Source organism: Zalophus californianus, chromosome X (assembly GCF_009762305.2).
Source record: "Zalophus californianus isolate mZalCal1 chromosome X, mZalCal1.pri.v2, whole genome shotgun sequence".
Lineage (NCBI taxonomy): Eukaryota > Metazoa > Chordata > Mammalia > Carnivora > Otariidae > Zalophus > Zalophus californianus.
In genome coordinates this window covers 40,662,764-40,951,121 of record NC_045612.1, presented here as the reverse complement: position 1 = coordinate 40,951,121, position 288,358 = coordinate 40,662,764, and the positions used below count along the sequence as shown (strand labels likewise).

General features: G+C 37.1%; 3 protein-coding genes and 1 pseudogene across 8 annotated transcripts; 1 reads left to right on the top strand and 3 right to left on the bottom strand.

Annotated features, from left to right (window-relative positions):
- Window positions 1-58,112: 58,112 nt before the first annotated feature.
- On the bottom strand, window positions 58,113-122,050 carry RBM41 (RNA binding motif protein 41). 3 transcript variants are annotated; one of them, XM_027608524.2, is made up of 8 exons: window positions 121,610-121,913; window positions 118,900-119,016; window positions 118,132-118,324; window positions 117,632-117,836; window positions 115,676-115,747; window positions 81,175-81,578; window positions 63,828-63,975; window positions 58,113-62,312 (listed from the first exon to the last, which is right to left on the bottom strand). In XM_027608524.2, the coding sequence occupies exons 1-8, from the start codon at window positions 121,828-121,830 to the stop codon at window positions 62,146-62,148; spliced, it is 1,527 nt and encodes a 508-aa protein (XP_027464325.1). In that variant the 5' UTR covers window positions 121,831-121,913; the 3' UTR covers window positions 58,113-62,145. The 3 variants fall into 3 exon arrangements, with proteins under 3 accessions (XP_027464325.1, XP_035581539.1, XP_027464326.1); XM_035725646.1 differs by lacking the exons at window positions 115,676-115,747; window positions 121,610-121,913 and adding an exon at window positions 121,920-122,050; XM_027608525.2 differs by lacking the exon at window positions 115,676-115,747.
- Window positions 122,051-126,269: 4,219 nt separating this feature from the next.
- On the bottom strand, window positions 126,270-201,254 carry NUP62CL (nucleoporin 62 C-terminal like). The gene is made up of 12 exons (XM_035725371.1): window positions 201,218-201,254; window positions 200,129-200,232; window positions 199,386-199,561; window positions 168,922-169,026; window positions 167,321-167,419; window positions 162,745-162,904; window positions 155,950-156,100; window positions 155,631-155,680; window positions 155,346-155,480; window positions 153,477-153,588; window positions 149,842-149,908; window positions 126,270-127,295 (listed from the first exon to the last, which is right to left on the bottom strand). The coding sequence occupies exons 4-12, from the start codon at window positions 168,977-168,979 to the stop codon at window positions 127,201-127,203; spliced, it is 927 nt and encodes a 308-aa protein (XP_035581264.1). The 5' UTR covers window positions 168,980-169,026; window positions 199,386-199,561; window positions 200,129-200,232; window positions 201,218-201,254; the 3' UTR covers window positions 126,270-127,200.
- DNAAF6 (dynein axonemal assembly factor 6) lies at window positions 200,484-236,767 on the top strand. 4 transcript variants are annotated; one of them, XM_027607431.1, is made up of 8 exons: window positions 200,484-200,552; window positions 205,600-205,658; window positions 206,483-206,653; window positions 210,475-210,547; window positions 212,975-213,080; window positions 215,927-216,023; window positions 231,801-231,886; window positions 236,579-236,767. In XM_027607431.1, exons 2-8 carry the CDS (start codon window positions 205,629-205,631, stop codon window positions 236,706-236,708), a joined length of 693 nt encoding a protein of 230 aa, XP_027463232.1. In that variant the 5' UTR covers window positions 200,484-200,552; window positions 205,600-205,628; the 3' UTR covers window positions 236,709-236,767. The 4 variants fall into 4 exon arrangements, with proteins under 4 accessions (XP_027463232.1, XP_027463234.1, XP_027463233.1 ...); XM_027607429.1 differs by lacking the exon at window positions 200,484-200,552 and adding an exon at window positions 201,175-201,292; XM_027607433.1 differs by lacking the exon at window positions 205,600-205,658 and having other exon boundaries at window positions 200,500-200,552.
- Window positions 212,314-212,437, bottom strand: LOC113931710 (annotated as a pseudogene).
- Window positions 236,768-288,358: the final 51,591 nt, after the last annotated feature.

Below are 288,358 nucleotides of genomic sequence, written 5' to 3'. Positions count from 1 at the left end.
CTTGTTTGTCTGATATAAGGATTGCCACCCCAGCTTTCTTTTGGTGTCCATTAGCATGGTAAATGGTTTTCCACCCCCTCACTTTCAATCTGGGGGTGTCTTTGTGTCTAAAATGAGTCTCTTGCAGACAGCATATTGATGGGTCTTGTTTTTTAATCCAATCTGATAGCCTGTGTCTTTTGATTGGGGCATTGAGCCCATTTACATTCAGGGTAACTATTGAAAGGTATGAATTTAGTGCCATTGTATTACCTGTAAGGTGACTGTTAACTGTCTGTTGTCTGTGTTCTTTTCTGCTCTTTGCTGCTTTTGGGTTCTCTCTTTGCTTAGAGGACCCCTCTCAATATTTCTTGGAGGGCTGGTTTCGTGTTTACAAATTCCTTTAGTTTTTGTTTGTTCTGGAAGCTTTTTATCTCTCCTTCTATTTTCAGTGATAGCCTAGCTGGATATAGTATTCTTGGCTGCATATTTTTCTCGTTTAGTGCTCTGAAGATATCTTGCCAGTCCTTTCTGGCCTGCCAGGTCTCTGTGGATAGGTCTGTTGCCAGTCTAATGTTTCTACCATTGTAGGTTACATATCTCTTCTCCCGAGCTGCTTTCAGGATTTTCTCTTTGTCTCTGAGATTCGTAACTTTTACTATTAGATGTCGGGGTGTCGACCTATTATTATTGATTTTGAGAGGGGTTCTCTGTGCCTCCTGGATTTTAATGCCTGTTTCCTTCCTCACATTAGGGAAGTTCTCTGCTATAATTTGCTCCAATATACCTTCTGCCCCTCTCTCTCTCTCTTCTTCTTCTGGGATCCCAATTATTCTAATGTTGTTTTGTCTTATCGTATCACTTATCTCTCGAATTCTGCCCTCGTGATCCTGTAGTTGTTTCTCTCTCTTTTTCTCAGCCTCTTTATTTTCCATCATTTGGTCTTCTATATCGCTGATTCTCTCTTCTGCCTCATTTATCCTAGCATTTAGTGCCATTTTTGATTGCACCTCATCAATAGCCTTTTTGATTTCGATTTGGTTAGATTTTAGTTCTTTTATTTCTCCAGAAAGGGTTTCTCTAATAACTTCCACGCTTTTTTCAAGCCCAGCTAGTATCTTGAAAGTCATGATTCTGAACTCTAGGTCCGACATCGTACTAATGTCCGTATTGAGTAGGTCCCTGGCTGACGGTACTACCTCTTGTTCTTTTTGCTGAGGTGATTTCTTTCGTCTTGTCATTTTGTCCAGAGGAGAATAGATGAATGAGTGAACAAAATGCTAACAGGTTTACAACGTCCCCAGCAAATATACTGTATACAAATCAGAAAAGACCTGAAACCAGGGGAAAAGAAAGGGAAAGAAAGAAAAAAGAAAGAGAAAAAGAAAAAAAAAAAGAAAAAAAAGAAAAAAACAAAAACAAACCAATACAAAAAAAGAAGAATATGATCAAATATGATCAGGCTAGTGCATAGATCAGTGCCACACACTAGTTTTTGGGCGTATTTTGGTCTGTTAGAAAAAAGTGCCTCCTAAAATTTTAAAGGAAGAAAGACATATATGTACAAAATAAGGGTTGATACAATGAAGGGATGGAAGATGACTGTAAAGATGAAAATTATAAAAGATTTTATAAAAGGACTTGGTAAGATAAGTTGTTTGAAAAAAGAAAGAAGATTTAAGAAAAAAAAGAAAAAAAAAAGGAAAAAGGGAGAGAATGTGATCAGGCAGGAGACTAGAACAAAGCCATACACTAGTGATTTAGGGTATATTTTGATCTGTTAGAAGAAACTGTACCTCAAAATTTTAAAGAGAGAACAACTTATATATATATGCCAAAAATAAGGGTAACTACTATGAAGGGATAAAATATGACTCTAAAAATGAAAAATAGAAAATGTTTTTTTTTTTTTTTTAAAAAAAGGGATTGATAAGATGTTGGTTGAAAAAGGGAAAAAGAAAAATAAAAAAAACAGTCAACAAAAATTAACTTTGATGAAATAATGAATTATGGTAAAAAAAAAAAAAAAGCCATGAATCTATGTGCAGTATTCCCCTAGCGCTGGAGTTCTCCCATTCTCCTTGATCGATCAACTTGGTCTTGGCTTGCTGGCTGTTTGTGCTGATCTTCTGGGGGAGGGGCCTGTTGCTGTGGTTTCCAAATGTCTTTGCCGGAGGCGGAATTGCCCCGCCCTTGTCGGTCCGGGCTAAGGAAGCTGTTCCAGTTTGCTCTCAGGAGCTTTTGTTCCCTGCAAGCTCTCGGTACAGCTTTGGAGGACCAGGGCAGAAATGGTGGCCTCCCAATCTCCACCCGGAGGAGCTGAGAACTCGGGGCCCCGCTCCTCAGTGTGCCCCCAGAGAAAAGCAGTCACTTCCGTGTCCCCGGTCTCCGGCCGCACTCCATGCTCACCCGGCCTGTGACCAAGCATTGCTATCTCTGGCACCCGACCCCGCACGGAGTCTCCAAACCCAGGAGATCCCTGCAGTGCGTTCCCGCACCGCTCCTTCCCCGGGAAGGAAGGGGAGTCTCCCCGGATCTGCTGCTTGTTGGGTCCCTGCTGGGGGAGCCGTGCCCCGACTGGGCCGCAGATCACAGTTTATGGCAACCCCGAGCTGAGAGCCCGCGCCTCGGCTCCATCTCTGCAGCCGGTTTCCCCGCTCTGATACCTGGGAGCTCTGGCGCACTCAGGAACCCCCGGTCTCTCTGTGACCCCAAGGGTCCTGAGACCACACTGTCGGGGGAGGATTCCACCCCCCGCTTAGCCACTGCAGCGACGTCCCTCCGCCGAGCCAACTTCTAAAAGGTCCGATTTTGTGCTCCGCGGCTCTATCACTTGCCAGAAGCGGCCGACGGAGGCCCCTCCCCCACCGTCTATCCTCCCGAATATTGCCTCGGATTCACTTCTCCGCACGCCCTACCTTCCAGTAAGTGGTCGCTTCTCTGTTCAGAGAGTTGTTGCTACTCTCCTGTTCGAACTCCTGTTGAGTTCGTAGGTGTTCAGAATGGTTTGATCCCTATTCAGCTGAATTCCTGAGACCAGATGAAATCTAGGTCTCCTACTCCTCCGCCATCTTGCTCCGCCACCGACACCTACATTTAAACCTTTATGATTTATTTGTTTCAAATGCTTGTGAGGCAATGTTCAAATAAACAGAATACTGATTTATAAATACTAATTGAGGTAAAAGATTGAAGAGACACTATAAAGATTGAAAAGACAAGACACAAACTGAAGAATTCTAAAATCATAGATTAGATTTATACACAGAATATATAGAGACAACAAATCAATAGGACAAACAGACCAATAGGAAATTGTGCGAAAGTTGAAATTTGGTATTTCATAGAAGATGCACAATGGGACAAGAAGCATGTAAAAAAATACTCAACATTGCTACTAATTGGGTAAATGCATATTAAAATGATTGTTAATTTCATAGCCATCACTGAAAAAAAAAACGACTGATAACATCAAGTGTGGTGGCCAATGTTGGGAAGTAGGAACTCACACACTCCGTTTGAGAGTGTAAATTGGTTTGACCTCTTTAGAGAGCCATTCATAAACACCTGATATGCATTCCTAAAGTTTAGCAATTACACTTCTAAGGGTAAACACTCCTTAAGTCTCAGTATTTATATTTTTAGATGTGTGAATATAATTTCTAGATTATAGACAGGGGATGCCACTGTGAAAAAGTGAGGAATACAGAGTAGGCAATTACAACATAGTGTGATCAATACTAAAATGAAGGCAGCACAAGATGCCCTTGGAGTAGCCAAGAGGAAAAAAACCTCCATTTTACAGATGAGAACATTGAGATTTAGGTTAACCAAGTTGTGCTCAAGTTCACATAGATGGGAAGAGTTGCAAGAAGGAATTCCACTCGAGTTTTCTAATTCCAGGTATCCTACATGTTTAACCAGCATGCATATTATCTCCTATACATTAAAGGCCTTCTTTATTTAAAATAAGCCTGTTACAGTCTTACATTTTTCTCTAAAATTACCCAAGTGTGAATGTACCAGTTTCTTCTTGACTAAATTCTATTAATATGAGTATTTTCATTCTACCTTATTATGACTAAATTCACTGTTCTCTTGGTGTGCTCAAAGGGTTCCATACAAGATTTAATAATACAGTAATCTCTATTTGTATGGCAGAGATCCATTCCATTGGACAATTATGTATTCAGGGAGTATCACAAACATGGCAGGTATTGTAGTAAATATATTTGGGTCTCAGTTCTAGAAGTCTACATGGGATTCTCTAGAATAGAATGGCTCTTTTTATTTTGAGAAAATATAGTTTCCAACAAAATATACAGCTTTAGGAGTCACACAAAGAGCTCCTGATAAAGAAAGGGGATTCCACCCTGGCCATCTACGGTAGCCAAATCTTATTGATCAATTGGGAGACACAGGTCCTCACCAAATCACCTCAAAACCTAATGGTCTAGTAGCTTTTATACCGAATTGACATGACCAACTGTCATGTCCAGATGCCAGCTATGACACACTTCTAGAACTAGTCTCATTCCTATCATACCAACATGGACTGCTTAATTGTTTTGTGAGTTTTTTATTTGAATTCTCCTTCAGTTTTCCATTTAAAAACACATGAATCCATAGACAGGATGTGTTCATTAATTTTAGTTGTGGTTTCTTTTCCATATGTCAGTGATACCCAGACGCACTGAGTTGAGTACCTGTAGGTGCTACATTATTGAAATTTGTAGTCAAATTTTTATTTGGTTAAAAAACATAGTTATGCAGGGCTCCATCTCATCTGACATGGGAGTTACAAAGAAGATTTCTGAGTGTTTGATGTAGGAGGCCAAGGATGATGAGTGAGGAATGATGTAGCTGTGGCTGTGGATTCAGGAGGAGGAAATAAGTTTGAAGATCCCATTTCTGAAACTGGTAATTCAGGTGGATGGCATTTTATTTATTTATTTTTCATATTAAACTTGTAGGTTTTTTTTTTAAAAAGATTTTATTTATTTGTCAGAGAGAGAGAGAGCACAAGCAGGGAGGGGGGAGCAGAAGGAGAAGCAGACTCTCCGCTGAGCAAGGAGCCCAATGTGGGGCTTGATCCCAGGACCCTGGGATCACGACCTGAGCCAAAGGCAGACACTTAACCAACTGAGTCACCCAGTGTCCCAAACTTGTAGCTTTATTTAGGTTTGATTTTAATAAATGTGTCAGAGAGAGAGCCCACAGGAAATGGTGAGGCCCATGGCAGGTGGATGGAATTTTAAATCTTATTTATTAGCCTGTTATTTGCCAGAGTATGAGTGCCTTTGGAGAAAGGATTTCTAAGGGGTAAATGGACTCTTTAAGGTGTATGATCAGAAGAACCCTCAACACTTGCAATGTGGAACATGTTGTCTCTGTAAGGATCACTTGATTGGAACCAAGGAACCAAGACCCAATCAAGCTAGTTGTGGGAAGAAAGTGGCTGGCTATAAGGATACTTGTAGAGTCAGGGTTCAAATTCCATCCTTTTCAGGTGAGGCCTGGAGTACAAAGCCTAGAAAGTCTGCTCTTAAGTTCCCCATAACTCTCTCAGACTCAAATCTGTTCTTTAGTCCAGCATCCACTGGGTCTGGACCTATGTCTCTTTCTTAAGAGTCTGTCTTCCATCTGACTCCACTGCACCTTTGTGAACCTCTGTCTTGGCTTACCTCTATTCACAAAAGGAACTGACTTTGATGTAGGAATTGGCTCTGTTCCAAAGGCCAGGGCAGCTGTGTCACACCTCTGAAGGGAACACAGCCAGGTTTCCAGAAGAATTGTCTCTATTCAGTGTCCAAACACCAACAAAAACTGGCAATTCATTCTAAGACATCCCTGAGAAGCTAATGGAGTTGGTTAGCAGATAGGCATCCCCAGAAGTGTTTTGGAAATGTTGGGAACATGGGCTTGGGTTCTAATTATGGATCTTCTTGGTCTCTTTTAGATTCAATCTAGAAGTATAATATGAATAATAGTTATACTTTCTATATGTACTAATAGGCAAAGCACAGTTCCCAGTGTCTGGCACATAAAAATTGCCCAAAACTATGGGATATCACTTATGCTCATGCACAACAATGACCACAAACCAAGAAGGACATCTTTCAGATCAAGACTGCCAACTTTCTCTTCATCCTTCCCACTTCATATCCAGTACCTAGAATCTACTTAGAATTTAGTCATACACATGTACCTAATTATAGGTCATTTCTCATCATTATTGTTTGTCTTGGTTTTGTGGTTTTTGGAATTGAGGTTGTCAGCTGTTCCTCAACAAAGTGTGAAGCTGACTGGTTTTCCCATACCTTTTGAAGGCTGTCCAAGGTCTTTATAACTCCTAAAATTGACCTTGAGCCCAGTGAAAACAGCCTGTGATGGCAGCTTGTATATGATCCAAACCAGCTTTCCTATCAGTGGAGTACCCTCTTCCACATGCCAACATCTTACTTTTATAGACAATGCCCCTAATTACTACAACTTTACTGGAAATTCTGAAGCTGATCAAATATAAAGCTACAATTAGTAGGGACATAAGGTAGTTGTGAATTTCCTCAAGCTTGTGTGTGTCTGTGTGTGTGTTAGCAATTTTTTAATTGAGATTCAAATAACACAAAATTTATCATTTTAATGTATACAAAGTTTTTAGTATGTTTACAAAGTTGTGCAATCATCACAACTATTTAATTCCAGAACATTTTCATCACTCCAAAAAGAATATTTTTACCTATTAGCAGTCATTCTCAATTCCTCCTACCCTCATTCCCTAGAAACCACTAATCTACTTCCTGTCCTTATGGATTTGCCTATTCTGGACATTTTATATAAATGGAATCATATAATATGTGGCATTTCACATCTGGGTTCTTTCATTTAGCTTAGTATTTTTAAGGTTAATCCACACTGCAGCATGCATCAGTATTTCATTCCTTTTGATGGATGAATAATATTTCATTGTACAAACACAACACATTTTGCTCATCCATACATCAGTTGATGGACATTTGGGTTGTTTCCACTTTTTTAGCTATGAATAATAATGTTTAATTCTTTGTGAATACAAAGTTCTTTTTCTCCCTCTGATATTGGGAATGTGGACTTGTATTTTCAAGGCAACCTAGAGGATGAAGGATAGGGCTAGAGTAAGTTAAAACACCACAAAACTTGCTGTTCTTACTAAAAATCAGCTGTTTTTCTTGAATAAGTGCTCCCCATGTTGCTGAAAGCCTCTGGTTAGTTTTGAGATTAGCTAAAAAGTTGATTCTGACAGTTTTGCCAGTTTTATAATTGTTTTTATGGAGGGGCAAAATTCCAGTTTCATTTTTTGCTGATATGCCACATCAAGTGTTAAATAAAAATAGTTCACTTCTACCTGGAGAATTGGTAAATGGACAAGTCAAAGAAATCAAGTTCTTTTGTCCTCAAGGTGCAAATGCCCCAAGTATCATACTTCTTTTTACTGTTGGGGTTGGTAGTAAGTTCAGCTTCATCTCATGCTAGAAATTCAACTGGTACAAGCCTACAGAGAACAGCCTTTATCCAGCTGGCATAAAGCACTAGGAAAGGGATAACAAATATGACCAGCTTGAGAAGCCCCGAATCTCAACTTTGAGCAGGGAGGAGGAAGGCTAGCAACTTTCTTCAGGGCAGTCTACTGCTGCAACCTGGCTGACTTTGAGCCTCTTAGGAAACTGATGAGTCATATAGTTGGCTCCATTAATAAGTGAATTTCGAGCAAATAACTGAGATGTCATCAAGTCAGACATGCAAAGCCACACAGCAGCTCTGTGGGGATGATGAGGCACACATTTTGGACCCACACACATATCAACAGTCTCCACAGAATTTTTCTGGTATCAGCATTTGACCGAGAATTTATAAAACTAAAAATGTAGAGGGGATTTCTGTGGCATATACTGAGCCAAATTTAAGGATTAGGGCCCCAAAACTCTTGGCTCTTCTGCAGGTTCTTTGAAAGTGAATTCAACAACTAGAGACTATAGGGAAAACCAGAAAGCTGTCCAAGTGTATTTCATGATTTGGGCAACTGATGCACTAGACATGGGGTTGACACTGGATCTGCAGAGACAAGAATATAACGCAGCAAACAACTTGAGCTATCACTGATCAGTATTTAGATAGTCATCATAATGTAATGTTGGTTTGGGTTTTTAAACTTTAGAATCTACCTATAAACAAAGCATGTAAGACTTAGTCTGGTTATAAAACAGAATATAATGTTATCAGTTTTGCCAAGACAGTTGGGGGGGCTGGGAAGGAGTAGTAGCAGGGAGGTAAGCACAAGGTAAGAGCCTGCCTGCCAATATTTTCATTTCACAGAGTGGGGGTTAATAGGTAATGTTAAGAAAAAAAATGAGATAAGGAGGGTCAAGTATATATTATTTACTTTACAAAGAACAAAAATAATAAAACATCAAAATCAAGAATGGGATTAATGAATTAAATCATCTTCATAGGCTCATAATAATATCATAATTATAGTATCATTATATCATAATATGTAAAATTGATAAATAAAAAATAGAATATATACAGAATTAAGAGTTATAAAATAGACACCAGAAGAAATAAAAAAGGGAAATAATAACTCTGGGTTGTGCAGCTGGGGTTACAGAGTGGTGGCTATTTCCTTAACTATGAATAAATATGTAGAAGTAACATACGGATATGTTGTAAAAAAAATCTTACGAGCACTTCCCAATTGCTTTTAAGGTATAATCCCAAGTCTTCAGTATGGCTTCATTCATGTTTATCTTTTGCTAACTTCCTCAGCTTCATCTTTCTTCATTTTTCTCCTCCCAGGATAGTTCAGCCATGCAGAATTAGTCTTAACTTTCCCTAGCACACTAAGTGTCGCTCATCTTCAAGTTTGCAAGTCTGATGTTTTTTCTGCCTGAGGCGTTCTTACCTTGCTTTTCCTCCTCCTCACCTAATTAACTACTCAGGCCGATGGCTTTATTGTAGACCTCACTGCCTCTGAGAAGCACCCATGATCCAGACAAGATGGGAACCTCTCCTACATGCTCCCATAGAATCCTCAAATGTCATGCACAGTGCTCAGGTGGACACCAGGAGTAGATGTACAGTTCCCTGTCCTACTGAAATCCCGGGGAAAGCTGTGCAAGGGCCAGATGCAGCTGGATACATTGAGTCTGTGCTACAGGAGAGGGAACCAGGCCATTGTGGCTCCCCCTTTTTATAGAGCAATTGAGAGAGCAGCTTTGCCAGAAGAGCAAAAAGAACTCAAGGTTTGACAACAAATGATCTGAGCCTGGGTGTCAATTTTCCTGGGAGTTGCTGGTAATGCCAACTTCTTACTATCTGGAGGCCTTGAGAGAAGCTGACGTCAGGTGCAGCTCCTATCATTGAGGGGAGAGGGGTCCAATATAGCTCATCACCAGGCTATCCTGAGAGGATTCCTGGTGTCATTCATCTCACCACTATTTTTAGTAATTATCATACTATATTAAAATTGGGTATTTACTGCATCCTTCCAACTAGTCTGAGTGACTTTTGAGGCCAGGGACCTTGTTTATTGATCATTATGTCTCCAGCACTGAGTCAGGTTTATAAACTTTGGTTCCTCTGAATGAATCAATGAATAAATGACATGCCATCTGAAATTATGCTTGGAAAGAGTTGTCCAACTACCTTAGTTAATAGGCCCCTTCTGTTTACATGTATGTTACTGTCTAAGCCTTTAAAAGAATACCCTGGTGATTGGAAAACTTCCTTAAGAGCCAAGTGAGAAAATCTCAGAGTTGGCAGAACTCCTTGGTATTATTAAGATGGAGAATGATGTTCCCTTGACTCCTTACTTTGTGTGTGTGAATAAACATGCATGCATCCATCATTCTCCACCGGCTCCAGTCATAATCACAGAGAAAGGGAAAACACTTATATTAGAACTTGAACTGAAGTCTTTCTAACTCCAAGCATAGTCTCTGAAGACATAAAGATAATGTAAAACATTGGCCCATGTAATGCAATAGAATATTCCTTATGAATAAATTTAAGACTTTTTTTAACATCTCTCTCTAAACTTTTTTGGAACATGTGCTGTCTTTCTTGATGTTTGTTGGGTAAATTATAAAGCCATAGCAACAGAGGAACTATTTATTTTAGTACAGAACAGGGTTCTGAATGGTCCCTCTCTTATCACCATGAAAGCTCCAGCCAGGTCTATGTTCCCCTTCCTTCTGGGTAAAACAGAATGGCACCCTCTCCTTGAAATAATGCAGGAAAGGAGTCCTTTCATCTGTGCATTGCTTTGACTCTCATATAGTTTTCTCCTGATCCTGATGTAAACCTAAGAGTCCCCCAGGGAGCTAACAGATAATTCAAGGGCTATTTATGGTAAAGAAGGAAGCATAGATCAACAGTAATACTTGGAGTCTAGTCAACTGCAGAGAAGAATATCATGAAATTGCTCAACAAAAAAAGTAAGTTTGTGAATATTAAGGCCCACCTAAAAGAAATGTCCCATTTGCAAATTGGCTAGTGGGGACCTACGCTACTTCATTGAAATTCAGGGATTAAAAAGGACAAGATTGGTTTTGTTCTCTCTTGAGAAAAATTAATTAGACATATTTTCAATTTTTGTTTAGTGTGGAGAAACACTAATTTAAAAGTAATAAAAAAATTCAATTTATTTTTTCTAAAAAAACTATTTTGTTATGAACTCAATTGCTTCTGAACTTAAAACTCAATGAAATGAACTTCATTACTTTTAAGTCTCTGATAAAACTGTTCACTTGAAGAGGTTTTACCTTCACTAGTCAGATAGGCTTCCCACTGTAAATGGGCTGATTTCTACAATGTGTATCTTATCACAAACCTACCAAAAAAACCTACCATAATTAACTCATACTTGGTAAATATTTTATTTGGGTAACATATGTGCTACTCATTGCAAATATGTGGATAAGATCAAATTGTTAAATAATGAATACCTTATAAATAAGTTATTCTAATCAGGTAGTGATATCTCAAAGTACTTCTTGGTCTATGATTCATTAAACATCTAAATATGTCATCTAGAGACACATGCAGAAAATATCAAAATAAATCATGACTAGCACATGAGGGGTTATCTGGCTTGACACATATATATACATCTATCATTGAATTGGGGTTACAGAATGTTGTATGAGCCAGGAATCTATCTCTTACAATCAGATATTTGTAAGAGGAAGTGACCAGGAGTAACTTACATAATGAAAATGTTAGGGGTTAGTTATACTTGATCTAGGTCTTTGTGAAGAATATTCTTCAGGAAGACACACATGATACTTAAGCACCACAGGGACTATTCTCTTTCAGCACAAATGTTAGCTTACATTCATCTGTTTCAAACTAAACCCTGGTTGGAAAAGCCTGAATACTCTGCAGAGAGAGACCATGAATTTCTGTTTTACCATCCAGAAAAGGTAATGAGCCATTCTTTTTTTTTTTTACATTAGCTGTATACAAATTTGGGGGGCTTTCCTTCTATGATCTACCCATAAGTAGCCAGAGAAACTAGGATATCCGGCCTAGAACAGGTACGTGTATGTTTTTCTTTTAATAACTGGAACTCCAATAGCTTAAAGTCACTTTTTCTAACCACTAGAGAATTCTAGAACATCAAAATGAAATAAATATTCTCTTTTCTGAATTATAAGAAATGCAACTTATAGTATTTTTTTATTTTTGTTAAAGATTTTATTTATTTATTTGACAGAAAGAGACACAGCAAGAGAGGGAACACAAGCAGGGGGAGTGAGAGAGGGAGAAGCAGGCTTCCCGCTGAGCAGGGAGCCCGATGCAGGGATCGATCCCAGGACCCTGAGATCATTACCCAAGCCAAAGGCAGATGCCTAACGACTGAGCCAGCCAGGTGCCCCGCAACTTATAGTATTAATTAAATGTTTACCTTGCCATCCATGCACAATGATTATTTAAAAATGGAACAAACAGCTAAACAGATAGTTAAGTGACACAGATCATATTTGGGTCTTGCAAAGTTGTTTGCCTTAATGAGCCTTGCTCTCCTTGGGAATAAATTGGCACTTAAATTTCTTCTATACCACACTTTATAAGGCGTATAATTTCACACACAATCAGTCATAGCTGTTAGTGTGTACTTTATCAGCAATTTTCAGAGCTGTTTTTGCTTTTTCCAACAGAGAGGAGAATGGAGCCCACTAATAAATATTATTTATAAAGTACCTTTTTCTTTCCCCAATGGACATTGCTGTTTTCTGACTTTGTATCTCCCTTTCCCTACTTCACTATATTATTCTGTAAACTTCCTCTAATATTTCTATATAGCACTATGTAATGGTACACTTTACAACAACCTTGGACCCAGAATTGTCCCCCTTGAGCTCCTCTTGGCTACTTTCCAAGCACACAGTGAACAACTGTCATCAAATGGTCTCGGTTTCTTTTTTCTACCTTTTCTGCCATGTGTTTAATGCCAGTTGGTTTGTATCATTAATCTTGTAATTAAAACCCTCCTTCATTGAATTTATAACCTTTGCACCTCCCTGAGCAACACATTCTTTCCGATCCTTTGAAAGTGTTTCTCCTGATCTATAAGTCTTGCATCATTTCTGAATTTCTTTGATCCTCAAAAATGGCTTTCAGGTTTAAGGGAAAAGGGCCACCTCCAAGATGTAGGTTCAATAACAACAAGGTTATAATACTTGTTAAACATGGTGGGAATAATAACAGAACCACCAATGTGTGACAGGATCCCCATGTGCAGCCCTTGCTCTTACTCACAGTCTACGAGTGCAAATCCTAAATAAATGCAATCCCACACAGCATTAATAAAATTGTATTTCTGGTTGGGAGTTTTCTTTCTTTCTCTTCTCTTTCCTCTTCTTGGGAGCTTGGGACAGGTAGCATGTTAGCATATTAGCAAATGGTCAGAAATATCAACTGAAGGTCTGTTTACTTCACAGACCTCTAAGGATCTAAAGCACCTACATAAAGTCATCACAGGTGAAGAACTCAAGAGTGAAAGGTAGGGGGTAAGAGCAAGACTTAATAAGATCTCTTGGAAGTAGAGGAGGTGGAGGGAAAAGGCGGGATTCCCAAATGCCCATTAGAGGAAAATTTTGGATTAACTGATGATTTGATGGGGAAAAATAAAGCAAGGTTGGTTTCATCCCCTTGACTATGTTCATGAGTGATTGGCTAGCAGTAAAATCTGATTTCTAGTAATGATCTTCCTTATACCTTCCCAAATGCTGTTTCAAAAAAAAAAAGGGGGGGGCTATAGATTCTTTACCAAAGATATTGGGGGAACCAAAGAAATAGTTTATATCATGCATCTTTATGAAACTTCATATAGTTTTGGAACACTCTTTCAGTGAAGAATTCTTCTCATCTGTTAGCAATTCTTCCTTCTCCTTCACAGAAATTATTTCTCAAAATTACACCAATTTTCCATAGATACCCAACTCTTATCTTCATATTGGGACCACACTTAGCCAAAAAAAAAACAAAACAAAAACCAAAAAAACCTGACAGTCAAAAAGTAACTATCTACTCTTAGAAGCCATGCCCCATGAGAATCTTTCTCTAACCCAACTGGCTTTTCAAAGTACTTTATCCAGGAAAAACTACTCCCATTTACCTTATACATCATTTTATTGAAAGGTTACAGTAGCTCTAGTCCTTTTATATACACTTGTAATATTCACATTTTCAGATTTAGTACAGAATGCCAAAGTTGTACCAATTTACATTTTTACCAGCAATATATGAGAGTGTGTGTTCCCCATATCCTTTTATTTGCTTTTGTCATTCTTTAATATCAGGCATTGTGGTGGGTGTGTAGTGATATATCTTTGCGGATTTTATTTAAACTTCTGTGATGACTAATGATGTTGCACACCTTTTAATATGTTTAGTCATCGTTTGTATATCTTCTTTTATTAAGTGCCTATTCAAGTCTTTTGCCCATTTTTCTATAGGGTTTTCTCTCTTTCTCACTGATTTGTAGTAGTTCTTTATGCATTTTGTATACGAGTCCTTTGTCAGTTTTATATTGTGCAAACATCTCTTATTCTTTGACTTGCTTTTTCACTCTCTTCATGGTATAATTTGATAGTCAGACTTTCTAAATTTTAATGTATTCCAATTTATTAATCTTTTAATTTAATGGTTAGTGTAATTTTTGTGTTCCATTTAAGAAATCTTTGATATTTCAAAGTCATGAATATATTCTACTATGTTATGTTCCAAAAGCTTTAGTGTTTTAACTTTCACTTTAGATCTTTCACATTTAGATCCACCTTGAAATTATTTTCATATAAGTGTGTGGTTGAGGTCTAGATTCATTTCTTCCTTTATGGCTATTCTATTGACTCAGATGATTAATTTAAAAGAATCCCTTTCCCCAATGCCCTGCAGTGTCACTTTTGTCATAAATCAAATGTCCATACATATGTGGGTTTATGGGTTTATTTCTGGACTCTACTCTTCTATTGCTTTATTTGTCTACCCTTTTGAAAAGACCAAACCATATTAATGTAGTTTTATGAGTCTTGCTATCTGATATTGTCAATCTTTCAACTTCGTTCTTCTTTAGGATTGTCTTGGCTGTTCTTGGCTCTTTGTACTGCTTTATAAATTTTAGAGTCAGCCTGTCAATTTTCACCAAAAAAAAAAAAAAAAGAATGTGCAGAGATTTGGATTGGTTGAATTGCATCTATAACTCAGTTTGCAGAGAACTGATATCTTTACAATATTGAGTGCTCCTGTCCATGAACTTAGCAAATTCCTCCATTTGTTTACATTTGCTTCAACTTTTTTCAGTAATATTTTGTAGTTTCCTGTGTAGAGGTCTTGTTAGATTAATTCCTAGGTATTTCATGGTGTTGTCAATGTATCTTTTAAAACTTCATTTACAATTGCTTGTTGATAGTATACGGAAATAAAATTGATATTTCCATATTGACTTTTTACCCAGTGAATTTTCAAAATTCACTTATTAATTATAACATTTATCTGTAGATTCTTTTGTGTTTCTACATACACATTCATTCAATCAATACATTTCTAAAGAATATGTGGGGGTGGGAGGGATGGGGTGGCTGGGTGATAGACATTGGGGAGGGTATGTGCTACAGTGAGCACTGTGAATTGTGCAAGACTGTTGAATCACAGATCTGTACTTCTGAAACAAATAACACAACATATTTTAAGAAAAAAGAAAAAGAAGAAGATAACAGGAGAGGAAGAATGAAGGGGAGTAAGTCAGAGGGGGAGATGAATCATGAGAGATGATGGACTCTGAAAAACAAACTGAGGGTTCTAGAGGGGAGGAGGGTAGGGGGATGGGTTAGCCTGGTGATGGGTATTGAGGAGGGCACGTTCTGCATGGAGCACTGGGTGTTATGAGCAAACAATGAATCATGGAACACTGCATCAAAAACTAATGATGTAATGTATGGTGATTAACATAACAATAAAAAATAAAAAAAAGAATATGTGTGTATGTGTATATGTATGTAATACAAATGTCTGCTGGGAGAGTGTAGCAAAGAAATGCCTTATGTGTCACTACAAACTAACCTATCAGCTGTGATTTCCACTCAGCATCTATTCTGTTCTTTCTTCCTTTTCTGGATCCCATTTGTCTGTATCTGCTACCATAAAGCTACTCAGAAAAGCATCACCACTGACACTATGTGTAGTCCCAAGTAGACTGTCTTTAGATGATTCTAAAATGCCCATCCTTGGGATGTCAAACCTGTATTGGGTCCCATGAAAAGGCAAAAGAAAGGGCTTCTCTACTCTGTTTTGCCCTGTGTTGCTGGGTTCTAAAGCCAACTTGCTTGTGCCCAGAGTTTCAGAGCCTTTTTTGAATGCCCCATCTCTCACCTTTCTCTAACTACAAAGGGTCACTCAGTTCACATAGCTGGGGACACATCCTGTATCATCATCTTCATTCTCTATTTTCATCTTTTTAAGTTCCTCTCTCCAGAATAAAAACAAAAACCTCTCCTAGTTTATGAATAGAAGCAAATGGATACTGGTATGTAGAGGGTGGAGGGTGGAGGGTGGACCGGGACCTCATTACACTATCTGCAGACAACATAAATTTCCCATTATAATTTTACAATAGTAAAATCTTTGTAGTCTCTTGATTTAACTGATTCTTTCTTAGAATGCTGTGTATGTTTTGGTGAGGTATTGAGTACAAATACAGAGAAACTGGGATAATAGAAGAAGGCTATTTGAAATGCAACTGTAAATAGACTAAAGAGACTGAGAATTTTTAGCATAATATCTCATAGGAGTTATGTTCAAATCCAGACTGAAAGGGATAGCTGTTCTTTATCCCATCCTCCGTCCACATGGATTTAAAGACCTTTCCAACTTTAACGAAAGAGCTAGATGGAACAAATGACAACCCACCTGGGTCAAAGACTGAAACAAGCAAAATGTAGGAGCTCAGAAGAGGGAAACAGAGGTTTAACAACAGGAGAAACCTGTGGAGGAATGAAGAAAGAGATAATGACTCCAAAGAGGGACGAGTTTCCCTAGGAGAAAGGTGACTATATAGGTGGTTCCAGTAATGACAAAGATTCAACACATGTAGTGGAGCAGGCAGGATGAGCTGCAAAGTGTGGAAAAGTTACTTCCAGTTCTCCCACAAAGGTAACACTCCCCTGCACATTTTTATGGATCCTGAGCATGTGGCTGGTGGAGAGTAAGATTTGTCTCTTTGGGAATGCATTTTATTGTGCTCCATTTGGCTATTCAGGGCACAGTAAGGAGGCTATACTCTAACTCTCATTGTATTTGGCTTTGAATGGCTCCCAGGAAAGCTGCGTGTTGGCAACATTTTTCTTTAAATGCAAATTAGAAATTTCACATTTGACTTTGGTGCCCTTAGTCATCTTCAGCCCCAAAATAGATTCTGTGTATATAGTTCTTTCCTTCCCCAAACAGCTAATGCCACCACATAAAACTCTCACAACCATGGTAATAGCATTCTTGAGGTTTAACCATTTGTTCCCATTGTGCTTGCACTGGATATAATGTAATATACCATTAATCAGTTCTCATGCTATTCTTCAAGCGAATTTCAAAGAACATGTAGTTTCTTCTAGGAGGCCTTTAGTTTTTCCTTTAATCAGCCTTTTAAGCTTGCATTTTGTCCATTGTCCTTTCCTCCAGGTCTGACTTCTAGTTGGAACATTTGACAAGTTTCCATGACCACAGAGTTGATACCCACCATAGACTAAGTTTCTGGAGGCAGCATCAATCTTTTGGCTATATTTCACTCAGGAAAATTTCCTATACTTTGGCAACTACAGATAGCTTTGAACCCTTCATTGGGGATAGTTTCAATAGCTTGTTGGTATGTGTTATGAGAGACAGCATCAATATCTTAATCTTGATCCCAGGTTTATAGAAAATATTATACTGAATAATAAAATTTAATTTTATTAGTACTACTGCTGATAGCACTGAGCTTCATATTGGTAAACAGTACATCTGAAAAGGCACACCATAATTAAGAAGGGCACTTGTTATGATGAGCACTGGGTGTTATATGTAAGTGATGGATCACTAAATTCTACTCCTGAAACCAATATTACACCCTATGTTAACTAACTAGAATTTAAATAAAAATTTGAGACAAAAAAAGAAAAGGCACACCATAAGTGTATTCTTTGTAAGAGCCCATTTTAAAGTCAAGAATTTTATTTTGCAAACAGGATATTGAGTCTCAGCTTCAGAAAGACTCATACTTATATAGCAATAACTATATGTATATATATATATATATATCTTCATAATTTTCCTGACAAACCACAATATTTATTTTAAAAGGATATTAAATACAGGGTTTGAGGAGGCCAACAAACATTAGGACAGGAGCTTAAGCAAGTCATCAATGATTAAAGTACCTATATATAGGTTTTTCTAACCAATGTCTAAAGGAGTAAAATACCAGCCAACCCCCTGTCTGATCATTGAACTTTCCCTCTTTTTAAAAATTTACTTATTTTTATTTCAATTCAATTAACATATAATGTATTACTGGTTTCAGAGGTAGAGGTCAGCGATTAATCAGTCTTATATAATACCCAGTGCTCATTACATCACATGCCCTCCTTAATGTCCATCACCCAGTTACCCCAATAAAACAAGATGAAATCAGAGAGGGAGACAAACCATAAGAGACTCTTAAGCATAGGAAACACACCGAGGGTTGCTGGAGGGGACGGGGTGGGGGGATGGGGTAACTGGGTGAACTTTCCCATTTTTAATCTGACAACTCTAGGTTGGTTCGTGAAGGGGTTTCACAAATCTACAGTGCCCAACGAAACCCAAGAAGATCCTTAATTTCCTATAATTTGTGAACAGGGCTAGTTAATAAGAGTAAAATTCTTTTTAAAATGTGTGATCACCTCCAGTTGTGGCACAATATACCCTACATGATCCAGGACTAGTAGAATTGGCGTTTGTCAATGGATACTTTCAGGCTTGCATTTTCCAAGTGGTCTCATACCAGAAACAGTCCTCATGTTTCTCCAAGTTCTTGACTAATATGATTGTGCCTTCTAAATAAATTAACATCTCCAGGTAGTCCAAATTACCAGTCATTTTTTTTCTCCATCAACTGCTGGAACATAACAGCCCCTCTCCCAAGATAATTTAGGGCATCCTTTCAGATTGGTAAAATCCCACAAGGCAGAAGAAATCTCTCTTTTTTGCTCACTTCATCCACAGGGGTTTGATAATACTTGCACCCCTAGACCAATACACAGTAACTCATTACAGCCCTATCTGGTAGTTGTTAGATTAGGAAACTGAGGTATTGAAAGGTGAATGAACTAGCTCAAGCTCATACACTAGTTAATGGTGGAGCTGAGATTTGAACCCAGATCCAGAATCTGCACTTTTAAGTTTGAACCCATTCTTTACTCCTCTCCCTTCCTCCAAGTTTTAGGTATATGGTGTCATATTTTATATCCTTTTATTTTGTGAATTCCTTGACTGATTTTTATAGATATACTTAATTTTACTGCTTTTGTGCTTCCTACTTTTCTTACTCTTACTTCTGGTCTTTCCTTTTCACTCAGAGTCCCCTTTAACATTTCTTGTAGGTCTGGTTTAGTGGTGATGAATTCCTTTAACTTTTGTTTGGGAAATTCTTTATCTCTCCTTCTATTCTGAATGATAGGCTTGATGGATAGAGTATTCTTGGTTGCAGTTTTTTTCCCCCAGCACTTTGAGTATATCATGCCAATTTCTTCTGACCTGCAAAGTTTCTGCTGAAAAATCATCTGATAGCCTTATGGGGTTCCCCTTGTATGCAACTGTTTTCTTTGCTCTTGATGCTTTTAAATGTCCCTATCACTACTTTTTGCCATTTTAATACTATGTCGGGGCTCTCTTGCCTCCTGGATCTGGATTTCTGTTTCCTTCCCTAGATTTAAGAAGGTTTCAGCTATTATTTCTGGTTTTTTTATTATTATTATGTTATGTTAATCACCATACATTACATCATTAGTTTTTGATGTAGTGTTCCATGATTCATTGTTTGCATATAACACCCTGTGCTCCATGCAGTACGTGCCCTCTTTAATACCCATCACCAGGCTAACCCATCTAGAACCCTCAGTTTGTTTCTCAGTGTCCATAGTCTCTCATGTTTCGTCTATTATTTCGTCAAATAAAATTTCTTCCCCCTTTTCTCTCTCTTCTCCTGTGGGATCCCTATAAAGCAAATGTTATTATGGTGTCACTGAGTTCCCTTGGTCTATTTTCATTTTTGTTATTATATTTTCCTTTCTCCTGTTCAGCTTGATTGCCTTCTATTACTCTGTTCTCCAGGTCACTGATCTGTTCTTTTGCTTCCCCTAGTCTATTTATTCCATATGGTGTATTTTTAATTCAGTTATTGAGTTCTTCATCTCTGGTTCTTTTTTGTGTTTTCTATCTTTATTTGAGGGCCCCACTGAGGTCCTCCACTCTTTTCTCAAGTCCAGTGAGTATCTTTATGACCATTACTTTAAATTCTCTATCAGTCATATTACTTATTTCTATTTCACTTAGGTCTCTTGCTGTGGTTTTGTCCTATTCTTTCATTTGGGACATATTTCTCTGTCTATTCATTTTGTCTAACCCTCTGTGTCTGTTTCTATGTGTTAGGAAAGTCAGCTTCATCTCCTGCTCTTTAAAGTAGTGGTCTTATGAAGAAGAGGTCCTGTAGTGTCCTTCAGTGCAATGTTCCCCGTTCACCAGAACCTAGTGCTTCAGGAATGTCTCTTACATGTGCTGCATGCGTGCTACTATTGTGGCTGAGCCACTTTTGCCTTCAGTCCAGTCATCTACAATGACCCTCTTTGTCTGTTGTGGGCAGTATCTATGTTGTTAGGGTGTTAGTCTGGGGCTGCCTTGGGCTTGAATTGAGTCAGGCCAGGCATTTGCCAGAGATGCAGTACCACAGAAATGCAGGGCACTTTCCCTGTGTTGTCCCCAGAGAAGCTTTTGTTGATGGACGGAGCCTGCAGTCAGACCCAATGTATGCCCCCAGCCCACTGCTGGGGCCACAGTTGTACTGGTATTTGTGGTTATCTTCCCCTCTCTCTGGGGCAGAAGTCACTTTGGAGTGGTGATGGCCTCTGTCAGGGCTACTTGAACACTGCTAGGCTCGTGGCACCACTTTGGATGGGCTCCAGCCAAGGGTGTATTGGAGGGGCAGGTCTGCAGGAGAAGCTGGGGGTGAGGTGCATGGTGCCAGCAAAGTCCATGTTGGTACACTGTGGGAGGGGATGTGCATCCACCTGGGAAACTTCTGCCAATGTGGGCTGGTTTGGAGGGGGCAGAACCACAGAAACAGGCAGAGGCAGGGTGCACTGTTAGTAAGCTAGGTGGAGAGTGTTGGGTCTGGGCTGGTTCCTGCAGGTGTCCCTGTATTTAGGCCAGGGGTCAGGGGACAGAAATGGCACCCGCCAGCTCTTTTGTTCTTGGAGAATTCTCCCAAAGATACCTGCCCCTCCAGCACATGCTCTGAGATTAGTAAATAAATCTACTTCTTGTATACCCCAGGCATTTTTCAAACTGCTGTTTCTATGCTGTATCTTTGCTGTTTGTTTTGCTATCTCCTTAAGGACAGGACTCAGTTTCCTACCGCCCTCCAGACTCTCCCAGAGTCAAGTTTACTGATTTTTAAGGTTCCAGGTGTTAAGCGACACTAATTTTAAGAACCCATGAAGCCAGGCCCCTCCGGTTTTCAAAGCCAAATGTTATGGAGATTTGTCTTCCCCCTGCAGGTCCCCCATGTCTGGGGTGCCTATTGTGGCGGTCTGTTTCTTTCCCCTCTCTGTGTCTGCCACATCCTTCCCTCCTGTGAACAGTACAATGGGCCCTTTCAGCTCCCAATTGTTTCTTTGCCCTTCCTTCCCTCTTTAATGTGGCCTCTTTACATTTAGCTGAGGAGAGTCTGTTCTGCCAGTCTTTGGGTCACTTTCTGGGTTATTTACACTGATATTGGTGTTATTTTGTTGTACCTATGGGATGAGGTGAGCTTAGGATCCTTCTACTGCACCATCTTCTTCCTCACTGCTGAGTCTGCACTCTAAATATCTACTTTTCAATCTTTCTAAATAGTTTCTCACATGAGAAAAGATTCCTGTAACTCAATCTTATGCTTATTATCTTAAGCACAGCTCCCATCCAATTCACAGAGGGAGAAAATTCCAGATTTAGAACTTCCTCCTCAATCTCACCATTCTCTCTTTAGGTATTAGTAGGTCCTCCTAATTAAAATTCTGGATTTCATATTATGGAAAGAACCCAAATATCCATTGACTGACGAATAGATAAAGAAAATATGGTATATATATATATATATATATATATATATATATATATATATATATGCGCAATGGAATATTACTCAGCCATAAAAAAGAATGGAATCTTGCCATTTGCAGTGATGTGGATGGAGCTTTAATATTGTGCTAAGCAAATTAAGTCTGTCAGAGAAAGACAAATACCATATGATTTCACTCATATGTGGAATTTAAAACAAATGATCATAGGGGAAAAAAGAGATAGACAAACTAAGAAACAGACTCTTAATTGCAGAGAACAAACTGATGGTTAGCAGAGGGGAGGTGGGTAGGGGGATGGGTAGAATAGGTGATGGGGATTAAGGAGTGCACTTGCTGTGATGAGCACCACGTATTGTATGGAAGTGTTAAATCACTAAATCATACATCTGAAGCTAATATTACACTGTATATTAACTAACTGGAATTTAAATAAAACTAAAAACTAAGTAACTAAATAATAAATAGCATTCTGGATTTAATTTAGGAGACCAGGGAGTATTCACTTCTAGGATAGAAACATGGGGTGGGGCAATGGGACAATGCCAGAAGAAAGTTGTGAAAACCATCACTACACTCAAGCGAAGACTGGAAATGGTAAAGCCCTACACATCAATAGGCTTTGGCATATAGGCTTTGCCAAGTCTATCACTACTGGCCATATGGTTTATAAATCTGGTATAATTGATAAAGGTGCATTGATAAGTTTGTGAAGGCAGTAGCTGAAATGGGAAAAATAAGCTTAGGTTCTAGACAACCTGAAGGTTAAGCATGAAAATGGTGGCACTGCTAATATCTTTCAGTGGAAATTTGAGCCCATCAAACCTTATGTGATCCTCTTTGATGTTTCAGAACAGAAATATTTTATTTTAAATACACACACACACACACACACACACACACACACACACACACACACACACCTCAGCCTGATGGAACTGCCCAGTATGAAACAACTTGTTGTCAGTTTTAATAAAAATAGATCTTACTGAGGTACTCTACAACCAAGAAATATTTGAGGAAATTGTCAAAGGATCTAGCCTCTACTTTTCAAAAATTGGGTACTACCTAGACACTGTAGCATTTGTTCTAACTTCTGGTTAAAATGAGGGAAATATGTTGGAGTTAAGCTCTAACATGACTTCATCAAATGGATGGAAATTCATATATAAGGATAACATTGCTGGTGGAAATACACTGCTTGTTTTGCACTTCATATTAAAGGAGGAAATATCTCAAACTGTCTAATTTAGCCTAGCCATGGAAGTTTAAGTGTAGGACTAATTAATGATAATAGTACATTGTAAAAGCTTCAGATGGAAAGAAATGTTTTGTGGATCATTTGTTTCTGGAAATTTGCAGCAGATTATGTCAGCTTCCTAGTCAACATCCATTACTTCCATCCTTTTGTGGCAGAGGTATCAATTATATATAGGCCAAAAAAATTATATATAGGTCAAAACACCAGATATTTATTTTTCTAACTTCCTTTGAAGAGAGGTAATGAGCATGTGATTCGATTTTGATGAGATTTTTAGTAAATATTCACTCCTATAAAAATTTATGCTTTGGAGAAAATACCTTTCTTCTTTTTTGAAAGCAGTTATGTCTGCATGTGATGGGTAGAACTGCTGTAGCATTCTTGCAACCATGAAGGAAGATATCACTGATATACTTGAGGATGGCAAAACTTAAAAATGGAGAGCAACTGAATCTCTGATAAATCCACTGAAACAGTACACCAATCCAGGAACCATCATATATCTGTGCTTTTTGCTATGTGAGATAATAAATGCACTTATTATTTAAGACACTTTAGATAGATCATTATGTTATTTCCTGTTATGGGTTGAATTATGTCCCCCACCCCTTAAATTCATATATTGAAATCCTAACCCCCAGTACTTTAGAATGTGACTGAATTTGGAGATAGTATCTTTAAAAAGGTAATTAAGTGAAAATGAGGTCTTTCAGGTGGGCCCTAATACACTATGATTGGTGTCCTTTTAAAAAGAGGAAATTTTGACACACACAGATACAGTGGGAAGACCATGTGAAGACACAGGGAGCAGTCAGCTATCTACAAGCCAAGGAAAGAGGCCTCAGAAGAAACCAACCCCACTGACACCTTGATCTTGGATGTCTAGCCTCTGAGACTGTAAGAAAGCAAATTTTTGTTGTTTAAACCACTTAATTTGTGGTTTGATATGGCAGCCCTAGGAAATTAATACATTGCCCTCTAAATCCTAACTCGTATATAGTTCATAAGATTGACACTTTAAAAATGAAAACAACTTGACCAAAAGCCACCACAGACCCACAGACTTTTTGAGACAATTTAAACAAAGTTAATATAAAAACAAAAACAAATAGAAGACCAGGTGGTGGGCTTCTGGCCAGATTTACCTTTCCAACATGAACAACTATAAAACAGGACAAAACACACAAAAGAACGGTCTTCAGACATTGAACAATAGTCACCACAGGATAGTTATCTCCAAGAGAAGGAAAAAAAAGAGGAGCCCTACAATTGCCCCAGATTTCTGCCTGGTAGTATCTGAGTATCTGCTCGAGTTGAGGATATAGAGAATTTAAGGAGGCTAAGACACCTAGAATTTACAAGGCATATTCCTGGAGGTAAGAGAGCTAGAGAGAGAAAGAGACATTCATCAATCAATGGATACTTGGTCCAATTCCGTATCTTGGCTATTGTAAAAAATGCTGCTATAAAGACAGGGGTGCATTATCCTTTTGAATTAGTGTTCTTGTATTCATTGGGTAAACACCCAGTAGTGTGATTTCTGGATCATAGGTAGTTCTATTTTTGACTTTTTGAGGAACCTCCATACTGTTTTCTGGAGTGGTTGCACCAGTTTGCATTCCCACCTGGGGACTCTCTCCACATACTTACCAACACCTGTTGTTTCTTATGGTGTTGGTTTTAGCCATTCTCATGGGTGTGAGGTAATATCTCATTATAATTTTGATTTGCATTTCTCTTATGGTAAGTGATGATAAACATCTTTTCATGTGTCTGTTAGTCTCCTTTGGAGAAATATCTGTTCATGTCTTCTGCCCATCCATTTAGGCTATTTTTCATCACAGACATTTAATTTTTCTGAAGTTTACATTGGGTCTTCCATGTCTCTTAACATATTCATGCTTTCTTCTACCTTTCTGAACAGATGGCAGATAGCTATAATAGCTGTTTTCATGTCTGTGTCTAATAATTCTATCATATGTTTCTCTTATGTGTTTATCTATTGACTCAATTTTATTCTTATTATGGGTTGTATTTTTATGCTTCTTTGCATGCCCAATAATTTTTTATTGGATGTTTTCCATTGTGAATATTTCATTGATGGGTGCTGGAGTTTTAAAAATTTCTTTTTTGAGCTTTGTGTAGGCTGATGTTAAATTACTTGAAAATCATTTGATTCTTTTGAAGATTGCTTTTAAACTTTGTTATGTGGAATGACAAGAGCAGCTTCTAGTCCAGAGCTAGTGTCCTCACTACTGAGATAATACCTTTGTGGGTACTGAACCTGATGCCCTGGAATTATGGAGTTTTCCACTCTGGCTGGCAGGAATACAAACTATTCCTCACCCTGTGTGAGCTCTGAGAATTGCTCTTCATACTCCTTTCCATTGTTTCCTTAATCCTCTCAGGCACAGGTGGTTTCCTTACATGAATGTACTGATCAGTAGTCAGCTACAGATTTACAGGAAACCCTCTGTAGATTGAGTGCTCTGCTCTCTCTTCTGTTCTCTCTCCTATCCCATCTTCCCTCTCTCCTCTCCACTCTCTCCATTTCTCTCTCTCTCTCTTCTCCATCTCTCCCTCTCTCTGTAGATCTCTTACCTCCAGTAATCTGCCTTGTAAATTCTAGGTGTTTGGCCTCCTTGAATTCTCTATATCCTCAACTCGGGCAGATACTCAGATACTACCAAGCAGGAATCTGGGGCAATTATAGGGCTCATCTTTTTTTTTTAATAAGGGAATTTAAGAGTGCTCATGTATACTGGGAAATTTGGGAAGCCACACACATGCCCAGGAAAAGACCATGTTTAGAAAAGACCTGACAAGACCCTAACTTTTCACCACTGGCTGATCTACAGGTTCAGTGAAAGTAGAAAACAAAGGCTGAGGCAGAATTGTTAATGGCCTAGCTAAGTGTTAAAGGAGTGTCTCAGCAGAGAGTCAATCTATAACAACTGGGATTGGGTTTTTTTTTTTTTTAAAGCTCCTAGCATTCAAGGAAATATCAGTCAAACACTGACTGCACATAAGCTAAATCTTCAACAGTGAAGAAAAACAAACCCTGGGAAAGGGGAAGAATTTAATCTCCAGAGTTATTACACAATATTCAAATGTCCAGTTTGCAATAAAAAGGTACAAAACATATAAAGAAATAGGAAATTATGGCTCATTCAAAAGAAAAATAGAACCTGTTCCTGAGGAAGCCTAGACATTGGACTTACCAGACAGACTTTAAATCAATTGTCTTAAATATGTTCAAAGAGCTAAGAGAAACTGTGGAAAAGAACAACAACAGCAATAAAAAACCCAGGAAACAATGTATGAACAAAATGAAAACATTAACAAAATGATAGAAAATATTAAAAGGAGAAAATAAGAAATTCTGGAGCTTAGAAATAAAATAACTAAAATGAAAAATTCACTAGAGAGGTACAACAACAAACTTGAGCAGGCAGAAGAAAGAATCAATGAACATCAAATAGGATGATTGAAATTATCCAGCTTGAGAAACAAAAAGAAAAAAAGAATGAAGAAAAATGAACAGCTCCTAGGGAACCTGTGGTAGACCATCAAGTGAGCCAAAGTATGCACTATGGGAGTCCCAGAAGAAGACAGAGAAAATGGGTCAGAAAGGATATTTGAAAAAATAATGGCAGTCAGAAACTTCCCAAATTTTATGGAAAACATGAATCTACACACCCAGGAAGATTGACAAACTCTAAACAGAAAAACTTAAAAAAGATCCACCCAGAGACACATTATAGTCAAAATTCCACAAGCCTAAGACAAAGAGTGAAGTTTGAAATCAGTAAGGGAGAAGCAGACTTACACATACAAGGAATCCTCAATAATATTTACATCTGAGGAGCACCTGGGTAGCTCAGTCGGTTAAGCAGCCGACTCTGGATTTCGGCTCGGGTCATGATCCCAGGATCCTGGGATCCAACTCTCTGTCGGGCTCCATGCTCAGTACAGAGTCTGATTGAGGATTCACTCCCTCTCCCTTTGCCCCTCCCCCTGCTAGTGCTCTCGATTTCTCTTTCTCTAAAATAAATAAATAAATCATTAAAAAAACCACTAATAGCTGATTTCTCACCAGAAACCACAGTAGCCAGCAGGCAATGGGATGACATTCTACATCCAACAAAACTATCTTTGAAGAATGAAGGATAATAATGCAAAAGCTCGGGGAGTTTATTACTAGTAGACCTGCTATATATTTAAAAAAAAGCTAAAGAGAATCCTTTAAGCTGAAATGAAAGGAAACTAGACAATAACTTAACATCACATGAGGAAATAAAAAACACTGGTAAAGGCAACTACTCAGGTTTTTTATGGCATAGAAAAGCCATTATTACTGTACTTATGGTTTGTATCTCCTCTATTTTTTCCTGTGTTATTAAAAGACAAATGCATAAATCAATATTTAGAAATTTACATTATTAGGCACACAGTGTATAAAGATGTGATTTGTGGCAACAATAAAGGGAAAAGGTAGAGACTTATAGGAGTAGAGTGTTTGTATACTATTGAAACTAAGTTTGTAGTATTAAAACTGGGTTGTTATAAATTTAGGATGTTTACTGGAATCCCCAAGATAACTATTAAGAAAATAACTAAAAAGTATACAGAAAAGTAAACAAGAGAATAAAAATGGTACACTAGAAAACATCAACTAAATATGAGAAATGGGCAGTAAAAGAATTGGGAACAAAAAAGCATATAAGACATACAGAAAACAAATAGCTAGATAACAGAAGTTCTGCCTTATCAGTAATTACTTTAAATGTAAATGGAATAAATTCTTCAACTAGAAAGTATTTGAAGATTGGAAAGAAACACATGATCCATCTAAATTCTGTCTAAAAGAGACTCATTTGAGATACAAAGACATAAAAAGGATAGGAAAAGATACACCATACAGATAGTAACCATAAGAGAGCCAGGGTACCTATATCATCATCAGACAAAATAGAATTTAAGTAATAAAAAGTAGTAAGACACAAAGAAGGACATTATATATTGATAGAAGTTTCAATAATTCAAGAAAATATAATAATTATAAACATACATGTACCTAAAGGCAGAACCCCCAAATATGAAACAAACACTGATATAATTGAAGGAAGAAATAGACAATCCACAATAATAGTTGGAGACTTTAGAATCCTATTTTCAATAATGGATAGAACAACCAGACAGAATAAGAAAGCAGAAGACTTGAACAACATTGTTAACCAATTAAATCTAGCAAACATATACAGAACACTTTACCAATATAAAGACAGAATTTGCATTCTTCTCAACTGCACATGAAAGATTCTCCATCATTGACCATATATCAGGCCACAGAAAATGTCTCAATAAATTTAAAAGATTGAGATTATAGAAAGTATATTTTCCAATGATAATGGAATAAAGCCAGAAAATTAGAAAACTCATAAATAGGCAGAAGTTTAAAAACACACTCTTACAATGAGTCAAAGAATAAATCCCAAAAGAAATTAGGAAACACCTTGAAGCGAGTAAAAATGAAAACACAACATAATAAACTTGTGGGATGCAGTGAAAGTAGTGCTTAGAAGAAAATTTATAGCTGTAAACATCTACATCAAAAAATTGAAGACCTCAAATTAATAACCCAATTGTACACCGTAAGTAACTAGAAAAAGAAGAGTAAATTAAACCCAAAACTAGCAGTGGGAAAGAAATAATAAAGATTAGAGCAGAGATAGATGAAATTGTAATTAGAAAAACAATAAAGAAAATATGTACAGGATCTATATGCTGAAAACTATAACATCTTTATTCACCGTATACAAAATGTGTCTCAAAATGGATCATATAACTTAATGTAAAATGTAAAACTATAAAACTTTTAAAAGAAAGTATAGTAGGATTTCATTACCAGGGGTTGGGAAAAGAGTTCTTAGACATGATAACAAAAATAAGACCCATATGAGAAAATCTTGACACATTAAACTTCATCAAAATTGAAACTTTTTCTGATAAAAAACAATGTAAGGAAAATCAAAAGACAAGCTAAAGATTGGGAGGAAATATTTGCAAATCACATATGTGGTCAAGGACTCATATAGAGTTGTTAAAACTCAATAGAAGGTGATCAAGATTAGCATCAACATTGATAAGTCTTGCTGATAGAATGTACCCTTGACGTGATGTGATGAAATGGTATTTTACCTCTCTAGTCTTCCTCCCCAAATTCTATTCTAATCATAAGAAGATCATTAAAAAAGTAAGTTGAGGAACAATCTACAAAATACCTGACTAGTACACCTCTAAACTGTTAAGGTCATTGAAAACAGGGAGGAATATCTAAGAAACTGTCACAGCCAAGAGGAGCCTAAAGAGACATGATGATTAAATGTAAAGTGTATCCTGAATCGGATCCTAGAACAGCAAAATGACATTAGGTTAAAACTAAAAACATCTCAATAAAGTGTGAATTTAATATATCAACATTCTTTCATTAATAGTAGCAAAGGTACCGAACCAATGTAAGATGTTAATGATAGGGAAAACTAGGTGGAATATATGGAACTTCTCTATATCAACCTCGCATTTTTTCTGTAAATCTAAATAGTCTAAAATTTTAAAGCTTATTTAAATATTAAAAAATAAAATAAAAACCACAACAGGAAGAAAACCAAGAATCCAGTTTTATAAATAGTCAAAAAACGTGAACAAACACTTCACCAAATAGGATATATGGAGGGCAACCGAGTACATGAAAGGATGCTGAACATCATTAGTTTACCTCTGGAGAATTTCAAAAAATTATTTACTTTTTACATTTATTATTTATTGTTCCCTTCCTTCCCTCCTTGCTTCCATTTCTCTCTTTCCTGTCTTTATTCTTTTCATTTCTTTTTTTCCACCACAATCATGTACGACATTTTAAAATAAGCCTTTTTATTTTGGAATAGTTTTAGATTTATAGAAAAGTTGTAAACACAGTACATAGTTTCAGTTTCTCTTAATGCTATCACCTTACATTATCGAGGCATGTTTGTCAAAACTAAGAAACCAACATTGGTAAAGAATGAACTAAGCTCCAGACTTTAATCATATTTTGCCATTTTTTCCCATTAATTCCATTTTTCATTTCCAGGATCCAATCCAGTATACCACACTGCATTTAGTTGTCATGTCTTCTTAGTCTGCTCTAGTCTGTGATAGTTTCTTTTCTTGTTTTTTCATGACTTTCACAGTTTTGAGGAGTATTGGTCAGGTATTTTGTAGAATATCCTTCAATTTGTATTTATCTGATATTTTAATCAGGATTACACTTAGGGTTATGAGTTTTGGAGGGAAATACCATAGAAGTGATGTGCTCTTTTTGCACATCATCATATAAGGAGTACGTAAATAACATGACTTATCATTGCTAATGTTAACCTTGATCACTAGGTTAAGGATGTGCTTCCCAGGGTTCTCCTCACCATTTTTTCCCTTTCTAGTATGTATTAGTTTTATAAGATAACTAATAACATATTTTTTAAAGTAGAAAAATTATTCAAAGATCAAATGGTTCCTTGCAGATTAGTGGGTTCCCAATCTGTCCAGAGCCTTTTTCAGGAGAGTCAGACTGAAAATGTTATTTCCCAGAGAACAGAGGAATATGACTTACTGGAAATTCTTTTTTATTTACTTTACTGGCAAAATTAAATTTTACTCATATCCTTTCTATGCTTCCCCCAGGAATATAAGACTTGCTTTGTTGAAGCAGTTTGAGTAGTAATGGAAAAAGAAAGTTTCCACTTTGTTTTATAGCAATCTAAAAAGAGATGATTTGACTTGATTCTTGGAAGTAGCTTGAAGTGTTCTACGAGGATCCCAGACCACAGCTGTGCTGAACGAAACTTTACACTTAGGGTATGGTATCATAGAATGTTTTTCTGTTACCTCCACAACTTAAATGACATAATAAGGCCTCATTCTGGTTGAAGTTTACATTTGAATAATTAATGCCTTTGTGGAGAAATTGCCCTGCTTCCCTAAAGAAATATAGAAAAGTGTCATTGTTCCTTGGGTACTGCAATCCTTTAATTTCAATCATGAAGAGAAATGGTCCTTTTTAAAATTTTTTTTAAAGATTTTATTTATTTATTTGACAGAGAGAGATCCCAAGTAGGCAGGCAGGGAGGCAGAGGGAGAGGGAGAAACAGGCTTCCTGCTGAGCACGGAGCCCAATGCAGGACTTGATCCCAGGACCCTGGGATCATGACCTGAGGCGAAGGCAGACACTTAACCGACTGAGCCACCCAGGCACCACGAAATGGTCCCCCCCCCTTTTTTTGGCCAAAGAATACTATATAGTATTTAGAAGCATAAGCTTGTTCTGGATCCATTATTTACTACCTGTGTAAGTCCCACAATGTTTCTGTGACTTAGATTCCTTATTTGTAAAAATTGGAATAAAAATTAGTATCTGCTTTGTAGTATGAAGACTACTGCCCTTTTGAAGGCATTATGAAATGTGTTTATTTCCAGTAATACTTCTTGCCTTAAAGACTATTTAATCTAACATTGATATAACCATGACAGCTTTGTTGTTGTTGTTGTTGTTAGTGTTTGCCTGGCATATTTTCCATCCTTTTACTTTCAATCTATCTGTATCTTTATATGTAAATGTCTCTTGTAAATACCATTTAGTTCATTTATATTAATGTAATTAATGATATAGTTGTATTTAAGCTGACCACCTTGCTATTATTTTCTGTTTGTCTCATTTGTCCGTTGCTTCTTTGTTCCTCTTATCCTGCCTTACTTCGGTTTAATCAAGTTTCTCATTATTATTATATGCATTTTGAGTCCTCTATTAGCATTTTGTTTACATCATTTTCTATTGTTTTTGGTGGTTATTCTAGAGCAGTATTTCTCAACCAGAGTGATTTTGCTACCCTGGGGATATTTGGCAATGTCTGGAAATATTTTTGGTTGTCACTCATGGGGGGAAAGTGCTACTGGCATCTAGAGGATGAGTGAGTCCAGGGATACTGTTTAGCATCTTGCAATACACAAGACAATCTCCCACAACAAAGAGTTATCAAGTCCAAAAAGTCATAAGGTTGAGATAAGGTTGAGAAATGCTGCTTCAGATAGCTAGAGGTTACATCATGCATCCTTAATTTATTACAGTCTACCTTAAATTAGTACTTTACCACTTCATGATAAATGTAAAAATTATACATCAGTAAAACTCCATTTACCTGCTCCCATACTTTTAGCTATTATATTTTGCTTCTATGTACAATATAACTCCACAACGCACTGATATTATTGTTACTTTAAATAATAGGCATTTCATCCATTTTGAGTCTATTTTTGTGTGTGGGGTAAGGATATGGTCCAGTTTCATTCTTCTGCATGTGGCGGTCCAATTTTCCCAACACCATTTGTTGAAGAGACTGTCTTTTTTCCATTGGATATTCTTTCCTGCTTTGTTGAAGATTAGTTGACCATAGAGTTGAGGGTCCATTTCTGGACTCTCTATTCTGTTCCATTGATCTATGTGTCTGTTTTTGTACCAGTACCATACTGTCTTGATGATGACAGCTTTGTCAAAGACCTTGAAGTCTGGAATTGTGACGCCACCAGCTTTGCTTTTCTTTTTCAACATTCCTCTGGCTATTTGAGGTCTTTTCTGGTTCCATACAAATTTTAGAATTATTCGTTCCATTTCTTTGAAAAAAGTTAATGGTATTTTGATAGGGATTGTATTAAATGTGGATGAAAAACCTAAATGTGAGACAGGAATCCATCAAATCCTTGAGGAGAACACAGGCAGCAACCTCTTTGACCTCAGCCGCAGCAACTTCTTCCTAGAAACTTTGCCAAAGGCAAGGGAAGCAAGGGCAAAAAGGAACTATTGGGGCTTCATCAAGATAAAAGGTTTATGCATAGCAAAGGAAACAGTCAACAAAACCAAAAGACAAGTGACAGAATGGGAGAAGATATTTGTAAATGACAGATAAAGGGCTAGTATCCAAAATCTATAAAGAACTTATCAAACTCAACACCCAAAGAACAAATAATCCAATCAAGAAACGGGCAGAAGACAGACATTTCGGCAAGGAAGACATCCAAATGGCCAACAGACACATGAAAAAGTGTTCAACATCACTCAGCATCAGGGAAATCCAAATCAAAAACTCAATGAGATACCACCTCACACCAGTCAGAATGGCTAAAATTAACAAGTCAGGAAACAACAGATGTTGGCGAGGATGCGGAGAAATGGGAACTGTTGGTGGGAATGCAAGCTGGTGTAGCCACTCTGGAAAACAGTATGGAGGTTCCTCAAAAAGTTGAAAATAGAGCTACCCTATGACCCAGCAATTGCACTACTGGGTATTTACCCCAAAGATACAAATGTAGTGATCCGAAGGGGCACATGTACCCCAATGTTTATAGCAGCAATGTCCACAATAGCCAAACTATGGGAGGAGCCTAGATGTCCATCAACAGATGAATGGATAAAGAAGATGTGTGTATACACACACACACACACACACACACACACACACACACACACTGGAATATTATGCAGCCATCAAAAAATGAAATCTTGTCATTTGCAACGAAGTGGATGGAACTAGAGGGTATTATGCTAAGTGAAATAAGTCAATCAGAGAAAGACAAGTATCATATCTCACTGATATGAGGAATGTGAGAAACAAGACAGAGGATCATAGGGGAAGTGAGGGGAAAATGAAACAAGATGAAACCAGAGAGGGAGACAAACCATAAGAGACTCTTAATCTCAGGAAACAAACTGAGGGTTGCTGGAGGGGAGGAGAGTGGGAGGGATGGGGTGGCTGGGTGATGGACATTGGGGAGGGTATGTACTATGGTGAATGCTGTGAATTGTGTAAGACTGATGAATCACAGACCTGTACCCCTGAAAGAGATAATACATTATATATTAATAAAAAATTTTTAAATAAATAAATAAATAAATAATAATCTTTTATATTTACCCACATATATATCCCTTCTGGTGCTCCTCATTCCTTTCTGCACTTCTGTTCTTCAAAGCAGTATCATTTTCTTCAGTCTGAAGGAATTAGTATTTCATATAGTTCATTTCTGATGGCAATGAATTCTCACAACTTTTACTTGTTCAAAAACACTTTTATTTCACCTCCATTTTTGAAGGATATTTCACTGGGTACAGAGTGGAAGTTTTCTCTTTCTCTAAAAATATAATATTTTAAAGATGTGACAATGCTGTATCTTGGAATCCATGGATTGTGTTGTGTTGAAGGGTATGTTGTTAGTCTTGTTTTCACTTCTTTGAAGGCAATTTGTCTTTTTCTTTCTCTGGCTGCTTTTAGGTTTTCCCCTGTATCCTTGGGTCAGAAGTTGGACTATGACATACCTAGGTATGATTTTGTTGTTTATCTTGCTTGGGCTTTACTGAGATTCTTGTATCTATGGTTGATGTCTTTTAAACTTTTTTTTTTTTTTAAGTGGAGAGAGAAAGCACACGCAAGCAGTTGGGGGAGGAAGAGAGGGAGAGAGAGAATCTCAAGCAGGCTCCACGCTCAGTGTAGGGCTCGATCCCATTACCCTGAGATCATGACCTGAGCCAAAATCAAAAGTTGGACACTTAACCAACTGAGCCACACAGGCACCCCAATGTCTTTTACCACTTTTGGGAAATTATCAGCCATTACCTCTTCTAATATATTTTTCTGGCTTATTCTTTTGCTCTTTTCATTCTGGGGTTCTAATTACACATATATTAGACTGACCAACAATTTCCCAAGTATTTCTTACACTTTTTTCTCTTCTTTCCATAATTTTTTCTGTTTCAGTTGGATAGTTTCTATTGAACTATCTTTGAGTTCTCTATTCCTCTCTTCTGCTGTATTCAGCCTGCTAGTAAACCCATTCAAGGAATTATTTTTTAATTGAGGTGAAATACACACCCATAAAATTAATATTTTTTTCAGAGTAAAATTAATATTTGCCATGCAAAAAATCTCAAATATGGTCAAAAGAAAAAATAGACACAGTGAAAATAATTACCCCTCTTCAGACATCCATCTCCTCTTTCACCCTTTTAGGCATATGAACAAATACAGTTGACCCTTGAAGAACATAGGTGTGAAGAGTGTGGGTCCCTTATACAGATTTTTTTTCATTATATTCAATCATTGAACACTACAACAGAAACTTATATACTATATGTTGGTGAAAATTAATAACTTTAAAGTATAGATTTCAGTGGCATTTAGTACACTTACAATGTTGTGCAACCACCACTTCTAGTTTCAAAACATTTTCAACACCCCAAAAGAAAACCCCATACCCATTAATTAGTTACCCTCTATTCTCCCCTCCTCATGGACCCTGGCAATCACCAGTTTGCTTTCTGTCTTTATGGATTTATCTACTCTGGATATTTCATACAAGTGTATTCAAACAATATATGATACTTTGTGTCAGGATTCTTTCACTTAGCATAATGTTTTGAGGTACAACCACATGGATCACCAGTGGGTCTACTTCTACTGACTGTTTTTCCTATTGATTAAGAGTCACAGTTTCCTGTTTCTCCATATCTCATAATCTTTGTATGCTGAACATTGTGCATAAAGTGACTATAAATTCTAATGTCAAATTTTTTTTTCCTCCAAGAGAGGGTATGGTCACTGTCAGAAAAAGTAGTAAGGAGCTAATCATCTCAAGCCAAATAGGACTTGAGCTAGGTAACCCTGGGTTGTGGCTTTAGTTGCCACTCAGTTCTAACTAAGTCTCAAGGGCAAAATTTAAAAGCAGATCCTTCCCCTTTAATAGAGAACATTTTCTCTACCTAGACTTTCTCTCTTATAAATCATGAGACTGCAATGGATCTGTCTCTGACTTCCCAATCCAATTTCTTGGTCTCCAATGCCATTCCAGCACTGAGCAAAAGCCTATAGAGACAAACCAAGGTGAGATCTGAATGTGGATTTGAGGTTCCTCCAAATTCTGACCTGTCATGCTAACCAAGGAGGCTGTAAAAGGTTCTATTACTTCCCTACCCCCCAGCAGAGTGCTTCTGTCTACAGCAAAAACAAATCTTACTTCATATCCAGACTTTCCAGGTGCCCACAGAAGGAAAGAGGTTGCTAATTTCCACATACATATAGAGGACTCTTCCCTTGTTGGGCGATAGATAGATAGATAGATAGATAAATAGATAGATAGATAAATAATAGATAGATGATAGATGATAGATAGATGATTGATAGCTCCTTTTTTCTTAGCTGTTACAATGGGAAGGAGGTCTGTTCCTACCTTCTATATCCTGCAGGATTGAGCTCCATCACATCACGTGGAGAAGAGTTTATGAGGATTATATTAATTGATTTTATTAATTTATTCAACTAATATTTATTGTTCCCTTTCTTTGTGCTATGTATTGTTCTAGACTCTAGATATATTTTAAAGATCTATTTATTTATTTTAGAGAAAGAGAGAGAGAGGGAATGCAAGAGAGTGGGGGGTGGGGTGTAGAGGGAGAGTGAGAATCTCAAGCAGATTCCCCACTGAGTGCAGAACCTGACATGGGGCTCAATCTAATGACCCTGAGATCATGACTTGAGCCAAAATCAAAAGTCAGATGCTTAACCAACTGAGCCAGCCAGGCACCCTTAGATGTATGTTAATGTACTTAGCTTTAGCAGTTGTGTAAATGGTTATACCATTTAGGGGGATATATCATTGGTAATGGAACCAGTTTTTGGATATGAAGTGTATCAAGAGTTCTGTTTTGTATAAGCTTAGCTGAGATTCCTATTAGGCATCCAAGTGGAGATATCATGTAAGCAGATGTATACACAAGTCTAGAATTCAAGGGAGAGAGCCAACCTGGAGTTATAAATTTTGGGGCCATCAGCATATAGATGAGATTCAAAGCCATGGGTCTGAATGAGATTATCCAAGAATGAGTGCCTATTAAGAAGAGTTCTATAATACTTATACCTGGGGAAATCCAATATTTAGAGATGTGAGAAGAGGAATAAGTCAGTCAGCAAAGGAAGCAGTGAAGGAGCAGCCAGTGAGGAAGGAAGGAATCTAAGAGTAAGGTATCACAGAAGCCAAGTGAAGATAACATCTTAAGAGGAGGGAGTGATCAATTGTGTTGAATGATGTGGAGAGGTTAATGAACATGGAGACAAAAATATGACCTTTGCATTTGACAGCTGGTGACCTTAACAAGAGCTGTTTCAGTAGAGTGGTAGGGCCTAAATCCTTGTTAAAGTGGAGAAAAATTGGGGGAAAAAAAGTATAAACAATTTTGTGTGAATTTTACTGTTAAGGGGAGTGTAGAAATGGGATCATAGCTGGGAGGGCATCAAGAGATCAAAGGAGGGTTTATTTTTAAAGATGTTACTTATATAAACCATTTAGCATAGTAAAGGTAGGCAAATTATGTTTATTATTATTATGTCAGTATGAGAATCCCTTGAATTTTTCTATACTAGTCTAGATAATTTTAGGACTTTTATTATTCATGTTCTGATTCCTTAAGTTTGGAATAAAAAGGAAAGTCAAATCCTCAGAAAGAAACCCAGAATTTTGTGAGCATACTTGTGGTGACAGACCACCCTCTCACTATACATGAGATCATCCCACCAGAGACCAGAAGGATCCATAGCTGCCCAGTTATTATAGAAGACAAAATTTTTGGTGTGTGACCTTCACACTAGAATCACTGTAGTAAACAGAGAAACTCTGAGAATTATCTAATGTGTCAAGTATATCTTTTCATTCAGTAATTCAGTAATTACTTATTAAACAACTATGTGCCAGACACTATTCTAGATGCTTGGATCACTGCAATTAAAAAAAACATACAAAATGTCTGCTCTCTTGAAGGTTATATTTTAATGGGGGGAGATAGGTAAACAAGTATGCAAATAATTGGTAAGATAATTTCATATAATGTGTGGTATGAAGAATATACACAGGGTAAAGAGATAAGAAGTATCTAGGAGTAGGGTGAGTGAAATTCTATTTAAATAAGGTAACCAAAGAAAGCTACTTTCAGAAAGTGACATTTGTTCTGAGAAAGGAAGCAGCCATGTGCAAATATGGGGAGGGAGCAATTTTCTAGGCAAAGGAAACAAAGATGCCTAGGTAAGGAGAAGCTTCAATTGTATGTAGAACAGAAAGAAGGCTGGTATATCTGCTGTATAATGAGCAAGAGCAGTGGTATGAAAAGAGTTCAGGGGTAGTCAATAACCAGATAGGGTATAGGGCTTTGTAGATAATGGTAAGGAGTTTGCTTTTTCAAAAATTGTGACAAATACACATAACATAAAATTTACCATTTTAAGAATTTTGAAGTGTACAATACAGTAGCATTTACTATATTCATGATGTTATGCAATAATTACCTCTATCTAGTTCCAGAACATTTTCAATATGCCAAAAAGAAACCCTGTAACCATTAAGCAGGAATTCTCTATTCCCTCTCCCTCCCAACCCCTGGAAACCACAAATCTTTTTGTCACTATAGATTTGCCTATTCTGGATATTTCATATAAATGGAATCATATAATATGTGGCTTTTTGTGTATAGTTTATTTCACTTAGCATACTGTTTTCAAGGTTCATCCATGTTATATAGCCTGTATCAGGATTTGTTCCTTTTCATGGCTAAATAATATTCTATTGTATAGATATACTATATTTGTTTCTTTATTCATCAGTTGATGGATATTTGGGTTGTTCTCATTATTTATCTATTACAATAGACTAGTAGAAACAGTAGAGTACAAATTTTGTTTGAACAACTCTTCATTTGGTCCAGCACATGGTAATTCTGTTTGAATAATGGCCAAACTATTTTTTACAGGGGTTTCACCATTTTACATTCTTTCCAACGATGTATGAGGATTTCAGTTCCCACACATTCTTGTTTTCCTTTAATCATTTTCCTTTGATTATTTATTTACACTTATTTTCCTTTAATAATAACTATATTACTTCTGCATCCATCATAGTGGTTGTGATTTAATATCTCATTGTGTGTTTTTTTAAATTATTGAAGTGTAATTGACACGTTATATTAGTTTTAGGTGTACAATGTATTGATTTGACAATTCTATACATTACTCAATACTCACCACAATAAGTGTAGTCATCATACAACATTATTACAATATTATTGACTATATTCCTTATACTATAATTTTCATCTCTGTGACTTATTTATAACTGGACATTTGTACCTCTTAATCCCCTTTATCTATTTCATCCATCCCCCAAACTACCTCCCCTCTGGAAACCAGTTTGTTCTCTGTATTTAAGAATCATTTATTTGTTTTTTATATTCCACATATAAATAAAATCATATGGCATTTGTCTTTGTCTGACTTATTTCAATTAATAAAATACCTCTAGGTCCATCCATGTTGTTGCAACATTCATGCACTCATGGTGAGGGTGTAAACTGGTGCAACCACTGTGGAAAATAGTAAGGAGTTTCCTTTAAAAATTAAAAATACAAATACCATATGATCCAGTAATTCCACTACTGGGCATTTACCCAAAGAAAACAAAAACACAAATTTAAAAAGGTATATGCACCCTTATGTTTACTGCAGCATTATTAAAATAGCCAAGATATGGAAGCAACACAAGTTTCCATTGATAGGTGAATGGACAAAGATGTGGTATATATATATAATGCAAGATAATAGTCCAAATTCATTACTTTGCATATCGATATCCAGTTGTCTCAGCACAATTTGTTGAAAAGAATACCAAATTGAATGGTCTTGGTATCCGTGTAAAAAATCAATTGACAATAGATGTATGGATTAATTTCTGGGGTCTCAATTCTAGTCCATTTATCTATATGTCTATCCTTATGCCAATAAAACAATGCCAGTTTTTATTACTGTAACTGTTGCAAGTTTTGAAATTGGAAAATGTGAGTCCTCCAACTTTATTACCAATTTTATTACTCTTTTTAAAGATTGTTTTGGTTATTCTGGGTGCCTTACAATTCCATATAAATTTGAGCATCAGTTTTTACATTACTTCAAAAAAGGCTATTTGCATTTTGACATGGATTGCATTAAATCTGTAGATTGCTTTGGGGAGAATTGCTACCTCAACAATATTATGTCTTCTACTCCATAAACACAGAATGTCCTTCTATTTATTTAGGTCTTTTATTTATTTCAGCACTCTTTTATAGTTTAAATTTTACAAGTCTTGCATCCCTTTGGTTAAATTTATTTCTAAGTATTTTATTCTTTTGGTGCTATAATAAATTGAATTGTTTTCTTAATTTCCTCTTTGGATTGTTCATTGCTATTATATAGAAATACAATGAATTTGCTAAATTCACTTGTTTCTAACAGTTATTTTGTGTGTGGATTCTTTAGGGTTTTTTTAATATATAACACCGTACCCCATCTACAGAGATATAGTTTTATATCTGTGTTATACAGATAGTGTAACTTCGTTCCATTTGGGACGCCTTTTTATTTCTTGTCCAATTGCTTTGGCTAGAACTTCCAGTACATTGTTAAATAGAAGTGGCAAAAACAGGCATCTTTGTCTTGTTCCTGTTCTTAGAGAAAAAGCTTTCAGTCTTTCATCATTGAGCATGATGGTAGCTGTGGGTTTGGTTTTTTTTTTTTATGCTATTATGTTAAGGAAGTCCCTTTCTATTCCTAGTTTGCTGAATGTTTTCATCATGAAAGTGTATTGGATTTTGTCAAATGATTTTTTTTGGCATAAATTGAGATAATCATGTAGTCTTTTTCCTTCATTCTATTACACTGGTGTATTACATTGATTGATTTTATTTTAAATATTTTATTTACATGAGAGAGAGACAGAGAGAGAACGAACAAGTGGGAGGGGAGCAGAGGGAGAGAGAGAAGCAGACTTCCCACTGCACAGGGAGCCCGACGTGGTGCTTGATCCCAGGACCCTGAGATCATGACCTGAGCCAAGGGCAGAAGCTTAGCTGACTGAGCCACCCAGGCACCCCTGATTGATTTTCACATGTTGAATAAGCTTTTGTATTCCTGGGATAAATCCCAGTTGGTCATAGTGTATAATTCTCTTAATATGCTATTGGATTTGGTTTGCTAGTATTTTGTTGAAGAATTTAGCATCTACATTAATAAGAGATGTTGGTCTATAATTTTCATTTGTGTATTTTTCTGGCTTTGGTGGCAGGGCAATACTGGCCTTGAAAAATGAGTTAGGAAGTCTTACCTCCTCTTCTATTTTTGGAGGTGTTTGAGAAGGATTGATAGGTGTAAATTTGTCTTAAATGTTTGGTAGAAGGTATCAGCGAAACCTTCTGGTCCTGGGCTTTTTTTGTTGTTGTTGTTGTTGCTGGGAGGTTTTTACTTAACTGTTTCAGTCTCTTGTTATAGGTTTGTTCAAATTTTCTACTTCTTTTATTTTTTTATTTAAATTCAATTAGCCAACACATAGTACATCATTAGTTTCAGATGTAGTGTTCAATAATTTATCAGTTGTGTATAACACCCAGTGCTCATCACATCATGTGTTTCTTTTAAAATCAATTTTGGTAGTTTGTGTGTTCCTAAGAATTTGTCCACTTCATCTAGATTATCTGATTTGTGGTTTATAATTATTCATAGTATTCTCTTTTAATCCTTTTCATTTTTGTAAGGACAGTGGTAATGTCTCCACCTTAATTTCTGATTCTAGCAATTTGAATCTTTTTTCTTAGTCTAGGTAATGGCATGTTAATGTTGATCTTTTCAAAGAACCATCATTTGGTTTTGTTGATTCTATTGTTTTTCTATTTCTGATTTTATTTATCTTAACTCTAATCTTTTTATTTTTTTCCTTCTGCTAAATTTGGGTTTAGTTTTCTATTTCTAGTTCTTTAATGTGTTAAGTTGGATTATTTATTTTAGATCACTTTTTAAAATGTAGGTGTCTTCCATAGCTTATAAATATTCCTCTGAGCACTGCTTTTGATACAGCTGATAATTGTTGTTATGTTGTGTGTTTGTTTCCATTTGTCTGCATGTATTTCTAAGATTTTTTTGAACCATTGATTAACAGTCTGTTTAATTTTCACATATTTGTGGATTTTCCAGTTTTACTCCTGTTATTGATTTCTAGTTTCGTTCCTTTGTGGTTGGAAAAGATACTCGATATCATTTTAATAAGTTTAAATTTATTGAGACTCATTTGTGGCCCAATATATGGTCTATCTTTGAAATTTTTCATGTGCACTTGAGAAGTATGTGTATTCTGCTGTTGTGGAATGGGGTGTTCTATAAATATCTGTTAGGTTTAACTGGTTTGTAATGTTGTTCAAGTCTTCTATTTTCTTAATGATCTTTGTCTAGTTGCTATATACATATCATAGGTGGGATACTGAAATATCCAACTATTATTGTAGAACTATCTATATTTCCCTTTAATTCTGTCAACTTTTGCTTCATGTATTTTGGAGCTCTGTTGTAAGATGTATATACATATACAATTTTTATATCTTCATGAATTTATCTTTTCATCAGTATATAATATCCTTCTTTGTATCTTGTAACAATGTTTTGACTTAAAGTCTATTTTGTCTGATATTAGTATATCCATTCGAGCTTTCTTTTGGATATTATTAGCATGTAATTTCTTTTTCCATCTTTTACACTTAACCTATTAGAGTCCTGGAGTCTAATGTGAGTCTCTTTTAGACAGCATATAATTGAATCATGTATTATTATCCATTCTTCAAGTCTCTGCCTTTTAATTCAGGAGTTCAATCCATTTACATTTAATTTTGGAGAAGTAAGGACCTTGCTGCCATTTTGGTATTTCTTTTCTATATGTCATACGTTTTTTGTTTCTCAATTCCTCCATTACAACTTTCTTTTGAGATTAACTGATTTTTTGTAGTGTACCATTTGGTTCCTTTCTCATTACTTTTTTTCTGTATATTTTTAGTTATATTCTTAGGGGTTACTTCGGTAATTATAATTAGCATCTTTTTTTTCTTCCCACTATATTATAGCTTGATTGACACATAGTTCACATGTCATACAATTGTCCATTTAAAGTGTACAATTAGCTTTTTAATTTTATAAAAATTAAGGTTTATAAAAACCTAGTTTAAATTAATAACCAACTTTTTTATGATTAAACACTTTTTAAATTTTTTATTGTTATGTTAATCACCATACATTACATCATTAGTTTTTGATGTAGCATTCCATGATTCATTTGTGTATAACACCCAGTGCTCCATGCAGAACGTGCCCTCTTTAATACCCATCACCAGGCTAACCCATCCTCCCACCCCCCTCCCCTCTAGAACCCTCAGTTTGTTTTTCAGAGTCCATCGTCTCTCATGGTTCGTCTCCCTCTCCGATTTCCCCCCTTCATTCTTCCCCGCCTGCTATCTTCTTTGCTTCACTAATATACAAAACTCTGCTCCTATACATTTTCATCCCTCCCCTTTGTTATTACTGTCACAAATTACATCTTAGTACATTTGTGCCTATTAACATAAATTTATAAGTATTGTTTAAGCATTTGTATTTTAAATGATATCGGAAAAAAGAAGAGTTACAAAGCAAAATTACAATATGAGACTTATATTTATCTATGTAATTATTTTTCCAGTGTTATTTATTTCTTCATATGACTTTGTGTTGCTGTCTAGTATTCTTTCATTTCATTCTGTAAGACTTCCTTTAGCACATTTTATAGGACAAGTCTATTAGTAACAAATTCCCTCAGCTTTTGTTTATCTGGAAATGTCTTCATTTCACCATCATTTTTGAAGGATTGTTTTGTTAGATCTAAAATTCTTTATTGATAGGGTTTTCCTTTCAGCACTTTGAATAAGTCATCCCATAACTTCTGATCTACATGGTTTTGATAAGTAATCAGCCATTAATCTTATTGAAAAACACTTGTACCTGATGAGATGCTTCCCATGCTATTTACACGATTCTCTGTTTTTGAACAGTATGATTAATATGTTTCATTGTGGATCTCTTTGAGTTCATCCTACCTGTTTGTTGAGCTTCCTGGATGTGTAGACTCATATCTTTTATCAAATGTGAGAAGTTTTCAGGTGCAATTGATCTTCAAATATTCCTTCTGCCCCTTTCTTTACCTTCTAGGACTCCTGTAATGCATATGTTGTCCACTTTGTGGTATTCCACAAGTCCTTTAGGCTCTGTACATTTTTTTACATTCTTTCTTTCTGCTCCTCAGACTAGAATTTCAACCATTGTGTCTTTAAGTTCAGTGATTCTTCTGCCTGTTCATATATGCTGTTGAATCCTTCTAGCGACTGTACTTTTTAGTTCCCGAATTTCTATTTGGTTCTTTTTAATAATTTCTTTCTCTTTATTGATATTCTCTATTTGATGAGACCTTGTTCTACTTGTTTCCTTTGGCTCTTTTTTCTTGGTTTCCTTTAGCTTTTTGAGCATATTTAAGACAGTTGTTTTAAAGTTTTTGTCATAAGTTTAATGTCTGGGCTTCCTCAGGGGCAGTTTGTATTATTTTTTCTCACACTTTCTTGTTTATTTGGATGTCTTATAATAAAAACTGGATATATTTAAATATAACATGACAACCTTGTAGAGATTTCCCATGCACACTCCAGTTTGTTGATGCTGTTCATTGTGTGCTGTTTATTTAGTGATTTTTCTAAGCTATTTTTTACAATGACTGTGTTCTTTGTCACATGTGATCACCGAAGTCCCTGTTCTGTTACCTTAGGGATTTCTTTAAACATCTAGTGCCAAAAACAAAGCAAATAACAAACAAAAATACTGTTTTGGTTCTTTGTATATTGACTTTAAGTTGAAGCATTCCTTCAATATTTAGCCAGGCATTTACAACTCTGACTTAACCTATATTTCCCATTTGCACAGAGGCTAAAGACTAGTCAAAGGTGAAAACTTAGGGTCTCTGAAGTCTTTTCTGAGCATGAGTTTAGCTCTGAGCATTCACATGGTCTTCTAGTTCCTTCAAAATATGCAGGAAATTTTCAGAGTTCTTATTACCTTCTTGTACCTCATTCCCAAGTCTCTTCCTAGTCTTTTCAGTCTGTCTGCTAATTGTCCATTTGCCCCTGCCTCAAGCAACTGCAGGCTTTAAATACTTTCAAAAAGTGCCACCCAAAATAAAAACCACAGTGAGATACCACTTCCCATCCATTAGGTGGACTACCATTAAAAAAAAATAAAAGAAATAAAAAAGAAAAGTTTTGGCAAGGAAGTGGAGAAAATGAAACCCTAAGTATATTGTTGGTGGGAATCTAAAATGGTACAGCCACTGTGGAAAACAGTTTTCTGGCTCCTCAAAAAATTAAAAATGAATTATCATATGGTCCAGCAATTCCCCTTCTGAGTATATACCCCCCAAAATTTAAACTATTGCTTTGAAGAGATATTTTTACACACATGTTCACAACAGCATTATTCACAATAGCTAAAAAGTGGAGGCAATGCAAGTGTCCATTGATGAATGAATAGGTAAACATAATGTGGTATATACATACGATGGAATATTATTCAGCCTTTAAACAGGAAGGGGATTCTAACATATGCCAGAACATGGATGAAGTTTGAGGACATTACACTGTGAAATAAGTCTGTCACAAAAACACAAATATTGTATGATTCCACTTATATGGGGTACTTAGAGTAGTTAAATTCATAGAGATAGAAAGTAGAACAGCAGTTGCCAGGGGTTGGGTGGATGGAGGAATGGGGAATTATTGTTTATAGAGTTTCAGTTTTGCAAGATGAAAGACTTCTGGATATGAGTGGGTGGTGATGGCCCCACAATATGAATGTATTTAATACTGCTGAACAGTATGATTAAAAATCATTAAGATGGCAAATTTTGTTATGTGTATTTTTTACCCCAATAAAAAAATTGAGAAAAAATGCTGCCCAGGAGGCTACTCCATCCTGAGATAACTTGGGGTAAGGTGGAAAAAACAAAAGCAAGTTCCTGAGATGATCCCTTAGGGAGCCACCAAGCAGGTCAAAATGCAAAACTACAACTCTTTGAGAACAAGGTCAGCATTACCTCCTTTGGCAACTGTAAGCCGGCAGTTCCATGGCTGTCACTGAGCTATTGATTGGGGGATGGCAGGCAGGCAAGTAAAAATGTCATAATGCTCTCTTACTGAAATTCAGCAGCCTCTTTCTTCATAAGCACTACCCTGGTTGTTGTAAGTTGTTTTCTTTTTAATTTCAGAGTTCCAAAAACGTTGATTCTGACAGTTTTTTCCTAAACATTGCATTAGTGAAAGGATAAACCCCTGGCTTTCCCTACTCCTCTATTTTCAGTGACATCACTCCCTGGAGTTTGCTTTTCTTTCTTACTAATGTGGAAATTTGTTAAAGGGTTTTAAGCCAATTAGTTATAGGATTACAATTTATATTTTTAAAAAAGATTCCTCTTGGGGTGCCAGGGTGGTTTGGATGGTTAAGCATCTGCCTTTGGCTCAGGTCATGATCTCTGGGTCCTGGGATCGAGCCCCACATGGGGCTCCCTGCTCAGTAGGTGAGTCTGCTTCTCCCTCTGCCTCTCCCCTCCCCCTGCTCATGCTCTCTCTCTGACTCAAATGAATAAATAAAAAAAAACTTTAAAAAAGTTTTTTTTAAAAATAGAAGATTCCTCTCTACACTATTTGGAGAATGGATTGTAAAGAGGCAAGAGTGGAAGAAAGGACACCAGTTAGGAGGCTTAGTGGTAGTCCATCCAATTATGGGTTGGTCTAGGATGGATTGGATTGGTAGTAAAGTTTTAAAAAATGGGTGATTCTTCAGTCAGAATGGCTAAAATTAACAACTCAGGAAACAACAGGTGTTGGCAAAGATGTAGGGAAAGGGGAACCCTCTTATACTGTTGGTGGGAATGCAAACTGGTGCAGCCACTCTTGAAAACAGTATGGAATTTCCTCAAAAAGTTAACAGTAGAGCTACTCTACAATCCAGCAACTGCACTACTAGGTATTTATCCAAAGGACACAAAAATACTGATTAAAAGGGGCACATGTACCCAATGTTTATAGTGACAATATCCACAATAGCCAAAATTTGGAAAGAGCCCAGATGTCCATCAACAGATGAATGGATAAAGAAGTGGTATATATATATATAATGGAATATTACTCAGCCATCAAAAAGAATGAAATCTTGCCATTTACAACGACATGGATGGAACTAGGGGGTATTATGCAAGTGAAATAAGTCAGAGAAAGACAAATACCATACGATTTCACTCATATGTGGAATTTAAGAAACAAAACAGATGAACATGAGAAGGGAGGGAAAAAATAAGATAAAAACAGAGAGGGAAGCAAACCATAAGAGACTTTTAACTATAGGAAACAAACTGAGGGTTGCTGGAAGAGAGGTGGGTGGGAGATGGGGTAACTGGGTGATGGGCATTAAGGAGGGCACTTGATGGAATGAGCACTGTGTGTTAAATGCAAATGATGAATCACTAAATTCTACCTCTGAAACTAATAACACACTATATGTTAACTAAATTGAATTTAAATAAAAAATTAAAATAAAGAAAAAATAGGTGATTTCTGATATATTTTTGGAAATCACCTCTAGGTAATCTCCAGGATTGCTTATGGATATATGTGGAAAGTGAGAGGACAAAAGGAATGAAGAACATACTGAGAACTTGGATGATAGTGCCATTTTACCAATGAGGGAGACTAGAAAAATGATGGGTTGGGGAGGTAAATATTCAAGTCTTCTATTTTGAAAATGTGACATTTGAGATGGCTTTAGACATTTAACCAGCCTTGTCAGGAAATCAGTTGGTATAAGAATCTAGAGCTCAATAGAAAGATCTGAGCTGGAAGCAGATTTGGTAGTCATAAGCCTATAGGTAGTAATATAAATTCATGAAACTAGATAAGAACTGTTAGGGAGAAAGTAAAATCAGAAAAGAATAGGCTAGGTAAGGAGCCCTGGGGCCCAATAACATTTAGACAAGCAGAGAAGGAGCCATAAGACAACTGGGAATTTATTACTGAAGTAGGAAGAAAATCAGGATTGTGGTGTTACAGAAGCCAAGACAATAGTGTTTCAAGAAAGAGAAAGTGGTAAACTGCATTGAATGCAGCTGAGAAGTTGAGATATAATGAGGACAGAGAAATTACCATTGATTTGGCAAGATGGGGTGAGGGGTGTTACAAAAGACCTTGTCAAGAGCAGTGCCTTATTGAAACAGATTTAGGAGAAAATGGGAAATATGGATACAATGACTATAGAAAACTTTAAGAAATTCTGCTGTAAAGAAGAGAAAAATGGAACAATAGCTTGATGGGAATGTGAAGTCATGGAAGTTTTTTTTAAATAAATAGGATGTACAAGAATATGCTTATATGCTGATAGAAATGAGACTGGTGATGCAGAAAGAGAGTACACTTATATGTGTTAGGTCCTTGAGAAATCAGGGGACTGGAATCCAAAGCACAAATGAAGGGGATGGCCTTTGATAGGAGCAAGGATATTTCATCCATTGTAATGATAATCTAATATCTATTGAGCTCTTAACTATGTACCAGGTACTACTTAAAACACCTTATACATATTCACTTAATGCAACAAGACTGTGAGGTAGAAACTTTTACTGCCCTCATTCATTTTAAAAAATGGAAAAAACTATAGCATAGTCAGTTTAAATAGGTTAGTCAAGTTCACACAACTAGTAAATGGTAGAGTCATGATCTGAACACTGGGAGTATGGCATTAGATCCCACACCCTTACCCACTATTCTATACAGTATATGGAGAAAGCTAGAGTGTAGACACAAATTAAATAGATGGTAGATTTGGTTATAAAAAGAGGAGGAAGTTCTCATCTGATTGCTTTTATTTTCTTAATGAAATATGAAACAAGATCCATATCAATATCTATAGATCTGTCTCATTCCTTTTAATGCCAACATAATACTTTATCATATAGTTGTACCACAATGTAGTTATTTAACTAATCAGTTCCCTATTGATGAAATTTTGTTTCAAGGTTTTTGTTATAACAAAGCTGCAATGAATATTTCTGTGCATATATCTTTGAGCATATATATATTTCTGTGTAATGGATTTCTAGAAGTAGATTTTCTAGATCGTCACAATTAAATTTTTAATAGAGACAGCCAAATTGTCCTCCCAAAAGGTTACACTTATTTATACTCTTATCCAAAGTGTATGGGGTGTCTACTTTCCATACCCTTGGAAACACTTGCTTTTATCAATCTTTATAATATTTGATACTCTCATAGGTTATAAAAAGAACACCTAGTGCCCAGGTCTTTGTTTCTAAATGAACTAGGGCTCCATGTAGAAATGGTTGATTCTAGCACTGGGATAGGAAAAACAAGATTAATCTTGAACAACTTGTGGTGCCAGAAAATAAGGAAGTAGTCAAACAATGGGGACCTGTCAAAATGACATAGAAGCTCTCAATGGTCAAAGTTGAAACAATTTGAACAAAATAATGATAGTATTAGGTTATAAGTCAGAATAAAATAAACATCCATTAGTCCATGCTGATATAAATAAATGAGTAAATAAATGGGGAAGATGGGATATCTTCCTTATAGAATTTCAATTAATACATATAGAAGGAATGAAAGAAATAAAAAATCAACATTAGGTATAAACACCACAGTAGTAACTGTCACTATCAAGAACAATTGATGAATGCTAAAATTAGGGGGCAAAAGTATGAGAAACAGGATATTTAAATAGTCTCAATGTACTTTCCTACAAGATATTTATTAATTATAAAGAGGAAAATAGTAACTTTATAGTGAAGCTTACCAACCACCACCTTAACCAAGTGATCAAGGTTAATATCACCAGTATTAAGACATATCAGCATTAGCTATCTGATGCACTAAAAAAGGCAAATCATGGAGAGGAGTTGAGATGGCAGAATTTGTCTGGCCTAAGTTTGTCTGGTCCCTAGAATTCAGCTAGATAGTTATCAAATCATTCTAAACACCTGCAAAATCAATTGGATCTGAGAAAAGAAATGCTGCAATTCTACAAATAGAAAAGTGATCACTTTTTGGAAGGTAGGAGGTGCAGAGACTTGAATCTGGGGTGATATGTCAGAGGATACTGTGGAGGGGAGGGAGCCAGCTTACGGAGGCTACCGCAAAGTAATATAAGCAGCGGAGTGCAAAGTTGGAACTTTTAGAAGTCTCTTGGGGTGCGGGAGGGGGACATCCCTGGCTTAAAGTGCTTAGGTGGTGAAGCAGGGTGGAATCCCAGGTGGGACAGCGTGGTCTCAGGATCCCCGGCGTCACAAGAACAGGGGTGCCTGAGCGCGGCAGAATTTCCAGGCATCGGAGCAGGGAAGCTGGCTGAAAACCATGAGTCTAGGTGCGGGATTTCTGCTTGGTGTTGCCATAAAATGGGAACTGCTGCACAGTCACGTGACTGCTTTCCTGGCAGGGGCCCAGCAAAAGACAGAAGCCTGGTGAGACTCCCACCTTCCCCAGGGAGGAACAGTGCAGGTGTGCGCTGCAGGTGTCCATGAAATTTGGTCTTGAAATTCAGTCGGGCGCCTGAGATAAAAACACTCGGTCATAGGCCAGGTGAACACAGAGTTAGGATGGAAACTGAGGAGACAAGAGTGACTGCTTTTCTATGAAGGCTCACTGAAGAGTCGGGGGCACGAACTTTCAGCTCCGGGGCTAGAGAGCGGTAGGCAGCCATTTTCATCCCATCCCCCACATCAGTGCTGAAAGTCTTCAGGGAGCAAAACAGTGCCACATAGTGGAATCCAGAGCTGCTTACACTTAGCCCAGCCCGCTGGCAAGAGCAAAGAAAGACACCTGAGAATCAGCGGATCAAGTGCCTCCCCTAGAAGACTAGTAGGAACAACTGGATAGCACCAAGTCTACTGATCATAGAGAACCAAAGCTTCAGCTCTTGGGGAAAAGTATATAGCATTTGTGGTTTTCTTTATTCTTTAGTCTTTCAGTATTATTTTCTCAGCAATTTTCTTATTTTTTCAATTCATTTTTAATTTTTGTTTATATATATCATATATATAATTTTTTAATTTCCTTTCATTGTATTTTATCCTATTTCATTGTATATATCTTCTGTATATTTTTGAGTATATATAAGTTCTTTCTTTCCCATTTTGGGATCCAGTTTCTTTAACAAGCAGACCAAAACACATCCAGGATCTAGGTTTTTTTTTTGTCCTCTTTTGTTTCTTGTCTGATTTTTTATTTTGTTTTGTTTTGTTCTTCTGTTGTTGTTATTGTCTTTTCTCCTTCTTTCTTCTATTCTTTTCTGGAGAAACTTATGAGATGGAGAAATTTACCCCAAAAGAAAGAAAAGAGGTAGTACTCACTGCCAGGGATTTAATCAATATGGATATAAGTAAGATGTCTGAACTAGAATTTAAAACAACGATTATAAAGTTACTAGCGGGGCCTGAAAAAAAAGCATAGAAGACTCTAGAGAATCCCTACTGCAGAAATAAAAGAACTATAATCTAGTCAGGCTGAAATTTAAAATGCTATTACCGAGATGCAGTCCCAAATGGAGACTCTAAAAGCAAGGATAAACAAGGCAGAAGGGTCAGTGATATAGAAGATAAAATAATGGAGAATAAGGAAGCTGAAAAGAGGAGAGAAAGACAACTACTGGATCATGAAGGGAGACTTAGAGAGCTCAATGATTCTATAAAGCAAAACAATATCTGGATAATAAGGGTCCCAGAAGATGAAGAGAGGGAGAAAGGGGCAGAAGGTTTATTTGAACAAATTATGGCTGAGAATTTCCCTAATCTGGGGAAGAAAACAGGCATTCTAGTCCAGGAGGTACAGAGACCCCCCTCAAAAATCAATAAAAATAGGTCAACATCTTGACATATAATAGTGAAGCTTGCAAATTTCAAAGATAAAGAGACAATCTTGAAAGCAGCTTGGAACAAGAGATGCTTAACCTGTTACAAGGGTAGAAACATAAGACTTGCAGCAGACCTGTCCATAGAGACCTGGCACCCAGAAAGGACTGGCATGATATATTCAACATGCTAAGTGGGAAAAATATGCAGGCAAGAATACTTTATCCAGCAAGGCTATCATTCAGAATAGAAGGAGAGATAATTTCTAGGACAAATAGAAACTAATTTGTGAACACTAAATCAGCCCTGCAAGAAATATTAAAGGGGATCCTTTGAGCAAAGAGAGAGCCCAAAAATAACAAAGACCAGAAAGGAACAATCTATGGAAACAGTGACTCTACAAAGGCACTAAATTCCTATCCTTAAATAATTATTCTGAATGTAAATGGACTAAATGCTCCAATAAAAAGACACAGGGTATCAGAATGGATAAAAAACAAGACCCATCCACATGCTGCTTAAAAAAAACTCTTTTTTGACACAAAGACACCTCCAGATTGAAAGTGAGGAGTGGCGAACCATCTATCATGCTAATGGAAATCAAAAGAAAGCTGAAGTAGCCATACCAATATCAGACAAACTAGATTTTAAAACAAAGACTGTAATAAGAGATGAAGAGGAACACTATATCATAATAAAGGGCTCTATCCAACAAGAAGATCTAACAATTGTAAATACTTATGCCCCAACTTGGGAGCAGCCAAATATATAAAGGAATTAATAACAAAATTAAAGAAACTCATTGATAATAATACAGTAATAGTAGGGGATTTTAACACCCCACTCACAGCAATGGACAGATCATCTAAGCAGATCAACAAGGAAAGGATGGCTTTGAATGACACATTGGACCAGATGGACTTCACAGATATATTCAGAGCATTTCATCCTAAAGCAGCAGAATACACATTCTTCTCAAGTGCACATGGAACATTCTCCAGAATAGATCACATAATGGGTCACAAATCAGGTCTCAACTAGTACCAAAAATTAAGATTATACCATGCATATTTTCAGACCACAGTGCTTGAAAACTTGACGTCAAACACAAGAAAAATTTGGAAGGAACACAAATACATGGAGGTTAAAAAGCATACTACTAAAGAATGATTGGGTCAAGCAGGAAATAAAAGAAGAATTTAAAAAACTACATGGAAACAAGTGAAAATGAAAACACGACAGTTCAGGAGTTTAGAAGTTTTCCTTCCATTTCTATTTTTTGGAACAATTTGAGAAGAATAGGTATTAACTCTTCTTTAAATGTTTGGTAGCAAAGTTGTCCTAAGAGGGAATATATAGCAATACAGGCCTTTCTCAAGAAGCAAGAAAAGTCTCAAATACATAACCTAAACTTACACTTAAGGAGCTGGGAAAAGAACAGCAAATAAGTCTAAATTCAGCAGGAGAAGAGAAATAATAAAGAATAGAGCAGAAATCAATGATACAGAAATAAAAAAAAAACAAAACAGAAGAAGACACCAACCAAACTAGGAGCTGGTTCTTTGAAAGAATTAACAAAATTGATAAACTCCAAGCCAGACTTATTAAAAAGAAAAGAGAAAGGAACCAAATATATAAAGTCACGAATGAAAGAGGAGAGATCACAACCAACACCACAGAAACACAAACAATTATAAGAGAATATTATGAGCAATTATATGCCAACAAACTGGGCATTCTGGAAAAGATGGACAAATTCCTAGAAACATACAAATTACCAAAGCTGAAACAGGAAGAAATAGAAAATTTGAACAGACCCATAACCAGCAAAGTAATTAAATCAGTAATCCAAAATCTCCCAACAAACAGAAGTCCAGGGCCAGATGGCTTCCCAGGGGAATTCTACCAAACATTTAAAGAAGAGTTAATACCTATTGTTCTCAAATTGTTCCAAAAAATAGAAATGGAAGGAAAACTTCTAAACTCCTTCTATGAGGCCAGCATTATCTTGATTCCAAAACCAGACAAAGACCCCACTATAAAGGAGAATTATAGGCCATTATCCCTGATGAACATGGATGCAAAAATTCTCATCAAAATACTAGCCAATAGTATCCAATAGTACATTAAAAGTATTATTCACCGTGACCAAGTGGGATTAAGGTCAGGAACACGATAGGGATGTCCACCCTCACCACTGTCACTCAACACAGTATTGGAATTACTAGCTTCAGCAGACAACAAAAATAAATAAAAGGCATACAAATCAGCATAAGAAGTCAAAATTGCACTCTTCACAGATGACATGATACTCTATGTAGAAAATCCAAAGGACTCCACCAAAAAATCGCTAGAACTGATACAGGAATTCAGCAGTCGCAGGATATAAAATCAATGCATAGAAGTCGGTCGCATTTCAATACACTAACAATGAGGCAGAAGAAAGAGAAATTGAGGAATCGATTCTATTTACAATTGCACCAAAACCCCGAGATCCTAGGAATAAACCTAATCAAAGAGGTAAAAGATCTGCACTTTGAAAACTATACAACAATTATGAATGAAATTGAGGAAGACAAAGAAATGGAAAAACATTCCATGCTCATGGATTGGAAGAAAAAATATTGTTAAAAGGTGTATGCTACCCAAAGCAATCTACATATTCAATGTAATCCCTATCAAAATTCCATCAACATTTTTCACAGAGCTGCAATAAACAATGCTAACATTTGTATGGAACCAGAAAAGTCCCCGAATAGCCAAAGGAATGTTGTAAAAGAAAAGCAAAGCTGGAGGCACCACAATTCTGGACTTCAAGCTGTATTACAAAGCTGTAATCCTCAAGACAATATGGTACTGGCACAAAAACAAATACATCACTGGAACAGAATAGAGAACCCAAAAATGGACCCTCAACTCTATGGTCAACTAATCTTCAACAAAGCAGGAAAGAATATCCAATGGAAAAAAGACAGTCTCTTCAACAAATGGTGTTGGGAAAATTGGATAGCCACATGTAGAAGAATGAAACTGGACCACTTTCTTAACCCATACACAAAAATAAACCCAAAATGGGTGAGAGACCTAAATATGAATCCATCAAAATCCTAGAGGAGAACACAGGCAGCAACATTTTTTTTTTTTTACCTCAGCTGCAGTAAGTTCTTGCTAGGCACGTCTCCAAAGGCAAGGGAAACAAAAGCAAAAATGAACTATTGGGGCTTCACCAAGATAAACAGCTTTTGCACAGCAAAGGAAACAGTCAACAAAACTAACAGGCAACCTACAGAATGGGAGAAGATATTTGCAAATGTCTTATCAGATAAAGGGCTAGTATCCACAATCTATAAAGACCTTATCAAACTCAATACCCAAAAACAAATAATCCAGTCAAGAAATGGGCAGTAGACATGACCAGACATTTCTCCAAAGAAGACATAAAATTGGCCAACAGACACATGAAAAACTGCTCATCACTAGGCATCAGGGAAATACAAATCAAAACCACAATGAGATAACACTTCACACCTGTCAAAATGGCTAAAATTAACAACTCAGGAAACAACAGATGTTGGTGAAGATGCAGAGAATGGGGAACCCTCTTACACTGTTGGTGGGCATACAAACTGGTGCAGTCACTCTTGAAAACAGTATGGAGTTTCCCCAAAAAGTTAAAAAGAGTTACTCTACAACACAGCAACTGAACTACTAGGTATTTATCCAAAGGATACATAGTGACTTAAAGAGGCACATGCATCCAAATGTTTATAGCAGCAATGTCCACAATAGCCAAAATTTGGAAAGAGCCCAGATGTCCATCGACGGATGGATAAAGAACTGGTATACAATGGAATATTACTCAGCCACCAAAAAGAATGAAATCTTGCCATTTGCAATGACATGGATGGAACCAGAGGGTATTATGCTAAGTGAAATTAGTCCGAGAAAGACAAATACCATATTATTTCACTCATATGTGGAATTTAAGAAACAAAACATGAATATAGGGGAAGGGAAGGAAAAATAAGATGAAAATTGAGAGGGAGGCAAACCATGAGATGCTGAACTCTAGGAAACAAACTGAGGTTTGCTGGAGGTGGGAGGTGGGTTGGGGGGTGAGGCAATTGGGTGATGGGCATTAAGGAGGGCAGTTGATGTAATGAGCACTGGGTGTTAATGCAACTGATGAACACTAAATCCTACCTCTGAAACTATATAAAAAAAGGAGGGCACATCACTTCTCTGGTATTCTTAACAAAAACATATAACCTCAGTCTAATCATAGGAAATCATGAGACAAACCCTAATTAGGGACATTCTACAAAATAACTACAATAAATAATAAATGCAATGTGAGATACTGGATTTGCACCTGGATCATAAAAAGACGTTAGTGGCACAAGTGGAAAAAATCAAATAAGGTCTGTGAGTTAGTTAATAGTACTGTAGTAATATTATTTTCCTGCTTTTTGATAATTATACTATGGTTATATAAGGTGTTAATATTAAAAGAGGCTGGGTGAAGGATATATGGTAACTCTTGCTATTTTTGTAACTTTCCTATAAATCTAATTTTTTTTTAAAAAGCTCATTGTCCTAATTTTTACTACTCTGAATATTTATCTTAGTTTATTAGTCATTTATATTTGTTTCTATACATTTTCTTTTTTACCCATATTTTTCTCGCATTATTTACTTTTGTATATTAAGAAAATTATATATATTGTATTTTAAGAAAATTAGCTCCTTGTGCATGGCAAATTATTTTCTAGTTTGTCTTCTGACGTTTTTATAGTGGGTTTGTGTGTGTATGTATATGTAGATGTTTTTAACTGATGATTTCTGCTGACCTGTGTGCAGAAAATAAAGAATAGTAGCTAAGTGGCTTTAAGTCTTCCATGTAATTAAAAGACCACAGAATAGGAACAATACTTTATGACTTCTCTCCATTAAAAATTACATTTATTTAAAAAATTCACATATAGTAAAATTCATCCTTTCTGGCATATAATTCTAGTTTTGACAAATGCATACACTCAAGTAACTATAATCAAGATACAGAAACTTTCCATTATTAAAACAAATTCCTTGTGCTACCATTTTGTAATCAGTCTGCCATTTTTTAACCCCTGACATCCACTGATTTGTTCTCTGTTCCTATAGTCTTGCCTTTTCCAGAATATCATATAAATGGAATCAAACTCTAAGTAGCCTTTTGAGTTTGGCTTCTTTTACTTGGCAAAATGCATTTGAGATTCATCCAAGTTGTTGCATGTTTCACAGTTCATCATAGTTTTTATTGCTGAGTAGGATTCTATTGTATGGATATACTACAGTTTGTTTATGCACCAGTTGAGGGACATCCTCCATTTTTATTTTCCTCTGTTGTTAGTGATCTGCAGGTCTAGCAAAGGGCAGAGGTGAGATTTCCCACTCAACAGGACTAAGTTTCTTCTGAAAAGTCCAGCTTAGAAGTATGTCCCTGGATAACATGTGCAAGAGGTTATACCAGGATAACTTACTTCCTCCCCTCACACTATATTTAAAATTGAAGAGTTAATCCTAAGTGAGCACTATATCAAAGGAATGGGAGTTTGTCCTGAGTATAGTTAGATGATATCCTCAGAGCAGGCCTGACAAATATCCTGGAAGCCAAATCATTTGTAGAGTATTAAAAAAATTTTTTTAATTTAAAAAAACTGAAAAAAGTAAAAATCACCCCAAATCACACCACTTTAAAAATTTTATAAAGCAAAAGTCCCCTTTCAGTCTATCTAATCCTACTTCTAAAAGGTTTACAATTTGGTATATATATTTCCCAGCTTTTTCCTAAATTTATTCAGAAATGCCTATATACACATGTATCATACATATACAAATGCTTTTGTTTACAAAATGCATTCACATTATACCATTTCTTGCTTTTTAAATTAATACAAAATTCTGCACATCATACAGATCAGAATGTATTCACAGATATACTCCATTATTTTAATGGATGTATAGTATTTCACTAAAATGAATGTGTCATGATTTATTTATTCATTTTCTTACTGATGGACAGTTGGGTTGTATCCAATTTCTTTTTTTGGTGACTCTGAGATATAATTCATAAAAATACAATTCACCTATTTAAGGTATACAATTCATTATTTATAGTATATTCAATAGAGTTGTACAATTTTCACCAATTTTAGAACATTTTAATCAACCTCTAAAGAAACCTCATACAATTCAGCTATCACCCTCAGCCCTGAGCAACCACTAATCCAGTCTCTATATTAATTTACCAATTCTAGACACTTCATATAAATGGAATCACATAATTATATAGTCTTTTGTGACTGGCTTCTTTCATTTAGCATGTTTTCAGCGTTCTTCCATGTTTGTAGCATATATTAGAAGTGTTCCTTCTACTTTTTGGAAGAGTATGTAAAGAATTTGTATTAATTCTTCTTTAATGTTTGCTAGAATTTATCTGAGAAGCAATTCGAGGCTAGGCTTTTTCTTGTGGGTATTTTTAAGAGTTATTAATTAACCTCTTTACTTGTTATAGACATTTTCAGATTTTGTTTTCCATTGGTTCCAGTAGTTTGTGGGTTTCTAGGAAATTTTCCATTTCATCTAAGTTATCTAATTTGTTATATAATTGTTCATAGGGCTCCTTCATAACACTTTTTATTTCTAGAAGGTTGGTAGTAATGGTCCCTCCTTCACTTCTGATTCTAGTAATTTGAGTCTTCTTTTTTCCCTGGTCAATCTAACAAAAGGTTTGTCACTTTTGTTGATCTTTTTTTATAGAACCAACTATTAGTTTCATTGACATTCTCTACTCTTTTTGTATTCCCTGTCATTTATTAATCTTTTTTATTTTCTTCCTTCTGCTTACTCTAAGTTTAGTTTGCTCCTCTTTTCCCAGTGTCTTAGGCACAAAATTGAGGTTATTTATATGTGATCTTTCTTCTTGTTAAATATAGGCATTAGTATTTATAAATTTTTCTCCAAGCTTTGCTTTTGGTGCACCCCACATTTTGGTATGTCATGTCTTCATTTTCATTCATCTCAAAGGATTTCCTAATTTCCCTTGTGATTTTTTATTTGACCCATCGGTCATTTAAACGTGTGTCTAATTCATGTTTATGAGTCCTTCAACTTTGTTATTGATTTCTAACTCTATTCCAAGGAGTCAGAAAACATACCTTGCATGATTTCAGTCCACTTAAATTTACTGAGGTTTGTTTTATGGTCTATGATATGATCTATTCTGGACATACTTCATGTGCCCTTAAGAAGAATGTGCATTCCATTCGTGCTGGGTAAAGTGTTTTATAGATCACTTTAAGGTCTAGTTCATTATGGCACTGTTCAAGTCTTCTATTTCCTTGTTTATTATCTAATTGTTCTATTAATGAAAATGGGATACTGAATACCCCAACTCTTACTGTAGACTTGTGGACTTTTCCCTTCATTTAATTCAGTTTTTGATTCATGTATTTTGGTGCTGTGCTGTTAGGCGCATATATAACTTTGCTCTATCTTTCTGATGGGTTGATTCTCTTATCATTATAAGATGTCACTCTTTATGTCTAATGACATTTTTTGTTTTAAAGTCTATTATTTGATATTAGTATAGCCACTCCAGCTTTCTTACAGTTGCCATTTGACCGCTATTTTCTTCTATCCTTTTACCTTCAATCTGTTTGTGTCTTTGAATATAAAGTGTGACTCCAACAAACAGCATGGAGGTGAATCTTGCTTGTTTTTCCCAGTCTGACACTCTCTGTCTTTGATTGGTTTAATCCATTCATATTTATTGTTATTATTAATATAGGTGGACTTAAGACTGCCATTTTACTGTTTGTTTCCTACATGTCTCTGGAGTTTGTCTGTTTCTCTATTCATCCTTTTGCACTGAATATTTTCTAATGAAAAATTTAAATTTCTTTAATAATATTTTCACTATATATTTTCAGTTAGTTTTGTAGTGGTTGCTCTAGGGTTTACCATACAAATCTTAACTGAATTGGCTTCAGATATATATAAACTTAATTCCAATGATATAAACACCTTATTCCCATATGAACCTCCTTCTTTCCCCACTTTTTTATACTATTATTGTTATACATATTATTTCTACACATTATTAACCCAATACACTGTTATAATTATTACTTGATATAATTTTATGTGTTTTAAAGAAGCTCAGAGAAGAAAGAAGAGCAAATAAATATTTGATGCTTTTTTATATTAACTTTATTTCCCACTTCTTGTTTTCTTCACTTGTTCCTGTAGATTTGAGTTACCATCTGGAGTCATTTCTATAGTCCAATACAGCTTTGCCTCCACCCACCTCCTATGTCCTATTATTGGCAAATATACTGCATTTTTATATGTTATAAACCCAACAATGCAACTATGTACATATTGCTTTTTAAAATTACTTTTAAAATCAATTAAGAAAAGAAAAATGCATTTAGACTGTCTCTTCTTATTATGTAATTACCTTTACCCATGCTACTTTCCTATATGTGTAGATTTAAATTATTATCTGAGGTCACTGCTTTCTGCCTGAAGAACTTCCTTTAATGTTTCCTGTAAGTCAGGTCTGCCAGCAACAAGTTTATGATTATGTGGGAAGACTTACATTTTATCTTCATTTTTTTAAAACACAGCTTTATTGGATATAGGATTCTATACTGACAGTTGTTTTCTTTGAGCACTTGGAATATGTTATTCCACTGCCACCTCCATTGTTTCTGATGGGAAGTCAGCTGTTAATCTGATTGGGGTTCTCTTATAAATGATGTTTCATTTTTCTCCTGTTACTTTCAAGAGTTTCTCTGTCTTTGAGTTTTAGCATTTTTATTATGATGTGTCTGTGGATTTCTTCTTTATCCTACTTGGCGTTTGTTGAAATTCTTGGATGTGGGACATTTACATCCATTATTTATTGGAATATTTTTTCTGCTTCTTTCTTTCTCTTCTCTTTTTCTGGTCCTCTCATTACAAGTATGTTTGAGTGCTTAATGGTCCTACTCTCTGTTCAACCTTCTTCATTTTTTTTCCTTGCTGTTCTTCAGCCAAAATAATATCATCTCATTTAATACTTACAACCCAATGAGGTAAGTAGTATTATTATCCTCGTTTTATAGATGAGAAAACTGAGGCTCAGATTAAGTGACTTGCCAAGGTCACGAAGTGGTAAGTGTGGCTGTGAAGTTCAAACACAGGTCTGATTCCAAAGTTTGTACTACTTCATCTATATCATATTTTGTTTCTATTCTCCAGCAACTACAAACAAACCGAGGGATTTGGGAATGGGTGGCTATCTTCTAGAGAATGCTTTCTTCCCACCCTCCTTTAGTATTGTTTGCTAGTATGTTCCTCTTCTAAAATTCATATACCTAATATATAATATATATTAGATAGTCACTCAATGTTTATTGCTTTGAATTCAATGATTACTCAATGGTAGCTAGCTTAAATGACTATGAGAACATCAATATTTTGACCTAAATGCTTTCATTAGAAAAATATATAGCTTTTTGAAGACACTGATAACTTTATGGGGAAGCATTGATTAAATATGTGGACTGACTTATGAAAATACATATTGTCACTGCTGATAGTTCTCATTCAACAGCATTTGTTGATGTTTAGGCCTGGGGTGGTCATTTATTTACTAGGTGGATATAATTAGGGATAAATGAGCTCTAGTAAATAAGTATTTCAACATTTAATTAGTGTTTTAGTTCTGCATATAGGAGGCAATCTTGGAAAGAATGTTATCTTTACAGACAAATATTGAAGACCCCAGATAAATTATAAAGATCTTAAAAAATCCTTAGAAATAATCATTTGTAATTTATCCTGAGAAAATGATACTCTTTCTACCCTATGCTTCATACTTGGCATATGTCTGTCCTATATAGTCTTTGATTATAAAATACGTTTTCTAGCTATTCATTCTGAAACTGAGAGGGATTATCTTAGTTCTTCCCTCCCTCAGTTAGTTTCTCTTCTTCAAATCCAAACAAATTGCTATCTATACACAAATTCTAGATCCAAGATTCTGATGCAGGGAAGACCTCCTGGGACTCACCATCTATATATCTTTTAGCTACCACTGATTTCTGCTGTGTTATCTGGAGCAGATGATATGAGAGAAGCAGCCTGGAGGTCTGACCGTTGCTTTTTGTTCTTTCCAAATTCTATCACCAGTATTTTCCCACGTAGTTTATATCCATTTACTAGATATAATGCTTGCCTTGCTATCTCCTTATCTAAAAGAGAAAGAAAAAAACATCAACTTACATTGGGCTTAATAATTCAATTCCATTCCAAGTCTAGTTTATGTTGTTTTGCCTTGGAGTTAAATATAGGCTATAAGGCTATATAGTTATTTAATTTTATTACCTTTTCCATAATCTCAAATTCATACAACTCAGCAAGATTAAACTAATGGCTAAGAATAATGACAATAAAAACTTAAAATGGATGTTTAGAGTGTCTCCTAATTCAAAGATAAGGTTAAAGAAACAAGAATATAGACAGTGTGCCAAAGAAAGCTAAGCTATAACTAATAACATATGAACCTCTATCTTAGATAACAGATTACAGGTATTGTGATAATGAAATCATTTTCAAATTGGATGACATGAATAAAAGATGTTATCATGGTACTGAGGACATTTTGTTACTTTTTTCTTTTGATGGGAGAGTGGGAGCCCTCATTGGGATAAATAAGCTTGAGAATTCCTGTAGGCATATGGATGCTTGAGGTATGGGAGTATACAGTGTATAGCAGGAGTTTTCAATCTATGGGCCTCAGAGCCTGGATGTGGGAAATTTGGAAGTGGAATTATTGCTCAGAGTCTGTGAAATCATAGGGAGACAAGCAATGTCTTTAGACTAAACCAATTTATGTCTCACATATGTATATACTACAAATTTTCAAATTTTATACTACTGTTATTAGTAAAACAGCTGTTCACTTTAAAGTACTTAGTTTATAAAATCTTTTTATTATATAAAAACCACTAGTATAGAGGATCCACAAACCTTCAACATGATAGGAAAGATGGCATAAGAATGTAAGAAAAAAGTGAAGGGGAGTTTTGGTACTGCTTACATGTAAAAGTACTTGCCTATACATAGACTACTAGGCTATTTATAAGTAATGATAGTTTAGGGATAATGAAAGGTATAGCTCCTACGCAGCTACCACCAAAAGACAGTCTGGTCTGTTATAGAAAATGAAATTCCTATATCATTGTTCTTTTAATTAGGATACTGAAGTCATGTATTAAGATAGAAACAACTGTTAAAAGAATTTAACATCATTCACTAATTATGAATTACTAGTGAATTAGCATGTTAACTTATAGTCTCTTAGTCCCAAAGGAATAGGGCATAAGGCAAGTACAAGTATTCTGACAAGAATACCAATATATTAATAAGTAATATAATTATAATTTAAACTAGAAATACTATCATCAGCAAAGGGAAAAGGTACATTTTGATAGAGAGAAGGAAGTGCCAAGATTGGGGAAAACTGAGGACAGCGGAATAAGGTGGTCAGTCAAGTATTGTCAATGGAGAAGAAGCACAGAAGGGAGGACAGAGGAACACTGAAAACATAGTTTCCTTACTTCTCTTTCCTTCTTCCCATGCGCTTGTTCAAGCACATGCTTCTTATTACTATGGAGAAATGAAAGGGCTAGATTTAAATTAGAGAGGGTATAAATAATCTCCAATGAACTGATGCTACAATTGATTATCCAGAAGAAGCTACTTACTGGGAAAGGTGATAAAAGCCTGCCCCCTCATTCGTCCAGTCATCATTCGGAATTGAATTGGTGGTCCTTTTTTCTCCTGGAACCGAGCGAACAATGAGACAAGATCTCTTTCGGTCACCCGAGGGCTAAGGTTCTTCAGGTATAACACCTAATATAAACCAAGGATCAACAGAAATATCACATGAGGAAGGTAAGGCAACTATTTCACTTTGGTTAGAATTAGTTTCAGATAAAGATGGCAGACTGAATACATGCATCTAATTTCACTCCCTACAGAAAACTCTCTAAAACTATAGGGACTTAAAAAAACCCACAAACCCACAAGATAAGAAAGAACAAGGAAAGGAGGCAATAGCAGAAATATTCTGGAAGCTGGAAAATAATTAGATAAGTGTACTCGAGAAAGGTGAATCTTAAACCTGCAGTGGGGAAAGCCGGGAACCAACCCAGTATACACCTAAGAATCCTCAAACAGTTTAGGAACTGATAGCTTCAGGTACTTCTGAGAATGAATGTAAAGGGATAAGGTTAAGATAAGGTGGGTAGGTTGAAAGTTGTTTAAAAACCAACTAGATCTTAAATATCTTCCCCTAAAACTAGCTACCAGGTAAAGGCCAATCCCAATCCCAGTGAATAGTGGTAGTTCATTTTCTGAATATGGGAAATGCCAGACACAGATGAGGGTATAAATACTGTATCTGAACACAAGGAGATTAAGAGAAATAATGCACACTAAATATGATTAGCCCCTAGAGAAAAGATAAAAAAAAAAAAATACTGGTTTGGCATTGGGAATTTCTCCAACAAATGGACCAACCAGATGACTTTAAAATGAAGCTAAAAGTTAACAAGGGCCGCTCGTCTGCTTTTTGGCCCCTACTCATAAGTATGGGCACAGATTACCAGGCATCTGAGGAAAGCCTCTAATGTCAAAGAGAGAACAGAACAAACAGAAATGAAAGCAAATGGAAAAAAAAAAAAAAAAAAAAAACAGACCATGCAGGGTGAAGAAAACTTCAAAAAATCATCACTAATACTCTCAGAGGAATGAGACAATATTCTATTAGGAATGGGATGCTATAAAAAAAAAAAAGAACATTCAAGAAAACAACAAAGAACCCTCAAATACAATTAAAGTTCTTACCAGCTTAAAATAGATTTTTATAACTATAAGATGTTTTAAGGAAGGCCCATTGTAACCCTAAAGAAAATACCTATATAAGATAAACAAAAAATAAGAAAGGAAAAAAGCACATCACTACAAAAAATCAATGAAACACAAAGGAAAACTTCAAGAGAGGAAAAGAGGGACAAATGAGCTACAAGACAGAAAACAAACAATAAATGGCGATAGTAAGTCCTTTCCTATCAATAATTACTCTACAAGCAAGTAGTATGTTAAACTCTCTAACCAAAGACAGAGTGGCTGAATGAATACAAAAACAAGTTCCAACTACAACTGTCTACAGGAAACTCACTTTGTATTTTAAGGCCACATATAAGCTGAAAATGAAAGGACAGAGAAAGATATACCATGCAAATGATAACCAAAAGAAAGCAGGGTGGCCATGCTTTTATCAGACAAAATAGACTTTAAGTAAAAACTGTCACAAGAGACAAAAATGGACATTATATAATGACAAAAGGGTCAATTCACCAAGAAGATATAACAACTATAAATATATATGCACCCAACATCAGAGCACCTAAATGAAGCAAACATTGAGAGAACTGAAAGGAGAAATAGATAGCAACACAATAATACTAGGACATTTCAATACCTCACTTCCAAGAGCAGAAGGAAAACTAGAAAATTCACAAATATGTGGAAATTAAGCATCATACTCTTGAACAACCAATGGGTCAAAGAAGAAATAAGAAGGGAAATTAGAAAATATCTTCAGACAAATGAAAATGAAACGACAACATAACAACATTTATGGGATGCAGCAAGAGTAGTACTAAGAGGGAATTTTATAGTCATAAATGCATACATTAAAAAAGAAGATCTCAGGGGTACCTGGCTAGTTCAATCGGTCAAGCATGCAACTCTTGATCTCAGGGTCTTGAGTTCAAGCCCCACCTCGGGCATTGGAGACTACTCAAAAAACAGAAGAGAAGAGAAAAAGATCTCAAATAAACAACTCTACAACTTAAGGAACTAGACAAAGGATCAAATTAAGCCCAAAGTTAGAAGGAAAGAAAAAAAGATTAAGGCAGAAATAAACAAGAGATTGGGAAAAAAAACTAAGAGCTGTTTTTTTTTTAAAAAAAAAGATTAACAAAACTGACTACCTTTAGCTCAACTGAGAAAAAAGAGAGAAGTCTCAAATAAAATCAGAAATAAATGAGGAGCTGTTACAACTAATGCCACAGAAATAAAAAGGATTACAAGAGACTACTATGAACAACTATATGCCAAAAAATTGGAAAACGTAGACGAGAAGGATAAATTCTTAGAAACATACAACCTACCAAGACTAAATCATGAAGAAATAGAAAACCTAAAGAGATTTAGAACTAGTAATGAGATTGAATTAGTAATCAAACACCTCCCAGCAAAGAAAAGCCCAGGACCAGATGGGTTCATGGGTGAATTCTACCAAACATTTAAAGAATTATTGCCAATCCTTCTCAAACTCTTCCAAAAAACTGAAGAGGAGGGAACATTTCCAAACTAATTTTAGGAGGCCAGCATTACCCTGATACCAAAAGAAAAAAAAAATGACATTATAAGAGAACTACAGGCCAATATCCCTGATGAATATAGATGCAAAAATTTTCAACAGAAAAGTAGTAAAATGAATATAAAAGCACATTAAAAGGATCATATACCATGACCAAGTGACTTATCTCTGAGATGGAAGGATGGTTCCACATACAAAAATCAATGTGATATACCACATTAACAGAATAAAAGATAAACATCACATGGTCATCTTAATAGATGCAGACAAAGCACTTGACAAAATCCAACACCCTTTCATGATAAAAATGCTTAAGAAACTAGGAATAGAAGGAATTTATTTCAACATAATATAGGCCAAATATGAAAGGCCCACAGCTAATGTCATGCTCAACAGTGAAAAACTGGAAAGCTTTCCCCCTAAGATCAAGAACAAGACCAGGATGCCCACTCTTGTCACTTCTATTCAACCTAGTTCTCCTGGCCAGAGAAATTAGACAAGAATAAAGAAGTAAAAGGTACCCAAATGAGAAAGGAAGAAGTAAATTATGTTTGTATATGACAAGATCTTATATGTAGAAAACCCTAAAGACTCCACAATTAATTGTTTTAACATGGGTAAAACCAATAAATTCAGTCAAGTTGTAGGACACATACAAAAATTAGGAGCAAAAAAAAAAATCAGCAAAGTGAAAAGGCAATACACAGAATAGGAAAAAATATTTGCAGATCATGTATCTGATAAAGGATTAATATCTAAAATATATAAGGGGCTCCTAAAGTGCAGTAATGAAAAAAAAAAACCTCAAATAACCCGATTTTAAAAATGCATAAAAGACCTGAATAGTCATTTCTACAAAAAAGACATACAAATGGTCAACAGGTACATAAAAAGATGCTCAATATCACTAATCATCAGGAAAAAATGCAAATCAAAACCTCAATGAAATATCACTTCACACCTGTTAGGATGGCTATTAACAACAACAACAACAACAACAAAAATAAGTGTTGGTGAGGATACGGAGAAATTCTGAAACTTGTATGCTGTTGGTGCGAATGTAAATGGGTGCACCCACCATGGAACACAGTATGGAGGTTCCTCAAAAAATTAAAAATAGAACTAAAATACAATCCAGCAATCCCACTTCCGGGTATATATCCAGAAGAACTGGAATTGGGATCTGGAAGAAATACGTGTATTCCCTTGTTCATTGCAGCATTATTTACAATAGCAAAGACATGGAAACAACCTAAATGTCCACTGACAGATGAATGGATAAAGAAAATGTGTATAAATACAATGGAATATTATTTGGCCTTAAAAAAGAAGAAAATCTTTTTTTTTGCTACAATAAAAACTTGGAAGACACTATGCTAAGTGAAATAAACCAAACACAGAAGAACAAATACCACATGAGAATTTGTAGAATACTAAATGGGAATTTATATCAGGCATCTAACACAGTCAAACTCATAAAAGCCGAGTAGAATCATGTTTACCAAGAGGCTAGGAGGAGGGGTAACTGGGGAGATGTTCATCAAGTGTATACAGTTTCACTTATGCAGGATGAGTAAGTCCTATACATCTACTGTACAGCATAGTGCATACAGTTTTCAATACTGTATTAGATATTTAAAATTGATTAAGATGCTAGATCTTATGTTGAATGTTATTATCAAAAGAGAAAAAGGAGGGAGGAAATTTCTAGAGGTGATGGTTAAGTTTAGAGCATTGTATATGGTGATGGTTTAATGGTGTACACTTATTTTCAAACTCATCAAGGTGCATACATTAAATATATACAGCTTTACTGGGTATTATATGTAAGTGATGAATCACTAAATTCTACTCTTGAAACCAACATTTCACTATATGTTAACTAACTAGAATGTAAATAAAAAATTGAGGCACCTGGGTGGCTCGGTTGGTTAAGTGTCTGCCTTTGGCTCAGGTCATGATCCCAGGGTCCTGGAATCAAGCCCTGCATTGGGCTCCCTTCTCAGCAGGGACCCTGCTTCTCCCTTTCCTCCCCACTCATGCTCTCTCTTGCTATCTCTGACTCTCTCAAATAAATTCTTTAAAAAATTGATACTAAAAAACCCAACCAAACAAAAAATATGTACAACTTTTTTTATGTCAATCATACTTCAATTAAAAAAAATTAACCAAGGAAGCTAAGGACTTGTACACTGAAGACCACAAAACATTGCTCAAAGAAATTAAAGACACAAACGCAAAATTGTCCCATATTCATGGACTGGAAGACAATACTGTTAAAATTTACATACTACCTAAAGTGATCTACAGATTTAATTCAATTCCTATCAAAATCCCAACAGTATTTTTATAGGGATAGAAAAAAAATCCTAAAATTCATATGGAACCACAAGAGACCCCAAATAGCCAAAGAAATCTTGAAAAATAACAATACTGGAGACCTCACACTTCTTAATTTCAAAACATATTACAAATCTATAGTAATCAAAACAGTAAACTACCATAAAGACAGTTATATAGACCAATGGAACAGACTAGAACCCAGAAATAAACCCACACATATACAGTCAACTGATCAATAGAGAGGCAAGAAACACAATGGGGATAGTTCCTTCAACAAATGGTGTTGGGAAAAGTTGGTATCCACGTGCAAAATAATAAAATTGGACTCTTATTTTATATCACATACAAAAATCAACTCAAAATGTTATTAAAGTCTTAAACATAAAATCTGAAACTCTAAAATTCACAGAACAAAACATAGGTAGGAGAAAAGCTTCATGACATTGCCTTGTCAATTTCTTGAATATTACATTGGAAGCACAGGCAGCAAAAGCAAAGTGGGACTGTATCAACTGAAACACTTGTGTACAGCAAAGGAAACAATTAGCAAAGTGAAAAGGCAACCTACAGAATGGCAGAAAATATTTAGAAACCATCTATCTTATTAGAGGTTAATACCCAAAATATATAAGGAACTCTTACAACCCAACAGCAAAAAGACAACTCAATTTTTAAAAATGGGCAAAAGACCTAAATAGACATTTTCCCAAAGAATACATGTAGGAAATAAGTTGATAAGGATGTAGACAAATTGGAATTCTTGCACACTGTTGGGAGAATGTAAAATGTACAGCTGCTATGGAGAACAGTATAAAGGTCCTGCAAAAAATTAAAAATAGAACTACTATATGGTCCAGCAATCCCACTTCCAGATATTTATCCAAAAGAATTAAAATCAGAATATTTTAATACATTTGTTGCAACACTGTTCACAATAGCCAAGAGGTGGAAACATCCATCATGGATGAATGGATAAAGAATATGTGGTATACACATATACAACGGAATATTATTCAGCCAGAAAAAGGAAGGAAATCTGGTCATATGCTACAACATGAGTGAATCTTGAGTGCACTATGCTAAGTGAGATAAGCCAGTAACAGAAGGACAAATACTACATGATTTCACTTGTATGTTGTATCTGCAGTAGTCAAACTCATTGAAGCAAAAAAAATGGTGGTTGTCAGGGACTGAGAGGAGAGGGAAATGGGAAGCTGCTGTTCAATGTTTATAAAGTTCAGTCATGCAGGATGAAAAAGTTCTAGAGATCTGCTATACAACACTGTGCCTGCAGTTAACAATATTGCAATGTACACTTAAGATTTTGTTAAGAGGGTAGATCTCAAGTTACATGTTTTACTACTATAAAAAAAGATGGAGGAAAAAATCTCTATATGTTAGCTGGAATAAATTATATCCTTTATAGTTTAATGGAACTTTAGAAGAATTCAGACAGAAGCAGCACAAGTGAAGAGACAGAAAATAGAGCCCACTTAAATAAGTTAACCACTGAAACATAAATAAATATATTAAACACTATGATAAGCAAGAGACTCTATGTCTCAAAGAGTTTAGGAGCTAGATTTCACATATTTAGCATTTAACTATACTTGTATCTTAAAGGCAAAGGCACAGATTAACTGACCTATGATTCACTTAAGTAAATTCAAGTGATCTAGAGTTTTGGCTCTGAAATACTTAACATAAAAGCATCGTCAAATTAAATAACTGTAGAAAGGAGTATGTGGAACATACTACAAGTTTCTCACCAAGTAGGAAATATCCATACTAAGATCGTTCGCTTTGATATGAACACTTTTAAAAAATCAAGAAGACTTCTGGTCGAGGTGGCTTGGTCACTTCTTGCTTGGATGCATCTTCTCTACTCCAAACACACACACACCACACCCACACACACATCCATATACATGGGTATATATGTATTTATCAACAATACACATATATATTCATATATGTAAAGGTATGCACAAAGATACAGCTAGGCTCAAAAACAAGATAAACATTTCTATGAAACAGAAAAACAGATACTCCAAGTGATAATACAAGATGAAACTTCCTGGCATCCTTCTGCAATATACAGTATTATTTTGTATGTTTTGAACTTTATATAAATAGTATTATATTGTATGCACTCTTCTGCAGGTATCTGTTTTAAATGTTTAAAAAGGAGACTATTTTTTTAGAATAGTTTTAGATTTACAGAAAAACTGAGAAGACAGTACAAAGAGTTCCCATATACTCCACACCCAGTTTCCCCTATTATTAACATCTTACATTACTATGGTGCATTTGTTAAAATCAATGAATGAATAGTGATACCTCAAAGTCCATACTTTATTTAGATTTCCTTAGTTTTTCCCTAACGTCCATTTTCTGTTCCAGGATTCCATCCAGAGTACCACAGTACATTTAGTTTTCATGTGTCTTTAGGTTCCTCTTTGGTTGTGGCAGTTTCTCAGACTTCCCTTGTTGTTTAAAAATCTTGGCAGTTTTGAGGAGTACTGGTCAGGTATTTTGTAGGATGGCCCATTACTAGAATTTTGTTGTTGTTGCTGTTTTTCTCATGGTTAGATTGGGGTTATGGATTATGAGAAGGAAGACCAGAGAGGAAAATGCATTTTTGATCCCATTACATCAAGCATGCATGCTATTGACATGATTAATGACTGTTGACGCTGGCCTTGATTACCTAGCTGAGGCAGTGTTAGCTTTCTACACTGTAATATTACTCTTTTTTCCTGCCTTTCCATACTGTACTGTTTGAAAGTCACTCAAGAGCTCATAACTAAGGAGTGGAAGTTATGCTCCCCTAGTTTGAGATGGAGCTTCTATATAAATTATTTAGAATTCTTCTGGGTGGGATATTTGCCTTCTCTCCCCCAGTTATTAGGTTTACTCAATCATTTTATTATCAGTATGGAGTCATAGCTATTTATTCTATACTTTAGGTTATAATCCAATATTAATTTACCTAAGTTTGTTGCACAAATTGTTCCAGTTTTGGTCACTGGAAACTCAGTTGGCTCCTGTGCTCCTTTGACATATACCCAACGTTTTTATGTTGGTATTTCCAGCACTTTTCTACTTTCTGTCACTACAAAATCCTCAAGTTTCATCTTGTATATTTCCTGCCCCAGTACTAGAATCAGTAATTTCTCTAAGGAGCCCTGGTTATTTTTATATATATAGAGAGAGAGAGAGAGAGTGCGAGCCAGGGTTGGGGGGGCGAGGACAGGGGCAGAAGGAGAGGGGGAGAGAGAGAGTCCTAAGCAGGCTCCATGCTCAGCACAAAGCCTGATGCAGGGCTCAATCTCATGACCCCAAGATCATGACCCAGGCCGAAATTGAGTTGGATGCTTAACCAGCTGAGCCACCCAGGTGCCCCCTTGGTTCTTTCATTAGAGAATGGTATTACAAACTAAGATTTGGGTGCTGAACATGCTTGTTGCTACTGGAGTATCACCTCATTTAGATCCTCTCGGCTGACAGAGAAAAAATTTATTATGTTTATATGTTTATACTAACCTGTGTTAGTATAATATACATAACTATATTTTATATCTAACTCTTAATAACTATGTTAAGTTAAACATGATTTCATACTGATGTCTCTAACTCTAAACCATTAAATGGATCATTCTAGCTTCTTTCCTTTGCTTATCTGTAAATTCCACCAGTGAGAAAGCTGGCTCCCACCATCTGCCATCCATTTACTTAATTGCTCCATCTCATTATACATATATATCAGTATCAGGATTGCTAACCAGTACCCCCATGAGACACAACCTTATTAACTAGGGTACAGTGAACAGTGATTATGTGCAGTTCTGTTTTTAGTCTTCTAGACTCCACATATTTCCAAAGATACTTAAGTCAGTACTTTTCACCCCCCATACCTTCACTGAGGTTGCTTCACATATTTGTAACACAGATTCTCTTGTCATAGTCTGCATTCTTTCCTGGGGTTCCCCCACCTCTCAAATGATTTTTTAATATTTGTGTAATTAAGGGTCACTCTTTATTAAGCTGTACAGTTTTATGGGTTTTGACAAATGTGTATCTTGCATCCACTATTACATTATCATATAGAATAAGTTTGCTACCTTAAAAATCCCATGCTTCACCTATTCCTCTTTCCCAACCCCCTAAACTCCTGGCAACCATTGATTATTTACTATATCTATGTTTTTGTGTTTTCTGGAATGTCATATAATTGGAATTACACAATATGTAGTCTTTTCATACTGGTTTTCACTTATTAATATACTTATAGTTCCTCTATGTCTTTCTGTAGCTTGCCAGATCATTTCTCTTAACTGATTAATTATATTCCACTGTATAGCTGCAGCTCAGGTGAATGTACCCATTCATCTATTGAAGGACATCCTGATTGCTTCCAGTTTTTGGCAATTATGAGTAAAACTATTATAAACATTCACATGCTGGTTTTTGTATAAATATTGGTTTTCAAATAAATTGGGCAAATAACTAAAAGTGTAACTTCTGGATTATATGGCTAAACAATGTTTAGCTTTGCAAGACTGCCAAACTGACTTCAAAGAAGTTGTACCATTTTGGATTCTCAACAGCAGTGAATGAGTTCCTGTTGCTCAGCATCCTCAATAGCATTTGGTATTGCCAGTTTTATTGCGAATTTTAGCCATTCTAATAGGTGTGTAATGGTATCTCACTGTTGTTTTATTTTGTAATTCCCTGATGACAAATGGTGATGAGTTCCTTTTCATACGCTTATTTGACATGTATATAACTTTCTTTTTGAGGTGTCTGTTCTTATATTTTGCCCATTTTTTAATTGGGTTGTTTGTTTTACTACTGTTGAGTTTTAGGAGGACTTTGTATATTTTGGATACAAGTCCTTTATTAGACATGTTTTGCAAATTTTTTTTCTAGTCTGTAGCTTGTAATTTTCTTAAAAGTGTCTTTCACATACCAGAAGTTTATAAATTTAACAAAGTCTGATTTGTCAATTTTTTTTCTTTCACAAATCATGCTTTTGGTGTTGTATCTATAAATGTATCACCAAACACAAGGTCATTTAGATTTTCTGTTTTCTTCTAGAAGTGTTATAGTATTGTGTTTAACATTTAGATCTATGATCTATTTTGAGTTAATTTTTTAATTAACATATAATGTATTATTTGTTTCGGGGGTACAGGTGTGTGATTCATCAGTCTTACACAATTCAAAGTACTCACCCATAGTACATACCCTCCCCAATGTCCATCACCCAGCCACCCCACCCCTCCCACCCCCCTCCACTCCAGCAACCCTCAGTGTGTTTCCTGAGATTAAGAGTCTCTTACGGTTTGTCTCCTCTGGTTTCATCTTGTTTCATTTTTCCCTCCCTTCCCTTATGATCCTCTGTCTTGTTTCTCAAATTCCTCATATCAGTGAGATCACATGATACCTGTCTTTCTCTGATTGACTTATTTCACTTAGCATAATACACTCTAGTTCCATCCATGTCATTGCAAATGGCAAGATTTCATTTTTTGATGGCTGTATAATATTCCATTGTAGATATATACCACATCTTCTTTATCCAAGAATGTAAGATCTGTGTTTAGATTCCTATTCTACATGTGGATAACCAGTTAGTTATTTTAGCACAATTTCCTGAAAAGCCTGTCTTTCCTTCATTGAATTGCCTTTGCTCTCTTGTCAAAGATTAGTTCATTATATTTGTGTGAGCTTATTTCTGGAATCTCTATTCTGCTCCATTGATCTACATGTCTTTTTTTTTTTTTTTAACCAACACCACCCTTCTTGATTATAGTAAATCTTAAAGTTGGGTAGTATCAGTCCTCCAACTTTATTATTCTTCAGTATTGTGTTGGATATTCTGGGTCTTTTGTTTCTCCATATAAACTTATAATCAGTTGGTCTATATCCACAAAATAGCTTGCCAGGATTTTACTGGGATTGTGTGGAATCTACAAATCAGTTTGGGGAAGAATTGACATCTTAACAATATTAGGTCTTCCAATCCATTAACATAGGCTATCTCTGCATTTATTTATGATCTTCTTTAATTTTTCAGCAGAGTTTTATAGTTTTCTGTGTATAGATCCTGTACATATTTTGATAGATTTATACCTAAGTATTTTACTTTTTGTATGCTTTTATAAAACAGTATTGGGTTTTAAATTTCAATTGTTCATTTCTTGGTAGAAAGAAAAGCATTTGGCTTTTGTATATAAACCTTGTATTCTCCAACCTTGCTATATTCCACTTATTAGTTCCAATAGTTATTTTACATTGTTGTTGATTCTTGGGATTTTCTACATGGACATACATGTCATCTGTGAAAAAAGACAATTTTATTTTCTCCTTCTCAATCTGTGCGCTTTTTCTTTTCTTATTTTACTGCACTAGCTAGCATTTCCAGTACAATACTGAAAAGAAGTAGGGAGGTGAGTACATCCCTGCCTTATTCCCGATCAAAGGGGAAAGCACCCAGTTTCTCACCATTAAGTACAATGTTAGCTGTAGGGTTTTGTAGATATTCTTTAGCAAATTGAGGAAGTTTCCTTCTATTCCTAGTTTGATGAGAGTTTTTTGTTATGAATGGTTTTTGGATTTTGTCAAATGCCTTTTCTATATCAACTGAAATAATGGTATAATCTTTCTTCTTTAGTTTGTTGATGTGGTGGATTATATTAATTGATTTTCAAATGTTGAATCAGCCATAGATACCTAGAATAAATCCTACCTGATCAAGGTACATAATATTTTGATACATTGTTGGATGTGATTTCCTAATATTTTGATTTTTCAAACAAAATGTTTTAATCAAATATTTTTATTTTCCTAAAATTTAGGATTTTTGCATTTATGATCATGAGAGATACTGGTCTGTAGTTTTTCCTTATTCAATGATTTTATCTGGTTTTGATATTAAGCTAAGGCTGGTTTCATAAAATGAGTTAGAAAGTGTTCCCTGTTTCTATTTTGTAGAAACGATTGTAGAGAATAGGTATCATTTTATGATTCCATTTTCACCCTTCTCAGCATATCAACTATACTTCATTTTGTAATTTTTAGTTGTCACCTTAGAGTTTACAATATTCATTTACAACTAATCTAAGTCCACTCTCAACATTATACCACTTCACAGGTAGTACAGATAACTTATAACAGTTATATACACCAAATAATTCCTCCCTCCTACCCTTAAAACATTCCTGTTTTATAACATTCATTTACCCATATGCTATAATTGCCTAACATATTGTTATTACTTTGAACAGTTATCTTTTAAATCATTTAAAAATGAGAAAATAAAAGATTTTATTTTACCTTCATGCATTCTTTCTCCCATACTCTTCTTTAAAGAGATCTGATTTTCTGACCTATATCATTTTCCTTCTCTCTGGAAAACCTTTTTTTTGAAAAATAAATATTTCTCATAAGGCAGATTTACTGCTGACAAATTCCCTCAGTTTTTGTTTGTCTGACAAAGTCTTTATTTTTTGTTCACTTCTGAAGGACTGTTTTGCTGGATACATATTTCTAGGCGAGTGTTTTTTTTTTCTTTCAATACTTTACACTCTTCTCTTCTTGCTTGTATGGTTTCTGATGAGAAATTCAATGTAATTCTTATTGTTCTTCTATAGGTAAAGTGTTTTTTCTGGGTGTTTTCAAGATTTTCTCTTTGTCTCAGTTTTCTGTGTTTGAACATGATATGCTTAGGTGTATTTTGGGGGTATTTATCCTGGTTGGTATTGTCTTTCTAGATCCTGGATCTGTGGTCTGGTGTCTGTCATTAATCTTGGAAAATTCTCATTCATTCCTACTTCAACTATTTCTTCTGTTCCTTTTCTTTATTCTCCTTCTGGTATTCCAATGGCATGTATGTTAGAGCATTTGAAATTGTCTTAGTTCTTGGATATTATTTTCCATTCTTTACAGTCATTTTTCTCTTTGCATTTCAGTTTGGGAAGTTTTTATTGACATGTCTTCAAGCATACTGATTCTTTCCTTGGCCACTCCCCAGTTTGCTGATGAGTGTATCAAAAGCACTTCTTTTTAGTGTTTCTGATTTCTTGTATCTCCTTCTGATTCTGAGTTTCCATCTATCTGTTTACATTACCCATCTGTTCTTGCATATTGTATATTTTCTCTAATAGATTCTTTAGCAAATTAATCATAATTATTTTAAATTCCATATAGCTGGTAATTCCAAAACCTACATAGCTTGAGTTTGGTTCTGATGCTTCCTTTGTCTCTTCAGAGTGTGGTTTCTCTTTTAGCATGCCTTGTGATTTTTTTTTTTTTTTTGGAAGCTGGACATGATGTATAAGTTAAGAGGAACTAAGGTAAACAGGGCATTAGTATAAGGTTTTATGTTAATCTGGCCAGGAGTTGGCTGTGTTTAGTGTTTACTCTAGCTGTAGGTGTCAGAGGTTTCAATTTCTTCTAATGTCCTTGTTTTTTCTCCCGTTTTTTTAGGTTTCCCTAAAAACTCCATAAATAGAGCCTGAGCCTTGCAAGTCTTCCAGCTGTAATCCATAGTTATTGTATCAAAGCCCTATTGATGTGATGGGAAAGTGTGGGGCAAGGGAAACATTCTGTAATCTCATAATTAAGTCTCAAGCCTTTTAGTGTGCCTGTGTCCTCAGCCTATAACCTTCACAAGTGTTTCACAGCTTTCTTATTTTATCTCTTTCTCTCTTAGATGAGATAGGAAGGCTAGAGTCATCTGGAGTTGGATAATTTCCCTTCTAACAAGCTGGAGAAGGATTTGGTAAAGTTGTTTCACTTGCTCGGTGTCCCTTTGTTAGGTAGATGCTCTGTATATATTTCAAAATGATTACTTTTCCCTTCTCCATGCCAGGAACAGGAGATTGTTTCTTGGCCCTTCCCCTTGAGAACCTAGTGGAATTCCTAGAGTTAAAAGTAATGTAAATGTGAGGACCCTCATAGACTGAGGCCCCTAGAGTTTGTCAAACAATCTACACTCTGCTTCCAGAAATTTGTCAAGGTTACCACTTGTCCCTACCAGTTCATGGCTCCAGTGTTTTTTGTTCCTGATAAGCAGATCTGGGCTGTGATTCTCTGTAATCGCCTGTCTCTCCAGATTTTGGGGTTGCAGTTTACTTTGTGACTTCAGTTCTCTGATGGGTCCAAGAAAAGTCATTGCTGTTTCCTTTGTTCAGCTGTTTTTCTTGTTATAAGACAAGAGTGACAACTTCCAGGCACTTTACATGATGGAGCTGAAAACAAGTAGCTTCTTTCATTCAATATTGTTTGTGAGTTTCATGCATGTTGATACCTGTAGTTCTATTTTATTCATTTTCTATACTGCACAGTGTTCTGTTTTATGAATATACCATGCTTTATCCATTCTCCTGCTAATGAACAAATGTGTTGTTTATAAACAATGCTACAGTGAGTATCTTTATAATCTCTTAATGTGCATGTGTAAGAGTTCCTCTAGGACAGATGCCTAGGAGTGGGACTGTTGACTTTTAGTGTATGAGCATCTTCTATTTTACTAGGAATTGCCACAATGTTCATAAAAGTGATTGTCTTCATTTATATTCATCCAGCAGCACGTTAGAATTCTTACTACTCTGTATGTTCACCAATACTTGGCAGTGTCAGGCCTTTAAAGGTATGCCAACTTCCTGGGTATTAAATAGTTTTTCACTGTAGTTATATTTAGCATTTCTTTGATCACTAATAAGGCTTCATAGTTAATTGGCTATTCATGTTTTCTCCCCCATGAATTGCCTGTTCACATCTTCTGGTCATTTTTATTGGGTTGTTTGTATACTTCTTATTGGTTTGTAGGGAAAGATTTCCTTAAAATGACTCAAAAAGCACAAACCATCAAATAAAATACTGATGGCCTGATTACATTAAAATGAAAGGGGCACGTATAGAATGGAGCACTGGGTGTTATATGCAAACAATGAATCATGGAACACTACATCAAAAACTAATGATGTAATGTATGGTGATTCACGTAACATAATAAAATTAAAAAAATTTAAAAATTAAAAAAATGAAAGACTTCTGCTTAACAAAAGACATCAGAAATAATGTTTAAAAGATAAGCCATGCACTGGATGAATATATTTGCTAAATAAGCAACATGTGTTTATATCCATAATTTAAAAAGAATTTCTTGGGGCACCTGGGTGGCTCAGTCGGTTAAACATCTGACTCTTTATCTCAGCTCAGGTCTTGATCTCAGGGTCCTTAGTTCAAGCCCATGTTGGGCTAGATGCCGATGCGTGGAGCCTATTTAAATTTTTTTTTTCTGTAAATAATATGACAAACTAAACAATCAAATAATGGGCAAAGAAATGGAACAGGCAAAACACACAAGATTACTGAAAGGCTAACAAATGTATGATTACAAGCATAACTTCATTGCAAATCAGAAACATGCAAATTAAATCAATGAGATACCTTTAAACATTTTATACTGGCAAAAATAGTAAGTCCAATACTAAAGAGTCTTGGCAAGGATTGAAAGAAATTTCTGAAACCCTGCTCATGGAGTTGAATATATACATACCCTATATCACAGTAATTCCACTCCTAGGAATGTAATCTAGAACAGTAATTCTTAAAATGTCACTCTTAGACCAGCAGCATCAGCATCTCATGAGAACTTGTTGGAAATGCAAATTCTCAGGCCCTACTCCAGGTCTACTGAATAAGAAATTCTGAAGGTGGAGGCCGGCAATCTGTTTTTAACAAGACTTCCAGGTGATTCTGATGCATACTAACATTTGAGAATCACTGCAATAGGACAACATTTTTCCAACATTTTTGACTGAAATCTATAGGAAGAAATGCATTTTACATTCTGACCCACATACATAATCATACACACACACACACACACACACACACACACACACACACAAAACCAAACCAAAAGCTCTTTCCAGAAACAGTAATCACCGTTTAGAATATTTTCTATTCTATTCCATTTTGTTTCATTAAAAAAATTGCTTGTTGTGACCTACTAATTCCAACCTAAAGTTTCGATAACTGTCCTAGAGAAGCTCTTGTACATATACAGCAGGAGATATGTACAATGCTTGTTGCAGAATTGTCTGTAATAGCAAAAATAAAAAGAAAATATCTTTAGGAGAATGGATAAATTATAGCATATTTCTACAATGGAATACTACATAGTTCCTTATATTATTAAAATAAGTTTCAAAAACATGTATATTGAGTCAAAAAGCAAGTTGTAGAAGGATATATAGAGTATGATATCATCTAAATAGTTTTAAAATATGTAAAACTATGTTGTTTATGAATACATAAATATGTAGTAAAAATATAAAAGCATGCATCAGAATGATAAGTAGCAAATTCAGGATAGTAGTTACCTCTGGAGAGGAGATAGGGAAATGGGATTGGTGAGGTTTACATGGAAGTCTTCAGGTGTATCTATAAGGCTCTCTTATTTTCCTAATTAAGCTGCCCTTGAACTAACAGCAAGAATATATTAGAATTGCAATCACTCAAAGGAAACTGCTTTAATATCCCTCATCTACAATGCATTTTTTTAAAATTCAGGGATAGCCAGAAGCTGACATTATTTTGTTTTTTAAATTAAACACAACCAAGTATATGCTCCAGGGGCTTGTGTTGCCTCTTTGAGTGACATGACAATAAAGTTTTCCATTCTGGATGTAACATATACCAATAATGTGAAATAATGATGTGCTCAATAAAACAAGGATTGTTTACCACTCTACTTATATATTTGTCAATTTCTCAAGACTTAGACACTTTCACTTTGCCGCTTAGTATCAGCAATTTAAAGTCATGTCGTATGAAAGCCAGGTGGAGCATTCTAAAGAAAAAAAACTCATGTAATAACAGTAAACCCTACTCACAGCCAGGTGGACAATTATTTATTGACTAACTGCAGAGGCACTATGGCTACCTGATAGGGTGGTCCTACAAATATTACTTGATTTATTACTAGCCTAGGAAACTGGAGGCTAGTTTTCCTTCAATTCAGGACCTCTAGTAGATATGGACTAGAGTCTCATCAAGATTTCTTTAAAATTCTAAGGGTAGCTTAGGACCTTAGGAAACCACAAAGAACATCATAGGAAATATGCTACTTATATAGTATGCAGAGAATTAATAGTCAAAGTCACGGAAAAACACAATCACAGTGCCGATGTCACGATTCCTTGGTATAATCAAAGCTAATTTAAAAGTATTAATTTAGGTAGAGGTAAAGAAAAATGAAAACAACCCATGTTTTTTTTTTTTCTTGGTTTGGCCTATACCTTGTTTGGCTCCCCTGGATTATATGAAGAAAACATAGGAATTTTTCGGATCTCTTCCTCTGACAAACGATTTCTCTGGATCTCATCTTCTGGGACAAATTCTATTGGCTGCGTCAGCTTCTTAGGCCCAGTCCAACACTGCTCAGGTGAATTATCAATAACTTTTGCCACATGGAGACTGGGACCTTTACCCTGTGCTGCCTGTTTTCCCTTGTCCTGGAGTAATGACGGGTTCTCAGCTGTGCCACTATCTCCCACTGATGTAGCTGAGACCAGTGAGTGGGAAGCAAAGGGTTCACCTCTCATAAGTTGGAACTCTTCAAGACGTTTTTTCATTATCATCTCTTGGTAAAAACTTTCCAGGTTGTTCATGGGATCACCTTTGTTCTTCTTTTGGGGTTCATCTAGATCAAGACAAAGAGATAGGGAAGTTCTACAAAGCCTACCAACACAACCTTTGACAAATAAATAAAAATCAAATCTTGGATCTCGGATACAGAAACTGCTGGGGCAAGTTTGACAAATGACAATAGTATACAGCTATTTTAATGTAGTGCATCTCAAGCAAGGCTGGAACTATGGTGAAGCAAGTGAGGCACCTCAGGTGCAAAATTTAAGGAGGTGCTCACTCTCAGAATCATGCAAGTACATGCACCTAACTGATAAAGACATTAAAAATGTAACTAGTATGGCATTATCCCACTTGACAAAATTAATAATAATCCTTTTAGTATCAGCTGCTATGGAGTTCATATTCAAATGGCTCTGATTATCTCAGAGATATCTTTTTATACTTGGCTGTTCAATGCAGAATCTAAACCAGGCTTTGGCTGTTATACCTGTTAAGTCTCTTTGATTTTAAAACAGTGCCCCTTCTTTTCCACCCCTCCAACTCATTTTTTTCTCCATCCCATTGAATTATTAGAGGAACCACATCATTTGTTCAGAGAACAAATGAAATTTGACTGATTATTCCTCATGTTATTGTTTAACTTGTTCCTCAATCCCCTCTATCTCTTACAAACTGGCAGTTAAAATTAGAGCTATGCTATCTAATATAATAGTCACTGGCCACACAAATCTATTTAAATTAATGTTTTAGATGCCAGTTCCCCAATTAAACTAGTCACATTTCAAATGCTCGACAGCCATATGTGGCTAGTGGATACCATAATGGGCAGAATACATAGAAACCATTTACATCATTGTGGAAAGTTGCATTACGATAGTGCTGATCTAGAGGTTTGATTAGATTCAGGTTCAATATTTTAGGCAACAATCATCCATAGATAGATGTGTACTTCCTATTACATCATGTCATAAGACACATAATGTTTGGTGGTCCCACTTTAATGACGCTAAAGTTGATCAGATTCAGGTGGTGGTAGTCTGATCCCTCCATTATAAGTTTTCCCATTCACCTAATGGGTTTTGTATCCATTGATGACCATTGCCTAGATCTGTTAATTTATTGAGTTGTAAAATGGAGCTCCCCTAATTCTATTATTATTTTGTATTTATTAATCCTATTATTTCTTTCGTGTTTGTTATCTGGAATTCTATAATGAACTTACCGTCAACTATTTGGTTTCCCCATATACAGTTCATACAGGAAAGGCAGGACAAATGCTTGATTTTTTCCCAGTATTTACCAACTATGACAGTAGTGAGTTGGTACCTTAGAAATTTCCAATGGTGACCAATGATTATTTTTAGTATGATTGTGAGATCATTTTCATATGTTTGATGTGTTTCAATTAAATGTAATATTTATTCTTTTTAGTGGACAAATTATCCTACTTGGGACCAGTAAGTCCCTTCAGATTGGCTCCTGTGTTGCTTTCCAGTTTTTTGGCACAGCAAGATGTCACAAGTTCATTTTGAATATTTCCTGACTCAAACCTGATTATCTCTCCAAGGACCCCTGGCTCCTTTTAATGGGAAATAGTATTTAGAAACCACAGTGTGTTGCTAGGTGTGTTCATAGCTGTTGAGCTGTTGCTTCTAGGCCTTTTCAGTGGACAAAGCTAGGAAATTCTTTTAAAAGAAAAATAAATCATGAGTTCATACTGGTATTTCCACTTTAAATTTAAGATTACAAGGTTTTTACTCAAACTCCTTGATTTTAGACTTATATCTCTTTTCACATATGCTTAAAATATTGGCTCAATGATATTAACAAAATTATTTATTAGCTTTTTCCTATAACATATTTATAGAATTTTAAAATGTCAGTAACAATACTAATGTAACTATTAATGATAAAACTACTGAATACAGTTTTATATGTCTTTGCAGTTATTTTTGTCCTTAAAATATATCCCATTAGGAATGTACAAATGTTGTTCTACAGTCACTTTACATAATTGGTTTTTTTCTGTATGGTTATGTTACCAACTTTATTTATAGTCAGGCTAATGTGCTTCAGATTACTTATGAATTTTAGGAACTGATTTTTTTCCTTTTTTAGTATTTTTTATATTATGCAGAACATTTCTATGAGTCTAAAGTGAAAACTGTGTTATACAGTACCTTCACAGAAGTCTCACCTCCACCTCTGTCCCCTTCATCCCATTCCTTTCCTTTTCCCTAAGTATAATTTTTATTAGGTTTTGACATTATGGTTCCATTATTTCTTTTTTGAAAATATAAGCAGATAGGTGTGCATACACAACACATATATGTGTTTATCTATGTAATTCATTATTTACACCCCTTTTCTATATAAAAGGTAACTTACTACAAACACTGTTCTCAACTTACATTTTTGCACTTAACAATATATCCTGGAGATAACATATTAACGTGTAGTCTTCCCCCTCCTCTTGATAGCTTCACAGTACTCTACTGTGTGGATGTACTAATTTATTCAACTACTCCCCTACTGAGGCACATTAGTGCTATATCCAGTCTTTTTTGCTTTTATGAATAATACCTTGACAAACAGCCTTGTGCATACAGGATTTTGTATTTTTCCAGTATGTCTTTGAAACAGATTACAAGAGGTGGCAGGGCTGAGACAAAGGGTAAATGTGTATGTAATTTTTCCTAATATTGTTAAATTCCACTCTGTAGTTATATTATTCTGCATTTCCACCAGCAAGGTATAAGAATATTTATAGAAGGATTTCTTAAGACCCCAAAAGCATTAACCTAAGGAAAATATTGACAAATTCAATTACATTACAATTTAAAACTTCTGTTCATTAAAAACATAATAAAGAGATAGAAAAGTCATAGAATGGGAAAAGGTATTTGCTGCACAAATAACTGGTAAAGAACCATTAAGAAAAGGGGCAGACAACTGAAAATATGCCTTTCACAAAAGAGGAAATATACATGGCTAATAAATATATGCAAAAATGTTCAACCATATTAGAATTCAGGGAAATGCTAATTAAGAAGGGGTTGGGATATTAATAGAAAACTGACATACTGGCAAAAAACTAAAAACACCAATATCACATGTCAGTGAAATTGTAGAGCAAATGGAACCCTCACATACATTGCTGGTAGGAATGTGCACCCATAGTGCAAATCACTATAACATTATCTACTGATGTTGAATATATGCTGGTAATATGACCAATCAGTTCCATTCCTACATATATACCCTAGAGAAGCTTAGGCATATGTGTACCAGGATAAAATAATTATAATGTTTAGATCAGTACTATTTATAGTAGCCTGAAACTGGCAAAAATATAAATGTCCATCTAAGAATCAATTATAAAATTGTAGTCAGTTTATATAATGAAATACTATATTCTAATGAAAGTCAACAAATTTTAGCTATATATGACCAAGTGGATAAATATTCTAATGTATACATTCAAAAATATATATTCAGTGACTATTAGGATTCAGATACTATTCTAGGTTCTTGGGATATATCAGTAAATAAAACAAAGATCCCTATCTTCATAGAGCTCAGTGAATTATACAGTATGTCAGAAGGTTATGAGTGCTATGAAAAGAAATATAGCAGTGTAATGGGTGATTGGAAGTGCTAGGGGGTTGTAGTAGTGGTAGATGCAATTTTAATGTTGGTCTTGGTAAGTCTTATTGAGAAAGTGACATTTGAGAGATATGACTTAAAGAAAGTGAGGGAATCTATCATGCTGATATTAGAGTGAGGGCCCCAAAGTGGGGACTATGTCTTAAAAAATTTAAAAAGTCTGAAATCATACAAACTATCTGACCACAATGGAATTACATTAGAGATCCACTGCTAGAAGAATTCTGAGAAAACATAAATATTTAGAAATTAAACAACACACTTCTAAATATCTCATAGGTCAAAGAACTCACAAAGGAAATTTAAAAAATATTTTCAACTAAATGAAGAGGAAAACACAGCATATCTAAATTTATAGATGTAACTAAAACAATGTTGAGAGAGAAATTTGCAGTTTTAAACACCTATATCAGAAAAGAATAATGTTTTTAAACCTATAATCTGAGCTTCCAAACTAAGGAAACTAGAAAAAGAGCAAACTAAACACAAAGCAAGGAAAAAGAAGAAAATAATAAAGATTAAGGAATAAATCAGTGCAAGAGAAAACAGAAAAATAGTAAAAAATCAATGAAACCAAAAGCCGATTCTTTGAAAAGTTTAACAAAATGGCAAACCCTTAGCTAGACCAACCACAAAAATAAGAGAGAAGACAAAAATGACTAAAATCAAGAATTAAAGATGGGGCATCATTACTGACACTATAGAAATGGAAATGATTATAGGGGATTATTATAAATAACTTTAGGCCAACAAATTAGAAAGCTTAGATGAATGGACAAAATTCATAGAAAGATACAAATTACCAAGCAGACTCAAAAATAAAGAGAATAGCTGAATAAACCTATAATAAGTCAGTTGAGTCAGTAATCAACAGTCTATCCACAAAGAAAAGTCCAATTCCAGATGTCTTCATTGGTAAATTCTACCAAATATTTAAAGAAATAATATCAATCATGCACAAACACTCTCAGAAAATAGAGGAGGGAATCTTTTCCAACTTATTCTATGATGTCAATACTAAACTGAAACCAAAGCTAAACAAAGACATCACAAACAAAGAAAACACAAATATACCTCATGAACAGACACAAAAATCCTTAACAAAACATTAGCAAGTCTGCCTAATTCATCAATATATAGAAATGATGATACACATGTAAGTGGAATTTATCCCAGAAATGAAAGATTGGTTTATCATCTAAAAAAAAATCAATGAATATAATACATCATATTGATAGATTAAAACATTAAACCACATGATCACTATTATAGGGAGTGTAGCAAAAGCATTAAACAAAATCCAACACCCATTCATGATTAAAAAAAAAAACTTCAATGAAGTAGGAATAGAAGGGAACAACTTCAGCCTGCATATGTTAGGCTGAATGACACCCACAAAATGCCCACATCCTAATTCCTGGAATCTATGAAAATGTTACACGGCAAAAGAGACTGTACAGATGTGATTAAATTACAGATCTTGAGTTAGGGAGATTATCCTGGATTATGCAGGTGGGCCCAATATAATCAAGATGGAGGCAGGAAGGTCAGAGACAGAGTAGTAGATGTAGTAATGGGAGTAGAGGTTGATGTAATGTGAGGAAAGGGCCATGAGCCAAGGAATTACAGGTGGACAGGTGGATTCTAGACACTGGAAAAGGTTCCCCTCGAGAACTCTAGAAGGAAGACAACCCTATGGACAACTGATTTTACAACTTCTGACCTTTAGAACTGTAAGAGAAGAAATTAGTTGCTTTAAGCCACTAAGTTTATAATAATTAGTTATAGCACCCACAGGAAAGTAATGTACTATAATGCTAAAGATCATGTACAAAAAACCTAGAGCTAAGATCATAGTTTATCGTTAAAAACTGAATGTTTTCCCCCTAAGACTGGGAACAAGGCAAGGATGCTTGCTCTCACCACTTCTATTTGACACTGTACTGAAGGATCTAGACAGTGCAAGGAGACAAAAAAAAAAAAAAAGAAAAGAAAAAGATATACAAATTGGAAAGAAAGAAGTAAAACTGCCTTATTCATAGGCAACATAACTGTCTATGTAGAAAATCCCAAGGTATCCACAATAAAGCTACTAGAATAAAAAAATTACAAGATCAAGAATGCAAGATAGATATACAATAATCAACTGTATTTCTATGGACATGTATGTAACAATCAGAAAATGAAATAAAACAATTTTGTTCACAAGAGCATCAAAATGAAAAAATATTTAAGAATTAGTAAAAATATAGTATTTGTAAACTTAAAACTATACAACATTGCTGAAATAAATTACAGAAGAGCTAAATAAAGGAAGAGACATTCCATGTTCATGGATTAGAATATTCAATATTATTAAAATGGCAGTTTTCCCCAAGTTGAATTATAGATTCAATACAATCCTTATCAAATATCTTTATCAATACAATCCTTATCAAATACAAAAAAGCAGGCTTTTTTATAGAAAAACTGACAAGCTGCTTCTAAAATTTACATGGAAATACAAAGGGCCTAGAATAACCAAAGCTATTTTGAAAAACAGGAATGAAGTTGGAGGAATTATACTACCTGATTTCAAAACTTATATAAAGACATTCAGAATATAAGGATAGGTGCATACATCAATGGAACCAAAACAAGTGTCCTGAAATAAACCCTTACATTTATGGTCAATTGATTTTCCACAAAGATGCCAAAACAATTCAATAGGGGAAATAACAGTCTTTACAATAAATAGTGCTGGGACAGTTGGATATGCATATTTAAAAATATGAACTTAGAATCTTTATCTCTCACACAAAAATGAACTCAAAACAGGTAACAGATCTAATTGTAAGAGCTAAAACTATACATATTCTAGAAGAAAACACAGGAGAGTATCTTTCTGACCTTGAGTTCAGCAACAATTCCTTATATATGATACCAAAAAGCCCAAGTCATAAAGGAATAAATTGATAAATGGAACTTCATTAAAATTAAAAACTTTTGTCCTTCAAAAGACACCATTAAGAAAATAAAAAGGCAAGCTACAGACTGGAAGAAAATATTTGCAAACCATATAACTTATAAAGTACTTGTATTCAGAATACGTAAAGAACTCTTACCACTCAAAACTAAGACAACAACCCCATCAAAAAATGGGTAAAAGACCTGAATAGACACTTCGTCAAACAAGACATAAGAAAGGCTGATAAACACATGAAAAATACTCATGATTATTTGTTATTATAGAAATTCAAATTAAAGCCACAATGAGGTATTAGTACACACCCACTAGTATGGCTGTTAAAAAAAAAGGGGGGGAGTAACAAGTGTTGGCAAGGATGTAAAGAAGTAGGAATGCTCATACATCACTGAAGAGAAAGTAAAATGATGTAACCACATTGGAAAACAGTTTGGCAGTTCCTCAAACAGTTATACAGTTACCACATGACCTAGAAACTCCACTCACTCAAGAGAAATGAAAACATATCTACTCAAAAACTTGGACATGAATGTTTGTAGTATTATTCACAGTAGCCAAAAAGTGGAAACAACCCAAATGCCATCAGCAGTGAAAAGATAAAGAAAATACGGTATATATCTATAGAATGGAAAATTATTTAGTAATAAAAAGGAATGAATTGCTGATACAGGCTACAACATGAACGAACTTCGCAAACACATTACCTGAAAGAAGCCAAATTCCAAAGATCCCATATTGTTAAGATTCCATTTATATGAAACACCTAGATACAACAAGTTTATAGAGAGAGAAGGCTTGGGGTAGGCGTGGGGGTGATCTACTGCAAATACGCTCATGGAATTTTGCAGAGTGATGGAAATGTCCTAAGATGGGACTGTATTGATGATTGCATAAGTCAGTAAGTTTACTAAAAATCACCTAGCTGAACACTTACAACAGGCGAATTTTACCACATATAAATTACATACCTCAATGAAGTTGTTGAAAAATCAAGAAAAAAACTATTCGGTCTCACAAAATGTTAGAACAGAAAATAGGAAAAATATATTAAAAGACATTAAAGAATAATTAAATGAATGAGAAGATATAGCACATTCACCTTTGAAGAGCTGAAGATTCATACTGTAAATATGTCAATTGTCCTCAATTCATTTAAATACTCAATGGAATCTCAGTCGAAATCATGTAAGAGAAAGTGTGTGTGTATGTGTGTGTGTGTAACTTGACAAGCTGATTCTAAAATTTCCATGGAAAAGCAAAGTATCAAAAGTAGAAAAAACACTTTTGAAGAAGAACAAGGTGGAAGGAATTGTTTTTTTACTGTATCAAGACATTAAAAAGCTAAACTGTCATACTGGTTCTGATATACTGATAGCCAAAAAGACCAAAAGAACAAAAGAGAGAACCCATAAAAACACCCATGCATACATGAACACCTGATAGATGACAGAGTTAGCAATACAACAACAGTGCAGGGACATTTCCAAAATATAGTGTTGGGATAGAGGGTTATTTATATGGTAAAAAACAAAACAAAACAAAACCTGAAATCCTACTTCATACCATATACAGAAATCAATTCCAGGTGGATCAAAGACTTAAATGTGAAAGACAAAAACATAAAGCCTTCCGAATAAAGAATAGTATCTTCCTGAGCTCATGTAGGGAAGGATTCATTAATCAAAGCACAAAAATCACAAAGTAGAAAGGAAAATTAATAGATTTTATTACATACAATTGAAGAACTTTTATTCATCAAAAGACACCGTAAAGGGAATGAAATGATAAGCCACAAAATGGGAATAGGCATTTTCAACACATATAGCCAACAAAGAGCAAGTATCCACAATAATAAAGAACTTGTACAAATTTATAAGAAATGCACATAAGATGAGACAAAATTTGGAGATAGACTATTCAGGACATATAACCACAACACTTTCCTACTAGCTCCCTCTTGTCTGTAGCACTACTGAAGGTTAAGTAGTGATGATTGAGATCTGCCATATCCCAGGGTTTGGGGGCTGAGCTATTACTTCGATACATGCCTAAAGTGACCTCTGAACCAAGACTGCTCCTGGACACAGATATAAACAGATGGAAAGATATTCAGGTAATATTTGGTAAACGGGCAAAAGAACTGAATAGCCATTTCAGAAAGGAGGTTATCCAAATGGTCAATTGTGTGAGAGGGTTTCCAACCTCATTAGATATCAAGGGAAGGAAGTTAAAACCACAATGAAACAAACAAAACAAATTGGACTTAGATTCCTGAAAAATATCAATGCCTGCAAGACAGACAGACAGATAGATACACACACAGAAAAACTGTTATAAAGCAAACTAAATGCAATATGTGATCCCTGACTCATCCTGGATTTAAAATTGAGAAATCTAATTAGAAACTGTATATTAGATAGTATGTGTAACAATGCTAAATATCTTAAGAGTGATCATAATACTATGATTATACAGAAGAATGTCTATGTTCTTAGAAGATACATAAGGAAGTATTTAAGAGTAAGACTTCTTGGGGCGCCTGGGTGGCTCAGTCGTTAAGCGTCTGCCTTCGGCTCAGGTCACGATCCCAGGGTTCTGGGATCGAGCCTCACATCAGGCTCTCTCCTCAGCGGGAAGCCTGCTTCTCCCTCTCCCACTCCCCCTGCTAGTGTTCCCTCTCTCTCTGTCTCTCTGTCAAAATAAATAAATAAAATCTTAAAAAAAAAAGAGTAAAACTCCTTAATGTCTGAAATTTACTTTCAAATTGTTTAGCAATACACAAACCACACACACATTCTAGTGTAGAGGAAATCAGAGGTATAGCAAATGTGGCAAAATGCCAGTAGTTGGTAAATGTACGTGAAGGGTGTGGGTGTACTATTCTTTCAATTTTTCTCCATGTTTGAGATTTTTCAAAATAGAAGGTTGAGGAAAACAAGACTTTACTAAATCCTAGACAAATAAGAAGTAATATAAATGAATGCTAGTTATTAAGAAAGGGAAAAGATAATATACTGAAATGTAAGTAAATACCCATTAGATTGGAGTCTGACAATACCCAGTGTGGACAAAGATATGGAGCAACCTGAACCTTCTTCACACGTGGTTGGTAGGTTTTTAACATGGGACAATCCTTTCACAAAAGAGGTAACATCTATAAAGTTGAACAGGGAGGAATTCTTCACCCCTCAATTCCACTCCTAGGTATATATCCAGAGAAACTCCTGCACATGTGTCCCAGGATACATTTACAAAAATGATCACAGTAGCAGGACTGATACTTACAGCTCCCCCAAGTGGAAACAACCCATATGTCCGACTATAGTAAAATGGATAAATGTCCATATAAAGGAATACTATACTACAGTGAAAGTGAATGAACTATGGCTATACATTGTAATATGGCTGAATCTCAGAAATATAACAGGTAGAAAAGGAAGACCCAATAGAATACATACAGTACAATTCATTGATATAATGCCTAAAAACAAGCAGAACTAACCACTGTCTAATGCTGTATGTATGGGTGGTAAAAATATAAAGAGAAGCAAAGCAATTATTATCACAAGTCAGGACAGTGGTTATATCTGGTAGGCAGGGAGATGTGATTTCTGAAGAGCATACAAGGACTTCTGGAGTATCGGCAACGTTTGATTTCTTGACTTGACTGACCGTATGTGTTAAGTACCCTCTGGCATGATCTATTTCATTATTAAAAATATTTTTTAGGGGTGCCTAGGTGGCTCAGTCAGTTAAGCGTCTGCCTTCGGCTCAGGTCATGATCCCAGGGTCCTGGGATCGAGCCCTATGTTGGGCTCCCTGCTCAGCAGGGAGTCTACTTCCCCCTCTCCCTCTACTGCTCCCCCTGCTTGTACTCTCTCTCTCTCTAATAAATTTTTAAAAAACTTAAAAAAATATTTTTTAAAAAAGTGAGTAGGAGGTAAGGAGGAGATAACTCAGTATACTGGGTTGAATAGTTTCCCCCCAAAATTCATGTCCAACCAGAACCTCAGAATGTAACCTTATTTGGAAATAGCGTATTTGCAGATACAGTTAGGTAAGATGAGGTCATACTGGATTAGAGTGGGCCCTAAATCCAATGACTGGTGTCTTTTTAAGAAGGCCACGTGGAAACACAGACACACAGACATACGTGTCACATGATGGTAGAAGCAAGAGATTGGAGTGATGCATGTACAAGGCAAGGATAGCCAGCAACCACTAGAAGCTAGGAGAGGGGCACGGAACAGATTCTTCCTCAGAGTCTCCAGAAGAACCAACCTTGTCAATATCTAGATTTGAACTTCTAGCCTCCAGAACTGTGATCACGAGAATACATTTCTGTTGTTTTAAGTCACCTAGTTTATGGTACTTTGTTACAGCAGCCCTAGGGAACTAATACAGATTTTGTACTGGGAAATGGGGTGCTGCTATATCAAATACCTAAAAATGTATTTGTTTTGGAATGTATTTGGCTTTGGAAATGGGCAATAGGTAGAGGCTGGAAGAATTTTTGAGTTGCTTGACAGCAAAAGGTTGGTTACCTTGAAGAGACTGTTGGTAGATATATGAGTGTAAATAGCAGTTCTGGTGTGTGCTCAGAAGTAAAGAGGACAGTAGAGAAAGCTTCTATTATCTTAGAGAATACATATATCATCATGAATAGAATACTGCTAGAGATACGAACATTAGAAAATGTACTTCTGGTGAGGCATTAGAAGGAAATGATGAACATGTTATTGGATGCTGGAAGAAAGGCAATCTTTGTCATCAAGTGGCAGAAACTTGGCTGAATGGAGTTTTGCTGTTGGGTGGACTTAACTTATAAGTGGATATTTAGCTAAGGAGATTTCCCAGCAAAGTATGGAAGATGCAGCCTGATTTCTCTTTGGTGCTTACAATAAAATGAAGAGAAAAGAGAGATAAATTGAGGAAGGATCTGTGAAAAAAGAAACCAACACTTGATGATCTAGGGAATTCTCAGTGTATCTAAACAATGTGCTCTGGAAACAGGGCCAATGGTGTGGCTGGACAGACTTTCACTGAAGAGATTAGGTGTGTGACTCATGGATGCAATCAACCATCTCAACAGAAGCCAAGAAGAAAGGAGGGGTTATCCAGAAAGGACCTTTGGAAAACCCTTATAACTGACTATATGGGTCTCTTGACAGGCATGAGACCAACAAGGTTTTTAGAGAATTGTATACCAGAAGAAACAGTGCCAGCCTGGTGTGAAAGTGACAAAGACAGGACAAAATGAAGGATGACTGCAAAGGCAAAACCACAGATGCAAAAGCCAGTGAGGGTGGGGCTGCAGCTACCTTGGTAGGCTGAGAAGGTGGGGCTATCCCAGAGGACCCAGAGAACAAGACCACCCCTGGGGGCCAGAGGAGAGAGCACTGAGTCCAGAGCATTACTCTCAGGCTCTGAGACCTAACAGAATTTTCCCTGCTGGGCGGTTAACTTGCTTTAGACCAGTAACCCCTTTATTCCTTCCTTTCTGCCCTTTCAGAGTAGGAATGCCTATCCTATGCCTGTCTCACCATTGTATTTTGGAAGCAGATAATTTGGTTTCACATGTTTCTGGACAGAAAGGAATTTTGCCTTAGGGTGGAACATACTCAGGGCCTCTCTGACACCTGGTTTTGATTATTTAGATAATGACACTTGAGACTATTTGAGTTGAGATTTAGATGAGCTTTGGGACTTAGACTTGATGCTGGAATAGGTTGACTTTTGTGAATACTGTAACGGGGTCAATGTATTTTGCGTGTGAGATGGATTTGACTATTTGGAGGCCAAAGGGCAGACTATACTGGGTTGAATAGTGTACCCTCAAAATTCATGTCCATTCCGAGCCTCAGACATGACTTTATTTGGAAAGAGAGTCTTGGCAGATGTCATGAGTTAGGATGACATTACACTGAATTAAGGTGGGCCCTAAATCAAATGACTTATGTGCTAATAAGAAGGCCAAGAGAAGGCACAGAGACACAGACACACACTGAGACCGCCATGTGATGATGGAGGCTGAGACTGGAATGATGCAGCTAGCTATAAGACCAAGGAATGCTGGCAAATGCCAGAAGCTAGAAGATACAAGGAAGGTTTCTAGAGACCTGCAGAAAGAGTATGGCCCTGCCAACACCTTGATTTCAGACTTCTCACCACAGTGAGAGAATAAATTTCTGTCGTTCTAAGCCACTAGATTTGTGGTCATTTGTTAAGGCGGTCCTAGAAAAAGAATCTAGTGATTTTAGAAGATTCTTCTAAGAAATTTTGTTGCAGAGAGAAGGAAAAACGATTGACATACACAACAGGAATGAATCTCAAAAAAAAAAAAAATGATCAGTTAAGGAAGCCTTCAGAAAGAATACAAAGGATAGCATTTCAGTTATCTGAAGTTCTAGGACAGGAAAAACTAATCTATAGTAGAAAAAGCCAAAACACCAGTTGCCTCTCGGAAATTGTGACAGGAAGTATGATAAAACTTTCTGGAATGGTGGTAATCTTCTATGGATTAGGTTACACAGATGCAACGGTATGCTAGAAATGGCCCATTGATTATACACAAATTTTCCAGACTCCATGTTCAGTGATAACACTTCGGTAGCTTGAAATTTGCCACGGTGTAAGTATGTACACCATGGAAACTGGCAAATGATGCAAATCAGAGCCCTTTTACTTTCTGGAGAGCCAGCTGTTAAACATTTACCAACACACCACTACAAAAATGTATACACTGGTAAAAAGTTCACAAATGAACACAAAATTCATGCATTTTATGGCATGCAAATTTTACATCAAAAGAAAAAATTGAAATATTTAATTCTAGCTAACAATATGCATGCTGAAGTATTTAGGGGGATATGCATTTACACTGGCAATTTATTTTAAATACTTCAATAAAATAAGATGGATTGATAGATGAGTGGAGGGCAGGTATGTGATAAAATAAAATATTAATGGTAGAATCTAGTTGGTGATATAACGGGTGTTTGAGATAAAATTCTTTCACCATTTCTGTGTGTTTGAAAATTTTCATTAAAAACTGGGGAAACATCACTTCCTATATGGATATCAAAAAAATATTGACATATGGACTGGCTTCTATCATTTTGATATTTCATTTTTTAAACGAAGTGCTACTTATTATGGTTACAGTGAAGGGAGAGAATCTAAACATATTGTTTGCTCGAGTAGGTAAACAACTGAAGGGCATTTTTTGTCTTTATCATTTTTTAAAGATAATTCATGGTAGGAGTGTGGACACTATGGAAACTGGCAAGTAGTAAAGTCATGTTAAAATCCTGAAAGGAGGGGCTCCTGGGTGGCCCAGTCAGTTGGGTGTCTGCCTTTGGCTCAGGTCATGATCCCAGGGTCCTGGGATCGAGCCCCACTTCGGGCTCCTCATTCAGCAGGAAACCTGCTTCTCCCTCTCCCTCTGCCTGCCACTCCCCCTGCTTGTGCTCTCTCTCTCTGTGTCAAATAAATAAATAAAATCTTTTTTTTAAAAATCCTGGAAGGAAAGAAGCAGTACTGGGGATAAGTGACTGAGGTCCCTAGGGCTAGGATCCAGCACAAAGGTGTAAAGATTAACTTCAGGCATGAAGGATATACCTACCACTGAGTTGAGATGGAAGAAAATAAGACTCAGGATGCAGAATTAGCAGAGTCAGGCAGAAAGCAGATGAAGGCTCTTGTCAATGACAATGTTTCCTTTGAAACAGGAAGCCTATCTGCTAAAAATAATCAAACAGTAGGATGGAAAGAATAATGAAGATCTAAAAGAGTATATGGAAGGAATGAAATGGAGAGCTGACAAGGGACCAGGAGATAGACTGCTGAACAAGGAAGAAGGCTCTAGACAAGACCAGACATGAGGAAACTGTAGAGGCATTATCAACAAAATTATATGATTGTTCTTTAGTAATGCTCAAAAACTATCCTGCAGAAATAAAGAAGGCAATTAGTTAGATTGATTCAGGGTTGAAGTTTTGCCGGGTAGGTATGGCACACAGACAAGGAAACAAAAAGAATGCTTCACCGGCAAGAACATGAGTAAATAATGGGTGATGGAGTCTAGGTAAGATGTGGAAAGAAAAGGAGACAGGAAGGGGATGACAGACTGGGAGAAAATAAAAAGGTCAAGGAACTAGAGATTTCAACAGGGTTGAAGAGATGGAATAACAGCCGTAAGAGAGTTGCAAGGGCCAGAAGTATAAGAAAGAGGTTGTGGTCAGAGTAATATACTGGGGCTTAAGATTTCAGAGGAAGTTTATTTCTAAGAGATAATGTATGTTTTCCCACTGATTTAAGGTTAGAAGATGGGATATGTTTTACTCCCCCAAAAGTGTTCATCTCAAGATATAGCAAAATCAGGGGCGCCTGGGTGGCTCAGTTGGTTGTGCATCTGCCTTCGGCTCGGGTCATGATCCCAGAGTCCTGGGATGAAGTCCCACATCAGGCTCCTTACTCAGCTCCTTCTCCCTCTCCCTCTGCCACTCTCCCTGCTTGTGTTGTCTCGCCCTCTCTCTCAGTCAAATAAATAAATAAAACCTTTAAAAAAAAGATATAGCAAAATCACACTTAATAAACCAAAAAATCTTCTCAAATCCCATATACAAATGCTATGATCAAGACCACTGACGTTCATGTACGAACAGACCTAGACTTAAGTCCTAGCATGGCCACTTAATAAGTGACCTTGAGAAAGTAGCCTACCTCCTCAGAAGCTCAATTTCATTATCTGTAAAATGGGTATAATACTGCCACTATCTTGTAGGGTTAATATAAAGGTTAAACGAGCAAACACAGAAAATGCTTAGCACAGGACTGGCACAAATAAGCCCTCGAAAATTATTAGCTATTAGGAATTCTGTTTCCATGTAAAAAGTAAGCATACTTCATCCCTGCCTCTCCCACTGAATACAATTCTAAAACCTGATGAGAATTCATGGAACATTTGAAGACTGCAAAAAGTACATAGTAGCAGGTGGAATAGGTGAGAATTTGAAATAACAAAGAACCCATGCCCAAACGCAGCATGATCAGATTGCTGAAAAGTAAACAGAAAGAAAAAAAAGAGTAGAATAATAAGGAGAGAGCATTTAAAAATCCTTGTATTTATAGTCCACTGGTTTTCCACAAAAGTACTAAGACAATTTAATTGGGAAAGGATAGTCTTTTCAACTAAAGGTGTTAGGACAATTGGCTATCCATATGCAAATAGACTAAAGTAACCCTAACTTTACATTACGTGTAATTCAGCAATTAATTCAAAATGGTTCATAGACCTAAGTGTACAAGCTAAAACTATAAATTCTGTAAAAGAATACATATGAGAAAATCTTTGCAACCTTGGGTTAAAAAGAAATCTTAGTTATAGGACCAAAAGCAGAAATCATGAAAAAAAGTAAATTTGACTTCGTCAAAATCACAAACTTTCAAGCTTCAGAAGATACTGTTAAGAGACTTGACATCAGTGCAAATGGCAGAGTACGGACCTCTTGAAATTCTCTCCTCCATAAAAGCAATGAGAACACTGGCAAAAACTGTCAGGATCAGCTTCTCCAGAACTCTGGAACAATTAACCAAAGGCTTGCAGCAATCTGGGAAATATTTATTCAATAAAAATAGCTAAATCTCAATAAGAATAATAAATTTTATAGCATTTTAACTAGCCCTTTTCTCATCCATTTCTCCCAGGTCTGTGGTAACCTTGAAAACCAACAACCTGAAATCACAGTGAAAACCAGCAGCCTGGCAGCTACCAGAGAGGGAAGAACGGGGCTAGAGTTTCTTCAAAGCACCATTGTCAGAGAACAGTCATCTAGGTGGCCTTTCTAGTGGTTCCCTGGAAGATTCCATAGGTAACGCTCTCCATGATGTAACTCAAAGCTAGCCACCCAGTGCTAAGAGCCTTCTTCCGAGAACTTTTGTCAAAAGTAATCACAGGAAGGGGATGCTTGGGTGGCTCAGTCAGTTAAGCATCTGCCTTCGGCTTGCGTCATTGATCCCAGGATCCTGGGATCAAGTTCCGCATTGGGCTCCCTGCTCAGCGGGGAGCCTGTGTTTCCCACTGCCTGTCCCTCCCCCTGCTTGTGCTCTCTCTCTCCGATAAATAAATAAATAAAACCTTTAAAAAAATAATCAGAGGCAGTTGGTGAATTCTTCCCCTGCCTGAGGTGGTGGAGTTGGGATAAACAATAGGTTAACCAAAAAGCCTAGAAGGAAATCTTGGGGGATGAAATGTCCTTAGAGGGCACTGAAAAGCTCCAACATACTCCCAGGAATCTGGAAGGCCACACATGTGCACAGGCCTGTCCTCATAGCCGAAGTTGTATGCATGCTCAGGAAAGACTAGAAAAAATCCTAAGGTCTTAGCTCTGACTAATCTTACATCTCTGCACAAGCAGGAAGTGAGGGTTTAAAATGGAGTTGTAAACTGCTCGGCTGACTATGGAAGATGTGCTCAGCTTGCATACAAATCCTTCAGTACTAGGAAATCCCTCAGTTCTGGGAAGAGTACTAGTTCTAGGAATAATTAAAACACTGTGTTAAGTAAGTTAAAAAAGGCCACATGTTATACAGTCCCATTTATAATGAAATGTCCAGAATAGGCAAATCCATAGAGAGGGACAATGGACTAGTTGCTATCTGGGCTGGGAGAAGAAAAAGGGACTGAGAACCATCTCTCGGGTGATGGTCATGTTCTAAAACTAGATTGTGATGATGGCTGACCAACTCTATAAATTTACTACAAGTCACTGAATTGTACGTTTAAAATGACTGAGTTTAATGCTATGTCAATCATAACACAATAAAAAGGTGGGAAAAAACAACCCAACTACATTCTAAAAGAAACTCATTTTTTGGAAAAATATGAAACTCACTTTCAAATATAATATAGATAGGATAAAAGTAAAATGGAGAGAAAGTAGTTCTAGAATGTTGGAGTAAGGACCTTGAAAATCTGCTCTTCCATAAAAGCAAAACTTATTAAAAATTAAACTTTTGATAAGTCTGGAAATTAAATAGAGGCATACAACAATAGGAGGAACAGTTATTCAAGAAAAACAGCTGAGTCTCACTAAGAACACAGTAAGATTTATTGCATTTCAGCTTCCCATAATCATGTTTCCCTCTCTCCAACTTTGCAGTAGCCTTGAAAACCAACAATCTTGCAACTGTGGTAGTTGCAAATAAAACAGCAGCCTAGCTGATACTATAGGAAGTAGAGCAGTTCTGGAGTTCACCAAAAGCCCCATCCTAAGAGAACTGTCACTGCTTGACCAGCCTAGTACTTCACTGAAAAGCTACAATCTGAGGGCTTGTCTTTGACTTGGTTCATATCCCACTCTGTAGAACAGCCCAGCCTTAAGGCATTTGTCAAAACCAATTGGTGAGGGTTAACACTGTAGCTGCTTGAGACAGCATTACCAGTTGGGGCTAACAAGAGGATGACAAAAAAATTAAAAGAAGACATAGGAATGAGCATACACTTACGGGTTTCAAAATATACTACAAAGCTATAGCAATGAAAACACTACGGTACTAGCATAAAGACAGACATACAGACCAGTGGAACAGAATAGAAAGCCCAGACATATGGTCAACTTGGTTTTTGGCAAGAGCGACAGGAATACACAATGGAGAAAGGATAGTCTCTTCAACAAATGATGCTAGAAAACTGAATCTTCACATGGAAAAGAATGAAATGGGACCCTTATTTTATACCAGTCACGAAAGTCAATTAAAAATGGATTAAAGACTTAAAAAGAAGACCTGAAACTCTAAAACTCCTAAAAGAAAACACAGAGGAAAATCCACTTGACATTGGTATTGGCGATGATTTCTTAAATATAACTCCAGAAGCGCAGGCAACAAAAGCGAAAATAGAAAGTGGAACTATATCAAACTAAAAACCTTCTGCATAGCAAAAGACACAGTTAACAGAGTGAAAAGGCGACTACAGCATGGGAGAAAATATTTGTAGACCATATATCCAATAAGGGGTTAATATCCAAAATGCACAGAGAACTCCTACAACTCAATGCCATAAAAATGAAACCTATGAAACTAATATAACACTGTATGTTAACTATACTGGAATTCAAAAATTTTAAGATTTATTTATTTCAGAGAGAGAGAGACAGAGAGAAAGTGTGAATGGGGGGAGGGGCAGAGAGAGAGACTCTTCAAGCAGACTCCCCACTGAGCACAAAGCCCAACACAGGGCTCAATCTCACAACCCATGAGATTACAACCTGAGCCAAAAGCTAGGGTTAGACACTTAATCAACTGGGCCACCCAGGCACACCTGGAATTCAAAATTTAAAAAATAATTTAAAAATTAAAAATAAAACCTGACTAAAAAATGTGCAAAGTATTTGTATAGACATTTCTCCAAAGAAGACATACAGATGGCCAACAGTATATGAAAAGGTGCTCAACGTCATTAATCATCAGGGAAATGCCAATCAAAACCACAATGAGATATCACCTCACAACTGTTAGGATGGCTAACATCAAAGAAACCAAAATGTAACAAGTGTCAGTGAGGATCTGGACAAACTGGAACCTTTGTACACTTTCGGTGGGAACGTAAAATGGTGTAACTACCACAGAGAACAGTATGGAGCTTCTGCAAAAGAGTTTAAAGATTAAAAATAGAAATACCATGTGATAAAACAACCCCACTTCTGAGTATTTATTCAAAGAACTGAAATCAGAGCCTGCAAGAGATATCTGCACTTACATATTCATTGTAGCACTGTTCATGACAGCCAGGATGTGGAAACAACCTCAATGTCCATCAATGAATGAAGAAAATGTGGTATATACACACAATGGGGTATTATTCAGCCTTAAAAAAGGAATAAAACCCTGCCAACACAGATGAACCTTGAAGACATTATGCTAAGTGAAATAAGGCAGTCACAAAAGGACAAATACTGCAAGAAACAGCTATGTAAAGTTTTTAAAATAATCAAACACAAAGAAGCAGAGAATATAATGGTGGTTGCCAGGGGCTCGGGGAAGGGGAAAATGGGGAGTTATTATTCAAAGGTTATAAAGTTTCAGCTATGCAAAATGACTAAGTTCTAGAGACCTATTGTACAACATTGTGCCTATAGTTAATAATACTGGAGGGCGGAGCAAGATGGCGGAGGAGTAGGAGACCTGGATTTCATCTGGTTTCAGGAATTCAGCTGAATAGGGATCAAACCATTCTGAACACCTACGAACTCAACAGGAGATCGAAGAGAAGGATAGCAACAACTCTCTGAACAGAGAAGCGACCACTTACCGGAAGGTAGGACCTGCGGAGAAGTGAATCCGAGGCGATATTTGGGAGGATAGATGGCGGGGGAGGGGGCCTCCATCGGCCGCTTCTGGCAAGTGATAGAGCCGTGGAGCACAGAATCGGAACTTTTAGAAGTCGGCTTCGCGGAGGGATGTCGCTCCAGTGGTTAAGCGGGGGGTGGAACCCTCGTGGGACAGTGTGGTCTCAGGACTATCGGGGTCACAGAAAAACCAGGGGTGCCTGAGTGCAGCAGAGCTCCCAGGTATTGGAGCAGGGAAGCCGGCTGCAGAGACGGAGCCAAGGCGCGGGCTCTCAGCTCAGGGTTGCCATAAACTGTGATCCGCAGCCCAGTCGGGCCACTGCTCCTCCAGCAGGGTCGCAACAAGTGGCAGAGCTGGGGAGACTCCCCTTCCTCCTCTGGGAGGAGCGGCGCGGGAGTGTACCGCAGGGATCTGCTGGGTTTGGAGACTCCACACGGGGTCGTGTGCCAGAGATAGAAACGCTCGGTCACAGGCTGGGTGAGCACGGAGTGCGGCCGGAGACCGGGGACATGGGAGTGACTGCTTTTCTCTGAGGGCGCACTGAGAAGCGGGGCCCTGAGTTCTCAGCTCCTCTGGGTGGAGATTGGGAGGCCACCATTTTCACCCTGGTCCTCTAAAGCTGTACCGAGAGCTTGCAGGGAACAAAAGCTCCTGAGAGCAAACCCGAGCAGCTTGCTTAGCCTGGACCGACAAGAGCGGGGCAATTCTGCCTCCAGCAAAGACATTTGGGAACCACGGCAACAGGCCCCTCCCCCAGAAGATCAGCACGAACAGCCAGCAAGCCAAGACCAAGTTTACCGATCAAGGAGAAGGGAGAACTCCAGTGCTAGGGGAATACTGCACATAGAATTCATGGCTTTTTTACCATGATTCATTAGTTTTTCAAAGTTAATTATTTTTAACTGTTTTTTTTTAATTTTTCTTTTTCCCTTTTTCAACCAACATCTTATCAATCCCTTTTTTAAAGAAACATTTTCATTTTTCATTTTTAGAGTCATATTTAATCCCTTCATAGTAGTTACCCTTATTTTTGGCACATATATATAAGTTGTTCTCTCTTTAAAATTTTGAGATACAGTTTCTTCTAACAGATTAAAATATACCCTAAATCACTAGTGTATGGCTTTGTTCTAGTCTCCTTCCTGATCACATTCTCTCCCTTTTTTTTTTTAAATCTTCTTCTTTCTTTTTTCAAACAACTTCTTATCAATTTCTTTTATAAAATCTTTTATACTTTTCATCTTTACACTCATCTTCCATCCCTTCATTGTATCAACCCTTATTTTGTACATATATAAGTCTTCCTTTAAAATTTTAGGAGGCACTTTTTTCTAACAGACCAAAATACGCCCAAAATCTAGTGTGTCGCACTGATCTATGCACTAGCCTGATCATATTTGATCAATTCTGGTTTTTTTGTACTGTTCTGTTTTTGTTTTTATCTTTATCTTTTTCTTCTTTCTTTTTTCTTTCTTTCCCTTTCTTTTCCCCTGGTTTCAGGTCTTTTCTAATTTCTACAGAGTATATTTACTGGGGACGTTGTTAACCTGTTAGCATTTTGTTCTCTCATTCATCTATTCTTCTCTGGACAAAATGACAAGACAAAAAAATCACCTCAGCAAAAAGAACAAGAGATAGTACCGTCAGCCAGGGACCTACTCAATACGGACATTAGTACAATGTTGGACCTAGAGTTCAGAATCATGACTTTAAAGATACTAGCTGGGCTTGAAAAAAGCATGGAAGTTATTAGAGAAACCCTTTCTGGAGAAATAAAAGAACTAAAATCTAACCAAGTCGAAATCAAAAAGGCTATTAATGAGGTGCAATCAAAAATGGGGGCACTAACTGCTAGGATAAATGAGGCAGAAGAGAGAATCAGCAATACAGAAGACCAAATGATGGAAAATAAAGAGGCTGAGAAAAAGAGAGAGAAACAACTACAGGATCACGAGGGCAGAATTCGAGAGATAAGCGATACAATAAGATGAAACAACATTAGAATAATTGGGATCCCAGAAGAAGAAAGAGAGAGAGGGGAAGAAGGTATATTGGAGCAAATTATAGCAGAGAACTTCCCTAATGTGGGGAAGGAAACAGGCATTAAAATCCAGGAGGCACAGAGAACCCCTCTCAAAATCAATAAAAATAGGTCAACACCCCGACATCTAATAGTAAAACTTACGAGTCTCAGAGACAAAGAGAAAATCCTGAAAGCAGCTCGGGAGAAGAGATCTGTAACCTACAATGGTAGAAACATTAGACTGGCAACAGACCTATCCACAGAGACCTGGCAGTCCAGAAAGGACTGGCATATCTTCAGAGCACTAAACGAGAAAAATATGCAGCCAAGAATACTATATCCAGCTAGGCTGTCATTGAAAATAAAAGGAGAGATAAAAAGCTTCCAGGACAAACAAAAACTAAAGGAATTTGCAAACATGAAACCAGCCCTACAAGAAATATTGAAAGGGGTCCTCTAAGCAAAGAGAGAGCCTAAAAGCAGCATAGAGCAGAAAGGAACACAGACAATATACAGTAACAGTCACCTTACAGGCAATACAATGGCACTAAATTCATACCTTTCAATAGTTACCCTGAATGTAAATGGGCTCAATGCCCCAATCAAAAGACACAGGCTATCAGATTAGATTAAAAAACAAGACCCATCAATATGCTGTCTGCAAGAGACTCATTTTAGACCCAAAGACACCCCCAGATTGAAAGTGAAGGGGTGGAAAACCATTTACCATGCTAATGGACACCAAAAGAAAGCTGGGGTGGCAATCCTTATATCAGACAAATTAGATTTTAAAACAAAGACTGTAATAAGAGATGAAGAAGGACACTATATCCTACTTAAAGGGTCCATCCAACAAAAAGATGTAACAATTGTAAATATCTATGCCCCTAATGTGGGAGCAGCCAAATATATAAGGCAATTAATAACAAAAGCAAAGAAACACATTGACAACAGTACAATAAGAGTGGGGGACTTTAACACCCCCCTGACTGAAATGGACAGATCATCTAAGCAAAAGATCAACAAGGAAATAAAGACTTTAAATGACACACTGGACCAAATGGACTTCACAGTCATATTCAGAACATTCCATCCCAAAGCAACGGAATACACATTCTTCTCTAGTGCCCATGGAACATTTTCCAGAATTGATCACGTCCTAGGTCACAAACCAGGTCTCAACCGGTACCAAAAGATTGGGATCATTCCCTCGTATTTTCAGACCACAATGCTTTGAAACTAGAACTCAATCACAAGAGGAAAGTTGGAAAGAACTCAAATACATAGAGGCTAAAGAGCATCCTACTAAAGAATGAATGGGTCAACCAGGAAATTAAAGAAGAATTAAAAAAACTCATGGAAACCAATGAAAATGAAAACACAACTGTTCAAAATCTTTGGGATGCAGCAAAGGCAGTCCTGAGAGGAAAGTATATAGAAATACAAGCCTTTCTCAAGAAACAAGAAAGGTCTCAAATACACAACCTAACCCTACACCTAAAAGAGGTGGAGAAAGAACAGCAAATAAAGCCTAAACGCAGCAGAAGAGAAATAATAAAGATCAGAGCAGATATCAATGAAATAGAAACCAAAAGAACAGTAGAACAAATCAATGAAACTAGGAGCTGGTTCTTTGAAAGAATTAACAAGATTGATAAACCCCTGGCCAGACAGATCAAAAAGAAAAATGACCCAAATCAACAAAATCATGAATGAAAGAGGAGAGATCACAACCAACACCAAAGAAATAGAAACAATTATAAGAACATATTATGAGCAACTCTATGCCAGCAAATTAGATAATCTGGAAGAAATGGGTGCATTCCTAGAGATGTATCAACTACCAAAATTGAGCCAGGAAGAAATAGAAAACCTGAACAGACCTATAACCACTAAGGAAATTGAAACAGTCATCCAAAATCTCCCAACAAACAAAAGTCCAGGGCCAGATGGCTTCCCAGGGGAATTCTATCAGACATTTAAAGAAGAATTAATACCTATTCTCCCGAAACTGTTCCAAAAAATAGAAATGGAAGGAAAACTTCCAAACTCGTTTTATGAGGCCACCATTACCTTGATCCCAAAACCAGACAAAGACCCCATCCAAAAGGAGAATTACAGACCAATATCCTTGATGAACATGGATGCAAAAATTCTCACCAAAATACTAGCCAATAGGATCCAACAGTACATTAAAAGGATTATTCACCATGACCAAGTGGGATTTATCCCTGGGTTGCAAGGTTGGTTCACCATCCGCAAATCAATCAACGTGATACAATACATTAACAAAAGAAAGAACAAGAATCACATGATCCTCTCAATAGATGCAGAAAAAGCATCTGACAAAGTACAGCATCCTTTCTTGATCAAAACTCTTCAGAGTATAGGGATAGACGGTACATACCTCAAGATCATAAAAGCCATCTATCAAAAACCTACAGCGAATATCATTCTCAATGGGGAAAAGCTGAGAGCTTTTCCCCTAAGGCCAGGAACGCGGCAGGGATGTCCACTATCACCACTGCTATTCAACATAGTATTAGAAGTCCTAGCCACAGCAATCAGACAACAAAAAGAAATCAAAGGCATCCAAATCGGCAAAGAGGAAGTCAAACTCTCACTCTTTGCAGAGGATATGATACTGTATGTGGAAAACCCAAAAGACTCCACCCCAAAACTGCTAGAACTCATACAGGAATTCAGTCAAGTAGCAGGCTATAAAATCAATGCACAGAAATCAGTGCCATTCCTATACACCAACAAGACAGAAGAGAGACAAATCAAGGAGTCGATCCCATTTACAACTGCACCCAAAACCATAAGATACCTAGGAATAAATTTAAAGAGGCAAAGGATCTGTACTCAGAAAACTATAAAATACTCAGGAAAGAAATTGAAGAAGACACAAAGAAATGGAAAAACGTTCCGTGTTCATGGATTGGAAGAACAAACATTGTGAAGATGTCAATGCTACCTAGAGCAATCTACACATTCAATGCAATCCCCATCAAAATGCCATCCACTTTTTTCAAAGAAATGGAACAAATAATCCTAAAATTTGTATGGAACCAGAAGAGAGCCCGAATAGCCAGAGGAATATTGAAAAAGAAAAGCAAAGCTGGCGGCATCACAATTCCGGACTTCCAGCTCTATTACAAAGCTGTCATCATCAAGACAGTATGGTACTGGCACAAAAACAGACACATAGATCAATGGAACAGAATAGAGAGCCCAGAAATGGACCCTCAACTCTATGGTCAACTCATCTTTGACAAAGCAGGAAAGAATGTCCAATGGCAAAAAGACAGTCTCTTCAACAAATGGTGTTGGGAAAATTGGACAGCCACATGTGGAAGTATGAAACTGGATCATTTCCTTACACCACACACAAAAATAGACTCCAAATGGTTGAAAGACCTAAACGTGAGACAGGAGTCCATCAAAATCCTAAAGGAGAAAACAGGTAGCAACCTCTTCGACCTCAGCCGCAGCAACTTCTTCCTAGAAACATCGCCAAAGGCAAGGGAAGCAAGGGCAAAAATGAACTATTGGGATTTCATCAAGATAAAAAGCTTTTGCACAGCAAAAGAAACAGTCCACAAAACCAAAAGACAACCGACAGAATGGGAGAAAATATTTGCAAACGACATCTCAGATAAAGGGCTAGTATGCAAAATCTATAAAGAACTTATCAAACTCAACACCCAAAGAACAAATAATCCAATCAAGAAATGGGCAGAAGACATGAACAGACATTTTTCCAAAGAAGACATCCAAATGGCCAACAGACACATGAAAAAGTGCTCAACATCGCTCGGCATCAGGGAAATCCAAATCAAAACCTCAATTAGATACCACCTCATACCAGTCAAAATGGCTAAAATTAACAAGTCAGGAAATGACAGATGTTGGCGGGGATGCGGAGAAAGGGGAACCCTCCTACACTGTTGGTGGGAATGCAAGCTGGTGCAACCACTCTGGAAAACAGTATGGAGGTTCCTCAAACAGTTGAAAATAGAGCTACCATACGATCCAGCAATTGCACTACTGGGTATTTACCCCAAAGATACAAATGTAGGGATCCGAAGGGGTACGTGCACCCCGATGTTTATAGCAGCAATGTCCACAATAGCCAAACTGTGGAAAGACCCAAGATGTCCATCGACAGATGAATGGATAAAGAAGATGTGGTATATATACACAGTGGAATATTATGCAGCCATCAAAAGGAATGAGATCTTGCCATTTGCAACGACGTGGATGGAACTGGAGGGTGTTATGCTGAGTGAAATAAGTCAATCAGAGAAAGACATGTATCATATGACCTCACTGATATGAGGAATTCTTAATCTCAGGAAACAAACTGAGGGTTGCTGGAGTGGTGGGGGGTGGGAGGGATGGGGTGGCGGGGTGATGGACATTGGGGAGGGTATGTGCTATGGTGAGCGCTGTGAATTGTGCAAGACTGTTGAATCACAGATCTGTACTTCTGAAACAAATAATGCAACATACGTTAAGAAAAAAGAAAAAGAAGAAGATAGCAGGAGGGGAAGAATGAAGGGGAGTAAGTCAGAGGGGGAGGCGAACCATGAGAGACGATGGACTCTGAAAAACAAACTGAGGGTTCTAGAGGGGAGGGGGGTGGGGGGATGGGTGAGCCTGGTGATGGGTATTAAAGAGGGCACGTTCTGCGTGGAGCACTGGGTGTTATGCACAAACAATGAATCATGGAACACTACATCAAAAACTAATGATGTAATGTATGGTGATTAACATAACAATAAAAAAATAAAAAATAAATACTGTTTTGTACACTCAAAAATTTGTTAAGTGGGTAGATCACATGTTAAGCATTCTTATAAAAAAGAGAGAAAAATAGGGAATGAAATGTCCGTAAGGGGTTTCAAAAGTTCAGACATACTCCTGGGACTCTAGAAGGTAACAAACAGGTGCTGGAGTATGCGTATGCCCAGGAAAGTTAGAGCCTGAGAAGTCACTAATCTCTCACCTCTGGCTGACCTTGAGGCTCTGAACAAGCAGGAAGTGAGGTCCAAGGCACAGTTGTAAAGTGCCTGCCTGGGCATTGAAGGAGTGACACACCACACACACACACACACACACACACACACACACACACACCACACACACACACACACACACACACACACACACACACACACCCCACACACACACACACACACACACACACACACACACACACACACACACACACACACACACACACACAACAAAGGCTGGGTAGAACTTCTGGTTCAAGGTATTTAAGGAAAACCTTCTCCAAGCATTAGTGGACCACTCTGCTAACTGAACAGACTTCAGTGGCTGCACATGACAAAGAATTCAAATTTACAGAATTAGTCTAGCACAGTCACCATACAAATAACAAGAACAATAAAATAAACCCAGTCACCATACAAATAACAAGAACAATAAAATAAACAAGAACAATAAAATAAACACCCAGGGTTTATTTGAATAAAATCTGGATGGATTTTATTTAACCCTGGATAAAAAAGGAAAATCTGAATGATTTTCAGAGCTGTCACATTACATTATTTTTTTTAAAGATTTTATTTATTTGAGAGAGAGAGAACATGAGCAGCGGGGGAGGGACAAAGGGAGAGGGAGAAGCAGTCTCCCCACAGAGCAGGGAGCCCGATGCGGGGCTCGATCCCAGCACCCTGAGATCATGACCTGAGCTGAAGGCAGTGCTTAACTGACTAAGTCACCCAGGTACCCCCACATTACATTATTTTAAATGTCTCATTTGCAACAAAAAAAAACTGTAAGACTGTTATGGACTAAATATTTGTGCCCCCCCCCCAATTCGTATGTTGAAACCCTACTGGTGATGTGATGGTAATAGGAAGTGAGGACCTTTGGAAGGTAACTGGGATTAGATGAGGTCATGAGGGTGGAGCCCTCAGGAATGGGATCAGTACCCTTATAGAAGTCATGAGAGAGCTTGCTTCCTCTCCCTGCTCTCTGACACGTGACAAGAAGTTAGCAGTCTGCAACCCAAAAGAGGGCTCTCACCAGAACCTGGTCATACTGGAACCCTAATCTCAGACTTCCAGCCTCTAGAACTGTGAGAAATAAATCTGTTGTTTATAAACTACCCAGTTGATGGTTCTTTGTTATAGCAGCCTGAGCTGATTAAGACAAAGACACTGAAAAAAAAAAGGAAAGAAAAGGAGAGTAGGGCCCATACACAGGAAAAAAGAAACAGTCAGTAGAAACTTTCCTAAGAAAGCACACTGGGCTTCTCAGACAAAACTTCTAATCAGTTATTGTAAGTTCTTCAAACAGTTAAAGAAAACCATGTATAAAGAACTAAAAGAATGTTTCAGAATGCCTTACCAAATAGAGAATAAAAATAAAGAGACAGAAATTATAATAAAGAACAAAATAAAAATTCTGGAGTTGAAAAGTACAATAACTGAAATGAAAACTATTACTAGAGGGGCTCAACAGATTATCTGGGCTGACAGAAGAATCAGCAAACTTGAAGATATCTACGGAAGATTACTCAATCTGAGGAGCAAAAAGAAGAAAGAATAAAGAAAAAATAACAGCCTCACAGACCTGTGGGCGAACATCAAGCATACCAATATATGCATAATGGAAATCTCAGAAGAAGAAGGAGCACAAATAATATTTGAAGAACTAATGCCTGAAAACTTCTTCAAATTGTTGAAAAACATTAATCTACACATTACAGAACCTTGATAGAATCCAAGTAGGACAAACTCAAGGGACCTAGTTGGAGTCTGTCCAAGAGACATCCAGACATGTAGCCAAATTGTCCAAAAGCAAAAGATGAAGATTGAATGCTGACTGTAGCAAGAGAGAAGAGACTCATCATGGACAAGGAGTACTAAATAAGATCAACAGTTGACTGCTCAACAGAAACTACAGGGGCCAGAAGGCAGTAAGATGATATATTTGGTGGGCTAAAAGAAAAAGACTGCCAACCAAAAACTTCACTGTCTGGCAAAAAACTATACTTTAAAACTAGAGAGGGGCACCTGGGTGGCTCAGTAGGTAAAGCGTCTGCCTTCAGCTCAGGTCATGATCCCAGGGTCCTGGGATCAAACCCTGAAACGGGCTCTCTGCTCAGGGGGGAGCCTGCTTCTCCCTCTGCCTACTTGTGCTCTCTCTCTCTGTCAAATAAATAAATAAATAAATAAATAAATAAATAACCTTAAAAAAATACAAAAAAATAAAACTAAAGGGGAAATTTAAGACATTCCAAGATAAGCATAGACTAAAAGAATTCATCACTATTAAGACCTACCCTATGAGAAAAACTTCAGGCTGAAATAAATGGACACTCTTCACTGACTCAAAGAAAGAACACTAGTAAAGTTGACCATATAGGTAAACATAAAAAAAGATAGTATAAATATATTTGTCTTTGTAACATTTTCTTGTCCTGACTTAGGAAATAACTACATAATGCAATAATTATAAAACTATGCTAATGAGCTTAAAATCTATAAAGATGTAATTTGTGTGACAATAATAGTACAAAGGAGGAAGGAGAGGGATGCCTAGGTGGCTCAGTCAGTTAAGCATCTGCCTTCAGCTTAGGTCATAATCCCTGGGTCCTGGGATGGAGCCCCGTGTTGGGCTCCCTGCTCAGCGGGGAGCCTGCTTCTCCCTATCTTCCCAGCTCGCTCATGATCTCTGTCACTATCTGTCTGTCTCCCTCACTCTCAAATAAATAAATAAAATCTTTTTAAAAAAAGAGATACACTTTAGATTTAAAAAAAGAGTTGAAAGTAAAAGGATAGAAAAAGATGTTCCATGCAAAAAAGAATCAAAGTAGAGCAGGGTATGAGAAATTTGTCCTTTTTCTTATTTCCTTGGTAAGTCTAGCTAAGGAATTCTGAATTTTGTTGATCTTTCCAAAAGACCAACTTTTGGTTTTGCCGATTTTCTATATATTTTTTTTAATTTTCTATTTAATTTTTTTTGATCTAATCTTTATTATTTCCTTCCTTCAGTTTGATGTGGGTTTAGGTTGCTCTTCTTTTTGTAGTTTCTTTTTTTTATTAGGACTTAATGTTTTTAGAGCAGTTACAGGTTCACAGCAGAACTGAGGGGAAGGTACACAGATTTCCCACATAACCCCATCCCCACACATGTATGGCTTAACCCATTATCAATATCCCCCATCAGAGTGGTACAGTTGTTACAATTAATGAATCTACATTGACCCATTATGATTACCCAAAGTTTATAGTTTACATTATGGTTCATTCTTGATATTACACAGTCTAAGGGTTTGGACAAATTTTTCGAGTTTTTAAAATAGTTTCTGTAGTTCTTAAGGTGAAAAGTTTTGGTTATTAATTTAATACCTTTCTTCTTTATTAATATGGGCATTTATAACTATAAATATCCCCCTAAGCACTGCTTTTACTGCATTATATGTTTTGGTATGTTAAGTTTTGTTTTCATTCATCTCAAAGTATTTTCTAATGTCCCTTGTGACTTCTTTTTGATCCGTTGGTTATTCAGTAGAGTGCTGTTCAATTTCTGCATATTTGTACATTTTCTAAATGTCCTTCTATTATTGATTTCTAATTTCATTCAACTGTGAATGGAACTGTCAGGAGTGCACATCTTTGTCTTATTCCTGATACTGGGGAAAATATTTCATTCTTTCACCATTTATTATGAAGTTAATTATTAACACAAACATATGGCCAATTTATTTCTGACAAAAAATGCAAAGGCAAGTAAATGGAGAAAAAATACTCTCTTCAACATATGGTGCTGAAACAATTAGAAATTCATAGGCAAAAAAGTGAACCTTAACCTAAACCCCACACTTTATATAAGCATCAAGTCAAAATAGATCATAGATCTAAATGTAAAATATACAATCATAAAACTGTTTAAAGGGAAAATCTTATTCATAATCAGCTGTCAAAGAGTTCTTCGATATGGGAAAAAAAGCATAATCCATGAAAGAAAAAAACCCTGATAATTGGATAACTGGATTGTATCAAAATTTTTAAAACATTTGCTGAGACAAAAAACTTGTGTACTAAAAACTACAAAATGTTGCTGGAAGAATTAAAGATACACATAAATGCAAAGACATCCCATGTTCATGAACTGAAGACTTAATATATCGTTAAGATGTCAATATTACCCAAAGTGATAATACAGATTCAGTATAATCCCTATCAAAATCCCAATGACATTTTTTTCCAGAAATAGAAAAATCCATCCTAAAAATCAAATGGTGTCTCAAGGGTTCCTAAATAGTGAAAATCTTGAAAAAGAAGAACAAAGTTGGAGGTCTCACACTTCCTGACTTCAAACCTTACTACAAATCTATGGTAATTAAAACAGTGTGGCATGGCACTGGCATAAAGACAGACATGTACACCAATGGAATAGAATGGAGAGCCTAGGAACAGACTCATATATTTATGGTCAAATGATTTTTGGAGAGGATGCTAAGAACATTCAATGGGTAAACGACAGTCTTTTCAACAAGCAGTATTAGGAAAACTGGATTATCAACATGCAAAAAATAAAGTTGGATCCTTACCTTATGACATATACAAAAAAATTAACTCAAGATGGATCAAAGACCTAAACATAAGAGCTAAAACTACAAAACGCTCAGAAGATAACACAGGAGAAAACCTTTATGGCACTAGATTTGGCAATGATTTATTGGCCATGACACCAAAAGCACAAGTAACAAAAGAAAAATCTGACAAATTAGACTTCTTCAAAAATATAAACTTTTGTGCATCAAAGGACACTATCAACAGAGAAGGCAAATCATGAAATGAAGGGAAATACTTGCAAATTATTTATCTGATGAGGGAATCAATATTTAGAATATACAAAAAAAATCCTACAACTTAACAATAAATAAATAAACAACCAGTTTAAATAATGGGCAAAGGACTTACATAGACATTTCTCCAAAGAAGATACACAAATGGCCAAAAAGCACATGAAAAAGATGCACAACATCACTAGTCATTAGGGAAATGCAAATCAAAACCACAATGAAATACCACTTCACACCCGTTAGGATGGCTGTCACAAAAAAGAAGAAAAGAAATTAAGTGTCGGCAAGGGTGTGGGGAAACTGGAATCCTTCTTCATTGCTGGTGGGCATGTAAAATGATATAGCCTCTGTATGTATGGAAGTTCCTCAAAAGATTAAACACAGAATTACCATACAATCCAGCAATTCCACTTCTGGGTATATACTCAAAAGAACTGAAAGCAGGGACTTGAGCAGACACCTGTACATCCAGTTTCATAGCAGTATTATTTACAACAGCTAAAAGGTAGAAGCAACACGAGTGTCTACTGACAGACGAAGGGCTAAACAAAATGTGGTACATACATATAATGGAATATTATTCAGCCTTAAGAAGGAAGGAAATTCTGACACATGGATGACCTAGAAGACATTAAGTGAAATAAACCAGACACAGAAGGACAAATACTGTATGATTCCACTTATATGAGGCACCTAGAGTAGTCAAATTCACAGAGACAGAAGGAATGGTGGTTGCCAGGGGCAAAGGGGAGGAGCATAAGGGGAAATTGTGTTTACTGGGTACAGAGTTTCAGTTTGGGCAGATGAAAAAGTTCTGGAGATGAATAGCGATGATGGTTGCAGAAGAATGTGAATATACTTAATGCCACAGAATTGTACACTGAAAACATGGTTAAAATGATCAATTTTATGTTAGGTATATTTTACCATGATAAAAAAAAAGTTTGTTCTGCAAAAGACACTGTTAAGAGAATGAAAAGATAAGCTACAGACTGGGATAAAATATTTGCAAATCATATATCCATCAGAGAATTGCATTTAGAATATATAAAGAACTCTCAAAAGTCATAAAGAAAATAAACCACCCAATTAAAAAACAGCACAAGATTTGAACAGACACTTCAGCAAACAGGATAGAAGGATGGCAAATAAGCACATGAAAAGATGTTCAACATCATTAGCTATTAAGGAAAAGCAAATTAAAACTACAATGAGATACCACTTCACAGCTACTAGAACTAAAATAAATACCAACAATACCAAATGCCAACAAAGATGTAGAGCAACTGGAACTCTCATACACTGCTGGTGGGAATGCAAAATGGTTCAGCCACTCTGGAAAATGGTTTGGCAGCTTCTTATAAAGTTAAACAGACACTTACCATATGACCCAGTAATCCCACTCCTAGATATTTACCTTAGAGAAATAAAAATTTATGTTCACACAAAAACCTGTACAAAAATGTTCATTATCAGTATTATTCACAGTCACCATAACCTGGAAACAGCCCAAATGCACTTCAATGGGTGGATGGATAAACAAACTTTGGAATATCCGCACAATGGAATGCTACTCAGCAAAATGAATGAACTATTGATACACACAACTTGGATGACTCTCAAGGCATTACACTAAATGAAAGAAGCCACACTTAAAAGATGACGTATTGTATGATTCCATCTTTATGACGTTCTTTAAAAGACACAACTACAGTGATGGAGAACAAATCAGGGATTGCCAGAGATTATGGGTGGAGTTGGGGGATGACTATCAATGGATGGGATGAAGGATTTTTAGAGTGATGGAGCTGTTCTCTATCCTAATTGTGGTGGTAACATGAATCTACATGATTTACATGATTTACAATTCATAGAATTGTACACCAAGAAAAAAAAGAAAAACAGGCAATTTTATTGTAAGTTCATTTTTAAAATAAAAGAAAAAATTGCTATTATATCATCATCATCATCAATAGTTATACTTTAGTGATTAATAAAAATATTCAGAATTAGTTGTGAAATAGGATCTAAAAATCATTAAGGTCATTTTATATCTGGTACAATAACGTAAAGGTAGAGAGAGAAAAAAATCAACAACACTAAATGTAAAAGTTTTACAACTTCTACTAACTCCTCCCTTTAATATTCTTTATCAGGATAAATTGCTCCCTCTGGATCATTTCCTACAAACATTGTCATATACTGAATATGGAATTAAATAAGCACTCGACTCAGAAGTCTGGGACCCTATGTTACATTCCTAAATCTAACACTGTAAGAAAACTCTCGACTTGCCTTTTGTGCCTAATTTTATCTTCCTCTTCATTGAGGTCATGTACTTGTCTGCACTTGTCTTTTTGTGGTATGCTGTGAAGGTTTAAAGCAAGGAGTTTCAAAGATAGGAAACAGAACAGATTCATACACCACCCACCCACCCCAAATACCAGGTACTGCTCTAAGTGATTTACACGTATTACCTCACTTAATCCTTCTAACGATCCTATAATGTAGGTATTATTAATATTCTCATTTTACAAGATGAAGAAATTGAAGTGTAGGGTGGTAACTTGCCCAACATCTTACAACAAGCTAGTTAAGTGGGGGAGCCAGGATTTTTCCAGCAGTCTGCCTCCAGAGCCCATGCTCTTAATCAGTATGCTAGGTCTCTCCACAAGAGGCTGTTCACTGGTTCATTCATTCCTTCCTTCACCACTGCTGTTCCATGTCTATCGTCTCTTTGTCTCTAACAAAGCATTCAATCATGCTCACGGCTTTACCTGCCACCTGAGTGTCCATGATTCCCACTTCTGTGTATGTAGCCAGCTCTGACCTCTCCCCTGAGCTTCCCTGCTGCATTTCCAACTGCCTCCTCAATATGTGCCATTTAATGATCCTGCCATTCTTAGCGATTCAACATGTTTCAAATTGAACTTATCGTCTTTCGTCAGAAACTCCCCATAAAGACTTTCTTAATTTTGCCAGTTGTTAAAAAGTCACACAGACTTAAAAACATCTGGGTTGTCTCTGACCTCTCCTTTGACCCTCCTCCTTCATTCTCAGTCAATAAATCTAACCAGTTCTTCCTTTGTGATGTCTCTTACAACCACACCTACCTCTCTTTCCAATACCACTGCCATCATTCTAGTCTAGACCTCCGTGCCTATACGACTGTAATGCCTCCTAAATCATTCTCCCTGCTTCCAGTTCTTTCTCTCATCCTGTTTCTTGGCCACCAGATTCATCATTTTCAAATACTGCTTTTCAGTTTACTCCTGACTCAGAATCCTTTCACCATATCCAAACTAACTGAATAACTAACTCTGTATAGGTCTCTACTACCCACCAAATAAAGTTCAAAATTTTTAGCTACCTTTCTAACCTGGTCTTTCACAACAGCCCCCAAACACGCCATAGTGCTCATATCATCTGCTGCAAATGAACTGCCTTTCCTTCTCCTTACTATAGAATAGGTAGTATTAAAAGAACATTGAAATCTTACCTCCTCTGAGAGGCCTTCTTCAGTCATGCCAATGCACAGTGGCCTTTCCCTCCTACAGCACTTAACAACTACATCTAGTGTCGTCACTAAATGTTACATGGTTCTCTTTCCAACCAGACTGTAATTGCTACAAAGTCAGGAACGATTTCCTAAACTTCTGCACACCTCCCACAGTGCCTAGCAAAACTTATCTGTTAAACCAGTGCTTTCTGGTTAAGATGCATACCATTTATCTGTATATTTTGTGCTCATTTACATTTCGGCCCAAAGACCCTTCACAATCTAGCCTCACCTCCCTTTCCAGTGTCACCCCCCTCATCCCCTGCTGTGTCCTATACTTCCTGCCACAATGAACTTATTGTTCCCAAGATGCACCAGGTCCTTTCACAAACTTGTTCCTGTTCACCTACTATCTGTAATGCCCTCTGCCCTTTATTTACTGACAAATGACTGTTGCTCTGTCAAGACAGTACAAATGTCAACTCCTGACTCCCCCTGCAAACTAGACTTCGATGTTCTATGTTCTGTGCTCCCTTAGCATTTTATTCACATCTCTGTAACAGTGATTTCCATGTGGTATCACAACTGACTATGTACATATTTGTCTCTATCACAGGCCTATATACATTCCTCAAGGAGAGTGATCGTTTGTCTTTCCCCAACTCCCTTCCCTAACTCTTCATATTTAATGTCCTGCTGTTAAATCTTTCTCTCAGTGAAAGAGCACATCAAAGTCACTGGCGATCACATACCTTGGTAATAAAGAGCCTTGAGGAAGGAGTGCCGATCAGCTCCCTGAAATAAAGACTTTTCTATTTCCATTTCTCGCCGGGTCAGCTGTTTGCTCTTGGCAAATCTCTGTGGCAGGCAAAGGATGCGCTGACGCTCCGAGATCCTTTCTTCAATATCTTGAAGACGGTTCTGTATTGCTTCCGGGGTTGCCCTCAGTCTTGTCCTCTGAAACCAGAGAAATGAGATGGCATGTATCATAGATGACATAGCCTGAAAGTGATAATCTAATGCCTCAGATAAGAAAGAAGCTGGTGAAGGACCAGAGGTGACCATTCATAGACATGTTAGCTAAAAAGTCAAGAAAGAGCATCTCTTTACCAAGGTCCCTATCACAGAAACCTAAGAATATTCAGATATAGAGCTCAGTTTTGTAAGAACTAAAAATGAAAAGGTTCTCGGTGTCAAAGGAAGCAATCTCGCCCTTTATTCTTCAGAGGAAAAAAAAATTGGCCCCACTCACCTTTTCACCTGAAACATGGCTCTTCCAGATCAAGATTTCTGTTTCATTGAGCCCTAGTTCCCTAAGAGAAGCAGTTTCCTGGTCCTTCTCATGCAGTGTCTGGAACTGGGACAAAGTCATAGTCCCAGCTGCTTCCTTCCCAAAGGGCTTGTACATAGTACCAGGAGCAAAACTCTCTTTCTTAGACACACATCTGCAAGACAAGCAGGAAGCAAGTAAGAATATCTTCAAGTTACCACAATTTGCAGAAAATGGGGTTCGCCATTAAAAGAGGCACAATGAAACGCACTGGCAATTTCTCTCTCATGTCCTATTTCTAGGCTGAAGCATCACTGCAACGACATGGAATTCCATTGCTATTCCCCTCACCCAGGACCAATAAATGACTGAATCAAATATTTATTTACTGAGTACCTACGCTGCATCAGACAGACACCGGGCCAGGTACTGAGGATTTAACAGTAAAAAAAGATAAAAATGGTTTCTGCTTTTGTAGAAGAGAAGCAAGTAAACAGGCAATGATCCTGTCGGGTTGTAAGTGCTATGTATGTTAAGGGAAGACATAGGAAAGGCCACTGGCCCAGACTTAGTGGGATACGGGAAGCTTCCCAGAGTAAGAGACACAGAAGCAAAATGCTGCCTAATAAGTAGACGTTGGCCAAGGAAAGGGGGGTGGGAGAGGAGTGTTTCATCCAGGCTTTAAGAGGGGTCGGCCACCTGGAGGTGAGGGTCTATGATACTCTACCTGTTTGCAAAATCAATACCTACTCCTCAATGGAGACAGAGGTATCAAGTTGATGCTGAAGGAGGCTTTTCAGCTGCCTCTCCCCTTCTGTTTCCAACTCCTCCAGGACATGCTCACCACTCTTCACACAGCTATTTACCCTGGAGTAGATATAAGAATGTATACAGAAAGTAGAAGAGACAGTCAATCTCAAAACATATTCTTTAGCTATATTATCTACCAGTAGTGACCCCATTTGTTTGAAGACACTTTTCTGTTTGTTGCCCTTTATCATTCATCCCCCAACCAGTTACTAAATACCTACTTACACGCACTGCACTGTGCTTGGTACTGATGGAGTCAAAGATATTCAAGACACAGTCCCTATCCTTAAGAAGCTTGCAATTTATTTAGGGTTTGTGTGTATGTGTTATTGTGTTGTGTGCCTGTGCGGGGAAGGAGGGAAGGGAGAGAGGGAGAGAGGGGGAGAGAGGGAGGAAGAGAAAAGAAAGAGAGAATTGGGAGCTAGGGTGGTAAATGAAGACTTTGGAAAGGTAATTCTTAAACTGGCATTTGAAGGACTGGGTATGATGAAGGATAGAACAGGGAGACTGAGTAGAAAGAGAGAGAAATATGTTCTGGGGGATAATAAGTTCACTTTAGTTGGCATTCACATATGAGAGCACTAGGAGATTATCTTGGAGGGGGTAATTAGACACAGATTATGAATGGCCTTAAATATTCCAACTAAGGGGCCTGGACCTTCATGTATAGGTATTCGAAAGCAATTTATTAGGCAGTTAAGTAACACAGTACAAATGATGGCTTAGGAAAATGAATGTGGTTATAATATGTCTTGTAGATTCATAGGAAAGAAACCAGAAGAATGAGTTAGGAAACTCTTTAAATTTATCCAGCATAACGTGATGAAAGTCCAAACTGGAGTGGTAATAGTGGAAACAGAAAGGAAGAGTTAGATGAGCAAGGCCTTTTGAAGGTAGGGGTAAGGAAGAAGTCAAAGATAACCCTGAAATTTCAAGCTGTGTAACTATGAGAATAATGGTACCAATGAAAGAAAGAGGAAGATCCAGACGGAATAAATGGTTTGGGAACAGGAAAGTCAGTATTGTCTTAGCCATGCTGAGTCAACTACCTATTACACTGAAACACCAGTATGAACTATCAGGAATACTTCAAAGACATATTGAGTCTGAGGTGACAGTGTAAATGATATTGGCTAATAGGAAAGCAAGAGATGGAAGAATTGTATAGATGAGAATCTGAGGCTGCACGTGGAAATCTCGAGTCATCTGTGTTGGCAGGATCTGGAGCTGTGAAAAGAGATTTCCAAAGAAGAGAGTATAGAATCAAATGGGATGAGGATCATGACGTTTTATAGCTAAGGCACTACTCTGTAGAAATCTAGGTAATGCTATAAGCTACCCAACCCTAAATAACTGAAAAACTCTTATTAGAGTATAAAGAAATAGCAGGACCAGTAGAGCATGCAACAACAGGTGACAACAGACAAAAACAAAATGAGTTAATTCCATGAGAAAACCAAATATGAAATACCTTCTTTATAAAAAAAGTCCCTTACTATTCGGGTTATGATGTATCTCTCATCTCTCATAATTATAAGCAAGATTCCCATGCTCTAGAAAGACTGAGACCTATTTTTAGAAAATTTTAAAATATCCTTAGGCCCAGGGTTTTAAAAAACTTCCTTTTAAGTATCTCAATTTGTATTTATTATTTAAAATTCTGAAAGTTCTTGCTACGTTTAAAGTGGCTTTGAAAGGAATAAACCATAGCTAACTACATTAGTACACATGAATCTCAAAAAGAAATGCTGAATGAAATAAAAGCAAGTTGCAGAAAAATTCATACAATATGTGTCCATTCATATAGAGTTCAAAAATGGATAACACTAGCAACATTTTGTTTAGGGATAAATTCATCTGTGGTGGACCTATTTAAAAAAAAAAAAAACAAGGGAATGATTAATGCCAAATTCTGGACGGTGGTCCCCTCAGGGGAAAGGAGGGAGGACAAGCAATCAGGGAGGGGCACACAGGGGACTTCTAAGATACTGCTAATGTTCTATTTCTAAAGCCTGTAGTGGGTCCGAGTCTATTATTATTCTTTAAACTGTATATATACATTATTTTGCATGTATGAAATATCACAATAAGCACGTTTTTAAAAGTCATTTTGAGGCAGGGAAACGTTTTTTTTAAAAGATGCAGAAACTGACAGTACAGGAGAGCATAACATCAGAACTTTCAATGCACCGCCCTATTCCAGAGTGATTATTCTACTTTGCAGTGAATCCAAAACTAATTTAATGAGGATCCTTTAAAAAGCCATTGTGTACTGTCAACAACTGTGAAGCTCAGGCTTTCAACAATGACCAGCCAAGTTAAAACTGCCGTTTCCTGCAGAACCAGTAGGGGGAACTGCTTACAGCAGTGCTTTTCTCTTCCTATGATAGATTGAGCCCGTTTTGTACTTTCCGTCTAAATTTTTAGAAACCAAGTATCAGTAGCTTAGGTTAAGATATGAAAGCGCTACATGCTCTCAGGGTCCGAGAAAGTCTTCCTCAGTAAACAAACACTGCAAAGAAAAACAAAAACAAAAAAGGCGCCCACCCTGTGCCCCTTTCCGAGGATGAGGTGGAGGTAGGGCGGGACGGGGAGGAGCTGGCCTGGGTCTCTCCCGGCGCTGGGCATCAGTCGGCCAAGACCCTTTTACCTGGGTGGGTCCGTCTGAAGCAGTAAGAAGCCACGGCGTCCGTGCAGCTCCCGGGGCCGGCGCCGTGGCCTAGATGCCCGCGCGGGTAAGGCATTCCTACGGGAACCGGCGGCGGCGGCCCTTCCTGAACTTCGCCCCGCAGGCCTGTCTAGCCCGTCTCCCCTCCTCCCTCCTCCTTTGTCTTCCCGCTCACACGAAACCGCATCCCGAGAACGTGACATAGCCCAAACACAAAGTCATGAAAGCCATTTTCAAAGTTAAAAGGTAGAAGAGAGCTCCCTTCACCGCCTGCTCTCAGACGAGCCCTTACCTCTTCATGTTTCCACAGGCCCCTATCTCTAACTTGGACGAATAGGCCGCGGACTTCAAGTCCCAGAACTCTGTGCGGCCGACTCTAAGGGGATTGTGGTGGAGTGCGGGGCTCTGGGAATTGTAGTCGCGCAGAGCTAAAGAAACGGAAAGAGAAAATACCTACTGAGTAAGGGGTATGTTGTAAATTGTTCAAATGTTTCTCAAATGAGGTTAACGGCAGCACCCAAAATATCCAGCTAATAAAGCTAGGAGTCACCTGAGACTTCCTGACTGTCTCATCCAAATCCTGGCTCCTCTACTTTTCCTCCAATGTATGCCTATCTACCCTGCTTCTGCTTTCAAGGACTTACTATCCGGCCTACCTGCTGTTTCCGGTTGGGCCCCAGGTCCAGCTTCTGCAGTGTAGCCCGTGATCAGACACAAGTTTGACCACATCACCTGCATTAATGGTTCTCCTCTATCTGTAACAGAAGCTTACGTGACATTGTACTTCCTACCCTGAGAATCAGAAGTCTGTATGAATGTTTTGTTGATAATTATGTTGAATCAGGAGAAAGGTACAGCATAGTGGTTAAGACCATGGGCTCTGAGTTCCCAGAAATGGAAATACAAATGTCCCTAAGTATATGAAAAGAAGTCCAATCTCACTTATAAGTGCGATGGAAATTTCAAAGTACACTGACTATAAAATACATGACCTGTACTCCTCAAAACTGTACAGGTCATCAAAAATGTGGAAAGTCTGAGAATCTGTCAGCCGAAGGAACCAAAGAAGACATAATGACTAAATGTAATGTGGTATCCTGCATGGGACTGTGGCACGGAAAAAGGGCTCTAGGTAAAAACTAAAAAAATATGAATAAATTATGCACTTTAGTTAATAAGATTCATTAGAAGTGACAAATATACCAGAGTTATATAAGATGTTAACACTTAAGGTTAACTGAGTGGAGGTATATAGAACTCTGTACAATACAACCTTTATGTATATCTAAAACTGTTCTAAAGAAGTTTATTTTTAAAAAGTACACTAAAATAACATTTTCACCTACAAGATTAGTAAAGATCCAGAAGTTTGAGGTACATTACTTTTGTTGAGATTGTGGGAAATTAAGCACTCTCATTACACTGCTGGTAGGAACATAAATTGGTACAACCTCTATGGAAGGTAATGTGAGGATACAATTGAAACCATAAATCCCCATTCCCTTTAGAACAGAAATTCAACCTCTATGAATAGTATCCTCAATACTATATATCCTCAAGTAATTGTGTGAGTATATATATATGTGTGTATGTACATATGTATTTTATGTGTATTTCACACACATATACAGATATATATGTATATATTTTATATATAAAATTATTCACTGCAACATTGTTTATAATGACAAAATGTTGCAAACAATTTAAATACCCACAAACGTAATAAATCCATTCAATGGAAAACTATGCAGCAGTCCCAAAGATGACTAAGTTCTCTATGGACTGCTACTGAACAATATAAACTATATTTAGTACAATAAATAGCCAGGTGCAGAACAGTATCTATAGTATGCTTCCATTTGTGTAAAAAAAAATGGGGGGATTATATGTGTGTATTTGCTTGTGTATACATCGAATACCTCTGGGAAAACCTATAGACCGGTGATAAGTGAATGCTTCCAGGTAGGGGAGCTGGATGGTTAGCGAAAAGGATGGGGAAAAACTCACTTTTTGTACCCTTTGATTTTTGAATCACATGATTATATTTATTACCGAGTCGATAATATTTTTTTATTAAAGGGAATGCTTCTTATACCACAAAGAATTAAAAAAGAAAACGATCATGTGTTTGGGGAACACACTGTTTGGATTTCTCAGTTCCCAAAGTTAGAGACAACATAGCAGGCAGTCTGGACTTGAGCGTTTGCTTTGGCAAGTTACAAGACTATGTAAGTTTCACCAAGTTTCTTTAACTGGTCTAGGCCAGCTTCCTCATCTGTAAAATTGGGATGGTACCTCTGAACAGGGTGACTGTAAAGTGTTATGTAAAAGTATGGTTTTAAAGTCACTTGATAGGCAGTCATCTATGAGCAAATATTCTGTTATCCGGCGGAACTTATCCAAACTTTCTGTACTTCCATGCTCAAGTTAGAGGGTAAGACGAAAGAGCAGCTACTGGAAGACATCGTGCTTCCTATCCTAAGAACTTCTTACAGATTGAAAAGGTCATGGAAAGCCTCTGAGTTATCCAAAACCTGTTATATGCAAATGACTATGTTCTTGAAGTGCACGAGTGAATGAATGCTGATATAACATGTACTGTTTTGTGGCTTTGGCACAAGAGGATAGACAGAATGTAAGCATACACAAAGTGTCGATCACACCAGAGCCTGTACCAGGTAAATCCTATATGGTGGTGAGGCTGAATTCTGCTGCTTAACCAAACTGTCCAACTGATGCATCGATCACTAAGTAGATGGGAAAATTGGCCGAAGTTGCTGGTGTGTTTGCCCCCTGGGGAAGTGGCAAAGGGTGGAACAAATACTACACTGATCATAACACCAGACATGTACACACCTTCTAACATGACAGCCGTCCTATTGGCACAGAAGTGATACACACTTTATTAGGAATCCACTAGGTGGGATGAGTGGAGAATAAATGGCTAAAGAGACATGTAGGGTGGAATTGCAACTGGAAAGCAAGGTCATGAGGAAGTACTCTCTGTACCCGTGTATAACTGTAGCCAGTCCCAGTGGTTGGTACCAAGGGACAAACATTCAGAAAATTGCACTAGAAGGAAAAACAGGCTATTTCTAGCTCTGCCAAACTTATTAACTGTGGAATAATAGCTATTCCATTTCCCCACAGCATGCCTTTCCCTGCTTTAAAAGGGAGACAGTGTATAAAAGCTTTGAGACAGTTTATGAAAAGCTTTGAGAGTTCTAGATGTTATTCATGAGCACAGAGATCCTACCATGAGGTAATTTCACAATTTCACCCCAGAAGAATTTATGACAAACTGAAAAATATGCCTCATTTGTCTTTCTGACAATTTAATAAGGTTCATTTAATTAAGCCAGAAGTTCTTCCTTAACATAGACATATTTTCAGTGTTTGTCCTTTTTAGATGCTTTGTTCGCAACACACTTCTGATGAATACATTATGAAGCAATTATAATTTCCAGATATGGAAGAAGATGCTAAAACCAAAAATCTCTAGAAGAGGGATAGCATCACTCATCCAATATTAAGAGTAATCAACTGTGCATGTCTTTCAAATTCCCCAAATGAGATAGCATAAATGCTGTTATAAAGAAAATATAGCATCTTTTTCAAAGGGCGAAGAAAAGTCTAAAAGTGTCAAATTTAAGAACTCTTCCTTCAGCTAATATCCTAGCTGGTCTTTAATAATGGTTAGGAGAGGCTCAAGACTCCAGTACCTAACAAAAATGTTGCCTTAACATGGGTTATTTGTGATCTTTTAATTAATATTTGTTCAACAGTGTCATGTCTTCTAGACACATGTTAGAACCCAAGTCAGAAGGAACCTTAGAGGTGAATTAGTCCAAGGCTCCAGATTCCACTGTACCACTCCAGGTACACTGAGATCTACCAGTAAATCTTAAATTGTTAACTGTATTGATCTGGAAGCCACTCTCCACCCACTGTTCTTCTATGTCCTGGAAAAACAAACAAACAAACAAACAAACCCTAGAACTCCCCCGTGCAAATTCAGTAGGAGTACTTGAGCCTCTCTTATTTTACTGAGGAACTTTAGAGTAAGCATGTATCATTTGTGAAAGGACATAAAGGAATCATAAAACTTCAGAGAAATGAAAACTTGTTTCTTTTACTTGGAAAGACCTTATTCATATGGTTAAATGCTTTCATGGGATAGATGAAAGATGATGCCCAAAATGAAATTATTTGTCCAGTTAATTAAGTAGGGACAAGACTAAATCCAGTGTTTCCTCTAACATACCAGGTACCTTTTACTGAATGTAGAACTTAATTCACACACCAACTACTTTATAAGAGTTAAATCTCCAAAAACAATTAGGAAAATGTCTTTATCTAGGGCATAACAGAAATAACACTAGGCTCAAAAATTGGAGATTAACCAAGATTATAGTCAAAAAAGCTCTTTACCTACAGAAATCATCCACAAAATTAAATGGTCTCTGGATTATTTTCATATTCTAAAGTTTTGAGTGGTAACAAAAACTTACCTGATAAACTGCTACTTTGAGAAGTTTGGGTAGGAATGAAAAGGCCATGTAAGCTGATATTTAGTTTACATATAAGGTGGTAAAAATCACTAATACTCATTTCAAGGATATTTTCTTCCTGTAATATGTACCCCTCGGGATGGTCATGTGCAGTCAGTATTACAGAAATTTAGTTCAGTAGTTACAAGCAACTAAGCTCTAGTCACTCACAAACTTTTAAATAAGTTTGCTTTCATGTTATACATTCATTTTTTAGAATATCACCTTTATTTATGACTTAGGTAAAACATGCAACACAAGAGATCAGACTGTTCCCAAGCTAAGAAAAAGGCTTTTTCTTGAAAAACAAACAAATACACAAAAGCCAGCAACTATAAGTCATATGCTAAAACCAAATAAAATACCAAGTTATCTGTACATCAAAAATAAATGAATTGCCTGAACTTTACCCTTTTAAAAATAACCTAATTCAAGACCTAAATCCACTCTAATGTTTCCTCTTCTCTGAATTTCTATAGCACACTTTCTGTAATTAATAACACACTTCTTTGTATTATCTATACTGTTTTCATACAGACAGGCATTAATTATATCTCAAACTAGACAGTAAGTTCCTTTGAGGAAAAAGACTACAGTATCTAGCACTATATGTTGAAAGTTAACAGGCACCCAGTAAAGGCTGGCTGGCATCTATTTCTTGGCAAACATTTCTCGATGATCCAGTTAAAGGAAGAAGGACAATGTGTGCTGCTGGTAGAATATGGAATCTAGGAGAATTTAAGATACGAATTACACACATGGAGTCAATATCTAACAGGTTGCTGCCTAGAGCCAAGAGGGCTAATATAGTTATGATATGCTAATACTAAAAGCCAAACTACAGTTTAATTCTCAACAGCACAATATTTAAATGGAAAAAAAAAAACAACAAACCAACCACACGCAAACTTCACTGCAACCAAAGATTAAGTAGTTAATTGTGAATACTACTCTATTTCACATCATCACAATTTGTAGATAATGTGTAATCCCAAAACAACATGCTGAAGATACGGTCATTCAATCAAAAGCAATTCTGATATTGTGTTCTTGCTCTGCGCGACGATGATCCTCAAAAACCTGTGTTACCTCTTCTACTTTCCTTTGCAGCATGCCTACAGGAGGAAAAGTCATGCATCATTAATCCAAGCTCAGAATGTCCCAAGAACCTAATAGCTTACATTCTCACTTCAACATGATTTATAAAACATCGATTTTATTTAATAGCTTTAAGTATTAGAATATACAGGGAAAAAATCATCTATCTGTTCAGAAACTATAAAAACAGTGAACAAGACTGTTCTTGATTTGCTCTCTCTAATTTTCTGGTAAATAACCATCTACTTGACATTTATGTTTTGTTGAAGAGAAGTGAGAACTGCTTTTTACTCATTATAGCTTCAAAGTGCTATACAAGGTGGTCATTAAATTGAGGGTATAGATTTTGGTAGAGGTCTTTGCTGTCCATAAGCAAATTAGTACACATAGTATATTCACATTTCTGTCCCTTTCTAATGATTTACTTAACTTGGTGGTCCTCAATTTGCTCAGGGGCAGAGCAACACAAAATACCATTAATTTTACCATATAAAACAGCAACATTCTGTAGTAAAAATAAGCTGTCAAAGCAAGCATGATAATCTAGATTTTTCTATTAATGTGCAATCGGTCATCTGTGTTAGTGTTCATTAATGCTTACTAGTCAATAAGAAATAGCTGGTGCTAAAGATTTAAAAAAAAAAAACTTTACAAGAGAAAAACTAAAAATTTGAAACAACAGACTTTAGTTTTCTTCAGCCAATTGGAAAAGCCCCAATGTTATTCAGTTTTAAAGTATAAGAATACATCATCCCATCTTATGACATACAGGCATTTTGCAAGATCACACCTTACGAACAAGTATTTTAAATGATGGTTGTCTACTGAAAGGCTAGAAAAACAGTGTACATTGAGCCTGGCAAAATACATCTCCTTTTTCTTCTAATAACTGCAGGGTGCAATTTTTTTTTTAACCACTAAATAACATTTTTCAATGTGATAGAAGCACAACGAGCACTCTAACAAGCCATTAACTTGAGGCCAGAAGTGTCAACATAAGCAAAATCTACTTAATTTGCTGACTGATAATGTATTAAGTGCAAAGGAGTACATTTATAAAAATTTTAAAAATCAATGAAATGTCGAGCAACACAAGCCAGCATTATTAAGAGACCTCTACTATAAACATTTTGTCATGTCTTCAAATTGAATTCTCAGGACTATTTCTATATTAACATACTTTAAATTTTTTAGGAGTTTCATTATTTGAGGGCAAAAACTGCACCTACACACTGAATTGCCCAGAGTTTAGTTCCCATGACATGCATCAGTGATTGGTTCCTGTAGGCCTATGAAATAATACACCATACTAGACGATACATGCCAGTAATAGTCAAAATTTGGGGGAAATACACAATACACATTTTGAGATTAAAATGAACCATACTGGACAATATGAAAATGAAATTAAGAAAGCAATTCCATTCACAACAGCATCAAAAAGAATTAAAACACTTAGAAATAAACCTATCAAATGAAGTATAAGACCTGTACACCAAAAAATACAAAACATTGCTAAGAGAAATTAAGAAGATCTAAAGAAATGAAGAGATATCCCATGTTCATGGATTGAAAGACTCCATAGTGGTAAGATGGCAATCCCTCACAGATTGATCTACAAATTCACTATAATCCCTATGAAAATTCCAGCAGGCTATTTTTGTAGAAATAGAAAAGCTTTAAAATATACATGGAAAGGACCCAGAATAGCAAAGCAATCTTGAAAAAGAAGAATAAATTGCAAGAATTACACTACACAATTTTAAAACTTACTACAAAGCTACATTAATCAAGATGGTGTAATACTGGCAAAGGATGGCCATAGAGATCAATGGAACAGAAAGTCCAGAAATAAAACCTTATATTTATGGTCAATCATTTTTGATGAAGGTGATAAGGAATTCAGTGGGGGAAAACATAGTCTTTTGCAACAAATGGTGCAGGGACAACTGGATACCTACATGAAAATGAAGTTGAATCCCTACCTCTTAACTATATACAAAAATCAACTCACGGTGCATTATGGACCTAAATATAAGAGCAAAACTATATTTGGAAAATAAAACCCAACTGTCAATCGATTGATGAATAGATAAGCAAAATGTGGATGTCCACACACTGGAAATGATACACAGCAATAAAATGGAATGAAGTACTGATACATGTTATGACATAGATGAAACTTGAAATCATTTAGCCAGACAACAAAGGCCACATATAGTATGATTCCATTTATATAAACTCTCCAGAAAATACAAATCTCTGAAGACAGAAAAAGCAGACTAGTGGCAGGAACAGGGGTCAACTACCAACAGGCAAGAGGGAATTTTTTAGGGTAATGGAAATGTTTTCAAATGGATTGTCTGATGTTTGCACAACACTGAGCTTTAAACAGCCATTGGTTAAGATGATAGTTTTGTGTGTTTAAAATATTTCTTAGGGGCGCCTGGGTGGCTCAGTCCTTGGGCGTCTGCCTTTGGCTCGGGTCATGATCCCAGGGTCCAGGATTGAGCCCGGCATCAGGCTCCCTGCTCCGGGGAGAGCTTGTTTCTCCCTCCCCCACTCCCCCTGCTGTGTTCCCTCTCTCGCAGTGTCTCTCTCTGTCAAATAAATAAGTAAAACCTTTAAAATAAATAAAATATTTCTTAAAAACCACTTCCCCCCAGAAGATTCTGGTAAAACTGCTTCCAGCCAGTCTTATTCTGTGTATGGGACAGAAGTTTTCTTCACCTGAGCCTACTTGCAAATATTTTAGGTAAAGATTAAAGACTTTCATATAAAGTTATGAAAATAAGCAAGTTGGTCATTAAACCCTGACACAGCTTTCTACTATAATTATTTTTATTTTAAGTTATATATATAAATATTAATAGATAATATTAAATTCATGGTCAAAGGAAACAATGTACTTTCATAAACACTGATATAGTATACCTCTTATTTTCCTTTTAGAAAAGCAATTGGAACAGTTGGAGAAAAAAAATATCCTGAAGAAATGGTCAAGACACAAACAAGCAACTCAGAAAATGAAATACAAATTGTTTATAAATATTTTAAAAATACTCATCCTCACTGGTAACCAGAGGAATGCAAATTAAACAAGGGAAATATTTTCATCTGTAAATTTTAGCAAGGAATGATGATGGTGGTGGTAGAATGCTAAAAGGATTTAGAATTAGCACGATTAGGTAATTCAAAGTGGTGCTGAAAGTGGGGCTGTAAGCAGAAATATGAATGATTAAGAGGCAGATCCCTCTATTCCTCCACATCCTACATCTGGGTGATTCTCCCTACCCAAGCCCAGCAGAGGACTTTTCTTTAGAGAGGGTAAACCAGATGGGCTGTGGCTCAGGGACACCAGGGAGAGTTGAGGACAAGGAATCTGTACAAAAATAGGGATTAAGTGAAAGTTTGTAAGGGATGAAATAAAAGTCTACAAGCTGAACATTGAGCCGCAATCCCTTCTCTAACAGCCCCAAGAACTTACTGGATTGCCACTAGGTTTATTAATCTCTAGCCAAGAGTTGGAAGATTCTTCTTTGGAGAATATGACCAACTGAAGAGAAAAATCCTAAAAATCCTAAAGGTAATGGTTGGAGATGCTCCAATAAAAAGGTCTTGCCAATTTATCCTATAGTAAGTTAGCAAGACCCACCTACAATTTAGTGTCAATTTTTGAATATAAATGGATAACCAAGAATCACCAGATAGTTGAGGAATATCTCTAATATAAGAAAGACCAGGGGCACCTTGGTGGCCCAGCAGGTTAAGCGTCTGACTCTTGGTTTCGGCTTAGGTCATGATCTCAGGGCTGTGGCACTGAGCCCCATGTTGGGCTCTGTGCTCAGCACGTACTCTGCTTGGGATTCTCTCCATTTCTCACCCTCTCCTTGCTCTCTCTCTCAAATAAATAAATAAATAGAAAGACCAAAACAAAATTGAAAGATAAAGAAAGCTGGAAGAAACAAACCAGGAAAACTAAAACATTTTTTTAGGATTTTATTTATTTATTTGAGACAGAGGGAGAACATGAGCAGGGGGAAGGGCAGAGAGAGAGAGGGAGAAGCTGACTCCCCACTGAGCCGGGAGCCCGACATGGGGCTCGATCTCAGGAGCCTGAGAACATGACCCAAGCCTAAGGCAGACGCTTTACCAACTGAGCCACCCAGGCGCCCCAGGAAGAATAAAACATTTTTAAAAATCATTAATATCATCAGAGAGAAGATACTGTATCCATGAAACAAGAACTGGATGTTACTTAAAACACACATACACAAATCATAAAACAATACAACAAGCTCTTGCAAACTAAAAATTATGACAGGAAGCAAAGATCAATAGAAAGACGGAAAAAAAAGCTGAGTACCTATCTGAGAAAATTTAACAAAAATACAGCAGAAACCTAATTCCAGAAAATTCCCCCAAACTGATAGAAATTAGTTTCTTGATTGGAAAAACTCACTGAATACCACCTCAATGGATGAATTAAACCTACACGAAGGCACATCATCTGATATTTCAGTATTGTGGGGAAGATCTTGAAAACTTCCACAGGGGAAAAAAAAACATGAAAATGAAGGGGTCACATAAATGTTCAGGAGTCAGAATTGGCCTCAATCTAGAAGACAATGAACAACATTTTCAGATGTTTAAGAGAAAATTATTTCCAAGCTAGATTTTGATAGCCAATACTATCAATTGTGAGGGTAGAATAAAGACCTTTCCCCAAAGAAAACAAAAACAGTAATTTGAAAAGACATATGCACCCTTATGTTTATTGTAGCATTATTTACAATAGCCAAGATGTGGAAGCAACCCTAGTGTCCATCTATCGATGGACAAAATGAATGAATAAAGAAAATGTGGTGTATATATACTATGGAATATTACTCAGCCATAAAAATGAAATCTTGCCATCTCCAACCACATGGATGGTCCTAGAGGGCATTATACTAAGTGAAATCAGTCAGAGGAGACAAATATCATATGATTTCACTCATATGTGGAATTTAAGAAACAAAACAAACAAATAAAGAGACAAACAAAAAACAAGACTCAACTACAAAGAACAAACAGGTGGTTGCCAGAAGGAAGGTGGATTGGGGGGAGGGATGGGTGAAACAGATAAAGGGGATTAAGAGTATACTTATCTTTTTGAAGATTTTATTTATTTATTTGAGAGAAAGAGCATGAGCGGGGGAGGAGCAGAGGGAAAGGGAGAAGCAGGCTCCCCACTGAGCAGGGAACCCAATGCAGGGCTCTATCCCAGGACCCCAGGATCATGACCTGATCTGAAGGCAGTCACTTAACCGACTGAGCCACCCAGGCACCCCAAGGGTATACTTATCTTTATGAGCACTTAGAAATATACAAAATTGTGGAATCATTATATTGTATACCTGGAACTAATATAACACAGTATGTTAATTATTCTTGAATAAAAAAAGACCTTTTCAGACATGCAATATCTCAAAAAATTTACTTCCCATGCTCTCTTTCAGGAAGCTGATGGATTACATGTTATACAAAACAAGAGAATAAACCACAAAATAAGAAGTATAAGAGCCATGAAACAAAGAAATAGATGGAATACAAGATTGCTATAGAGGGAAGAACCTAGCTGGGTAGTAAACCAGGAGAGCAACAATACCAGATAATAGATTAGAGATTAGAGGGCTCTGGGAGAAAGGAAACCAAGAAGGTGAAATTGATGGATTTAAAGAAAAAGCACGGAATTAGAGAATGAACTACCTACTGGTAAGTATATAGAAAATTTAGCAAATGAAATAAACTTCAAAGGAAAACAAAAACTTGTAAAAAAAACAAAAATGAGACAGGAGCGCCTGGGTGGCTCAGTCGGTTAATTGTCTGACTCCTGATTTCAGCTTGGGTCATGATCTCAGGGTCCTGGGACTGAGCCCCACATCGGGCTCCATGCTCACTGCGGAGTCTGCTGGAGATTTTCTCTCTGCCCCTCCCCCTGCTCACTCTCTCTCTCTCTCTCTCTCTCTAAAATAAATAAATCAATCAATCTTAAAAAAGAGAAAGAAGACAACATAATATGCTATATGGCTGGGCTGTGAATAACATTTATGCAATTGTAACTCAAACAATAAATATTGTTCTATGTCTAATTTATAATATGGCTATATTGGTAAGATGACAGAAAAGTGTGCTTAAATGCATATATTTATCTACTTCTCTATATATAATATGCATATATACTGGGGGGGCAGTATGGTGGTATATAGTATTGCACACACACATGCACACACACATGTACATAAAATGAGGTGTTATTAAAGAGTTAAATTCTTACCTCCCATTTGGGGAAGCCAGTACAGAAGGCCTAAAATGGAAAAACTAAAAAGGAACAGTATGCATGGTATTTAGAGATACAGAAATATTTTTAAAAAACAGGTGAAATAATTGAAAGTGATTGCTTCTAGGGGGTGGGAAATGGGGTGTCGACAGGGGAGCTGATATTTTTCATAAACCTTACTAAAAAACTTTATACTCTAATTTCAAGGTGGTAGATGAAGAAGACCTGAAATAAGGCAGTGATAGGAATCTACTGAAAAGAAAAGATTCAGGAGCTACTAAGAAGTATAATCATCATCACTTACTGAAGAAAAAGAAATTGTTTACCTTAAGTCCCTGAGTAAACAACAGCAACTGTTAGCTGAGAAAAAGGAAAGTTGAAGGAGTTAGTGATCTGGGAGGCCCAGGAGAGAGTGAAGATAATGAGTTTAGTTTTACACAAGTTTATTTTGAGGTGCCTTTGGGGTATCTATGTGCAGATGTTTGTTAACATGGAGCTTTATAATGGAAAGTAAAAGAACCATTAGTAAAATTGATGGTTAGAGATGACAACTGAGGTTTAAAAAACTGCTGATTTTCAAAAAGGCCTTAAAAGAGAACACTGTTAGAGACAAGAAGTCTCAAATCAATAATCTAAGTTCCTACCTTAAGAAAATACAAGACAAGCAAAATGAAGCAAGCAGAAGGAAGGAAATAATAAAGACTGGTTATCAATGAAATTGAAAACAGGAACACTATAGAGAAAAATCAATGAAACAAAAAGCTGATTCTTTGGAGGAAAAAAATCAGTAAAATTGATTAACCTCTACCAAGACAGAAAAAAATTAAAATAGAAAAAACACAAATCACCAATATAAGGAATGAAATGGCAGATCACCACAGATCCTGTGGTCATGAAAAGTACCAAAAGGAAACTCTAAGAACAACTTTATGCTTATAAATTCAACAACTTAGAATTGTACCAACTCCGAGAAAACCAAAAATTATGAAAATTCAACCAAGATAATCTGAATAGTCCTAGAAGCATTATAGAAATTGAGTTTGTAATTAAAAAGCTCCCAAAAAAGAAATATCCAGGGCCATCTGGTTTCACTGGAGAATTCTACCAAATACTTAAAGAAGAATCAATTCTTCAGACTCTTCTAAAAAAGAGGCCAGTATTACCCTAATAACAAACCAAGAAATGATAGTACACAAAAAGAGAAATTACAGACCAAAATCTCTCATGAACATTTAAAAATCTCTCGCTTAAAAATCCTCCAGAAAATTCTAGCAAAGCGATTCCAACAGTGTACAAAAGCAACTATAAACCATGACCAAGTAGAAGTTACTCCACAAATTTTAGGCTGACTCAACATTAAAAAATGGTATCAACGTATTCTTTTGGTAAATACCTAGCAGTGTAACTGCTGGATCTTAGGGTAGTTCTATTTTTAACTTTGTGAGGAACCTCCATACTGTTTTCCAGCGTGGCTGCAACAGTTTGCATTCCCACCAACAGTACAAGAGGGTTCCCCTTTCTCCACAACCTCGCCAACACCTCTTGTGTTGTTCATTTTAGCCATTCTAATAGGTGTGAGGTGGTATCTCATTGTGGTTTTGATATGTATTTCCCTGATGATGAGTGATGTTGAGCATTTTTTTCATGTGTCTGTTGGCCATTTGGATGTCTTCTTTGGAAGAGTGTCTATTCCTGTCTTCTGCCCATTTCTCAATAGGTATTTACCCAAAGGATACAAAAATACAAATTCAAAGGGGTACATGCACCCCAATGTTTATAGCAGCATAGGGGTGCTATGCTGCTATAGCAGGAGAGAGTCCAAATGTCCATCAACCGTTGAATGGATAAAGAAGATGTGGTATATATATACAACAGAGTCTCACTCAGCCATTAAAAAGAATGAACTCTTGCCATTTGCAATGATGTGGATGGAGCTAGAGTGTATTATGCTAAGTGAAATAAGTCAGAGAAAGACAAATACCACATTATTTCACTCAGTTGTGGAATTTAAGAAACAAAACAGATGAACACATGGGGAAAATGAGAGAGGGAAACAAGCCATAAGTGACTCTTAACGACAGAGAACAAACTGAGGATTGATGGAGGGAGATGGGTGGGGGATGGGCTAGATGGATGATGGGTATTAAAGAGGGCACTTGTTGTGATGAGCACTGGTGTTGTATGTAAGTGATAGATCACTGAATTCTACTCCAGAAAGCAATATTGCACTATATGATAACTAACAAAATTTAAATTAAAAAAATATATCAATGCAATCCACCATATCAACAAGTTAAAGAAGAAAAAACACACAATTATAGCAATTGATGCAGAAAAAGCATTTGACAAAATCCATTCATGATAAAAATTCTCAGCAAGTCAGGAAGAGCATGGAATTACCTAAACTTGATAAAGAGCATCTACGAAAAGTCTACAACTAACATCATACTTCAAGTGAAAGAGTGAAGGCTTTCCATGGAAACTTAGGAACATGACAAAGATGTCTGCTCTCATAACTCTTACTCAACATAGTACAGGAAGTTCTAGCCAGTGCAATGCGAGGAAAAGAAATAAATGGCATACAGATTGGAAAGGAAGAAATAACTTTCCCTATTTGCAGATGATATAACTACCTATGTAGAAAATCCCAAGGAATGAAAAACAAAACAAAACAAAAAAAAATTCCTAGATCTAAGAAGTTCAGCAAGCATACATACAAGAAAGGCTAAAATTAACAAGACAGGGAACAACAAACGTTGGCGAGGATGTGGAGGAAGGGGAACCCCCTTACACTGCTGGTGGGAATGCCAAGCTGGTACAGTCCCTCTGGAAAACAGTGTAGAGGTTCCTCAAGAAGTTAAAAATAGAGCTACCCTACGACCCAGCAACTGCACTCCTGGGTATTTACACCAAAGACACAGATGTAGTGAAAAGAAGGGGCACCTGCACCCCAATGTTCATAGCAGCAATGTCCACAATAGCCAAACTGTGGAAAGAGTCGAGATGTCCTTCAACAGATGAATGGATAAAGAAGATGTGGTCCATATATGCAATGGAATATGACTCAGCCATCAGAAAGGATAAATACCTACCATTTACATCGACATGGATGGAACTGGAGGGTATTATGCCAAGTGAAATAAGTCAAGCAGAGAAAGACATGTAACATATGGTTTCACTCACATGTGGAACATAAGGAATAGCGCAGAGGACCATAGGGGAAGGGAGGGAAAAATGAATGGGAAGAAATCAGAGGGGGAGATGAACCATGAGAGACTCTGGACTCCAGGAAACAAACTGAGGGTTACGGAAAGGGAGGTGGGTGGGGGAATGGCGTAACTGGGTGATGGGTATTAAGGAGGGCACATGATGTGATGAGCACTGGGTGTTATACGCAACTAATGAATCACTGAACACTACATCAAAAACTAATGATGTACTATATGTTGGCTATTGAATTTAAATAAAAATAAATAAAAACAAATTGCATTTTTATGTGCTAGCAATGAGCATATGGAAACCAAAATTTAAAACATAATACCATTTATAATCACTACAAATAAAATGAAATCGTTAAGTATAAATCTAATAAAACCAAAACATATATAATGTGGGTGCTGGAAAGTACAAAATGCTGATGAAAGAAATGAAAGAAAACCTAAATAAATGGTGGGTCATGCCACATTCATGGATGGGAAGATTCAACATAGTGAAAATGTCAATTCTCCCCCAAACTGATCTATAGGTTTAATGTAATTTCTATCAAATCCCAACAAATTTTTATGAGAGGGCAAAGGAATTAAAATGGCCAAAACAATCTTGATGGAAAAAAAAAATAACGTGAGAGGAATCCCTCTACCAGATATTAAGGCTTACTATACAGCTACAATAATGAAGACAGAGTGATATTAGTGGAGGGAAACACATATAGATCTATGGGATAGAGAGCCCAGAAAAAGATCCATATGTCAAACTAGTATTTGACAAAGGTGCAAAAGCAATTCAGTTGAGGAAGGATAGTCTTTTCAACTGGTTTGGAAACAATTGGATATCCATAGGCAAAGAAAAAAGAAAAGGAAAAAAGAAACTTGATCTAAACCTCACATCTTAAAGAAAAATTAACTCAAAAATGGATCACAGCCTTAAATGTAAAAGGTGAAACAATAAAACTTGTAGAAAAAAATAGGAGAAAATCTTTGGGGTACAGTACTAGGCAAAAAGTTCTCAGATTTGACACCAAAAGCATAATCCATAAAAAAATGGAGAAACTCAAAATTAAAAACTTTTGTCCTGTGGACAGCTTGGTTAAGAGGAATAGACAAAGGACAGACTAGGAGAAAATATCTGCAAACCACAGAGCCAACAGAGGACTAGTATATACACTAGAATATATACTAAAGTCTCAAAACATTAAAACAAAAAATCAAGGGGCGCCTGGGTGGCTCAGTTGGTTAAGCCTCTGCCTTTGGCTCAGGTTGTGATCTCAGGGTTCTGGGATTGAGCCCCGCGTCGGCTCCCTGCTCAGTGGGGGGTCCGCTTCTCCCTCTGTCCTTCCCCCTGCTCGTTCTCTCTCTCTCAAATAAATAAAATCTTTAAAAAAAAAAAAAAAAGCAAGCCAATTAGCAATTAGCAAATGGACAAAAGACAAGAACAGACATTTCACCAAAGATGATACACTGATGGCAAATAAGCATATAAAAAGATGTTCAACATCATTAGCTATCAGGGAAATGAAAATTAAAACTGCAATGATATCACTACATATCTATCAGTATGGCTAAAAGGAAAAAAAAATCGTGAAAATATCAAATGCTGTTGAGGACCCAAATTAGATGTATCATACATCACGGGTGGACATGTAAAATGGTATATCCACTCTGGAAAAAAGTGCAGCAGCTCCTCATAAAACTAAACGTGCAATCACCATATTACCAGGAATTGCACTCTTAGACATATATCCCAGAGAAATGAAAACTTCTGTTCATATAAGAAATCTATACATAAATGCTCCCAGAAGCTTTACTTGTGAGTAGCCAAAAACTGCAAACATCCCAGATGTCCTACAACCCAGTAAATGTGTAAAATAAACTGTGGTGCATACATGCTTTGGAGTATTAGTCAGCAACTGAAAGGATCGAACCACTGATATACGAAATTTAGATGGATTTCGGGGGAATTACACTGAGCAACAAATAAATAAATAAAGCCAACATCAAATGGTTATATGATGTATGATTCCACTTATATAGTATCTTGAAATGATAAAATTTTAGAAATGGGTGAACAGATTGGTGGTTTGTAGGAATTAGGAACTGGGTTAGAGATGGGGGAGGAAGGTGGGTGTGGCAATAAAGGGGGACTATGAGGAATTCTTAGGGTAATGGAACTGTTCTGTATTTTGACTATGGTAATGGATATACAAACCTACACATGTGATAAAATTGGGTATAACAAAACACACAAACACAATACAAATAAAACCGGGAAAATCTGAACAAGACAGATTATGCTAATGTCAATATCCTGCTTGTGTTACTGTACTACAGTTTTACAAGACATTAGCACTGGGGAAAACTAGGTAATGAATAAATAGGACCTCTGTATTATTTTTTCAGCACCTCTATATGATTTCTTACTAGTACATGTGAATGTACAATTAACTGAAATAGTAAAATGTACAAATTTCAATGATGAAGACTAACCCACACAAATAAGGTTTGGATTCCCAACCTCTTTTCCCAGAAGTGCCTGCTCAATAGAATAGGCACATTAATATGGCCCCCAGTTTATATGATGTGATAGTTTTAACAAATCTGTTCTCACTACCTAATATGGTTGGCCATCTTTTAGCTTTACGATCTAGGTTTCCTCATTGTTGCATGCCTATTAAGCTAAAGCCATATTTTAAGGTTTTGTATTCGGTTAGGATGCTGTTTAAAAGCAACCTTGAAATCTTAGGAGCTGAATATAATTAAGGTTTATTTTTCATTCGGAAAGGGGAAGAAAGAGATAGGAAAGGGGCAAGGAAAAAAGAAAGAGAGAGGACACTGTCCTCCTATTTGTCTTAGCTACTTTTAAGAAGATTCCTAGCTTATTAAAATTAAAGTAACATTCAGAATAAATATACTTGAATTTTCAGTACTAACTCTGGTCTGATGGGAAGAAGAGTGTTTCTAGAGAATGGACAAAGCTCTCATCTCTGCCATGGGAATGCTCATCCTGGTCTTGCTAATGACACATTAAGTTGGTGATGTGAAGATACCTGCTTGTGTACAGCACTACCCCTCACACAAAATTAATAAAATATACATTTCAAGGAAAGGCATAAAAAGAAAAGATGGTGAAGCTATCCTGAATTCTTGGGAGACAACATGGTGGAAACAAGGTAGTAGAATTATTATTACATTACATCTTAAGTGGTCCTCAGCCAGTCATCCTACTGAAATATCACTTACTATTCAAGTCTCATTTCAATTCTACCTCTTCCAGGAAATCAACTAAAGATTAGGTTTCTCTTTCTTTGCTGCCCCCATCCCCACACTTTGAACCTGTTCAAGGCAGTGTGCCATTGATGTTTATACCTCCTACACTGATTAACAGTGCCTTGGCCCATAGTAGGTGCTTTGTATTTAACAGTCACAGCTACGTGGTTTTGACTTGTATCTGAGAGAACACATTCCCATTATACAGTACTTCAGTTTTCAAAATGGCTATACATATTACTTTATTTGAGTCCCACAATATCCATCAGGATAGAGAGAATTAAAAACTCAAGAAGGTAAGGTTCAGTAACTTCCCAAAGGCCAAAGCTAATGAAAAATGATGCCAGGATTCGTATCTTCAGACTCCCATCTCCGAGTGCTTTTTCTATTACAGTGTGCCTGTTTGTCAAATGCTGTTAAGTTTAAAGAAAAAGTACTATGTTGAGCTAATAATTGGCACCACAGAATAATGCTATTTGTTGTCCTTTCAAACACTGAAGTGCTCAAAGTAAGGCAGGCCTATCTGAACCCCATCTAGGGAGATTTCATTGGTGAAATACTATCAGGCCATTTTATCTATGAGGTGGCCATAGAGCATCGGCCCAAAAACAGCATTATAGCAAGACTCCAGCATATTTATAGTTTTTAGTCACTAGCAGGAAGAAAATTGCTTTGGAGAAAAATCTGTATATCTCACAAACAATATAAATCCTGCTATTTGGGAGTGATTTAAATCATGTTACATATAATTCATCTGGGGAGGCTCTCCAGCTGAGGAAATTCACTTGGGCACAAAATGTACATAAGCAGGATTAGTGAGAAATCTAATTTTGCAGATGCATTGAGTGTATTTCAAATCTGGATTTACATATAGAAAAGGAATGTTAGAAGTGGAGCTCCGAGAATGTTAACCATCACGCACTATTTCCTAACAGGAGCTGAAGACTTCATCATTTTTAACCTTCGTACCCTAATCTTACCTACAAGAGATTATTTAGAATCAAGGAACAATAATGTGACGATAAATCTATCTTGTCTGCAACGGGGAGCGGAGACGAGGAGGTAGCTCATTAAACAATGGAAAGACATAAAATACCTTTCAGTTAAGAAGCGAGTACCTGTCTCTGTTGAGCTTAAGAGACCCCTAGAGTGAGTTGCCACATCTCTGGCAGATAAGAACATTTTCTTCTCAAGTATCAGAAGTGGAACACTACACTCCAGAACACAATAGATGACCTCGCTGATCAACCAATGTCACCAAGATTTCTCAAAGAATTTAAGAAAAAGAGGAGGTAAAAGAAACCACCTTAATCAGTAAATCAGATTTTATTTTAGAGGATGAAAGAGAAAGAAGACATTTTATTTGGAATTCAAAGGCATCTTTTGGCATCTCAGCATTTGATGCTCTACAGATATAAAAGGGATGAAAGTAAGCTAATAAAAATATTTTTAAAGCATTTACCTGGACCAAGCTTCTTAAAAAATATATGGCACGGTGACTATAGTTAATAATGCCGTATTGCATATTTGAAAGTTGCCAAGAAAGCAGATTTTAAAAGTTGTCATCACAAGATTCTTGTGATGAGAAAAAAAAATTTTTTAACTATGTAAGGTGACAGATATTAACCCGACTTATTGTGGCAATCATTTCACAATATATACAAATATTGAATCATGGTATTGTGCCCCTGAAAATAATATAATGTTATATGTCAAATCTACCTCAATTTTGTCTTTAAAAAAAAGGTTTAAAAACATCCAACCCTGAAAACTCTAATTTAAAATAATCCCCTCAAATAATAAATATTAACATTGGGTAAAAATGAATTATAGTTGTGACATATCACAAAAAAGCTGCTTCTCTGAAATGATCCCGAAGGCATTTTATGCAAGAGTTAGTCACACCACACTAGACAACTAAGAATGTTTTACATCAAAAAGAAAAAATAAGGTGATCAGAGACCGGTGCTAATGGGAATGTATTTTGGAAACATCACAAAATTCCTGATGGCATTTTTAGCTACTCCAAGGAGTCTTCTCTTTCTTCCCTAAATAGCAGTCAAAATGTTGTAAGCAGCTATTAAATAATTATGGGGCTGTAACCCATAAGAGATGGCAAAGATCATGGATGAAATATATTTTAGTCATGATGCTTTCGGACACTTCACCAAAAGAGCAAAATGTCATGAAAATACTCAAGGAACTTCTAGAACTTCTAAAGAATGATAAGTTTAAGCTTTTATGCTGCCCATCCCTTTATTGTGGCATGTGATAAATATTAATGTTATGGATCCAACAATGGTTTGGTATATGGAGAAACAAAAATTGCCTGTCCTTCGCCCCTACCTCCCCCGCTCTCTAAGAGAAGTAGCTCCATATATTTAAAATGAATAGCAAATTAGCTCAGATTGATTGTCAACTCTGTCCTAAGTGGTCCCAGAAGAGCTGGACCTGCTGTAGTTTCAGTGACTGCCAACTCAGAAGACAGATGTGTGACTGCAGCATTGCCATCAAGCATACCTTGAAATAAGGCTGTAAAGTTTTACAGAGAAAGACAAAAGAGGAAAGTGGTATTTGACTATCGCTACTATTAACTCTCAATTATCTATACTGATCAGGAGGAAAAGAGGCAGAGATACTGTTAAACAATGGATGAGTATCAAATTTGAGAACTGGTCAATATCAGCACATGTTCAGACATTCCCTGATTCAATGCTCTCGTATTTAATCTCTGACCACTTTCCAGCTCAGTCCCATCACAGTCAGTTCTACGGAGTTTGGAGAAAAAAAAGGGGCCAGCTTCTCTCTAACTCACTCATGAATACTGAACAGTTGATTGGACAGTGCAATCTTTTAACATTTAAATATACTCTGTGGTTTCTAAGTCACTTTTAAAGATACGCTGATTGTTAAGTTAAATACATGATCCTATTAGCATTACAGTTGCTATGTCTTACAATAGGAAAAAAAAATTCGTACCAATGTTAAGGATATTAAATCACAAAAACATTCCCCAGAAACCTTTTAAAATACAGATTTTGACATTAAAAAATCATTTTTAAAAACCTATACAGTTACGGGCGCCTGTGGCCCAGGCGGTTAAGCATCTGCCTTTGGCTCAGGTCGTGATCCCCAGGACCCAGGGTCCTAGGACGGAGCCCTACCTCGGGCTCCCTGCTCAGTGGTGACCCTGCTTCTCCCTCTCCCTCTGCCCCTTCCCCTGCTTGTGCTCTGTCTCTTTTTCTCTCTCTCTCTCAAATAAATAAAATCTTTAAAAAAAAACTATACAGTTAGAGATTTTTCTTCAGGAAAAAATATATTATTTCCATTGCTAAGATAACACATGAATTAGTTTTTCTAAAACTATTATTTGCGTATGAGTTTAACCTTAAACTTCTCAGGCCACAGACCATTTCAGCAGATGTGATCTCATTAACTATTAAAAAGCAAAATAAACCACCACCACCACACACACACAAAAAAACTCTTAGCATAATTGAAGCCTGACACTCTCTATTACTTGATCATGTTATTTCCTGATATGAAAAGGAAAGGTTCCTTGGATGGGAACAGCAAAAAGGAGACCACAGCAGCAGGAATTACTGGGCTTTTCCCCCTCTCTTCATCATGACCTCCACTGTCTCAGTTGAGAACCTACAGGAGACCTCATTGCATCTCCAGCTCAACTGAATTTTAAGCAAAAAAGTAACTCCCAGTAATCATTACTATCCATAGTCTTACTCTTTTTACTGTTGACTGAGAAATTTACCCAGTTAGAAAATATGTCTGACACAAAGTACTACGATTATCATACTTTGAAACCCTTGTCCTCTACTGTTGGTACATGATTAAGGTTTTTTTTTTTGTTTTTTTTTTTTTAACATCCAGTGATGCCTACATTAGAATTGTTTTGAGAGCACACCAGGAGAAAGAATACTGTTCTGGTAATCAGGAAATTTGGATTCTGGTCCTAGCTTTGCCAGTAATTAGCTGTGTGTTCTTAGGGAAGTCATTTAACCTGTCTGGGCCACGGTATCTTCATTTATATGAAGTGAGTCCTCTGCAGCACTAGCAGGAAAACATTGGCTGAGAGCCTTGATATTTCACTTATGAAAAAGAAGATCCCAGCCAAGAGAAAAAAATTACTGTAATCTTTCTTTACAGCATATTTACATTTTGACATCCCCCTAGCTCCACCCAAGATGCATTGCTCATTGTAGGAAAATATGCAACACACAGGAAGACAACTGAGTCAAACTGCATAATCCCATTCCTCTGTGTTTTCCAGTCACTGACACTCCATCTCAGCCATTCTAACAATTTCTCCAAGGTAAGTAATTTTCAGTGATAATCTTCCTGGAAATACCTTCCCTAGACCAATTTAATAGCTACTTTTTGAATCAAATGGCTCTGTTGTCTTTCTCCTCTCTCGCCCTCTCTCCCATACACAGTAATCTCTGACAACGAGTTCTGCCATTGTTATTTACTAACCGCCAACCTGGTCTGCCATTGTTATTTACTAACCACCAACCTGGGCCAGGCACTGCTTCAGGAAAGTTCAACACTGTTTCTTTTAGTCCTTATAAAAAGGACCCTGAAAGGTAAATATTCTTCCTCATTTTTCAAATGAGGATATAGACTCAGAGAGATTAAGTAACAGTTAAGGTCACACAACTATTAAGTGGTAATGCCTTGACTTGAACCCGTCCATACCTATCAAACTCAGAAACTTCTCCCTATCAGGTAATTAATGCTAAAGCAATATAGAACTTAACATCCCTCTGATGGTTCAAAAGAGTTTAGAAAGGGAGATGACACTTCTTCTGAGAGAAGGAAGTAAAGGTGGAGGATGGTATAGGTATGTCTAGAAGGGAAAAAAAGGTAAAGAAGTTCATGGTTGATGACCTCTATTAATGAAGAGAATAAGGAATCTGGAAATGAGAAATGAGAAAAGTTGTATTATTTTCATACTACATCTTTAAAAAGAGTAACAACTAATTGCCTAACTAGCCCCCATTTATCTCAATTACTGAGGTCTCACTAATACTCCTTATTTTAGGCAAAAGTCTATACAACTTATTTTCCCTATATTTTTATTTTAAACCCATAGAAAGTTGAGAGAAGAGTAAAAATCACAAACTTGTATATCCTTTAGTAGATTAACGCCCTGTTATTATTTTGCCTCAAATTGCTCAATCTCTTTCTCTTCACAAGATTTTGGTTGAACCACTTGAAAGAAAACTAGACATGACACTTCTCTAAATAATGTAGCATACAGCTTCTATGAATAAAATGTTTCCCTACACGTCCACAGTAACACATGTAAGAAAAATAAAAAATTCATTAATATCATTTAATATACAGTTCTTATTCAGTTTCCCCAATTGTTCTAAATAACATCTTCTTGAGAAAACATAGGTGATAAGCTCCTTGACATCGGTCTTGGCAATGATTTTTTGGATCTGACTCCAAAAACAAAGGTGACAAAATTAAAAAACAACAACAACAACAACAACAAATAGGACTATATTAAAAAACAACCTGCACAGCAAAGGAAACCATTAACAGAATGAAAATGCAACCCACTGAATGGGAGAAGATATTTCCAAATGATATATCCAAGGGCGCCTGGGTGGCTCAGTTGGTTAAGCGACTGCCTTCGGCTCAGGTCATGATCCTGGAGTCCCGGGATCGAGTCCCGCATCAGGCTTCCTGCTCAGCAGGGAGTCTGCTTCTCCCTCTGACCCTCTTCCCTCTTGTGCTTTCTGTCTCTCATTCTCTCTCTCTCTCAAATAAATAAATAAAATCTTTAAAAAAAACGATATATCCAATAAGGGGTTAATATCCAAAATATATAAAGAACTTATACAACTCAATACCAGAAAAACAATCCAATTAAAAATGGGCAGAAGACATGAATAGATATTTTTTCAAAGAGGACACACAGATGGCCAACAGACATATGAAAAGATGCTCAGCATCAGTCATCATCAGGGAAATGGAAATCAAATTCACAATGAGATATCACCTCTACCTGTCAGAATGCCTATTATCAAAAAGATAAATAACAAGGGTTGGCAAGAATGTGGAAAAACAAGGACCCTCATGCACTTTGGTGGGGATGTAAAATTGGTGTAGTCACTATGAAAAACAGTATGGAGGTTCCTCAAAAAATTAAAAATAGAACTACCAATGAACCAGCAATTCCAGTACCATGTATTCATCTGAAGAAAATGAGAACACTAATTTGAAAAGATATACATGCCCTTTGTTAATTGCATCATTATTTACAATAGCCAAGATATGGCCCTAATCTTTAGCGTCCACTGCTGGATGAATGGATAAAGAAGATTTGGAACACAGAGAGGAGGTGGATGGAGGGATGGGTGAAATAGGTGAAGGGGAGTAAGGGTACACTTATCATGATGAGCACTGAGTCATGTACAGAAATTGTTGAATCACTATATTATACACCTGAAACTAATACATCATTAATTATACTGGAATTAAAAATTTTTTAGAAAAAGAAGATTTGGTATACACACACACACACACACACACACACACACAATGGGGGATACTACTCACCCATAAAAAAATGAAATCTTGCCATTTGTGACAACAAGGATGGAACTAAAAGGTATTATGCTATGTGAAATAAGTCAAAGACAAATACCATATGATTTCACTTATATGTGGAATCTAAAAAACAAATGAACAAACAAAACAAAACTCATAAATACAGAGAACAGCACAGTGCTAGAGAGGAGAAGGCGAAATGGGTGAAGGGGGTCAAGAGGTACAAACTTCAATTATAAAATAAATAAGTCATGGGGATGTAATGTATAGCATGGTGACTATAATCAATAATACTGTCGTGTATACTTGAAAGTTGCCAAGAAAGTAAATACTAAAATTTAATATCACTAATCATAAGAAAACAATCAGACATTCTACAGGTAGAGACATTTTGGAAGATAATGTAGTATTCTTATAAAAAATGTTTAACTGAATAAAATCAAAAAATAATCAGACACTCTATGTGTAACACATTGTGAAATGTAATTGGCATGGGACTTTTTAAAAAGTCAGTCATGGGAAACAAAAAAAATTCAAGGAAAATTTTTTCTGTAATTCTGTATGGTGATGGTTGGTAACTAGACTTATTGTGATGATCATTTCACAGTGTATATAAATATTGAATCATTATTTGTACACCTGAAACTAATATGAAACTAATATAGTGTCATAGTTCAATTATACCTCAATAAAAAATAACAAGAAAGGAAGGCAGGCAGTAAGAAAGGAAGGCAGGCGAGGAAAGAAAGGGGGAAAGAAAGTGAACGAGAGAATGAAAGAGAGAAAGAACAAAAGAATGAAAGAAAGAAGGAAAGAAGAGAAGAGAAGAAAGTCTTCTTGGTTTTGATCCAGTATCCAAAATTAACATAGTAGACTGAATTGTTGTTTCTTTTAATCTGAGACAATCCCCTTAACTTGGTTTTGAATTTTTTTTTGTTTCCCATGACTGACTTTTTAAAAAGTCCCATGCCAATTATGTTTCACAATGTGTTACACATAAAGTGTCTGATTATTTTGTGATTTTATTCAGTTAAACATTTTTTATAAGAATACTATATTATCTTCCAAAATGTCTCTACCTGTAGAATGTCTGATTGTTTTCTTATGATTATATTCAGATGAACCAGTTTTGATAAGAATATTACATCTATGATATTATATATTTCTTATCACGTCAGATCAAGAGGCATGTGGAGTTATCCCACTATTAGTGATATTAAATTTTATCACTTGGTTAAAGTGGTACTTGTCAGATAGTTCTGTTGTAAAGGCACATTTTCTTCTTTAAAATTTTTAAGTAATGTGTGGAGTGATACTTTTGAGACCATGTAAATATCCCGTTCCCCAACAATCTTAAACTCAGTGGTATTAGCATTCACTGATGACCTTTGCCTGAATCATCGTGATGCTGGGGAGGCAAAACTGTGGCTTTCTCACTAAACTGTACAATTAAAATGGGTGAAATTGTGCTCGCTTCGGCAGCACACATACTAAAATGGGTGAGAATTATGGTACGTAAATTATACTTCAATAAAACTGTTTTTTTAAATTAACTCAGTAACATGCAATCTGTATTTAGTCCATTCCTTCTAGCATATTTTTTCTGCCAAGAAATGACCGACAGCTGAAACATTTTATAAATGAGGCAAGGTATTCAGGATCAGGGTAAGCTTAATAAAAATGCTCTGTTGAAATTTTCTTAATTGTGGTTCTCTAATTCTATCATTCTCTCCGCAATTATTAGCTGGCACACTTCTATAAAGGCTTTTCCCTGCACTTCCCATTTCTCTCTCTCTCTCTCCCTCCCCCTCCCCACTCTATCCCTCTCCTCCTCCCTCTCCTATCACTGCAGATTCATGGACTTCCCCCCCCTCAGTGTATTCTAATAATCCATTACTGGATTTGCCATTTGTGATGGCAAATTCTTTTTGATGTTCAAACCATCTTAATTTGGCCAATAGAAGCCCATTCAAGCACAATCTTGTGTCCTGATATAACACCATTAGTTTTGAACAATCTATTTCCTTGTATGAAAAGTTCCCGGGGTGCCTGGGTGGCTCAGTCGGTTAAGCATCTGACTCTTGATTTCTGCTCAGGTCATGATCTCAGGGTCCTGAGATCAAGCCCCAGGTCAGGCTCTGTGCTGAGCATGGAGCCTACTTAAAATTCTCTCTCCCTCCCTCGCCTTCTGCCCCCCTCCCCCATGCTTGTACTCGCTCTCTCTTTCTCTCTCTAAAAAAATAAAAATAAAAAATATAAAAGTTCCAAACTCACCCTGTACATTCCCTGCCTGAAACCTGAGATTAGATATTTCCCAGAGAAGCCTTGGTTATTTTTAATGGGAATGGTTTTTAGAAACCAAGATTTAAGTGCTTGATGTGCTGTTCATTGCTACTGGGGTTAGTCATTGCTTCTTGGCCCTTTCTAGAAACAGAACAAGGGAACAGGAAGTCACGAATATTTGCATCAAATTTACAATACAAACAAAAAAGAAGGAACAGAATAGTATCTTCTATTTTATCTTGTCTTCCATTATCATCACTATCCTTTATGCCTCTGCTTTTTCCTACAATATATAGGATGGCAATAATATCATTATATTAGAATATATATAAACGTAATATAGTATAATTCTGAAACTAAAAATAACCTATTAAGACAGTTTAAGATTTCTTAGCAGTTCTTTCTGTCCTTAAATTATATACTAGTAAGAATGTACTATCAAGAATGCCATGTTCAAAAGTTATCTGAGCTGGATGATGTTATAGTTACACAGGTTTGTTTGGTTTCAGTTTGTATGTATTCAATTTTAGCATTTGTCTTTCTTCCCAGTATTCTTGGCTTAATTCTAGTTTTTGAGCATTTAAACTTTTATGTGGGCCAAAAATCAAAACTATATTAAGAGGTATACATAGAGAAGTCCTGCTTCTGTCCCTATCTCCCCCACCTCATTCCTATACAGCCCCTATTTTCATTAGTTTCTAGTTTATTCTTACTGTGTTCCATTTTATAAAAACAAGCAATTACAGTTCTTCAGAATTAATGTATACATACTGTAAGTTAAGTAATACCCCTATAACCAAGCTCTCATTTGAGGGTGGTCATGGTGCACAAAACCTGACTTGTGTCACATTTTCTACTTGCAGTAACAGATAGCTTCACATACAAATAAACTCCCACCTGAATTCCGATTAATCCACTGTAGAGAGTCCATATGAGCATTCAGGATCTTGCAGATCTGCTGAAGCTAAAAACACATACAAAATTTTTAATTACGATAATCCTGATATGGTAAACAAACATAAAAAAATTGAAATTAGGAAGTGACTTTTCATTTCTTTTGGTAAGAAATGGACTGAGGATATATAAAGTATTAATGGCTTTTTTTGCTATTTCATATTTGTAATGTTCATTACATCTTTCTATTATTTCAATCTATTTTGTAACTGTCAAGAATTTGATTCCCGTAATTCAGTAAGACACTGACTACTACAGTACAAATATAAGTTAAAAAAACACTAAGAGACATTTCACAAGCACAAAATTCATATAAAATTTAAAATACTACTTTTTTCAACCAAATCAGCAATTTTTTGTTGAGGTATAATTGACAAATAACATTCTATTAGTTTCAGGCATATAACATAATGTTTTGCTATTTGTATATATTGCAAAATGATCACCACAATATGTCTTGTTAACCTCTATCACCATATGTAGTTAAAAACGTTTTTCTCTTGTGATAATAATATTTAAAGATCTAATCGCTTAGCAATTTTCAAATATGCAATACAGTATTAACAATAGTCGCCATGCTGTACATGACATCCCCATAACTTATTTTATACCTGAAAACTTGTACCTTTTGACCACCTTCACTCATTTCACCCACCACCCAACCCCTGCCTCTGGCAACCACCAATCTGTTCTCTGTATCTATGAGCATGTATTTTTGGTGTTGGTGTTTTTAAATTCCACACATAAGTGTGATCATATGGTATTTGTCTTTCTCTGTCTCACTTATTTCACTTAGCATAATGCCCTCAAGGTCCAACCATATTGTTGCAAATAGCAAGATTTCCAAGTCAGCAATTTTTAATAAATGGTAATACTCAGTTGTCAACTGTGTGGAGAAAATAGGTACATTCTTCTACATCCTATAGTAATAAAAATTGACCCAACCCTTCAAAATGTAGATTTTTACAATATATATCAACAGTCTTAAAATATTCATACCTTTTAACTCAATATATTCTACTTCTAGGAACCTATCCAGAGGAAATAATCAGATCTAAACATAACTGGTCAGTACAGAGTAGCTGTATAATGGCAAAAAATTGGAAACAGTCTCTTCACCAATTTAAAACAGTAATTCAATATATTATGGTAAAGTCACCTCTAATGAAATACTATAAAGTCATAAATATTTTCAAAGATTTCCAGTTTTCAAAGAATGCTTAAAATTTTGAGAAAACACTGCGAAAGAATATGAAATGAAGACAGAATACAAAACTCCATGTACGTATGCTTCCAATGCTATTTAAAACAAAAGGAGAATTATTACCAGCATAGCAAAAAGACTTGGAAAAAATATAGCAATATCTTAGCAGGGTACTGGTAATAGAGGTGATTTAATTTTCTTCACAGATTTCCGTATTTTCCAAGCTTAACACATTGAGTAAGTATATGTATTAACTTTGTAATGAGACACACTAGACAGTTAAAATTTTTTAGAATACTTTTGAAGACTATTCTAGTAAAGTCCAGGATAATAATGAAAGTAGGAGGAAATGAAAATGTTACCACACTTAAAAGAACAGTGTGTAATGAAAACAGAAATTTCGTGTATTTTAACATAACAAATAGAAATACAACTTGTAGTAGGAACAATGAGTTTTCGTAAGAAAATGTAACTGAAGACCACATACCACGATATGGATCTGCTTAATAAAAATTTTAGGTGTTAGGTGGTCTCTCCCATCTCCCCCACACTCCCCTACCCTCTACCCCATCCCCTACCACCGCCCCTGCATACAAACAGTAAAAATAAACAGGTAAATCCCAACATTGTGAATACTGTTAAACACTGTGGCTATTTTTCTGCCCTGGTGTATGGCCCACAGTAAGGAAGCTTTGTTGATCTGGTGACAATAAATTATCTTCAAGAATATTATTGTTCATCAAATGTTTTCTCTGCTTCTTGCGCAGTGATTTATGCTATCTGAGAAAAGAGATGAATTGTTGCTCATCTCTTGCTTCTTTTGCCCTGCTATCGAGCAGCAATTATCTTTAATTCACGGGTCTTAAACATCTCAATCACCCTTGTGAGGAAAAGCAAAAACAAAAGACTCACACCACTTACTCCCCACTACCAAAAGAAAACAATCCCCGGCTAAGTAGAAAAAAAGGGTAAGGATAGGATTACAGTCCCTTTTTACTTACTCTGTTCAGAAGGCTTTCTTATTTTATTTCAACACAGAGAGACTAGATTTCAGCTCTGCCTCGTGTCTAAATCTGCATGTGTTTATTTATGCATAAAAATTCTTTTATAAAATAACTGTGGACTTTATAATCACAATGGTGAGCTAATACTCCATAAAAAGAAAACTTATATTCTGTCAACTCTTGATCATCTATGTGAACACAAGGAGATGGCAGCATGGATAATCCCAGACTAATTTATATTTGTCTTTGTTCAGTTTTAGATTCACCCAAAGTAGAGAATGGCATAATTTTTATAGCTAGAGGGGACTTCAAGATCATTTAAGTCCACCTTTGACATTTTGCAAAAGAAGGAGCTAAGATCCAGAGAGATTAAGTGACTTAAATAAAATTCTAAGGCTTTCTCAATTATACCATGCTGTCTCTTTATAATTAAAAAAGCTAGTAATGTGTACATAGATAAAGAACTGTCTGTATGACTGGACAAAGAGCTTACTAAAGAATAATCACGATATATATTCTTTGTCCTCACCTACCCAGATCCTGGCCCCACTCTGAATTATACTCAACAGACAGAGAGTACAATGGGAGTTCCTACAATGGGAGAGCCCTCTTACCATTACTGCCAGGGAGTGAGAGAGGGGAAAAAGGAGAACTCCCATTTCGTTGCTAAGACAATTGGGAAAGGTAGAGGAAAATAAGCTCTTTAATTAGAGCATAGATAAAGGGGAAAAGTACCAATCCTTTCTTATGGCCAAATTAATTCAAAACATCTCAACTCTCTAATTGGAGCTTCAGGTTTATTTTCCCATGCTAAAATACACTGACATTATGAGGTAGGTAGATTGTACGAGGCGGGTGGAAACCTAATAACAACCGCTAACAAAGTTTCTATGGAAAAATATATTTTAAGACTCAAATAGTTGACCTATCAAACTTTTAAGACATAACCCAGTCATAAGTTAAGGATTGCCTGGATATACCTGATAAACCCAAACATATATACTCACAATTATATGAATCCATAGAAAAACATGTAAAAGGAAGAATGAATTAGCCAATAAGTAAGGGAACAGAAAAGTAAGTACAGGGACATATTTAGCTATGTGAAGAACAGGGAGAAAACCCTGAACATTTAAGGAAGAAAGTCGTCTTTTTTTTTTTTTACCCTCCTGAGGATAATCACAAAAAACTCAAACTTTTCTGCTCCTAAATCTTTCCTGCCCCACTTAACCATACCCCAAAGTTCGTATCTGTAGAGGCAGGTAAGGAGCACAAGAAGACAGGAGAATGCAACTAGCTAAAGGAACTCACAGAATGCTAATTTCACACTAAAATCTTGGTTGACTAAAGAGATAAAGCAATTTACACACCGGGTCAGTAGTGTCAGCAGGACTTCCAAATGTATTCAGGTGCTCGATAATGTCCTTGAGATCTTGGGCCATTCGTTTCAGCTGAGCATCTATATTTTCTGCTAATTTGTAACTGAAAAAGCAGGTAAAATAAAGAGATTAACAAGAAATGCTTTTGCCGCTATGTCTCGTTACTGATGTACAAAGATGATCCCGCCAGCTGGATTTTCACCAACTCCCCCTGCCTTATAAGTACGTCTCGGTTATGACAAATGGCACATTTTTATGTAGGCGGCATTCATGACCTTATTATGACCATATTCTAAAAAGACTCCATAGGTGAAGGCTTTTAAGCATCTCGGCATTTTTTATAATCACCTATTTACCCTCTGGATAATGTCCTGGGGAGCTCTGAAGCAACGAAACTCTTTTTAGCTCTTACAATGAACTCATAAGACATTTAGCTACATAAGAAGTTACTCGGTGTTTAGGAGTATTCAATAAGTGCTGAGATGTCTTCAATGATTTTAAATACGTAAATTTTCAAAGTAAAACCTTATATAAATATACTCCATCATCCAACAAAAGATGTTTTGAGAAATGAGTTTAACAATAATCAAAGGCAGATAAATCTGCTAAGTTCATAGCAAATATTAGTTGGCTACATTCTCAAGATTTCCACCTGAACTATTTACACACATACATACATACACACTTAACCTAGTCAATAATAGGTTTATGAATTAAAGTGATCAGAGTTTTTCAACCTTAATGTCTATAAAGATTAAAGGATTCAATGAGATTTATTGATAACTACCTATTGCCTCTTCTGTCCCAGAGTATTTAAAGGTAATTGGTTGCCTTGATTGGTGAAGATCCTACTACAGATTCCATCACAATATAAATCTGACTACATAAAAACAGTTGGAAAGAACTGTGTTTCATTATTCCTTCAAACTACAGTTAGGTACTCATGGCCAAAAGTGTAAGTCTCTAGGTTTCAAAAAATGATAGAATGCATAGAAAGCAATGCAAAGAAAAAAAAAAAGATTCACAAAGGCCGAAATACAAAAGCAGAAATAGAACTAGGATCCATACAGATTAGCCTTACTTACCATATTTAATGCACCTACAAAAAAGTTAATTTGCAAGCCTTTAGAAAATAAGCTCAGTCTTAACTCACTAATAATCCAGTACCAAAGGGAGTCTGATTTGGTCTCAGTCTGGTTTATGTAGCACATTCAGACAAGTTTTCCTAATAATATTTTATTATTTGGCCTGATTACCAAATTCCAGTTCCGGAGAGATAAAGTTACTGTGGGGACACTTGATAATATTATCAACAAAAAGACTGAATCTCTCTCTCACACACACACACACACACACATGAAAAAATATATTCAGCCCAAGACATTGACAAAATCATTCCATTTTTGAAAGCTATGCAGTCTGCCCCCAGATTAACAAATTGCCTTTAAAATAGCCAATGATTTATCACTGAAGCAACTGCATGAACATTAGGTTTAAGAGAGTCAATATAAACAGGAGACCATAAATATCCCATGATACTATGACACCACACACATAAAACTTGTACTTCTAATTTAAGAACAAACTTGACAAATATAAAAACTTTACAGTGCTCATGTATAAGCTTGAGATTAATAAGTGTACAAAATGCTATAAAACAAAATTGCCAGAATGATTACTTCATTTTCAAGCATCCTGAAAAGTTAAACGGAAAACACCCAAATAAGTTGATAAATGGCAACTACAAGAATTTGTCCTTTTCTACCAATTTTTATTCCCTGCCCTTCAATTCTATTTTTTCCCTTTTTTTGGAAGTAGCTAAGTTTTGTCCCATTCCTTGATCTTTACTCAGTTACTTACGTCTTTCCATGCTCCTCATCTGCATGCTGCAGATAAGCAGACCCACTCTGGTCCTTCACAAACTCCTCTAAAGGGGTCAAGAGATCTTCCAGTTCCTTCTGCTGTGACAGGATAAAATCCAATTCTTGTTCCAGCCTAAAAAAAAAAAAAAAAAAAAAGTCAGTGGAAGGGCCGATGAAAGGAATTTGGAGGGTCAAAATAAATGTCAAAAATTACAACAAGGAAAAAAGAATGGACAAAGAAATAGATCTTTAATCTTTCAACCTAGGGAGTCTAAGGTTCTACCTCCGCTGATCCAGTTTCACTTTTTCCACTTCTCCATGTAAAGTAGTAATCTATAAAGGAAAACAAGAATACGATAATGTAAATATTTGAATTTATGTTGTAATTTTAAGCCAATATTCATTTTCTCATATACACTTCAAATATGAACAATTTCCTAATTCAGGACACTCATTACAAAGGAAAATACTTTTCAGTTGATCACCGATATTGGGATAGAAAATTAACCACAAAACACAGGTCTGTGTACAATGCAGGTAGATTAATGAGACTTTGAAAATACTTGTACAATACAGCTAAATTAATGAAACTATCTTCTTACCTTCTCACCATTTTCAATCAATGTACGGTCCCAAGCATTGACCTGAGCGGACTGGTGAAGAAAGTACTTCTCTTGATCCTCTAAATCAAGGCTCCATTTGTTTATCAGACCCTCCAGCTGACCATATGTCATCACGGGAGTTACAATTGCACTAAAAAAAGGATACAGTAAGATCATATGATCACATTTTTAAAAGTATAACTGTATTTTTTAAATGAATAACATAGGAGGAGTTAGAGAAGAAAATATCACATGAGTTTTTCAGACCTGCTCCCCAACAAAACCAGCAGAGGTGGTCAAGATTATTTTAAAAACAACCATTTCAAAATCTTTGGAAATTACCCTAAAGGAATATAGCAAACAAAAAAAAAGATCTATTAAGAAATCTACCAAATTTCAGTAAGAACAGCTAAAGTCTGTGCCACAGCTGCTCCCTTCCTTTGCCCTCAGCTCAGCATGATGCAAGCTCCACCTTGGGTGCATGTGGCCACAGATAGGACTCCCTCTCCCCATAACTTTTAGTCAAAATGATCCATTCCCAATCTAAGTAGCATCCACAAAACAGAATAGGCAGCTGATCTTCCATCCCCCACTGGGCAGAACCAAGCAGAACTCTGATTCCCCTACTAGGTAGTATCAAATAGGCTAAGCAGGTAGCTGATTTTCCAACCCGTGACTGGTAGAACCAGGCAATGCTCTGATTCCTTTGCTGGGGCAGTGTCAGCAGGGCTGAGCAGAGAGGTAATCACCAATTCTCTGCTCAGTAGAGGCAAGTAGTGTTCTCTTTTCTCTACCAGGGTTCTGTCAGCAAAGGCCAGAGACAAGATAAATCTAAACACCCACCCAGTGGCAGTAAGAGTTAATAAAGCAGAGCGAGAAAGGATTAGTTACCGTTAGGCTTCACCACTTGTCTTCAGTGTCAGTGGGACCCAATGGGGAGCTTAAGCTCTATACCCACCTGGCATCACTGAGACTGAACAAAGTAATGCAAACTGGAGCTAGTAAGGACTCCACTTCCCACAACTCAGGTGTCAGCAAGGCTCAGTGCGGAGCTTAACCTCCACACCGACTGGAGAAATCAAGACCGAATGAGGCAGGGCAAAGCAGGGCTAGTCAGCACTCTGACCCCCTTTCTCCGCAAAGCCTGTGTCAGTGAGACCCAGGAGGGAGCTAAGCTTCCATACCAAACCAGCATCAAAAGGTTGAATGAAGTGATAAAAGGCAGAATAGTTGATATCCTGCTTTCTCACTCCTTTTGTGCCAGTGGTGCCCCAAAGGAAGTTGAAATGCTGCCTCTACCCTGCAGCAACTAAGCAGTATGAGTTAGTACCCCACTTCCTCTTGTTCTGGGGTCCCAGGGACCCAGCTGAGGGCTGAGCTTACATCCCCACTTGAGGCAATGAAGTGGTATGACCCATTGCCCCACTTTCATGGGGAATGAATCAGCAGGGCTGAGGGGGTAGCTGAACTTCCATACCACTCACGTGCACTGAGGCTTTACTTGTACTGGGGTGGTATGGGCAGGGTCTAGTAGGAAACTGAAGATACAAACATGCCCAACCCTTGTACTACACCCCAACAAAAGGATTACTTGATTTGAAAAAAGACTCCCCTAACATAATAGACATAAATGTCCAGAATACAACTGAAAATTATCTGTCCTATCAAGAACCAGGAAAATCACAACTCAAAAGAGAAAAGACAATCCAAAGGCACTGACAGTGAGAGGTATCTAGACATTGGAATTCTCTGAAAAGAATTTTAAAGCAACCATCAAAAAATACTCCAATAAGCAATTATGAATTCTCTAGAAACAAATGAAAACTAGAAAATCTCAGCAAAGAAACCGGTTATGAAAAACAATCAAATGGAAATTATAGAACTGGAAACTAATATAACTGAAATAAAAAGCTCACTTAGAGGGTTTGATACTAGAGTGAAGATGACAAAGGACAGAATCAACAAACTTGAGAGTAGATCAACAGAATTTACAGAACAGCAAAAAGAAAAAGACACAAAAAATGAAAAAAAAATCTAAAGAACCTAGAGGACAATAATAAAAGAGGTAACATTTGTACCATCAGAGGATGATAGATTAGAGAAGAAAAGAGAAAATGGGATTGAAAAAATATTCTGAAAAATTAAGGCAAAAACTTCCCAAATTTGGCAAATGACATAAATCTACAAATTCAAGATGCTGAGCAAACCCCAAACAGAATAACTCAAAGAAATCAGCACTAAGACACATAATACTTAAATTTCTGAAAACTAAAGATAAAGAAAGAAAAAAAATCTTGAAGGTAGCCAGAGAGAAACAACACATTACTTAAAAGGTAATACCAATTCGAATGACAGCATATTTCTCATCTTAAACCATGGAGGCTAAAAGAAAGTGTCACAACATGTTTCAAGTACTGAAAGAAAAAAAAAAAACTGTTGACCACAACTTCTCTATCTGGTGAAAATGTCCTTTAGAAATGAAAGGAAAACAAAGATATTCCCTTGCAAGATTTTTTTGTTGCTGGCAAACCTACCCTCGAAAATTGGCTAATCAGGAAAAAAAAAATTAAAACAGAAGAAGGCTTGGAACTTCTTAAAGGAAAGTCAAAATGAACAAAAAGGATAAATATAATAGACTATCCTACTTCTCATGCATTTTTTAAGTCATATTTGATGGCTGAAGCAAAAGGTATAACACCACATAATGTGGTGTTCAATGTACACAGAGAAATACTTGAGACAATTAAACTTAAAAGGTAAGAAGAGTTAAGGGAGCTAAATGGAATTACCAAAGTGGTAAAATGTCAACATGACTAGACTATTAGAAGTTACATATGTATACTGTAATACCTAAAGCAACTAGTAAGAAAATTATACAAAGCAATATACTCAGAAACACTATAAAAATAGAAAATGGAATCCTAAAAAAATGTTTGAGTATCCCACAGGGAAATTAAAAAACAAAAGAAAAACAAAAACAGAAGTAACAAAAGACAAATAATAAAAGAGCAGACTTGAGCCCTAACATATCAGTAATTAGCTTAAATGTAAATGTGCTAAATATACCAACTAAAAGGCAGAAATTGGCAGAGTGGATAAAAATTATGATCCATCCATATGCTATCTACAAGAAACTCATTTCAAATACAAAGACACAAACAGGTTGAAAGTAAAGCAATGGAAAAAGATATACACGCAAGAATAAATTTTTAAGAGATGGCTATATTAATACCAAATAAGGTCACTTCCTTAGAGCAAAGAAAATTACCAAAGAGGGACATCGCATAATGATAAAGGAATCAAAGCGCCAGGGAAGGCCAACAATCCTAAACGTGTAGGCGACCAAATAGCAGAACCTCAAAAGACGAAAAGCAAAACAGATAGAGCAAGGTAGAAACAGAGGATTTCACAATTCTAGTTGGGGACTTCAAACTGCCACTCTCCACAACTAAAAGAAGTAATAGAGAGAAAAGCTGCAAGGATACAGATCTAAAAATACAATGAAGTAGGAACTCATCATCATATATAAAACACTCCACCCAATAGCAGAAAACACAACTTTCAGGTGCCCGTGGAACAGCCACCAAGAAAGATTCTAACTTCATTATAAAACGAACCTGAACAAATACAAAATGACTCAAGTCATACACAGCATGTTCTCCAACTATAATAGAATCAAATTAGAAATCGATATTGAAAGAAAACAAGAAAATCTGCAAGCACTTGGAAATTAAACAACATACTTCTAAATAATTTATGGGTTAAAGAGGAATTCATAAAGGCAATTTGAAAAGTAGACAGAATTGAATGAAAAGGAAAATAAAACATAATAGAACATGTGGTACACACAGGGGCACTTGGGTGGCTCAGTAGTTTAAGCGTCTGACTTCAGCTCAGGTCATGATCTCAGGGTCCTGGGATCAAACCCCACGTCAGGTTCCCCGCTCAGCAGGGAGTCTGCTTGTCCCTCTCCCTCTGCTCCTCCCCCCACTCATGTGTTCTCTCTCTCTCTCTCTCCCTCGCCCTCTCTCTCTCCACTAAATAAATGAAATCTTTTTTTTTTTTAAAGGACGTGGTACAGAGCTAATGCAATGGTGAGGATATTTGTAGCATTAAATGCTTACATTAGGAAAGGGGAAAGGTCTCAAATCAATAATCTAAGTTCATACCTCAAGAAACCAGAAGAAGAGCAATATGAACCCAACACAATCAGAAGGAAAGAAATAATAAATAGTAGATATCAATGCAATTGAAAACGAAAACAATAGAGAATAATCAGTGAAACAAAAGCTACTTCTTTGGGAAAGAATGAATAAAATTGATAAAAGAAAGGTACAGAACACCAATATAAGAAATGAAACAGCTATTAAAAGCGCGAAGAGCAAATACTACAAACAACTTTATAGTCATAAATTTGACAACTTAGAAAACCAAACCAATTCCTTGAATACCACACACTACTAAAACTTATCAGAGATGAAACAGATAATGAATAGTCCTAGAACCATTAAAGAAATTGATTTGTAACTTAAAACCTCCCAAAAAAGAAATACCCAGGCCCAGAGGTTTCACTGGAGAATTCTGCCATACATTTAACAATTTTTTATACAATTTTATACAATTCCTTCTATAAAACAGAAGAGGATACTTCCTAGATCATTTTGTGAGGCTAGTATTATTCACATATCAAAAATGAAGACAGACTAAAAAATGAAAGAAAACAAAACTATGGACTAATCTCTCTCATGAACTTAAATATAAAAGTCCTCAAGCAAAATACTAGCAAACTAATCTAAAAATGTATAAAAAAAATTATACACCATGACCAAGTCGAATTTATCCTATGTATGTAAGGCTGCTCAACATCTGAAAATCAATCAGTGTAATTCACCATATCATTAAGCTAAAAAGGAAAATTCCTAAAATATTGTATCAATTGAGGCAGAATAAACATTTGACACAAATATGTCCGACTGATTTTTGACAAAGGTGTAAAAGTATTTCAACGGAGGAAGTTGAAGACTGCCTTTCAACAAATGATGCTGGAAAAATTGGACACCCAAGACAAAAAAAAAAAAAAATGAACCTTGCTCTAAAACTCACACTTCATACAAAAATTAACTCAAAGTGGTTCCTGATTTAAATGCAAAATGTAAAACTGTAAAATTTTTAGAAAAAAACAGAGAATCTTTGGTATCTGGAGTTAGGCAAAGATCTCCTAAACTTGACATTAAAACATAGTCCATTAAAGGAAAAATTGATAAACTAGACTTCATCGATTAAAAGTTTTTGTTTGGCAAAGTACCCTCTTAAAAAGACAAAAGGACAAGTTACAGATTTAGAGAAAATATTTATGAACCACATATCTGACAAGACTGAACCTAGAATATATAAAACTCTCAACACTTGAAATTAAAAAAAGAAATTCAAGTAGAAAACAGACAAAAGACATGACATAAACAGACATGTCACAAAGAGGATATGCTGGTGGCAGATAAACACATAAAAAGATGCTCAACATCATGAGTCATCAGGGAAATGCAAATTAAAACCACAATGAGATAACATTTCACATCTATTAGAAGGGCTAAAATAAAAAATTGTGACAACACCAGATCCTGGGGAGAAGGTGGACAAGCTGGATCCCTCATACATTGCTGTCAAGTGTGTAAAATGGCACAGCCACTCTGGAAAAGAATTTGGCATTATCTTAAAAAAAAAAAAAACGCAACAATTCTACCACCCAGTAACTGCACTCTGGGCATTTATCCCAGAGAAATGAGAATTACATTCACACACAAAAAAACCAAAACCAAAACCAAAACAAAACAAAAACAGCTTTATTCATAATAGCCAGAAACTGGAGACAACTTAGAAGTCCATCAACAAGTGAACCATAGTACATCCACAATACCATGGACCACTACTCAGAAATAAAAAAGAACAAACTATTGATGCACATGACAAACTTATCTCAAGGAAGTATGACTAAAAAAAAAAAATAATGCCCAAAGATCACACAATATAGGATTTATTTCTGTAACATTTTTAAATGTCAAGATTATAGAAATGGAGAACACATTCATTGTTGCCCAGGGTCAGGGAAAGGAGGGATTGGTAGTAAGTGTGGCTATAAATGGGCAACAGGAAGGATCCTCATGATGATAGAACTGTTCTATCTTGATTGTATCACTGTACCAATAGCATTGCAATATGTTATTATTGGGAGATACTAGGTAAGGGACACAGAATTTTTTGTATTATTTCTTAGAAGCACATGTGAATCTACAATGGTCTCAAAATAAAAGGTTTAATTAAAAAAAAACAATTAGAGAAGAACATGGCATAGATTCTAAGAATATAGCCTCTAGAGTTCAACTGCCTGAATTTTAATCCTGGCTCTACCATTACCAGGGGCACAGTATAAAATTTCTACGTGCTCCAGTTTTCTCATCTATAAAATGGGAACAAAAATAGCACCTACCTCATAGAGTTATTGTGAGGATTAAATGACATGATGTTTGTAAAGCACTGTCACATTGCTAAACATATAGTAATTGCACAGTAAATGTTAGCTGTTATTAGTAATAGTAATAATCATATTATGATGGTAATAAAACAAAGGTGTACTATTAATCGTTCCACCTCCTAAGCTACAGAAATCCTTTATCTGCTCCTTCGACTGAGTCATTTACCTAACTTTCAAACACTATCCTAAAGCTGTACAAGCAAATTATACCTTGTGCATGATAAACAAAATGAAATTCACGCAAATTTTCAAGGAAACAGGCTTACTTAACAGTCGAAGTAAATGGTAGGGAATTAATACCGACTGGAACAATGTTATTAATCCCAGATGATGTCAGTGACCTTAGGTTGAAGGTAAAGCCACTGGTGGTTGTGGTAGTAGTGGTGGTGGTGGTGACAGTGGTGGTGGTCGTCGTTGATGCTGTAGCTGGAAAATAAAATGCAGGTTAGTAAGAAATGAGAGACTTACTTTATTTAGTCCTTGATCATTCAGGATAAAACCTAGAGAAGCATTTTTTTAAAATGTGAGATTTAATTCAAAGTTGTGTGGATTAGCACTCAACACTGTTGTAACAGGAAGTGATATACAGCAGGCCAGACATCTGGATTAACTTTTCTGCTAAAAATTAAAAATCCTGGATGTGTGTGTAGAAAAAGAAAATTTACAACTTAACCAGACCTATAATCATTAAAGAAATTGAATCAAACCTCAAAACTCTTCCCATAAACAAACCTCCAGACCTAGATGATCTCACTGACGAATTCTACTAAACTTCTAAGGAGAGAATAATAACAATCTTATACAAACTCTGTACATACATATCTTTGCATACTTACATGAATATTTCTGTGTAATTAATTCCTAGAAACGAAATTGCTGGATCAAAGGGTCAGCATGCTATTAATTTTAATATATCTTGCCAAATTGCCCAACCAAAAAGATTTTGCCAATTTACATTTCTATCAGTAGGGCAGAGTCCCTGTTTCTCTATGTTAGAGCCCATACTGTTTCTCTACAATATAGCCCATACTAGGCATATATCTTCGCCAGTCTAATAGAAAGAAAGCCTCTCAAGGTTTCATCTACAGCCCAGACCTCTCTCTTATGTGTCTTTTTCCATTGTACACCTACTAGAAAACCTAGCCTTCTCTAGAGGACATCCTCACTATATTTCATGGCCTAACTCATTCTTCCTTCCCCCATATTTGCCACCCACTTCTCTTCTACTCCATCATTATCCCTTGGTTTTCTGAACTTCCCATAGCACTTTTGGTTTTTCCTACACACTGAGCACTTAAAAATTCATAGAAAACTGTGGCTGGTGGGAACTGCAAATGTTTTCTTCTTTTTGGTTCTCTGTGTTTTCAAATGTTCTTGGTAATCAATAGATGCTGCTTCTGCAACAAGAAATTTGTTATAAAAATACATTACAACATGTACACAACTGTTTCTTTTACATGAGCCTTGCTTTCCCAATTAGCAATATTTTCAGGTTAATGGCCTTACTAGATAAATACATAAATCATGCTGCCTGCCAAAACATGCACAGCCTATACTGAGGGAAACTGGCCTACTCCATTCCTGCTGAGGGATCAAGCTCAGATACTCTTTCTTTATTCCAATAATTCTGTCCTTTGCTCCTAGTTTACAGTTGATTGGGACAAGGGTGGGCATCCAAAGTATGGTATCCATTTCATATACTACTGGCAGCCTATACAAGGGTCTGGTATAGATAGCTCTAGCCAAGCAGGGATAAAATAGGTCAGAATCTCATTTTCAAAAATTTAGAACTATGGAAAGAATCAGACTATAGGTAGAAATAGGGAAATATTTCCAGAAATATGGAATCAGACTGTAAGCAGAAATTTGGAAATATTCCCAAATGTGTAGAAAGAATCGGACAATAGGCAGGGGGAGTTGAAAGAACCAACAGAGGACAGATACGAAGTAGAATTAAGGAGTCTGAGCAAGTCAAAATTAAGAATAAGCTAAGGGGCACCTGGGTGGCTCAGTCGGTTAAGTGCGTGCCTTCTACCTTCAGCTCAGGTCATGATCTCAGGGTCCTGGGATCCAGCCACATCAGGCTCCCTGCTTGGCGGGGAGTCTGCTTCTCCCTCTCCCTCTGCCCTGCCCACCCTCGTGCTTGTGCTCGCGCATGCACTCTCTCTCAAATAAATACAATCTTAAAAAAAAAGAATAAGCTAAAATAGTAAGGTAGAAAAAGAGGTAAGAAAACCAATGGGAAGTCAGAAAAGAGAAGACTAAGGGAGAAGAGCAGAATTATGTTTATGCAATAGATTTAGGTCCCTAAAGCTGCCTTTAGAACAACTCTTAAATTCCAATTTCTTTAAAGTTCAGTGCCATGATAATACCTGTGTTAGATTTCCAAAAGATTCCATTTCCCTTTTGGCCACAAGAATCCTTACAAGAATTCCCTAATTCTTTGGGTTAGCCTTTGTGAGGGTGGAATGAACACCACAGGGAAAGAGCATACCCAGTCACAAAGGATTCCCTGGGGTCATTTATCACTCAAAACACTGGGAAGATTACAGATTGGATCCCACGTGGCATTCTTTACAATCCTATGTCATCACAATCTTCATCAGAGAATAAAAATCTTATCTGAAAAGAAACCCTTCCTCCAGAAATACTGAAACTTAATCACACTATGGAGACCCCTCCTTTATTGATTAATTCATTCAAACACTGTGTAACTACTACATTCAAGACAGAAAACAGAAAAACAATTAAGAAAAAGAAAGAGTCCTTCTTATAAAGCTTTTCTTCACTCAAAGTTGTTTTTTTGTTTTTTTTTTTTTAAGTAATCTGTATTTCCTAGCATGGACAGATGTGCAAAGATGACATATAAGAAAACAGCAGATTCTAGGATTACATGTGTGTATATTTATAATGATCCCATTTTTGTAAAACAAATAAATTCAATATATGTTTATATGTGTTTGGAAAAAAAGGCTGGAAAGATAAACACCAAACTGTTCACTCTAGAGACAGTGAAATATGTATATATTATATATACATGTGTGTATGATTTTCATAATAAAAAAAAGCAACTACCATCACTACCAAAATATCTCCACAAAGATGAAAAATACCTTTAGGAAATTAATTATCTGTCAGACTAAACATAAAAGAATCTTGAGTCATAAAAAAATGGTATGATTATTTTAACCTTTTTAAACAGTATTTATCTTTGTTCTTTATTTTTTACAGTATTTTAAAAAGGTATAAATTAGCTCTGGCATAGGAGATAATACTCAAATAACAACAGTATTTCAATTAATACCAAAAAAGCAATGGATTTAAGAACGAAAGTTTCCCCTCACAGTTTGATTTTGCAAGTTATGACTTTGGTCTAAACTAAATACAGTCAACTCTACATTATCTGTGTAGTAAAAAGGAAGCACAGTTCTATAAATAATACAAAATAACTGCATGCCACATTTGCATTTAAATAAATCTCATTCAGATGGTCTTAAAGATCGTAATATAAAATAGTGAAAACATCCTTTAAAACATCCTACTACCCAATTTTCCTATCCAAGCAAACATTTTCCATACAAAAGATATAAGACTGATAACAAGCAAGCGTCTCTTAAAACTTGCTGATTATACTTAGGGCAGAGAATAATCCCAAATGACAATAAATCTGCAGACACAGACACTTGAAAGCTGCCCTACAAGGCTGATTTGTGAGGTGAAGAGTCTGAGCAAGTAAATATGCTTGGGGAGAAGGAAAGGTGAGTAGGGGAAAAAAACCAACGCTGGGTTAAGGGTGTCAAGTTGAGATACATCTGATGAGGAGATGGGTATATAAGGTAATGGTAGATGGAATGGCCAGGAGGGATGGCTTAGTAGCAGAGGTACCAGTTTGCAGGAAGGAATTTGAGACCTAGCTGGGGAGGGGATGGGTTATGGCAGAGTCACCAAAGAGCCTGTCAATTCATATTTCAGTGACTCAACCCAGGGCTGAAAGAATCAGTTCTTTGTTCAGCATTTTACGGGGGGAATTATGGGATACGGTATTTGCAAATATGGTGACCTGTAAAGTCCTCAAGACACACTCTTCACAATTCTCATAGGTTGGCCAGTTGCCTAGTACACAGCAGAAACTCAGTTAAGCATCAGTCATGCAAAAGAATACATAAATAGATGGTGGAATCTCTGTTTAGGAATAATTACTTTAAATTTAAAAAGGAGTGACTTTTAATTTATACCAGGTTTGAGGAAAGATTTGTTCAGCCTTATGTAAACTTTTAAAATAAAACAAATAAGACTTTCTTAGAATGGAGTCTGACTTAAATGGTAGGTTTAAGTAGCAACTGACCCCTAACCACCCAACTCACCATAAGATATAAGGCTATGACTAGCCAAGTTCTCTTCAACCTACAACCTAACTAGCTCTTAACTGGCAGAAACAGATTTAGGATGGAAATTCCTATAATCAGCTTTAGGATAGGGTCAACTTTAATACAGGTCAAAACTTAAGTTTTAAGGAAAAAGAACTATCAATCCCAATGTATTGGGTCAATGTAGACACTATGATCAATAATAAAAATTCTTAAATTTAAAAGTTGACAAGAATTTGGTAGCAGTGTTGATTACGGTCATCTCAAAGAAGTAGCTTCATTGGTATCAAATGTCTCACTACACTTTGGCAATCATCACTTTTGGTGAACCTTTTGCATACTCCAATGAAATGATCATAACTTATTTAAACAGTCCTAAAACCTATGGAATACTACACTTTTACTGCTTGTTACACAGCACATTTCCACTGAGCATCCAAACACATCACACACCCCAATAATTCTCAAATCTTACTAGAAGCAGTATGAGCTGCTCCATCTGCTCCAGGGAATTTTAATCCAAATCCCAAAGTTATGCCACCAAATGTTCCAGTCGAAGTTGCTGGAGTGCCAACTGCAGAGAATAACATAATATTACCTTTTACACTTTAATTTAAAAACAGTGAGTAATTTAGATAGAGTTTCTTTGATCTGAAGAGTCCTTTAGAAACTTTTGGCTAAACTCCAAAAACCTACAGTCAATCCATTTATAAGAAATGTCCAGAAAAGGCAAATCTATGGAGACAGAAAATATATTAGTAGTTGTCTGGGCCTGAGAGATCTTATTTGGATGACAAAAGTGTTCTAAAACTGGATTACAGTTTTAGCGGTAGTTACGCAATTCAGTAATCTTATTAGAATCACTGAATTGTATACTTAAAATAAGTTAATTTTATATGTAAGTTTTACCGCATTAAAGTTAATTTTACAAATACTATGGGTGAGATTTCTTTTCATTTGGTAGGCAAGGACATCAAAGACAGGAATGAAAACAAGTCTTTCAAAGGTCAGAGGGCAAGTCTTTGATTGAAAATGGAATGCGTTCAACAATTATAACTTCCAACCTCAGATGTGGTCATATTCACGAAATCTGTTGTTTGTAGTTGCTTACATATATCAAAAGGCTTCCAGAATCCCAGTCGTGTCTCAAAACTGGAAGTCTATTTGGTAGAAAATACAACTCAAGTGGTAACCAGCAATTTTAACTAATGTTTGCCTATTCCAGCTTCACAAGAGGATAGGGATAACAGACCACTATTTTTTACCCTGAACTAGGCATGAGCAATTCCTGGCAAGTTTTATTCCCAGGAATGGTGACAATCTGGCTATAATAGGCCTGTGGGGGAACCATATTACAGCTAGGGTTACAATAACAAAGTCTAATGATAAATGTCATGGCACTGTGAAGATATCTCAAAAGCAGAGTCAGCTTATATGGACCTGTAAGAAAGAATTGCTCAACATTTGCTGTTATTGTACTAATGGAAGATACATAGCAAAGAAGTTGGGGTTATAAGATAATTAATATCCCACTTCTCAGCTCAACGCATCCAGATGTTCCTCTTCAAGGAGAGAAGCCACAAGGCAATACACGGTGTCAATTAAGACCTCATACTGGTCCTTTTGTCATCCATCACTTCCGACAGGTAAAATGTAAGGACCACAAACCTGGTCTATCTAGAAGAATACATGATAGCAAGGCTCCAACATTTAATTCCCATTTTATCTTATTCACATGGATAATAAGACTTCTTCCTATCAGATATACTTGGCAAAACTCCCACTCTTCCTATTCCCATTAGCTTCAAGAAGTTGTTTCAAAACATTACAATGTTAATGAATTAAATGCTTAAAATTATCACTTTAAGCTGGAATAATCATGTTAACATAAAATTCACAGCTGAAGCCATGACAATTATGTTCTTAAGCAAAGCTACTATTGATAGCAGCAGTTACAGATGGGTTCGAGCATAATGATAATTTATGAGATGCAAGAGATCCATAGCTTATATTGGCAAATTGAGTTAAGTGGCCTGATGCGAAATAATGGTATTTTCTTTGCAACCAGCAACTTACAAGAGAGCCCAGTAGCAGCAGCAGAAGTAGAAGCGTTTGACATTGAAGTAAACAGCATGGTGCTTGAACAAGTAGTGGCGTCAGCAGTCGATGCTGAAGCCAAACCTAAAAATCAAAGTAACAAGCAGAAAAATATGTCACCAAAGAACAATTTTTTAAAAATAAAACACCATTATAACAAGGTTCATTTATATAGAGAAATTGAAACAAAGCAAGGAAAATCAGATACACTGAGATCTAACAAATAAAACATAATAAAAGCCTGATTTTAAAAAAATAGTTTATCAGTACTGCTTAGTGTAGTCAGCCTTCTAGCACCATCATAACAAAGAAATTCTACTTTACTGAAAAGGTAACGTAAAAGGGGGATCTACTTCTAGAACTGCAGCATAAGAAGTCCTGGGGACCTATTCCCCAGTGAAACAACCATAACTGGTATAGAAAACAATCTTAAATCTCAGGAAATCGTCCAAAATATATACAGCAAATAAAGAACATTTATTCAAGGAAATCTGCTGAGACTGTTATACCAATGAGAGTCTAGCATATGAACCACAACACACTCCCTTCATTCCCTCTATCCCCCTGCTCATCTTGAAAGAAGCCACACTCCAGGCCGGAGTGGCCAATAACACTGGCCCCAGCTCCCAACCAAGGGATACAGTATTTCATTGGGAAAGGCAAGCAGCCAGCAAATCACCTCCACCACATAGTGTTAACGTGTTGAAATTCCTGGTGAGTACAGCCAAGAGTTGAGGGACTCCCTTCCTTTAGTCAGCCCTCATTCATAGGGCAGAGGCTCTACACCAGGCCCAACAGGTTAAGAATATGGGGGCCCCATCACCCCTACCCTGACTTCCTTGTCCCAGCTCACTTATAGGGCTGAGGTTCCATGCCTGAAGCAATAAGCAAAAGGGTCAGAGGAAACTAGCCCTATACAGCACCCACAGCACTGTTTCAAAGGTTTTGCCCAGGGGTAAAGGAGGCCCATAAAAACAGAGAGCTCCCAAGCTATACCCAAAAGTATTGCCTTTTTTGAAAAGGAGTGTGAGGAAATTCAAGCCAAAGGACTCTCTCTCTCAAAAAAAAAAAAAAAAAAAAAAAGGAGATTTTGGTGCTAAGCAATTAAAAGGAAGCAAGTAGTTTCATGAGAGTAAAAGTTTAGGCTGTAGGTCAGCTAGTTTACCAGGGGTAACTAGGGAAAGAGGAAGTTGAAGAGTCCTCCTCCTGAGATCAGAAGAATCAAGTATTCATACATGCTACACCCTGCATGAATCTTGAAAATATACCCTAAATGAAAGAAGCCAGACACAAAAGGCTACATATTGTATGATTCAATTTATATGAAATGTCCAGAATATGTCCAGAACAGGCAAATCCATAGACAGATTAGTGGATGCTAGGAGCTGGGAGGAGGGGGTAATAGGGAGTGACTGCTAATGGGTACCAGGTTTCTTTTGGGGGTGATGAAAATATTCTGGAATTATATAGTGGTTATGGTTGCACACTCTGTGAATACTTTTTAAAAACACTGAATTGCACATTTTAAAAGGGTGAATTTTAAGATATGTGATTTATACATCGATTATGATATTATGTGAAAAAAACAGGATCATCACAATAGAAGTAGAAAAAGGATTTGAGAAAATTGAACACAGCTTCATGATGAAAATGCTCAACAAACTATGAAGAGAAGGGAACGTCTTCAACATGATAAAGGGCATTTATGAAAAACCCACAGCTAACGTCGTATTTAATGGTGAAAGACTGCATACTCTCCCACTATCATCAAGAACAAATCAAGGATGTCTGCTTTTCCCAACAATACATTGGAAGTTCTAACCAGAACAATTAGGCAAGAAAACAAAATAAATGGCATCCAGGTCAAAAAGGAAGAAATAAACTTATTTCTATTCACAGGTGACTTGATCATGAAAACAGAAATCTCTAAGGGAGCCACAAAAAAAAAAATCTATTAGAACATTAAACAAGTTCAGCAAATTTGCAGGATTCAAGATCAACACAGAAAAATGAATTACAATTCTATATGCTAACAATGAACAACCCACAAATGAAATTAAGAACATCATTCCACTAATAATTGCTCAAAAAATACTTAGGAGCAAATCTAACAAAAGAAGTGCAAGACTTATACCCAGGAAAATATAAAACATCACTACAAGAAATTAAGGACATCCTAAATAAATGGAAAGATCTCATGTTTGTGGATCAGAAGATTTAGTATTGTTAACATGGTATGGTAGACAGAAAAATGGTCCCCAAAGATAGCTGCCTCCTAATACCCAGAGCCTGCAAACATATTACCTTACTTGACAAAAAGGCCTTTACAGATGTGATTAAGGTTCAGTACCTTGAGATAGGGAGATTATCCTGGATTATCCAGGTAAGCAAAATCTAATGACGTAAATCCTTAAAAGTAGAGATTCTTTCTAGGCTGTGGCCAGAGGGAGAGGCGACTACAAAAGAATGGTCAGAAAGATGCCAAGTTGCTAATAGGAATGGCCATCTAACACATGAAAACAAACTCAATGTCATTAGTCATTAGGGAATTGAAAATCGAAACCACAATGAGAGTCCACTTCATACCGACTCAGATGGCTATAATCAAAAAACCAGATAATATCAAATGTTGGTGAGGATGTGGAGAAATTGGGGAGCTCATACAATGCTAATGGGCATGTAAGATGGCATAGCCACTTTGGAAAACTGTCTGACACTTCCTCAATGTGTTAAGCATAGAGTTACTGTATGACCCAGTAATTCTACTCCTAGGTATCTACACAAGAAAAATTAAAACATATATCTGCACAAAAACATGTGCGTGAATGTTCATAGGAGCATTACTTATAACAGGCAAAAGGTAGAAACAACCCAAATGAACATCGACTGATGAATGGATAAATAAAATGTGGTATATCCATACAATGGAATTTTATTTGGCCATAACAAGGAAAAGCAGCACTGATATATGCTAAAACATGGATGAGCCCTTAAAAACATTACACGGAATGAGAGAAGTTAATCACAAAAGAGCACATATTTTATGACTCCTTTTATATGATGTGTCCAGAATAGGGGAATCTAGAGCCAGAAAGCAGTTTCTTGGTTGTCAGGGACTGACTGGGGCAGGGAGGAATGGACAGTGACTGCTAATGGGTATGGAGTTTCCTTTGAGGGTGATGAAAATATTCTAAAATTGACTGCAGTAATGACTGCACAACTCAGTGAATATACTAAAAACCCAATTAATTGTACATTTTAAATGGGTAAATTATATGGTAGGTGAATTACATAATAATAAAACTAAAAAAATAATAACTAGAAGTCTGGGATAAAGTTTCAGAAAACAGATTACCTGCCTCTTGCTTTAAAATTTCAAATAAAGAGTATATAAAAAATAAAGCTAAAGAAATGAAGTACATAAAGACACAAACGAGATTCATTGGTTAACTGAAAACAAAGTTTATCTTTTCATCCTCATTATAGATCACTGTAAATAGCACATGGTAATAAGTACTCAGTGAAAGTTTCTGCTGAATTGAACCTACCTTTTCCAGACTCCAATACATAATGACATTCTATTTCCTCTTCAAAAGGAAAAACGTACTTAATAAGTAACTGCACTTGAATCTGTTGCTGCCTACATCCAACTGCTGAACAACTCTTGGCAATATATAATGTAAGACTCTGCTACCCAAAAGATCTAGGGCCACTGGGGTGAGGGGGATAGGGAGATGCTGGGAAGGAATTTGGAACACTACTATATACCTTCAACTATCTAAAATGTGTATTGTGGAATATCCCTATGTTTCATCTAGAAGAAGCACCACATGTAGTATACTTTTAAAGAGATGATCAGTTTTACAGCAAAGGTGTTTTAATATTTATAATTCATTACCAACAGGTGAGGCTAAATTTTTACTATGGGTTTAACAGCTACTTTAATTTCCTCATCCGAAATTGCCTATTTAGGTCATCTGCTGATTTTCTCACTAGAGTATTGTCTTACTATTGAAGTGTATATCAAGGCTATTTAGTCAAATGTGGGGTGCCTGGGTGGCTCAGTTGGTTGAGTGACCACTCTTGATTTCAGCTCAGGTCATGATCTCAGGGTTGTGAGATGGAGCCCTATCAGGCTCGTGCTAGGTGTGGAGCCTGCTTATAATTCTCTCTCCCGCTCTCCCTCTGCCGGCCCTCCTCCCTCCCTGCTCTCTGAAAAAAATGTTGCAAAAACATCCCAGCTCCAGTTTGTCATTTGTCTTTTTTATTTTGGTTTTATTTTTTATGTAGTCAAATCTTTCCATCATTTTTTTTCCTTTATGGTTTATGTCTCCATAATATGTTTCAAAAGCCTTCCCCTCTTAAACATATAAAAGGTATTCAACCTCATTTTTAGGAAAAAAGTCACAAATTATAACTATATTGAGAACAATTTCACCAAACAGATGGGAAGAAATAAAAAACTAGTAACACACTCCATTAAGGACACCATCAACAAACAAGCAGCCTCTGAGGGTCCTAATGGGAGTGTAAATTGGGTATAGTCCCTCTAGAAAACAAGTGCTGATGTTTGAAAAATTCCAAGGGAACCTATCTTTTCAACCAGTAATATTTCTTCTCAAAATTTATCCACAAAGATGTACTTGCACACCTGTAAAATGACATGTAAAATGAGAGCCATGACATCACTGTTTGTACTAACAAATGAAGAAACACCTAAATGCCCACCAGCAAGGGACTAGATAAATTATAGCACATCTAGACCATGGAATTCTATGATGCTACAAAAAAATACTGAGGGAGCTGGCTATATACTGATTGATGTGAAAAGATCTCCAAAATGTTTAAAGTAAGCGTGTAAGGTTTGTGAGTTTAAAAAGCAAGGTACAGAGCACTGTGTATACTATCACTTATGTAAAAAAAAAAAATAAAGGTAGAGGGCTAAGAATATTTTTTTTTTTTTTTTGCTAGTAAATCCATGAAGAAACTCTGGAAGGATACATACAATTACAGTGGTCAGCTGAATGGAGGGAGTGGAGCAGGTGGGGGTAATACAGGGTAGATGGGGGACAGTATACCCATGTATACCATGTATAGTCTAATTTTTGAACCATCTGACTGAACATATTACAAATTTTTAAATTATACATACGTAAAGGTCCTTTCCCCAACCCAAGATATATTATTTACATATTTTCATATTTACCTGTGCTTTTTAAATGTTTATGGCTTCATTTTCTACCTTTAATTCACCCATATTTCTTTTGGTTGATCTTGTTAAAAAACAAAACTCAATGGAGTAAATTTGAAGATCTAACTGGCTTTATTAAAGAATTCATGAATCCGGAAGCATCCCATCTAGCAAGTAGAGGGGAGCTCATAGGAATTATACAAAAATGGAAGGTTTTTATAGGTAGGAAGGTGGGGCAAGAAAGTTATAAGCAAAAGAGAATTGTTTCAGGCAAGATCACCTTCTCTTAGGGGGAAGGGCAGAGAATCTTATTATGCAGATGACCTCATCTTCTTTTGGGGGATGGAGAGGGCCCATGTGACAGATTACCTCATTGGTGCTTATCAGAAAATTCCTGACCAACCAGTTAAGATTTACATTTCTGGGGGAGGTTGAAACTGCAGTTAGATTAGGTATTAAGCCCTAGTGTACTGACTTGGGGCCTTAACCTAAATAATACCATTTTGGACCCATGGTTTTCTTTTTAATGATCTTCTTAGGCAAAAATTCATCCCCTTTCCCCCAAATCAGCTGGTTAGCCAGCCACTGCAATTCATTTACTCACTACCCCATCCTCTCTCCCCACAGATTTGAAATGCCATCTTCACAGACCCAGGTTTGTTTCTGTACTTTAAAATTTTTCTATCACTGTTCCACAAGAAAGTTTCAATTATTATAGCACTAGAATTCATGTGCTCTTATATTATACAATATTTTAAACTTAAAGGAAGAGAATAAAGTTAACATACATTTTCATGTATTTTCCTACAAGTACTCCATCATTACTTTCCTTAAAAAACAAGAGAGTTGAGGGGTGCCTGGGTAGCTCAGTCGGTTAAGCGACCAACTCTTGACTTTGGCTCAGGTCATGATCTCAGGGTCATGAGATGGGGCCCCCACACTGGTCTCTGGGCTGGGCTAGGTGTGGAGCCTGCTTAAGATTTGTCTCTCTCCCACTGCCCCTTGCCACCTTGCTCGAGTGCACTTTCTTTCTCTGGGCGGGGGGGGGGAAGAATTGACTAGTCTCATGCATTTATTCCCCCATTTAATCTTTCGACTCAACTATAGTCAAGTCCCTCTTTCCCTTTCCTTCCTCAAAAAAAAATTCCATTTTAAAAAAACAAGCCCAATTTGGGAGTCATTTGTCCCCCACCACAGGGAACCACAACTTAATTACATTTCAATCTATTCCAGAAATGTGACCTTTCAAAAATCAATCTGAAATTTCCTGATCAGCACCAGGGAGGTAATCTGCATGATAAAAAAAAAAAAAAAAAACCCTGCTGTTCCCTTCCACCCAAAAGATGTCTGGCCAGAAACAATCCTTTCTTTTCTTTTGCTAATAACTTCTTGCCCCACCCTCCTTCCCATAAAAACCTTCCATTTTGTACAATTCCTCAGACCATATCTCTACTTGCTAGATGGGATGCTGCCCAATTCATGAATCACTTAAAAAGCCAATTAGATCTTCAAATTTACTCGGTTGAATTTTGTTTTTTTAACAATTCCCATTGTGATTTTATAAGAATTACATTAAATGTGTAGGTTAATGTGGAGATAAATGACATTCTTGTATATTGAGTCTGCACATTTAGTGGGTGTCTTCATTTATTCATGTCTCCTATTATATTCCTCAGTAGAATTTTGGAGTTATCTTCCTTTAGGTCATGCACATTTTAAAAGTTTAATGCTAGGCACTTTGAATTTTTGGTTGAAATTGTTAATGGGACCTTTTTCCATTATATATATTTACCAACTACTATTGCTTAAACATGGGAACGCTATTGATTTTTGTATTTATAACTGGCCATATTATCGAAACTTCTTCACTAGTGCTAATTGAATTTGCACTTGATTTATGCCCATATTTTAAAAATCCTGATCATTTGTCTAGGGTACTGGCATAATTTCAGGGCCTGACCTTAAATCACATATGCAGAGGTAACCAAGGAAGCAAATGCCATTTAATATGATTTGCTTTTAAGTTAAAGGAGTCTTACTCTGAAATAGGAAAGGATTTAAGAGTCTTATTTTCCTAATCATAGAACTAGAGCAGGGTTTTTCAACATTTGGGGCAAGGTAATTCTTTGTTGTGGAGGACTAGCCCATGCTGGAATATAATAAGAAATGCATATTTGGTCTGTGTCCCCTTTCCTGGACAAATCCTGAAACACTTGTAATTTCCTAAAGTGAAAGAAGTGTTATGGACATCTTTTGTTACAATTTTTGGTTTTTGTCCCCAGTTTCTGAAATAGCTCCAGGAGCAATAAAGGTGAAAGGAGCCTCTGATCATTCATAACAAGCCCTTAACAACCACACCTGATTTACGTTAATAAGGTGACATTTAAAGAGCCCTTAAAAATGAGCACTGGTTACCAGAGGGACCAACCAAGTGATGACAGGGTTAGAACTTTTACCCCACCCTCTGACCTCTGGAAATGGGAGGGGCTGAAGATCGAGTTCAATTACCATTGGCCGATGATTTAACCAATCATGCCTACATACTAGAACCTCCATCAATACCCTAAATGAAGGGGTTTGGAGAACTTCTGGGTTGGTGAACACATGGAGGTGCTAAAAGGGTGACCACGCCTGGAGAAGACATGGAAGATCTGGGCCGCTCCACCAAACCTTGCCCTATGCATCTCTTCCATTTGGTTGTTCCTAAGTTGTATCATTTATAATAGACTGGTAATTGTAAGTAAAGTGTTTTCCAGAGTTCTCTGAGCTGTTCTAGCAAATTATTGGCCCAAGGAGGGGGTCATGGGAACCTCCAACTTCTAAGCAGTTGGTCAGAAGTTCAAGTGACAACCTGGGACTCACAATTGGTATCTGAAGCAGTAGATAGTCTTGTGGGACTGAGCCCTTAAAATGTGTGGTCTGTGGTAACTCCAGGTAATGAGCATCATAACTGAATGTAGGAAACCAAAACCAGCTGGTGTCCAGGGTTAGAGAACTGGTTGGTGTGGGAAGAACCCCCCCATATTTGGTGTCAGAGGTATTGAATGTAGGGGACACAAGGTTTTCTTCTATATGCACTGCAGGTTATTTTGCCTTGGGAAACTGAATAAAGGAAACCTCATTTAAAATGGGGTTGGGAGGCCAGAAGGGGGAGCTCTCACACCATACCACTTGTTGCAGCCTTGTGCCGGCCCAAAAGGAAAAGAAAAACAAAAACAAAAACAAAACTGTTTTACTACCCCAGCAGGAAGAAGATTTTCTCCTGGCTCAGCAACCGCCTGGCCAATGAGACACTGTCACAACCCAGCCAATGAAAAGCCACTACACTTCAAACTCCCAATTTATTCCAATGGACTTTTTGTTTACAACAGCCCCTACCAACTCCCTCTTTTCCTCTATAAAAGAGCTTTCTTCTCTTTTGTTCTCCAGATTTGCCTGTGGCTTTGTCACAGCTTGCTTGTCCCAAATTGCAATTGCTCTGCTATTCAAACAAACCCATTTTGCTAGCAAAATAACTGGCTGTTTTATTTTCAAGGTCAAAAGCAGCATCCCCAGGCTCTACCCACTAAGGGCCAGTAGTACCTCCCCAGTCTCAACAACACATTGCCAAATATCATCTAGGAGAGGGGGCAAAATCATCTTCAGTTGAGAACCACTGGACTAGAGGAAGGGTTCAATGTAATTTTCTCCATCCAGTGCTAGAAGGATACCCAAATCAGCCTTAATTCCTTGATGTTTAAGAACATAAGAAAATGCCAACCATTTTAAAGATTTCATTTATTTATTTATTTGAAAGACATGAGCAGGGTGGGTGGGCAGGGGCAGAGGGACAAGCAGACTCCCTGCTGAGTGGGGAGCCCAACGTGGGGCTCAGTCCCAGGACCCTGAGATCATGACCTGAGCCAAAGTCAGACAGTTAACTGCCTGAGCCACCCAGGCACCCCGCCAACTATTTTAATAAATTGTTGGCCCTAGAAAATAACCACGAATTTTTTAAATAGGATTGGGAAAGGTGGTCCTATACTACAAGATAGCGGGGCATGCTACAATAACTAATATGGTGATATTAGAACAATAAAGGGCAGATCAATAGAACAGAATAGGAAGTCCAGAAGCAGAACTAATCATATACAATAATTTGCTGTATGTGGAAGGCAGCATCTCAAATCAATAGAAAAAGAATGGCTATTTAATGAAATATAATGGTTTTACTCACTAATCCTTTAGAAAAAAAAGATTCCTAAAAATATAAACCATAATAGAAGTACAAAAAGAATTAAGAATCTTGAGATGGAAAAGGCCTATTTGTCCAGAGAGAGGGAAATTCAGAATAAGAGATGTGATAATATAAAAATTAAATTAAGGACTTCCAGGAAAATGGGATACATGTACTTTTCCTTATTCAAATAAAACCCTTATTCAACTAAAACATTATATATAAAACAAACCTAAGAAGACCCTGAAAAGTGGTGAGAAGAAGGCAAACCAGATAGGGATCTTGAGACCCAAGGAATGATACGGTACTGGGTCCAGAGGTTTTCTTTTTGCTTTGTATTTCCCGGGCTTGGGGTTGAATATGCTAGCAACCCAGAAATACCAATGGATATAGACCCTTCCCATAAAGGCCCCAACAAAAGCCTGCCCTGTAGACAAAAGACAAGGACAGAGGCTGACTAATAGGAAAGAAAACTTTTAGACAATAACCACTCTAGTATAACCAAAGACCACAACAAAAAACTATGGTCTCATTTTCTACCTACTAAGCACTAAACACTAAGCAAGGAGCCTAAACTTCTACCCATGTAGACTGTAATGAGGTGTCCTAATATCCCCACCAAAGTGGTATCAGAGAAGGTCAAGTAGGGAGCCAGGTTTTTCACCCCTGCCAGCAGTTTATGAACCCTCTCCTTACAGTGACACCGGAAACCACATTGGGAGCAGGAACTTCCACCCTTGCCCACCAGTAACTAGGAGACCCTTGCCTTGGGTAGCAATGGAGACCAAGAGGAAAAATGAAGTTCTACTCCTACCTTAGGGTAATGAAGCAGCACCCCTTTCTTCCCCTGCTAGAGCAATGTCAAATAAAATCAGCTAAAGAAAAAAAAAGGCTTAAATCAGATTCAGAGTCTCATACTATAATAAGAAAATGTCCAGGTTTCAATTAAACACTCATCCTACCAAGAACCAGAAAGGTCTCAAACTGAGTGAAAAATGACAGTACCAAAATGACAGAAACATTAGAATTAACTGACAAAGATTTGAAAGCATCCATGATAAAAATGCATCAGTAAGAAATTATAAAATTGCTTGAAACACATGAAAAAAGTCTTACCAGAAAAAAAAAAAATAGAAAAAGAAAGGAAAAGAAAACCTCAGCAAAGAAATAGAAGATATAAAGAACCAGATGGAAATTTGAGAACTGAAAAAGACAATAACCAAAACACAAAGCTAAGTGGAAGGATTCAAGAGCAGAATAGAGCAGACAGACAAAAATCAGTGAAATGGATGATAGAACAATAGAAGTCTACACCAAGACATATATAATAACTAAACTTCTGAAAACTAAGACAAAACAGCATCTAACTTATAAGGGAAAAAACTATTTAATTGACAGATTTCTCATCAGAAACCATGGAGGCAAGAAGAAAGTATCACCATATTTTTCAGGTACTGAAAGAAAAGAAATGCCAATCCAGAATCCTATAGCTAGTGAAAATATCCTTCAGGAATGAAGAGGAAATTAAGATATGAAAAGGAAAACTCAGAATTTTTTGTTTGCAAACAGACCACCTTAAATGAGCAGCTAAAGGAAGTTCTCGCAACAGAAAGGGAATGACAAAAGAAAGGAATCTTGGAACTTCAGGAAGAAAGAAACAACAAATAGAAGAGCAAAAAATATGGGTAAATACAATAGGTTTTCCTGTTTGTCTTAAGTTCTTAAAATTCTGTTTAATGGTAGAAGCAAAAATTATAACCCGGCCTGATGTGGTTCTAAATGTATGTAGACAGAATATTTTAAGACAATTACATGACAAATAAGGGTGGATTAAGGGACATACAGGGAGAAAGGTTTCTTTTTTTTTTTTTTTTTTTTTTAAGTAGGCTCCACCAAGCCCTGAGTGGAGCCCAATGCAGGGCTTGAACTCACAACACTGAGATTCAAAAGAGTCAGACACTTAACCAACTGAGCCACCCAGGCACCCTGGGAAAGGTTTCTATACCTCACAAAAACAGGTAAAATGACAAGTAGACTATTATATATATACTATATACTATACTATATATGTTATATTACATATATATACACATATATATATGTAATACCTAGAGCAACCACTAAAAGCTACACAAAGAGGTAATCTCAAAAACACTATAGTTAAACCAAAATGGAATTCTAAAACATGTTCAGGTAATCAATAGGAAGGCAGGAAACAAAACAGAAGAATGAAAAATATAAACAAAACAAAAAATAAAATGGCAGACTTAAGCCCTAACATAGCAATAATTACAGAAAATGTTAATGGTCTAAATAATCCAATTAAAAGTGAGAGTGACAGAGGGTATTAAAAAACCATGAGCCAACTGTATGTTGTCTATAAGAAACTCACTTCAAAAATAATGATAGAGGCAGGCTGAGAATAAAAAGATGGAAAAAAATACTATACAACATTAAGTAGGAATGGATATATTATTATCAGACAAAGTAGACTTCAGAGCAAAAAAAAATTACCAAATAGGGACATATTACATAATGATATTACATAAAGGGTCAATCCCCCAATAAGTCTTAGCAATCATATATAAGGACTGAACAGGCTTCAAAATATGTGAAACAATAACTGATAAAAGTGAACGGAGAAATAGACAAATCCACTATTCCAGTTAGAGACTCCAACACCCCTCTCTTACCAATTGATAGAACAAGACAGAAAATCAACAAGGATATAGAACTCATCAAAACCACTAACCATCAGAATACAATTATCCTTTATAGAACACTTCACCCAACAAATCAGAGTATACATTCTTTTCAAGTGCCCCTGGAAGATATACCAAGATAGACCTTATTCTGGGCCATAAAACAAATTTCAACTAATTTAAAAAACTAAATATGATTTAGTATATTCTCTAACTACAGTGGAATGGAATCAGAAATCAAAAAGAGAAAACACTAGGAAAATCTCCAAACATTGGGAAACTAAACACACACTGAAATAACCCATGGGTCAAAGAAGAAGTCTCAACAAAAATTTTAAAAAATACATTGAATTGAATGAAAATGAAAATACATCATACCATAATTTGTGGGATGTAGTTAAAGCAGTGCTGGCAGGGAAATTTATAGCAGTAAATGTACACATTAGAAAAGAACGTGTACAGCATGGTGACTATTTAATACTGTACTGTATGTTTGAAAGTTGCTAAGAGAGTAAATAAATCCTGAAAGTTCTCATCACAAGAAAAAAAATTGTAACTATGTGTGGTGATGGATGTTAACTAGACATATTGTGGTGATCATTTCATAATATATACAGATATCAAATCATTATGTTGTATACCTGAAACTAATATAAGGTCAATTATATCTCAATTTTAAAAATTAAAAATAGAAGAAAAGTTTCTAATCAGTCATCCATGCTCCCACCTGAAAACCTAGTAAAAGAGCAAAATAAACCCAAAGCAAGCAGAAGAAAATAATAAAGAGTAAAAATCAATGAAATGGAAAACAAAAATAGAAAAAAATCAATGATACAAAGAGTTGATTCTTGAAACATCAATAAAATTAACAAACCTCTACTAAGATTGAAAAAGAAAACAGAGAAGATACAATTACCAATATCAGTAATGAAACAGGATATCAAGACACACCATGTAGACATCAAAAGAATAATACTATGCCCACAGATTTGATAATTTCAAAGAAATGGTCCATCTCAAAACATACAAACTACCACAAGTCACTAATATGAAATAGGTAATTTGAGTAACCCTATAACTTAAGGAATTTATTCATAATTTTAAAACTAAAAAACAAATCTCCCGGTCCAGATGGTTTCACTGGAGAATTCTACCAAATGTTTAAAGAATTTCTTTCAGAAAATAAAACAGGAGAAACACTTCCCAACTTAATTTATGAAACCAGTATCATACCCTGATCAAAACCAGACAGACAATATATAAAAGAAAAACTGCAGGCCAATATCTCTTATGAATATGAATGAAAGAATTTAAAAAATCAGACAAAAAATATAAGCAAATAGAATTCAGCAATGTATAAAAGGCATATAGAATACGACCAAATGGGATTTATTCTAGGGGTGCAAGGTTGGTATAATATTTGAAAATTCAATCAATGTGATCCACATGACCATATCAACTAATGAAGAAAAAGCTTTTACAAAATTCAACACCAGTACGGTAAAAATCTCAAAAAAAAGTAGAAATAGATGGGAACATCTTCAACTTGATAAAGGGCATCTATAAAAAAACTACAGATAACACCATACTTAATGAGAAACTAGATGTTTCTCCCTAAGATTGGGAAAAAGGAAGGATGCCTGCTCTCATCACTCTTATCCAATATAGTACTAGAACTGCTAGCTACGGCATTAAAGCAAGGGGAAAAAAATCTATATTGGAAAGGAAGAAATGAAAACTGTTCCTATTTTCAGATGACATGACTATGTAGAAATCCTAAGAAATCTACAAAAAACAAAACAAAACAAAACCCTCCTAGAATAAAGTTCAGCAAGGTCACAGAATACAAGATAAATACAAGGTAAACATACAAAATCAATTTTATTTCTACATACTAGCAATAAGCAAGTGAATATGAAATTAAAAATACAGTACCATTTACAATCACTTTAAAAAAGAGAAATACTTAGGTGTAAATCTAACAATAAGAGAAAAAAAAAAATCCCAGTTGATCAGCACTTCCTGTCTTTTGTAAACCCTATTATTCACTGACATTTCCCAAGTCCCTATGTAAAAGGACCCATATAATACATTACTATTTTTTAATGCTTTTTTCTTCAGACTAAATGACATGAACAGATTGGATATTCAGATGACAAATAAGCACAGGAAAAGATGTTCGACATCATTAGCCCTTAGGGAAATATAAATAAAAACCACAATATGATATCACTATTTGCAAGAATGCCTAAAATGAAAAATAGTGATAATACCAAATGATAGTGAAGAGCAGGGAAATTGGATCACACATACTTGCTGATGGGTATGTAAAATGGTACAGCCATTCTGGAGTGAAATAAGTCAATCAGAGAAAGACATGTATCACATGACCTCACTGATATGAGGAATTCTTAATCTCAGGAAAGAAACTGAGTGTTGCTGGAGTGGTTGGGGGTGGGAGGGATGGGGTGGCTGGGTGATAGACATTGGGGAGGGTATGTGCTACGGTGAGCGCTGTGAATTGTGCAAGACTGTTGAATCACAGTTCTGTACTTCTGAAACAAATAACGCAACATATTTTAAGAAAAAAGAAAAAGAAGAAGATAACAGGAGAGGAAGAAAAGGGGAGTATGTCAGAGGGGGAGACGAACCATGAGAGATGATGGACTCTGAAAAACAAACTGAGGGTTCTAGAGGGGAGGGGGGTAGGGAGATGGGTTAGCCTGGTGATGGGTATTGAGGAGGGCACGTTCTGCATGGAGCACTGGGTGTTATGAACAAACAATGAATCATGGAACACTGCACCAAAAACTAATGATGTAATATATGGTGATTAACATAACAATAAAAAAATTTAAAAAAAATGGTACAGCCATTCTGGAAGACAGTTTGGCGGTTTCTTATAAGACGGAATATACAACTACCATACGATCCAACAATTGTACTCCTGGGCACTTATCCAAGAGAAATGAAGACTTATGTTCACAAAAACCTGTACATAAATGTTCACAGCAGCTTTATTCATAATAGCCAAAAAGCAGAAAGAACACAAATATCCATCCATGGGCAAACAGTTACATAAACTGCAGTACATCCATACCATGGAATACTATGCATCAATAAAACAAACAACTGATAACACACAACAATCTGGATGAATCTATGGAAAATTATGCTGAGTTAAAAAGAGCCATTCCTAAAATATCTCATATTGTCTGATTCCATTTATTTAACATTTTTGAAATGACAAAATTATAGGAACAGTTGCTGTGAAAGGACAAAATGAAGGATCCCTGTAGTGATAGGACTAGTCTATACCTTGACTATCCATATCAACATCCTGGCTGTGATATGTTACCACTAGGAGAAAATGGGCAAAGGGTATATGGAATCTCTACTTCTTACAACTGCATGAGAATCTACAATTATGTCAAAATAAAAAGTTTAATTAAAAAAATTGGATCTTTTAATATCCATAAAACTTAAAAAAATTAAATGTAAACAAACTGGGAAAAATACTTATTGTACAAATATCAAAGGGTTAAGATACTGTAACTGCATTATCAACAAGAAAAAGATAAATACCATATTAGAAAACTGAGCAAAAGATACAAACAAGGAATGTATTCAATTCTCTCTCTCTCTCTCACACACACACACACACACACATACACACACACACAAACAATTACTCAATAAATAATTTGAAAAGGAGTCATCTTATTAGTAATTAAAGAAATGTAAATCAAGATAATGCTGATATTATTTCCACTGTTAAGCTATCAAATTAAAAAACAAACATACAAAAAGGATAATATCCAACATATGTAACACTGTAGGGAAATGTACATTCTCATAGAAATAACAATGATAGCTACCTATGAGTGCCTATTACATGTTAGACAAGGTTCTAGGCATTTCACCTACATTAACTTATCGAATCCCCACAACAACCCTATGAGGTAAGTGCTGAGTGCTTAGAGATGAGTAAACCAATCACTGAGAGGTTAAAATAACTTGCCCAAGGTCACAGAACTAATAATGAACAGAGCCAAGACTCAAATATTTATTTCCTAGATGTTTTAAATAACAGATATGTATTATTTCTAACACTAAAAATTCATTTTTATACAATTAAAATGATGCCCCCCCAAGGTAGTGACCAAATAGTTTAGCATCATAATTATTTCAATGTTCCACTTCATCTCTTTATGTCCTACAATGCTATACCAACCAATTGAAATTGGTATTATCACTACCATGAATTATAAACAAGTTAGTTCTATGTTATCTATAACTTTGAAAATATTTTTTCCATTTTGGTTGTTTCCAAAAGCTCTGAAATTATTACTATGAATATCTAATTTAATAAAATGCACTATAAAATAAAATGTATTAATATCTCAGTGCATTTCCCAAGTTCTAAAATAGCTGAGGCATCTAAACTAAAACCAAGTTTATATGGCTTATAAACCAGAACTCCTCACTAACTGCATTTTGGTTTAGCAAGATTCTAAATGCCTTCTCGTTAATGTTCAATATAGGTTAAATGTATTTTACTGAATCTTAATTATTTGGAAACTGGTAACCCACACATGTAAGCTGTTTCTACCAGCCAAAATATTTTACCATTCCCTAGCCATGCCATATAAGTGACATCGCATTATTAATATTCTCTAAAATTTTACATCACGGTGCCTGGGTGGCTCAGACGGTTAAGCGTCTGCCTTCGGCTCGGGTCATGATCCCAGGGTCCTGGGATCGAGACCCACATCGGGCTCCCTGCTGAGCGGGGTGTCTGCTTCTCCCTGTCCCTCTGCCTGCTGCTTCCCCTGCTTGTACACACTCTCTCTCTCTCTCTCGCTGTCAAAAATAAATAAAACTTTAAAAATAAATAAATAAATAAATAAAATTTTACATCACCCCCAAAGACACTTTCCTGTTCTATTGTACCTCCTGATAAATTTCATTTCATAAATTTTATTTTCAAAACAGAAAACAGAACATACAAACAGACCATGAATAAGAATATATGTGCTAAACACAAGCATTAAACAATTGATCAAAACATTTCAGTATAACTCGCATTACTAAATGAAGATTTGTCTCGACTGCTGGGTTCTCAGAAGGTTGTAACTTTTTCCAAAACAAACACTCTTTGGTTCTAAACCTAAAACTGCAACACCAGAAGGAGCAGTTTGGACTTAATTTCTATCACATTCATCAATAGCATTAAACTCCAGCAAGAGAAGTGAGTCATATTTGGATTTGAAGCAATCCAAAAAAGAATCTCAAAATCAGTCTTGAATGCTGTGCTTCTCCGCTGGAGAGCTGAGTTCCAACCTTACCTGTGTGGGCCATCCACCAAGGTTGAAAGGAACAATTGACTGTGTAGTAACTGTGCTACCAGATGCTGAGTAGCAGGAGTGAGGGGTAATCCTGCAAATGCTATTGGTTGAGCTGCATTCTCCACTGCAGAGACAGCATTGAAACTGGCCCTCCCAGTCTGAGGTGTACTTTCACTGATGAAGGACAAACCTGTGGCAGATGCAAACTGAATAGCAGAGCCAAAAGCAAAAGGCTGGATGCTGTCACCCAGTGTAATGGGACATTGCTTGGTACCCATCCCCAAAGCCCCTGTAATCAATCACTGAAGGTTCTGTGAGAGCAAGTGTTACACAAGTGTAATTTTGGTGCATTTATTCTAAATAGAAAAAGGAAAAACAAATCAATATAATAGTTCTCTGACATATTAAATGGCAGCTACGTAACGTAGCTCCCGCCAAATGAAGTTTTAAATATGAGCAGTTTATGAGATTCTGTTCTACAGGTTTTCATCTCAATACAGAAGGAAAGATGACCAAATATTACAAGTTATTAGATAACTAACAGAATCAGGGAGAACTCTAGAGAAAATACTCCAGCTTTCATTGGACCACCAGGTGCTACAAAAGAAATGGCTGGATCCATCTGGATTTACATAAAAAGGCATGAAAAGAGTGCTCCCTTTAAAATTCTGAAATGTAGGAGGGAAGAATGTATATTCAAGGTCATTACAATGATCAATAGATAAAGATGTCCCGAGATAGAGAGAGAGAGAGAGAAACTTAATAAGCAAGTAGCCTGATTTCAAGATGATCTATGTCCAAAACTCAGTGAGTACCTCCTATGGCTCATATAAAATGAAGGGAAATCACAGATCAGAATTCAATGTGCCTTGTGCCTTAAATCTCAGATGGCTTCAATTTGTAAGACTATCTTGGGAATGAATGGCATAATTCCAAGTAGCTGACTTAGAAATGCCATACCATTTCTTTAGCCTTTCCATTCTCTAAATGGCAAGTTTGTCTTTGAGAGATGATTACCTTTGTCACCACTAAAAGAATCAAAGGGTACTGCTCTTACCCTACAGAAAACCCAGTTCCTTCTGGGGCAGGATTGATACAACTGGTATTCCAAAGCTGAATCCTTTAGTCTGTGGAGCGGGAGCTGCATTACTAAATGATGACAGGCCAGTAGAAGAGGTACTTATTTATAACCAGTTGGGGTGGACTCCCAAACTTAAACCCTCTTGCACCGGGTGTAGAGAATGTAAACCCGGTAGCTGAAGTGGTGGCTATTGTCTTTGCAGAGCCAAAAGTGAACCCACCTGAAGGGGTACCAATTCCTCCAAAATGAAACCCACTTATGACTCCAGACCCTAAATGTGGGTAAGAGAGGAATGAAAGAAAACAAACTTTAGAAATCTCAATGAGCCCTTAGATTCAAGATGGTGGACAGAAGCCACACTGGAATCACTCTCTTGTACTCCAAACTCCTAGAAGTATCAGTTAAAAAGTACTTCATAAAAACATCTTTAAAAGTACAAAGCAGAGTTTTTGAAGACAGAAGACAATTTTTCTGGGGCCAGAGAGAGAAGGAATTCATATCTATAAGCAGAATCTGAAGCTGCTTAGCCCAAGGGGGAGACCTGAATGAGGTATATGCCTTAACAGCCGGAAATATGCTGGGTTATGGGTACGATTTGAGGCCACAGGGTAAAGCTCCTCAATCAGCAGAGGCCTTGTGAAGCTTAAATCTGGGAAAGATCTACAAGAGAATGGAAAAGGCGATGGAAACATGCAGGAATCCCAAGCTGGTGAAGAAGATAGGCATAGATGGCTCAAATTCCATTTATCTTTATGGAGTAGAAACTTCAAGCTAAAAGGTTAACATAAAAACTGATTAGGCACATTCTGCGTGGAGCACCGGGTGTTATGCACAAACAGTGAATCATGGAACACTACATCAAAAACTAATGATGTAATGTATGGTGATTAACATAACAATAAAAATTTATTTAAAAATAAATAAATAAATAAATAAATAAATAAGGAACTGATGAAACCTTCAGGGCCCAAGTAGGTTGCTCAGGACATTATACAACAGAGGTGCCTCCTCCAGTTCCTAGGTCCCACAAGGTCAGAAAAAGCCCCAGAGAATTAACTCACAGACACGAATTATAAAACATCTAAATAAGCAGTCTATAGACCTGAAAAATGAGAGAATTAAAAGAAAACAAAAGAAGAGCTTCAATATATATCCAGAAAGAATATCAGAAGGAAAAAAATAGAATGGCAGAGACAATACTGAAAGAGTTAATAAAGGAGTTTGCTAGAACTGAAGAAAAATGAGTCCTAAGTTAAAAAGGCCACCAAGTGCAAGCAGGCAACCCCTCCCCACCACACACACACACACACACACACACACACACACACAGGCACACCCTTTATATGCAATATATTGAAATACTAGAATATTAAACATAGAGAAGAAAATCTGAACATTGCCAGAGAGAAAAAAAACAGATTTACCTAATAAGGAGTAACAACCAGTTTAACAGAAGGCTCTTCATTAGCAACAATCAATGTTAGAAGATGATGGAATATCTTTAAAGTGTTAAGGGAAAATCACTGTGTACTTATAATTCTATCCAAGTCAAGATTTATAAAATGGGGTATGTCTAAAGATCAGTTTTTTAAACAATAGCTCTGAAAGGTAATTCTAAGAAAGCAGTTTCAAAAAATATTTCATCAAAGTTAAGAGCCCCATTACTTTATGCACCAGTAAGGAAAAAAAAAAAAACCCAACCTGTCACAATTCCTTATCACTTAAATTTTTTTATACTTCTTGAAAGAGCTCTTTTCAATGTAGACATTTTAATCAAACATGCATACCTTAAGAAAAAACTATTCAGAATCCAATTTTCAACTCAAATTTTTTGATGTCTTCTGTGCCACCAGGAGCACTATTGACACAGTATCAAAACCATGAAGACCGGGCACCTGGGTGGCTCAGTCGGTTAAGCATCTGCCTTTGGCCTGGGTCATGATCTCAGGGTCCTGTGATGGAGCCCCACATCAGGCTCCCTGCAGGGAGCCTACTTCTCCCTTTCTCTCTGCCTGCTTCTTTCTCTGCTTGTTCTCTCTCTCTCTGTCAAGTAAATAAATAAAATCTTAAAAAAAAAAAACAACCCATGGTGGGTGCGTGGGTGGCTCAGCCGGTTAAGCGTCTGCCTTCAGCTCAGGTCATGATCCTGGGATCCTGGGATCACGTCCTGCATTGGGCTCCCTGATCACTGGGGAGTCTGCTTCTCCCTCTGCAGCTCCCTCTCCCTCTGCTGCTCACTCTCTCTCTCCAATAAATAGATAAAATCTTAAAAAAAAAACCCTGGTGACAACAATGAGTTTTTTTGGTCAACATTTATGACATTATCATAAAACTTTATATTATAAATCTATATTGATAACTATATTATATAATATAATAATATGCTATTTAACATAATTTATAGTAACATAACACTTAAAACCTCAGGAGAGTGGTATCCTTGGGAATTTAAGATTAAATACAGCAAAAGAACTCATTAAGAGAACTAAAAGCCATTTAGCTATGCTTTCAAGTCAGCTTTGCAAATACATAGACTAGCATCCTTTTGTCTCTCATTTCAGCATAATCAGTAACTAGATCTGGTTAACCATCTCCACCATTCTCTTCCCACAACTGCTCGTTTCTGGGAGTTAAAGGTGATCCTCCATTGTCTCCGGACTTCCACCCAAGCCACCCATTAGGCATGTTTTGATCCTAGACATTTTGATATTGTATGTGCATACAGAACAACTATGATGTCGCAACTGCCACCCGGCCAAAAGGGATTGTAAAACACCATCGACCGTGCAGGATCTTTTCAATTTCAGACATGTTAAAATATGAAAAACTGACCTCTTAAAATGGATGAAATGTGGTATCTTGAGTAGAACTTGTGGCATGAATATAAGTGAACATCTACCCATGTAATTCTGAAGGACAATATTTACCTGAATGGGTTAGTTGCAACATGCTTATTTTTAAGTCATATACACATCTTAAAACTTTTTAAATGTAAGTCCCAAATGGTCATTTCAAGTGTAATAACTCAGTCCTAGAAGGCACAGGAAGACAGGCATCTTGAGCAGAAGAAGAGTTTTTGTTGCATTTACTCTTACATTCCCAAGGGTACCACTCTCCTGAGGTTTTAAGTATTATGTTTTTATAAATTATATTATAATAATATGTTACTGTTACATGATATATAGTTATATGTATTATATATTTATGATATATAATTATATGATAGTATTATAAATGTTGACAGAAAAATTGTTGCCAAACCATGGTTGTGAGGCTATATAGAAATTGACACTTTCAGATTTAGGTATATTGTCATCCATGTCACATTGCAGGCCAAAGGAGTCTTTTCTGGTAGGCATCAAAAGGTGGATGTTTCTTCCTGTCCCCTTGCATTTGTGGACCTTCTATTCTTTTGGAAGTAATTTAAGAATCTTCCTGTTAAATGTAGCATGTACGTTTAAATCTTCCCTGCCTAAAAAATTTGAGAAACAAAAAAAAAAAGAGTCACATTTGGACTAAAAATGCATTTTTGTCACTAAGAATTTGGCATCAAAGATTCCCTTCCATTTCATTTAGATCTTAAGTCTTTCATATTATACTTTCTCATTTTTCAATCTATTTTCCTTAACCATTTTCTGACAAAGGTGTTTAAAAAGTCTCTCTTTATTATTAGGGATTGTCAATCTCTCCTTACAATCCCATTGTTTTTTGTTTTATATATCTCAAGATTATGTCGTTATGGGCATAGGTTCATGGTTGATAGTGTCTTGGAAGATTTTCTTCCTTTCATCAGTGTGAAATGTCTGTTTATTACTAAATTGCCTTAAATCATATTTTGTCTGACATTAATGCCGCTTTACGGTTTTTCTTTTGGTTGGCATTTGCCTCGTGTATCTTTTTCCATCTCTTTGTTTTCCACCTTTCTGAGTCATTTTAAGTATAGTTTCTGTAAACAGCAAAGCTGCAAAATTTTAAATCCAATCTAAGATTCTCTTAATGAGTGAGTTTATTCATGTTTATTGTAACTACCCATACACTTAGACTTACCTCTCCCATCTTATTTTGTGTTTTTTATTTGCCATGGTATACATCTTTTCTCTTTGTCTACATATTTGGATTGATGGAATTTTCTTTATTCCTTTTATTTTTCCCATGCTTGGAAATTGCATATTCTATTAATTTGTATGAGTTTTTTTTCCTTGAATTCTTCCTTTTAACACACAGACTTAAATTCAGTTAGGACCTTAGCACACTTTAGCTTCCCTATGGATATCACTGCTTTATTAAAAAATGGAAAACAAGTCCATACACCCTATAGGTGGCTATGAGTGGAGACAGCTGTCACTGATGAGCTCCTCCAGCCAACCTATTTCCCTTCATCCACACTGACTGACGATAGGAGCTTAAAGTTGACAAAACTACAGCTTTTTATGCTGAGTCCAGCTCACATTTCTATCTTGGATGCCTTAAACACAAGCATACATGTTCAAAGAAAGAAATACCGGATGGTAAAGGATTTCTGTTAGAAAAACCCACTAGGCCCAAAGAAATCATCAGAGCTCACTGAAAAGGTTCCTAGAAATGGGCAGATGTTCCCTGCCTGACAGTCCAATCTCAATGGGGCTTACTGAATTAACTCAACAACCGGATGGGAAGAAAACCATTCAATGAGTACTGCTGCCCATCAGACTGTACTAGTCATTTAAATGCAATGGAGCCTCAGTTTGCTCACCTCGACAATTCGGGCAGTTCCACTAAATGAGTAACCAATATGGGTTTTTGTTTTGTTTTGTTTTTTGTTTTGTTTTGTTTTTTGTTTTGTTTTTGAAGATTTTTTTATTTATTCATTCGAGACACAGATATACAGAGAGAGAGAGAGAGAGAGAACATGAGCAGGGGGGAGAAGCAGAGGGAGGAGAAGAAGCAGGCTCCCCGCCGAGCAGGGAGCCCGATGTGGGGCTAGATCCCAGGACCCTGGGATCATGACCTGAGCCGAAGGCAGACGCTCAACCATCTGAGCCACCCAGTCCCCAAAATGTTTTTTAACAATAAGTTTATAAAGGGCCCTCCACATATATTACCTTGTCTGATTTAATTTAACGTAAAGGGCTATATGAAAGCTTTCCAATAGATAATGCTGGTGTTCTCCTCGCTGTCAGTGAAGGATCAGCAAATCAGAGATATCAGCACTCTCATAGCTGGCCCAGAGAGCGAACATAAATCGGATTTCAAATTAGAATTCAAAAAAATTACCACACATCTATCTAACTTATCGGCATGAAGATTATCTTCTCTGTGTACTACCTACCATCATTTATTGATCCTAGGAGTGTTCTGAGTAGTAGAAAAACTGAATGGGGATCAACAAATTATGGTAGGTCATTTCAGGACACATCCTTTACCACTTAAGTTCTTGAATCTCTTATGTAATATGAAGGGGGAAAAAATAAAAGCATTCATTGAATCTGGAACTCTTTATTTTCTAATTACCCACAATAAATCATAAAGGTGTTTTGATCTCCATTCTATAGCTGAGGAAACTGAGTCTCTGAAATACTAGATCACTTCCCCAAGGCCAAGCAACTAGTCAGTGAAGGAAAGGGGCACAATACTTCATTTTAATATTAGTGTAAGCAACACATTATTAGAAAGGTAAGTCTGCATCTCAAATGGCAGAAGCAAAATAAGTTCAAACTTGAGTACCTGTAATAAGCTATTTCAGCACAAATGTTTAGAGGTTTCTGTCTTATAAAGTATAAATGATTTGGGGGAATCATTCTTGTCATTATTCCCTGATATTATTTGAAGAAATGATTGTTAAAACAGTAACTAGCATAGAAGCTCAGCCATGTAATTTGTTAAAAACGTCTCCTAACTTCTCAGAAGCAAATAGACTATTCTTCCTTGCAGGCCACATTCCCCCTAAACTGCCTGGTTACTTGACAACCATGGAGTTCCACTAATTCACTTCACCTTCTCAAGAACATCGTGACTAAATGATCTGGCATGATTAGTCATGTTATAAAGCCATCCCTATAAATAGCAACTTCTGATAATACATATGATTCTTTAACATATCATTAATTATCAAACTAAGGAGAAGCAGAAAAGCAAAGGAAAAGTACAAATTCACTGAAGAAATCCCTCTTCCACCAAGAAAGCCTTCCAGAAAGTAGAAAAATGTAAGCCTCAAAGTACAGTAGGGTCCTTATTTGCCACTGATAGCAATGGATACCAACTCTAGAAGGAGAAACTGAGTTACTCATGTTTTATTCTAAATGTTTGAGTCCCCAGAAGAGAAATGGATAGGGATAGATGAAATTAGCCCATCCATTTTTAGGGAAATAGGAAGGGATCAACCTTGTAATGATGATCGTTTTATTTTATGCCACAATTAAAATACAGGGCTACTGAAAATGGTATATTAGCTGTGAGTTCATACTAAATATCGTAAGCAGTATAGCTTACCAATTATCTTTCACATTAAGTGCTTTTCTCCCCCTTCATCCAATAACATATCAAAGCTATAAAGGTCAGAATCTTATTTTAAGAGCTAGAAAAAGGTGGTTTTTTTTTTAATTCCAAAATTAAGACCAACTTGCCAAATATTAAAAGTGTGACATGGTGGAAGACTGTAAATTGCCATGAAATAGGTCTCAGTTCTCAGGGAATGCCTACAGCAGTTACAAAATTAGAGAAGGGAAGACACCAGGGGTGGGACCAAAGGGGAGGGTGGGCAGAAGGGCTCAAGACAGGAAGAATCTTAGAAGCCCTGAGAAGGATGCAAGAGAGAGCAGGGAGTGTGTGTGCAGGAGGGAGACTCATGAGAGGGCAGGCGTGGAAGGTAGAGACCCTAAGAGAAAGCATGGCTATTGGGAAACTGGGCATCTGGGCAGAAGGACCCAAGAGGGCAGAGTACCAAGTGGGGCGGGGAGAGGGACTGGAGGAAGGGGGAAGAACAGGGTTATGGGGAGGAGGGAGGAGAAAGAGAAGAGAGTAAAACACTTGAGAGAACTAGTCAAAGAAACAGACGAATGGTATTCAAATGCAAAAAAAAAAAAAAAAAACCAGCCTCAAAAGCATACCCATCTCCCCAAAACACTGGAGAAGTAGAGCAAAAAACAAACCAAAAATCCCAGAGACTTCTGAAACACAGTATGCATAAAAACCTTATACAATTAACATAACAATAAAAATAAAAAAAAAACGTACACAAGTGTGCAAGTAATAGCAGTCATTTAAAAATTTCAAAAACTATCATTTTACAAAGAAAAATAGATGTGGCTAATATAACTTAATTAAAGTTCATTTTTTAAAAGATTTTATCTATTATTTATTTGACAGAGAGAGAGAACACAAGCAGGGGGAGTGGCAGAGGGAGAGGGAGAAGCAGGCTCCCCAGTGAGCAAGGAGCTCCACAAGGGATTTGATTCCAGGACCCCGGGATCATGACCCGAGCCAAAGGCAGATGCTTAACCAACTAAGCCACCCAGGCGTCCCGATTAAAGTTCATTTTTAAAAATAAAACTCACTTCTCGGGGCGCCTGGGTGGCTCAGTCGTTAAGCGTCTGCCTTCGGCTCAGGTCGTGATCCCGGGTGTCCTGGGTTCGAGCCCCCCATCGGGCTCCCTGCTCAGCAGGAAGCCTGCTTCTCCTTCTCCCACTCCCCCTGCTTGTGTTCCCTCTCTTGCTGTGTCTCTCTCTGTCAAAAAAATATAAAATCTTTAAAAAATAAAAATAAAACTCACTTCTCTCAGTGCTTCACTCCACAAAAAACAAGGCAATTAATTATATGCCTTTGAAAAATAAGCATAATTCTTAGGTTTGTCATTTTTGATTGTGATAAAATATACATAATGTAAAAATTTACCATTTTAACCATTTTAAGCATACAGTTTAGTGGCATTAAGTATGTTCACAACGTTGTTCAACTATTACCACTATCCATTTACAAATCCTTCTCAATGCCAGAGTTCGGCACTGAAAAATAACTCCCCTTTCCCCACACCCACAGCCCCTGGTGACCTCTATTTTATTTTCTGTCTCCATGAGCTTGCTTTTCTAGGAACTTCATATTAGAACCATACAGTATTTGTATGGCTTATCTGAATATTTGTATACTTGAAACAACCTAAATGTCCAACAACAATAGGGGAATGGAGATTTTTTTAAAGTGGCATAGTTACATGATGGAATACAGCAATAAAAGATAGCAAACTTTATCTATATTTAGCAATTTGGATAAATCTCAATAACAATGGTGACCCAAAAAAGTTGCAGAAAAGTAAGTTGAGAAGACAAGTATGGAACACTGTTGAGGGAAGGAAATGTTAAAGGGCATACAAAAGAATAGATTACAAATCAGGGACGCCTGGGTGACTCAGTGGGTTAAGCGTCTGCCTTCAGCTCAGGTCATGATCCCAGGGTCCTGGGATTGAGTCCCTTGTTGGGTTCTCTGCTCAGTGGGGAGCCTACTTCTCCCTCTCCCTCTGCCTGCCACTCCCCCTGCTTGTGCTCTCTATCTCTCAAATAAATAAATAAAATCTCTTTTAAAGAATAATCGATTACAAATCAGTTATGGCCATTTATATTTGAACACACTTAACATAGATTAGAAAAATACATAACAACTTCAGAAGAACAATTATCTCTGGGATTGAAAGAAATGAGACTGGGAAGGGGTATAAAGAGTTAGCTATATGATGTTTTAGTTCTTTTAAAAAACAATATCTAAAGAAAATATGGAAAAATGTTAACAACCATTAAATCTTTGGGAGGTACGTGGATGATGATGTAGAAATAGTCTGTACTTTTGTCTGAAATACAATTTTAAAAAGAAGGAATAGTTAATGTTTTAGAATGACAGAAATAAGACAATATGTGCGCTTTGAAAAGGGAGATGTGCTAATAAAGGCCAATTATAGCTTTTATTCTCCCAGTCAACTTAATTGGCTCCTTTATAAAGAACATTTTAATTACAAATGAATACACACTCATATTATCTTTGGAAAAGATGTTCATAAAGAAAACTAATCAGCATGAGTGTTATTATGGCACTTGAATCTGCTATGATTCATATATCTCTTAAAGTAAATCATTTGAAAATGTCCATACTTACTACTAAATCATTTGAAAATGACCATACTTACTACTCAAAAAATACATTCAGTCTAATTCATATGTACAATAGATATCATGGTTGATCACTGCTGCTCTAGCCACAAAAACCTAGATGGGTAAATTCATACATCTAATTGGGGCCAAAAACTAGCATCTCAGGTCCAGATCCCTGGCCTTCCTGTTAGGATTCCTCCTGAGTTTAATGGAAGGTAAAAATTATATAAATGATTTTAATAACTCAAACTTTACAGTGTTACTGATAACATGGAATTACTAGAAATAAATGTCCTGTTGTTTGGATTAGTTAGGCTGAGTAAATTATGGCCATCTCACTCTATGGAACATTAGGATGCTGTTACTAATAAATTTTTAAACTATCAACCACATAGAAAAAATTCCCAGAATAGTATTAAATAAAAGGAACAAAATTTATATAAGCAAGGAGTAAGATAATTTAAAAATATGGGTACATACGGGCCGCCTGGGTGGTTCAGTCAGTTAAGCATCTGCCCTCCTTTGGCTCAGGTCACGATCCCACAGTCCTGGGATCAAGCCTAAGTGGGCAGACTCCCTGTTCAGTAGGCACCCTGTTCAGTAGGCAGTCTGCTTCCCCCTCTCCCCCTGCCCCTCCCCCTGCTTGTGCTCTCTTGCTGGTTCACTCTCTCAAATACATAAATAAAATCTTCTTTTATTTAATTTCTTTTAATGCTAGCTTAATAAATTACTTAACTAGTGTTTTAAGACAGTTGTTCTACATATTACAGAAGAATTAGGTAAACTAAATCCCTTTTTCATAGCTATAACCCACAAAAACTTTTAGGTGTATTTTTCACTTTTTAGACTCTCAAGTTTCATTTCACTAAAGCCAAGTCAGTAGTCAAAAGCCAGAAATTCTGTAGCCTCTGCAAGTCAGAGAAGCTCTCTTCCTGTTTCAACTTCTGCCTCTAGAGCTGACCTGCTATCAAGAATATTAGACTTCATTAAGTGAGTTCTATCTCCGAGATCCATTTACTGATAATGCGATCCTGGGCTAATCACTGAAATGCTGTATTGTCTGTGTTCTTCTATCCCTAAGTTTCTGTATTTACAAAATTCTCCATGGAAGTCAAGTACTGTAAGATTCATCTCAGATCCAGGGCTCATCCCCTACTTTCCTACCTCCTAAACCCTGGGGAAAACAATGCTTAGCATCAGATTCCACCTTGCTAGGGGCAGGCCAAACCTTGAAGAGGCAATTATATCCCCCAAAATAAATAGCATTTGTTTCCCAAGAAGTAAACTATTATTTATTGAATACTTGTATATCTGGCACTCTACCAAGCACTTCAAATATGTTATATGAACCACCTTCCCAACCATAGACACACAGAACCAGTTCCTGGAGCCAGGGAAATCTGTATTTGCAATTTAGGGGCCAAGGGCAGGCTGCCCCAAGATGAGCCACTTTGGCATGAAGATTATGCTGAGCTGAAAACAAAGTCCAAAGACTCAGGAAGAAACTGGATACCCCCCGCAAAGCTGCCTAAAAGATTTTAGATAAAGGACCTGTTCAGCAAGAGAGCTATCACCACAGATAACATTATAATATGAACTAGGTATAGTAGACAGGAAGGAACCTAGCAAAGCCTGTTTGATTAAAGTCCTCTCTATGTCCTACAGTTTCTGAATGGCCCAGCAAACCTTTGTTTACCAAACATTTACTCTTTTTCATCTCTCCTGAGTTGTGTTCCTTCCCTTTGAAATCCCAGACCCCCTTTTCTCCTTAGTTCAGGATGACTTAAATACCTGTCTGGAATTTCATGTCTGTAGATTCCCCTTATGTACAAAATTAAATTGATTTTCTCCTCTTAATCCGTCTCATGTCAATTTAAGTCTTAGTCCAGCAAGAAGAATCTTGAGGGACAGAGAAAATTTTTTCTTCCTCCCCCAAAGTGACAAACACCCTATGTGATTCCAAAAACACATACAAGTTTGAAACCAAAGATGGGAAGGGCCAGTGTTTTTCAAACTGTCAATGAGAATTCATTAGTGGTTTGTGGTCTACGTTTAAAAATATATATATAATGGAGACTATCAGAGTGAATTGTGTGTAGTATTGTTTTTTGTGAAATGGCTGTCAATTATATATTGTGTATGTATATACTTGGCCACAACATAAAATTTTTTTTCTTTCTGTGGTCATAGCTAAAAGGTCTGAAAAGTACTAGCTAGGCATTACTGACTTAGAATAATGAACAATGAGGCAGAATAGTAATAAAAAAGCAATCAAGAAAGAGCATAGCATATAGAACTTAAGCTCCGCAAATTTCTAGAGAAGTAACAAAATTTAAGACACTTAAACTCTAATCATCTATAGCCATAAGGGGTATTTTGGCATAATTATTTTGGCCAAAAAGCCAGTAACTTTACTTTTAGCCAATAACTTAAATATTTCTTTTGTTTGCTGTGGTAATAACAAGTAGAATGGACAAATTATTCAAGCTTCACTGTCGCCTTCACCAGATAAGGTGGGAGCTAGAAAAACATGATAGCCAAAAGAAGGAAAGCAATTTAGTTAACTCATTAATCGAATTCCAAACCCTGGATAACCACAAGTAACCATCCATTAAAGCCATTCTATCTCTCTTTGCTTACAACACTCAATTAATGAATTAGGGGCTCCACTATCCAACACAACTAATCAGTTCCGAAAACTCCAAATGCTTATAAAGCCAGCCCCCCCTTTTTTTCCCTTTTGTTTAAAACCAAACCACGGAATTCACGGAAAACCAGTGTCACAACTGTACCTCTAGGTGAAGTGAAGACACTCAGATTGCCAAGCACTGGCAAGCGGGCGGCGCGTCTGCGTTTCTCCACTCCAAGGCGGGAAAAGCAGGGCACTGGGGTCCTCTGTGTTACTGGGAGTGGGACTGTAGCTCTGGCGGCCGCAGGGACGCTCCCCCAGGGGTTCAGGCCCAGAAGTCTTGCCCACAGCAGAGGAAAAGAAGTGAGATCCCAACCCTACACACACACAAACGCTGAGCAGAGGAAAAGAAGCGCGATCCCACCTTACACACAAACACGCCCCTCGCGCGCGCGCGCACACACACACGCGGAGCTGAGAAAAGAAGCACGATCCCAACGTACACACACACACACACACGCTGAGCTGAGGAAAAGCGCGATCCTAACCTACCCTACACGCCCCCTCCCCACACACACAAGCTGGGCTGAGGAAAAGAAGCGCGATACCGCCTTACCTGCGTGCGCGGGTATATACACATACACACACACACACACTCGCACACAGACGCTGAGCCGGAACGGAACCACACGTGTCGCTGTCACGGGGCGGGGACGGGAGGGGGGGCGTGGGGAGCGCGTGCAGAGCTGCAGCAAAACCTCATTCCCCGGGCCACCTAGCCTATCCTTCCACCCCGGCTGTCCCGGATCCACGGGAGCAGTTGTCCGGTTTGGAATTCACGTGCAGAAAAAGCGTAATGAGCGAGCCTGCAGAGGGCTGGGACAAACGAAAAAACCGCAAACTTACCTTGGTGCTTGCCGCCGCCACTCGCCGTCAGGGACCCAAAGTAAATGGATAGGACCTCCGAGACTGTCTTGCGGCCGGCGAGGCGGGCCTGGGCCTAATCTGAGCTGGGGGAAAAAAAAAAAAAACAGGCCTCTACCGCGGGCAGGTTGCTGCTGGAGTGACGCTAACGGTGAGACGCTTAACTGGGGTCCACCTAGTTAACTCGAGAGGGCGGCCATTGACCCTGACTGGCACGCGCTCGGATTGGTTGATTCCGGTGCTGTTTCAAAGGAAACTCTTCTGTGATTGGCCAGGAAAGTCAAGCGGGAACCCGGAGGTGGTGGGTGGAGGGGGGCAACAAAATTGTTACCTAGGCAACAGAGAGACGCAGAGCTCTCAGCTGTCTATTTTCGGAGCCCAGCCAGCGACCCGAAAACTGACCCAGGTGAGGAAACCTGAACCTTAGGAAGGGGAAAGAAAAGGTCCTCAAATGCCCTGGGTATCGGGGAAAACTAGGGAAAACTCTAGAGTACTTACGACTCTGAAAGAAACCCCCAAAAAAGCCACAAGTCGCAAATAATATAGACTTGTCCCTTCAGTTCCCCTGCCCTAGACACTCGAAGCAGGAGGCAGCTTTAACAAAACTCAGTCTATTCAGGATGTGAGTGAGAGATGGGACAGTTTTACCACACAGGGGAATAGATGCTGTTCGAGCGTCCGAAGGCCAAAATGAATCCGTGAAGGCTTCGCAATGCCTTTGTCAACTCACACACACTTATGGTTTTAACACTAATTTGAAAGTGAAAACTGTGTCCTTATAGGTGCTTATAGGGTGCTCCAATTGGAACACATTGTTTTACATGTACAGGCATGATTTATCCAGAGTGCCTGGGTTGGGATATAATTTTTTAAGGGGTATAACGCTATTCAAACTGAAAAAAAAAATGGCGGGTGCCACTTTCTACGTGGACAATGTCCTGTGTGAGAGAATGTGAACACTGTGACCTGAGGGTTCCAACGGACGTTGGTCAGATCCGTTGAGGACTGAGAAGCTGTCAGACTATATTTGAGTGGGCTAAAGTGTCGTGTGCAAAGACTACTTGTACTTACCTTACCGAGGCTGCTACTCACCGACAGTTGATCGGAGAGTGAGTATTATATGTCATGGGACTATACCTGTCAAAGGTAAGAAACAGGGTCAAAAAATAAAATCTTAGTATGGGGAGAGAACAGAATTTGACCAGAGAGTTAGGGGTCATTTCTTCTAAGAGCTTCCTGTTGTGACAAGGATTCAGAACAGAGACTGTTTCCCAAAGAAATTAAACAGGCCTGTTGACCTAGGGAGAAAATTTCAAAGTACTGAAGGAAAATTTGTTGTCTCAGCTCCTTTTTAGATAGAGGTGGAGTATGAGAATGAGAGAGAGAAACAAAAATTACTGCCAAGTGTATTAAGTTTGTCTAAAATAAAGAATAACAGAGGAAGTATTAAATCACAAGACGGTCATTTATGGGCGCCTGGGTGGCTCAGTTGGTTCGGCGACTGCCTTCGGCTCGGGTCATGATCCTGGAGTCCAGGGATCAAGTCCCGCATCGGGGTCCCTGCTCGGCAAGGAGTCTGCTTCTCCCTCTGACCCTCTGACCGTCCTCCCTCTCATGCTCTCTATCTCTCATTCCCTCTCTCTCAAATAAATAAATAAAATTTTTAAAAAAGGTCATTTATGAAATATTCCAGGTATTTCCAAAAATCACCTTCTATTAAATATATTTTAAATTTGTAAGAAAAACCCTGTTAAGTCCTCATAGTTACTTATGATTTGGTACATTTTATGACATTCCTAGAAAAGGAAATCATTCTTGGTATTATAAAGACAAAGTCAAAAATGAATTGTTTTTAATAATCACTGATGTGTATAGCTGTCAAAAATGTAAAAAGTAAATTAGCCAGTATACCATAATTTAATTCAGACATAGGCAGAGATGATGTTTACTTTTGTGTTTTCAGAAGAATTTTAATACAGGACTTGCTAAATAAGAATTATGTAAATAAAGTTGCAGAAGAAATGCCAACTTTATTTAAGAGAGTAAATGGATTTTGAATACTTTGAAACCATTCAGCTGTAAACAGTACTTTACATAGCCAAAGGATATATGTTGTGATTCTTTATTACCCTGGTTTTACTTACCACATATACTTGAATTAAGAAAATATTTCCTTTTGAATAGTCTGTAATTCAGGGTTTTCACTAATTTCACCTAGATTTTTCTCCAATTAATTCAAGTCAAAGAGCTATCCCTACTGACACTGTGGATGGAGGCAAATGAAATAGAAGGCATGGCCCCAGCCCTCACAACCAGAGTCTGACTTAATCTCTGGTTACTGATACTATTTCAGTGCCTAGATCTGGAGCCATCCTGGTTGAGCTTGTTTAGTCCCTAACTCGTTTCTGTGTTTCCATAGTGAGCTGTTTCTGAAGTGTCTGTCTCTTTAGCTCTTTGAATCAAATCTCTCTTTGAATCAAGAGAGATTCGCCCAAATCGCACCTTTATGTATGAAGGCCCTAAGAGTTCAAGTTGATGTGGGCAAATCATAGGCTCTATCCGGAAAATGCTGCCTTTGGAATTCACCTAGCAAAGGAGAGTGAGAGAAATAAAAACAAAGGGCCTAGAAAATTTATTTTCTAAGAACCAAATCTGAAATAGGTTTAACAATATATTTTGTTTTTTAATGAAATTACTGCTTAAATTTTCTTTAATTTCAATTTATTCTTGGCCTATTTAAGTGGCAATGCCAGATTCAGGCAGTGTCGCTCTAGAATCTTTTTTTTTTTTAATCACTACACTACACTGAATAGGCAAAAAAACATTCTAAGGTACAAAGGCAGGAGATTATAGGTTTTTATTTTTTTTTTAAGATTTTACTTATTTGGGGGGGGAGGGGCAGAGGAAGAGGGAGAAAGAATTCCAAAGCAGACTCCTCACTGAGCTGGGAGCCCAGACAGAGGCTCAATCCCACAACCCTGACTTCATGACCTAAGCCTAAATCAAGACCCTGGATGCTTAACCAAGTGAGCTGCCCAGGCACCCCATAGGGTATGTTTAATAAGCAATTCAGTTTTTAACAGAACACGAATTGCTTGTAGGAAAATAAATAGGAAGCGGCAGAAAATTAGGTTGGGGTGATATCTTAAAGGACCTTGGTTCCCAGGCTTAAGATGAACCTAATGTATATCAAATTTACAAGTGAAAGACAGCCCTACAAATAAATAACACTGCACAGTTTGTAAAAAGGCATCTTGCTTTAGTTTGTCCAGTTGATCTGTTTCTGTCAAATAAATGTTTTCAATAAAGCTTAATAAATTATTCTTAATTTGTTAGACTTCTAAAAAGGGTGGTAAAATCTGTATTTCCATTAAATTTAGAATATTTTTTTCCAAAAATTCACATGACTGTTTTTCTCTTGATCCTTTGAACTATTTAATTAGTTATTCGCAAAGTACTGGTGATTCATTTATTTCTCAAAATATTATAGCAACAAGCATTTCTTGATTTCTTATTTTGTGTTTGCAGGTTATCAATACGGTTGATATGGTAAAAACTATTTTTACTCAAGTGCCAATTTCATTATGACATCTCTATGCACATTTAGCTACGTATGAAATCTATGCCATTTTATGCCGGCCTAATTTGGAATTTAAGAAGTCTAATTCCTAATGTGCTTCCGATATATAAAGTGTTACTATAAATTATTGTGAATGCTTTGTTATATACTCAAACATACATCCCAAGAAGGGGCATCCCCTTTAAAGCAGTCACTTTGGTAGTCTATCCACTTGCTGTTGCTATTGCTCAAATTACCTTTGAAAATACTCTTTTAGAATCGCCTTGAGACCTGTAGCACATTCTTTTGAATCTCCTCAAAGTAGCAAATCTTTATATTTTGAAAGTAGATGTGATATCTAGATACATCTAGAAATCACTTGGAGACAAATCTGTTGTATAATCAAACTGAGTGATACCATAATGATACCTGTTTTCTTGGTGATACATATGAAGGCAATTCCAAAATATTTTGAACACTGATAGTGTAATTTACATCAGCGTATAACCTTCCAAGGCGACTACTTTGCAATACAATATTCGTGTGAATTTAATCGTGCTTCATTCAGTATTCATAAACTGCTGACTATATGCCAGCTCTGGTTTTTGAGACTCTCAGCTTACAGGGATGGCTTCCCACTGCCCACACTGCCCTGCCTCTCACCAGATGAGAACCAGGCCAGAGCTACTTCCCAACTGCTAGGGATTTAGAATAAATCTGCTTTCCCTAAATCTAGTAGCCACTGTACCCACTGAACAACAGCCTCACTTCATAATGTAGCTGCCCAGAGTAACATGAGAAAGCCTTTGATTTGGTACCTAGTTTTCTTTTCCAGCTGTGATGTTGAGCCCTGCCCTATTCTGAACCTTCATCTAGTTGCCAACTCCCCAATAATCCTCAAGAGTCAGAACCTGCCTCCTCTATCCCCACCTATGGACCAGGGTTCTGCTCCACCTAAACAGACCTCCCTGTAACCATGATTATTCAATCTTTCTGCCCTGAAACACTGCTCATATCCCAAAATTGCTGCATGTCCCTGCCAAGCAGATGAAAATATATGAACAGCAGTTCTGATTGCTACCTCAGACACTGTATTTGGGACTTCTGAATACCCTTCTTCTGGGTTAGCTTTACTGGTTCCAGTGTATTCTCCTCTCACCAGCCCACCATTAAGCTCTCACAAGCCTCATCATCAAGTATCTCTGTGTTCAGGCACTATGTATGTGCCAAATAATAATGATAATTTTATACAGCTTTTCATATTTTAACAAACTCTTTCACCTACATTGCATAATAAGGCCATCACAACAATTTAATAAGGGGGGAAATGCTGGAGTAATAAAACTGTTCCTGCTATATTTGTTTTATAAAAGCCTCATTGTTTGTGCAATCTCAACTCAAAATACTGTTCCTATCACTGCATCTGAGACCTGGATCCATTTCCTCTTTTGTTGTCAAAGGTAGAAAATGTGTCAATAAACTTTTGCTTTTAATGTTCAGTAAATATTTAATGAACACATAATCAACTAGAACTTTAGAAATATAAACACGAGCCTCTTCGTTTAATTTAATAAGTGTCAATTATTCATTTCCATAGCAGACTACCAGACCATACTGTGAGAGATTGTTTTATCACCACTTATTTCACCTTTTCCAATTTAATGAGTTTCCAGGGTGATGAGTTTTATCATTAACTTATTTGACATCATTATTAGAAGTGATATTCATGCCCAGCAAAAATTAAATTTTTAAAGGACCAATAATAATAGCTAACATATATTGAGTGCTTACTATGTGCGAGGCACAGTTCTAAGCTCTTTGATATGTATGAAGCTACTTAATCCTTGTAACAACCGTATGAGGTAGCACTATTATTATTATTCCTATTTTGCAGGTAAGGAAGATGGTGTGTATAGAGTTTAAATGATGTGCCTGACATCACAGAGCTGGGAAGTAAGTGATAGATACATATCTAGGCAGCATGACTCCGGAGACCTTACTCTAAACTACTATGATATACTGCCTCTACGCTAGACATACAAGGCAATTTCACATTTGTTTCATACCCTTGACATCTCCAATAAGCATTAAGATCAGTTTTCCATTTAAAAAAGAAAGTCAAAATAATAGTAAAACATAATAAAACAGAAGGTTTGTAAACACCATCTGCATGCAGATTGATTTTGACAGGTGATTTTGTACCAGCACACATTTGAGGATCCCTTTGTATTATAGTTCTAAGCACAATGCAGAAATTTTAGTGGATCATTAAATAACAGCACTAAAGAAGTGTTTCCTGTGAGTTAATTTTATAAAATCATGTTTAAAAAATATCAGCAGAGATGTAGAAAAGATTCCTTTTATAGTTATGCCGAAATCATTAACAATAGGCTTTATGGAGGTTATTCATTAAAGTCTGTGACACTTGCAAGATTTTTAAAGACCCTGAATTCCTACCCTAAATGTGACTGTAAGGATTATTTTAAAGGCCGAAGGTTGGCAGGATTCTAGGTTGTGGTGATCTTTTCTATTTATGTTTTTAATGTGTTATTTCCTAAAATTTCCATTATAGACATATATAGTATCACTATTATAACCAGGAAAACTGTTCATTTATTTTGTGTGAACTTTTCACTAAAGCCAATGAACCAACCCACTAGAATTCTCAGATGGCAGTATGATGCTAGGCATCACCAAGGGCTGACTAAAAATTTAATCTTCCGTCTTCGAGGAAACAGAAAACCAAAATTTCTCTTTCTGATTATCTTCTTCCTCAGAACATGGATTCTGAAAATATGGAACCTGAAAATGCAGAAACTGAAAATATGGAAACCGAAAATCTAGAATATGAAAATATGGAAATTGAAACCATTTCTTCGGTTTCAACTCTGCAAGCCCTCTCTAAGCTACTTTATCCTGAAGAAGAGGATGATTTTGAGTCTGGACAGGTGGTCGTATACTTACAGATGAATTAGTTCTATTCACGCTAAGTTGTGAAACTCTATTTGAACAACTCGTTCCAACCTTGCTGTGGGAGCAGGGCTGTGTCATCCAACAGGAGGTTGCAGGACTCATTATGCATGAGAGTATAACCTCTTAATACATTTCTAGCAAACATAATTATATTTTTTCTAAACTACCTGAACACTGAATAGGAAAATAGTTCTGTAACTATGGTAGCAATAGCCACATTTCAAAATGTTTGTCATTTATATTTATGGCCAGAGAATGCTTGACAACCATTGCAGAGTGGTAGCTTGGATTTTTAAGCCTAGACAGTATTTCTATAAAACAAATAATTTCCGCTAGACAGTATTAATGAGGCCCCCACCAACCAGTTCCCTTAATTGTTTAAAAGTTGTCTACACATGAAAACAGAACAGAGAATAATTTGAGCCAGATAATGGGACAAACTACCTTTAGCTTACTAAAATTGACTTCCGGGTACATGCTCACACAGACCTGTGGAATCTGATTTGTCAGATAGCATTTGGGATCAGGGCAGGTAAACCCCAGGGAGGCTTGCAGCAACAAGATGGGCTTCATTTTGGGTAGGAGAGTTCCATGAACTGGCCTTCAGTCACTGCCAATATTCCCAGAATAATCAAAATACTTCTACATAACCCCCTGCTCTCCATTCTCCTGCTCCTTAGGTATCGGCAGACCTCAGCTGTCAGACTGCCTATGTGAAGGCAAACAAAATTTGGGCCAGAAATCTCACACAATAGCAGAATATGTCAATTTGCTTCACATTATCTTAGTGAAGTTGTTATTATGACGAATTTGCCATGAATAAACCATCTCCAGTGAGCATGCATATCAGTTTGCTCCTCCCCCAAAATTCTTTTCTGCCCTTGTGTGGAAAAACAAATGTAATCTGAATAGGCAGCAAATTCAGTGGCTCAGATCAACACAGGATGGAACTTCCACCCTCCAGGAAGAGTTTAGGTGGAAGGCACTGCTTCAAGGCAGACGTGCAATGGAAATAAAATTTTTAGATGGAAACTGAATCAGCTTGGAGGCAGGATCCAAGAAGTGTTAGGGAAAAGTTAGTAGAGGCCAAACAAAAATCAGGACATTAATAATAGCATTGAATATATACAACACACAGGACACTGGAGAAAAATTTAGGAGCAAGGTATCAATGAAGTTGGGAAGGCAAGTTCATTTTTGCTACATTAAGCTGAAATAGAAGGATACATCCTGGGAAGGGTAGGGTTATGTCGTATACAAAAAGCATATTACGTATTTGAGAAACAGCAATCTTGAAGAAAGGGAAGTGGACCTTGTAACTGGGACAGATTCAGAGATAAAAGATTTACCCTGGTTACAAAGCCTGTTCTCTTTGGCGTTTACGTATGGAGATCTTTATTTGCATCTAGAGGTGATTCTAGGAGAAAGATGAGTGATTATGAGAATAGAGAGATGAGGATCATTTTACCAAATTGTACAATTCATAGAGGAAAATTACTGTAATAATGTATGATTCTGTATATCTGGGTTATAAGCAATTTTGAGGTAATTGGTCATTCAGACACTGCACTACAGATATCATTAGAGGATATAGAATTGAGTATCAGAACAGTGGGAGAATAATTAATGTTTCTAATGAACTCTTAAATTTTCCAGGAGAGAAACAGCTTTTCATTTTTTAACATGTATTAATCTTGGGAACTGTGGAATGATTACAAGAGTGATGTGTTTTGAAAATATTCTCTCTGAAAACAGCATTAGAACTGTTGCATACACGTTGGCTTATTCACACCATCCCCACCATGAATTGCTAAGACTCTGGGAGATTGGGAAGAGAGTGTTTTTTTTAAACTCACAAGGGGATCTTAAGACCTGTGGGAAATAAGGTTCATCACTCCACAGACATTGTAACCAAGTTGTTCTAACTCTCTTACTATTGCAAGGTGGCATGAACTGCAACAATAAATTTCTCAGATAATGGGATTTGGATCCATGGTAAAGGCTGAAATGATATTCTCATGGAAAACATTTGCAAGATGGTTTTTAATATTTTTATTATTCTGGTTCATCATTCCACTTGAAATTTTTGTTTTTAATCATTTATTTTCATTAAGTTAATAAACGGAGACTCCCCTTCTGTTGTGATGTGCTGACCCAATCATCACTGTCCATGGAGAGCATACCATTTTTTGTCAGGAATGTTCAAGTTATGGATTTTAATTTTCTGTGGAAGGAGTCACTCAACAAAACAAGAGGCCCTCGTGTTCCAAGAAATGCTTTGCCCTGATTAACTATTAGTATTTGGGTGATTAATAACTTTTTTTAAAGATTTTATTTATTTATTTGAGAGAGAGAGAATGAGAGATAGAGAGCACGAGAGGGAAGAGGGTCAGAGGGAGAAGCAGACTCCCTGCTGAGCAGGGAGCCCGATGTGGGACTTGATCCCCGGACTCCAGGATCATGACCTGAGCCGAAGGCAGTCGCTTAACCAACTGAGCCACCCAGGCGCCCTCGGGTGATTAATAACTTAAGAAAAGCACTACAAGTTTATATGAGTTTAGTGATTAAAACAAAAAAAGAAAACCATACAGAATACCGTCTTGGGATTTTCACATAAAAATGTCTGTAACACCTTAACTGCAGACATAGCACTTTTGAAACACCTTTTGGAAAGGAATGGTTACTGTCTTAGAAACCGTTGAGATGTTACAGATTAATTTCTGATTTATAGCTGTTGGACTAGTTTAGCATCATAAAGACACAGGTGAGCTTTTCCACCGGCTTACAAGGACAGACACTATTCCTTTTGCCTAAATAGGACATTGTAACTCTTGTACATGCCTGAAGTCTTGGGAGATCTGGGCAGGGGCCTGAGAAAAGAGAGCTAGATGTGCTAGTTTGCCAGGATCCAAGGAGAGAAGAATGTTTTGACTGCCAGCAATGGAGTAAGTTGGAGCTTCAGAGTCTGGCATCAGCAAGAGCATTTAGGAAAATATTGGGATTTTCTTGAGATATCAAAATACCCTGAGAGGAACCAATGAGGTGGTTGCCACTATTCTGATGGTGTAATATGATTATACTCAGTTGAAAAAAGGAAAATTGTTCTTGTACTGAATAGAGGGGCAGTCCTGTGGGGGTGTGTTTCCTTGCACAGAGGATGGCAAAATGAACTTGCATGATGACTGAAGCGGTTCAGCATATATTTGACACTATTAATTTAGGGTTGCTGTTTAAATCCATTAGTTCAGTGTCATGAGGTGGTGTGACAAGGAAGTGTTTTAGGCCCCCAGTGGAAAGACGTAAAATCGGTTATCGGGAGTTTCGAATGAGTCCTTTGATATCTAAATACTTGAGACACTATTTAGTGGTCTGTTTTTGTTTCTATAAAACTTTCCCATCCTTTTCCATCCCTCTCCTAACTCTGACAAGACACTGCCAAAACCCAAAAGTGTCGATGCTCTTATACTAATACTTGGTTCTGACCTTTAAAGAGATGAATGTGGTTCATTCCCCTATCTGCAGGGATACACATTCACTGGGCTGGAACTGGGGATTTAGTCTGATCAAAGATCAGTTCTGCCTTAGGGTCTATTAAACTAAATACTTTTTGAAAGGAAAAGGAAAACACATTCTAAATAATACTTGGCATCTGTCTCTCTGTTGTATAACAACGATGATTAATTAAATGAGAAGCTCTATGAAATTTTAGATGGAAAGCTTATCAAATTTAAAGTATTACTGGTCATGGAAGTTACACAAGTAGCAATTACAGAATGTTGGACTTTTTCTCTCCCAGCCAAATTGTTCATCTATTCTTGGAGCCATGGGTCCTGGGAATATTGGACCACCACCAACAGAAGAGTTCCAAGGTAAGTTATTTAACAAAGCATGTAGATCAATATAATCAGTATAATCTTTCTTTGGAAACAAAATTATAAGGAGAGTAATACTAACACTAGGATTTGTTAAAGATGAACTCAGTTGTGGAAATGATGAACAGCCACATACATATAAAGATGTTGTTTTTACTCTACTGTTATAGGTAAGTCATTTTTATATTAATGGAAATTAATTTGCCTTGAATTATTCACATTCATTTTTTGGTATATTTCCTGAGATGTAAAACCAAGAAAGTCATGTGTGGTTAAATAACTTTTTTATTATTTAAGGTCTAGTTACCAAGATGCTTAGTTTCTTCACTTTCTACCCTGCTATATTCTGGCAATTTCACAGAATTTGTTAATTCATTCAACAAATATTTATTGAGAGCCTGTTATGTACCAGGTAGTATGAGCATCTCTGGAGTTATGAAGAAGATCAAAACAGAAAGGTCTCTGCCCCCATCAAGCTAATAGTCTTTTGGAGAACACAATAAAACAAATTACACAATTTTATCTTACATCAAAATGCTTATAAATTAAAGCCTGTGAGGCGATGTATATAGTCACAGGTCCAATAAACTAGAATAAATATTTGGGGGGGGGAGATGTTTTCCCAGCAATTTGGCCTATACATTTTCACAGAGTTGAACATTTTACACATCTTCAAAAATATAGAAGGCTCTAATTCTGTCGTGATGACAGTTACCAGAGGGTGGACAGGGAAAGGAAGTGAAGTTCTTTCATCAGTTTAGCTGATTGTAAAAGATTTTATCTGGAAAAATGTTTAAAATAATGGCTAAAATGAGGTCTGAGGGGATGATTTTAAAATTTCAGTTATTATACTCTACATACTCAAGAGTCTCTTTGCCTTATTCAAGAGATGTTGGAAGGCTAGTTCAAATTTCGACGTGTTTCTATGCTGCCTGAATTTCTGATAGTGTATGGCTAATATCCTCTAAATTCTGAGAACAGTGAGTCATATGTAAACTATTTTATATAAATCTGCAATTAGGCTTTACAAAGCCCATGCTAGACAGAAGCAGATAATTACAAAAGAGTTGGCAGTATTGAAAACCTGGTAATCAGGTGCATTTCTGGGGACGCTTAAAAGGAGAACTCGAAATAATGTTCTGCACCTAATGTTGGAACAAATGTAAGCTGGGCTTTTGCATGCCTCATTTGCTTTTAAATATTTAAAGATGGCATGTAGAAACCCAGGTACATGCTCAGTCCTACGTAAAGGACAAGTGATAGAGATTTTCTTTGAGGCTCACATCTACATGAGGAAAATACTGGATTAAAAAAATGATCATGGAGCACCTGGGTGGCTCAGTCGTGGAGCGTCTGCTTTCGGCTCAGGTCATGATCCCAGGGTCCTGGGATCGAGTCCCACATCGGGCTCCCTGCTCAGCGGGAGGCCTGCTTCTCCCTCTCCTACTCCCCGTGCTTGTGTTCCCTCTCTCTGTTTCTCTGTCAAAATAAATAAATAAAATCTTTTAAAAAATGATCATTGGGGCACCCGAGTGGATCAGTGGGTTATGTGTCTGCCTTCGGCTCAGGTCATGATCTCAGGGTCCTGGGATCGAGTCCCACTTTGGGCGGCCTGCTCAGTGGGGAGTGTGCTTCTCCCTCGGCTTCTGCCTGCAGCTCCCCGCTTTGTGCTCTCTCTCTCAATCTCTCTCTGTCAAATAAATAAATAAAATCCTTTTTAAAAATTTTAAAAATGATCATTGTATCCATTGTTTTCAGTTTCTTTAACTGATATTTTTTAAGAATTATGTCATGCTTTCATGGCAAAGGTATCAAAGGGTTTTTAATTAGCAATAATCACGCCTCGGATAAACCCCATCGGCTACGATACTGCCACTGCACAAAGCTCAAAGAGCTTTTAGATAGTAACACACAAAGCAAGATAAGACATTGGCTCCCCAAATCAGAGTGATTGTATGTTTGATTGGTTCTTTTACATAAATGTTTTACATATGATCCTATTGATGTTTCTGAAAAAAGTGTGTAATATTTCTTTGCATATATATATTATATATAATACATTTCATATAAAATGTTCTTTCACATATGGAGTCTATATTGTACATTATATATGTACACACACACAGAGGCTGGAAAGATACAGACCAGAATGCTATCATTGATTATCTCTGAGTGGTTGGATTATAGATGATTTTGTTTTCTTCTTTTTGCTTATATGTTGTTTCCAAATTTTCTACAACTGTTATTATAATTTTACAATGTATTGGTTGTGGGTTGATTCAGGAATTCTATGTTTTTACTAATTTGGCTTGTTCGGACCAAAACACAGGCTAGCGATTACAAATAGAAAATGCTTTACTTTGATGATCCCAAACTGAGCGTGAAGAACAAACAGCCTCAGCTTTATCTTCCCTTTCTCCACAGACATCCCTCAAAGCAGTGATGAAAACGGCAAGGATATCTGGAATTCAGAAGAGGTTCCAGAGGGAGCAGAGCACGAGGACATGTGGGATGTTAGAGAAATACCAGAGTAAGTCAGATGGTGCCAGGAATGTGTTTGGGCTTAAGGTAGATGTGTCATCTGATACCGTTCTATTTTTGACAAGATTCATAAGTAACTTCTACCACATAAAAGAGAAAACTACAGTGATACACAGAAGGCATGTGCAATTTATTATTATTTTTTCCTTCTGGAGCAGAAACAAATAATGAAACATAACACCTTCCTTTCAGTTATTATCAAACAAAAACTGAAAAATACAGTCATTTCCATTACAAATTTAAATTTAGTGTTGGCTAGTTGTTTCATGTGGAACTAACACTGGGAAAGAAAACAACCCATTAAGTTACAAGCATTCATACAAGCTAAATTATTATACCATATTTATGTGTCGAAGACCTGCTTTTAATTACTCAATGTCCCACAATTGTGGTAAAAGCCTGCGTTCTCTCTCCAATTATCTATTATTACCTGGACCTATTTACTAGTTATTTTAGGATTATGTTTAATATATTTTGCAAGCAGTCTTGAAGTCTCACTTTGTAGCTTTTTCAATAGGAATTAGGAATATGAATTGTGAATATGAAATTTAGGATTATTATCACTCTGATGAAATAAATCGCCCACAGTTTTAAGGAACTGAAAGTGTGTTCACCTTCATAATTGAAATTAATGGTTAAATACACTAAGCTTTAAATATATGTATTCTAAAATAAAATCTTGATTGAGTATTTAGAATAGCTTGAAAAACCAAGGCAGTACTTACTACATTATAAGGTACTTTATAAATTCTTGAAGACTTCTATGGTAAGTGATCTGACAAGTTATCTAATTCTGACTATAAAATTGTGTCCAAAACAACCATGTTTCTATCTTCTACATTGGTTCTGAAAACAGAAGTAGTGGGAGACTGCAGATAATTAGTTGGAAAAATGTATCCAGCTTTCAAATAAACAATGTCAAAAAACCCCCATAAACCTCATAAAAAAAGATCAAAGGGATTTTAAAACATTTCCATGTGTACCTTAAAAATGAAGAGAGTAAATCTCAGGTTATGTTTATACAGTGCCCACACATCCATATGAAAGGTAAGAAGTAAGCCACTCATTTGTCCTATTGTCTAATGAATGTCAAACATCCAAAGTTCCAAATTTGAGTAAATGTTCACTTCTCATCCTGATGTTTGATGTTCTGTAGAAAGGACATCCATGAAAGTTTTAAATGAATAAGAATTCCCGTCAGGATATGAAGAAAATTACCCTATAAGATTTTTTGAATCTTTATTTTCTATCTTACGCTAGTACATTTCAAAATGCCCCAGTGGATAAAGAGGATACGCAGCTCACAAAAAAAGAATCACAAGTGGTCAAATAAAAAGTAGAAGGACCTGAGCTAAGTCACTGGCCTTGGGGAGAAGTATGAGGGCCTTTATTGGAGAGATTCTTAAAGGAATATATGTTATTAGATTAGATATAATGAATGAGAGAAAAGCCACAGAAATGACGCTGAGGGTACCGACTTAGGTGAGCAGGTGAATAGTGAGGCCATTAACTATGATTGGGAATGAAGGTAGAGGGAAAGCAGTGAGTTTGGTTTTGGATGTGTGGACTCTGAGGTGCCTTTGGGATATCCAGGCAAATGTCTGTAGTAGACAGTTGGAAAATTGCATCTGGAGATGGGGAGAAGAGCAGCAGTTAGAGCAAATCCATTTGGGAGTCGTGGGCATATGGATCGATACCTTTCTGTTTTGCTTTAACCTGGCTTCACCTTTGTAAATATCAGGTAAATGTTACAGTCTATTAAGAAAAAAGTGCCCCATATCAAATAGCTACTTATTGTTAGTCCTGTTCAAACTCAGAGAAATCCTTTTTTCATTCTTGGGCATTCCTATTTGCAAGCGGTCAGAAGTTCAAGGTAGTCCTTTAGTCTTCCTATCCAGAGATTTACCATTTCTTCATTAGGGGAGAATTAAATGGGAAAGATCATTTGTAAATGTTTGCTCACTTCATTCCATCCAAAAAGATGGGGTACATTATGGCTGGGTGCTTCTTTCTATAAACCACTCTATCCCTAGGGACCCAAATTTGGGGGCAAAGAAAGATTTGTGAATTGTCGTGTATGAGGTGAAATACCAGGAAAATCTTTCATTGGAGTAAGAATTCTGTAGGCCTAGATTCTAAATACTACAGTGTAGTTGTGCTGACTGCATTACCAGTGTTTCTGTTGTAGACTTTTAGACCTGGAAAAAATATTGTAGAGATCACTGATTTCAAACCTACCCCTCTCCCCTAAATTGTACAAATCTGGAAGCAGAGAACCCCACGAGTTTGTGATTTGACCAAGGGCACACAGTTAATGACAGAAACAGAACTACACCTGGATTTTCTAACTCTACTCTGTGGCTTAAATTTAACAGATGAGGATTTCTATCTATCCACCAAACTCTGGGTTATGGGCCTACAATTTTTCTGAGCCGTTGTTTTCCAGGAAAAAAGACCTTCTTTTTTCCTTCTACTTTTAATCTTATTAGAAGTTCCCTCAATCCATTTTATTTGTATAGCTCTAAAACAATTAAGCTTAGTTTTTCAAAAAGAAGTAGATACAATACAAATCCTGCTTTATGGTGGTAGGTATATATGTATTTTTTAGTGTTAGGTATTTTTGACTGAATTTTCTAGACTTCTATTCCTTTATGTTCTGCTAATTGCCTGAAGAAACTGTCAACACTTTATTTAGTCCTTTTATTTTTTGTAATAGCATGTCCTCATAAGTTTGTAGTTTTTTTTTATTGTTTGTTTTGCTTTTTGTTTTTTTTTACTCTGGGACAGAAAATTGCTTTCTTTTGAGTCTCTGTATCATTGACTTTTTTTTTCCAGGTATGAGATAATATTCAAACAGCAGGTGGGAACTGAGGATATATTCCTAGGATTTTCAAGAAAAGACTCTTCAACCGCATGTTGTGACGATCTAGTGGTGAGCCTCTTCATCTTCCCTATGACTATTATGGCTACATTGATTGACTGTTGTATACATAATACCATAGGCAAAGCAGTAAACTCTTTTTTTTTTTAATTTGAGAGAGAGAGAATGAGAGATAGAGAGCACGAGAGGGAAGAGGGTCAGAGGGAGAAGCAGACTCCCTGCTGACAGGGAGCCGGATGTGGGACTTGATCCCGGGGCTCCAGGATCATGACCTGAGCCGAAGGCAGTCGCTTAACCGACTGGGCCACCCAGGCGCCCAAAGCACTAAACTCTAAAAATAGTGGTTGCTATGTTTAAGGTACTAAGGGAATAATGAGATTGACAGTTTAAAATTGGTTAACACGTACAAAATAAACTAAATTTACACATGTGGATAAGATTTACAAATAAACATAGTAGAATCATAGGACATAATACACTATTTCTAGTCCTATGAAAACTGCCCTTCCCTGAATCTCTCTTATCTCTTATATCTGTATTTCTTCTAATGACTCAGCTTACATTGTGCAATTTAAAAAGGGATTTTTTCTTAATTTTTGGATCTGAACTTCTGATTTAAAACTCTAAAAGACATCTAAAATGTTATCTTGGCTCCCTTATCAGAATGACACTATTTCTATGTAATACCAATGAGATCAATGAGATCCCTTACCTCTGCTTATTTGAGCCTCAGAATGATCCTGTTGAAAAGTCTGGGCCTAATCAAGAAGGTAGGATATAACTTGTTTTGGCAGCATACACTAGTAATGCTGGTGTGGAGAATTCTTTTCCTGAGATTAGTGGCTGTACATCTATCTTTTCCCCTCCTTCTCTCACAACACTCCACAGTATGGAGTACTGAGGTGTCCATTGGAGATGCTTAATCATTTTTCCTTAAGCAAATGATAAATGGAATCTCTCTTTTGCATGAACTTCAGGTTTTCTTTTATTAGCAAAATCTAAGACATTCAATTGAATCAAGTAACATAATGGAAATAGTGAGCTTAAGTACCTCAGGAGATTTTTCGAACTCTAACGAGTTAAGGTTTCAAGTGATCTTGAATTAGCTTCCAGGGTTTTACCAGTACCATCCCAATTCTTCTTTTTTAAATAACTGTAAAATAACATTTTTGATGTCTAGTATTGAGGATTGCTGTAAACTCTGGAGAAATTCTGGGTCCTAAGTAAATAACTGTTGTGAGCCTTTCCATCTCTCTCCTGTAAAGTGCTACTAGTATTAATAATAAAGGTGTCCTAAATGAAGACTCTTGGAAACCAAATTGTACCTCAGGGTAGGAGTATACAATTTATGTAAAACTCAACACGTATATGCTGAAGAAGACTTGATCCCTCCTTTTAATCAACTTCTAATTGACTGGGGAGACAGAACTCACATAAATGAAATCAGCTTCTTATAACAGTTAAACTCAGTGTTAACAGTCTACCAGGAGTTTAGAGGGTTTGGATAAGGCATGGACAGCATGGAATAGAAGCTGCGTGAAATATTTGTTGGTACTATGGCACTTCACCACATGTATACTGTTCTTTTTCTTCATATATTCAGTTTTTTTAATTCAATTAGCCAAGGTATAGCACATCATTAGTTTTTGATGTAGTGTTCAACGATTCATTAGTTGCATATAACACCCAGTGCTCATCACATCACATGCCCTCCTTATTGCCCATCATCGAGTTACCCCCCCCACCACCCACCCTCCCTTTCCCCAAACCTCAGTTTATTTCCTGGAGTCAAGAGTCTCATATGGTTTGTCTCCCTCTCCAATTTCTTCCCCTCAGTTTTCCTTCCCTTCCCCTATTGTCTTCTGCACTACATCTACCATTTACATTGACATGGATGCAACTGGAGGTTATTATGCTAAGTGAAATAAGTCAATCAGAGAAAGACAGTTATCATATGATTTCATTCATATGTGGAACATAAGGAATAGTGCATATATTCAATTTTTAAATACTCAGTGAGTACTATTACATACCAGGAATGGTTCTAAGTACTAGGGATACAAAGGATAAATAAGATACAGTCATCAACCTCAAGGAATTTACAGTAAAGGAGGTGGACACATAACAAATCATTGCAATTCAGTATGGTAAGTACATACTTGGAGGCATATATGTGTGACATATATGGTGTCATAAAGCAGAAAGGGATCAACACTGGGTAGACAGGATTTTTCCAGTGGACCAACATTCCAAGAAGAGCATTCCAAACAGAGGTAAAGCACATGGAGAGGTATCCAGGCATGAAATAGCCTGGCCTATTTGAGTAAAGTGTGAGCATGAGAAGAAGAAAGAAAAGTTGTGAATAGTGGTTGTACTGGTAAGCCAACTCTCAAAAAAGCAAAACAATCCCTGATCTGTAGCTTGAATTTTATCTTGTAGGCATATTAATGATGATATCCACCATCATTGCTTAACCCCACTGGTAAGATTCAGACCTAAAGAGGTTGTTGACCACATCTCAATTATTTCTTGCTCAAATTTATAAGCTTACTATTGCTGTTGATAATATGACATTTTCTCAGATCTAAGACATCATCAATTGCCATTTATTTAATAACAAAGGAACAATAGGTGTGCTACCCCAGTAAATGTTCACATTGATTGCATGATGCATCTCAGTATCAGAAACACTAAAATGTGGGGGGGGAATTACACCTCAGAACTGGCTAAATTTGTTATTTGGGGGCTGGGCCTGGTCTATATGTAACAATCCAACACAGAGACTTTAAGAAGACCTCTGTTTAAGCTGAGGAAGATAGTAGCACGAACAATCTGTTTAGGTACAAGGGGTGATTTGGGGTTTAAAAATTCACCAGGACCACCCTTTCCTTTACCCTCCCCAGACTCCAAATAAGAAAGCAGGATTCATGAGTCTTAAATCAAAGCAAGTGTCCTAAACAAAATTCTCAGTTACGATTATGCATGTCTTCAGCAAACCTTCCGTTCTTTCCTTCTAATATCAAGCCAAAGAGCTTCATTATCTAAATTCTGCCTGCTGCTCCCCCCCCCCCACCGAGTTTGTAGCTACCAAGCTTCCCTGGCCCTTAATCTTTAATTAGGCATTTTATGTTTTAAGTAAAATTGTGTGTATTTAAAGTGTCACAACATGATGTTTGATACACATATACATAGTGAAATGATTACTGTAGTCAAGCTAATTAACATATCCTCTCCTCACATACTTACCATTGTGTGTGTGTGTGTGTGTGTGTGTGTGTTGAGAGCCCTTGAAATCTACTCTCTCAGTAGATTCCCAGTATTCAATATGTATTAGTAACTATAATCATCATGATGTACATTTTAGAGCTACAGCTTGGTCAGTGGTTTGCAGGTTTGTTTCGTTTTAATCTTTAGCTGCCAGCCATTTTCCTCAAACAAAATTCTATGAGAAAGTCCAACATATAGAACACTACAAGTACCAATGCCTTGGTTAAAAGGGTACTATCACCCATGAGGCAGCTCCTAGGAAAAAAACTGGGGCTCTTTGGAACACGGTTTAAAAGATGCTTATCTAGCCTTTTCTCCTTGTATTACAATTGAGAGAATAAGGTCAAGCTTGTAAGGTATCAAATACTCATATAAATTAATGGAAGAATAATAAGACAGCTAGTGGGCTTTTTCCTCATAGGTAACATGTATGTTTTTCTTTAAACCTCATGAGTTTAATGCCTCTGTCTTGTTCTATTTTACTTTATTTGATTTTACTATTTTTTATTTTCTCTTTTGTTTCTCTATACTTTCCATCCCTCCCCACAAGGATCCCACTATGAAGGGTTTGATATATATTCCTTGACTATATATCCTTGAATACATATCTACCACTGTTTGCTATTTTTTTTTAATTCAACAAATACTTACTGAGCACTTACTATAGGCCAGATACTTGGTATACAGTGTTGAACAAAATAGAGACGTTTCTCTTTTCACACGAGGAGCTTACTATCAAGAGATCAATCAGTCTATAAGCAGCAGCACAGACTTCCATAGATCCATCCAATAAGGAAACAGTGAACCCCAAATGGATAAAAATTATTACTTACACAGGCAGGAAAAGCAAGATCAGCAGGGCATCAGCTCCGCATGTCCCTTTGCCCCACAAGACAACATCAAAACTAAGGGGACCAGATGACAGCTGACATGAGCAGTGGGGCACCTTTGCTGCTGAAGAGCCAACTCTAGACTGTCGCTGGACTGTTTTATAGCCTGTATCTATACCCAAGAGGAGGCAGGTAGAAAGCTCTTATGCCTTATTGGAACCAGGGAGGAGGGTGAGAAACTGCCTCACGGTAGCCTCCTGCAGGAGAAGGAGCCTCCCACAAGGTAGAAAGATAAGAAACAGCCTTGAGGCAACTCCTCACAAGGCTGTATCTTCCCATATTCCAGGAGGATCACAGGATGTTCTGCCAAGACTTGGGGCAGGCTGCGGTTGGGGCCTTGCCTATGTGGCCAATGTAGATAGTGCAGGGTCACCAGAGTGTCATAGCGGAGCCATTTTTCCTACATTTACAGTCTATGAATAAAGATTTTTATCCTGCTTGTTTTCACTTAAAATGATATAATAATAATAATAGCAAATAATTTATAGAATGCTTACTATGTGCCAGGCATTTCTCTGAGATCTTGCACAGGGTAAATCATTAATCCCCACATCAACCTATGAAATAGGTGCTATTATTTTCACTTTACAGAGGAGGTTGCTGAAGCACAAAGAAGTTGAGTGACTTGCATTAAGTTCACACACTCAGAATCTGGGTAGAACTATGATTTGAACCCAAACAATTTGAATTTGATAGAAGTGTGTATAAAGTGATATGGTGCAAAGAAGTAGTCCAAGCAGACTTCACAATACAGGTGGCATCTGGCCTGGACATTTGAAGTACATGGTAGTTTGTCAGGGTGGAAAATCTGTCTGAGCAGAATAAACAACGGCATCAGCAAAGGCCTAGTGCTATGAAAGTATATGATGTGTTTTGAAAACTATTTGTGATGTTCTTGGAGCCCCAGAATGCATATGGAGCAATAAAAGAAAACAAAATAAGGAGCTTAGAGCTAGTTGTAAAAGCCCTTGAATGTCACACCATGTGCTATGGATTGAATTGTGTCCCCCCCCCCAAAGTTCATATGTTGAAGCTCTAACCTCCATTGTAATGGTATTTGGAGATGGAACCCTTTGGGAGGTAATTAGGTTTAGATGAAGTCACAAGGGTAGGGGCCACCTGATGATATTAGTGCCTTGATACAAAGATGCCAGAGAGCTTGCTCTGCTTGCTCTCTCTCTGGGCCATGTGAGCACACAATGAGAAGACAGCTTTCTGCAAGCCAGGAAGAGAGCTCTTCACCAGAAACCAATCATACTGGCATGTTTGGCATGCTCCGAATTCCAGTCTGTAGTTATTTTTGTTATGGCAGCGCCAGCTGACTAAGACACCCTGAGCTGTGGACTTTTGTGGGAATTAGAGTTACAAAATGTCTTCAAGCAGGTGAGTTAAACAATTAGGTGTGTATTTCAGAACAGCTCTAGTGGCAGATTATGGTGGAGAAATTGGCAGAGATGATGGTAGGAGATGAGTGTGAGTTAGGGAGATTGGTGGTAGGCAAACCCAGATAGAGACAATTGCACTAATTCAGGTAAGAGAGGTAGGAACCTGGAGTGTGGCAGTGGGGAGAGAGAACAAAGACATTTCAGAGGTAATACTGATAGGATTTAGGAAAGTTCTCAATGGGATATGTAAGGAAGAAACCGGAGTCAAGAGTTCTAGCTTGGGTGACTGGGTGAATGGTGATGACATTAATCAGATATGGGAATGTAAGTGGTTTGTCTCTGGATGATAGTCTTAGAAATGGTTTCTATTTCTTTTTTGTTCGTCTGAACCCCCCCCTTTTTTTTAACAATTACCATCTGTTACTTCTGGAATAAGAGTAATCCAAGGGTGGTTTTGTTTGTGGTATGGGGATATCAGGTAAGAACTGCAAAGAAGACAAAGTTCTAAGAGAAAATTATTAGTTTTGGTTATATTTGAGTTTGAACTGCCTGCAAGAAATCTTGTTGGAAGCACCCAGTAGGCTGTTAGAATATAAAATCCATGCAGAACTCAAAGACAGGGACTGGAGATGTTGATTTTCAGAACTGGTGTTTGCTCTCTGAGGGACTAGAATATACTACCACTGAGTGCTGGCTTTGCATCAAGCTTAGAATGATGTAGAACTGATTTTAGGTAGTACCTATATGCTTGGGGGGGCTGTTGAGAGTGGACACTAGGAAGCTTGCAGAAATGGGACTGAGGACAGAATATATAGCCCTTGGGACGGGGTCAATATTCAGAGGCAGGAGTTCAAACAGAGGCATCAGAAATTCTCACTCCGGTTCCACGCCAGGTATGAAAACCAAGAGGAATTGGATCAATTGAAGTGAGGTGAGACTGTGTCATGGCTTTAGAGATAAAAGCAATGACGACAGGGGAAGCCAAAAAAAGCTGTCATAGAAACAAGGTGGAAAAAAATAGGAACTTGCCTGCTCCTTGAGAAATAGGGCTGACCAAAGTACCTGACCTTTTGGGTGCCAGTTGGGGGGCATGAAAAAGGAACTTCAGGTCTCAAAGATATGTAGGAAGATAGCTGTCTTCTTCATAGGACTATTTGTGGTGGGAAGGGGGATGGGTGCAGTGGGGAAGTAGGTCAGTGGATTCCCCATTTTCTCCCATTCGTGTTGAACAGCAGATTATCTCTAAAATCCAAAAAAGTGAATGGGCCTAGGGTTATTGATATTCTGTCAAGTGACCCATCATTTGTTCTAGAGGAGGGGAAAAGCCGCCTGCACATAGCTTGATATTCTTTTTGAGCTGCAATGGCTTCTTAATATTTTGGTTCTTCTTTAATGCATCTGTATTGATAAGGGGACATTCTGATGTGACCTATAAAGCAAGGCATTAAGCCTGTTTCTCTTTCATCATCACCTCTTCACTGGGATATGAGCCTCACTCCATCTCTAAATCTCACTGAGAATAGGGTGAGAGTCAGGGATGGGATAGGAGTCAGTCACTATCTGACAGACACAACCAGAAGTCACATGTTATCATTCTCATCGCAGAAAGGGCTATCCATCATTCTGAGCAAAGTGTCTCCCTATCTTCTGAGAATTCACTTGTTTCTTGAATGGTCTGCTTCTCAAGTCCTGTTTTCTCAAGTTAAATCAGTCCTATTGATTTACCTTTAATGAACAAATGGATTTGGCTGCTTGATAATGGAATAGATTCTCTTTTCCATATAAATTCTAGAGGATGGACACCTTTTTTGCAGGCTTTCTGATTATGCTAACCTTATTTGATTGGTTACATATCAGACTGTGTGTCAGGGAGAAGGATATTTGAGCTGTAATACAATTCCTTATTATCAGCTCCAGGCAGCACAGTAAACCTTCAAATTCAATTTCTAATAGTTCTCTCAGTAATATACATACATTTATAGTTAATATCATAACATTATTTCATAATGATGGTGAGGGGAAGAATACCTCCTTCAAAGCTAATCTAATTGTATAGGTTAATACATTGTGTGATTATGAAAGTTAGATGTATTTAAATTTTAAATAGTACCAAAATTAGTAGAGTTGAAAATACAAGTCTCCCATAATGAGAGATAGTTGCAGAATGTGTGTGGGCAGGGAGAGAGAGAGAGAGATGGGGCAGAGTTTGAAATGGGCTTAGGGTCAGGTATGAAATAAGAGTGAAAAGTGTCTTATCCATAATTACTTGGTAAAAAAAATCAGCAATTTTAGATTTTGATGATACCATTTTGAGGAGGTTTCATCAAAATATCCGCATCACATGGTCCAGAATCCTTGAACGAGTACAGGCAGAAACTTCTGAATCCATGCAAGCAGGAACAGATTGACCCTAGGAAAATGCCAATATTTGAGGGGTAGATAAGGGAAGAGGAACTGAGAAAGATATTCAGAGATGGGAGAAAGCCATAACAGTATCTGCTGCTATAGAGGGGTAAACCAGGATTAGGGTGCAGAAGGAATTTTTAGATTCGTCAGTTAAGAAGTCTTTGGTGACCTTTGGAAGACAGCAGCTTCAGTGGTGTGGTGGGTGCCAACATCAGATTGAAGAAAACCAAGAAGTGAACAAGAAGCAAGGAAGAGAAGGTAGCAAATGTAGATCATTCTCTGAGGAAGTCTGACAATGAAGGGGAGGAGAGGAGGAGGAGGCAAGATTTAGGGGTATTTTTTAGGATAAAAGAGAATTCAGAATGCTTTTCAGTTGATGGCAAATATCCCTTCATTTGCTTAATATTTATTGAGTGCTTAATGTGTGTCACTAGAGTGAATGAACAAATAGTAAAAAAGTAGTCATGGTATGGGCCCCCAGAGGACTTTTAGAAATGGGTGGAGGCATTTTTGGTTATAGGATGTTATTGGCATTTAGTACTTAGGGGCCAGAGATGCTCTAAATCCTGCAATAAGAGGGACAATCCTAAAAACAAACAGTTGTCCTGCACAACATTAGAAAAAGAGGGGTTGAAGATATGAGGATGGACCACCCAGCAGTATTCTACCTTTTGATTACTTCTTCCTTCTTAAAACATGTGTTTTCTTTACTATAATGACTCCTCTCTCTCCTGTTTTCCTCCAGAATCACTGGGCATCTCCTCATCTCCTTTGACCCCAAATCACGGTTTTTCCTCTCCTGCCTCGAGTTCTCCAGGTCTCTGAAAAAAACCTATGTCTCTTTTTTTCTCTATTCTCTTTCCATATAGTCCAATGGCTTTAAATAACTATTTCTCTACTCTTGGCCTCTCCAGAAGCTTCAGATTCATATAACCAACCGCTTACTTGACATATGTCACTTTAATAGACAATCCAAGCCTAACATGCCAAAACAGAACTCTTAATTGTCTTCCCCAAACCTCTTTTTCATTGACCTTCATCATCTCAGGAAATGGCAAGAACATTCACCCAACTGCAACAAACTAAACACCTAAATCATCTCTCATTCCTCTTTCCTTGATAGCATCAAGCAAGTCTTTTTGGCTCTACTTTCAAAATATATTCTAAATCCATCTAATTTTCATTACCACCACAACTACCTTCATGTTCCAAACCACCATCATCTTTCACCTGGACCATTATGAGTCCTCCTCTCTCTTCTCCCTCCTTCAACAATTACTTCCTTGCAGCCCTTTCCACAGTGTCCAGAGAGATCTTTTTTTAAAGTAATCAGATCACATCACTTCTTTGTTCAGAACCTTTAGTGGCTTCCTACAGCACTTAGAACAAAATCCAGACTCCTTATCTTGACCTATGAGGCCTTAATGATCTGACGCCTACCTACTTTTTCAGTTTCATTTCACACCACATTTTCTTCCTTGTTCATAGTGTTCTAGCCACCCTGGCCTTTTTTAAAATGTTGCAATTTTTTTAAAGTAGGCTCCATGCCCAATGTAAGGCTTGAACTCATGACCCCAAGATCAAGAGTCGCATGCTCTATTGACTGAGCCAGCCAGGTGCCCCACAGCTGCAATTTTAAATAGTATAGTCAGGAAAGGCATCACTGGAGAAGGAAATATTTGTACAAAGACTTGAAGGACGTGAGAAAGTGAGGCTAGGAGGTTGTAAAGGTTATCTAAGTGGATATATAAATCAAACACTGAAGACAGAAATTTAATGTTAGAAATATCGATAGAGAACAATTATTATTATTATTAAAGATAGGAGGATGACCACCAGCAGTATTTTACCCTTTTAATACTTCCTCCTTCTTAAAACGTTTTAAGGAATTGGTAGATGATTCCAACAAGGAGGGGTATTTGATGGTATAGTGTGAAGACCTGAGATCATTTTAAAAGCTAGAGGAAAGGGGTAGGCTCAGGGATATAAATGCAGTGGGAGAGAAAAAAAAAACAGGCACCCACTGAGAAGACTAGGGAAGCAGTGTGATCAGGGGAGATCCAGATTTCAAGAAATTGAAAGGAATATTCAGAGGCTGAAGAGATAAAGGGTGATGGACTGTGTGTTCCAGAGGAACTATGGAAGGATTTCATGAGTTGGTGAGGGGTAGGAAATGGAAAACACTATAGAGGATATGGAGATCTAGATGGGTAATTGTTAGGTGATAAGCAAGGACTTGGGAGTCTGAGGCTCCTTGTGTTCTTGACAAATAGCGATTAAAAGTATAATGGATTTTGTTCTGGTAGTCTCCAGACAGCTAAGTGGTAGTGAGGCTATGAGTGTTTGGGGGTGATTGTGCGAGCCAGTTAGAGACATGGAGGTCCTATAGATGAGTCTTCGTATTCCAGAATGAGCTGCGCTTACCCTTGATTCCTGTGAGAGAAGAGGTACTATGCTTCCGTGATCTCATAAGACAGGCATGACAGTATAGTACTGGGATGTTTCAAAGTGGTAACATCAGGGGTTCCTGGGTGGCTCAGTCAGCTGAGAGTCTGCTTCAGCTCAGGTCATGATCCCAGGGTCCTGGGATTGAGCCTCATGTCCAGCTCCTGCTCAGTGGGGAGTCTGCTTCTTCCTCTGCCCCTCCCCCTGCTTGTGCTCTCTCTCTAAATAATAAATAAATTTAAAAACCCCAAAGTGGTAACATCATAGAAAATTTATCCATTAATTTAAATAATGTATCTATTGGTTTTTTGCCCCTGGTTTTGGAGAACACATACCTCTATATTTTTATTCTTAAGAGGTAAATATATTATTCAAAGTAGGGATCCATCACCTTTAATTTTTTTCATTTTCCTATAGATCATTATTACTCATGAGAATTTTTATAAAATACGTAGATGGCTGCAATGGGAAAAATATCTCCAGAGTTTAATGTGGGTTTCCATAGTTAAACAATGGAAGTTAGACTACAGAAGCAATTTGGAATGAGACTTACCCAAACTTTTTCTGTTAATCAAAATTTCCTAACATTACGTTTCAAACTGAAACTCAAATAGTCTTAACTTCTTTGCTAAGAATCAAATATATTGGAGGTGGTTTCTGTATTTCTGTCAAATAAAAAATATTTTTATAATATCCTGAATCCATAATATAAGAATATCTTTTAAATTTTCAGCCCAAACCCTTCTGTATATCTTGAGCATCAATAGAATTTCAGTAAATAGCATACATAGACTGGCCAAGTTACATATAAGGTATATTTCATTTATTCTTCCGTTCTGGTTGTCAGGAAGTGACAGCTCAAGAGGAAACATAAAATGGATGACCTCAGTGGAACATTTGCCATTTGGCCTTTTCATTTCAATTTTCCAGCATCTTATAATATGATCACGGACACTTGTCTGAGGAGCGGGGGAGCCTGTATATCATTTACAGATTATAGGAATATTATCTCTTCAGGAACCATCTTGTCATATAAATCTGTTGTAAGAACAAAACATAAAGTAGAAATTTAAAACTCAAAATGAAAATCCTACATTAATGACCTCCCCTCCCAAAACACTTTGGTATATTAAGCCAGCTCTGTTACAACATATAGAGGAAAATAAACAGAGGACCATGAAGCAATTTGATCTACCTTTACTGATCTCCAGGAAAGCCCCAAAGTGAATTCCCAGAGACAGACTAAGCAAGTAGTTTTGACTACTTGTCAGAAGACAAGCTGAAAGTGGAAAGAAAGGCTCACACAAACTCTAAAGTAGTGGACTTTTTCCTGCTCTTTTTATTCACAAGGCCAGAAGACAGAGGTTTAAACTGAAGTTAGCGCTGGATATTGTGGTAGCCAGCCTACAAGATGGCCCCTAATGATTTTCACTTCCTGATATTCTTCCCTTTGTGTAGTCCCCTCTCACACTGAATAGGGCTGCCCCATGTAACCAACAGGATATCATAGAAATGAAAAAGTACACTTTCTGAGGCCATGTTAGGGAGGGAAAAAGGCATTGCTTTTGCCTTGCTCTTTTGGATCATTCACTCTTGGGAGAAGACAGCTATTGTGTCATAAGGACAAGCAGCCCTAAGCCCTATGGAAGAAGTCCACGTGGTGAAGAACTGAGGCCTCCTGGCAATAGCCATGTGAGTGGGCCATCTTGGATGCAGATCCTCTAGCCCCAGTAAAGCCTTCAGATGTATGCAGCCTCAGTCAATATCTTGATTACAACTTCATTTTAGACCCTAAGCCAGAACTACCTAGTTAAGCCACTCCCAAATTCCTAAGCCAAACAAAATGTGTGAGATAATAAATGTGTATTGTTTTGAGCCATAAATTAGGGGGGAGGTGTAATTGGTTTTGGTTATAAAATAATAGATAACTATAAGCAATAAGTAACTAAGAAGTGACAGAAACAGAATTCAAACTCAAGTTTGACTCCAAAGGTTGAGCTCCCAAAGGTTGAAAGTTTCCCAATGAAATTTTTAGTTTTCCCTAGTTTACCTATTAAAATAAGTAATTCTTTGAAATAAATCAATTTGCATCCTAGGTAAAGAGAGGAACATCAATTCCTTTAATTGCTTGGTCAGTAACGTACTGTACTTACTAATGTTGGACTAGTTAGATCTTGGGCACAATCAGTTAGAAGTCAATAAAAAACCATGTCTATTTTCCGGGAATTCATTAAAAGTACTTCTAAAGTGGTCTGATTCATGTTTCACGAGTTTTTCTGTTAAGATTCCTATTGAACCTTCTATCTTATGAGATATTAATGTGTACGATTCCACTTAATTTGTTCCTTCCTGTCCCTCCTCTGAAAACGTTTTAGTACACAATTTTAATTTTCTCAAGAGGAAAAATTAGTGAGTTGTTTCTGAATTACCCTTCACTAGAGTTGCAAGTGATTTTAAGAACCACTTTGACGTTCTACCCAGCAGTTGTATCTACATTTCACATAAGTTATCATTTTTTTCCTTCCTCAAATGTCATTTCATACTTGAGGAAATAATCTTTTACCTTGAAAGATCTAAACATTTCAGACTAAAGAAATAAATATTTATATCCCTTGGTCCAGGTGATATGAGTCATCCTGCAACTAAAGAACATCTCAACTATCAGATCTGCAAGTTATAATAAAAATGGGTCTTTCTTTGTCCAATAGAATGCTCATTTACTTTGAGGTAGAGCACCTATAACTACCTCTAAGAAATGCTCTAATTCTCTCACTTAAAACATCTATTAATTATGAAGATCTGAGTTTTCAAAATATAAATAGGAGGTAATTCTTTGTTTAATTAAAATATTAGCCATAGGATATATTTAGATAGTAGGTCCTCTAGAGCTCTATTTACAAATATTTTTATATACAGATTTAATAAAGTAAAATATAACTCACAGACATGTATTGGTCCACATATTTTATATTGCAAAAGCACTATTGCCTACTTTAAGCTTCTTAACAAGGAATTCCATTTTCCCCATTACTTATTTGATATGTATTTCCCTCATAACCTGCTGTTTTTATCCTTACCGTTCCAGTTCTTTTTTTAAATATTTTATTTATTTATTTGATAGAGAGAGACACAGTGAGAGAGGGAACACAAGCAGGGGGAGTGGGAGAGGGAGAAGCAGGCCTCCTGCTGAGCAGGGAGCCCAATGCGGGGCTCAATCCCAGGACCCTGGGATCATGACCCGAGCCAAAGGCAGATGCTTAACGACTGAGCCACCCTGGTGCCCCTACCAGTCCAATTCTTAAATCACCCGATGTCTGATATTTCAAGTCTTCTAGCTCATTTTAGAGAAGGCTTCATAATTTACCTTAACCTTAAGTTGTTTTGTTTGTTTATAGAAACCATATGCCATGGCATCTCAGATAGATGGATGGATGGATAGATAGATGATAGATAGATAGATAGATAGATAAATAGATAGATAGATAGATAATAGATAGATCAACTTCCATCAAAAAGGGAATTAATTAAATTAGAGTGAGGGATGAGACTTTGTACTGTGGTAAAATACACAATACAAAATTCACTGTGAGTGACATGTAATACATTGACAATGTTGTGCAACCATCACCAATATCTAATTCCAGAACATTTTCATCAACCCAGGAGGAAATCTGTACTTGTTAAAGAGTCACTCCCCTTTTCTCCCTCTCCAGCCTCTGGCATCCACCAATCTGTTTTCAGTCCCTACGGGTTACCTACTTTGGATATTTCATATGAATAGAATCCTACAATATGTGCCTGGCTTCTTTCACTTGGCTTAATGTTTCAAGGTTCATCCATGTAATAGTACTTCATTGCTTTTTATGGCTCAATAATATTCTATTGTATGGATATACCACAATTTGATTATCCATTTATCAGTTGATGCAAATTTGGGTTGTTTGTGCCTTTGATTCAAGTTATTGTGAATAATGCTGCTGTGAACAAAAACGTATAATGTTTTTGTTTGAACACCTGTTTTAAATGCTCTGGGGTATGTATCCAGGAGTGGAATTGCTGGGTCATGTGCTAATTGAGATGAGACATTTTTAAGTAAAATCTTACCAAACCAATCAACAGTCCCATTTTTTGTGTGTGTAGGGATCATGTTTTTATTTATCTTCTGTTATGTTAACAACTTTTATGGACTCCTACCCTTCTCTAGGAATTGTGGTATGGGAGTTTAATACCGAGATACTATAGATGGCATCACCAACCCACACCCAACGTGAGAACTAACCACTTTTTATTCAAAGTGCCAACTGATATAAAGTCAGTAGAACTGGGTATTTACCCCAAAGATACAAATGTAGTGATCCGAAGGAGTACGTGCACCCCAATGTTTATAGCAGCAATGTCCACAATAGCCAAACTATGGAAAGAGCCAAGCTGTCCATCGACAGATGAATGGATAAAGAAGATGTGGTATATATATACAATGGAATATTATGCAGCCATCAAAAAATGAAATCTTGCCATTTGCAACGACATGGATGGAACTAGAGGGTATTATGCTAAACGAAATAAGTCAATCAGAGAAAGACAAGTATCATATGATCTCACTGATATGAGGAATTCTTAATCTCAGGAAACAAACTGAGGGTTGCTGGAGTGGTGGGGTTGGGAGGGATGAGGTGGCTAGGTGATGGACATTGGGGAGGGTATGTGCTATGGTGAGCGCTGTGAATTGTGTAAGACTGATGAATCACAGACCTGTACCTTTGAAACAAATAATACATTATATGTTAAAAAAAAAAAGAAGATAGTAGGAAGGGAAAAATGAAGGGGGGAATCGGAGGGGGAGATGAACCATGAGAGACTATGGACTCTGAGAAACAAACTGAGGGCTTTAGGCGGGGCTGGGGGATGGGTTAGCCCAGTGATGGGTATTAAGGAGGGCATGTATTGCATGGAGCACTGGGTGTTGTACTGAAACAATGAATCATGGAACACTACATCAAAAACTAATGATGTGATGTATGGTGACTAACATAATAAAATAAAATTAATATAAATAAATAAATAAATAAATAAATAAGAATAAAGTCAGTAGAAAGCCCCCAAACTTAGCAGGTGCACTAGTATGCACCTTCAGACAATGAAAGTTACAAGCAAGTAACCAACGTGTTTCTATATAGCTTTGGAGTCAGACAGACCTTAGTTCAATTACACACAGTTGCCCTCGGGCCCTTACTAAATTTCTCTGCATCTCAGTTTCATCATCTGTAAAATGGGGGTAATCCTGCCTCTCAAGACTGTTATGAGAAAAGGGCCTAGGGTTGCACATAGCAGGAACTTAATAAACAATTAGTTCTCATGTCCCCAAACTTCCTTACACTCTTCACATTAACTGTTCTTCAAGACAGCAGTGTTTTTCTTCTCATTTTCTCTTTCAGGTGAAAATTAAACTGCCAAATACGAACCCTTCTGAAATTAAAATTGACGTCCAAGAAATGACTCTCGACCTTCGTACTCCTAATAAGTGAGTAAAACTTAGAACTAGAATAATATGTTATAATATTAACAAAACTTTAGTCAATATTCTTAAAGTGCACATAGTTATTTTGCATCACCCCTAAAGTCTGAAGAAAAGTGAAAATGTCATTCAGATGTTTGATCTGCATAATATAAATATATTTGGAAACACCTGATTTTTTTCTGCTTTGCCCCCATGCATTCGGAGTAGGTTGATACCGCCAAAACACAGTCCTTGACATTCAGATACAGTTTGCTTATCTGTGAGGGAAAACAACTAGAGGTGAAAATCTCTTAAGTTTTAAGTCTTTCAAGGGATTTTTTTGTACAGTGATGGCATAAGAGAAGCAATATCTTTAAACTTTTTGGTTATTGTGGGACTCTAAGGTTCAATTTGATTATATTTCCCTGAAAATTAACAGAAAACTCTTGTCATCAATTACTTAAAACAAAAATTCTAACAATTTATCACTAGTTCCTCAAGTAGTGTGACTACATTGAAAAAGAATCCAGGTAATGGTGGAATAATTCAATTAAACATTTAATATTTTCAAAATAGTCTTCTTATTACACAGGTTCGAATTATCTTCCCCAAACACCACACATACAGTAAGATTCTGATGTAAATGTTTATCCTGAAACCTGGACAAATCAGTCCTCTCTCTCAAAACCAACTCCTTAAAGAGGGAATCCAGGGGACCCAGTGTGTGCTTGATAAAATATCTAAATATCTCACTGCTTTGTTCACTTTTCATCTGAATGTATAGCAGCGAGCACACTTGGGCTGATTGCAGTGGTTCTTTCTCTGTAACTCATGAACATTTCAAACTGGGCATGGAGAGTAGTCAACCGCTGACACCTTTTCTTTCTTCCATTATCAGAATCAATACTTCTCCCCTGTTGATCTTAGAACTTCAAAAAAATTAAAAAGTAGATCCTTCATACAAAAGACTTCTATGTGTAAACAACTCAGTGTACCTGTGTAGCTTAACCTTGATTTCCACAGTAGAGGCATTTAACCCCAAATGATCTACAGATGAATATATATCACATATTTTCTCATCACTTATATCATTTCAAAACTATATTTTCACAAGGCATTGTCTCATGTTATAAAAATCACATCCACTATTCCTACAATTCACTTCAAGGAGTATTGTACTTTTTAAATTCATATTACATATGCTTTTTACTCTTCCACACAACCTCTGCGAGGAAAGTTGCTTACGTGAACAGTTAATCTTCCATGATATTGGTGTGCTTGTTAAAAGCACATACGTATCTACACACCATGGAGTTAATTTCCGCTCCCCTAGCAGTTCTCCATCCATCTTCAGGCAGCTGCTCTGGTTATGCCGTCACTCCAGATATCTATCAGAGTCCACTAAATGAAAGACACACAGAGATACCTGTCCACATAGAATGTGGGCTACACTAGAATTTTTGGATCATACTGTTCTTATATATTAAATGCTCTGTGCACAGAGGTGCTGTCTTGTAAGAAAAAAAAGTCATGAATTATGGTAGAAGACTGAGGAGAGGCTTATATCATTTTTACCATTTTTCCCAAACACTTGAGCATTCTTTGGAGCCATGCTATTATCTGAAACTGTGTTACTGGAAGTGTGTCTTGTTTTTGAGTTTATTGATATTCATGTTAACTTTTTGAGTTTATTGATATTCATGTTAACTTTCTTTAGTTTCTAATTTTGACACCCTAAGTAAACACTGTTTACTTACCCCAAGAAAGGTAAGAGAAAATATCCTGTTCGTGTATGTATAAGGCAGAACAAGTGACTCTATTTTAACTGAATGGACTAGTAATTTCAGTCAAATGATAGTCAATTGCATTAGAATTATCAATAAAACCCAGATTTTTGGAATTATACAACCCAAAGAAATAAAGCAATTTCTTAAATTCTTCATTTTTTAAAAACTTGTTGTTTTGGCATGTCGATTCCCAACATGGAGTAGATAGAAAGGAGGAAATATAGGGGAAAATGGTTAATTTCCCAAGGACTTCTGTCTTCATATGAGGTTTCATTATTTTTTGAAGTGAATCCTAAGAATGTCATAAATGAATTCCTTGAATGGGATAATAAGAACATATTGTAAATACAAGTATGAGTTAATTTTTGGTTGAATGCTATTTAGATTATTCTCACCTTTGCTGTGCTCCTTTAATTCAGATTAATTGAGAATTGACTGATGTTCAAACTAAAAAAATGTTTTCAAAATGAAATTGTGACATTTAGCTCAGTAGCTATTTCTGCACTTTCTTTGAAAATAGTTATGGCTCCACTAGAAAACCTTTAAAAAGTCCTGTTTATTTTTAACCCAGATATTTAGATAAAATAATTCATTAACTACATAAAATAAAAACTGCATTATATGAATATGCACAGAACAAGGTTGTCCTGTATTTAAATCTCTTGCAAGGAACATCACCTTGACTTTGCTAATATAAATGTAAGTATGTAAGTCTCTAAATTTAGTTCACTTTATGGATAGTTTTTTTGTCTTTACTTTCATATATTATAGTTCACTTTTAAATAATTGCTAATGAAAATTAACACTGGATGAACATTTGGTCAGTGCCTAAACTGTACCTTCTTAAAAGCAAGTATACTATCAGTGTAAAAGCTGAGGGACTGGGTTTAAATATTTATTCATATATGATAGTACTAATCTATAGAAGGTATTCAGATATTATTTTGTGGTGACCTATTTGCTTTTCATTCGTTTATTTATTCATTCAACAAACATTTATAATATAAAGTCTTCTGCTAGACACTGGGGGGGCACAAAGATAAGATATAATCCTGTCCTTCAATGAATTGTACCTGGATAAGTATTTGTAGAATTTTATTTTGTTTAAATATAAATCTCAATTCAGATATCAGACAGTAAAATAGACTGGACAAAAATACTTCCCTTCTCCTAAGAGCCTAAATAAGTCGCACCATTTCTGTTGTTCAAAATTTTAGTATGTGAAGCCATACTACTAAGGACTAGACAGAAGTGCAGGGATAGACGGATCATTCCAACGGCCACTAACTGTGTCTTCTGAATTTATTTCTCTCTGGACAGAGAGGGGCACGTTATCATTGGAGCTCCTTCTTCAGTTGATTTATAGTTGTCTTTTAGTGCAATGAAGCTACCACCACTGAGCTTCACTTTATTTTTAAAGTGAATATAGTAACATTTGTAGAATAAGGGATAAAGCAAATCTAATTCCAGCTCAACCTATATTATAAACAATTTTAAAAAGATGGACTCTAAACATTTTTTGCACCCGCTTTCTTGAGATGCCAAATATTACAGGCCATATTAAAATACATCGCGATATTACTTCTGGTGGAGAGAGCTGTTTTTCTTACCCCAGATATCTGGAATGGAACAAGAGTCACAGAAAATTTCCTTTTGGTTCCAGAGATTTGTGATAAATACTTTTAATGAGTCCAGTTTCCTGAACTTAGGTCTTTGCAAATGAGTAAAGAGGCAATTGGTTTTCAAAAGTTTGTTTCAAACACTATTTTTACAAGTATTCAATAAGTAGCCCTAAAAATACCAGATTCCTTTACTGATTTGGATCTTACACCTTCTAAAAGAGCTTTTCTGTCCACTTTTTATAGAGATAGTCAAGCCTTCTCTATGGAGAAGGTGAGGTAACAAGAGTTGCATGCATTTAATTTTCTTCAGATACCAGCATGTGCCGACCCCATGCATAATTCACATTCATACCACTATGACAGAATTATGGATGTCTCATCCCAGCAATGCATCTAAAGCATACAGCTATCCAGGAACTGAGCCACAACTGCAAAATAAACCCAGCAGTCTCTCGCAGGGCTTTTTGTCAATGTATAGTAGAAAGATGCAGAAGCAAGCACAGAGAAGCACTTTCATTGATCTGGTATTAAAATCATTCCAGGCCTGAATTTCAACAACTATACCTGTAGTAGAGATTCAGCCTGAGGTTGTGCAAGCAGAATTATTATAGAAGCATTCCAATTTTCAGATTTGTATCAGTCAGTCACATTCCATCTACACGTAAGCATGGCTGGCAACAGATCTATCCAACCAGCTTAAAGTTGCAATGGCTCTATTCCTCTGCCTATAAACCAAAGCCTGAGACTATGTGTCTCTAATGCAAAATGGGGCCAATTTTGAAAAAAAGAGTGGGGGAACAAAACCCCTGCTTGGATTTTTAAGGCAAAAAAAAAAAAAACTGGTATATTATTTGTGTTACTTAGGCATATTTTTGATCCAGTACTTATACTGTCTAAATATTTTTTGGTTCCTAATCTTCTGGTGGTATGTATTGCTTTCCATTACCTTATTAAACGTGATATCCTCTTGGGACACCTGGGTGGCTCAGCCGGTTAAGCAGCTGCCTTCGGCACGGGTCATGATCCCAGGGCCCTGGGATCGAGTCCCACATCGGGCTCCTTGCTCCGCAGGGAGCCTGCTTCTCCCTCCCTCTCCCTCTGCTTGTGCTCTCTCTTTCAAATAAATAAAATCTAAAAAAAAAAAAAGTGCTATCTTTTTTTTTATTTAAAGTCAATTAGCCAACATATAGTACATCATTAGTTTTGATGTAATGTGCAATGATTCATTAGTTGTGATAGCTTCTTGATATCACTTTAGGATGCTGATTCTAGGTTTTTATCTTATCTTGTTTTGTTTTGATTTCTAGGAAGCTGTTGATAACCCTTCCCCAACCTGTGGAATGCAGTAGTGCCAAAGCTTTCTATATCCTGGAGACCGAGACTCTTGAAGTCACCATAACTTTGAAAAGGGAGTTGGATTTCATTAATTTCTTCTAAAACTTCATGAATAAGAAGGAAAAGGGGGTACATTGGACTGATAAAAAATAAAACTTCGGAAAAATTGTTAATGTTTTCTATCTTCTTTATTACTCTGACATATTTCAGAAAGGGACTAAATTCAATTCTAGTAAGATCCTGATCATTGACAGTCATTTCTTTTACTCTGGTGGGAAGTATTGTTTTCTCATATTCATTAGGTATTCCATTTTTATAGCAATAGCTGGGTAGAACTGACAGGTTATCCAGTTAGATTACTGCATGGTCAATTAAAACTGAAATATGACCATGAAATTGTTGGTCCACTTATTTCAGGAGTCTGAAGAACTTAAGCCAATTAAGTATACTATGACACAATCAGTTGCATTGCAGTTGGTCATTATTATCACAAGAAAAGTTTATTTGGTTGCCTTTTCATTGATTTGATCAAATGATTTACAGTGTTCTCTGGTTAGGCTCTCACAATTCTGGAAGATACAAATAACAAGGAATTATAAATAGTTTGGTACACCATACTAACAACATGTTTTACTTGAATAAGAAATACTCCAGAGCACACAGCATTATTTAGCTTCGCCAGTCCTGCTCTCGATGTTTGGATCTAGTTAGGTTAAAAATAGTCTTCCTTTTGTGCACAAATAATTACTAACAATGCCTTTCGGGGTACTGTGTGTATATTTAGTATCAAAACCCTTGACCTTTAGAAGGAATATAAAGAAAAGCGTAGTGCATTTACAAAACCTGTTCTTTCTCATTTCCTATCTTTATTCGTAATTGGCCATACCTATTTTTATGAATTATGTCACTGTCCCCTGCCTCTTCTGGACTGTATTGCCTGTTTATTTCAGAATTATTTATGAATAAATCACATTTTAAAGCTCATGTAACTAGGCCTCACACCTCACTGTAGATAGAACTGTGAAGGTAACTGGGAGTGAAATTTTGAGAAGAGATGAAAAATTGAAAGATGTTTATCACTTCAGTAGGAACTACTAGGGGACTAAATACTCAAGCAGATGTTTTCTAGCTTACTTTCATAGATAATTACCAAGCATCTAATTTGTGACTAGATCTAATAGAAGGAAAAGACTGAGATTTGGACCAAACTAGCTGTGTTAAAACCTTGAACTCTTGTAGAGAATTTGCCACTGAAATTAGCACCATGACTTTCCTCTGTGGGGGCAAGAGTTGAAGGTGGGATTAACTAAAAGGGACTAGTGTCTGTGAATTTAAGTCCACGATGTTGCAGGAACAAAAGAGTGTCCTACTTTGTTTCCTCAGCATCTTTTTAAAAGGCTGTATTTTAAGAATTTAAGATTACACCCTAAAGTGTAAACTCGGGAGCAGGCCTAAGCAGTAACCAAATTTTTTCTTCTTGAGAGCAACAGTGAGTCAGTGGAAAATGTATCTCTTTTTCCTATGTACTGGCCCTAATTACAAAGACCATTATTATTCAAGCTGACTGAATGTGTACAAGTTGTCCCTGGAAGAGAAGATAGAGCATATCTAGGCCAACTTGAATTGGGCTTTGGTTATGTGGTACTGTATCAATTATATAATGAAACAGAGCTTCAAGACAATGAAATGTGATTCAGTAATTTATACCCATCTGCACATGACCCTACTTCACTGTCCTTGGCCTCAGAAGTAACAACTTTTTTGTCGTTATTGTTTTGTTTTTAAGCTAATTCATAGGACTTCCTTCCTTTAAAGAGGAATACGCCAGTAAAGCAGATGGAGAAAAGAGAATACAAAAGGAAATTTATCTTGTCAGCATTTTTCAACGAATCTTAGCCATAACCAGGAGAACTGGAAGTTAAAACCGCCATGATGGCATATCATTTAGCCTTCTCCTTTATGAACTTCTTGACTTCATTTTTCGGTTTCATAATCTCCAGGAGCACTCGTGAGGATTCAATCGTGAATTCATTCACTCATTTATGCATTCTTTCAACAAATATCCACTGAGCACTTACCACATGCCTGGCACTATATTAGGTGCTGGGGATATAGCAATGAACAAACCATCTGTGGCTTACAGAGCAAACGGTTTATCAAGGGAGACACCCAATAACCAAGTAAACACATAAACATGTATTTTCAGGTTTCTTTTTACTGCTGTGAAGGAAAAGAATAGACGCTTTGGAAATATCGATCAGAGAAACCAAACTTAGTATGGGGAGTGGGAGAAGAAAAGGCTTCCCTTAAGGATTTACTACTTCAGCTGAAACATGAAGGATACTTATAACTTGGACAGGTGAAGAGAGTGTTGGGAGAAGGAGAACAGCAGGGATTCCAGGTTCAAGGGGTAGCAAATGGGAAGACCAGATGGAAAGAACCTGGAGAGTTCAAGGAAATGAAAGCCCGTGTTGTTGGATTAGAGTGATTCTGGGGAGTGTGTCCACAAGTAAGGTCGGAAATGTAGGCTGGAGCAATATCATGCAAAACCTTGCAGGCCGAGCTTAGGAAATTGGATTTTATTCTCAATGCTTTGGGAAAGAGACTCTATTAGGCCAGCATGGAGATGGGGAGACCAGCTATGAGGCTATGGCCAAAAGCAGGCAAGTTATTATTCTACATGTTACCTTAAGTACAATTCATTGTACTTAAAGAAAAAAAATATATAAATATATATATATGTATATATGCTTACGTGCTCCAAGCAGGAAAATTTAACAACACAGAAAAGCTCTTTAAAAATAAAGTGAAGCTAAATAAATAAATAAATAAATAAATAAATAAATAAAGCAAAGCTAAAAATCACCTGTAAGCCAACAAACCATAAATAACCACTGTTACCATTTTTAGTGCCTCTTTTTGACCTTTTCTTTCAATGCATAACATAGATATTCTTTTTCCCCAAATGGGATAATATTGCATAAACTAGTTTTATAAACTACTTTCTTTTAATTTCAAAGTAAATTCTTTTTTCATTTTCCTTACTTGGAATTCTAATTTTATTGCAATGTGATAAAAGATCTATGTGTATTTTTAAAGAATGCGTATTTTGTAATTATTTGGTATAGAATTCCATATACATTTATTGAAGTGTTGTTTTTTTTTTAATTGGGCTGTTCAAATATTCTATGTTCTTATTAATTTTTGGTCTGCTTTCTCTATCATCATGGAGAGGTGTATTAAAATTTACCTCCAACGAGGGACGCATTGGTGGCTCAACTGGTTAAGCGTCTGCCTTTGGCTCAGGTCATGATCCCAGGGTCTTGGGATCGAGCCCCACATTGGGCTCTCAGATGAGCGGGGAGTCTGCTTCTCCCTCTGTGCTCTCCCCCCAGCTCTCTCAAATAAATAAATAAAATCTTAAAAAAAAATTACCTCCAATGATAGATTTGTTGGTATCTCCTTGTAATTATGTCAGGTTTTCTTTTAGGTATTTGAGGCAATGTATTTAGGTGCAGACAGATTTAGAACTGTTATATCTTCCTGGTGAATTCTTTCTTTTATAAATATACTATGACACTCTTTATCCTTAATAATATTTGTCACTTTGTATGTTTTCTATGCTTTATATATTTTGTATGTTTAACTTTAACATAGCTACATCAGTTTTGGTTAGTATTTGGCCTTTTTCCATCATTTCTTATGCCCTTAATGTTTTAGGTGACTTTTATGAAAAGAATTTAGCTAAATTTTGAATTTAAAAAAAAATTAAAGATTTTATTTATTTATTTGGGAGAGAGCACAAGTAGTAGGGGAGGAGCAGAGGGAGAGGGAGAAGCAGACTCCCCACTGAGCAGGGAGCAGGATCCTGGGGCTGCATCCCAGGACTCCGGGATCATGACCTGAGCCCAAGGCAGACGCTTATCAACCGAGCCACCCAGGCACACCTAAATTTTGGATTTTTAAATGCAAGCAAGATTCGGTCTTGAGACTCAGAAGTTTTAGTCCAGCCACATTTAATTGTGATTAATGATACATTTGGGTTTATTTATATCACCTTATGGGATTTCTCTCTTCTGCTTTTTTCTACACTTTTTTTTTCCCTTTCATGCCTTTTTTTCCATTAGTCAATTTTTTTATTCTTTTTTTTCTCCTAGTGGTTTGGAAGTTATACACTTTGGTTCTTTCTTATCCTTTTAGTTAAAATGTCTGAAGTTTCTCAATAGTTCTGCCCTCCTTTAAAACAATTCAAGGACTTAGACAATTTTAACCAAACCATGCCTCTCCAACTTTCTTTTTATAGCCCCAAATTATTCATCATCAGCATTATTGTTTGTTACAACCAATGCTTATTTAGCTCTACCCACATATTTACCAATATTTTTGCTCACAATTCCCTTTCCCACTCAGTGCTTCCTTTCAGAAGTAAATACTTCAGTATTACTTTCAGCAAGGATTTATGAATTCTTGATCCTCTCAGTTCATTTCTGGAAATGTTTTTACTGCCCTCACTCTTGAATAATAATTTAGCTGGGGGGTTGCCTGCCTGGCTCAGTTGGTGGAGCATGGGACTCTTGATCTTGGGACTGTGAGTTCAAGCCCCACACTGGGTGTGGAGATTTCTTAAAAATAAATTATTTAAAAAATAATTTAGCTGGGTTTAGAAATCCAAGTTGACAGATATTCTCCCTCGGAACTTTGAAGATATTATTTAGCTGTGTTCTGGCCTATATTTTATAATTTCGAAGTCTGCTGTCTCTCATAGTTTTCAAGAATTTTCTCTTCGTTTTTGGTGTTCTGCAGTTTGACTCTAACATGTCTGGATATAGATTTAATTTTATTTATTTTATTTGGCACTTGTACTTCCTAAATCTTTCATCAATCCTGAAAAATCCTCAGCCATTATCCCCTTGAAGTTTGCCTTTCTCTGATTCCTTCTGGAATGCATCTTAGATTAATGTTTCACCCTTCATTCTATCCTCCTTGTCATTTTGCCTCTCTGTCATACTTTCTATCTCTATTTGTTCTTCATGCTGGGTAATTTCCTCAAATCTAACCCCCCACACACAGCTCAGTGGTTCTCAGGATTCTAAGCTTGCTGGTGTTTGCGTCCACTGGTTCTCACTCATGTTAGATAATTTATTCTTGTAGTTTATTTTATTGTGATTTCTTCTTTAATGGGGTTTGTAAAAAAAAATTCTGTGAAAATTTTTGTGGTCCATGTTGTGGGAACATCCATTCCAAGCAGTTCTACTTTTGCTTCTGCCAAAAGCATCAGGGTAAAACTTCCTGGTAATGCAGATTGTATAAATTAAAATCTAAAACCCTCATGAGTTTCAGGCCTGTGCTTTAATTCACAGATATTTTTTTCTTCCATCTAGGACTTAGACACAGACAGATAAACTTCCTTGTAGTTTCCCTCTGTTAAAGATGTAGATTTTTTTTCTAGTCCAACCTTTTATGGAGAGTACAGCCCTTCCAGGGGAACTTAATGATGGTAACATTGGGCTCAAGATCTCATCTCCTGTCCCTGTGGTTCTTTTTGGTTAACTTTTTATTTTAATTCCAGTTGGTTAACATACAGTGTAATATTAGCTTCAGGTGTACAATAGAGTGATTCAACACTTCCATACGACACTTGGTGCTCATCATGACAAGTGCACTCCTTAATACCCATCACCTGTTTAACCCATCCCCCTCACCCACCTCCCCTCTGGTGACCATCAGTCTGTTCTCTATAATTAAGAGTCTGTTTCTTGGTTTCTCTCTCTCTCTCTCTCTCTCTCTCTCTCTCTCTCTCTCTCTCTCTTTTTTCCATTGCTCGTCTGTTTTGTTTCTGAAATTCCACATATGAGTGAAATCATATGGTATTTGTCTTTCTCTCACTGACTTATTTTGCTTAGCATAGTACTCTCTAGCTCCATCCACATTGTTGCAAATGGCAAGATTTCATTCTTTTTGATGGCTGAAGAATATTCCATCGTGTATATATATCACATCTTTATCCATTCATCAGTCGATGGACATTTGGGCTCTTTCCATAGTTTGGCTATTGCTGATAATGCTGCTATAAACATCAGGGTGCATGTGCCCCTTTGAATCTGTACTTTTGTAACCTTTGGGTAAATACCTAGTAGTGCAATTGCTGGGTCATAGGGTAAGTTGTATTCTTTTTAAATTTGTTATGTGACCTAATATGTGATCTATTCTGGAGAATGTTCCATGTGCACTTGAAAAGAATGTGTATTCTGCTGCTTTAGCATGGAGTGTTCTGCATATATATCTGTTAAATCCATCTGTTCCAGTGTGTCATTCAAAGCCATTGTTTCCTTGTTGAATTTCTGTTTACACGATCTGTCCTTTGATGTAGTTGGGTGTTAAAGTCCCCTACTATTATTGTGTTATTATCAATTAGTTCCTTTATATTTGTTATTGTTTTATGTATTTGGATGCTCCCATGTTGGGTGCATAAATATTAATAGTTGTTATATCTTCTTGTTGGATTGTCCCCTTTATTACGATATAGTGTCCTTCTTTGTCTCTTGTTACAGTCTTTGTTTTAGAGTCTATTTCGTCCAATATGAGTATTGCTACTTCAGCTTTCTTTTGACATCCATTTGTATGATAGATGTTTCTCCATCCCCTCACTTATAATCTGCAGGTGTCTCCAGGTCTAAAATGAGTCTCTTGTAGGCAGCATTTAGATAGGTCTTGTTTTTTATCCATTCTGTCACCCTATCTTTTGGTTAGAGCATTTAGTCCATTTGCATTCAATTATTGATAGATATGTATTTATTGCCATTTTATTACTTGTTTCATGGTTGTTTCTGAAGGTTTTCTCTGATCCTTGCTTGTCTTTCTTTCATGGTTTGCTGGTTTTCTTTAGTGATATATTTGGATTTCTTTCTCTTTATTTTTTGCATATTTATTAGTGGTTTTTGGTTACCATTAGGTTTGTATATAACATCTTCTGCATATAAAAGTCTATATTAAGTTAATGATCATTTAAATTTGAACCCACTGTTTCTCCTCTCCTCCCTGTGTTTTAGATATATGTTGTCATGTTTTATATCCTTTTATTTTGTGAGTTCCTTGACTGATTTTTTTACAGAAATATTCATTTTTACTGCTTTTGTGTTTCCTACCTTCATACTGTCACTTTGGGTCTTTCCACTCAAAGGGCACCCTTTAATATTTCTTACTGGGCTGGTTTTGTGGTTATGAACTCCTTTAGTTTTTGTTTGTCTGTGAAACTCTTTATCTCTCCTTCTATTCTGAATGATAGCCTTGCTGGATGGAGTATTCTTTGCTGTAGATTTTTCCCATTCAGCACTTTCAATATATCATGCTCCTCCCTCCAGGCTTGGAAAATTTCTGCTAAAAAAAAAAAAATCCCCTGATAGCATTATGGGGTGTCCCTTGTATCTTACTGTCTTCTTTTGTCTTGCTGCTTTTACAATTTTTTATTCATCACTATATTTTGCCAATTTAAATACAGTATGTCTTGGTGTGGATCTGCTTTTGATGGTTTTGTTGGAGGTACTCTCTGTCTCCTGAATTTGGATATCTGTTTCCTTCCCCAGATTAGGGAAGTATTGAGGTATTATTTCTTCAAATAACTTTTCTGCCCTTTTTCTCTCTTCTTCTTCTGGGACTCTTATAATACAAATGTTATTATATTTGATGGAGCCACTAAGTTCCCTTAGTCTGTTCTAGTTTTGCATAATTCTTTTTTCTCTCTTTTGTTTAGCTTGATTACTTTCCATTTCTCTGTCTTCTAGGTCATTCATTCTTTCCTCTACTTCTTTTAGCCTGCTATTCATTGCATCAAGGGTGATTCTAATCTCATCTATTGCACTCTTCATCTCTGATTGGTTCTTTTTAATCTCTATATTAAGGATCTCACTGATGTCCTCCACCCTTTTCTGAAGTTCGGAGAATATGATATTACTTTAAACTCTCTATAAGGCATGCTACTTATATTTATTTCACTTAGATCTCTGGCCGTGGTCTTGTCCTGTTCTTTCATTTGGGGCATATTCCTCTGTCTCCTAATTTTGTCTAAGTTTCCGTGCCTGTTTCTGTGTATTAGGAAAATCAGCTATGTCTCCTATTCTTTTTTTTTTTTAAAGATTTATTTATTTGAGAGAGAGAAAGTACACCAGTGGGGGAGGGGTAAAGGAAGGGGGAGAGAATCCTCAAGTCGACTCCCACTAAGCACAGAGCCCAGTGCAGGGCTGGATCCCACGACCCTGAGATCATGACCTGAGCTGAAATCTAGAGTCGGATGCTTAACTGATTGATCCACCCAGGCACCCCACATTTCCTGTTCTTGAAGGTAATGGCCTTATGAAGAAGAGGTCCTATAGTTCCCTGCCATGTAGTGTGCCCTCTTCCCAAGGGCCTGGCACTTCTGGGAGTGTCCCCAATGTGTGCTGCATGTGCTGTGCTGTTTTGTCCTGGCTGCTTTATTCTTCAGGCCAGTCATCTGCAGAGGCTCTTTGCCTATTGTGGGCAGTGTTTGGCCCCTGGTCTGAATGTGACTCATAGGTATGCTTTGGTCTGTTTGTGAAATGAGACCTATTGCCACCTCCACCAGAACTAAGGCTCTGCAAAACTCCTGGGTCAGGAGACGTGGGATTGGCAGAGGTTTAGGCCAGTCTTCTGGAGAAGGGGACCCACCGTGCTGGGACTGAGGCAAACCTGACTGGGAAGGGTGGTTCCACTGGAGTGCAGGGGGGCAGGGCTTGCTGTAAGCAAGTTAGGTAACAAGTGTCAGCACTGGGCTGGTTCCTGCAGGTGGCCCTATGCTTATGCTGAGGGGCAAGGGAAGGAAATGGTGCCTGCCAGTTCCTTTCTTCCCAGACAGGTCTCTCTGTGAATGCTGCCTCTCTGGGACACACTATGAGAGGAGCTAACTTCTTCGCTGTGTGCCCCAGGCACTCTTCAGATCACTGTTTCCACACTGTGTGTTCCACAGGCTATTTGCCTGGTCTTCTTTCCAAGAGTAGCCCCGATGCCCTCTGTGTTCTTATATGAGCCAAGCCCACTGGTCTTTAAAGCTCCAGCTTTTAGCCCCACTGGTTGCAAGAACTCACAAAATTCAGCCCCTCTCCCTTTCTGAGGCAATTGCTATGGAGATTTGTTTTCCCCATGCACTCCCCTGTGTGCTAGTCTGTTTCTCACCCTTCTCTGCAACTGTGGTTCCCTCGCCACCACAGTGGCCACAATCCACTTCTCTCCCAAACCATGTCTCTCTACCTCCTACCTTCTTCAATGTGACCAGTCCTCTACTTTTAGTTGTGGAGTATTCTGCCAGTCTTCGGGTCAATTTCTGGGGTATTAGGATGATTTGATAGTTATCTAGTTGTATTTGTGGGATGAAGCGAACCTAGGGTCCTCTTACTCCACCACCATCTTCCCCTACTCCCCCTGTGGTTCTTAAAAGCTGAAACTCCCTTCTCAGGGCAACCATAACTTCCATTCACAAGATTACAACTTTGATTTTCAGCTTCCTCTTCATTTCTGGAACCCAGGGGTTTTCCTTTATTTCTTGTGAGCTCAGTTATGAAATTTATTTCATTTGTGCAATTAAAAAAATGTTTCTATATTTTATCTTGCACTTATAGAAGTTTGTATCAAAAGGTTTTTCAGTTAATTTAGTTGGCCATATTTTTGGAAATGGTCAGTCTGCTTTCTTAATGGAGCAAAATATTTTGACTATTTCCCCATGTTAATAAATATTCTTTAACGTAATTGTAGATTGAATTTCCCAGAAATCAGTCTCCAAGTAACACAAGAGTGTATGAGAGAGTGCTCTTGCTAGAAGTGAAATCACTAGATAAATGCATTTTTAAATATTTTGATAGACTTACCCAATTTGCCTATCAAAAACCTTATACTTGTGTATACTTCCCCCAAAAATATATGAGTACTTATTTCTCTGCACTCTAAGAAATCCCAAATATCATCATCCTTTTTCATTTCCAATTTCATAAGGAAAAAATAGCATCATATCATTTTTACAAACTACCTTCTTTGACATTGTTTTGTGTTGGTCTCAGCCTATCTATACTGATACTAACAACTAGGAGTGCCTGGAGCCACACACACATTTTCCCAACCAGAGCCAATGAGTGGCTGGACTGGCCCTCATGGTTCTTATTGTGATTGCAAGACATTCCTCCATAACAAGCAGCGGGGAACTTTGGGAAAACAAGGATTATTATTACTTACACATTCAGGAAGGTACACAGCATGCCAGGGCCACAGAGAGGTCACAGGTAAAGAGTTTGTGTTCTGCTTTTATTGGATCGTGGGTGAAGTGCCTACTTTCCTGGGTTCACTCTTCATTGGCGAATTTAAAACTTAAAAGTGGGAATTAAAGTGCAGGAAGGGAAAAGCAGTCAGTTATCTAGGTCACCCAGGGCTTTCTAAAAGGGGAACTTCATTGGGGCACCTGGGGGGCTCCAGTCGGTTAAGAATCTGACTCTTGATTTCAGCTCAGGTCATGATCTCAGGATTGTGAGATGGAGCCCCCTGTTGGGCTCCATGCTGGGTGTGGAGCCTGCTTGGGGTTCTCTCTTTCCCTCTTCCCCTCCCTGTTCCCTCTGTAAAAAAATAATAAAATAAAATAAAAGGGGAACTTTGTAGGTGGGGGTGGCCTGTCTCTTTATCTAGTTGTGTAGCTAGTACTGTGTTTATTTGAGGTGGGTATCTTTGAAATGGATGCCTCAGCAATCAAAAGTTTAATGTTAGGCACTTAGAATCAAAAAAGCTAATTGTCAGGTACTTACACTACAGACATACTAGTGGGGTTGAACAATTTCTTATATATTAATTTGTCATTTATGTTCTTGTTTTGAGGACTGTTTTTTTCTTTTGATCATTTTTGTATCACAATATTTAATTTTTTCTTATTGATTTGTAAAAGCTACTTATATATTAAGAATATCAAATTTGGTTTTCTGTAATATATTTTACAAATATTTTCCCCAGGATGTTCTTTACCTTTTATTTTTGTTTATGGTATTTTTTTTTTTTTTGCTATACTTAATGTTGTTACTGTTTCTTTTTTTTTTGTCTTTTAATTTTTTTATTGTTATGTTAATCACCATATATTACATAATTTGTTTTGGTGTAGTGTTCCATGATTCATTGTTTGTTCATAACACCCAGTGCTCCATGCAGAATGTGCCCTCTTTAATACCCATCACTAGGCTAACCCATCCCCCTACCCTCCTCCCCTCTAGAAACCTCAGTTTGTTTTTCACAGTCCATCTCTCCTGGTTCGTCTCCCCCTCTGACTTACTCCCCTTCATTCTTCCTCTCCTGCTATCTTCTTCTTTTTCTTTTTTCTTAAAATATGTTGCGTTATTTGTTTCAGAAGTACAGATCTGTGATTCAACAGTCTTACACAATTCACAGCGCTCACCGTAGCACATACCTTCCCCAATGTCTAAAACCCAGCCACCCCATCCCTCCCACCCCCGACCACTCCAGCAACCCTTAGTTTGTTCCTGAGATTAAGAATTCCTCATATCAGTGAGGTCATATGATACATGTCTTTCTCTGATTGACTTATTTCACTTAGCATAACACCCGCCAGTTCCATCCACGTCGTTGCAAATGGCAAGATCTCATTCCTTTTGATGGCTGCATAATATTCCATTGTGTATATATACCACTTCTTCTTTATCCATTCATCTGTCGATGGACATCTTGGGTCTTTCCACAGTTTGGCTATTGTGGACATTGCTGCTATAAACATTGGGGTGCATGTACCCCTTCGGGTCCCTACATTTGTATCTTTGGGGTAAATACCCAGTAGTGCAATTGCTGGATCGAATGGTAGCTCTAATTTCAACTGTTTGAGGAACCTCCATACTGTTTTCCAGAGGGGTTGCACCAGCTTGCATTCCCACCAACAGTGTAGGAGGGTTCCCCTTTCTCCACATCCCCACCAACATCTGTTGTTCCCTGACTTGTTAATTTTAGCCATTCTGACGGGTGTGAGGTGGTATCTCATTGAGGTTTTGATTTGGATTTCCCTGATGCCGACCGATGTTGAGCACTTTTTCATGTGCCTGTTGGCCATTTGGATGTCTTCTTTGGAAAAATGTCTGTTCATGTCTTCTGCCCATTTCTTGATTGGATTATTTGTTCTTTCGGTGTTGAGTTTGATAAGTTCTTTATAGATTTTGGATACTAGCCCTTTATCTGAGATGTCATTTGCAAATATTTTCTCCCATTCTGTCGGTTGTCTTTTGGTTTTGTGGACTGTTTTCTTTGCTGTGCAAAAGCTTTTTATCTTGATGAAATCCCAATAGTTCATTTTTGCCCTGGCTTCCCGTGCCTTTGGTGAGGTTTCTAGGAAGAAGTTGCTGTGGCTGAGGTCGAAGAGGTTGCTACCTGTGTTCTCCTTTAGGATTTTGATGGACTCCTGTCTCACGTTTAGGTCTTTCAACCATTTGGAGTCTATTTTTGTGTGTGGTGTAAGGAAATGGTCCAGGTTCATTCTTCTGCATGTGGCTGTCCAATTTTCCCAACACCATTTGTTGAAGAGACTGTCTTTTTTCCACTGGACATTCTTTCCTGCTTTGTCAAAGATAAGTTGACCATAGAGTTGAGGGTCCATTTCTGGGCTCTCGATTCTGTTCCATTGATCTATGTGTCTGTTTTTGTGCCAGTACCATACTGTCTTGATGATGACAGCTTTGTAATAGAGCTGGAAGTCCGGAATTGTGATGCCGCCAGCTTTGCTTTTCTTTTTCAACATTCCTCTGGCTATTCGGGGTCTCTTCTGGTTCCATACAAATTTTAGGATTGTTTGTTCCATTTCTTTGAAAAAAGTGGATGGTATTTTGATGGGGATTGCATTGAATGTGTAGATTGCTCTAGGTAGCATTGACATCTTCACAATGTTGGTTCTTCCAATCCATGAGCATGGAACGTTTTTTCCATTTCTTTGTGTCTTCTTCAATTTCTTTCCTGAGTATTTTATAGTTTTCTGAGTACAGATCCTTTGCCTCTTTGGTTAAATTTATTCCTAGGTATCTTATGGTTTTGGGTGCAATTGTGAATGGGATCAACTCCTTGATTTGTCTCTCTTCTGTCTTGTTGTTGGTGTATAGGAATGCCACTGATTTCTGTGCATTGATTTTATAGCCTGCTACTTGACTGAATTCCTGTATGAGTTCTAGCAGTTTTGGGGTGGAGTCTTTTGGGTTTTCCACATAAAGTATCATATCATCTGCAAAGAGTGAGAGTTTGACTTCCTTTTTGCCGATTTGGATGCCTTTGATTTCTTTTTGTTGTCTGATTGCTGTGGCTAGGACTTCTAATACTATGTTGAATAGCAGTGGTGAGAGTGGACATCCCTGCCGCATTCCTGACCTTAGGGGAAAGGCTCTCAGCTTTTCCCCATTGAGAATGATATTCGCTGTAGGTTTTTCGTAGATGGCTTTTATGATATTGAGGTATGTACCCTCTATCCCTATACTCTGAAGAGTTTTGATCAAGAAAGGATGCTGTACTTTGTCAAATGCTTTTTCTGCATCTATTGAGAGGATCATATGATTCTTGTTCTTTCTTTTGTTAATGTATTGTATCACATTGATTGATTTGCGGATGTTGAACCAGCCTTGCAGCCCAGGGATAAATCCCACTTGGTCGTGGTGAATAATCCTTTTAATGTACTGTTGGATCCTATTGGCTAGTATTTTGGTGAGAATTTTTGCATCCATGTTCATCAAGGATATTGGTCTGTAATTCTTTTTGATGGGATCTTTGTCTGGTTTGGGGATCAAGGTAATGGTGGCCTCATAAAATGAATTTGGAAGTTTTCCTTCCATTTCTATTTTTTGGAACAGTTTCAGGGGAATAGGTATTAATTCTTCTTTAAATGTCTGATAGAATTCCCCTGGGAAGCCATCTGGCCCTGGGCTTTTGTTTCTTGGGAGATTTTGGATGACTGCTTCAATTTCCTTAGTGGTTATAGGTCTGTTCAGGTTTTCTATTTCTTCCTGGTTCAGTTTTGGTAGTTGATACATCTCTAGGAATGCACCCATTTCTTCCAGGTTATCTAATTTGCTGGCATAGAGTTGCTCATAATATGTTCTTATAATTGTTTGTATGTCTTTGGTGTTGGTTGTGATCTCTCCTCTTTCATTCATGATTTTGTTGATTTGGGTCATTTCTCTTTTCTTTTTGATCAGTCTGGCCAGGGGTTTATCAATCTTGTTAAGTCTTTCAAAGAACCAGCTCCTAGTTTCGTTGATCTGTTCTACTGTTCTTTTGGTTTCTATTTCATTGATTTCTGCTCTGATCTTTATTATTTCTCTTCTCCTGCTGGGTTTAGGCTTTATTTGCTGTTCTTTCTCCAGCTCCTTTAGGTGTAGGGTTAGATTGTGTATCTGAGACCTTTCTTGTTTCTTGAGAAAGGCTTGTATTGCTATATACTTTCCTCTGAGGACTGCCTTTGCTGTATCTCAAAGATTTTGGACAGTTGTGTTTTCATTTTCATTGGTTTCCATGAATTTTTTTAATTCTTCTTTAATTTCCTGGTTGACCCATTCATTCTTTAGTAGGATGCTCTTTAGCCTCCATGTATTTGAGTTCTTTCCGACTTTCCTCTTGTGGTTGAGTTCTAGTTTCAAAGCATTGTGGTCTGAAAATATGCAGGGAATGATCCCAATCTTTTGGTACCGGTTGAGACCTGATTTGTGACCTAGGATGTGATCAATTCTGGAGAATGTTCCATGGGCACTAGAGAAGAATGTGTATTCTGTTGCTTTGGGATGGAATGTTCTGAATATGTCTGTGAAGTCCATTTGGTCCAGTGTGTCATTTAAAGTCTTTATTTCCCTGTTGATCTTTTGCTTAGATGATCTGTCCATTTCAGTCAGGGGGGTGTTAACGTCCCCCACTATTATTGTATTGTTGTCAATGTTTTTCTTTGCTTTTGTTATTAATTGCCTTATATAATTGGCTGCTCCCATGTTCGGGGCATAGATATTTACAATTGTTAGATCTTCTTGTTGGATAGACCCTTTAAGTAGGATATAGTGTCCTTCCTCATCTCTTATTACAGTCTTTGTTTTAAAATCTAGTTTGTCTGATATAAGGATTGCCACCCCAGCTTTCTTTTGGTGTCCATTAGCATGGTAAATGGTTTTCCACCCCCTCACTTTCAATCTGGGGGTGTCTTTGGGTCTAAAATGAATCTCTTGCAGACAGCATATGGATGGGTCTTGTTTTTTAATCCAATCTGATGCCTGTGTCTTTTTATTGGGGCATTGAGCCCATTTACATTCAGGGTAACTATTGAAAGGTATGAATTTAGTGCCATTGTATTGCCTGTAAGGTGACTGTTACTGTATGTTGTCTGTGTTCCTTTCTGATCTTTGCTGCTTTTAGGCTCTCTCTTTGCTTAGAGGACCCCTTTCAATATTTCTTGGAGGGCTGGTTTCGTGTTTGCAAATTCCTTTAGTTTTTGTTTGTTCTGGAAGATTTTATCTCTCCTTCTATTTTCAATGACAGCCTAGCTGGATATAGTATTCTTGGCTGCATATTTTTCTCGTTTAGTGCTCTGAAGATATCTTGCCAGTCCTTTCCAGCCTGCCAGGTCTCTGTGGATAGGTCTGTTGCCAATCTAATATTTTTACCATTGTAGGTTACATATCTCTTCTCCCGAGCTGCTTTCAGGATTTTCTCTTTGTCTCTGAGACTTGTAAGTTTTACTATTAGATGTCGGGGTGTTGACCTATTTTTATTGATTTTGAGAGGGGTTCCCTGTGCCTCCTGGATTTTGATGCCTGTTTCCTTCCTCACATTAGAGAAGTTCTCTGCTATTATTTGCTCCAATATACCTTCTGCCCCTCTCTCTCTTTCTTCTTCTTCTGGGATCCCAATTATTCTAATGTTGTTTCATCTTATCGAATCACTTATCTCTCGAATTCTGCCCTCGTGATCCTGTAGTTGTTTCTCCCTCTTTTTCTCAGCCTCTTTATTTTCCATCATTTGGTCTTCTATATCACTGATTCTCTCTTCTGCCTCATTTATCCTAGCAGTTAGTGCCCCCATTTTTGATTGCATGTCATCAATAGCCTTTTTGATTTCGACTTGGTTAGATTTTAGTTCTTTTATTTCTCCAGAAAGGGTTTCTCTAATAACTTCCACGCTTTTTTCAAGCCCAGCTAGTATCTTTAAAGTCATGATTCTGAACTCTAGGTCCGATATCCTACTAATGTCCGTATTGAGTAGGTCCCTGGCTGACGGTACTACCTCTTGTTCTTTTTGCTGAGGTGATTTTTTTCGTCTTGTCATTTTGTCCAGAGGAGAATAGATGAATGAGAGAACAAAATGCTAACAGGTTTACAACGTCCCCAGCAAATATACTGTATACAAATCAGAAAAGACCTGAAACCAGGGGAAAAGAAAGGGAAAGAAAGAAAAAAGAAAGAGAAAATAAAAGAAAAAAAAGATAAAAACAAAAACAGAACAATACAAAAAAAGCAGAATGTGATCAAATATGATCAGGCTAGTGCATAGATCAGTGCCACACACTAGATTTTGGGCGTATTTTGGTCTGTTAGAAAAAAGTGCCTCCTAAAATCTTAAAGGAAGAAAGACATATATGTACAAAATAAGGGTTGATACAATGAAGGGATAGAAGATGACTGTAAAGATGAAAATTATAAAAGATTTTATAAAAGGACTTGATAAGATAAGAAGTTGTTTGAAAAAAGAAAGAAGATTTAAGAAAAAAAAAGAAAAAAGGGAGAGAATGTGATCAGGCAGGAGACTAGAACAGAACCATACACTAGTGATTTAGGGTATATTTTTATCTGTTAGAAGAAACTGTATCTCCAAATTTTAAAGAGAGAACAACTTATATATATATGCCAAAAATAAGGGTAACTACTATGAAGGGATAAAATATGACTCTAAAAATGAAAAATAAAAAATGTTTTTTTTTTAAAAAAAGAGATTGATAAGATGTTGGTTGAAAAAGGGAAAAAGAAAAAGAAAAAAAAAACAGTTAACAAAAATTAACTTTGATGAACTAATGAATCATGGTAAAAAAAAGCCATGAATTCTATGTGCAGTATTCCCCTAGCGCTGGAGTTCTCCTGTTCTCCTTGATCGGTAAACTTGGTCTTGGCTTGCTGGCTGTTCGTGCTGATCTTCTGGGGGAGGGGCCTGTTGCTGTGGTTTCCAAATGTCTTTGCCGGAGGCTGAATTGCCCCGCCCTTGTCGGTCCGGGCTAAGCAAGCTGCTCGGGTTTGATCTCAGGAGCTTTTGTTCCCTGCAAGCTCTCCGTACAGCCTTGGAGGACCGGGGCAAAAATGGTGGCCTCCCAATCTCCACCTGGAGGAGCTGAGAACTCGGGGCTCCGCTCCTCAGTGCGCCCCCAGAGAAAAGCAGTCACTCCCTTGTCCCTGGTCTCCGGCCGCACTCCGTGCTCACCCGGCCTGTGACCGAGCGTTTGTATCTCTGGCACCCGACCCCGTGTGGAGTCTCCAAACCCAGCAGATCCCTGCGGTGCGTTCCCGCGCTGCTCCTCCCCGGGAAGGAAGGGGAGTCTCCCTGGATCTGCCGCCTGTTGGGTCCCTGCTGCAGGAGCAGTGGCCCGAGTGGGCTGCGGATCACAGTTTATGGCAACCCCGAGCTGAGAGCCCGCGCCTCAGCTCCGTCTCTGCAGCCAGCTTCCCCGCTCCGATACCTGGGAGCTCTGGCGCACTCAGGCTCCCCCTGTCTTTCTGTGACCCCAAGGGTCCAGAGACCCCACTGTCCCGCGAGGGTTCCACCCCCGCTTAGCCACTGCAGCGACGTCCCTCAGCGGAGCCGACTTCTAAAAGTTCTGATTTTGTGCTCCACGGCTCTATCACTTGCCAGAAGCAGCCGGCAGAGGCCCCCTCCCCCGCCGTCTATCCTCCCGAATATCGCCTCGGATTCACTTCTCCGCACGTCCTACCTTCCAGTAAGTGGTCGCTTCTCTGTTCAGAGAGTTGTTGCTACTCTCCTCTTTGATCTCCTGTTGAGTTCGTAGGTGTTCAGAATGGTTTGGTCCCTATTCAGCTGAATTCCTGAGACCAGACGAAATCTAGGTCTCCTACTCCTCTGCCATCTTGCTCCCGTTGTTTCTGTTTATGGTATTTTTAAGAGGAAGTTTTATTCTTATGCAGTATATTTGTAGACAGATTATCCACTTATTTTTATTTTTGGTAGTTTTAAGGCTTCATCTTCTACTTTTAACTGTATCCATCTGGAGCTTATTTTAGAACAATTATTTTTTAGCCTCCTAATACTAGACTTGAGCATTACAAAATACATTTAAAACATTCACTGTCACATTCTGACTTCTTCCATTTAATTTTAACCATGAAATCATCCATAAATTATACTGTTAGAAGAGCAGTTGATGATTTGTAATATATTATAAAGTAACAGAATTTGAGGGCCATGCACTTTTAGTCAACTTTTCTGACAAGATAATTTTTAAATGTTTCTATTTGACTTTAAAATACGTTTCATATATATGAATAGGTCTTACACTGAATTTATACCAGTGCAGATTTAAGAACTCACTTATGAACATCCAACTAGAGATGAGCTGGAAAGCAACCTGTTTTCCTCATCCTGCCAATCTGTTTTATTTTTGCTTGTTTGTTTCTTTCCATGCAGAAAAAGACAGTATCATCTTTCAACTTAAGCAGTGTTTTTATCTAAATATCTTGTCTGAATATTCCCACATTCACGAGGGGAGTATTAAACAGACGGGTAGTAAAGGCAAAGGTAATTTTTTTGTTTCCAAACTTTACCTTGTGGGTAACTAAGAGTACAGGGACAGGCAAGCCCAAGGTTAACATGGAATCTTTCTGCAAGTAAAAAGAAATATTCCCTCCACCACAGATTGACCAACACAAAAAAGCATACCCCTCAGAGGCCAACTAGGAAGAGGCACTAAACAGTGCCTATGCTGAATTTTGGCTTCAACTTGCTCCCTCTTGCTCAGATACCTTTGGCCCTACACAACTTCAGGCAGTCTTTCTCTGCATCCTCTGTTTTTTTTTCCCCTCTACAATCTTTGCTGCACTACAGACTTGAAAAGTCAGTTGAGGAATCCAAATAAAGTCTCTAGTTTGGTTAGTAGATTTCTCAGTTTTGATTGATATGGTTATGTAAGATATTAACATTAGGGGAAACTGGATGAGCTATGAGAACACTATACAAATTTTGTCACTTCTGGTGAGTCTAAAATATTTTTAAATAAAAAGTTTGCTTTAAAAAGTTGGAGTGGGGCGCCTGGGTGGTGCAGTCAGTTAGGCATCTGACTCTGGGTTTCTGCTCAGGTCACTCAGAGTGGTAGGATCAAGCCCCACATTGGGCTCTGCATTCAGTGCAGAGTCTGCTTAAGATTCTCTCTCCTTCTCTTTCTGCCCCTCTTCCTCCATGCTCTCTCTCTCAAATAAATAAATAAATCTGAAAAAAAAGAGGAGAAAGCTACAGGATTATGATCATAATATCACTACTCTTTCTTTCTTTGCAGCTTGGAACTCTATTTAGTTTTTGCCATGCTCACCTGTGGTGTGTTTTATATTTTGCTGCACATACTCCACCAAGCAGGGAATCTGTTTGTGGGTGACAGCTGGTTGTATTTCCCAAATACAACGTGTTCAACATAAAGACATAAATTATGAGCTTAATCTCAATTCTAATAAGGTTGATTAATGAACTTCTTTGCGAGACACTGTGGAGGTGGTATACAGAAATATATAGTAAAAAAAAATCTATAGTTTAGTTTGAGAAACATGAGTAACATACAATACAAAAGCAAACAAATAAGATAGTATATAAGTGTTAAATTGTGTACCACAGGACATTAACAAAAATGATGGAGTAAGAACCACCAGAAATCCTCTTCCCCATAAAAGCAATGTGAAAACTAGCAAAAACTCTTAAGAATTAACTTTCCAAGACCTCTGAAAATTAACCAAAAGCTTGCAAGAATTCAGGGAGTGTTTATTAAAGTAAAAGGGCTGCATCTGAGTAAAAACAGCAAGATTTGTGGCATTTTAACTTACCTTATCCACCTCCAGTCTCTCCCCAGCTCCATAGTAACTTTGAAAACTAGTGGGCCACAATCATGATGAAATCAAGCAGCCTGGAAATCACTGGAGGGAGCAAAATGAGATTGGAGCTTGTGATGGTTAATTTTATGTGTCAATTTTACTCAGTAACAAAGTGTCTGGAGAGATATTTGGCTAAACATGACTTCTTGGTGTGTCTGTGAAAGTGTTTCTGGATGAAATTAGCATTTGAGGGGTGCCTGGGTGCCTCAGTCAGTTAAGTGTCTGCCTTCAACTCAGGTCATGATCCTGGAGTCCCAGGATCGAGCCCCGCATTCGGCTCCCTGATTAGCGGGGAGTCTACTTCTCCCTCTGTTCCTCACCCCACTCTCTCTGTCTCTCTCTCAAATAAATAAATAAATAAATAAATAAATAAATAAGCATTTGAATCTGTGAACTCAGTCAAGCAGTTTGTCCTCCGCATTGTGGGTGGGTACCATCCAATCTCTTGAGAGCATAAATAGAACAAGAAGATGAAAGAAGAATTTGGTCCTTCCTGCCTGATTGCTTGAGCTAGAACATTGATCTCCTCTTGCCCCTGATGCTCTTGGCCTTCAGACCCAGACTGGAAACTACATCTTGGCTCTTTTGGTTTTCAAGCATTCAGACTCATACTAAGTTACACCACTGGCTTTCCTGGTCTCTAGCTTGCAGATGGCAGATCACGGGACTTCTCAGCTCCATAATTGTGTGAGCCAATTCCTTATAATATATAATGTCTTGTTATATATCTATATATAAGAGATATATCTATTGGTTCTGTTTCACCAGAGAACTCTAACTAATACAGAGTTCCTTCAAACTTCCATACCCGGCATTACTCTAATACCTAAATAAGACAAAAACATCACAAGAGGAGTTGAGAGATGGAGAATCATATGAAATATATAGGAAATATAAAAAAAATCACAAGAAAACAAAACTAAGGCCAATATTCTTTATGAATATAGAAGCAAAAATCCTCAACAAAATAGTAGCAAACTAAATCAAGCAGCATATAGAAAGAATTATACACCATGATTAAGTAGTATTTATCCCAGGAATGAAAATAGTTTCAACATATGAAAAGCAATCAATGTAACACTGCATATTAATAGAATAAAAGACAAAAACCACATGATCATCTCAATAAGATATAGAAAAAAAGCATTTAACAAAATTAAATACTCTTCATGACAAAAGCACTTAACAAATTAAGAATAGAAGGAAATTTCTTCACTCTAATAAAGGCATCTATGAAAAATCTAAAACTAACATACTTAATGGTGAAAGGCAGAAAGCTTTCCTCCTAAGATCAGGAACAAGACAAAGAGGTCCACTCTTACCACTTCTATTCATCATTTTACTGGAGGTTCCAGCCAGGGCAATTAGGTAAGAAAAAAGAAATAAAAATCATCGAGACTAGAAAGAAGTAAGACTAACTCTGTTCTCAGATAACAAGATTTTGTATATTTAAAAAAATCTACAGATTTCTGCATATAGAAAAACCCAAAGAGCCCTAAAAAAAAAAACCTCTGAGAGCTAATAATTGAGTTTATCAAAGATGTAGGAAACAAAATCAACGTAAAAAATCAATTGTATTTCTATACAAAAATCAGTTGTATTTCTGAAAATGAATTAAGAAAACAATTCCATTAGCATCAAAAATAATAAAATGCAAAGCAATAATAAAAGGAATTGTAAGACCTGTACAAGGAAAACTACAAAATATTATTGAAAGGAATTAAAGAAGACCTAGATCAGTAGAAAGACATCCATGGTTGTGGATTGGAAGACTTAATATTATTAAGATGGTAATATTCCCCCAAATTAATCTATTAGATTCAACACAAACCTTATTAAAATCCCAGGTGGCTCATTTGTAGAAATTGGCAAACTTATTCTAAAATTTATGTAGAAATGCAAGGGACCCAGAATAGCCCAAAGAATCTTGAAGAAGAACAGTTGGAGAACTCACAATTCCCAATTTTAAAACTTACTATAAAGGTATCATAATCAAGAATGTTTTAGAATAGGCAAATGCACAGAGATAGAAAGTAGATTTGTAGTTGCTTACATCTGGGGAAAAGCAGAATATGGAGGAATGGGCTAGTGGGCATGTCCCCACTTTGGGGGGGTGACAAAACTTTTTTAGAAATAGAAAGTAGTGATGGTTTGTGGTTCAATATTATGTACTGCTTTGACATCTGAAATGAGGGGGAGGGTGTGGCTCTAGTGGCCTAACTGTAAGCCATCCTCCCAAATCTACTCCTGTGGATAAGGTTTCCTAGCCAAACAACCCTCTTTATCATGGGGACCAGGCAAAATTCCTGCTTACCCTTAAGTAAAAGATTTCAGTGGGCTGCCAGTTTGTGAAATTACTCAAACAAATTAATCACATCCTCTTGTGGGAACCAGTGATTACTCCACCCTCCTGATACTATAAAGCCTGCCTCCTAGAGCTCCTGTTTATTCACCCTGCTCCCAAGTATAATTCCTATGTGACCCTGTGTGGCATACTGTGTACTCCCCACAGGATTTGAGTATATGTGATTAACAAACTGCTGTCAATCTCATCTGCTTGAGTCAGGTGTCACGTGCTTGGCCATCCCTATAACCTTAAAGTGGGACTCCATCTCTCACCAATGGGATGAAGAGCAGGCAATCAAAATATGACTGCACATCTTTGTGAATACACTAAAAATCACTAAATTGTACACTTTAAAAGGGTGAATTTTATGGTTTATAAATTATAAGTCAATTTAAAAAGCATGAAAAAATTATTTGCTACAGATGATAAATTCTGTAGATTTTTAGAGGAATAGGAGATTGGGGAAAGCTTCATACAAGAAATGGGTCTTGATCTGACTTTTGTAGGATGGCTGAGATTTGGGCACTCCAGGTAAGTGAAGGCCCAGAATAAGAAATGAATATGACAGATTTGAAGTTCAGTATGGAAACTTATCTGACTAAATTGGATGATTGTTTTAGGGATTATCAGAGAATAAATCTGGCTAGGTAGGTGGAGAAAAAATTAGAGAGGACCTTGAAAAGCATCAGAGGAATTTAGTCTTGATCCAGTAAACCCAAATTTTAATCAGATAATTAACATGATACAGAGAGTAAAGGCAATATATAACCTAGTAATTAAAGAGCATAGGATCTATAGTCAGACAGACCTAGAACTGAATTGTGACTCTGACTATTCCATCATGACCACCGTAGCTTTACTATTTCACAGCTTTAGAATTAGTACCTCTGAATCTTGTTATGGCGAGGCAGCATTGTCACTTTCTCTCATTAACTGTGCTAGCATTCTCCCATTAACTGTGCTAGCATTCTCCCACTTACTGCTTGTTCTAAATATTCTTTCTTTTCTTAAGCCTAGAATATTGAGCAATAAGACTCTGGAAAGGGTTGCTAACCTGATTCTCCATTACATTTGAAGTGCATAGAAAATTGTATTGTTTTGAAATGGCTTGACTAGAACTGAGCTAAAATTTATCTTTCATTGATTTTATAGGAAATAATGTAAACAAAATGGTTTGTTGCTTCAAAGTATTGAGAAATTAATTTTGTGAAGACTTTAGCTTGTGTTTTAATGGCACACATGCCTGATGTAATGGATAACAATTGGGGTAAACAAAAGATTACCTTAAAAGCTTAAAAGGAATACACTGAAAATGAGTTGTCCATAGGGACTTTGAAAAGCTACTATATATTCCTTGTAATCTAGAAGACCAGGCACATTTGTAGGGCTGTGCACACACTCAGAAAAGATCTAAGCTTTCACCTCTGGCTGACTTTGAGGTTCTGTGCAAGCAGGGAGTGCAGGCTAATGTGGAGCTGTAAACTGGCTGGGAGTTGAAGGTATGCCCAACATGCTTACAGAGCCCCTTGGCAAAGACTGGGAGATAATTAGTTCTAGGCATTTAAGGAAATTGCTAATAATTAGCTTCCCTCTAAACTAACTGAGCAGAGACTTTACTGGCCACATATGACAAAGAAAGCAGAATTTACTGAATTAGTTCAGAAAATTTACTGAATAAGCAAACAACAAAAACCAGCAACAACAACAAACCCTGGGGAGAAGAAATGACATAATTTCCAGGATTGTCAAAGTGTATCTTTTAAAATATCCTTTATTGATGAAAAAATATGAGAAGGGGAAAAAAACCAATGACCATAACACTGGAAAGACACCAAACAACAGAACCTATCCTTAAGGAAGCTCAGACATCAAAATTATTAGACATTAATTTTAATCATCTATTGTAAATATGCTCAAAGACCTAAAGGAAACTATGTCTAAAAAACTAAAGGAGGGGAGCCTGTGTCAGTTAAGCCTCTGACTCCTGATTTCAGCTCCAGGCATGATTTCAGGGTTGTGAGATCAAGCCCTGCATTGGGCTCCATGCTCAGTGGGGAGTCTGCTTGAGATTCTCTCTCTCTCTCTCTCTCTCTCTCTCTCCCTTCGCCCCTCACCCCCCCACCTCATACTCTCTCTCTCTGTGTCTCTAAAATAAATGAACCAGATGGAAATGCTGGAGTTGAAGAGTACAATAAATGAAATGAAAATTTCACTAGAGGGGCTCAACAGCATATTTGTTTGTTGTTTTATTATTATTATTATTACGTTATGTTAGTCACCATACAGTACATCATTAGTTTTTGATGTAGTGATCCATGATTCATTGCAGTGCTCCGTGCAACACGTGCCCTCCTTAATACCCATTACTGGGCCAACCCATCCCCCCAGCCCCCTTCCCTCTAAAACCCTCAGTTTGTTTCTCAGAGTCCATAGTCTTTCATGGTTCGTCTCCTCCTCCGATCTCCCCCCCCCTTTGTTTTTCCCTTCCTTCTCCTAATGTCCTCTGTGTTATTCCTTATGTTTCACAAATAAGTGAAACCATATAATAATTGACATTCTCTGCTTGACTTATTTCACTTAGCATAATCTCCTCCAGTCCCATCCATGTTGATGCAAAAGTTGGGTATTCATCCTTTCTGATGGCTGACTAATATTCCTTTGTATATATGGACCACATCTTCTTTATCCATTCATCTGTTGAAGGGCATCTCGGCTCTTTCCACAGTTTGGCTATTGTGGACATTGCTGCTATGAACATTAGGGTGCATATGGCCCTTCTTTTCACTACATCTGTGTCTTTGGGGTAAATACCCAGGAGTGCAATTGCCAGTTCATAGGGTAGCTCTATTTTTAATTTTTTGAAGAACCTCCACACTGTTTTCCAAAGTGGCTGTACCAACTTGCATTGCCACCAACAATGTAAGAGGGTTCCTCTTTCTCCACGACCTCTCCAACATTGTTGTTTCTTGCCTTGTCAATTTTTGCCATTCTAACTGGTGTAAGGTGGTATCTCAATGTGCTTTTGATTTGAATTTCCCTGATGGCTAATGATGATGAACATTTTTTCATGTGTCTGTTAGCCATTTGTATGTCTTCTTTGTAGAAGTGTCTGTTCATGTCTCCTGCCCATTTTTTGACTTGATTATTTGTTTTCTGGGTGTTGAGTTTGAGAAGTTCTTTATAGATCTTGGCTATCAGCCCTTTATCTGTAGTGTCATTTGCAAATATCTTCTCCCAAAAGATTGGTAGAGTGTCTAGACTAATGATATACAAAGAGACATGAAGACAAAAATTGTTTAGAGAGACAAAGTAGAACATTTTATAAGACTAAAATGATCATCAGGGATGGGGGAAGTGGGGAATAGGGATTAAAAAGTGCACCCCGATGTTTATAGCAGCAATGTCCACAATAGCCAAACTATGGAAAGAGCCAAGATGTCCATCGACAGATGAATGGATAAAGAAGATGTGGTATACACACACACACACACACACACACACACACACACACACGCACACACACACACAATGGAATATTATGCAGTCATCAAAAGGAATGAAATCTTGCCACTTGCAACGACATGGATGGAACTGGAGGGTATTATGCTGAGCGAAATAAGTCAATCAGAGAAAGACATGTATCACATGATCTCACTGATATGAGGAATTCTTAATCTCAGGAACAAATTGAGGTTTGCTGGAGTGGTGGGGGAGTGGGAGGGATGGGGTGGCTGGGTGATAGACATTGGGGAGGGTATGTGCTATGGTGAGCGCTGTGAATTGTGTAAGACTGTTGAATCACAGACCTGTACCTCTGAAACAAATAATACATTATATGTTAAAAAAGAAGAAGAAGAAGATAGGAGGAGGGGAAGAATAAAGGGGGGAAATCGGAGCTGGGAGACGAACCATGAGAGACTATGGACTCTGAGAAACAAACTGAGGGTTCTAGAGGGGAGGGGGTGGGGGAATGGGTTAGCCTGGTGATGGGTATTAAAGAGGGCATGTACTGAATGGAGCACTGGGTGTTATACGCAAACAATGAATCATGGAACACTACATCAAAAACTAATGATGTAATGTATGGTGATTAACATAACATAATAAAAAAAAGTACACTTATCATGATAAAGAATAAAATAAAATGTTAAAAAAGAAGATTAAAATGATTGATCCAGAAAGAAGATATAACAATTACAAACATATATGTGCCTAATGACAGAGATCCAAAATACTTGAAGCAAAAAGAGGAGAATTGAAGAGGAAAATAGACAATTCAACAGTAATAGTTGGATATTTTAATATACCACTATCAATAAGGGATAGAACAATTAGACAAAAGAGCAGCAAGGAAATAGACTTGTACAACACCATTAACCAACTAGACCTGACAAACCTCTAAACAATATTCTACCCAATAACAGGAGTATACACATTCTCAGCTGCACATGAGACTTACTTCGGGAAAGAAGATATGTTAGGCCATAAAACAAGTCTTGATAAATTTAAGAGTTTTTATATCATACAAAATATGTTTTCAGATCATAAGGGAATGAAATTAGAAATCAATCAATACCAAAGGAAATCTGGAAGATTCACAAAAATGTGGAAATTAAACAACATATTCTTAACCATTGGATCAAAACAGAATCACAAAGCAAAAAACAACATATGTTGAGATGAATGAAAATTCACAACATTCAAAAACATAAGAGATGGAACTAACCCAGTGCTCAGAGGGAAATTTATAGCTGTAAATACAATAAAAAAGAAGATCTGTGAATTGTGTAGGACTGTTGAATCACAGACCTGTACCTCTGAATCAAATAATACATTATATGTTAAAAAAAAAGTGTTAGCCTGATGATGGGTATTAAAGAGGGCATGTATTGAATGGAGCACTGGGTGTTATACACAAACAATGAATCATGGAACACTACATCAAAAACTAATGATGTAATGCATGGTGATTAACATAACATAATAAAATTAAATTTAAAAAAAAAAGATGATCTCAAGTAAAAAAATCTTACCTTCTACCTTAAGAAACAACAACAAAGATGAACCATTAGAGACGATGGACTCTGAAAAACAAACTGAGGGTTCTGGGGGGGGTGGGGGGATGGGTTAGCCTGGTGATGGGTATTAAAGAGGGCACATTCTGCGTGGAGCACTGGGTGTTATGCACAAACAATGAATCATGGAACACTACATCAAAAACCAATGATGTAATGTATGGTGATTAACATAACAATAAAAATTATTAAAAAAAAAGAAACAACAACAAAAAAGCAAACTAAAGCCAAGGCAAATAGAAGGAAGGCAATATTAAAGATTAAAGGGGAAATAAATAACATAGAAAATAGAAAATAATGGGAAAAATCAAACTGAAATTCGGTCTTTGAATAGATAAACAAAGTTGACAAACTTTTAGCTAGACTGACCAATTAAAAAAAGAAAAGGCTGAAATTACTGAAATTGGAATGAAAGAAGGGCCATTGCTAGCAACCCACATAGAGATAAGAAGTATTACAAAGGAATACTATGAACAATGTATGCTAGCAAATTAGATAACCCAGGTGAAATGGACAAATTCCTAGAAACACACAAACTACTGAAACTGATTTAAGAAAAGATAGAAAATCTATATTGTCCCGTAAGAAGTAAAAAGATTGAACATTTCCTACAAGGGATTGAACATAAAACATTTCCCACAAAGGAAAACTCCAGACCAGATGGCTTCAATGGTGAATTCTACCAAATGTTTAAAGAAAAATGAGCACCTATCATTCACTAAAAAAAAAAAAAAAAAAAAAAATAGAAAGGAAGGAAAACTTCCTAACATGTTATGAGGTATAACCCTGATACTAAACCCAAAAACATAACAACAACAAAAACAGCAATAAAATAAAACTAAAGACCAATATCCCTTATGAATATAAAAACAAAACACTCAGCAAAATACTAACAAGATGAATCCATCAACAAAGAAAAAGAATTATATACTATGACCAAATGGGATTTATCCCATGAATGTAAGGTTGTTTTAAACACAACAAACTAGAAATAGAAGGGAAATTCCTCAACCTGATAAAGATCATGTACGAAAGACAACTTACATCATACTCAATGGTGAAAGATTGGCAGGTTTTCCCTGGGAATCAGGAACAACACAAGGATGTTCACTCTCACTACTTCTATTGAACACTGTGCTAAAAGTTCTTACCAGAGTAATTAGTCAAGAAAAAGAAATAAAAGTCATCCAAATTAAAAAGGAAAAAATAAAACTATATTCACAGATGGCATGATCTTATACATAGAAAATGCTAAATAACAAAAAAAACTTCTAGAACTAATAAATGAATTCAGCAATGTTGCAAAGTACAAGATCAATGTACAAAAATCTTTTGTATTTCTATACACTAGAAATGAACAATCTGGTAAGGAAATAAAGAAGATAATTATATAGGATCAAGAAGAATAAAACACTTAGGAATAAATCTAACCAAGTAGGTACAAGATTTGTACACTGAAAACTACAAAACATTGTTGGAAGAAACTAAAAAGATCTAAATAAATGAGAAAACATCATGTGTTCATGGATTGGAATACAAAATATTGTTAAGATGACAATACCACCTAAAGCTATCTACCGATACAATGCAATCCCTATCAAAATAAAACTGCCTTTTTTCCCCCAAAAATGAACAATTTTATTTTAAAATTTGTATGAAATTGCAAGGGACCCTGAATAAGCAAAATAATCTTGAAAAAGAACAAAATTGGAAGGCTCACACTTCTCAATTTCAAAACTTACTACAAATTATAGTAATCAAAACAGTATGGTATTGGCATAAGGCTAGACCTATAATCAATAAAATAAATTGAGAGTCAACTAGAAACCCATATACTCTAAATTCAATTGATTTTCGAAGAGGTGCCAAGATCATGCAATGTGGAAAGAACAGTCTCTTCAACAAATGGTCCTGGGACAACTGGATATCTGCATGCAAAAGAAAGAATGTGGACATTTACCTAATACCATATGCAAAAATTAACTCGAAATGGATCAAGGACCTAAATGCAAGAGCTAAAATTATTAGCCTTGGGGCGCCTGGGTGGCTCAGTCATTAAGTGTCTGCCTTCGGCTCAGGTCATGATCCCAGGGTCCTGGGATCAAGCCCTGCATCGGGCTCCCTGCTCAGCGGAGAGCCTGCTTCTCCCTCTCCCATTCCCCCTGCTTGTGTTCCCTCTCTTGCTGTGTCTTTCTCTGTCAAAATAAATAAATAAAATCTTTTAAAAAATAATAAAATAAAATAAAATTATTAGCCTTTTAGAAGAAAACATAGGGGTAACATCTTCATGACTTTGAGTTTGGCAACAAATTCTTATTAGATATGACAAAAGCACAAAAGAAAAGGAAAAAATACATAAATTCAACTTCAACAAAATCAAAACTTCTGGGCATCAAGGAAGTGTCAGGCAACCCACAGAATGAGAAAAAATATTTGCAACTTATATATCTGATAAGATTTTATTATAAATATTATATAAAGAACCCATACAACTTAACAAAAAAAGACAATTCAATTTTAGAATGGGCAAAGGAGTCGAATAGACATTTATCCAAACAAGATATACAAGTGGCCTAAAAGCACATGAAAAGATGCTTAACATCATTAATCACTAGAGAATGCTAATCAAAACCATAATGAAATAATATGACCTCACACCCACAAGGATGGCTACAATTTAAAAAAAAAAAAACACCAAAAAAGAGAAAACAACAGGTGTTAGCAAGGATGTAGAGAGACTGGAACCTTCATACACTGCAGATGAGAATGTGAAATGAAACAGCCATTGTAGAAAACATTTTGACAGTTCCTCAAAACGTCAAACATAGAATTACCATATGACCCAGCAATGCCACTCCTAGGGAAATAAAAACATAAGCCCACACAAAAATTTGTACATGAATGTTCATAGCAGCATTATTCAAAATGGGAAAAAGGAAATAGGAGATAGAATGATTTCCCATCAACTGATGAATGTATAAACCAAATGGGGTATATCCATTCAATGGAATATTATTCAGTTATAAGAAGGAATAAAGGAATGAAGTATTGATACCTGTCACAACATGGATAAATCTTGAAAGCACAAAGGGTTACATACTGTATGATTGCGTTCATATGAAATGTCCAGAATAGGCAAATCATAGACACAGAAAGCAGAGTGGTGGTTGCCAGGAATTGGGAAAGCCATTGAATGGTATACTTAAAATGGTTACAATGGTGTATGATGTGGTGTGAATTTTACCTCAATATGAAAACGATGTGTGGTACTGGCATAAAGATAGATATAGAGATAATGAGATACATTATAAATTGAGATAGAATTGTGAATCCAGTAATAAATCCATATATCTGCCATCAATTGATTTTCTACAAAGGTGCCAAGACCAATAAATGGGGGAAATAGTCTTTTCTAAAATTAGATATCTTGGGGCGCCTGGGTGGCTCAGTCGGTTAAGCATCTGCCTTCTGCTCAGGTCATGATCCCGGGGTCCTGGGATCAAGCCCCGCATCAGGCTCCCTGCTCAGTGGGAAGCCTGCTTCTCCCTCTCCCTCTGCTTGCAGCTCCCGCTGCTTGTGCTCTCTCTCTCTCTCTTTCTCTCTCTGTGTCAAATAAATAAATAAATTCTTTTTAAAACAAAAAAATAAAATTAGATGTCTATCACATTGCTATACATGATTGATGAAGGTGGGATAAGGATTGAGGTAAGTGGCACCAAGAAATAGAAAAAAGTTTCTCAGAATGTGGTCCCTGGACAACGGAGTTTAGAATCAATTGGAGATTTTATTAAAATGGCAATTTCTGGGCCCCATCTAGTAAATCAAATTTTCACGTGTTAGGCCCAGGAATCTACATTTTAGCTAGCTCTCTAGTTAATGTGGATGCATACTGAAGTCTAAGAACAACTGGTATAGAGGGTGGCATCATGGGTTTTTGAGTCAGAAGAACCTGGGTTCAAATCCCAGCTCTGCCAGTTAGCAGTTTTACCTCTGTTCTTAGGTGTCACCACCAGCTTCCCGCCTTCACCCATGTGTTTCTGTCTCTCTGGCTTAGCTTACTTTGTGTTTTATAGTAATGGCAATATAAGTGAACAAACCCAGGTGCAAAATCTTAAAACCTAAGTCCTTCCTTCCAGCGCTGTCCCATCTCTTTTATCCCAGTGCCCCCAATGATGTCCTGCACCCCAGGTCTGGTGCCCCCATATCTCTCTTTCACTGCAATATATGTGGTTTCATCTTTGGAGATGGGAGGCATGAAAACAGAGAAAGCGTCATGAAAGGGGCTTTATTCTGAACTGGGCCTTGAAGAACAGGGCAGAATTTCCACATGCAGAAATGGGGAAAGAATGTTCCAGAAGGAGGAAGGGCCATTAACGTAAAGGTAAAGAGGGAAGTTGCTACATGGTTTGTCACTAGGACCAATCAGTGGGCTAGGCTTGGGTTACTTGGTCATTGGTTTACTGGTTTCCCTCCAATTTGTAGTTTGTGTTCATTTTTCTGACCAATCAGGGGGCTTGCCCTCACTTACTTTGTTGTTGACTGACCCTCAGTTTCCTGCCTTTGTAGCAACCCCAAGTCCTGTGTACAAACTCCAAATGCAAACCTGTAATCCTTCCTGACATTTCCAGCCTAGCTGTCCCTTCCTAGCGCCAATATTCCCTTGAACCCTAGCACTAATGCCTCTCTATAGCTCCTCATAGTCACAGGAGAAGCCACTTCTATTTAAGGTAAAGGATATGAAATCTGGAAAGGCTTCACAGAGGAGGCTGTGTCTACCCAGAGTTTTAAGGGATGGGGGCAGGATTTCCCCAGGAATGGAGGGAAAAGTCATCTCAAAAAGAGGCCATAATATGAATTTATTAATTCAAGAATATTTATTGAGGTCTTCATCTTTCCCCATGAATCAATAATGGCAACACAATTTTTAGAGCACATACTATGTGCTGTGTTGGGCTTTTACATATTTGTTCAATTACTCAAATTTCCACTTAACAAGACTTGTGCTGATCACCTACCTATCCATGTACTCTGTAGCATACGGAAGTGTGCTCCAAGGCCTACCTGCTTGACTAACCTCAGTGTCATCTCATATACCACCTTCTGTATCTTTGTTGCAGAGTTCCACACCCTAGGTAATCCTTATCTTCAAAGCTGCAGGCTTAGCAGGCAACTACCTTCAGGGACTCAGTCTCCTCATTCTCTCCGGCAACCCGCTGCCATCCTCAACTTCCTATTTCCTACTTGACATCAGTTCTATTTATTATTATTATTATATAACTTCAAACATTAATCTTTTTAAGTGTACAGCCCAGTGACATCAATTACATTCACATTGTTGTACAATAGTTACTATAATCTTTAAAAAAAAAATTAAGTAATCTCTACACCCAAAATGGGGCTCAAACTCACAACTCCAAGATCAACAGTTGCATATTCTACTGACTGAACCAGCCAGGTACGCCACTACAATCTACTTTTAAAATATTTTCATCACCCCAAACAGAAACTCTGTACCCATTAAACAATAACTCTTCTTTTCTCCCTCCTCCTTAGCCACTGGTAACCTCTAATCTACTTTTCTCTATGACTTTGCCTATTGTAGACATTTCATAGAAATGGAATCATACCATATTGTCCTTCTGTGTCTGGCTTCTTTCACTCAGCATGAGGTCTTCAAGGTTCATCCATGTTATAGCACGCATCTGATCTCTACTCTGAATGAAAGGATTTCATTCCTTTTAATGGCTGAGTAATATTCCATTGCATATATATACCACAGTTTGTTCATCTACCCATCGATGAACATTTGGATTGTTTCCACCTTTTTGCTTCTGTGCATGATACTGCTATGAACATTTGCATACAAGTCTTTGAGTCTCTGTTTTCAATTCTTTGGGGCATATATCTAAGAGTAGGATTGCTGGGTCATGTGGTAATTCTATGTTGAACTGTTGGAGGAGCTGCCAGGCTGTTTTCTACAACAGCTGCACCATTTTACATTCTCACCAGTGATGCAAGGGTTCCAATTTCTCCACATCCCTGCCAGCACATACCACAAACCATAAATAGCATCTATATTGAAAATATGCCTTTACTTAGGTAGTTGGCTCTCTTCACCCTGGCTTATTTAAAACCAAAGGTTGTATCCTTAGTTGTATACACTTTAACTATGAAATCTAAGGCAAAGAAACTGAAAGAGATTTCAAGTCACAGTGACAACTGAGCAGAAAATCTTTGAAAGCATTGGAGATGAGTGAGGAAAGAGGGATTGGTGTCCTTTGACAGCTTTTCATCGACTGAATTCAAATCTGTTCCGGTGACAGCAGCTGCAGCCAGGAGAGAAAGGTTAACATTTCATAGCTCACTTAACACCTCTGCCCACAGCCACTGAAGTAAAGAGGTCAGCAGACTGGGAAGAAATGACACTATGCCACTCACATTCTGAGTGGTTCCTTTTAGTTGATTAGTTTAGAACTTTTGCAGTGATACAATTTGGCCATTTCTCCCTATTTTTGAAGTACTCAAGCAATTTTGGCATTTAAATGTTCTTCCATCTGTAAGAGTTTTAATCACTTAGCCCTGCATTTTCGATCTTCTTGAATGAATTGAAGCCTCACAAAGTGTTCCTTTTAGCTAAGGTTGGAAAGAGAAGAGCAGGGCTGAGCCAACTGTATTATTTGGTATCAGAGTGGAGATCGGAGTTAGTAAGGCAGGTTGGGCTGCCACCAAGCATTTTATCTATGTTGCAGTGTCTCCAAGTGTCGCCTGGGGATCACTTGCCTTAAAACCCCTGGGGTGTTTTATTTTCATTTTTTTTTTTACTTAAATTCAAGTTAGTTGACATATAGTGTATTATTAGTGTCAGGGTAGAGTTTAGTGATTCATCAGTTGCATATCACACCCAGTGCTCATTACTGGGTAATGCCCTTCTTATCGTGCCCTCCTTAATGCCCTTCACCCAATTACCCCATCCCCCCAACCTCCCCTCCAGCAACCCTGTTTGTTGCCTAGAGTTAAGAACCTCTTATGGTTTGTCTCTCTCTCTCTGTTTTTATCTTATTTCATTTTTGCTTACACCTGGGGGTGTTTTAAAATAACTTACTCAGAACTAGGGTGACCAATCATCTAGGTTTTCCCCAGACTGAGGGCTTTCCCCAGACACTGGATTTTCAGTACTAAAACTGGGAAAGTCTCAGACAAATGAGGACGGGTGGTTGCCTCCTACTGAATCAGAATCACTGCTTTCTTATAACTACTGAAGTTTGCGATCCACTGAAGTGGCCAAAACACTCTGCCTTCTCCACTTCCCACTGAGGACCACCTTTGGCCTACAGCTGCCTCACTCTATCACTCCTTTTGCTAACCACTTTAACTGTTACCTTCTTCCATTTTTACATGTAGGTAGCCCTCTTACTTCAGTTGGAGGGCAGTGCTTTTAGGGCAATGTAATGGCTGAGCAAGTATCAGGACCATCACTGTTGTTGTTGTTAGCAGGATCAGCACTGGATCTATGTGCTAGGGGAAACAGGGAGGATGTTAAAGAAGTTCATTCCTTCATTTATTCATTCCATGAACATTTATTGGACACATTTTTAATATATATATTGAGCTGTAAGTTGCTTAGAGAAAAAGAGAACCTAAGGTTGGGTATGAATATAGGCATGCATGTAGGGACATATGTCTGGCATCTATCAGCATATAGAGAAGAAATACCCATTTTCCAAGAACTACAACTATTTAGAATATTCATGAATTCAGCAAATATTTATTGAGGACCTTTTGTGTGCCAGCACAGTGCTAGACCCTGGGATACAACTGTAAGCAAGATCTATAGGTCCCTGTTCTCATAGAGCTTACACTCTATGCAAAGAGATAAACACACAAACAAATATATGACAGGTGCTTTGATAAGTGCTATATGATGTGACTGAGATGGAAGGTCTACTTTGATTGATTGGTAAGGGAATGGCTCTTTGAGCAGGTGAAATTAGAGCCAAGATCTAAATGATAAAAAGCCAGCCATTCACAGACCTGGGGGAGATATGTTCTAGGCAAGAGCAATAGCTACTCTTGTAGCAGGAAGGAGCTTGATATGTTAGAGAAATACAGAGAAAGCTGGTGTGACAGAAGTGTCATGAACAACAGGGAGAATCATGTGAGAGGAGGTTGGAGAGGCAGGCAGGGTTTAGATCAAGCCCCCCTATGGGCCTGGGTCAGGGACCCAGATTTCATTCTAATTCTGAATACTTGTTCAGAGAAGATATTGGAAGGTCTGAAGCAGAGGAGTGAGGCAATCAGATTTACAATTTGAAAGATCTCTCTGATAGTTTTGGAGAATAGACCAAAATAGAGTGAGAGCAGAAGCAGAGAAACCAATTAGGAGACTATTGCAAGTAGACAACATGAGAGATAGTGGTAGCTAGGAGTAAGGTGGTGGGAAGCAGAGACAATGACAATTTTGTATTTATTTTGGAGTTAGGGCCAACAGATTTTGGTGATGGTCTGAATATAGGGTATAAAAGGAAACAGAAGACTCAGGGGCATTCCCAGGTTTCTTGATTTGGGTGAATGGTGGGATCATTTACTAAAATGGGGAAGACTCAAGAAGGGAGTGGTCAGGTATCAAGAATTCAGTCGTATAGGGCGCCTGGGTGGCTCAGTTGGTTAAGCGACTGCCTTCGGCTCAGGTCATGATCCTGGAGTCCCGGGATCGAGTCCCCCATTGGGCTCCCTGCTCGGCAGGGAGTCTGCTTCTCCCTCTGACCCTCTTCCCTCTTGTGCTCTCTATCTCTCATTCTCTCTCTCTCAAATAAATAAATAAAATCTTTAAAAAAAAGAATTCAGTCGTATATATGTAATGGTTGAGATGCCTCATAAAATTCCAAACTGAAGTGTCAAGGAGATATACATGTCTTGAGTTCTGGGCCCTGTCAGAGTCAGGGATATAAGTTAATTTTGGAGTTAAGAGCACACAAATAATACTTAAAGCTGTGGGACTGGACAACGTTATCTAGGGACATAATGGAATAGAAAAGAGGAAGAGGTTCCTGGACTGAGCCCTGGAACCTCCAACATTTAGAGGTCAAGCAGAGGACAAGGAACCAACAAAAGAGGGTGAGGGGCTGGCCAGGTATAAGATAAACCAGGAAAGTGTAGTTTCGAGGAAGCCAAGAGGAAAAAGAGCAGGAGTTTCCAGAAGAGAGTACTATTATTCCCATTTTACAGATAAGGAAACTGAGGTGAGGGAGTGTAAGTAGCTTGCCCAAGTTTGCACAGCTAATAATGGAACCACAGGGAGTTAAACCCAAGCAATCTGACTTCAGAGTCTGTGCTCCTGACCACTACACCATTGGCTCTCAAGCTTTAGTGTTTATCAGAATCATGTAGAGGGCTTGTTAACACACAGATTGCTGGGTGGGTCCCACCTCCAGAGTTTTTGATTCAGAAGTTCTGTGATGGGGCCCACGATTTTACATCTCTAACAAACTCGCAGGCGATGCTGATGCTGCTGGTCTGGAGTGGTTCTTTGAGAACCACTGCCCTACTGTAATTACCTTTCATGTAGAAAGAAAGGCTTGTGATAATGTTGGTATTGTGGTTTTTTCTCCAATTGCTTTGAGAGATGCTCCCTTAGGTTGTGAAGGAAGAATTATCCCACTGCCCTTTCTAGAGTTATCTGAATAAAACAACCATATTTCTGACTAGTGCAGAAGAGATCAGTTGAGCTCTAGGGCTTAAGGGATATGGTGGGACCAGAAAAAAGGATAAGGCTACCAGCTCCTTGATGTTTACCCCACAGCTATAGTGGCCTAGATGGGACACTGCTAAACCCAGCTAAGGGCTGAGAAGGCAAGAAAAGACTACAGGACGGTCTAGGTTTAGGACTTTAACAAGGCTGGGACTGAACCTTCAGAGATATCCCTGGTCAGTAGCCACATTCTTCCACGGTCATGTTTTAGCTTTATTTTTATTTAAAGATTTTATTTATTTATTTGACAGAGAGAGAGAGAGAGACAGCGAGAGAGGGAACACAAGCAGGGGGAGTGGGAGAGGGAGAAGCAGGCTTCGCGCTGAGCAGGGAGCCCAACACAGGGCTCGATCCCGGGAGCCCGGGATCATGACCTCAGCCCAAGGCAGACGGTTAATGACTGAGCCACCCAGGTGCCCCTGTTTTAGCTTTATAAAGGCGCTAGGTAGCAAAGGCATGCAGGGCACTGGGAAGCAAAAGACTGGAAAAATGGATCCTGGCCTTGGATATACAAAAAGCCTGCGGGTGCAGGCTTTGCTATGCTATCAGGTCTAAGGGCAGAAAGAGCAAGATTAATGGAATAATAGCCAATAAGTATTTACTGTATGCTAGGCATCTGACATACATTATCTCACTGCATCCTCACAACAGCCTATGAGGTGGATATTATTATTATCCCCATTTTACAAGTGAGGAAACAGACTCAGTAGACTAAGATCACAGCTAGTAAGTGGCAAGCCCTTGATTCAAACCTAAGCCTAATTCCAAAACCCTTGTTCTTTTTTTTTTTTAAGGTTTTATTTATTTATTTGAGTGGGGAAGGAGCAGAGGGAGAGGGAGAAGCAGACTCTGTGCTCAGCCCCCCAAACGCATGGGATTTGATCTCACGACCCTGAGATCATGACCTGAGCCGAAACCAAGAGTCAGACACTCAACCGACTGAGCCACCCAGATGCCCCTCCAAAGCTCTTGTTCTTAACTACCACAGTCTAAAATGACTAAAATGTAAGACTTTTCTGGACTGCTTCCCGACAAATAAGATGGAGGAGAATGGCGTAGCTTAAGGAAGGCCTGGCCTAGAGAGCTAAGTGAGGCTACCAGATCAGACAGAGATTGACAGTGCAAATGCCCTGGGCCAAAGTCTTGCACACTGTTGTTTTCAAGTCACCAGATTTATAAAAAGACAAACAGTTCACCAGTAAGAACACTATATTTGAGAAGAAGTGTGTGAGATGAGACAGGAGCGGATGAGCAAGGAATGCTATGCGGGATACACACAATAAACAGTAGCAAATTGTGGGCAGGTCAAAAAGTACAAGCATTTGAGTGAAGACATGAATGGAGAAAAAAGATGAGACATCTGGTGGAGGCAAATAGATTAAAGGCCTTTATCACGATGGGGGACTCTGGGGTCCAGGATCTTCTTTTATTCTCCTTTTCTCAGCTTTTCTCTGCTTTCTTTTTCTTTGAAATTTTTCTTCAGAGTTGTATATTCATATGCAGTTGTAAGGAATAATACAGGTGGAGCCTTTGTAGGCTTTGCCCAGTTTCTTCACATTGCTACATCTTGCAAAACTGTAGAATAGTATCACAACCAGGATGTTGACATTGATACAATCCACCAATCTTATTCAGATTTCCCCAGTGTGTGTGTGTGTGTGTGTGAAGTTCTATACAATTTTATTACCTAGGTTCATGTATCCACCACCACAGTCAAGACACCAAACAGTTCCAACACCACAAAGATCCCTCATTGTGGCTGTTTATAGCCAAATTGACTTCCACTTTCCACCATATCTCCATCCCTGAGCCCTGGCAACCATTACTAGCCAGTTCTCTATCTCTATAATTTGTCAAGAATGTTACATAAATGAAATCATATAATATGCAAGTTTTTGTGATTGGCTTTTTTTTTTACTCAGCATAATTTCCCTGGAGATTTATTCAAGTTTCTGCATGTACCAATAGCCTGTTCCTTTCTATTGATAAGTAGTATTCTATGGTATGAATGTACCACGGTTTATTTAACTATATTCATCTGTTGAAGGACGTCTGAGTTTCCAATTTTTGGCTAGTATGAAAAAAGCTGCTATGAACATTTGTGCACAGGTTTGTGTGTGAATATAAATTTTCATTTCTGTGGGATACATGCCCAGAAGGGTAATTGCTGGGCAGTTTGTTAGTGGCATGTTTAGTTTTTTAAGAAACTGCCAAAATGTTTTCCAGACTGGCTGTACCATTTTACATGCCCATCAGCAATGTATGAATGATTCAGTTTCTCTACATTTTCACCAGCATTTGGTGATGTCATTGTTTTTTATGTTAGTCATTTTGATGGATATGTAGGAATATCAAATATCAATATTTTATTTATTTTTTATTTTTTTAAAGATTTTATTTATTTATTTGACAGAGAGAGACAGCAAGAGAGGGAACACAAGTAGGGGGAGTGGGAGAGGGAGAAGCAGTCTTCCCACTGAGCAGGAAGCCCAATGCAGGGCTCGATCCCAGGACCCTGAGACCATGATCTGAACCGAAGGCAGTTGCTTAAGCAACTGAGCCACTCAGGCAACGCTTATTTTTAAAAGAAACAAACTAGAGAGGAGAAACTTGTGAAATTCCTTCGAGATAAGATCTCTTATTGTTTCAGTTTAACTATCCTGACTAGTTTTGCCTGGAAAGCCATTTTAAACTTTTGCAATAAAAGATCTCCACTCATCTGGGATCCTAGTCGCCCTAAACCACAAACTAATTGCTTATCTTCTCCTAGGCCCAAAGAAAAGCTGAGAAAGCTACAGGAAGATTCATCTGAAGAAATCAGAAGAGTCAGGCAGAGAAGGGATATAGAGAGAGAACTTCCAGGACAGTATTTGCAAATAATCACTTCTCCATCTTGTTCTATATTCCCCTTTTACAGAGGCGGTAGTCTGGTTTAAATGTCCGAGGACAGAACTGTGTTGTAAAGGTGTTATGAAGAGAGCTGATTCTGTGGATTTATTCCCAACTCTGAGTTCAGTGACTTTAGCTTGGTTGGTGGCTTAGCAACTTGGTGGCTTGAAATCTGCCACGGTCAGAATATTGACACCACAGAAATTGGCAAACATTAAAAATCAGAACACTTTTTATCTAGGGTTGGGTTGGCAAACACTTATTATCACAATGCTCTACTTTCTTTCTAAAACATGTTCTCTACCATTAAGAGGCAAGAGATGAGGAGATACCAATAGAGTGCCTGCTACATTTGTGAGCTCATATAATTCTCATAACTTTTTCGGGTAGGTATTATTCTATTCATACTGTAGATGAGGAAACTGAGATTTGAGATGAAACATTTTATCAATGTTGCATGTCAAGTAGCTGGCAGACCTCTAATGTGGTTTGGGGTCTAAGCTCAATACAAACCTTGTCTTTCCAATATACCACACTGGGTCTCTAGAGGGGAAGAGATACTACATGCCAGAGAGAAGTGGTGAGGCAAAATTTAAAAAATATATATTTCCTTGACTTTAAAAGAAAGTTAAATTACAAGACTGCTTTTGGCATTGTGTAGCACTTTAGCTTATCTAAAGTGTATTTATATTCTTATCTAAATTATATGTACGTATGTATGGTCCAGCTGTAGTGGACACAGTAACTATGGCTATTGTCTTCTGGTATTCTTTCTAACTTCTCTTCCGGTTCCCCAGAGAACACTTCCCTCTCCCTATGTGACACTAGCAAAGTGGGTAATCACAGAGCTCTGGCCTCCCCCAACCACAGGTGTGACTAGCCATTTAGGGTCCTCCTCAGGACTTGTCTATCGAAACTAGAAGAAAAGAGATTTTTTTCCTGCTTGGGTTGCTTACCCAGGACATTATGAGTCTGAGGCTCAATTGTTCTTTTCACATGGTAGATGAGATGGCCTCTGAACATACCTGAACAGGTCTGAACATACCCTGTAGATTTCCCGGTTTATTGAGCCAATAAAGTAACCCCTATCCTTTGTGTGTGAGTGCTTTTGTGTTAATTAAGCCGTCTGAGTTGAGTTTTCATTATTTGTAACCAAGAGTCCCATCTCCTCTGTGACTGCTCCAGCTCATTAGGCTTTTTATTCTATGAATTTTTACAACATTTAACAATCTATACCAGCTCTGTTCAATAGAAGGACAATGTGAGCCACATACATATAATTTTAATTTTTCTAGTAGCCACATTTTAGAAAGTGAAAAGAAGCAGGAGAAATAAATTTAATAACGTATTTTTTATTTAACCCAACGTATCAAAAATGTTATCATTTTAACATATAACCAATATAAAAATTCTTTTTTTTTAAGATTTTATTTATTTATTTGAGAGAGAGAGAATGAGAGATAGAGAGCACGAGAGGGAAGAGGGTCAGAGGGAGAAGCAGACTCCCCGCTGAGCAGGGAGCCCGATGTGGGACTCGATCCCGGGACTCCAGGATCATGACCTGAGCCAAAGGCAGTCGCTTAACCAACTGAGCCACCCAGGCGCCCACCAATATAAAAATTCTTAATGAAATAGTTTCCATTCTTTTCTTTGTCCTAAGTCTTTGAAATCTGGTGTGTGTTTTACACTCACAGCATATCTCAATTCTGACTGCCCACATTTCAGTTGCTCAATAACCGCATGTGGCTAGTGGCTATGGTATTGGACAATACAGATTTATATGATACATACTGGCACCAAATCATACATCATCATGTATTGCTACTTGAATGTTTCATGTGTAAATGTCTAATCTTTCCATCTATCATAAGCCCCTCGAGACCAGAAACCTCACCTTAAAATTCTTCTATGGCCCTTAAATTTTAGCACAGTGCTATGCTACTAGTAGTTAATAGTATAAATAAGTGATTTCATTTACAGCATTCAGTGAGCAGAGGGTTGTAATTCACACCCTAGTAAAGAAATGTGAATGAGAAACATACTGCAAGTCTGCTGGAGATATGTCAGGTATCTGCATATGATGTAGTAAATGTTTTCTCTGATAGCAAACTATCAGGCCCGAGGCAGAGATGATAAGAACCAAAGCGATAAGAATGCCTTATGATTCTCAAATGGAAAGTGCTAAATTCAAAGTGTAAAATGAGTATCCTTTCCCAGTGCCATATCTTAGAGATGAGAGTACTAAAGAGCAAGATGAGTGATTTCTACTTTTGGTCACACGTAACTAGCAAATTGTTAGCATCTGAGCATAGACAGAGGCCATTTCTTTTGCCCTCATATAGCCACTGCTTTTTTAAAAAGGCAGTGGGAATTGGGGGGGGGGTCAGGGTGAAAGGGTGAAAAAGAGGTTGGGGAGATACAGAAATCAGCTTACAAGTTTTTTCTCCAAGTATACATTTCCTATCCTCACCCTAACACACACACACACACACACCCTTCTCACTGATATATCAGTGTCTCATCAGAGTCCAAAAAGAGTTCAAGATGTCTAGTGCTCCTAAATCCTACTGGACCTCCCCGAAAACATAAATTCTCAGCTGCAAATAGCCCCTCAGATCACTTGGTCATTCATTGTTTTCACTAATTTATTTGGCTATATGATATGCCGGGCCCTATGGGGGCTGTAAAGACCAAAGATACAATCTCTTCTCTCATAGAGCTCAATCTACTGAGAGTGCAGTGGGGGGTGGGGGTGGCAATGATGACGGAAAAGATTGTTAACTATAATGCCACATGATAAACACTACAGAAGGGATATATACTACATGCTATTATGGAATGCTATGCAGCAGTTGTAAAAATGAAGTGTATTCATGAAAAGGTCTCCAGGAAAAAAAGGCAAAATGAAATATACAGTATGATGCTATATATATTTTTAAAAATATTACCTGTTTTAATGTATATCTATATATGTGTGTTTGCATGTGCATAGAAGTCTGGAAAGAGACATACCAAACTGTAATAATAGGGGTTACCTCTGAAGAGGGGATTAGGATTGCAGGGCAAGGAGGTAGGTAAGTGGGTCTTTATCTTCTTCTGCATCATTTGAATCCTTTAAATAAGAATGTATTTGTATATTAATTGAGTAATTAAAAATAAAGAAATAATGTTTTAAGGTTTTTTAGGTGCTCTGAAAACACTAAAGAGAGACCATTAAATCTTCCCAGAGGTGGTCGCTTTTGAACCGGGCTTTGTAGCTGGCCCATTCCTTGCTCTCCCTCCAGCCCTGTGGCTCTCCCATGTCCAGGACCTAACTCAGATTTTTGCATTCTAGTCCTTCCAGATGAAGGAGGTATCTCCAGAGAAGCTACAATCTTGTGTTCTGAAATAGTAGAGTGGACCCCCACGCCCCTCCTAAACTTCAAGTCTCAGAGAAAGTACAAAGCTAAATCCTGAGTTGAAGATTGAACTAGAAAGAAAATGTGACTATCTTTCCAATGTAGAGAAACTGCCCTCTGCCCTGTGTTTTAACTGTGATGTTGCTCTAAGCATCATATTAGGGTGGATGAAAAGCATAAAGCAAAGATCATTATTGATTCACCCTGAGCCAGGCTCATTCAAATTCAAGATGGAAAGCCCTAGAGAGCCATCCATGTCCTTGTCTTCCAGTGTCCAGTGACAAACCATTCTGGGAAAAAACCATGCCCTTTAGAAGGCCAAGTCCTGCATCCTATTGACCTACTCTCTTTCACAGTCTGTTTTGGATCTTTTTAGCCGATGAGACTGGTGGGAAGTGACATAGGAAAAACAACAATGGTAGGATTCACCCAGAGTCCCTAGCATGAACATGGCCTTTTCAAGTTATAAAGATAAATAACCATCTAAGCAGCATTAGGGAGTTTGTTTCCAGTAAAGTGAATCTGAGGAGAAAAAAAAAAAAGTAGTCACATTAACCTCTGACACAGCTTTCCAGGCAAAAGCTTTCATAACTAAAGGCCAATAATATGATGGCAGGAAGAAGCTCTGTAGAATGAGCCAGGTTGCCCTATATAATCAAGAGGGGTAGGGAAACCAACAGCCTGGGGAGGAGCCCCTATCATTTATGATGACTTTCTGACAGGCTGGATACTAGAAGGATAGTCTGGTGCATTCCAACTGAGTTGATAGGCTGGGGAGAATGGACCAGTGCAAATTTCTGTTACTTCTGAAAAGGTCTGAGAGGGAGAATCAACACAATGTGCTTGGAAGTTTGACTTTGAAATCAGGGTTGTTTGAGATAAAAGAGTTTCTAGGGCTTTTGATATAGCAGGAGGTAAACTCTGGATTAATAGAGAGTAGTAGGACTCGGAGACAGAAAGGTTCTCCTTGAAAGATAATTTCTTTGATTCGGGTCAAGAATTTTGCTCCATTTTGAGTTTTATATAGGACCCTTGCTCTCTGCTGAACCATGTCAAAACTTATAGCTGAACTCAGAAAACTATCACTCAAATTATTTGCCTTGACATGGAGATGCTGGAAGAATTCCATCTAGTTTTTAAGATAGAGATTTTTGTCACACTACAGATATTTCAAAAAGTGTGTGTGTATTGGATATCCACTATGTGCACAGCACTGTGTTGAGTGCTATAACAAACACAACGAAATACATGTCAAAATATACTCTCAAGGAAAATATAGTACAGTTAAGGAGGGGCAGTAGAGGATGAGTTGAGTTGGCATACATGAAAACTTAACATTGCAGTGGTACAAAAGCAATTATGATGTAATGCCAAAATAGTGACACAAACAAAAGTCAGGCTAAAGATAGAGAAATCTTTGTGGGTTGGACAACTCAGGAAAGTCTTGGGGAAAAGGGAGGAAATTAAATGAGGTCTTAATAAGCAAAAGCTATTTTGCTTTTGCTGCTTGGACTTTTTGTGTACTTGAGAGGCTTTTTGTGGAGCTAAATCATAAGTGGTGGCCACTGGTGATTGATCTAGGACAAAATTATAAAGTAAAAATGTCTTTCCTGCCTTCCCATTCTACCCCTGTCCCTAGGCAGTGCTCTAGCAAGTCTCAAGTTGCCTAAGAGATAAGACGTAGCATCCAAGTTGCTTTCCTCTACTTAGTCCAATTTACCTGTCCTATGTTAACATTTTTCTCAAGATCCACCTTCTCCTTGGAAACCAATTATAGCTGAGGTGGTAATGATCTATAATGGCTTAGTGTGATACTCTTTCCAAGTAGTACCTTGCAAAATGGATCTTGCTAGTCTCCTGTGCTAGATTGCACTGTTTAATTTTCACAACAACCTGGTGGGGTAAGTTGTATTCCTCCTATTTATCAGATGAGGAAACTGAGGCCAGAGAGGTGAACAATTTAACTTGTTCAATTTAACTTGTTTATTTTTATTTAATGAACACATTAAATAAAAGAGCTAGGATTTGAATCCCAGTTTGTCATATGATACCATTACTTGATGACTTATCCAATCCAAAAGGCTGCATACACTTAAGGTCCCTTTTAAAATTCTATATTCAGGTAATGGCAGTGAAAATGTCAGAGTAGGGAACTCCAACTACCCATCCCTCCACAAAAACAGTGAATAAATGGGCAAAAACTATCAGAATCAACTTTATTGGAGCTCTGGAAACTAATGAAAGGTTTATAGTAACCAGGCAAATGCTTAATCATGAAAATGGGGATGGGGGGCAGAATCTTTGTGGGAGAGTTTCGTGACTTTTTACTCACTAACTGACCACTGAAATAACCTAACTGAGACTTCAGTGCCCATATACAACAAGGAATACACTTTACAAAACTGGTTAAGAAAATCACTAAACAAACAAACAAGAGCAAACACAATAAGAAGCAATAGAAAACTATGCAGAGGGAGAGACAACATGATGTCCAGAGTTGCCATATCATAATATTCAAAATGTCTAATTTTCAACAAAATTTTCATGCAGAAAAAGAGAGTAGGATACATACACACACACACACACAAAGAAATTAATAGAAACTGTCCTTGTAGAAGCTCAAACATTGGACTTATTAGACAAAGATTTTAAATTAACTAATTTAAATATGCTCAGAGATTTTTAAAAACGTAACAAGAAATAAAGACTATGAATAAAGAGATGGAAATTATTTTAAAAAATGGAAATTCTCAGGTTAAAAATTACAATAACTGAAATAAAAAATTCACTAGAGGAGTTCAACAACAGTAGACTTGAACCAGAAAAAAAGAATAGGTGAAGATAGGACAAATGAAATAGTGTGAGGAACATGAAGAAAAATTAATAGTGCCTCAGAGATCGGTGGAACACTTTTAATTATACCATCATATGCATAATGGTAGTCACTGAAGGAGATGAGGAGGATGCAGAAAGAATATTTGAAGAAATAATGACCAAAAACTTCCCAAATATAATAAAATACATGAATCTACATGTCCAATAAGCTCAAGAACTCCAAGAAAGATAAATGCAGAGACTGAAACCAAGACATGTTACATAAAAAGACAAAGATAATTCAGAAGGCACCAAAAGAGAAGCAACTCATATACAATGGATCCTCAATACAATAAGCAGGGGATTTCTCACCAGAAACCATAGAGACCAGAAGGCAGTGGAATGACAAATTCTAAGTGTTGAAAGTAAAAGACTGTCAACCACGAATTCCATATTTGGCAAAAGTATCCTTCAAAAATGAAGGAGAATTTAAGACAGTCCCAGGTAAACAAAATCCTAGAGAGTTTGTTGCTAGTAGACCTGTCCTACAAGAAACATCAAAGGGAATCGTTTAGGCTGAAATGGGAGGAAACTAAACAATAACACAAATTCATATAAAGAAATAAATAGCAATGGTAAAGACAAATAAATATAAAACTCAGTATTACTGTATTTTTGGCTAATAACTCCTCTTTTTTCCTATAAAATTTAAAAGATAACTACATAAAGCAATAATTACAAATCTATGTTAATGAGAATAAAATATACAAAGATATAACTTGTGATCAAAACAATATAAAGGGAGGACAGAACTTTATGGGAGAAAAGTTTTTGTATTGAACTTAAGTTGGTATTAATTTGAACTAGAATGTTATAAATTAAGATGTTAATTGTGATCCCTAGAAAAATTACTAAAATTATTTAGTAAAAGAAATGAGAATGGAATCAACTTAGTAGGCTAAAAATGATCTAATGTAGAGAAGGCAGTAATATAGGAATTGAGTCAAAATGATGTAAGATATGTGAAAAACAAATACTAAATTGGCATAGGTAACTTTTTTCCTTATCAGTAATTACATTAAATTTAAATGGATTAAATTCTCCAAATAAGAGATTGAAGGCATGGATAAAAACTGTGATGCACCTATACACTGGAGACAAGAGATTCATTTCAGAACCAAAGACACAAATAGTTGAAAGTAAAAGGATGGGAAAAGGTATTTCATGCAAAGAGTAACCAAAGCAGAGCTGGTGTGGTTATACTAATGTCAGACAAAATAGACATTAAGACAAAAATTGTTACAAAACGCAAAGAAGGATAGTACATAATGATAAAAGGGTCAATCCATCAAGAAGATATAAAACAAATAGGTGTAGGGTTAGGTTGTGTACTTGAGACCTTTCTTGTTTCTTGAGAAAGGCTTGTGTTGCTATATACTTTCCTCTTAGGACTGCCTTTGCTGCATCCCAAAGATTTTGAACAGTTGTGTTTTCATTTTCATTGGTTTCCATGAATTTTTTTAATTCTTCTTTAATTTCCTGGTTGACCCATTCATTCTTTAGTAGGATGCTCTTTAGCCTCCATGTATTTGAGTTCTTTCCGACTTTCCTCTTGTGATTGAGTTCTAGTTTCAAAGCATTGTGGTCTGAAAATATGCAGGGAATGATCTCAGTCTTTTGGTACCAGTTGAGACCTGATTTGTGACCTAGGATGTGATCTATTCTGGAGAATGTTCCATGGGCACTAGAGAAGAATGTGTATTCTCTTGCTTTGGGATGGAATGTTCTGAATATGTCTGTGAAGTCCATTTGGTCCAGTGTGTCATTTAAAGTCTTTATTTCCTTGTTGATCTTTTGCTTAGATGATCTGTCTATCTCAGTGAGGGGGGTGTTAAAGTCCCCCACTATTATTGTATTGTTGTCAATGTGCTTCTTTGCTTTTGTTATTAACTACCTTATATAATTGGCTGTTCCCATGTTAGGGGCATAGATATTTACAATTGTTAGATCTTCTTGTTGGATAGACCCTTTAAGTAGGATATAGTGTCCTTCCTCATCTCTTATTACAGTCTTTGATTTAAAATCTAATTTGTCTGATATAAGGATTGCCACCCCAGCTTTCTTTTGGTGTCCATTAGCATGGTAAATGGTTTTCCACCCCTTCACTTTCAATCTGGGGGTGACCTTGGGTCTAAAATGAGTCTCTTGCAGACAGCATATCGATGGGTCTAGTTTTTTTTTTTTTTTTTCCAATCTGATAGCCTGTGTCTTTTGATTGGGGCATTTAGCCCATTTACATTCAGGGTAACTATTGAAAGGTAGGAATTTAGTGCCATTGTATTGCCTGTAAGGTGACTGTTACTGTATATTGTCTGTGTTCCTTTCTGGTCTATGTTGCTTTTAGGCTCTGTCGTTGCTTAGAGGACCCCTTTCAATATTTCTTGTGGGTCTGGTTTTGCGTTTGCAAATTCCTTTAGTTTTTGTTTGTCCTGGAAGCTTTTTACCTCTCCTTCTATTTTCAGTGAGGGCCTAGCTGGATATAGTATTCTTGGCTGCATATTTTTCTCATTTAGTGCTCTGAATATATCATGCCAGTACTTTCTGGCCTGCCAGGTCTCTGTGGATAGGTCTGTTGCCAATCTAATGTTTCTACCATTGTAGGTTACATATCTCTTCTCCTGAGCTGCTTTCAGGATTTTCTCTTTGTCTCTGAGACTCGTAAGTTTTACTATCAGATGTTGGGGTGTTGACCTATTTTTATTGATTTTGAGAGGGGTTCTCTCTGCCTCCTGAATTTTAATGCCTGTTTCCTTCCCAAATTAGGGATGTTCTCTGCTATAATTTGCTCCAATATACCTTCTGCCCCTCTCTCTCTTTCTTCTTCTGGAATCCCAATTATTCTAATGTTGTTTCGTCTTATGGTATCGCTTATCTCTCGAACTCTGCCCTCGTGATCCAGTAGTTGTTTATCTTTTTTCAGCCTCTTTATTTTCCATCATTTGGTCTTCTATATCACTAATTCTCTCTTCTGCCTCATTTATCCTAGCAGTTAGAGCCTCCATTTTTTGATTGCACCTCATTAATAGCCTTTTTGATTTCGACTTGGTTAGATTTTAGTTCTTTTATTTCTCCAGAAAGGATTTCTCTAATAACTTCCATGCTTTTTTCAAGCCCAGCTAGTATCTTTAAAATCATCATTCTGAACTCTAGTTCTGACATCGTACTAATGTCCATATTGATTAGGTCCCTGGCAGTCGGTACTGCCTCTTGTTCTTTTTGTTGAGGTGGTTTTTTCCATTTTGTCATTTTGTCCAGAGAATAGATGAATGAGAGAACAAAATGCTAACAGGGTAAAAACGTCCCCAGAAAATATACACTAAACAAATCAGAAAAGACCTGAAACCAGGGGGAAAGAAAGGGAAAGAAAGAAAAAAGAAAAAGAAAAAGATAAAAACAAAACAAAACAAAAACAGAATATGATCAAATATGAACAGGCTGGTGAATAGATCAGTGCCACACACTAGATTTTGGGTGTATTTTGGTCTGTTAGAAGAAAGTGCCTCCCAAAATTTTAAAGAAAGAAAAACATATTATGTACAAAAATAAGGGTTAATACGATGAAGGGATGGAATATGACTGTAAAGATGAAAATTATAAAAGATTTTATAAAAGGAATTGATAAGTTGGTTGAAAAAAGAAAGAGGATTTAAAAAAAAAAGGGAGAGAATGTGATCAGGCAGGAGACTAGAACACAGCCATACACTAGAGATTTAGGGTGTATTTTGATCTGTTAGAAGAAACTGTATCTCAAAATTTTAAAGAGAGAATATATATATATATCAAAAATAAGGGTAACTACTATGAAGGGATAGATGACTCTAAAAATAAAAAATATATATCTTTTAAAAAACAGATTGATAAGATGTTGGTTGAAAAAGGGAAAAAGAAAAATTCAAAAAAAAAAGACAGTTAAAAAATTAACTGTGAAAGACTAAAGAATCATGGGGAAAAAGCCATGAATTCTATGTGCAGTATTCCCCTAGCGCTGGAGTTCTCCCGTTCTCACTGATTGGTAAACTTGGTCTTGGCTGGCTGTTCTTGCTGATCTTCTGGGGGAGGGGCCTGTTGCCGTGGTTCCCAAAAGTGTTTGCCGGAGGCAAAATTGCCCCACCCTTGCCAGGTCCGGGCTAAGCAATCCGCTCGGGTTTGCTCTCGGGAGCTTTTGTTCCCTGCAAGCTTTCCGTACAGCTTTGGAGGACGAGAGTGAAAATGGCAGCCTCCCAATCTCCGCACCGGAGGAGTTGAGAACTCGGGGCCCGCTCCTCAGTGCGCCCCCAGAGAAAAGCAGTCAGTCACTCCCGTGTCCCCGGTCTCTGGCCGCACTCCGTGCTCACCCGGCCTGTGACCGAGCATTTCTAGCTCTGGCTCCCGACCCCCCATGGAGTCTCCAAACCCAGCAGATCCCTGTGGTGCGCTCCCGCGCCGCTCCTCCCGGGGGAGGAAGAGGAGTCTCCCCAGCTCTGCCACTTGTTGGGTCCCTACTGGAGGAGCAGTAGCCCAACTGGGCCGCGGATCATGGTTTATGGCAACCCCGAGCTGAGAGCCCGCGCCTTGGCTCCGTCTCTGCAGCCAGCTTCCCCGCTCCAATACCTGGGAGCTCTGCTGCACTCAGGCACCCCCGGTCTTTCTGTGACCCCGAGGGTCCTGAGACCACACTGTCCCGCGAGGGTTCCACCCCCCGCTTAGCCACTGGAGCGACGTCCCTCAGCGGAGCCGACTTCTAAAAGTTCCGATTTTGTGCTCCGCTGCTCTATCACTTGCCAGAAGTGGCCGACAGAGGCCCCCTCCCCCGCCGTCTATCCTCCCAAATATCACCTCGGATTCACTTCTCCGCACGTCCTACCTTCCAGAAACTGTTCGCTTTTCTGTTCAGGGAGATGTTGCTATTCTTTTCTTCAATCTCCTGTTGAGTTCGTAGATGTTCAGAATGGTTTGGTCCCTATTCAGCTGAATTCCTGAGACCAGACGAAACCCAGGTCTCCTTCACCTCTGCCCTCTCTTATCACTCCCATTCAACATTATACTGAAGGTTCTAACCAGGGCAATTAGACAAGAAGAAAAAATAAAGACATCAAGATTAGAAAGGAATAGTTAAAACTATCTCTATTTGCAAATGACATGATCTTAACATATAGAAACCCCTAAAGAATCCACATACAAAGAAAATATTAAGGGTAATAAGTTAATTCAGCGAAGTTGCAAAATACAAGAACAGCATACAAAATCAGTTGTATGTCTATACACTAGAAATAAACAATCTGAAAAGCAAATTAAGAAAACAATTTC

What these genes read in the sequence shown, in the direction of transcription:
- DNAAF6 (XM_027607431.1), top strand. Translation starts at nt 205,629, where the DNA reads ATGATGTGCCTGACATCACAGAGCTGGGAA. An exon ending in ATGATTTTGAGTCTGGACAG is followed by an intron (nt 206,654 to 210,474) that starts GTGGTCGTATAC and finishes TTTCTCTCCCAG; the next exon opens with CCAAATTGTTCATCTATTCT. An exon ending in CATGTTGTGACGATCTAGTG is followed by an intron (nt 216,024 to 231,800) that starts GTGAGCCTCTTC and finishes TTTCTCTTTCAG; the next exon opens with GTGAAAATTAAACTGCCAAA.
- NUP62CL (XM_035725371.1), bottom strand. Translation starts at nt 168,979, where the DNA reads ATGCTGTTTACTTCAATGTCAAACGCTTCTACTTCTGCTGCTGCTACT. An exon ending in GTGAAACTGGATCAGCGGAG is followed by an intron (nt 155,481 to 155,630) that starts GTAGAACCTTAG and finishes TTTTTTTTTTAG; the next exon opens with GCTGGAACAAGAATTGGATT. An exon ending in GATGAGGAGCATGGAAAGAC is followed by an intron (nt 153,589 to 155,345) that starts GTAAGTAACTGA and finishes CTGCTTTTTCAG; the next exon opens with TTACAAATTAGCAGAAAATA.
- RBM41 (XM_027608524.2), bottom strand. Translation starts at nt 121,830, where the DNA reads ATGTCACGTTCTCGGGATGCGGTTTCGTGTGAGCGGGAAGACAAAGGA. An exon ending in GATAAAATTAGGCACAAAAG is followed by an intron (nt 81,579 to 115,675) that starts GCAAGTCGAGAG and finishes GTCTTGATCTAG; the next exon opens with ATGAACCCCAAAAGAAGAAC. An exon ending in GGCTTTTATCACCTTTCCCA is followed by an intron (nt 62,313 to 63,827) that starts GTAAGTAGCTTC and finishes TTTCTCTTTTAG; the next exon opens with ATAAGGAGATAGCAAGGCAA.